At 36.6% G+C, this 268,771-nt stretch overlaps 1 protein-coding gene across 2 annotated transcripts; it reads left to right on the top strand.

The window, feature by feature from the left end:
• The first annotated feature begins 28,233 nt into the window (after positions 1–28,233).
• KCNH8 (potassium voltage-gated channel subfamily H member 8) lies at positions 28,234–201,943 on the top strand. Of its 2 annotated transcripts, XM_064704612.1 has the most exons (17): positions 28,234–28,648; positions 84,439–84,672; positions 97,610–97,741; positions 112,601–112,728; positions 115,002–115,242; positions 130,055–130,212; positions 135,337–135,544; positions 157,483–157,680; positions 162,347–162,546; positions 164,279–164,528; positions 168,507–168,721; positions 183,405–183,443; positions 185,114–185,469; positions 189,416–189,522; positions 190,602–190,678; positions 200,714–201,091; positions 201,195–201,372. In XM_064704612.1, exons 1-17 carry the CDS (start codon positions 28,573–28,575, stop codon positions 201,225–201,227), a joined length of 3,030 nt encoding a protein of 1,009 aa, XP_064560682.1. In that variant the 5' UTR covers positions 28,234–28,572; the 3' UTR covers positions 201,228–201,372. The 2 variants fall into 2 exon arrangements, with proteins under 2 accessions (XP_064560682.1, XP_064560681.1); XM_064704611.1 differs by having other exon boundaries at positions 200,714–201,943.
• The last annotated feature ends 66,828 nt before the right edge of the window (positions 201,944–268,771 follow it).

Raw genomic sequence — 268,771 nt, forward strand, 5'->3', positions numbered from 1 at the left:
GCTGTCTGCTTCCCATGACATGTTCCTACCAGCTGCTCCTCCATGCTGGAAACACTGTGAAGCTGTAGGAAGAAGCAGAAGACACGGACAAGATTGACAACTACCAAGAGAATGATTATCAACTAACTAAAAGAAGGTCTCTCTCTTTTTTCATCACTGGAATAAAGAGATACATAAGGGCAGCTTTATTCTACTAATTCAGAGGTGTTGACTGAAGTTCTTACTTGAAAAAAAATCAAACATGCCCAGAAATTAATGGTATGAAGGTGACCTTTTGATAGTACAAAATCTAGTTTTTCTGTGGTAAAGAACTGAGGGAACAAGAATGCATTTGTTCTTTGGAATGAAGTAATGTTTTTAATTATTGTGAAATATTTAGAGAAACCAGCAGACCGGTATTAGCAACTTTTCCAGATAAACAGGAGTCTTTGTCATTAAGCGTGTTAAAATTTGATGCAAACACATTGCTACCTTGAAAGTGGAACATTTTTCTTTATAAACCTCTAAATATTGTGATAGCTATCAGCTGTCATTCATTTAAGGACAGTGATGTAAAATGGCTGGAATTTCAGAAGCAAATCTGCAGAACCTATTATATTTTTGTAACATATTTGGAGGCTTTCCAAGCCACACTTTCAATATAAGACTAAGATGGGCAGTATTATTGGACTATTTTTTGATAATGCAGTTTAACAGTTTGTTTGGAAGGCCCTGGGCAATTTGGTTAGTGCTGTTTGATGGAGCAGTGTCATCAGCATGAAGTGGAACAGTTCTGCTTGTAAGTGTCTGGCAGGAGATCCGAGCTTCTGAGCCTCATACCGGCATAAGCAATAAACAACATGTTATTGTATGCTCCATTTTATATTTTTATAGCTGAAGAAAATTAATAATGCATGAGCATCCAATAGGTCTCCATAAGACTCTGCCTTGAAAATAAAAATACAAACTACAGCTTGTGGTAGTATAAATGTCTCTACTTCACCTCTGTGAGCACACTTTCCTGTCTCTCGAGGCAGCAAGAACCTGGGCTGAATTCTGGTCTTGCTGAAGTCAGAGCTCCACTAGACCCAGATGTGCCAGCATCTCACCCTGGTTTGCAGTGCTGAATTGTGGCAATGTTGCTGCTCTAGAGACTGCATCAGGTGCTGCTGCTGCTAGGCAGTGCAGATGGAGAGCAATCCCTCTTTGTAATGCTCAGCTGCCCTTTTGTTCCCCCATGTAGGGATTGCACAGCAGATACTGCATAGACATTCCTCATCAGAGGATATATTTGAATTCAGATTTCCCTGTGCCCATATTCTGAAGATTTATCTTTATTTGCCTTTTATCCTTTTTTCTGCCAAGAAAAGTGTTCCAGATTATTGATTGTGTGAAGCTGCAGGACAGAGGTACAATGGGGTTTTTGACAGGTGAAGAGTTGATAGGGTCTGCCACTAACTGTGCTTTTTGGTCCAGAACTGTTGAAAACACATAAGAGCTGGAATGAGTGTGATGGTTTCCATACCAGAGCCAATGTGTGAACACTGCTTATCTGAAACTTTCAGATAAGATTTATTTGTTGATGAAAAAACAGAAAAAGAAACACCTTGGAATTGAGCATTATACCTCAATAACTCGATAATATTATTGCCAAAGTAATATTTGAAGTATTTTTAATTTGCGTCTTGCAGACAAAGCTTTCTTTGTTTCATGAGATGGAGTTGAACTGGCATGAACACTTGAAGCCATTTTCTGGTCTTTATGACACAGCTGCAGAAATCCTAGTTGGTTATTTGCAAATTCTTGGATGCTCTGCCATTGAATTAGATGGAATATTGCTTTTCACTTGGCCTTTCCCAGGATCTATACACACTTTACAGCTGCAGTTGTGTGGTAACAGATTTGGGTCTGTGAAGTGCAGGATTACTTCGCAGTATACACCAAAGTAACCAAAGTTGGGGTTAAATTGTCCACCATACATAAAGCAATGTTGATATTGGTTGTGAGGGAGAAAAAAAATCACATTTAACATAACAGTGGAACAGTGTTGGAGAATTGGTGATACCTAGTCTAGGGATGAAGCCTGCCTGGAAGACATAATTCCACAGTGTTTTGGACAAATGTCAATATGAAAAGCATATTCTAGTTTTGGTCTTCATATTGTGGCTGTGGTGTTTCTACTCTACTATGTAATGCTCTGAAACCTGATTTACAGTATCACATAAGGTAAATTAGAATAAATAAGCTCAAAGGCAAAGCTATAATCTAGAAATTCAGCCCCACTTTGCTGCCTCTGACAATGAACTAGTCTTTGGCTATATAACTCACCTTTACCAGAAGTCAGGCAGAATTCAAGTGTTCATGGTAATATATAAAAACCCTTTATTTGCCCTTCACAAGAGCTAGGCTCTAATTCCTTATTTATTTATTTATTTATTGTTTAAAGAGCAACTATAAGCTGAAACCTAAGAGGAAGAGATTTAATTTTCATTTTTAGTGTTTGATTGCACAGAGTGACATCTGATGGCTGCATAGAAGATTGTCTTAGTAATGCACATTTTGATAGATTAACAGATTTTCAAGCCAGAAGGATTCTGTTAATGTGAGCCACCTGGAAATTAGCACAGGTCTCATCATTTCCTCAGGTGATTCTGGTCTCGCATAACCCTGGTGAGACAATGCCATTTATCACCTGGAAACACAGTGAATCCTTAAACATGTTAAAGTATGTCTGTAAAAGGATATAAATTTAATTTATGTAGCCTTGTTCTAGGGTGGTTAATGATCTAGGTAACTATTTTGGTCTCTGCTTTTCTGAATTGTTTATTGTGGTTTTTGTTAGATTAAAGCTACTAAGGTGTAGAAAGTCTGCAGCTTCCATGGGTAAGTTTTTCCATTATTTATATAACTTTATGATTAGCAAGTGAATGTATCTTGTTGATTTATTTTCTCTTTCCACAAATTTTCTAGTTTTGGCTAAAAATTCTGGAGCATAGCTATTATCATGTGAGTTTTTCAGATAATGCTTCTTCTAAAGGTCCTTGGGTGCAGAGGTGGTGGGGTGTTGCAGAGAAAGAGAACTTGCTAGAAGTTTTCAGTGAAGACTAGAATTCTTCCTACTTGCCAAAGAAGAAAGGATTTAATAATGTAATTATTAAAAATGTAATTTTGGCCATTTTCCTTTTCACATTTTTCACATTTGGTCTCTGTGGCTGTATATGTGAAGCAGATCTAGGTGTTCTTTCATGTGATGCATGAATATTCACTAGGAGCAAAGTAACAATTCCTGGTAGGTCAACTCTGTATCGTTAGTCTGATATAATCAATTGCATTTCCGATTAGGGATTTAGTTTAAGCAAAAGAAAATGAAGCTTAAAAACAAGGGAATAAGATGCAAAATCTGGTTAACTTCATCTTTATGTGGTTAAAAGTCTGATAACTTCTGTGGTTAGTAAGACAGATTAAGCTTCTATGATCTTAAGTATTATAATACTTAAAATACCTCTTGGATTTTATTATTGAAATTTTCTAAAGCTTTTAGCCAACATGAATAAATAATAGATAGAAGATTTTAAAATGACATTACTTTAAATGTCAACTGTTTTGAACTCCATGGAAAAAGAAACTTGGTCATCACTTACAAGCAGTATTCTGGTGCAAAAGTTAAGAGAATACAATAAAAAGCCCTTCATACAAAAAGTATATTTGCAGAAGCAGGGGTGTGCTTTTCATATCAGTAGTTTCATGTTTCTTAATTTTTAGGGATTTTTATAAGTAGCTGTATGACAGCTTTTATGATAATATAGAGATCTGCAATGTTGATAAGGATTTAGATTACTAAAGAGAGAAAGCAAACAAGATCAAAAAATATGAGGGACAATGCAAAGTAGAGTCTTATAAAAAGGCTGCCTTTATAGCTCATCAGTGCAAATTTCTTGTCAAAATGCTCCTTGAGCTAAGTAAGGGTTACTTATTCATGTGAACACCTGACTTATAAAATCAATCAAGCACTGATATCAAAGATGTCTGGCTTTTACATCTATTCAGGTTGATGCTTCCATTAACTTAACTTCATACTCTAAAAGCGTATTTCATTTCTAAATATGCTGTGTATAACTCATTAACATCAGAGCCCCCAGCAGTAATTGCTTGAAAGTGAGTAAAGAAAATCGGAAAAGATGAAGAGCTGAATTGCCACTTAATGAAAGAAAAAAACCCCACAGACACACACTTAAATTGGCTATCATGCAGTAGCAAGTCTCTTCTCTATGGAAAACATTCAGACTGCATTTACAGTTTGTGTTGAGATGTTTAAAAATGTGTTAAGTAATACTAAATATGACTTAAAAGCTCAATGTGCTTCTAGATGGAATTTAGCTCAAAAATTATGCTTGTTAATGATCTTTTTTTTATATTTACAATATTTTATGCTTCTTCACTCTACATATTGTGGTTATGCCAGCCTTTAGAAAGATCTTAAGAATGAAGTAAAACTCAATGCAGAAATCTGTTTTTCAGAAAACTTCAGTTCAGGCAAAGCAACACCACCACTTCCATTGTCCGATTGACCTTTGGGAACTGAAGTCTTTTGAGTCCAAGACAGGCCTGAGAATTTGCTTGCACATGTTACTTGCTTGTGGTCACCATGTAACAGAGGGGATGGCTTCCCAGGGGAGTCTGTCAGCATGGCTCCATTTGCCTTGGTGCAGCTGGACTGACTTCCATCAGCTGCAGATCTGTGTGGGAGCATGCAGGGAGCATAATGGAGGCAGGCAGGCAGCAGCTTTAAATATTTTAACATCATGAAGGCAAATAAAGGTGAGAAAAACTTTTGTCAGCTTATCTGGGTACAGCAATAAATGTTTGATTTGATTGTTATAATGCAGCACAAGGATGTCTTTGTGTGTGTATGCTACTAGAAGCTAGATTGAAATGTTTTGCAGGAACTGTTGGATTTGGATTGAAAACTAATTGTTGTTGGTGTAATTTATATTGATTCCTCTGGTGCTTTTACTCCACCTTTGTGACAAAAAGTTCCTTGTTTTCAAGAGAGCTCTTCCAAATTCCTTCCGATAGCTCTCGGGGAGAAGAAGGTGATACCATGCACTGGCACGGCTTAACTCTAAATCATTCACAACTCTTGCAGAGACTCTTACTGCAGGATGAATATTTGTTATTTTTATCCTGGGAACTAACATTTCAGTTTAATAATGCAGTAAGGTCTATTTTTAAAACACCTATGTAGATGTGACCAAAGTAGAAACTAAATATTTAAGTACATATATGCTGTGTGCTAATGATGGATAGGGATGAAAACTGCTCCACCACTGAGCTATGGAAGGATAGATTAATGTTTTACTGGAGTATCTGTAGAGATTAATTTCTCTCTTTTGCTTTACAGTGTGTTTTTCAAAGAGATTCCAGGTAGCAAGTTTTGGGTTGGATTTCTCTCATTAGAATCAAACTCTAAGCTTGACAGGGTCAGGATGGAGAAAAAAAACCCCACCACTTTACTTGGCTGATGAAGTTTAAAAAAAATCCAGTATTTTCAAAATAACAGTGAAGTTTACTTTTTTACCTTAGCAATAAAATTAGAAAACAAGATATTTATTTTCACACTGCACCTGTTTCTGAACACCTTCCAGTCATGAACAATATGATTCCTATCAGGCGACATGCCACTACTGATATTTTATCTCCCTAGAATGGCAAATGCACACAGACTTTTCCCACACATATGTATGGTATTTTAGGTGTGTCAAAGCTGTGCTGCATGTTTTTAGCACTAAAGGGAAAGTTGAAGGCTGATAAGCCTTTAACAGAAGTAAACAACAGCAGTTTTCTGTTTGTTCTTTGGATCTACAAAGCCCCATTTTACAGTTTTCAATGCACTCCAGCACAAGTGTAATTTTTCTTCTTGCTTCTACCACAACTAATTCCTATTGAGTCTAATTAACCACTGTTGCCAGGGTAAGCACTTCTGTATATATTTCATAAACTTTTCTTGGATTTAAATCTATTTCTAATGCTTCACTACTTTGTGGTTTTATACTGTACGTGTTCCAGAAATCTGTCTTTGGTAGTTCCTACCCTTTTCAGGCACATGTTGAGCAACCCCATTTTGGCAAACCAGTATGACCATCTGCCAAAGCACAGGCACAAGAATGGCAGAGGTGTGGCTTGCCCTGGGGCCTGCACCCACAGGTGGCCAGGTCTTGGTGGAGTGACATTTTGCAAAGACCTGATGGCATGCACTTCTAGTGAGAAGGCAGAGCAACTTTGTCTTTGCCACTTCAATTATGCATTGTTTCTGGGCCTGTTTCTCCTACCTCAACCATGTATGATGGACACTTTTGTAGCTGGCATGGGAGATGTGGAGTGAGAAGGTACCACTGTTCTTCAGAACATTGTACATTGCTCTTCAGAACATACAAATGAGTGCTTGGACCTGTGCTAATAGGTGCCATGGAAACAGGATTTGTTCCTCACCCCAGTCTGGGCTTACAACCACGTAACTTGTATCAGACAAGTATGAACTCAAGCATGATGTTGGACTCATGCTTGAAATCAATCCTGAAGTAGCCATAATAGCCACTCCACTGATAGGGCTGAGTTTGCAAGAGCTACTTTGTGCCCTGAAAATGTGAGCACTGTTTGCAGTACGCTTCCTTAGCTGGTAGGATTTGTAAGTACTCATCCTGATGTAGCCTTTTCCAACAATAGATTCTCTACACTGAAAGAATAGTAATTAATTTTACAGGAGACAAAAGTCCACAATGAATGAAGTATCAGGGCTTAAAAAAAAATTACTAAATCTAACAGTCTGCCAAAACACCCCCACACTAAGTATTAAGCTTATGTAATTTTTTATGGTACTCATTAATCTAAATTGAAAACATGGGCCACAAATTTGAGTTCACCACAAGTCAGTAACCTGTAACCTTTTGTTTTCATTATCATCTACTGTTTTTCTATGCACACAAAAAAATTCTAATCTGAATGTCCAAGTATTTCATAAGTACTTAGATGAGTAACACTCTTGTTCCAAGAAAAACATAGTCTAATATGGAACAAAGCACAAGTAATTAAGAGGAATAAAAAGGAGATTATAGATAACATAAACGGGATCCTGCTGCTTTCCTATGATATTTTTGCTTCATTCTGGAGTTGTCAGATACTAAATGATAAATAAAATCTGTTATTTCCAACTGCTGCACAAACATGCCAATTGCAGTTTTCTGGGCTTTACTGTTGGACCTGCCTTTGTAAAAATGATTAAAGGGGTCAGTTTTCAAGTAAGGAGTTTTGTTGTTAATTTGGAAAGTATTTCACAATAGTGAGTAAATGCAGAATTAAAATTTGAAAATGCTGGAGAAGCTGTAATTGGAACATTCAAGACCAACAGCATTAGTGGACTAGGAAATGTGTGCCAGTGTGCTTGCATAGTACAAGAAATATTGTGAGACAGGAAAAATATGTGGGTTGCAGAGGAGAAAGACTTGCAAGGGAATATTTTAGGTAAAGAAAAAATAGAAGAAACTAAAGGTTAATGTAGTGTATTTGGCTTCATTGGGCAGTAGGAAATGGGAGAGAAATATGGCAGAGAACTCCTGTACTGCCTGTGGGAAGCTGGCAGAGAGAGCTCAATTAATTTTGTGCTGTTTTGAGAGTGAAAGTTTAGGTATTCTAGGGACAGGGTTCCAATGGGGCTTCACTGCTAATTCAAAGATTAGGCTTGTTCCTGAGAGTTCGAGGCTCCAGTTTCTGATACACAGACAGACACACAGTTATCTGACACATTGTCATTCACAGTTTAAACTGCTTTATTTTTCTATAAGCTTCTAAGTTACCTAAAAAAAAAAAAAAAAAAAAAAAAAAAGAGAGAGAGAGAAAAGATCTTATTATGCCTGTTTCTTTTCTCATTCTCAGCTTCCCAAAACATGCAACCACATTTTTATGTAGTATCTTGTAAAGATCAGAAGCAAGCCCTGCTGGATCCTACTTCACTTAAACATTTGTACTACGTACAGCTGCTGTGAACAGATAGATGCACAACAGATCTTTCTGAGCTATCAGACTTCACCAATTAATACATTTGTATAATTTGGCCTCTGTCATTAGTAACTTGTGGGAAGTGTAACAGTAAAGCACAGGATCAGTTTTTGTTATTGTTCCCATTACTGCCACCTAAAGTCAAGTAATTTCTTTTTGTATGACTCCCTCATCCTTCACATAGCAAAGAGGATGAGGAAGACAGCTCCCTGTCTAAACTCCTGTCGCTGGATGAAGCTGGTAGGAAGGATGTTTAGAAGGCCGGGTGACGCTGGGTTATCGCCGCCCTGCCTTGCCCTGTCACACCGAGCGCAGTGCGGGCAGGCGCCGCCAGGGGGCGGCCGTGCCACGCCGGTCGCAGCGCGGGAGCGATCCCGGCCCGATCCCGGGCGGAGCCGTCCCGGGGGCTGCTGGGGGGAGCCGAGGGGAAAAAGGGCTGAAGCAACACCCGCAGGAGTGTTATTAGAAGAATCCTCGTGTGACTGTTGTTTTCCTGGACACCGTTAACCCTGCATAAACCAGAAGTGTTGTGACAAACTATATGAGAAAATATTTTAGATGTGTGCAATAGGAATTTATTAGTTGTGAGGCACAATTTAAAACCCAGGATTTCTGAGTGAGACACTTGAATATCACAAAATAACAGGATAATGAGGTTGGAAGAAACCTCTAAGATCATCGAGTCCAACCTATGCCCTAACACCTCAACTGTACTATAGCACCAAGTGCCATGCCCAGTCTTTTTTTAAACACATCCAGAGATGGTGATTCCACCACCTCCCTGGGAAGAGCATTCCAGTACTTTATTATTCTTTCAGTGAAATTTTTTTCCTAATATCCAGCCTATACCTTCCCTGACGTAGCTTGAGACTGTGTCCTCTGTATGTGTTAAGTTTCCTATCAGCCTGTTTCTGTTGCTGGCTTGGTTTTGTGTGCGCAGTGCGAAATAAAATTTGTCAGATCTTGATTAATAAATAAGGTTTGTGCAAAGGATGATACAACAGAACTGTTTAAAACGCCTGTTGCTCTGATTTAAAAATCAACACTGCTGTACCTTTGAAGAGAGTAAACCCTATGCCTGAAGTGGGTCAAAATATTTCTTGAAGTTCTGGAATGGTGTTTCTTGAGGTTGAGTCCAAATATGAATTTCTGGTTTGGGCTCACTCTTTTTGTTTGTAGGATATGTGAAAGGCCATGCTAAGTAAGAGGTGAGGTAGGTGGATATGAAAGAAAATAAAACAGTGTAGGAATTACCAAATAGCCATCTAAAAAAGTCCTCTGAGTTCTCCTTCAAATGAGGTTATGAATGAAGGATTCAAAATATCAATATTAGAGAAATATTCTGTCTCTGAAAAGCAACAGTATTGAAAATCTTCTTTTAAGCATTAGAAAAAAAATTATGGAGTGTTTAAGTGTTTGAAATACCTAATTTTGCCAGGAAAACATCTAACACTAGATAAATCTAAAATTTTCACATTTGAAACAGAATAGGTTTTAAGTGACATAATTGGTTTTGAGGTAATGAGACAAAGGAATAGAGCTTTGGGTTTCTCCCACAGAAAATCAGATTCCAGAGGCTTTCCTGGAAATGGTTTGTAATGTCCATTGGAAGTAAATACATCAATTAGTTTTCATAATTGCTGGTAATTTCACTAATTAGGATTGTGAGATTAAGCTTTTTACTAGGTTTCTTCTCTCAGTCTTTAATCTGACAATCAATATTCAGAGTTCTTCCACTTGTAATCTCAAAAAGTTCACTCCTTGGGTTAACATAATGGTGTGGTTTGACACTGGCCAAATGCCAGGCACCCAGGAAAGCCATTCACTCCCTCCCCTCTGCAGCTGGACAGAGGAGAGAAAACTTAACACAGTTTCATGAGTTAATGAGTTTCATGAGGAGTGATCACTCATCAAATACCATCACAGAAAAAACACGCTCAACTTAGGAATATGAAATTAATTTTTTTTAATTACTAACAAAATCAGAGCAAGATAATGAGAAGTGAAACAAGCCCTTAAAATACCTTTCCCCCCCCACCCCGTAGCACCACCTTCCTTCTCCACTGACCTTGGTGTTTGCAGAGCTGTTCTCACTCCGCTCTTCTCTAGTCACAATTGAAACTGCACCACAGCTTTTGTTTTGGTTTCTTCTCAAATCTTTTATCCCAGAGGCATTACCACTATTTATAATTGGTCCAACCTTGGTCAGCAGCCTGTCCATCTTTGGAGCCGCCAGCAATTTCTTCTCCTGTACATGAAAGAGGCTTCTAGCAGCTTCTCACAGGAGCCACCCTGTAGCCTCCCCGCTGCCAAAAACCAGGCCATGCACAACCAATACACATAATTACCGACAAAAGTGGGTGAACCACAGGAGGCCTGTGCTGAGTTTTTGAACAGTCACAACACATTCATAGTGCCTTTTAGGCCAACTCTTGCTGTCACACATCAGAGTTTCTCTGAAAAGTTGTTTCACTGAACAGTTTCATACAGTGTTTTCCTGCAGGTCCCTTCTGGTCCCTTTATGCATGTGCTTATATTGGTATTTTCTTGATAATATCATCAGAAGTCACATTTTTGAGTAGATTCTGAGGAAACACGTATGGCCAGTCCCATACCACACAAAAATGAGCAGGCTGTGTCTGAGTAAGAGAGGGAATTATACAAGTGCTCCATCTTGATCTCTGAAGGCTGAAGTAATTCTGTAAAGGTCCAGAAATATAAAGTTTAATTATTGCAATTACACACCTGAAAAAAAAACGTTCTCTAAATGACCTGGGGGATTGGGAGTTCGGTGGGCAGATGATTAGATGCTAGACTAATCATGGTCAGGTCTTGGTTCCTTAGAGAGCTGGTATTTTCAAAGTGAGTGACTCCCTGTTTGTTGTTGCATTTACAAGTTGTGATATGCTTAGACATTGTACAGCTTGATCCTTACACAATTTGCTGCATGTATTTGAAACTTGTGTGATTGACTGGTGATTAATGTATGGAATAGATGGAAGATTATGACATATGTTTAAAATGCTGCTTATATTTATTGTAGGAGATAAGACATTGTGTGGATTTTCTGAACTAAGCTTTTAGATGGCTAGGAAGCACTTGGTGTTACAGCCAGGCTGTATTTGATGCCTTTCTTCCCCTAAAAGAGTCTTTGTATTCTTCTTTTAAGGTCTTGGTTAATCTCACAAAACAAGCTGGTTATGTTAATATATGGTACATTAATAAAACTTCATCCTGTTATATATCATAAATTAGTTTGTGCAGTGAGTGGTAGGACTTGTAGATGGATTGAAGCCATTCTTTCAAGATCCCTTATTTGTTGGCTGTAGTTTTTTAATTCAAATAAAAAAGTTGTCTGATTCTGTTAAAGAGGTAGTACTAACCTAGTTCAAAATTAGTTGAGAGTAGTGGCAAAGTACTTTCCTGCTGTCTTTAAGGTGTGCAGGAAACTCAAAATGGTCTCAACACCCTAGGAAAATCTATTATTTCATTCTCTAGCCTGTAAATCAGTATGTTTTTCTGTTACAAATTATCATCTCTGGAAATTGCAAATGCTTCACTGAGGAGTTGTGTGCAGAACCACAAATGGAAGTGGAGGGAGTCTGCACTATTTTTGTTTGCTGTTCAATACTTCTCTCTTGTGTAAAAAATATAAAGCATTTGTCCAATTGCTTTCCTGACTTGGTGACGTGTAATTAAAATGTGATTGAAATGTCTGTTTCATTTCAATTTGTGAGCAGAGGACTCACTTTAAGGAACTGCACTGTGCACTGCCTCTGGCAGCAAAGGTGGCTTCAGAAATCTGTGTCACCAGACCTTGTGCTAGGAACCTTGTCCCACACATTGTGCTGACGCTGATTTTGGCAGGGCTACAGTATAACCTGAATCAGAGGAAACATACAGGCTGGCAAAGGAATTGGATTCTTGAAGTTTACATTGACTCTAGAAGAATTTTCTGTTTTGATTCATTGAGCAGCTATTAAGCAAATTCTACTGCCAAAAGTAAGGAGGCAGAAACTCTTCCAGGGAAGTTAGGAGCACCAAGGAAGGAACTTGTTAAGCTGGTTTTGTTTGCTTTAGGCTGCTTTTCTGTTTGTTTGTTTGTTTGTTGGTTGATTGTAGGAGTAATGAATTTTTTTCTTAGATTATATGAGAGAAGGCAAAGACTTATAGAACACTCTGCAGGTAGGAACATTGGAAACATTCATGTACATTTATAGATATGTTGCTAGCCAGGTTTGAAGCTTAAAGTAAACTGCCTATGCCGAGTAGATAGAATATTTTTATTTCTACCATACTTTTCCCTTTTTTCCCCCAAACTGTAACAAACTCTTAGATATCAAAGCAATAATCAGCGACTTGCCCACTGAGCAAACAATCCAGAGCTTTTGAGCCAAAGACTTCCTCTGCCATCTTCAGTGAACTGGAATGAGAGAACAAACTTGGCAGGCAAAAACTAAATTTATGTCACAAAGTAATGCTACCTTCCATAAGTATAATCTTACCTTTTGAGTGGATGTACTCTTTCAGTTAACTGTAAAGAACTCTACTCCTCCAGCAGTAGAGCACCAATTTTTACACGATAAGCTGATTGTGAAGCTCTTTTCTGCAAACTGGACTTGTGCATCAGAATCATGAAACATTAGTCATTTTTGCTTCCAGGTTACCTAATGACATTAGGGAACTGGTTTCTCTTATTTTTAGTTCAGGCTGTTTAGCAGTAGGTGGCATCCTACTTTAAGATTAGAATGAACTGTAAATTTCCTAGCATGTGTTGTCACTCAGTCTAGAAAGTTCTTAGAATTTCTTTTCTGTTTCTACTCGTGTGCAGTATTACCAAGGGAGGACTTTTTTTGGCTTAAAGTAAACAGGAATGTGTATGAGTTCAGATGGGAGTACTATATACTGCAAGCTTGCTAGTACCATGCAGTGAAAGTCCTAGTTTAAATTGAATTTGGAATTTGTTTTGCAAGACTTGAAGCAGACCTTTTTAAATCAGGACAGATGAGCAAAATCAAATTATTAAAGGCTTTTATGAGAAGCTGGATTGGTTTCAGCTTTCTCAGATGCTCATTGTGTTCTGTCTGCAGTACCGGTGGGAAGTGAAAATAATTAATCCTGAAAATTAGATTGAACGGCTGTTCAAAGCAATAAAAGGAAGGAAATTAATTGCTAGTATTGATACACTATCCTTAAGTCATCTCACTCAATATCACAAAGTGTCAGATTATGTGCTTAGGTAGAAACTAGTGAAAAAATATACACTCATATTCCATGTGTTTAATGGAAAAAAATCTAAAATAAAGTTTTGAAAGGAAAAGAGTCAGTGATGGCTCTAAGTGATAATGCAGAAGGAAACTGGGGATGGTAAGAGTCTTGGGAGGTGGATGACAGGGAAATCAATCAGTAACTGAAGCTGGTTTTGTGAGATCTTAATATGCTTCACCAGAATCCCTGTGACTTGGATTGGCTGTTCTCTTTTCAGACTCTAAAAAGCTTGTCAGAGCTGCTTTAGCAGCCTCTGAAAAGATTTCTAACTTCCTTTTCCTTCCTCTCAGTCCCTTTCCTCTGCCCTGAGGATTTTGTGTAGAGAAATACACTTTCAGTACAATTTAATTATAGATTGCTGAGGTATCCCTGAGAGCATTCTTTGAAATACCAGTGCTCGCTGAAGTTTGAATGGGAACTACCAGGAGTAGGTAACATTTGACACTCAGTGTCCCAAACTGGATGAGGTACCTCTTTTGTTTTAGTATGTTTTTATTTATGTGGATTTTGGCCAGCACAGATTTACCTAACAGCTGCTCATTCCCTTTCTAATATGATAATTGTATCATGCTGAAAAGGAAGAATACTCAATGCTCAAATGTTTTTGTGTATCTAGCCCTTGTGATGCAAATAAGCAACTTTTGTAATATTCAAAATCACATGGGTGCTCAACAAAAAAAATATTTCATTTATTGTCTAATCTTTTCTCTTTAAGCTCATCACTTAGATTTTGCATAAGAGAGCAGCTCTGTTTTAATAAGTGGTAAAAGATTTAAGCCTTGTTAAATGTTCCATGAAAATGTACAAAGACATTAAAAGGTGTTTAAGCGTTAGTTTGATATGAATTGTGTATTTAACTTCATTATAATAACTCATTTGCTTAACATCACTCATGTACTTATGTAACCACCTGAATGTGGGCTGTGGAGAGACAGGTTTATAAAAGAATTTTTATGGCACACACTTTCATCTCAGTATTTATATTTCTGAAAGGAAAATGTTACAGCAATATGGTAGGTCTTGGGCCAATGCACCTTGCTGTTTCTAGAGTCTGCTTCATTACTGATGTATTTGTGAAATATATCACTTGCCCATTTGTTAATAAACAATAACACTGAGTTGCATGCAGTCCTGTATTGCAGATAAAGCCTTGCTAATGTTAAAAACAATATTTGGTGAATGGGAATGGTATTCCTCAAATAAAATATCTTCCTATTTATGTTTAGATCTTACTAATTTACCATCCATAATCTAATTACAAAATAGGCAAGTAGTTAGTAATGGGATATGGGAATTTCAGCATATGCAGGCTGTTTAAAAAGTGAGAATACTAATGAAGGAAACATAGAATGAGTTTCTGTGAGACACATGCGCAAAGCATATAAGGGAGAAGACCCCCTCCCCCAGCTTTAGTGTCAATTTTATGTTTAGACCACAGTTGGAAATATTGTATTTATCTTTTTCCAATTTCAAATGTGACATAACAGCTATTGAAACACTTTCTTAAGGTTTTTAAGGAAAGAGAATGGATTGTTGCCTTAATGAAATCTGAGTGAAATTGCTAAAAAAGATCCTTGTTTGATAAAAGTAATTCTGTGTACATCTAAAACTTAGTTTTTAAAACCACATCAAATACAGACAAGTGAATTAAGTAATCATGTCTGGGTATTATTTCAATTTTTAGGGTTTTTTTTAAATGTTCATCTGATCTGGACCTGCAGTGACAGCAATAGAGCCGGTGGGAACTCACAAAAATGTGTATGTTTATAGTGTTTAGAGCCAAGGACTGGAAGCTGTGCTGTATCTGCAGTGCCATCAATATAGTTATACCAGCAGAGACCTAGGCTTTCTGTCTATTCAGGAGCTTTAAAACATATAAATAATCAGGTCATGCTGTGGCTGGAGGCAAACATTGACCACAGTCCTGGAAAAATGCATGTTGAGAGTTTAATACTCTAGTATGCTTATCTTACAAAATACACTGCAGCAAGTGCTAAGGGTATTTCACTAAATAGAGCTTAATGTTAAGCATATTACCAGTCCTATATTAGTATATGTTTTAAGTTGCTGGATTAGCTCTGGAGAACATTAAGCTTGTGCTTACAGTACTAGAGCATTGATTCAAAGTTCTTTTTCAGAAAAGTAAGTACAGAAAAAAGCATGTACTTACTTGAGTACAAGTTGTATTCAAAATATTTGCAGCTGTTGTGTATATGGCTGAATTGAAGTGGGCCAAAAAATGCTCATACAAGCTCCTTTCCTGTAATTCAACCTGTGGACAGTAAAAATATGAAATTTAGGAATGGAGGAACAGAATATGGAGGAATAGAAATGGAGGAACATCTAGCTGTGAAAATAGTATCCAACTTCTTCTACCACATTTCTATAACCCAAAGCCACATGAATGATGGAACTGGTTATCAGTCTGCAGGTCAATAGCTTGTATTTTCACCTGGGGAAGCATCTGGTTCAAATTAATATTTCAGAGCACATTTTTAAAGTTAATTCTTTCCAGAATCTTTCACATACTTCTCGTATGTTCATTAAAATTGCTTCATGTGGTAAGGCTGCTCTTTTAGTGATGTGACTCCACTGGAGAATGAGGGCCCAGATCACACATGGTGCAAGGGCCAGACTTCCAAAGTGTTCAGGGTCTGACTGCATCCTCCTTCAGCAGCTGCTGCTGGATGGCTGAGGAGGTTCCTGCCCCTAATCACTCATCTCTGCTCTCTGCTGACGTGTCCAGCATTGCCTGGGATGGTGGTCCTTGGGGCAGCCTGCCTCACTCGGATTTATCAAAATGGGCTGGATAAGATTTAAGCCTCGTCAAATGTTCCGGGTGAGGGAATGATTATAGGGCAATATTAAGACTGGGGAGAAGGAGAATGGGAGTCCTGATGGCTATAATTAATTTTCTTCATTCACAGTGGAGGAGAAAGTGAGAACAACTTCTTATGCCTCCATTGAGACTTCCAGAAAAAGCCAAGTGATCCTCAGGAAGCAAAATTGCACAAAACAAATAAACATTTTTGTAAATCTTCTACCTTTCTAACCTTCCTCTTTCATCACCTAAAAACCTTTAAAAATTTGATCTTTAGTTGTTAGTACCTTGAACTCAGTGTTTTACCTGACCTTAATTGAAGTTTGAACAGGCTGAAGCTGATCCATGCCCTTTATTTTAGTCAATATGATATTGCAATCTCAACCGAGATAAAAAATTCTCTACTGTAATTCTTGTTATTCTCGCCTATTAGTCACAAGATGCTGTAAATATTTTTTAAATATTTGTAAAATTTTTTAAAATTTTTTGTAAATATTGCTCTCACAATATTTGTAAAGATACAAATATTCCAAAGATAAAAAAAAGTAAATTACAAAAATTATTTCATGTCTTCTTCAGAGTAAGAAAATGTGGTAATATTTAATGTGAAATGCAATGGTTGTCCATGTTTTCGTATAAAGAGTGTGAAAATCCAAATGCAATCTTGCACTTTGTGCTGTTTTAGGTAGGATAAGAGGCCCAAATATCAGAGGTGTTGGAATAAGTTTTTACTATGTGAAATTGAATGAGATTAACTTTTAAGAGAAGGATATCAATATTTAGCAGCTGTGACAAATGTAAAATATTCATTCCAAAGTCTGGAACTGTACTCAAATATGCAAATATTCCAAATTTGGAAGACACATTCAATGCTTTGAAATTAAAGGTTTGTGAAAAACAACAGGATTAGTCAAAAGTTATGACAAGAAATCTGAGAACCACAGCATCAATTCATAACCTTTGCATGTCTTGTCAAAGAGGAGAGATTTAATTCCAAAGGCAGGTTGGCAGTTATTAAGTGACAACTTAGACTTTGCATTGTTTTTCTCAGTTTTGTACAGGAAAAATACTAAATGAAAATGATAGAATAAGGCAATAGGACTCTCCTTTTACTTATCTAATAATCTACTATGGCCTGTTGATTGCCAAACACTTGTTTTTCTTGTTTACCATATGTTATATCAGTTATATCACTACAATCCTTGGATTTTTCAGCAGGTATTTTCATGGACTGTTTGCTTATTACTTATTATAATAATTCTTTTTGTCTTGTAACTGAAACAAACCTCTTAAACCCTGGCTTCTGCAATAGTTATCATTACATTTCAGTTCTTTACAAGTTGTTAAAGTGTTTACTCTGCACATAGTTTATCATAAAATATAAACAAAATCTATATGTTTTGACAATTAGAGAAAAATAGAAAAGTGCTTATCTCAACTGCTGAAAAAATATAACAAATTAAAACTACTGTGAGTGATGATTTTCTGCCCAGGGCAGTAAACTCTAGAATGTTATAGGTGTAAATTTATCTTTCTAACCATTTACAGAGCATAGATAATGTCTGTTTCTTTACCGGTCTAGTAAATATCTGACCTAAATTTCTAATGAAAAAACAGCTGTTTAGATTTCAGGAGCCTAGAAGTTTATTTGGCATGTGTATTTTAGTAATGTTAAATTTACTTAGGAAAATTGTAAGCTAACACCAATGACATAACACCATAAACTGCACCTACATGTTTACCTGTGCATATATATCATCGGGAAAAATTGGATAGAGGTTCCCTTAATTTTCTGTGTTCATCTTCTGTGAGATGATCAGGTAGTGGAGAAATACGTGAAGTTCATATTGTTCATATATTTCTTAGTTCACTTGAGTAAGCTTGTGAACTTGTATTTTTGTGAGGCTTTTGATTGTTGTTTCCTGTGAATAACCTGGTAGAACAACTTAAGTAGAAAAAATTATACCAAAATGTGGTAAAACTAATTCTGTACAAATCTTGAATTCCCAACTGAATGCTTCAGCTCATCTTGAATTTGATTTCACATTATTTGATCCCACTAAATCACTAGATAGAATAATTCCCACCTCTGCTGTTTGACACTAGATCAAGTACTTGAATGTGATCACAGGTTTCTGTTCCTTAGTATGAAACAAATTAATTTAAACCTTAATCTAAGGAGGTTTTTAGTACAAGCAGCATAATAAGATGCTATTTCTTGTAAAATAAATGTGCTTCAGAAGAACACCTGGAAACCTTTTTCATGGCCAAGAAATCCCAAAACAATGCTTAGTGCCCATGGATTTTATGTTGTTCAGTTATTATGAGCTTGAAAGAAGCTGTGAGCTTTTTTCTGGACCATGGCTACATTATCTACTTTAATGTTTTAATTTCAGCTCTTCATGGGACAAAAAGTGCTGACACAAATTCTGTACTGAGCTTTAAACTGCACTGTAACAGCAAATGCCATCCTAGATAAAAGATTAGTCTTGAAAATTGTACCAAGAATATACCAACTAGTCTATGCAAAAAGGATAAGGATATTAATTCAACCTGACTAGGGAGCAGATTATACTATAAATAGGACTCTGAGGCTGCAACTAATGCAAGGCTGGTAATTTCCTACAAAATCCATTGCATGTATATGTGCCCTAATCCTGTAATATGATCCTCAGTCTAATCCTTACACCTACCTATTATGTCACACTAATTTTCCTGCGCAGAGAGCTCTGCACACCTGAGGCTTTACTTGCTTGCATTCGTTGTGGGATCAGAGAGCTGTTTATAAATGAAACATACAAAAGTATAAGGAATATTTTATATAGAAGGCAAGCTAATAGAGGATTGACACATCTGAAATCCCAAATTCTTTGAAATATTGAAAAAAATTGGGATACATCAAAATCTAAATAAAAACAAGAATTCTTCAGGTTCAAAGTGTCAGGCAGACTATTTTGCAGTGCATTTTGGAGCTGACTGAAGTTCAAGATTCATTTCTTCAAACAAAGTCCAAAAATAACCTGTTTCTGTCCCGTTGGAGGTTTGCTGGAAGAAGAGCACACAAAAACTAGATGGATGCAGCATAAAACTCCCCTTAATCCTGATTTCCACGTTCTCACAACTCTTTCAGTTATAGGCAAAAATGCTGTATTTTTTTTTCCTTTTCTTTCTCTTTTTTTTTCCCCCTGGTCTCTGCATGATTAAGCATTGCTTGAATCTTCCTATTCATTCTTAGACCTGGTGCGCTGCTCACTCTCCTGTCCTTTGATTTAATTTCCTCCTACTTAAACCCTGTTTTGCCTGTTGTCACAAGTGTGGCACAACAGATTTAGCCCAAAGCTCAGTCCTGTGAAACACGGTAACTTTCACCTATAAGATATTTCCTTAACTGTCTACTTCCATAGGATTTCTTTGCCAATTCTTCAACTTAGTCATTGAGGTTCTTTTTATCAGAACAGTAAAACTTCTTTCCTGCAGTCTTTCTCTATCTCTGTCCTTTTGCAGTGTTCCTCTTTGCAAATGTCTAACTCAAAGTACACTTTCAGGGAAGATGCATTTATGAAAATCTCTCCAAAATAAGGGAGTAAGATATATGTTTTTCTTATAACAGCGAAAACAGGGTAGTTTTTATTATTTATCTGTGAAGATTTGGAGTATCTTCTAGGTTGAGAAACATTACTTCTGAGTACTGAAGTATCTACTGGTTCTCCTGTTTAAATAGCCTCATGAGAAGAAAAACTAATGAAACTCTTATTAAGATGGAAAAGAAGTTGATGAGTTGGAGAAGATTAAAAAGTAAATCAATCAGCATTAAGGCTGATCTGTTACATCCTTGATGGATCAAGTTAGACTCCTGTTCCTTAATTACTTGCTGTTTAACTGTTGTCTTCTGAAGAACTTGTTATGTAGAAGTAAGATTTACTGAAAAACAAAGGGTTGTGCAGGATTTCTTGTGTTTCAGGGGTTTTCAATTTATTTTCAAACAGTGATGCAACTGACTTAAGTAGAAGAAAATTCAGTTATCACTGTTATAATCAAAAAATCATGTAATCTGAACTGTAGCTAACAAGGGTTTTATCTAAAATCCGTGGGAAATGGTGCTTTTCTTCTATTTCTGAAAAGATGTATGTTCTGCAGTATCTTAAGCAATTTAACCTAGTCTAGTTGATGCAAGGATTCTTGAAAAACTCTAACCCACTTAAAATATTTTTTTAATCAGTACTCTGTAGTAATCGCCCCCTGTTGACAGAGTGACAAAATTATCCTTTGTCTCTTAAAAAAGAAAAAAAAGCCCAGAAGTTTCTCTCCTCAGTTAGGTAAAATGACACCTGATAGGACCTCGGGAACTTCACCTAAAACTTAAGGATAGCCAATTGGACAGAAGCCAAAAAGTCCTGCCTAAGCAATTTACTAGAAAAAGAAGAGAACAAAAGGAAATATTCACTTTTGTGAGGTGATTTACCAGGAGCGAGAACCTCTTGCCCTGGCTCGATTTTTCTCTGTAAAGAGCTTTGCTATTTTGCCTTTTATTGAAACTTTTCTGTTTCCAACACTGCCACAGAAGCCATCCTGCTGACTTTATGCTATCTGAGGTGGCTGAGCTATATCGGGTGTGATAGAAATCTCCAAAAGCTTATAAGACCTGGCTCGAGGAGACCCTCATATCAGTACTCCTTTTTTTCCTTGTCCCTCTCACTCTTCCTCCAATTAGGAGAAGGTACTATTACATTAAGTGGTCTGAAAATTTTATTATTGCTTCAACTAACTCTTGGCAAAGCAATTGATCTTGTTGCGTCTGTACTTATACTAATAAAGCATCTTTGGGTTTTTTAAGTGCATTTACACTTTATAGACAGGCATTTTGGAACTATAGGAATATATTTTAGAGTTAAACACATTTTTCTCCAACAATTTGGGAATTTTCTTAAGCTGCTGCTCATGATGTTTTAATGATACATTAAATACACTTTTTTTTGTCTCTGTGATCATTGTATTTACTATCTTCTATGGCAAAGATCAAACACCTCAAGATACCCTTAAAATACATGTCAATTAAGGTCACTCTACTATATATTTTGAAGTAGAAAGTACATTTGACCTGCTGTAAGAATTGGTCCTGAATTATTTCTGTGTAAAACAATGCTGAAAGAATTAAGTTCTCATCGTCTAGTTATTGTTGAGAGATTATGAAAGGTACTGAAAAATATGCTGATTATACTTATGTAATGGGGAGAACTTCCGTTTTCTCTGTTGGAAGTTTCTAAAGCAAAATTTAAATATGACTTCAAGTTATTGCTGTTGACTTCTGCAAAACTTGCCAATTGCACCTTAGAGAAAATGCACTATTACTGTTAACACCCAAACAAGCCATATATTGAGTGGTATTAATATTTACCATCAAAATCTCTAAATATCAGAGAATTTTCACCTGTTTCTCTCTAGGAGGATATTTTTGGTAGATAAATTAGATGTCAGGTCTAATTTATAATTAATATAAAGGTCTATTTAAAGTACATACATCATAGCACTAATTTCTGTTTCTTTATGATATGAAGTGATTAAAAATACTTGTACATTATGATCTTGGAATTTTCCAATGCTTTTAACTTGTTTTAAACATAAATCTTATATTTTAATACTAGATTTTTACTTTTTAAAATGCAGTAAAATCCAAGAGAAAAGAAGGAATAAGACCTAGTAATGCCACCCAGGCTTTTTATTAATGAATCCTCTGAAGGCAATTGCAGTGATAAATCTGAAGATGACATCTAGTGAAGTACTATTCTGTTTCCTTTGGAGTGTTCTGTGTCTTGGTAGTCTTTCGTGACTTGCAGTGATTTATAACAAACAATGTTGCTCTCACTTCCTGCTCTCTTGTCACTTCATGGATGGTCACAAAATCCTCATTCCCACCAGCACCACAACAGTGCTGGGGACCAGCATAGCTGAACTGCTTAATTCTTTTAGCATTATCTGTGGTGCTCTGCAGGTCAGAAAAATTAATAAATTGAAACCAGCTGGCGTGTCCCAGCCTCTTCTCTATTGCACTGGTGCTAGTCAGGAAAAATATGGCTGAGTCATGGGAGTTATTTTGGTGATGTTGAAGAAGATTAAGAAGAATATAAATTGTGGTCAAAAAATACCAGGCAAGGAAAAGAAGAAATTGTTTTAGACTGATCTGGTTTAAGGATTTTAAAATAGGTGTAATTATGAAGGGATTTGTTCTGTCTTTGGAGCTGCTTTTCAATAATGGTATTTAGAATGTGATCATGAAATTTAGATAGCTATTTCCCAGCGTTCAGGGGATATCTGTGTGAAAGCATGGTAGCACAATTTCTAATTAACTTGGAGGGATCTGTGGGAGGAATCACTTTTTACACCTGCATGTAGGAAGGTGATGTTTAAGGCTTAAGAGAAAATCCCATATCTAGAGCTGTGCTTGTGATTATTCTGTATTCAAAGCATCCTTCTGTGTCTCTTATGCAATCAGTAAAACCTCTCAAACTTTTGAACTGAGTTCTCCTTTGTTTTCTCTAGGCACAATCTTGCCTTGCAAATAATTCTGGTTCCGTACTCTTTGAATCCAAGCAGATATATGGTAATGGATTGCATTTTACAATGAAATTATCTTAAACTCCAGATCATAAAAAAGCAAAGTTCTGATATTACTATAAAGAATACTGTCAACAGCTATGTTGATATTCAGTAAGTGAATTCATTCCCTTTTAAAAGAGAGAATTTGGAAGAAAATTAGTACTCCTTATTAACAGGTGAACTGAATTGGTGACATTTTTTTGAGATGTGGAATAATCTACAACATCCTTTAGCATGAGCATTGCCTCTAGTGCCACAGTGAGGGTGAAAGGCTTATGATGTCTTTCATACCCAAGAAATAGGAAATTAGCCATTACAATGCCTCAGTCTCTTCTGAATTTAACTTTATTTTTATCTTTATTTTACTGCAACAATTTTAAGAAGAAAATTCTGTTCCTAATCAGTTAAATATAAGGTTCATCACCAGAATTGTAGTGTAGCTATTTTACTTTTTATTTTATATTAGTAGTATTATTTTTGATGGCTTTGGCTTTAGTTTGCTGGGGGATTTAGTTTTGTTTTCTGATGAAAACCAAACTTCATTGAGAGCAGATATTGTTTATTCAGCTTTAGATGTTAATTTTGTGCATAACTCCTTTATGCAGTACTTTTTTCCAATAAACAATGAGCTCTTCCCCACATGATGGTGCTCAATTAATGTGAGAGCAATTGAGTGTCTTCTTAATTCCTTGTTGTTTGAAATGTGGTTCAATGACTTTCTGAATGCTATCCAATCTCTTCAATAACAACTGCTAATTTGTTTCTAGCGTTATCATAGGTTTTTGTGAAATTTTGTTGTTTTGTGAACATTAACCATATCCACACAATCCTTGGAGGTGAAAATTATGATTCTATTTTATAGACAGGAAAGTGGAAAACAAATTTTATAGTCTTATTATTTTTGAGATCTGATAGTCTATTCACCATTTTTTTTTGTTTGACAACAGAGCTACCTTTAGATCTTACTTCATTTTCTACGTTGTAGAAAAGTAGAAAGCATCTTTCAAGAGACAGCACCTTCTCTCATCATAAATCTGATGGACACACGAAACCTGGGTCTGTGAATGTATGAAGAGATTTCTAACCATACAAAACACAAATCAGTATTGTATAAATCATTCATCTACTTAGCTGAGCAATATGTATAATGGAATTAAACCTTATCCATGATCACCTATATATTTCAAAAGAAAACAAAAGCATAAATTGCAGCCTAATAGGGTGGTGATATCAGTATAATCAGGACCCTGTGCATCTACCACAGTACTTTTTCAGTACTTCAGTGAATGGCATGTCTCTGAACATCAGGTTTGCATCCTTTAACACCAGTGCTAAAAAGAAATGAGACTTTTGCCAAAAGGTTTCATGGGTGTCTGCCAGGAGCAGAGGAAAAGTGAGCTTTAAATCTTTAACTTCATTCAAAGTACCACCATGTATGGATTCTCCTGTTTGCTTGCAACTTCATCCAGTTTGTAGGAACTCAGTCTCCTCCTGAGCCAGAGGTGCTGGCTGTGCATTTAAACTTCAACCCAAACTGTCCCTTGTTTGTCAGAGTTGTAATTATGCAGCTCTGTTCTTGAAAATTTCTCTTGTTGGCTTATGCACAACAAAAGGCAGGGGCCAGCATTTCTTGAAGTGCAACAATCATTTATCAGGATAATATTCTTAACACACACTACTTCAGACTAAATTAGCCTGTTAATTGCAGATGAACAGCAGGTTGCCATTCTTTGCAATTTTTTAGTATTTTCAGGCTTTTAAACAATTATTTTGTTTTCCACTGGATGCCAGGGTTAACAAACAAATAAGTGGGTGGCAATTTCAAGCACAAAAGTAAGCTGCAAGCAGTCCTTGTTAATTTGATTTTCACTATCTGCTTTCATTTGCCTAATTGTAGCAGGTAGGTTGAGGTCATATGGTTATGCCAGGGAAGCAACTCCTGACTTCTTGCTTCATGAGGTAATTCATGATAATCTGGAATAATGATAACAAGATTTGGGAAAAGTTCTGTTGGATAAGCCATAAATGAAGAAAAGTTATGAGCAAAACTGCTACAACACACTGCTCCTTGCTTATATTTTGTGCAAAACTCTGCCCATGCCCACATTTCCGGGTAGCAAGCAATAATATAGATTATACCGTGCCTCACAATGTAATGTGAGATGTTGAGTGCCCAAGTAGCTGTGGATAAGTAAGGGGAAATGTAATGCTGAGATTTTATTTATATACTGTTGAGTAATTTGAAGTGGCAAACTTTATTTTCTTAGATAGTCCTTCTGGTCTAAACTCTGAGCCCCTGAATAAAGTTCATTTGCAACCTCTGGATGCTAATGGCATCCTGAAGAGTAGCAGCAGTGCTATCAGTACTTAATTTCTCACTTTTAGTACTGTTTATCTGTAACTCTTATCCATATATTTTTACATATATTTATGCTTTTGAATTCAGCAAAATGCTCCACAGCAAAAAAAAAAAGGAATATGGGGAGTGGGCTATTTACGTAAATTGGATATAGACTAATACACAAAAATCAAAGTTAGATTCCAAGTCTTGCTTACCTGTCCTTGCCAGCAAAAATAGTATTTTATTAGGCACTATGTCCAGATATTCCAGATATTAGAAAGTGATACAGCAAAACTGAAAGCTGGTTTATTAAAACAAGATAAAAATCACCTGGGTTTTTATTTTAATTTTCCATATATATATATATATATATATATATATATATATTCTATATATGTCTGTGACTATTGAGATTACCTTTGTTTTCCACTTAAAGCGTAAAAATAATTTTCCAAATGATTTTCCAAATAATTTTTGACTGCAGTCTTTCAGCTCCTCATTTTACCTCTCTTTTACATATGCTCAGCTCTTTTCTCCTTTTCTTAACTATTTCTTCTTTGCTTACCAAAATTTCAGCCTGTTAAATTTGTCTGCTTTGAGCAACGTGAAGAGTTTACCGTGTTTTGTAGTAAGCTCTCTGAAGTACCACTTTGTATTAAGGAGGATTACTCTTATAAGTAAAAGTCTCTAGAATTTGCTAAATACAAGTGCAAAATAGGGAAGTGCACTTCAATTTCTCATCTTTTGTAGTTTGAGCCTTTTTATGTACATTATTTTTGTAATATATTTTATTAGCTCTACTTCAAAGGCATTTGGGTGGTTGCTTTGTGATACACAGAACACAAACACAAAATTTTTAGGAGCTTGATTGTTACTAATTGTTCATAGGATGTAGACATTTCCATAAGCAATTTGTAACAGTATGGCATGATTGTGAGTACTTGTGAAGAACGGCAAACTTCCTCTTTCCTGAAGTTCTCAGAGATGAAGAGGCTTTCCAGCAGCATTTGGTATCATTTACTCTTGTGCATCAGCAGAATTTCCTTTCACTGCCATTGCTATCACATCCCCCTGGCTAGTGGTGAATTTCAAGAACTAATTTGTGTTCACCCCTATCAACATGGAATATGCCATGCAACTCCTCTGGCACTTACCCATCCTTTCTGAGCTGTGTGTTTGCATAACTCTTTGTCCAAGTTAAGTCCCAAGGCTTTATTAAAACATTTTTTGTCTCATGATTAAGAAGTTTCCAGGACCTCTTAATGAAGCTCTAAACTTACTGAAGCTGTTATGTCATACAGCCCTCAAAACACTATGATTATGATTGCAGCTCAGACTTGGTGTGGCCATTTATGGCCTTGAAGACTTATCAGGCAACAGCTTGACTCTCCTTGTCTCTTTTGCCTTTTGTGATGACAAAAATTGAAAAATACATTTATATGTTTAAGTGTATATGTGGGTTTGCTTCTCCTGACTGCCTGTACTAGGAGTAAGAATACACTCCTTTCTCTTTCACTGCATCCCTACTTAAATGGTGTTTGGTCAGGCCATGGAGAAAAATGCAAACTGAAACACAATTGCAGCACCACAGGCTACAACATAGGCAAGCCTTTTGTCAGGTTTCAAAGCTTTGGATTTATTTTAACAACCTCTGTTGCTGAGCACTTTGGCAGAAGTGAAAACCTGATCATGCTTTTCAGAGTTTTCCAGGTATTGAAATAGGATTTTCTGTATTTCACTAGTGAGTATGTGTATCATTAAATCCAAGAGAGGCTAAATGGAAAACTATAAATAGAAATTAATTTTGTGAGTCTGCCTATGTTGAACTGGAAGATATGAGAATAATAAGGAAAATTAAAAATTGCTGGTATAAAAATTGTATACTTTAAGGACAAGGCTGCTGCTTATATACTTTAAGGACAAGGCTGACATGAATTTGAAGATTATCAGATAGCAAGAAACTGATAGTACTTTGATATCTTGAAAACTTCCTAAGTACTGTACAGACAGTCTCTCAGTTCATTTGCTACATATGAAAACTGATCTGGCAGCTCTATATCAACTAGTTTGTGAAAGGCTTCTAGTACAAGGGCAACTGGACAGATTCATGATCTCAGCAAAATACTGCTGCATTCTCCAGAGCCAAGGTGAGGTTACCATGGGTAGGCTTTATATTGTACAAGAAACCCTGTGTATCAGCATTTTCTGAGGTTCTGGGGGCTTTCTGTGTTTCATTATCTGTTGTAAAGAAAGACCTTTTTTTTGTTTCTTTTGTAACCTCTCTGTGCTGCTTATGCTGAAAAGTGGGAATCAAAGTCTTCTAACCATCTGGAGAAAGAGAGAATCCTAAATAAACAGGAATAGCAAAAAATACAAATAGCAGTACTGTAAAATAGCAAGAACCCAACAGGCTTCCTCTGCACAGTGACTTTGTAGATTAGGGAGTGTACTCCCACTACTTTTCTCTAGAGTCTTTTAATCCTGAAAGAACATGGGGAAGTTTTTCCATTGCTGCTACAGTAAGTGAAATGACTGTACTGTGGAGAGTTGACTGGCAGCATTTAAAGAGCCATGATACCAGTCTGAGCAGGTTACTCATCTGAATGTGGAATGCCACTTCTTTCTCACTATTGTTCCATATTTATTTATTGGAATTTACACAATAGACCTTCTGGGCTAGGATATGTATTAATTCTCTCTTTGGATGGCAGAAAACAAATATTTCAGGAATTTTTCAGGGAAGAATGTTGAAAGAATATTATAGGATGTACTAAAAATCACAGAAAAATACCCATTCCTTAAATGAAATAGCCTAACCTTGCAAATAATGTCTGAGGCCACACAACTGGTGGAGAATTATCCATATCCCAGTCTCACTCTCCAGTGAGCATCTCCAGAGGCATTTGCTATCTATCAAGGGTGTTTCTTCTTGCAGCAAAGTAAGAACCTGCGCTTTACCCTGCGATATCATTACTCATAAAACAGGGTCTCTGTGAGCTGAGATACTTGGGATCCTTCTCAGGCACTGGAGCTGAAATGTGTCTGAAGCTGCCGGGGGCGGAGGAGGCTCCGTAGCCCCCGGGGATCGCCGGTCCCTGCGCTGCCCCGCCCAACGCGGCTCCGCTACAGGTGGATAAAGGTGGCTCTTCCCCGGCTCCCTGCTCTCCTCCAGCCCGTCCTTCCTCACGGCGGCTCTCCCCAGGCGCCCCCCTCCCGCTCGCTTGGGAGGGGTGCGGGGAGGGGGCGCGAGCGCTGCTGGCCGGGGGCGCGCCCCCGCACCTGTGCGCGCCCCCGCACCTTTGCGCGGCTCCCGGGGCGGGAGCGCCGTGCGGGGCCGGGGCTGACGAGCGGGGGGCTCCCGGCGCCGGAGGCGGCGCGGCGGCATCCCCATCCTCCTTCTCCTCCCTATCCCTCCGCCTCCTCCCTCCCTACCTTCCCCCGGGCGCCCTCTGCACTTACTTCTTGAGCCACCCTCGTAGACAAACTTTGATGGGGAACCTCGCACCGCGCTGGAAAAATGCCGGTTATGAAGGGATTATTGGCACCCCAGAATACCTTCCTCGACACCATCGCCACCCGGTTTGACGGCACACGTGAGTCCGGGCTGGGGCTTCGGACTGCCGGGGAAGGGGATGCACGGGGGGCATTGCGCGTACGGTGGGAGCTTCCCCTTCCCTCCGCCCCCCGGGGGTTCCCTGGTACCAGAAGCCGGCAATGAGGAAGGCGAGGCGAGGGAGCTCCCAGGCTCTCTCTCCTGCCTGGCTTCTCCACAGCTTTGCAGGCGAGGAGGGCTCCGGGTCCCCTCCGCCTGCGATGCCCTGCGCGGGGGCTCGCAGGGGCTGAAGCCCGGCTCCCTGCGGGAAAGTTGCGCGCTGGGCTGGGGCTTCCCCCGCGCCCCAGGCAGCCCAGAGACCGCCCGGGAGAGGCACGCTCAGAGCCTGGGCTGGGCTTCGCTAGGAGGTTTCGGGAATCTATTTTGTTGAGTACCCCTAGCCTTGAGGGGTTCGAAATGTCCCCAAAAGCTGAATTTCTGTGAGTCGGGCTCGGCAGTGGCAGAGGCTGTGGCAGGGCGTTGGTGGCGGCAGGCGGGCAGGACCGAGGGTCCCCCGGCGGTGGCGGCCCGGCTGCAGCACCACGGACAGGTCCCGGCCCGGGCGGGTCCCGGCCCGGCTCGGCTCCACTCCTCCGGGCGGGCGCTGCCCCCCCCGGCACGGCTGCCGTGCTCCCCCTCCGGCCCTGCGGGGGGACCCGCCTGTGTCCTGACTTCAGTTTCCTCTTCAACGGGGCTCGCGCATAATAAAAGGAGCAGGGAGACAGCGAATTTGAGCCAAAATGGACTGCCTTCCCTTTAATTCCCTTTTAAGAAATCTAGTCATCAACAGTGGAAAATAAACAAACTCAGGTTTGAGTTGCTGTTAGCTGTTTCTTGACTGAAAACATTGCTATCTAATTGGTTTGGTATCTTCTTGATTATTGGCATTCCCTCTGTGGTTCAATTACCGTGTGATTAAGACAGCTGAACTGTGATTACTGAATCAGCAAGTTGTAAACCGTCAAGAAAATGATGCAGTCACAGAGATCAATTGCGGAGAAGCACAGAACTGCATTATAACTGCTCTGCTAGTCTGAGGATACACAGATAATTACGATCCAGGGTTGTGTGTAACTGATACTTCAATATAAAGCAATCTCTCGTAAAACTACTTAGATGTACCTTTAAATTCCTTTGACTACAGAACTCAAAGTCCTTTTCCCCCATCTTCCAACCTTTTATTTCTACAAAGTGTATGGGTGTTATTTACTGCGTATTGGAGCATGTGGCTCTTATTAGAGTTTTGTTGCTGATACTGCTGTTTGCCAGAAAAGCAATCCTTCCCTTTGTGCTCAGGACCCTCCCCCTTCACAATGGTTTCCTTTCAAAGGATGAAGCACACAGCCTGTGAGCTGTACACACAAACACTTCACATATTCTATACTGTTCTTCAAAGATTCAATTTAGCAAGCAACATTAGTGATGACATCCAGGTCTCTTATTAAATAAAACACCAGAAAAATGTCTAATCCCCATCTTCTCAGTGACACCAACAGGCGAGTGTGGTAGAAAGCTCTTTTCTTAGCTGGATTCTACACTCATGCTGAGCTCCTTTTTAAGACAATAATTTTGCTGACTTTCACAAAGTGAAGGACTGACCTTTTCTTAAACAAAAAACAGACCCCAGCATCTTACATTGAAATTTAATGCTAACAACTCATCTGCTTTTTCTTGGGATATAATTGAAAAATAATGTAATTAGATATTTAAGTTCACCAGAGAGTGCAGCACATTATCTATTTATTAGAGTTTATTGAAATATTTCTTTTTAGTTAGCCTTCCAGAACCTGGCTTAAATATTAAACAGGTGTATTCTAGAAGTTCTTATTGCATGATCATTGGCATGTGAAATATTCCAGGACCTTCACACAGAAACGTGTTTTATGTACTATGTGGTTTTACACCTAGAAAAACTTTGAAGGAAGACACTATTCCATGGAAAACAGCTGGCATGTCTCTTAAAATACAGAATAATGTGACATCTCCTTTAGAGCGTTAAAGAGATGAATCAGCTTTATGTCATCTGAAACAAAGTTTCAGAAATAGAAATTATTTCAGTTCAGAAACAGCTCACCTGCTTTGTTGATTTGGAAATGCTAAATTAAAATATAAAATTAATACTTCTTTAACTGGCCAAAAAATTTCAAATAAAAAAATCATAATTTTTCAAAATTTGTGTACATATCTGACCATCAAGTAGAAAAGTTAAAACCAATTTATTTTTAATTTAAATTGCCTGTGTGGCTAGTATTCCTGAGCTTGCTCAGGTGGCTAAAGCTAGAAGTAGTACCCATGGCTAATCCTTGCAGGAATCAGTCCCATGCCTTACTAATTTTATGGGTGATACAGTCTGTGGAAAGAGTAGGATTGATCCATGGCACTGAACCTGAGGTTATGTTTCACAACCTTTGACCTCCCACATGCTGATATTTAAATGTTAAAATAATGTCTTGTGTCCAATGTATTTTTTTCTTTTTCTTTTTTTTTTTTTCCTGTTGTTTTAATACAGTCTGTAGTTAACAGACCTCTTTTCAGTTTAAGCCTCTGGGAAGGATATATTATGTTGTCATCAGTGATAGACTAATCCACCAATGCATCTTTAATCCAGAAGGGGGATAATTCTAATTCCGGGCAAAAGTGCAAGAAGGGATTCCAGATAATATTAGAAAATATGCTTTGCTTTGCACGGAATTTTCAAAATTTCATTGACAGAACTTTTTAAACTATACTATTGCAGTAACTTATGTCTAATTAGCAGTTATAAATTTCACTATGAAAAAATACTGTAGATCTCAAAAAAAATGTATAAAACAAGTCTTTGGCAGGTGCTTCAGCTGTGCAGAATCTCCCAGTAGATTTTTTTTTTCAGTATGTTGCACATCAGTATTCTTTATATATAAAACCAATAAAATGTGCTAAAGAAAGCACTTAGATTAATTTTGGGGTTACTATTAGCCGTGCAGGAGATTGCAGAAGTCTCCTGCAAATTTCCCATTACCTGTGTTGCAGATGTGGAAGAGCAGCATTAAAGGTTTGCTTCTCTGGATTTCCATGGTAGAGCTCTTGTCTCTGTGTGCTGTCGTACAGACACCTTCTTCCAACTCAAAAATATCTTTTGTAGTCCTGCATCTTAATTTAAATTAATGGTTTCTCACAATGTTTTCCTCTCCATCCAAAATGTAAACACTAAGTCAGCTAAGACTTTTTGCCCCCTCTGTTAACAATGTGTTTATTGCCTATGTGGAAAACAAGCATAAGCATTTCAAAGGAGTGGTGTGGGGTTTAGGGGTTTTAGTTGGTTTAGTTTTGTTTTGCTTTTTATATTTTCGAGACAAAATAACATTTTAAAGTGTGAAAATATTTTAAATATAAACCTATAATTAACCCCACCACGAAATATTATGAAACTGAATGTCTGAAGTGAGTTATTACACTTCAAGTTTTTGAATGGAAAATTTGCATATTGCTGCTTCTTAACCCTATTTAGATCAGGCAAAGCATTCTGAAATAGTTGCATGGTAGGAAATTATGTTCTATTGTTTTCATATATATATACACACATACATAAATATTCTTCATGCACTATTTATTTATTTTAATAAATACACACCAAAGTCATGGTTTCTAGAAATGTGTGCGACTTTCTCAGAGAGTAAAGTTAACAGAGATTCAGCAAATAGCCTTATTAACTTTTATTTAGAAAGAACAACAATTTTGTGTTCATGGTTATACTATGAAATGACAGCTGAAGTTCTATAATTATCTCCTGTCTGTCATATGTGATCAGATTCCATATTAAGTGCGTACTTCACATTCTTATTGACAATTTTACACTATCCAACCTGAAGATCAAGCTGAGTAAATTTCTTCTTGCTCAGTGTCAATGGTGATTATCTGTTAATTCTCTATTTGCTGAACGACTTCTACATTCAAATATATTTTCCAATTAAAGTCGTGCTCAAGTACTAACAAAAGGATCTTTGCACCTAAACAGCAATTTTCATAACTGTTTGGTTTTTTTCCTTCCTGATAAAATGGAATCAGTTTTCTGATTGTTTTAGTTAGCCTTGAGGTATGATTGAAAAGCACCTGATGACAACATACAGATTTAAGCGTACCAAATGCGATGTCAGCACACTTCTGCTGGCACTGTGGGTAGAACCAGGTTGTCTCTTTTGCATCATTGTCAGTTGGTAGAGAGCTGAAAGCCTTTGTGTGCAGTGATCTTTCCAGATTGCAGATTGCCATTGAGGGTCAGATTCCTCCCCCACTCTTTCCCAGCTACCCCCAGCACTTGCTTTCCTGTCTCACAAACAAACTGGTGATGTCTGCTAGGTTGAACCAATGAACTAACACTTTCTGTAACTTTGTTGTCAAATTCTGTCTCATTCAGGGTGAATCCTATCCTCTCTACACCAGTCAATGTGCTGCTTAATAGTATCACAGAAACTTCAAAAGCAGAAAAGTGCTTCTTAGCTGCCTGGGGGTTCTCCCTCACACAAGTTCAAGGAATTGCAGCAGTATCAGGTGTAGGGAAGCAACAGCTGAATTTCCAGGGGGAGGAAGCTTTTCATCAGACTCCAGGATCAGAATGTTCCACCTGACAAAGACAAAATATGCTCCACACACTGGGAGCAGAGTGGCTGGAAAGCTGCCCAGCAGAAAAGTCCCTTGGGGTGCTGGGTGACAGCTGGCTGAACGTGAGCCAGTGTGTGACATCCTGGCCTGTTTTAGGAATTGTGGGGCCAGTTGAACCAGGGCAGGGATCATAGACCATACATGGCACTGGTGAGGCTGCAATTTAAACACAGTGTCCAGCTCTGGGCCCCTCAATTTGGGGAGGACATTGACGTGCTGGGGTGGGTACAGAGCAGGACAGTGAAGCTGGTGAAGGGTCTGGAGAGAATGTCCTATGAGGAGCAGCTGAGGGAGCTGGGGTTGTTTAACCTGGAGGAAAGGAGGCTCAGGGACACCTTATCACTCTCTACAAATGCTTGAAAGGAGGCTGTAGCCAGGTGGGGAATGGTCTCTTCTTCCGGGCAACCAGTGACAGGATTAGAGGACACAGTCTCAAGCTGTCCTAGGGGAAGCTTAGGTTGGGCTTTAGAAATAAATTTATCACTATCCCTGCAGGTGTGCAAGGAAGCACTGGATATGGCACTTGGTGTAAACATGGTGGTGTTCAGTCCTAGGTTGGACTTGATGGTCTCAGGGTTATTTTCCAACTGAGTTGATTCTGAGATTCTGTAAAATCCTGCGACCAAGGAAGGGTGACTCAAACTGTGATAAGCACTGATCAAAGTCAAAGAGAATTCAAAGCAGTGACAGTGGAAAATCTGGTGGTCTGTCAAACTGTCCTTCTGAAGGAATAAGAGCAGGGAAGCTGGTCAAATTCTTTGTCATAGAGATGGGGTGAGTTGGCCAGAGGGAAATTTCCAAAGATACTTCTATTCTTGCTCCTATGTTAATCCAGAATTGTTTAGTGCTTTTACTCATATCCTTGAACAACTAAATAATGTGGTGTTGTGAACTAATCATTTGTCACTGGAAAAATATACAGTCAACACTGGAAAGAATATTGCCTGTTCTCAGCTCAGAGCCCCAAAAATGCAGACCTTGCCTGTCTTGACTTTTCTCTGTAAGATGTGACCAGCACTGCACCTTGCTGTAACACCATTACTAAAAAAGGCAAATATGATTTTTAATATAAACCAGGGATTGGATGCTGGAACCTGTTTTGTATTGTTGCTTTTTGCTGGAAGTAACCAAGTGGCTAGATTAGGCAGCTAACTGGAAAATCTTTTCCTCGTCTTTTGGCACAAGTTTTGGGGGTGTAGAACTTCATAATTTAAGGTCAGTTTATCTGTTTTTCTTCACTTTCAGCAGTTAGAGTGAATTCTGATTCTAGCTTGAGCTAAAATTGGACCTGAAAGATGGAATTGGAAGGGTTTCAAGGCATCTTAAGACCATGTTTTGCTTAATTTTTCAGTTCTAGTCCTAAGGACCTGATTCAAGCAAACAAAAATGTATTCAGGCATTATTTTTAATGTGCAATCACTTTAAAACCATGAAAAATGGTCATTACTGCATGTTTTATTCAGAGTCCATGTTATTGCTAGAAAAAATACTGATTTATTCAAATTCCTGGGTGATGTTCTCTTACTTTTTGCTAGACAGAAATAAGACAGGATCTGTAGTTCTTCCATTCAGAGGCTATATAATTCAGTAATCACACTAATCTTAGATTAGTATTATAAATATAAAGTTGGACTAATAGCACACATCATCACTTCAGAAATAAACCCTGTATTTGAAGTCAAGGCAAACATTTGAGATTTAAGAGTGAAAATATTCATTAAATAAGGGATATTTTTTTCCTTAGTAACAAAATAATATTATCTTCTGTATTGTTTTTGGGTAGAAACTTGATTCACAGCGCAGTGATCAAATCAAATCTGTATATTTGAAGTTACATATATTTGAATGAATGTGTAGTTTGTGTTAGTGGAAGAATTTTTTTAGTGTTTCTAAACCATAGATGATTATCTGGATTCCCACTGGAGAGTTTCTGTAAAAGTCCCTTTATTCCCTTCCCCAGACATGTATTACTTTTTTCTCTGTCTTTGCATTTCAATGAGTAAATAGATTCACCCTAGAAACAGATTTCTCTTATGGCTATCATTACATTTGTACATTCAACCTCTATTATCAATTTTTATTTTATTTGTGCAGGTAGCAATTCTATATGCATTCCCAGCCTTTTTGGATGTAAAGGAAAGATGCTCAGAGTATTTTTCAGGGCTCTAAAGAGTAGAAATGCAACAAAAACACTGCCTCAAGCACATGTAGGAGTGTAAACAAATAGATGTACATGAATATATTAAAATAAATCAGGCAAGATAGGGGTTTACAGAGCATTCACTGCTCCTAGTAGTAGTCTGAGGAAATGAATTTTTGAGAAAAACAAGGTACATGTATTGCATGTGCTGTAGCCTGGAAAAGGTTAACAAAGACAGTTGCTACAGCAGTTTTGCATCATCACAAGCAAGCTCATCTTACCTTGTGTTAAAGTGACTGAAAGGAAAAAGCAGGTAAGGAGCAACCTGCTCACAGAGTAATTTTGTTTCTTGCCCACTCACTCTAAAAATAAATAAATAAGAAATAAGGAAGAAAGAAAAGGTGGCAATAGAAGGAGTTGGGGGAAGGGGAGGCACAACAAGATAAGAAACAAACACAGCATTCTCAAGTCTCAGAGAGGAGAGAGATTTCCTGAACAGCAAGAAAAAGAGTCTTCTTTTGTGCTTTATCTTGCCAAGAGCTTCTGGCTCCTTCTGTTTTCTGGGACTGATAGTAGTATTCAAAGACTTTGGAACAGGTGTTGTTCTTAAAATACAAGCGCATTCAACGTTGAACTTGACATTAAATATCGTCTGAGCATCCCTAAAACTTAATGCTGGCTGTCAATCATTTCAGGGACAGCCGAAGACAATTATGTTATGGAGAAATATGTTGTCTTCCCTGTTGATCTTTTGAAGAGAAAACAGCTTCCAGTGTGCCAGCATTCAATTAGCTTTCTCCTCAGCCCTTAATCCTAGACCCCTAGTCATCAGAAGTATTTTGGTTTTTTCTCTTTTTTAAACTTATAGAAATATAGAAGGATTCATTCTGAGCTCAAAAGACCTGAAATTCATTGTTGCAGCTTTTTTTGGTGGCCTTTGCTTTTTGCCTTCCATCTCACTCAATAGTGAGTTATGACATGTGACTAGGCATCTTATTCCAAAAGTATGAAAGAGAATTCTGAGCTGGTCCTTGTGTCATTTATTTGATGTTTAGAATGAGAAAATTTTCCTTGGACAAATAGCTTGATTTTTTTTTTTCCCCCTCTAAATGTCAGATAACTCCTGGACAAGTGATGAGCGTGTTTTTACATAAGTTCTGCCTTTTCTTACATTTTTGGTTAGGAATTTCTCACAATCTATTTTAGGAATTTACACTGATATGAAAAACAATAGGGAAACTATATTATTTTAGAGGAAAATACTTTTGCAGAAAAAACAGTCTTCTTTGTGGAAGATCAAAAGGACTCTTAGGAGAGTAAAAACCTTCAAAAGTCAATAATAATCACAGTGTATCATTGACAAGCTCTTTTCTCTACTTTTTTGTGTGTTTTTTAATGGTTGAAATCAAAATACATGGTATTTTAATCCACATTTTTCTTTTTTCTGTATGAATTATGTTTGTGAGATGATAAGATATTCACTGCATTTATTAAACTGGATTGTTTCTTTACTGTGTTAAAAGATCTTGAGGTTTGGAATTTGGACTTAACATTTTATTTTTTTCACTTCCAGAACAGTGGGAAGAAGAATGCACTTCATAAAACATGTAGTTACAGAATTATATGTTAGTGATTTAAATAATTAAAAGTTCAATGTAGAAAAGAATAGTTAATAAATATTAATGAAAGGTCTTGAGCTACGCATTTGCCAAGATTAAGGAAAATTAACAGGATCACTGATTTACAGAGGAATATATATAGCTGTAAGTTGTGTCTGCTTCAGTGCTGTAATAATTGGGTGACAGCATGGGAGGAAAAAGGTGAGAGAATAGTGTGGTTATGCACTATATTTTGGGGGCCTTTCAAGGTCTTACTGTAAATTAGTCTTTGTGATTTTTAAAGCATGGTTTTAATGGCCCTCTTTGAAGCAGAGCTATGACTAAGTTATCTTCTTAGTCATGCTCAAGAGTTGCTTCTGCACTGGAAACAGAAACCAGGATGCATTAGAAATCCTGACTGTCTTTGCTACCTCTTTGTATGTTTACAGGAATATTTCTATTGGTTGTTGGTTTGTTTGGGATTTTTTTTAGTTGGTGTATGTGACATGTTTAGACTTCACCAGGAGAGTGACTCTGCTGGCATGCCTTGCCGAGCATGAGCAGGGGATGGTCCATGGACCTGTTGCCTGGTCTTCCTGCCTGGAATTGGGCAGGTGATGCTCTTCCATTGTACTGCACTGAGCACTTTCCCTGAGGAAAGGGAGGCGTGGGAGGCTTGGCCAGCCACATCAGTCATGTGAACTCACTGCAGCGCAGTGTGGGACCACAGACACGATTCATCCTTTACACACTTACAGGTTAAAGCATACTTCCAGATTTTATTCTGATAGGGTGGAGATTTGCATTCAACTATTTTCAGTTCCCTGTAAAATCTTGCTATTTTCCCATCTTAATCAGTGATTTTTGTTTTCTTCAAATTCATTAGCAATTACAATTAATTATTAATTAACAAATTTTTGTACCTGTAGATAGTAGCCACAAGTGATGTCTGAATTTTAAAAAAGCAGTCTCTTATCCTTTAAGAACCTTTGAAAACCCAAGATTATAAGCAACCTTAAACACAAAATTGATTATTTTTTTAAAAAGTTTACTTACAGAATGAACTCAGTGGTGATTGATTTTTAGAGATAAGGGATAGTCCTGGGTGGTAAAGTGTACAAGTGATGTTTGGCCAAGAAAAGAAAAAGGAGGGAGCAGCTGTGAGGAAGCAGAGATGGATTGACTGATGGGCTTGCTGAGTGAGCAGCAGGCATTGCTCTGGAATGAACCAAATGCTTCCCCACGCTGCTGATCGATCCCTGCAGCAGAGACAGTGATCAACAACAGTCAGGATGGACAGGGGGAAATTGCTGTAGACATTTAAACACATCAGTCATGATTCTTATATAAATAAGACAAGCAGGTGTGGAACTGTGTTGATACTGCTGTGAGCAGGATCCAGATGGGGATTTGGGATTTTGGTTCCAATTACAACTTGGTGCTAATCATCAAATTAGATAGTGGGAGCAGTAACTCTTGGAGAAATGCACAGACTGCTGCCTGCATCCAGTTGGAGCTATATGAATTGCAGTTTCCCCCCCTGCTTTTGTTCTGATCAAATAAGACTGTTATGTATCAAAAATGGTGCTTCCTTTTGATGCCAACAGTATCTTCAGTAAAGCAATTATCTATCTGGACATTTCAACACTTAGTATTTCAAATAAGCTTATAAATAGAGAAACATATAGGCTGATGGTAACCTGCTTTAATTACAGTTGAAATCATTCTTCAGATAGGATAAGCACTTCATTTATTAATATTCCTGCTGATATGTGTCTCCTGGGAATGATTGCTTGAACTGTCAGGGGAGTTACAGACCTTCAGTTTCTGTCTTTTGTAGTGAATTATTGTAATGTTGCTAATTTCTGCTGGGTTTTTTTGTGGGTATGGTTTTTAGGCATAAACAATCACAACCTCACACTGTAACAATCTCATCTGGAATATATCAAATTACTGAAGCAATAACTTTATATAAATGGGTATGATCACTCAAAGAAAAAGGTGGAAATTAAAACAGCCACTTTATGCATCAATAAGTCAGAAGCGAAGTGCAGTTGAATAGTTAACTGGCACTCTCACAAGTGATAAGCATGAGGAGTGTCTCTTCCAGGGAAGCAGCAGATTAACTTCAGGGAAATAAAATTCATTTAATAAATAAATAATCTGGTATTACAGTAATTATTTTGCAGTTTCATTTTATTCTTCATTTAAAAGCAAGTTTCCCTTTTATGAGTCCAGTGTAGGCAAGGTCCTCTCACTTCCTCTCACAAGGAAGACAAAGGCCAGAAAACCCAGCAGTAGAAATACTGTGTGACCCACACCATGATGGATGGATCTTAATAAGCTGAGTTTTAGGAGCTGAGTGAAATAATTACGAGTAAAGCTAAGAGGTTAGAATTAATTGGGAGAATATTATTAGGTTTTTCCCCAGCCTGATATGGTTGATATGTCAGTTTATATGAACTGTCATTGAAAATAATGCCTCTAGGTGCTCTATTAAAGGTTGTGAGACATCTTCTGCCAACTTTACATATTCTGTTTTATGGTATGACTTTCTAAAAAAAGCAAGAATGAAGAAGAAAGAAGTTTTTTTACATTTATAGAATGAAGGAATTGGCTTCTAATCTTTTGGATGCTCAGAAGTCTATAAAATTGATTGTTTGTACATAATTAAGATGTACATAACTATTTATTCAATGAACTATTTTTCTAAAGTGAAGTTAATGAGAAAGAATCCTTGTTTCTTAGTTTGATAGTAGCTGTTTTTCTAGCTGTTAAATTTTGACATATTGCTGTGCTGAGAACAGTGATTTTATTTCATCTGCTTTACTGCTTAGAGTATTGTAGCAGTTTGCACAGCACTTGAATGTTTTGGTGTTCATTTATCATGGCTAATTCATGGCTTCCAGGGAGGATCTGTGAATGGCACAATAAACTAAATGTAATAACAGAATAGTTTGCTCCTGGAAGCAGGTGCTTCCTGATAGGTTTTTCAGGCTTGGCAAGCAAAGTTTGTGGCAGCAAAATAATGCAGTGAGTGTTCTAATTGTTTGGCTGTGCAAAAAAATTAAATCCTTCCTTTTTGACAGACCAGTGTTTTCTTTGGCACATAACACAATGCCATCTTGGGCCACATGATGCAGAATATCTCTGGGGCTGGTGATGAAAATTTGGATATGTCTTTCAGCCAGGCTCAGTCCATCTGCAGGGGTTGCTGTTCTGCTGCAGGGAAGCACCAATACTTCTCTTGCTCTGGGAACCTCTTTTCCAGATAAGTCCTTGAATAACAAATCAGAGTGTCAGAGCTGGCATCTACATAAACAGTGTGGACCCCTGGCAGGAAAGGGTCTAAATTACAGCACTGTCTGATGGTCCACAGGCCTGTCTGCTGGGATTGTGAGGCAAGAGTCAAGAGCTGTTCTCTGTATTTTCAAGAAAGTAAAATAGTCCCCAGAAATAAATTAAATTTTTAACAAAAATTTAATTTCTTTCTGGTAGCATTGCTGCTCCATACTGAGGGATATGTTTGTACACTTGCTAAATCCTCAATAGCTCCTACATGAATTTTATACTTGCACTTAAAATCTAACATGTGGTGTATTACAGAAAACCAACCAAAATATATTTCTGAAGGCAAAAAAAAATCTTCAGTTTTTAATTATCTGAAATTTTGGATCAGTCCTGAAATTTTATCAAGTTTTAAGCTTTTGAAGTAATTTTCAGTAACCTTTCACATTTTGTTACTCATGAAATGTCATGATGACCAAAATAATTTCAAGATCTCTTGTAATATCTAGGTATTTCTGTTGTTAAAATATGGTGATAGAGAACATAATAGCTACAGCAGAAGAGAAATAGAGAAGTAAAAAAATTGAAGGCTGTATCTTATTTTCAGAAGTGTAAATTACTATGAGAGTTGCAGATGCAGGACTTTCACCACTAAAAACCACTCTTGCACCTTATCTATCCTATTCTTGCAATGAAAGGGACAGGTTTCACACCCTTAATCCTTCCAGCATGGTTCCTTTATATGAATGGATTGTTGCACATGAGAAGCATATTTCCATCCCTGTGTTTCCAAAATTACTCTTATAAAATGACATCCTGACAAGACCAGAGTAGCTGGAAATGTTAAACTTGGCTTAGACTGTACTGATGACAAACAGGAAGGAGCAAAGCATGGAACTAGATAGTCTAGGCCACAGAAACTCATCTTGCATTAGAAACAGAAAATATCTTGCTTTTTCTAATCTTATAATGGTCTCAATCATAGACTTTGAAGAAATGAAGAGGGTTTTTCATGACAGGAGATTTGTAACAACCTACACTATGATGAAACAGCACGTCTATAAAGAGCAATTCTATCTTTACTTGCAATGCATATCTTTCAGAACATTAACGCTCAGTCAACAAGACAAAACCTTTTCGTATAAATGTGGTTTTAAATGTCCAGGAGGAAAAAAATGTTCCTCTAAAATTATACTCTACTTTCCAAAAAGTTGTTCTAATGACACAGCTTTCACGTAGCTTTCAGACCAAAATCAGAAACCAAATTGCATAAATGTTTAAAAGGCAAAAAAAAGCCTCAGACTAAAAGAGGAACTCAAACAAACTTACATCATTGAAAATGTGGCAATAATAAATTTATGTATTTTATCACATTGATATATTTTCATTTCAGAACTTCAGGATTGCAATATTGTGTTCTACCACATTTTGGGAAGCATCAAAAACAGAGTAGCTTTTACTGGTATTAACTGCATTTTCTGAGGGACAGCTGAATTTGTTTTCAATCCACTGAAAGTAAAAATAGAACTACTATGAATACTCTAAGGTGTCACAGTATGTTTTCCTGCTTTCTAAATCACCAAGACCAGAACGTCCCAGCACTTCAACCAAGTGCACTTCGCTGCTTCTTCAGCGTAGTATCTTTTCCAATTCCTTCCATTCCAGCTGGATACCAGTGACCCAACCTGACTTTCTCCCAAGACAGCTCTCGACCTGGCTCAGATCAGTTGGAAAATTTCTTTTGCCAAGTGTGGGAGAGTTGTCCTTGAAGTGTGGGGACATTTAGTTGCTTCCTCGTTCACCAGGCTAACTGTAAAAGGACTCAGAGGTTTTATTTCCATAAATAATGCACAGGTTCCAAACAGGTTTGTGAGAACAGCAGCACAAGCCCAAGTTTTTCTCCATAACTCTAAATATAAAATCAGTGATGAGAAATGAAAACCTTTAGGCCCTAGCCCTGGACTGGTCACTTTTATTATGCAGTGAAAATGGTACCAATTCAAATGGATAGCTGGCAAATTACTTTGGATAATCCTTTTCTCTTATTTTTAATTAATAATTTTGTTTCCTAATTTGACAAAGTGCTGAAATTCTAACATTTAATATTTGCTAAAATATCAGAGATAAAAATCTCTTTAGCTCTTGCAAATATATGAAAGGGGTAAAAAATGAATCTGTGTGCCAAAGAATCCTTGTTTACCCTTGCAGTTGAGCTGCTATATGAATATTCTGTAATCCAGTACTGTCAAGCTGACACTGAAATTTTGTGAAATTAGGGCACGAGTCATTTTTCTCCTGGATATTTTATAAAACTTATTATATTTCCTCTTCCCTGATAAATATTGTTGAAAATAGGCCAGGGATTTAGTGTTGAGAAGAGAGGAGATGGGGAGAAGAATCTGAGGTGTACGGGAAACACAGCCACTTAAGTCCTGTTTATTACAAAAAGCAGCAGTACATTAAAGCTTCCTTGAGAGATTCAGCAAGCATGGGCAATCCATTGCAGTTCAAATATCACCCTTTAGAACACTCTGAAATAGACACCTAACTGATTCTGTATTGAAACTTTCCAATTTAAGGCTTTTTTGGCTTCAGTAACCTGAAATAAATGTGATGCATTAAGTCTGAGTCTATTGCTGTGAGGGAGAAAATAAATCAGTTGAAATGCTCGGAACATAGTCATATATGCTATTTGTCCTTCTTACTATTTTAGACAGGAAGGTTTTTTTAGCACTGAATACCTCTGAAAGGTATGGTGAATGTTGCACTATTTTTCTTTGCTGAACTGATTCAAGTTATTTGCAGAATGGAGTACAGGAAGGTGCTTTTCTTTCTTTTGTCTGCAGAGGGAATCTTACATTCCTAATCTTTAGTGCTTCTTGGATGCACTCTAATTAGAGGTCCAAAATAGACTGTATAACTCCCCTTCATAGCTGCATAAAACTTATAAGAATCTTGTAATAGCTCCTCTGAAATCTCTCATATCTGGAAATAGTGAAACCAATTATGTTTGAGAGTTGCCTTTTTCTGCTTTTATGGAAGGATCTTGCATAACACCCTGAGAAGCACACCTCTTAAGAGAACTGATGCAGAAAGTGAAAGAGTGGTCAAAAGCAGAGCCACCTAGTTTCTGGCCTTGCATTTTTTTCCATGCGGATGAATTTGAACTAATTTCATCAATAGAAATTGCTGCCTAAGTGGAATAATTTATTTTCTTGAAACAATTTAGAAATAAATGACACTTAAATGAATTTTCTAACAACATTCATTTTTACACTGTTTCAGCTAAATCATATATTAGCACACAAAATGAAGCAGCTGGAGATAGTTCTGACACTTGAGAAAATACCCAAATTTTTAGCCATGAATTTAACCCAACTGGGTATCAAGAATATTTTTTTAGATATGCGTGATATTGGCAGCAGTCTTAATATGCACATCATGTGTTTTCTGATAATTAAACCATTATTTGAGTATATATTCTGTTATTTAATATCTTTAACATTGCTGAATACAGTTTTGGTTTTGCCCAAAAATGTACTTGAGCAATATGAACTTAGCTGGTTTTGTTATTAGAATGAAAATCTGCTTGCTGTTTGTTTGGGTTTTTTTAAATACTGAAATAATCACTAATGTAATTGCCAATGAATCACACATTGCGCAATACTCCAAATCTTTCATGCAGTCTTTTATGGTTTTCCTTATGAAAACAATTTCTTCCTAAAATAACAGCATTATCTGGCATGCAGTGTCTGAACATCATGTACTTACTATGTCCTCTGTTGTTGCATGCAATGGTAAAGATTATATCAGAGCAGTTTCCATATAAACTGAACAATTGATTTATAACATTTTATGCCATTAAGTACCTCAAAATAGTTTTATCCACTGTTAGGATGAGTTATGAAGTTATGCACTTATAACGCAAAAATCAGCAGAACAGAAATACTTTTAAATATTCCTTCAGATTCGATGATTGTAAAATGCCAGAGCTTTATCATTAACAATGAAAAATAACTCTCCAGTGTGGTTGCCTTGGCCTGCATTCATATTTCCATGTGTAGAAATGGGGCAATAAGGAACAAGTTCCCCTGACAGATCTCAAAGTACAGATACAAAATAATTTTGTACAAAATTATCCATATCTGATGAGTCAGCATGTTATATATAACTTGCAGTGCATTATCTTTCATAAGTGACTTCATTCTTGGAAATATAATTTTCAGATAAGTCCAAGGAATGAAGTCAATTTTAAACTAAAATTTGAAACTTCTGGAGGACCAAATGTTTCAGTGTCTTTATTAGGAACACACTTACTAAATAGATTGCCAGACATAAGAAGGGGACAGGCGGGTCCAGATGGTGTTTTCACCATCTGAAAAGTGTCCTTCTCTCCATTGATTAGAGTACAGAAGTATAAAATAAATGCCTGAAAATTGACAGGACAAAAGGGACCACCAGTAGTCTTTTTTCACTGTGTTTAAATGGCCACAGTTAGGAAGTTCAATCATTGAGGAATACTGATTCTTTTAAATAAATTAATTAAAAAATATATTATATATATATATTACAGAAAGTTCTAGTTGCTGCAGTGATTGAATTCAAAACCAGTTCAGAGATAATATTTCTTTCTGACAAACCAAGTTAGTATTGATATCTGGACTTAAGTCTACTGGCCATAATTATCATCAAAAGCAGGTAACATCTGCAGAGCAATGTATTGAAAGCTGGGTGCCAAATTAAAACTGGGAATGGCATTTCACAGGGTTGCTCTAATTTTACTCTAGGTCTGAACTTAATTCTGTTTCTAATGAAGCTAAATTGCAAATTAACACCCCTGCATAGCACTTGGCTTTCAATGCAGAGGTAAATAGAGTAGATGTAGAAGCAGATGAAAGTGAGAAGCTGCCCACTCTAGGTTTAAAGGAAACAGGTGGGTCAGGAGTGACTGGGTTGTTGTTGCCACTTACCTCATGTTAGCTCATAATCCCGTAAGCCTTTGGGAGATTACTGTGAAACAGAGCAGTCCTGTAACAATGCTTCTCATAGCCATAATCAGGGAAAAACCTGTTCCCCAGTAAACAGAAGGAGCTCTGTGTGCCCACCAAACCATAAGCCTTTTCAGGGTGAGCCCTCTCAGCCTGGAAATACTGACTGCTTGCCACTGTGCTCTTCTTCACTGCTCCTCAGGAACTTGCAAGCCCAGACTTCAAAAAGGAAAGAGGGCTGAAAATGTCACTTCACAGATGAGATCATTCACAGATAGAATATTTTCCATGGGAATGTTATCCTCATCTCTCCTGATACTGCTTGCAGCTGTGCAAGGTGTTTCATTGCATAATGGGAAAATACACAGGCAGTAGGTTCATGGGAATACTTGATGTCTGTGCTTTGTAACACTATTATTACTTTAACTCAAACTAACGTGCACCTTTGCCTCTTGTTAAGGAGTTTGCATTAAAAATGAGGTGTGGTCTGAATAGCTCGTAACAGCAGGGTTGGAACTTTAAGGTGCTTTTGAACCCTAATCATTCTATAATTCTAAGAATAGGTCTCCTATGTCTTTTAATGTAGATAAAACCTGTATGTGTAACCCCTGTTTGGTATCTGCAGCGTGTTTCACATTTGCTGGATGCATTGCACCAACCAGAGTGCCCTGCTAATTCCATGCAGTCTGTGGGACAGGTAGAGTGGGCATGGAGACCTGGTTCATTCCTGGTCTGGAATGGCAGGAAGCATCTCTGGCGCTGTGCATGATGTCCTGTAGCAACATGCCAGATCCAGTGAGACCACAGTAATATGCACAGTAGACTGCATTTCTGCAGTTTTCTGAAGGTGGTGATCCACATGTTGCATTGCTGCTCTGTCCCTCAGTAAAGGTTTTGCCCACTATTTCTGGATTTCCCATGGTCATGCTTTCTATCTTGCCCCTTCAGAAGTAAGTTCATGACAGTGTACTGCACAAAAATATAGGAAATTAAATTCTTTCTAAGTAGGAAGATTGAGTGTGGTATGAGGGCAAATCTGAGGGGAAATTAAGATATCTGATAGCTCTAGAGTTGAGTAGAAAGGCAGCATTTTGGATGATTTAAATTATACCTTCATTCTGGCTCTTGAGGCAGTTACAAGGCTGAGTAAATAACAAAATTCCCTAAATCAATTCTTTACCGTCCTTGAAATGAGACTTCATGTACACCTAACTTGCAAGGGAGCTCTGAAGAATATTTAATGCTTTTAAAGCATCTTGAAGATGTACAATGATCTGCAAATAATGGCCTTAATTACTAAGAAATTATTCATTTCTCAAATCCATTAACACTGTTATTATTTTATCTTGTTTAGTGCTCTAAATGAATTTATTTTTTTTAAAAAAAGATGTCAATTAAATTTAAAAAAGAAAATTATTTTTACTCGGGTCCAACATAAACCTCCTTTGGGGTGAGTGGCCAATTCCACAAAAGCCCCACCCTGTTTGGCAGAGCAGTAGGGTTGTGTTAAGTTCCAGTTGCGGATGTGGATTGTCACCCACAAATCAATATCAACGCTATAATATTGTTAGTTTTACTCAAGCCTAACTGAAACTTTGGGTTTCTCAGTTAGGATGCTAGTTTTGTTTTGAGAAGATTTATGATACCTGTGTAGTTTTCATGTTCTCCAGATGTCATTGCCAAATTAACTGAAACAGAAACATGTTGTAGAAAAGGGTTTATTTCCATGTTCTTTTCAAAGTTAATATATAATGTTGCCATTACTCCTTATCATTTTGTGTCTTAAATGCTCTGTTTTTGTTTCCTTGTAATTTTTTTTCAGTTGGAGTTATCCATTCTTTCTTAATGCAACGTAATTTTTTTGAAAACATCACAATAAGAAACAAATCATAAAGGCTTCTCCTGTTTTTTTCCTTCTAAGCACTTCATTTTCATTTTAAAGTTATAGTACTTACATTTTCTTCCATTCTGTGCGTGAATGCTCCACACCCACTTTCTAGGAGTCAGAGTGATGCATAGATGGGACAGATCAGAGAACTTAATAGCTGGAAGACAAGAGATTCTATTTGTTAAAGACTGCTGAATCTTAAGCCAAAAATGTGTATATATTACTCTTTCAGGGACTTATTGTGGAGAAATGCTACTGTCATGGACCTATTAGAAAGCCTGTTCCTGGAATTTCCATTTTCTTCCCTTCTGTCACTTCTGAAAGTCTCTTCTTTAGGTTTGTTTTTTTTTGGTTTTTTTTTGGTTTTTTTTTAACATCTGTTTGATACTATTCAGTATATTTTCACATTCTTATAATGCCTTTTTTGCTTTCCCATAGAGACTGGGTGTACATGGGCAATGGAGAGCGTGATCACAAATCTCTATGGCCCTCATCCTTCCCAGCTGCACAGCTGGCTGTCAGTCCAGATGTTGCTCTACTCTTGTCTAGGAAGAATTAATTGTTCACTGACTAATAAAGAAGTGTACTCAACCCTGCTGACTCCCAGCTTATCATGGACCAGGACTCAGTCTCTTCTCGTTTTATGTGCTTAGGAATTTTTCCAGGCCCACTTTTTAACATTTTGTCTATAAATCACGGGAGTGGTGGCACTTTATCTTAACATATTCTTCAAGATTTCACAAAAAATAGTTTTTGAAACATATAAAAACAAGGTCTTATGTAATCTTAGCAAGAAAAATGTCTTCTGAATTGTAAAGTAAATAATTATTTCGTGGGGATAAATTCCAGAAGTTCATACTTATTTAAATCTTAACCTTTAAACCCTGGGAGGAAGGAGAAGTATCTACAGGACACCATTGCTCAGCAACAGCTTACTGTTCAGACTGAAATATTTAAAATCTCCTACGCCTATGTGCAGCCAAAAAATATATATAATAAATGATGAATGGTGAACCTTAAATCAGATTTTTATTTGAAAGATGATAGGAGAAAATATGGGGTTTTTTTTAAAAACAACATTATAAGTCTTGTTTGCCATCCATTTTTAGTAATAGGTTTTCATATTATGTGCTACAGTTCGTGCTGTTTCTTGAACATTTTCATACAGACTTTCAGATCAGGATGTGCCATAAATATCAGAGTATAAATAATCTATCATTATACAGACATTTAATAAATAATGTATGGCTGTGACAAGAATGAGCAAGCATGACTTCTAAGGCAACCTTTTGAAACACTGATAAATATATGCAACAAAAATTTGTAAAATTTATTCTCAAATTATAACAGCTACACACTGATGTAGTAAGGAGACGAAGTGAATGGTTAATACACAGAAAAAAAGTGTCTGTCTCCTGCAGACACTTTTAGTTGTGAATACAGATTATAATTTTCTTTTAAACTATTGCAGCGCTAGGTAAGAATATTACTACACTATTAGTAAATCAAGTAAGGAAAAAAGCTGATGTATACCCCACTTCTGAAAATCACGATGTTAAGTAATGGTGCTCTGTGCAATAGTTTATGAAAATTTTTTGGGTGTATTATCATCAGATGATAAACATATCAAAATGCAAAAGTACAACAAAAAATTCTGCTCACCTATTGATTAAAAATGCAACATCATTTTTTCCCCACTGTTATTGATTTATCACAGAAAATAATTTTCGTCTTTGTGTGTGAATTTCAATCTGGAGTACTTTGTAATTAACTACTTTGATTTCTTAAGAATATTTTATATATAGAATTTCTTGATGAAAACCATTCCTTCCCCTGTTATCTCTTCCAGTGATTAAATGTTCCATCCACTTCTGAAATTTTGTAGATTGTAGCACTTTCTCCCTGAAAACCCCTTGATAATAATTTATCTTCATGTTTGCATTTTTGCTTTGAAAAAATACACAATTTAAAACTAGAGGCAGAAAAAAAAATGTGGGCAGTTTATTAAAAATGAAGTTGTAAGTTAAGTTTTCCTAATATAACATATCATCATGCCTTAGGGTCTTCCAGCTCCATTAAATGACATGGAGATATGTGATGTTAGTAGAGAACAAGAAATGTTTAAACATCTTGCATTATGGATGTTGTTATGTAGGCATATATTACACTTTTATTTAATCAATTGCAGTTAACAGCAAATGATGTCATTCTGGTGTAATACTGAGTAAAACTGTGATCATGACATACTTTGATGACATGCAGGGCTCCCAATGCTCCAATTGTTTATCATGACAGGATCATTCCTCTTCATTTTCCATGTGTGATTTAGAAGTGGTAGGTCAGATGGGCTTTTGATGAGTGAAGCAGCACTAGACACCTTCTACGTTCCTGTACAGTCAGATTATCCATTTAGATTAATTATAGAGTAGAAAAATGCTACAAAGATATTCTGTTTATTAATAGTTTTTAAATGCTGAAAGGAGTAACAAGAACCAGAAAAAAGTGAAATTACCCTTCTTAGTGTTTCTAAAAGTTGCAGCAAAAAAATACCCACATGTACACGTGGCTCCTGAATAGAACAGTATTTCTCTACCAGCCAGTGCTGTGCGTGCAAAATCAGGGTGGGGGGGAACACTCATCTGGGATTGATTGCACTGAAAAGCACAGTGAAATCCTACATTTTTAGAAAAAAAAAAAAGTGGGGCTCTGATTATTTTGTCAGAGGACAAATCCTTTGCCTCTGTTCTGTGTCCCAGTGGCTGGTTTTAAATTCTGCTCAGCAATTTGGCTCCTTTGATAAGTTGCCTTGTTATCACACTGACTTCTCTCACAAAGTTGTTTTTCTTTTTGTTCCTTATGCTTTATCATCACACAAAGTATCTTCCAGTCCTCTCTGTAGGGAGATTAAGAATAGGTTTCTGTATATATCAGATCCCAAGGGGAAGAGGACATCTTTGGGACAATAAATCACATTCTTTTGTTTAAACTACATGCCAAAACCCTGATTTAAGAAAGAACTGAAACAGAAACTTGAGAGGAAACGTATGTCCAAATCTAGAGACTTTATTTTTCTCTTTACCCTTTATTTTGTTTTCTTTAGCTTCCACTTGAGTGAAAAGGAAGGACATTACATTACATGATAGATTTTTTCTTCTGATTGTGACTAGATTGTGTCTACTCAGCTTTTTCACATTTGTTTTTTTGAAATGTGGAACTATATAATATAGGTAATGCATTCCTTTATTTTATGAAGAAAATGATAGATATTACTTTTGCAGCCATTAGGTCTCTGTTTTTTACCCCAAAAAATAGATGGTCCTCCTAATATACCTATCTGATCTTTCTTTTTTTTTTAACTTTTCCATATTATTTAACTCAAAAAACTTGGGTGCTTCTCAGTTAGTCAGGGTTTGTATTTCTTTGGCCACAGTCACAATTTGATGATTAGGTATTTATTGTGTATGTATGTGCAAGTATATATGTACATTTCAAAGCTTCATTTTGTATAAAGTAATTTATATGAAATACTAGAAATGAGCCTGTGTAAATAAAAGATTTTTTTTTAATCTGGGGAGCCTAATAGATTCTAAAAACTAAACAAAAAAAAAAAAAAAAAAAAAAAAAGAATTTTGGAGCATTTGTGAAAAAGCTTCCAGAACTGTAGTGATCTTAAATGCTTTCAAAATATTTTGAACAATTTCTCCCCTTTCAGTCATGGTCCCTGGGATGAAACTAACCACAGAATTCAACCAGCAAGTGATGTTAGCTCAAATTTATGAAAATGTGGTTCAGAGAGCACTTGTTACTTAACTTACATCCTTGTTTGTAGTTTGGATTTTGTTAGGCTTAGTTTCAGTTACAGAACATGTCAGAACCAGTTCCCTGCTGCATCCTAGGGTTATCTTCTGCACTGCAGTGTGTCTCAGTAATGATGGAATAACATCCCCACAGCAATTACACAAAGTAGTGTTGCCACTGTATTTAATACTCTCTTATCTATTTTAATACAGTGTAACAGGTGGAAATTGGAGGCAACCTGCTGTCAACACAGCAGCCCAGCATGATGTTCTACCATTTCTGTGAGAGCTACATAGATGGTAGACAGATTATGATAAATTCAAGTAATTATATAAAGTTTAAGAATCTCTGTCAAAGGGGAGATAAATCAATAACACAATGGTTGTTTTCTGCTTCAGATTTGTTAAATAGATATGAAACTAAAGAGTCCTAAATGACAAAAGACTCCTCAAACAGGAAAAGATATAAGGATTTGTCCATGATGTATGATTATTTGTTTCATTTAGGTGTAAATACAAAGATTTCTTCAGAAATTGAACATGTGTACTTATTAATATATAACTTGCATTGAATTATATTATTGTAAATCTACTTAAAAACCTATATTTAATAGACAGTAATCTGTCATAAATATTTTGATTTGGTATATAAACTTTAGGAGGTGAAAAGCCTGTGAAAACAGACTTTAAAAATATAATCATGAATGGTGGTCACAAATTTGTATTTTTAAGTAGGTTCTAAATGTTGATGAGGATTAATATTATTTTCTTTTCTAGTCTTTCTAATTTTATTTTTATTTTCTTTTTCCTCTGAATATATGAAATTTTCTCTTTTTTGAATAAAGTCTGCTTTAAATTATTTTAATTTGGTTTTTCAGTTTTTTTTCTTTCATTTCCTTTCCATACCGTTTTGATTTTTGAGTTGTACAATAGCCACTGTAAGTCATTTGCCTCAGCAGTCAAGCTAGCTCTTTAAAGCTTCTTTACAGAGCTTTCCCTGTCAATATATGGTGAAAGGAACTATCTCAGCACACTGCTGGTTGCAATTTCAGCTTCAGCTTGAAGCACGCATGGCATTTCTATAGAAAAGGACAAAACCAGCTCTTCAGGTCAAGTCTGTATTTCATGTACAATCCCAGCAAGCTAACTCTGCTGGAGAATGGTTCTAAATTAATTCCAGCTTCACTAATAATAACAACAGGGCCAGAGCTTGCAGTCATTCCCTTCAGCCATGGTCTAATGATTATTTCACAAACAGCCATGTTGATTTACAATGTTTGTATTCTCTTGGGGGTGATTAAGATCTTCACAGTGTAGCCAGTGTAATGGATATTATTAGTGTTCTTGATATGTTTTTGTGCAAAAATCAGCCAACATAGATTAATATAATTTCTGCCTACTTTGTAGAGAGGTGGTGAGGAATACTCAGGAGAAATACATGGCAACTGAGACAAGGGATTGTGGTTTCTCCAGGTGAAGACAGATTTAAAGAGGAAGGCAGAAACTCAGTACTGATCATATAATGACTCTGCATAGTACCTTATGTCACTAAAATCTCCTTTAATTTCAGTTGTAGCCATTTTCAGGGCAGATATACCCCAAGAGAGAAATGATGAAGATGGACAATTGTGGTAAATGATCTGTGTGGGGCTCGGTTTCTACCCATTTCCCAGTAGAATCCTGGACAAAGAAAAGCACCTGTTTCTCTGGTGCTGCTTCTTCAGCAGAGGCAGGCAGGTGGGTAGAGAAAAATAGTAAGGAGCAACTGAAGCCTTGAGAGCTCCTTTCTCTGTCATCACCAGCTGTAGCTTTCCAACTCCTCTTTCTTTCCAATTCTCTATTTCCTTCCCTAAATCACAAGAGGGGATGGAAACCAGGTTTTATATACTGGAAGGAGCACTTACTAAATTCTCAGACCTAGAAGCAAAAATGCAGAATATGGCCCACTGATTTTTAAGTCTGAGGAAGTAATTAAAATAAATTTGTTGTGGTTTTCACCCTGCTCTAATTACAACACAGAACACTTCAAATGTAGTTGTTGCCAGATCTTTTTGCATATTCAGTGTAAATTAAAATAATCATCCTGATTCTCTGACAAGGTCTATGTAAAGTGATCATAAAATAGGTGGAATACAGTTTTAATTTTCTTACTATAATATGTTGCCTAAAACTGAAGTGTTGTGGTCCCAGGAGTGATGTATGGGTAAATATTAATCTATGAACTTGATATTACTTTTCCATATCAAGCTTGTAAGTCACAGAAAAGTACATATAATATTTCATTCTGTCTTTTCCAGTTTTGAGCAGAAAGGTTATGAATCTGTGACCTGTCATTATGATCACTAATAACTGAAGACTAGTTAAAAAATTGCTTCTGAGGAAAGTTGTCCTAGCATAGTGAGCTAAACTTGTAAGAGCTTTCTGTAAAAAAAACTGAAAATGTGAAATGAAAGACATATTGGTTGCACATATATTTAAAAAGGATAAATAAGGGAATTACTCATTTTCCCTCCAAGGATTTGGATGTATCATTGCAGAGAACAATCTGGCTCTAGAATAATACAGTCATCTGAACTCTTCCTATTTAGACTCCACATGGTATTTAAAAAACTTAGCTATTTTTTTGCTTGTTTTTGTAACTTGAGGACATGCTCAACATTAAAATAGTATTGCTGAAAATTATTCCATAGGGCAAAACAAAGCTAGTTGTGTCATTTTCAGCTGACTAAAATGCTATGTAAAAAGGGAAAAGATTTATTTTACATAATGTAGACATTCTGATGCAGAAACGAAGTTTTTTTCCATTGCCTTTATTACCTCCTTTAGCTTCTTCTTCATTTCATCCTAGATTTTTTTTCAGAGAAGTACACAACCTGAGTTTAAGGCATGGATTCTTCTATACCTGTCCTAAAATTACTGACTCAAAAAAGTAGGAATAAGGACTGACATATCAATTATGCTGAACAGCAGACTGTCAGCAATGATGCAGATGCAAAAGATGAAGAAGGAACAATGGAAAAATACATTATGAACTACATGCTTTGGTGAATCTTTATGTCAGTTTTATTTTGGTATAACAATTATTTTTCAGTGGAACTTGTTTACACAGTATTAGAATAAAATTTATTTTAAAATTCCCTGTGAGTACTGAATAAAGTGCTTAAATCTGCAAACTGGCATGTAGGATATTCATATAAACGAGATTTTGTGTCTCTAAGTAAACATCTCTACACATATTCTTAGGTTTACAGCATATACAGCTATGGTTACAAGTATAATGAATGCAAGTACTAGACAAAGCACAGATATTCACAGTTCCATTGAAGAAAATGGGAAATCTGTCTGCTGTTACCAGCAGGATTTATCCTGTTCAGATTTAATTTAATTTCTTGTTGGCAGTGGTATCAGTCTCTGCTTCTCTTTGAATGTTAAACCATGTGCTCCTGGCATAAGTAGGGGAAATGAGCAGCAACTGAAATGGTCATACACCTGCTGGCAAGGAGAGGAAAGAGCTACTGGAAACTGCCTTGGTAAAAGCACAAAACAGCATCACGAGGTGCCTAAAGTAATATCAGTGTGCCTTGAGATTGTGAGATAAGACACTATATTTAAAGACTTCCTAAGGTTTTATTTTGAGATTTCTAAAAAAACTACAAGGTTCACATTTTAGCTGAATTTTAGGAATTTTTAATAGATAACTGAATTGTGTACAAAGGATTTTGGTAGATTTTATTTAGCAAAAGTTGCTAAGTTCACATATTTGTCATCTTTCTAAAACACATAAGATTAAAGATATATATATATATATAAATATATATCAAAATCTGTACACCTATTCCTTCAACCAACAACATCATCAGCCAATTCTTGCAGAGCTGCTTCTGAGGCACAAAAACATTACTTAGTATAATATTAAAAATATGTTGTCCTAGTGCAAGGAACACTGAACAGATAGTTTTGAGTCACTACATCTCCTACCATGCTATTAGAACCGGTGGAGAGAAAGAATTAAAATTGATTAATGTTTACTCTTGGGGATAGTCTTTCCTAGCAGATGAGATATGGAACAGTGAATAGACATGCTAAACACTATTTTTGATGAACCTGGCATCATAGTGTTAGTTAATATGTGTTTGTGATGGTTTGTCACTAGGAGATCTTGTGCTCCAAACAGAGCAACGAGCCAGGCTAACCTGGATTTTGTTTATCGAGGTCTTTTCAGAAGTTCTGTAGACCCAAGCATTGTCTTTCCAGTTCTGCAAGCTTCAATAATCTCTCCATTACAGCTTTTATGCCATGTCTTTTTTCGCTTTTTTTTTTGACATTGACTAGTTAGTTAAACATAACAAAATGCCATACAATCAAGAGACAAAACAATAACCATGTAAAGAATGAAGAGTCTTGCAGACATAAGTTTTGCTACCAGTCTTTAAAAGGTGTATATGTAAGATTTTATCCTTACTGTTCCCTCTTTTCATATCCAATTTTTTAAATATCTTTGAATTCTAGTGAACCCTTTGAGAAATCCATAATTATAACCTTTCATATTAACTAGTGTCTTGAAATATTTAGTATATTGAAAAGGAGGAAATATCCCTTGAAATATTTTCACATTATAGAAAAATGTCTTGGGTTTGACTTGGAGAGTATGCTTTTCTTTGAAAAAAGATTGTGAATGACTTTGATGGATTACATCATGCAGATGAAATAAAATATTAGATGCTTTAAAGATGATGGAAGGTTTTCCCAATTGTAAGGAGGAGAAATGTTTAGAAAACAACAGTTTCTGCCTCTCACGTACATGTAATTTAGTGACCCGTAGTAAAGTACTGTCCAGTGGAATATTTAGAAGTGGGGTCTTTGGTTCAATGAAATTTTTTAAGAAAGTTTAAGTGCTGACAGACTGATCAATTTTAGCTGTTGATCAGGAAAATATACATTTTACATAAAGGCTTGAAACTCTGAACTGCAATGGATGACTGTGATTAAGCAAATGTTCTTGCAGAGGTTTGAATAGAAAGACACAAAGCCCAGCAGCAACAGATTTACAACACATTTTAAGTGTCAATCCTTTCCCTAATGTCTTTCTGTTTATATAGCAGATCTATTTGGAAAAAAGGTGCTGACTTTCTAAAAGAAAAGTGAATATCTTGACTGTCCGAGATTACACTACTTCTGAAAACTCCTGTGGCTGGTGATTCAGCCTGTAACCATTTGCTTATCACAGACTTAGGCTGTGAACCAAGGGCAATACTCCACCAGCCCAGCTGATTGAATATGCAACTTGCTATAAGCATTTTGTGTTTATTACTCTGTGTATTTGAGGAAATATATATGGGAGATAAATGTGAGCACAATCCTGATGTATGTGCTTAATATACATGGAGAACAGGATTGAATCAGGCTAACTACAAGTTCCAGTCCTGTCCCAGTCAGAAAAATGTTCCAGCTCATGAGGGAAGAAATCTGCAGGAAATTGCTGCCTAATTAGATATTCCATTAATTTGTTCATTCCAGGCAAACCTTTCACTGTGCTTCACTTATTAGTAATGGATTTTTCAACCATATGCAATAGAATTTAGTCTGGGTTTAGGTGAAAGATTTGCAACAAAAATCAAGTCATGTCTTTGAGGTTCTTTCCTTGAAGGTATAAAATGAGATTTCTTCTGAATACACACCTTTTTAATAAGCAAAAATTCACTAAGGTAAACATTCAGTTTAATCTGCTGGTGTCTGTCAAACTCCCGCATTTCTTCCTCTGTTACTAGCTGCTTCTTTACAGAGCGTGCAAAATTAAATAGATAAAGTTTAAGGTATCTTTTGTAACTGTTTTAAGTAAAATAACTTGGAAATTAAATAAGTACATTAATAAACTGCAAAGCTAAAGGACTTTTTTTTTTCTTCTTTCCACTTTGACTTTTGATGATAATGATCAGGTGAAAAAGAATAAGGTAAGGAACTATGGTGTAACTGCTGAGTATTGATTGTGACTGTTCATGTGCAAAGATAAGCCTCTGTGTCATGTTGGATAATATCAATTTAGGAGCCACAGGGAGAGAGAGAATCATTCCCTTTAAGAAAGAGGAATAAGGAGGTTTTATTCAAGTATAGGAATCTGTCTGTCTTTTTGTTAAGAGGGTGAAAATGAAAATGTAAGTATGGAAGTCAATATCAGATTTAACAACTACAAATATTAGAAGCAAAACTTTTGTTTAAAGTAGATGACAAAATCCCTTCTATCTATACACATGAGATATTAATGTGTCTTACAATGAGCCAAAGAGTAGTTTTGGAAAAATATTGAGTTTGGAATCATTAAGTTAAAATACTCACTGTGACCCTTGTCATAAACTGTGATTTATAGATTTGCTAAATTGCTTTCTGTTTCTAGATAGTTAACAATTTTCTAATTCTTCTCCTTCAAAAAAAATTGCATTTCATTTGGATACTTCGAATGAGAGTTTGGAATTTTCATCTTCCATCCTATATCACACTTGTCTTCAAACTATTTAATTTTTTTAAGTATCTTAAGTACAATGAACTTTTCTGCTCATGTGTCCTTAGTAGCAAGTAAGGATTTGTCATACGTGAAGAACATTATATAAAATTGACCTATTTTAACATAAGTAGCTATGCAGGAAATTCAATTCATAAATATGAAATTATAATGAATTTCAATGAAATATTTCTTTTATGTGCTTGTAAATAACTGCACTTACTAGGAGATAATTTGTGACTAGAGAGGCATTTCCAAAGTATAATTATTGTTAGAGTTTTTTCCTCAACTCTTAAATAAAATTACATTGATATTCTGAAATAGGAGACTCAGGAAGCTATGACACAGCTATATCTTCAAATGAGTCTCCAGAACAGAAATACAAGCTGTATATTTCAGCAGTTCAGCACAATAAAATGGGAAAGAGCCGTTGTGGTAAATACAATCCAAACATACTCAGAGGGGACAGACATGCTCTGTGAAATTTGTAGTTGAAGCAATTGGAAGGAAAAAGAAACAGTATTATAAGAAGTTGAAATCACCTATGTTTGTCATCACAAAAAATATTTGGTCATAATTACCAGAATAGAACAGTGCATGCTCTTCCTGTCTTGGTTTGCCAGTTTGGCTGCATTCATCAAAACTGTCTCTAAAAATAATTCAGGAACAGTATAAACAAACGTCAAAAAATAAATAGAAATCCTCTTCAATGTTATTATGCATTCAGTATTTCATGTAAGTGGTATAACATTTGCTGTTAAGAATTCTGTATTTACATGAAATGAGCACACTACCACCCCTCCTTTGTACCTCATGGACCATAGTGTGGAAGATTCTGCAGGATGCTTCTGAGTTCTTAGCACCTGACAAGTTCCTTGTCCAGTTTTTGGCACTAGATTTTTATGCTGCTGCTTTTGTTTCCAGACCATTTTCTGCCAAGGAAATGGAACACAGGTCTGTAGGTACTTGTTTACTGAATCTTATCTAGATTTGCTTTTACTTGAATTATATAATGACTTCACTGAGTTGAAGAAAGTAGGATTATTTTGTTTTTGATTTGTGCCTTTATGTGCACTTACTGTTTTCCTGATTATCTTGTAGTGTTTTGCAGGAAAATACAATGTTGAATAAAATCTTTCACTCATTTAAATCTGAATTTTCTTGAAACATAAGGTTAAGAAGTAAAATGTCTGAGCATATTCATTTGAATGTGTTAGAGCTTTTTCTAAGTTACTTTTACATCATACATTTTTGACATTTTCCTTTTCAAGATCAAGTCCCCATGCCCTTCGGAGTTGCTCTGTGGTGCCACATGGGTGCTGCTACTTCTCTGAACTTGGCTTGGTTCTCGTGGCAACTATCAGAGTTCAGGATCAAGGAGATTGTTTCAGGAAAGCTACATGCCCACTTCTTTCATAATCAAGCTCACTGTAAATGTCTTAATTTAAAAGGATAGTATATAGTATTTTCTCATTTAAGCTTATGGCCCAATTCCCACTGGACACATTCAATACAGCATCATCTCAAATACACTTTGAGTTTACTTGCCAGGCAAAAAACTGAAAAAAAATCAAGTGGTACTAAAAATACCACCTTAAAATTTCTTGTATTTTTCTAGTGATGTTTCATTTTTTATGAGAAATGCATGTTCTCCATATGCATATCACAGCTGCCATAGACTGGAGAATTTTACAGGATGCTGCTGACTTTCCAAGATAATTTACATTGTTACAATTAATTTTCAGCATGTTATTTATAGTGGGTCCTCCTTATTTTGAAACAATACGTGCTAAGAAAATTATGTGAGTCTGCAAGTGCAGAGCTATCCCAGACCTGTTGGGGCAAAACAGCACCAGGCAGAGTCATTCTATTGCATCCAGACAGAGGGCAGGAGCTCAAGGATGGTGTGACCCATCAATGAGTCAGAATGTTACAGCAGGATGCTGAGGTACCTGCCCTGTTTTCCTCTCTTGCTGCTGTCCACTTCAACTTCTGTTGGATTACTCTTGATCAAGTTCATCAGGGGCAGGTAAGACCCTATTGATTCTTGGATTGGGTCTTTTTTCTGGTTGTTGAAGGTAGAATACTTTCTATTGAGCGTCTTAGACTATTTCCTAGAATGTCTCTATTTTTGATGTGCTTGTGGGGAAAAAGAGATAGCAATGCCTTTTTTTATAAGTAATGCATTGGCCTTTCAAGTCAGCAGAAATGATATGAAATTACTACAATGGTGTAAGAACGTATTCAAAGTAAACATAAAGTAGAAACAGAGCAGAAGATATCAGACATATTCAGTTACAGAACCTTTTGCACATAATTAAGGAAGATAACTGATCACATTTTTTGTCTGTTTCACTGGGAGTCTAATGCTGAAGATGGAGCAATCACAATTTTAAAGCCATATGCAACCTTCTCATTCTGAAAGTGCTGTTGTTGTGGTCTTGATGTTAACTAAAGCAGTTTAAAGGTTGTGAACTTTTCAACACCTGCTGAAAATTAACAACACATAGCTGCAATCTTCTACTTTATGCTCCCTTCAAACACCTTTTCTGTTTGGGGTAGGACCCTGTAACCTGTTGGTACTGGCCCTGTTAATATTTGCTTGAGAGTCAAGAGAGGACAACTTGCCTGGCCAGCAGCAGCCAAAATCTGGCATCTTGCTGTAGACTGCATGTTAAGTAAACAAGAAGAGAATCTCGTTCAAACATGAACAGATGATGATCTTCCATAAATGTTTTGGTTGAGAAATTAATTTTTGAAAGCTGTTTGCACTTAGGCTCAGTCATAAAACAGGAAATGCCATCTCAGTGATTTTCTTTTGACATTGAAGTCTTTCTAATCCAGCTGATCTAAAAAATGACATTGTTAAACAACACAGGCTATTACAAACCTGTGAAAAGGTTCAGCCCCCAGTCAGGGGGCTGAGGTAGAAGCTTTCTGTTCAGATTTTATATGTATATTCCTTAGGTTGATGGTAAACTCATGCTTTGTGGTATATAACCAGGAAAATAGGAATGGAACATATATGCAGATACTCCTGTAAATCCTAATAATAAGCTTTACATGGATTTTATTTGCTTTAATTTCCTTTTCATTTTTGAACTTCATTTTGAAGTAATATATCTTACACTGGCATTTCATTTCATTTCATTTTATAGGATTCTTTATAGTCTTTCACTGAAATCATTATTGTTATTGTACTCTTACATTGAAAAAAGAATTGTCAGCAAGTGTGGAATTAATTTCCTCCCTATAAATCTAGACTCATGATGACTTTAAAGGAAGAGTAACTTCTAATCAAAAGAAGTAAGATTTGAGATTTTTATTTGCAATCTTTCAGTACAATATCATAAACTACTAGAACTGCTTTGAAATTTTCCAATATTAATTTCATGGATGTAAAGTATCATCTCTAAGAAAATGTGTGCAAATCATTAATCCACTGTTTTTTCATTCTCAGTTAATTTTTTTTCTAGATTTAAAAAATCCAACAAAACCAAACCCAAAACAAACAAACAAAAAAAAAAAACACCTTAAAAAACCCCTGCCTATATTTTAGTCAGACTGCAAGGTTTACTCTTCATTAGTATTTTAAGATGTAATTTATTTTACTAAAATTCCTGAAAGGTGCAGTGTTCAGTCATTAGTGAATAGTGAGAGGTTTCAGAGGATGGTACATAATGTCCTGAGCTAACTGTTTGCAGAGTATGATTCCCCAAGCTCTCCCTCCTCTTTGGCTTGCAGGTGCAGAGAGTATCTGCCAGAGAAGACAGGTCTCAATTCAGGATGCTGGTGTTTCTCACAAATAGCCATATATGTTAAAAGTATTTGAGGACAGAAAAGGAAATGTGTTTCAAGTGTGTTCCCAATAGCCAATATACTCTCTAGACTATTGGGAAAGCCAAGATATTGTCAGTGAGCACAACCTGAAGTTTATTGCATGCTGTAGATGACAGTGGGAAGCCACAGCACGAACCTGAACTTGTGCTACTAGTGAAACTTGTGATGGTAAACAAATTTAAGTCATATTTTCTTCGTGCTCCTGTCTTCTTTTTGCCATATCTAGCTGTTTGATATACCAAAGCCCTAGGTTCTTTATAGCCAATCTTTGAAATTAACTTCTTTTCAGAGAACTTGGTCGAGATAAATCACACTGCATAGCAAAAAAAGCCATATATCGCTAAAATTGATTCCATTGCCTTGTCTGTCAGGCCTCATATTGCCTGTAAGAAAATATTTTATGTAGGACCTGTTCTGCAAACAGTTTTACACAAGGGCACATTCAGAATTTCTGCCCCTATTTATAAACAACATGAATCATACAAGATGACTCATGAGAATAACTGCACATAGAAGTGTGGGACTGTACTGGGTAAGGTTAGGATGCTGGTTCTTGCTCACAGAAAAAAATCTAACCTGTAGATGATTTGTGTGCTCCCTTGGCAATGTGAAGCTGCGTGCTATGCCAGTGTGGAGTCTCCTGGACAAGAGGAATCAGGTATCCAGGCCAGAAAGGCTTTTTCCCGCCCAAACATATCAGGAAATTACTATGAACCAGCAAGCTTGATCATGCATATTATCTGGTGCTTCTCTATAGACTGCATTGAAGGCTTGTTCCAGGACAAAGTCACAGGTGACCTCAAGTCAGAGGGTGTTTGAAACACTTTTGCATTTATATCAGAGTAAAGGAATCCTGAAATGTTTGTGCAGGTGTCTTCTGTAAGCAAAAGCAGGCACAAAACAGAGCTTAACCTTTCAAAGGATTGAATTTAAATTGTTTTTCAGTTTCAACAGTTTACACTTCTAAAATTTGTAATCGAAAATTTCATAGACCATGGTTTACCTTCTGAAAGAGTAGTAGAGTGTAATAATAAAAGGGAGGTGACCTCTGTTTTTCCATGACTTTTTGGACTGTATTAAATATGCTGCTCCTCTTATCTAAATATCCACCTTAAGTCAAAGCCATCTTCCTCCCTTATAACTAGGGGATAAAAACAGGCAACTTCAGGGCATGATTTATTTGACCTCTCTGTGACACCTACAGTAAAACAGATGGGTGGTGACCAGGAAACACCCATCATCCCTCTAGATCTCTTTACTAGACCAGAAGTCTTGTTCAGATTTGAAGTATTTCTAGTCAGTGGAGACTTCACCAAGGTTTAAGGAATGGACTTTTTTTGAAAGTGCAATGAATATATACAGTCTACCTTTTCTTTCCTGTGTGTGGCTGTTGTTTCTTTCCTGTATGTGTGTTGTCTAGGTATCTCTGGGGAAAAAATAGCTTCCAAGACTGTGCTACACAAATATGTCAGAACATACTGCTCTGTGGGTGGCAAGGGCATGGAATCCTGAAGTCTCTCTTTATAATACTTATTTCATAATACAAGAATTGCAAAAAATTAATAACAAAATGAATAAATTCTTAAGTATTTGCTGTTTCTGTCTTAGATCTTGCAATAGATTTTATGGTGTCAGACCTGTGAAGGAGATATAGGAGTCTACAATGGCAGCCATGTCACAGAAGGAGGTAATTTAAAAGAAAGATGGCTAAAATTTTTCTTTGTTCCGATTAATAGTACGTTTGAAACTATGGTGGTGTCCCTCTTCTTAAAAGGACGGCAGCTTTTTCTCATGTACTCTACAAGAAATTCAGTCAGTCTGTTAGAATTAGAAAAAAATTCTGGAGAAAGAGTTAGGGGTGACTAAAACCCAAAATGTGTAATATCCTGGGATATTGGTGACTGTGGTCAGCTCAGTCACTCTCTGACTCAATGAATGTTATCTTTCATGTGGGGTAGAAAGGACTGAGAGACAGAAATTGAATATGTAATTCAATAATCCAGGTATTTTACAGATTCAACCCATTTTGGATCAAATCCTGCATGCTGAATAAATCTTTTTAATTTCTGATTACTGGTAAAAAAGAAGGAAGGCAACAAGGACAAAGATGCATGCAAATCTCCTTTTCTACTAGGAAGAGGAGGCATCCCATGTTGAACAAAATCTGAATTTCCAGACTACAGCAGTTCTGATGAAATTGGTTCTCTGTTCTCAGGGTACTCAGTTCCACGGGGCTGTGAGTTTAAAATCTTAATTTTGTTCCAAGCTTACTGAAGTTATAGTTGACACACACTACTGTGACTCTTTTGTGTATGCCTCATGTTGCCACTCAAGTTTATGCTCCTACAGTGTAATAAACTTGAATCACTCTATCTAGAGACCACTTTCAAAGTACTCTTAATAAATGCAGCCCCTCCATAAATGCTGTTTTTAAATTGGAACTGGCAGGGTAGAATACATAATAAATGTCTGCTTAGTTGATGGAAATACCCTGATTTCATTCACTCATAGAATGAAATCCAGAACAAATAAATGTCAGTTTTAGAGTGGGGAAGTCCTATTTGCCTGCTACAGCTCTTTATTCATAATGGGAAGTCTGCTCATTTACAAATATGCTCCCCTGTCAGACTCAACTTATTGATATTTCTGCTTATATAACTTGTTTTACTTCAGATTATTTTTGTGTTCCTACATATGTCTAGAGTGTGTCCAAGGAAGGCCAAAAAAGCTAGGGAAGGGTTTGGAGCACTAGAGAAGGATCTGGACTGAGGGAGCTGAGGTTGTTTAGCCTGGAGAAGAGGAGGCTGTGGGGGGACCTTATCACTCTCTGTGGCTGCCTGAAAAGAGGCTGTAGCCAGGTGGGGATGAGACTCTTCTCCCAGGTAAGAAGAACAACCAGAACAATCAGAAAGGGACTCAAGTTGCAACAATGAAAGTTTAGATTGGTTATCATGAAAAATGTCTTCACCAAAAGGACTGACAAGCATTTGAATGGGCTGCACAGGGAAGGGGTGGAGTTACTATCCCTGGAGGTATTTAAAAGACATGTAGAAGGGGCTCTCAGGAACTTGGTTTTGTGGTGGATTTGGCAGTAATGGGTTAATGGTCATACTCAGTTTTAGAGCTCTTCTCCAACTGAAACAGTTCTATGATTCTAAGCTTTTGTTAGCTGACTTGGAAAATATTGTTAAATAATTGGTAAGTAGTCGTTGCAAGTGACATAATGACTGCTTAATTAATACTTATTTCTGTCTATGTGCTTGAAGAAATACAAGTACGCATTTTCAGCTTAAGCCAGCTTCATTTATTCTAGATATTGTTTTTAATCTTGAGGCTGAGCACAGTGTCTCAGCTTAAAGTAAGTTATGAACTTCAGTCAGCTTTTCCCAGTCTTGATGAATCTCTTCAAGGTGACAATCTTCTTGCAAATCAGAGGAGAAGGTTGGTACTGGCAAGGAAAGCTGCCACATGTCCTGTGTCTATACCACAGATCTATTGAGCTATATTAGTGCGTTATACAGTTGACTATCAGTAAGATTACCTACCCTTTTCTCTCTGTTATATTGCACATTATAAATGGCTGCATGATTAGGTCACAAACAATTAATTTCCAAGCTCAAAAATAATACACAAAAACTAACTCACATTTTCAATCTTTCATCTCAGTTGCAGGCAGCACCTTTGCATCCTTTTTCAGTAATCGTCTGACTGGGAATATGGGACTAGAAATGGCTTGTACTGAGCTAGAGAAATTAGTCAGAAAAAAAAAATGAGAAAAAGTAGAGAGACAAAAGGGGAGGTACTAAAAATCAGAGAGGGAAACCAGAAGTATAAGTCTATCCCATGTGACAAAAAAACCAGAACTATCCCTGTCCCCAGTAAAATAATTCATATGGATCCATTGGGTTTTATTGGGGAAGACTGAAACCCATTTTCATGTAATTCAGTCCGGGCACTGATTCTCATGCACAAATCTACTATAATTGTTTCTGTGTTTTGATTGGTTTTGAATTTCATGTTTATTCAGTTTTGCTTTACTTCTGGTGAAAGATCAGTTGCTAAAATTGCAAAATAATAGTCAGACTTGTAGAATGAGTATTAAACAAGAGTTTCCTCCAGTAAGCCCTGTATGCTGGAGCAGGATCAGTTCAGACAGCAGTTCCATGCAGAGGCAGGTCACATAAAAAGTCCATCAGAACTTCTCTTTTCTTTCAGAAGTAGCAATGAAGGTACGGTTTTACTCTCTGAAATCTTTTCATATTTCTGCTGTTAGTGATTTGCAGATAGATGCAATATTGCAGAGCTTTGACATGAATGCATCTTGAATTAACTTCTGATCTGGTGTCAGGGAAAACACTGAATTTGTTATAGTTCTTATAGAGAAAAAGTTGGGGATTTTTAAGGGATTGAATCAATAGAGTAGATACTCAGTATGAAATTGCAGGTGAGATCTCAGAAGAAACAAAACCTCCATTCTAAACTTTACAAAATGGTCTGTGCATTAATGATTGGAAAAATCATATTATAAATTAAATTTCAAAATTTGCATAACACTTTTAATCTCTCTGGAAAGTCTTTTCTATGAAAAATCTTTTGGACAGTCTATTAACATGCTTTTAGAGAGATGCCAATGATGCTTTTCTTTTATAGCTTATAAATATTCTAAGGGTATTAACTTATGAAGCAATTAGTCCTTTTGATACTATTGTAATTTCTCTCTTTAACAGTTAAAGGTGAAAAACCTATTGATACATGTTTCAAGCTTGTCACATATTTTCAGATTGACAACTTAATGCTGTTTGGCACCCTTGTTTTGCAGGGAGAAATAATTTAAAAAATGAAGCATCATCAAGCTAAAAATAGCAGGAGAATAAATAATGTAACATCTGTTGTAAAGTGGAACAAAACAGTTTATAAAAGAGAGAATGTGGAAGTTTAGAAACAAATTCTATTTATTGACAGTAAAACATCAACCTAAAATGATTATTGCCTTAGTTGCTGTTTCACTGACTCTCTTTTATAACAATGTTGTAATTCAATAAAATTGGTTAATTGCTAGATTGTGATCCTAAAATCATTGTCTCTCCTTCAGTATGCAGAGAAAATATTTTGCACAAAATGCAAATGAATATTATTGAAATCAGAATCTAATTTGCCAGCTGCCAGGGTAAAAGTGCTGGATTCAAATGAAATATCTTTCAAAAGTACTAAAACTTAATCCAAGTTTCCAGATTTCCATCTCTTCTAGAATAAGATAAATTTATTACTGTTAAATGAGTTGCCCTGGAGATGTACCAGAGTAACTGAGTGCGTGGAGAATGTGATTTTAAATATATGTATCTCTGAAGATGAAGATTTGAATGTGGAAAAACATATATAGATAAAAAATGGCATTAATTCCTTCTCATTATGAATTGTTTTTTTTTAGGGAATCAAGGAGAGGAAATTATGCTGCTTATCAGAAAAGGGTTTTTGTTTGGCTCTCCTCTACCATCTTGCCTCTTACCTTTATATTAAGTAGTAAAGTACATTCCAAGTAGTACACAGAACCATGGAATCATAGGATCATAGTATGGCTTGGGTTGGATGGGACCTTAACGTTCATTAAGTTTTAACCCTTTTGCAGTGGGTAGGGTCACCTTTCATTAGAACAGGTTCTCAGAGTTCCATCTAACCTGGTCTTGAAGCACATCCAGGAATGAGGCATCTACAACGTCTTGGCAACCTGTTCCAGTATCTCGCCACCCCCATAGTAAAGAACTTCCTTCTAATGGAAACCTACCTTCTTCCAGTTTGGAGCCAGTCCCACTTGTCCTGTCACTACATGCCCTTGTAAAAAGTCCCTCTCCATCTTTCTGTGGGCTCCCTACAGGTACTGGAAAGCCACAATCGGGTCACTTTTGATCCTTCTTTTTCTATGCTGAACAATCCAAATTCTTTCAGCCTTTATTTATAAGGAGAGGTCTTCCATCCCTCTAATCATCTTTGTAGCCTTCCTCAAGAGGTTGATGTCCTTCCTGTGCTGGGGACCCCAGAGCTGGATGCACTGTTCCAGGTGGGGTCTCACCAGAGCAGAGGAGGAGCATTGCCTGCCTAGCCCTGCTGGCCCAGGATACAATTGGGTTTCTGGACTGTAAACGCACCCTCCTGGGTCATGTCCTCTCATCCAGGAGCACAAGTCCTTCTGGACTCAGCTGCTCTCAATCTCTTCATGGCCCAGCCTGTGCTGGTACGGAGTGTCACCCTGACCCAGAGGCAGTGCCTTGATCTTGGTCCTGTCAAACCTCATGTAATTCTCAGGCCCCACTTCCTGAGCCAGCCCAGCTCTCTCTGGATGGCATCCCACTCTTCAGGTATGCCAACTGCAAAGCTTGGTGTCATCAGCAGATTTGCTTTATTCTTTTTTGATAACATGATTTTGGTCTGCACACTCGTGACTCCAAAGAGACATCAAGGGAAACCAACGAGATTGTACTTGAACAAGCTTTTATCAGGATCCATTCAGCTGAGTATTTTTAGACTGATTCAGAATCTATTAAATGGAGAATAACTATGGGAAGAAAAAGTATAGAATTTAACCTTGAGTTGCTAATATCACATTTACAAAAATAATCTTTCTTAATGTATATTGTGACAGAAAAACAAGATGATATGAGACAGCTTTTGCATACATTTGGAATCAAAGTAAAGCAAAAAAAAATGAGGAAGAAATAATAATAATGGGGAATAAAGGGGACTTCAGTGCTCTCACAGCTCCTGTAGGAATCTTATGAAGGATTGTAACGACAATTTACATATCCAGTCAATAGCAAGCTTGAGAGTTCTATTCTAGCTACTCCTTTTTGGTTATGGATATGATGTCTTTGAATTATGATCAATGGTATTTAATTTTGAACAGATTAACAACCCAAAGGAAGAATTAGGTTCAAAACTTATTAATTAAAAAAATAAAACAAAACAAACAAACAAACAAGAAAAACCACCCAAACCCCAAAACCAGCCAACCAAACAAAAAATGTGAAATTAAAACCAAACAACAACTACAAAATACAGTGGGGTTGTTTTTGGGTAAAGAGTCACTGGCTAAAAAGCCCAGTGACTGAAATAGGAGAGTCATATCTGATTTGGGCTTTTCTGCCCAGTAAAATTACAAAAGTAGATACACTGGACCTTTATATTGTGCAAAACATGGTACAGCAGTGACCTAAAGCTAACACCTTTGGATGAGGAAAGCCAGTGTGTTATAATGATTCCAAACAAAAGTAAGCGTACTCTCTATCAATGACTTTACTGAATCTGAATTGATCTAAATCTGCATCAAGAAAAAGATGTTGTTTAGAGATTTTCACTTTCATAATTTTCGTTATGCAATACCATTGCATCATCTTACAATTCTCTTAATACCATAATGCAAACATTTCTCTTTGTCTTGATTCCAAGAAGATAAGCTGTGTGCTGCATTATTCTCTGTCAGCTCTCTTTCCCCAGAAAGTAATCTTGGGAACTTGCAGGATGAATTAAAAAATATTAAGTTCGTGCAACTGGCCTGCAGAAGAAACAATCAGAAGCCACAGAAAGTATTCCGAGCCATTTGTTTGACTCTCAGCACCTGAGAAGTTTGACTTGGCTTACTCACCTTGAAATAGGGACCTCAAGAAGAGAGGAAGGAATCATGAAGGGCGCACGTAAGGAAAACTGCAATAGAGAAAGAAGAGGATTTTAAGTACCATGGCATAAGGAAAGGAATTAGGAAGATGCTCTTTTCATAGTGGACTTCTGTTACAAACTCAGGGGCTAGGAGCTGCACATCCCTATACCTGATGACCTACGGTCTTTTCCAATCTAAACAATTCCATGATTCTTTTATAAATCTCATTAAAGAAACCCAAATTTTTGTTTCACAGCTAATAATTAAGGAATGTCTATAACTCACTTGCTATAACTCTATTGTGAAAGGCTTCCTTAGAACTCTTTTTTCCCCTTGCAAATAATCCTGAAATTTGAAATCAACTCCAGGAAACACAAGTACAAAGCAGAAATCTTGCATGCACTTCATTTGCCTTTCAAAACAGTTTTTGGGTGAAAGCATCACTGATGGTGCCAGTCAGCCATCAGTAATTCTGTGTTCTGAGATGGGGTGCTGTATGCAGTAGAACATCCATGGGGCACATCTGTCTCACAGCTGAAAAACAGGTTTCTTGTGAATTATCATGTTACTGAAAAGTTTTATAGATTGCATATTAATCTTGTTATGAATGTGGTCTCTGTTTACTTGTGACTTTGCAGAGAAAAAATCCTTTTGGAAATGAAACACCTCAGTTGCAAAAATAGGATGTCATGATCAATACAAATCTTGCTTACATGTCCGTGCAACAGAAGTTTTTGGCTAGATATAGATTTTAATTTTTGTCTGAGCTTCTTTTTAGAAACAACTCATACTGGGATTGGAAGTGAAATAAAATAAATGGGCCATTTGTCTCTTCTAGTTTGGTTTGAGTTACAGAAAATGGAAGCTTACTCTTTAGATTCAACAGCTGAATAGGACTGGGTCAATTACCATCAGCTCCCACTTTTTCAGCATAATTCAGAGCAGTACCTGAAGATGTCTGGCATGTCAGTAAGAAATGGAAAAACTAATAATCAGAAATTAAATAAGCAAATAATTGCATACAAATATATTGAAAAATGTGAATGTTACTGGATTTAATTGAAAATGCTGTAACATGGTATATACTTGTAAAGTGAAATCCTTAACATTGCCTCTTTTTACACAGGAAGATATTAAATGTAAATTTCACAGCTTCCTTCACTTCTTTTCGAAGCTGAAGTATATACAAAAGATTGTTAGGTTACTCACTTTGCTGTATGTGGGCATATAACTGATAGAATAATCTGGTTTAGTTGTATCTCTTGAGGGCTGGGATAAGATCAAGGGACTCAAACTCTGAATGAGGCTATTCATTCTTCTCTGGGAAAGCCAAAATGGAAGAGAAAGCTGTTCAGGAAGGAGATTAGTTGTTAAATGCTGCAAAGGCAAAGGTCCACGTGACTAACCTTGTGTTATAACCTTTTAGTACCATAGATTGAGAATGTGTGATTCTCAGATTCTTGCTTAATTCAAGTTTGAGGCAAATGCTATTTCTGTCCCACTCTCGTTATTTCCTGTCTCCTAAATCCAGTCAGAGACAGATACCATAATAATCAACATAAAGCCCCTTTCCTAGGGATTCAGACCACCCAAAGAAATAGTGATTTTCATACTTGCAGTCGCAGTGGAGGCCAGAACAGGTGGGTAAAGAGATGAGAAACAAGTTTGACCACTGTTTAAAGCAGAGGGCCTGGATGACCTCTACAACTGAAAGGAACTGCTGAGAGTGCCTCTGGACAATGAAATTTAGTGTCTTTGTCATGGAATTTGATCTTCTAGATGCCATTTATACATTACCAATTTGTTAATTCATTCATTAAAATGTGGGGATCAAATGCCAAACTGAAAATCCTTTACAGAAATATCACCAGTGTACTATTTTCCAGAGCTCCAAGCACATTTACCTTTCTTGAATGCTGCAAAACTGTTGGTTAATGCATTATAGAGGCTATATCCTGAGAAGAATAAAAGCTTCGGGAAATGTTTTTCTTTATTTCTTTTCTTAATTGATTTTTCCCTGTGTGCTGTTTTATATTTTCATTACCATGGTGCATGAAGCAGTAAAAAAATATCCTTATTACCTTTGGTTTCTTCTTAATTTTTTTATAAAGCCATTTTTTCATTATAAAAATTTATTTACTTGAAACTTTGATTAAATTTTTATTTCATTTTAGTCTTAGTTTAAGATACTTGGATGCATTTGGATAATTTTTTGAAGTCATGCTCTTACAATGTAGAGATTATTTGTACAAGGTATTTTCAAAAGCAAATTTAAATGCACAGTAAAAGCTAGTTAGTAGTGCTTCCAGAGAAATACATAATACACTTCCTGATTCTGAAGAACCCTTTGAAATATAGTCAATTAGTTGGTGGGCTAGAAACATGGGGAAACACTGCTCTGGGACAGGCCCAAAACTTCATCCTATGACAGTATTCCAATTAACTTTGAAGACTTCTAATCAATCACATATTTTTATACAGTAAAAAATAAACTTCAAGGTATTGTTGTAAAAAAATACCTCTTATGATGGCTTCAATAATAAGAATACCTTAATTATATCTAAAACTCACTGCTTATGCACTTTTCTCTTTGAAATATCTTTAATGAAATGGAATGAGGAAGTGAAGCCAAGAGGTTAACAATCTGACCTGTGCAGACATCTGTATCCCACAGTGTCCTCTGGAATTGGCAAGCCAATTATGTCACTAACATCTTTCCTGATTTCACCCCCATTTTTTAATCAATTGTTTTTCCCTATTTCTAATTTTTTCTCTGTCTGTTCCCTTCTTCAGTGTGCCTTAATTTAAATTTTGGCTCATGATTAAAGCAGCTTAGAGGACTTTATACATTTTTATGTGGATATGCTCATAAAGCACCCTAGAACATAAGCATCTAACAAAGTGCAAGTAGTTACTACCACTGACAAAGGATAGGGAATGCAATGGGAAAAGGGAAAAGGAAAACCATTCAGAAGCCACCTTGGAGAGCAGTGACAGTATTCATTGAAGGGCTCTGGGCAGTTCTCTAGTGCTGTGGTTGGCAGTGAGGTAGATGATTTTTCACCTGTTTTTTCTCTATTGCTATTCACTATTATCAGAGCCTTGTTTAACCCTCTCTCCCTCTCTTCACCACTGGTTGTTATCATTAAATGAGGCATTAGTGCCAACTGATGAATTGGCCAGCAGTGATGTGTATTCGTGGCTGGTTAAGTTTCTGTATACACAGTTTGCAGGTTAACTTTTATTGATACATAGATCAGTATCAATTGCTTGCATGTGCATGATGTTTCAGCTCTGTCTGATAAACTGATATCTTGTGAAATGAGATAAGGAGGCAGTGAGAATGGAGGGGTCATTCTTAAACTACTGTTGGGTGCTTACTCTGAGAGGCCACCACTATTCAGCCTTGCAGGTGCAAGGCTGGGAGAAGTGTGATATAAGATCTTCAGTATGTGGAGAATAAAGGTAAAATATTCCTACAGAAGCTGAAAACTGCCTCAATAATGCAGGTAGAGGTTACAAAGCCATAGTATTGCCAAGGGTGTGGTACCAAAGACATCACAAAACATTTGTTCTTCTTTCTGATGCAAGTCCACTGTGTCATATTTTCTGCTCTTATGTGAGGTTATTTGACTTTAAAGGTCATGCTTCATACCTTTTGTTTGTTATTTTTTATCAAGAGTTGTAGATTTTGTGAAGTTTTGCCCAGAGATTCCATTATTGCTAATGTAACTTAAGAAAGTTAACTTATGCTGCTTTGCACAGTGTGTATAATTACCCTGTTTACTTATATTTACAGATATAGAGTGGTCTGAAATAGAATAATTTTCCTACGTCACAATACAATCCACAAGTTCAGACTCTTATTTCATGCACCTTATTCATTTAGCATTAAAAAAATGCCAAAAACAGTAACTAAAATATGTACATTTTTTCTCTTTCCTCAGAATAATTTCAAATTAAGAAATTAGTTTTACAGTATCTCACCGACAGATGATTTTTGACCTTTATTTACAAGAAGAAAATACATGGGCATAGTCAGGTGCATTTACTCAACATTTAGAGCCTGGCTGAGTAAATATAGTACAGAAGTGCGCTGATTTCTATCCTGGTTTGGTGTTGATGTTACCCACTTCCTCTGCTTTATGATGATGCTAAATCTGAAGGATTTTGGTCACCACACCCTCCACATATGATAAATATAAGTCCTTATTCTGAGTAATGCCTTGAAGATATCACTTCCTACCATTCCAGTGGAGCTGAAACTCCTGACCCCAATATTGAGGTTGAGTAGGTTAAAGGTAAGGTTTTACACTGCTTTGGTGGTTTGACCACCTGTTTTACAAATATCATTTTTGCTGGTGTAAATGCTGCTGTTGATTAAATTCCCCAACTGATTTTTAGTCTCTGAATTACTTTTTAACTTTCAAAACAGTATTTAAAGCAGCAATGAATTTCCACATTTATAACATCAGATTGCATAGGAAATGTGGCAGTATAATCATGTTGGAATTTATAGCTTTCTTCTACTTTTGGTGTTTTCAGTAAGTGTAATTTATGGAACCTTATTTCCGTATTTTTAGTATTTTTCTCTGTTTTCTCAGTGCCACTTTTACTTGATGAGATAAAGATATAAATATCTGACTTTCTACAAATTACTTCCGAACTCTCAGAATGAAAAAGATTATTCTCTCTAGCATGAAAACTTTGCAACCAGATACAAGCACCTGTTGTTATTTGTAAAGATACTTTTCATCACTTTCTTCAGATTGGGGTCCAGAAAAACTAAGCAAAACTTAAAACTACCTACCATAACAACACTGGAATTAGACTGCAGCATTCTTATACCTTTTTCCTGTGGAGCAAAAAGTTGTGTTGCTTTTGTCTAGCAAGTACAGCACCAGCAACTGGGATTTTTTCACTTTAAAATATTTTGGACCAGTTAGAAGAATTTAATTAAAAACTCTAGTGGAATTTGTATGTTTTGACTGATAGAATTCTCAGAAACATTACCTGGCTCCCTAATGATACTGATTCACTGCAGTACAGTTAATAGGTAACATTTTCTTGGGATTTTGGAGGTTTGGGACTTGCATTAATTATTGAGCACTGGCCTATTGTTCTCCTGAGAGTCTCTTTCTGAAGTAAGGTTTAGGGATTTGTATGTTTAGGCAGTGCTTTGGGGAAAAGAGGTAGGAAGGGGTATTGGTTTTGTTCCGTGGCAGAAGAAAACTTTTACTTTAGAAATACCAAAGCTAGTTCTGTGATACTTAGTCTCCTTATTTCCTGTAAAAAAGAACTGGAAATAGAAAAAACAACCGACAAAAAAAGCCTAGATTTGAATAACTATCTTCAATCCTCTCATTATTTTGGTGCATTTCTTCTCTTATCTGCACTGTTTAGGTCCTTAGGGGTTCAGTTCAGTGGATTTTTTTTTATAGCAATCTCTTCCTGTACCTGATTTCTTTCATTGAGACAATATTTAATCCAAACTTGTTTTTTCTCCTTCAAAGGTAATCAAAACCCTGACAATTCCACTGTGTATTTATACATGTACTCCTTTATTGCAAAGTAACAGATGTTTTGTATCTTCAGATCATATTCATTTCTTGAGCCAAAATCTGTATTTTTCTCCAGAAGACCATCTTATGGCAGTGTTAGTGTCAAGCCTTTCTGGTTCCCCAAACAGCTCCTTCTGTAACTATTTGTATATCTTGCATAAATCAGGAGGTCCAAGCTCAGGTACTCCTGAGATAAACTATGCCCGTCATTCAGGAGATCCATAGAAACTTTATGATAAGAAATAATAGCCTATGTCTACTTCCCACATCAGCTTTTCCATTAAGGTTATTCTACTTTTTTTATTCTACAACAGAGCTCATCCTTCCACACATTTTTAGCCTTTTTCCTCTGGATTTTTTATGAGATCATTCTTAGTTGAGAAATCCACTACAAGATGATTATTTTTCCTTTGAATATGATAACATTCTCACCTGTAATCTCCCTCTTATCATTTTCCACCCTCAAAATATTGGTTTTTTACAGATGTTGCTCAAGACAATGTCAGTGATCCCCACATTGAAATTCTTAGGATATTTTTATTCAGAAAAGGTGAGTTTGGGATATACTGTGTAGTTCTTTATTATGGCAGATAGTGCAGTACACAACTCTCCCCTCTGGAAATGACATTTCCTGGACACTGGTCATTATTTTATGAACCATTTTTAATATGATTTGTGTCAATTTTTCAGAAGAACATTCTTGGAATAGGCTTTCTTTTCCAAGGCATTATTTCAGATTACTGTTCCTAATCTAAGAAAACTGTGTGCAGAAATCCTTGCTGTTTACAGAGAACTCATTTCACTGGAATGGGCACAAGGGAGTCTGCTTTTTCTCCCCATTAAAATTAACTCAAGATTTTCCTTTAATTTCAGGGATTGAGAGATGAGCATATAAACTACAAAGGTTCAAAACAGTTACTCCTAAAGTTCTGACACCTTATTATTGAAGTGCAATATTTATAAGGGAAAATCAATAAGTAAAACTCACCACTAGCTGTCATGAAATTGTCATGGGAGTCATAGGGGATTATAAAAGTGACAGTGAAAAGCCCAGAATTTATATATAAAGGCTAGTATACATGAAAATCAGCTTTGAGCCTCTTTGAGTAACAACTTCAGATTAGTGTAGCACTTGTATAAAATGGAAAAAAGTTTCTTATTCAAAGAATATAATTGCAACATGTGGTATCTGAACAGATAGTGGCTTTTGCATTATCATTTGGGTATCTTGCCTGTGAAAATGGAATCATATGCAAAACTGAGGATCCTGCATCACCCTCTGTGGAGCCCAAGTGCTGCATTAGGCAGATGGTGCTGAGGAAGGATGACCACTGTCCCATCTGCCTTCAATTTAAAACCTAGAGGTGGGTCTCATTCTATTCTCAGGATACATAATTTTGTTTAGGTGAGGAACCTTGGTATAAAATGCCCCACTGTCACCAGAGGAGAATTAGTATGGTTATGATTCATGATTCACTGGAGTCTCTCCACAGTGGACACAGCTTGGTCTGTTTCTTTCATGGTCAATTCCAGGGCTGCAAGTGGAATTTCTCCTCCTTCATTCTTGGGAATGGTGGCTGAAAGTTCCATTTGCTCAGCATGTGGACAGTAAACACCTTCTGGGGGGGCCATGCATGGTGGAAGCAAATAGAAGGACCATAAAGATTTTCCACTCTCTTTCACTAATATCTCCTTATATTTCTGTTGAAAAAATTTGCTTTATGTCCTTACTGTCCTCACATTATTTTATATAGTATTTATAGAAGCCACACTTTTTTTAGCATGGTCGCTTTAAAGGGGAAACAAATTTCCAGGAAATCTCAAAACTAATTTCAAAACCCTGGCAATTTCTCTATGTGTTGATATATGTGGTCCTTTACTGCAAAAAGTTCCAGATACTTTGAGTCTTCCAGAACACATCCACTTCAAGTGATAAGATGAAACTTTCCCAATGACAGGTAAATAGTCCTTGAACTTCACATCATCACATTAAAAAGAAATTTAGTTTCTTGTTTCCAGTACAGACGATATCAAGATATTTTCCAAGTCCCTGAGATACCACTCCATAATTAACATAGTCTCATATGAAGAAAGGAGCATTAGATTTCAAAGAGCCAGGAACGTGATCTTTCAAAGCCATTTCACACTGGTTTCAAAATGTCTACCTTACACTCTTCCTCTCAGTTGTGCAAGAATAATGCCTGGTAAATCTTTTTCCCTGTATTCTTCCACTAGCTCTCTTTTCTTAGCAGAATCTGCAACATATGGCTGCTCATACATTGCACTATCAGTAGCAGGACATTGAGTGCAAATATTCAAAGAGTTATCCACTGCAATAGCATTATAAATAGGTTCATCAAGCATGTGTATAGTAAAGGCAAGTGTAGGATTCCAAACCCACAAAATGTTATGAAATGGTGAAAATTTAGTACTCCTGTAAACCAAGCACCAATTGTGAATAGGTGGCATAGTGCTTAATACAGCTCTAAACCAAACAACTTTCAACTCCTTATTTCATTTCTACTTCAGACAAGTGACAAAGGAAGGTATGGACAGGATCACATTAATAAATATTTGTTGATGATGTGGCCCTTGACTTTAAAAATATTTCTATTCAGGAAGAGTGTTTTCTGCAAATCTTCTCAGTTGAACACTTGAAAGCAAGTCATGGTCCCAGGCTCTTAAATCATTGGGCTATATGATCTGAGTTTATGAGAACTCTCTGTGTTAATTTGATTTATAGCAATTCCATTTCTAAATTCCAGGTGAATCTTAAATCAATCGAACAGCTGGGAAAACAAAACAAACAGCAAATCGAATATTGCTGGTTCTTCTGCCTAGTGGATGAACTTGTAATGATGAAATTTCTATGTATTTTATTGGAGAAATTACAAAGCATGATTCCCTTGGAAATGTGAACCTGTGCACCCTGCTGTGCAGTGGGCACTCACAGAATGCACTGTACAGCAGCTGAACTCCCTCATGAGGGATATAGGGTTCAGTTCTTTCAGAAAAACAAGCATCCGGTGAGTAACTTCTGGATGACACTGAACGTTGTCACAAAATGCTGGTGACTCATGAGTTGCAGTGTCTCTTGATTGGTAATGTCTTAGTTTTTCTGGTTTTTTTCCCCAGTGCCATGTGCTGTTTTACTTGCAACATTTCAATGCCTATGAAACTGGCATGTAAATATTTGACAGCTGCAATATAGCTGTTTTTGTTACATCTGCACTGTGTACTGGCAGTCACTGCACAATCAATAACACAAATAAAGTTCATCAAATGTAATAGTTTTTTACTGAAAAATAAAATTTATTTAATATCCAAAAAGAGTAGGAAAAGAAATATTTTGTTGCAGCCTTGACTCAGCTGACATACATAAGTTTGTAATTCCAGGTAAATATAAAATCAAAAGCAAAGATTTATATTGGACTAATTAATATTTCCTTTTGAGGAAAATATGTAGCTATTTGCTTCTGCTAGTGGAGCTTGATTTTGAAGAATTTGAAAGTCATCTCTACTGAAAATTTTTCTCCTTTACTATGGTACACCCTTTACAATTGCACTGCATGTTTATTTGAAAGGTGCTCAGTGATGATAAATGAGCAGCCACAGCAGTACTACTATTTCAACCAAGTCCTTCTCAGTCTTGTATTTTAGAGTTTAGGTAGATTCAAATGATACTGAGACTGGAAAAGCAATAGGAATATGCACAAAGATTTCTAATGGAGGAACAAATTTTTTTTTTCCTTGCTAAGATGCCAGAAACCCAATTCACCATGAGGTTCACTACTGCTTTTGTTTCTCACTTTGTTTCTCTCTGATACAGTCTGGTTTTTGGTCTGCTCTCTTACAGGAGTAGGTAATTTTACTGGTCATGCAGAAAGCTGCAGTCATTATTCCAGTATTGACCTGATGCACAAATGACAAAGAAAGCTGGGTTGGAGATTGTTAAACACCATCTCTTAAGTGGTTTATGATCTTGTGTTTATCAATAAGACTGTGAAATGATTGAGCAACCAGATGCCCAAATTTTGCTTAGATATCTCCATGCTGAACTGCATTGCAGATTACCTCTTGTAGCTATAAATATTGTATACAGTAAAGCATTTTTACTGTCAGAATAAATATTATTTTGTAAATATAAAGTGAAAAGTTTATTTCGTAGCTGCTGAATTCAGAACTTTTCCACTTAATGTAAGTTATTCCTGTCAGTTCAGGTCAAGTGAGACCTATGGAAGCTCACCCCTTTAGCTGAGTCCATAGGTCTGGTTTCTTCAAATACTGATTCATAACTCTACATTTGTAGCAGTTACCCAATTTTATGAATTCTTGTAATGAAATGAGTAGGGCAATTAAATCAATTTTAAAGGTTACAGTGAGTTACAGTAGTAGGTATTTTTTCATAAGTCCATACTTGTACTTTATAATGCAATAGTTTTTCCTCTCACTGTAAATTCACTACTATAAATTCATTGGAATATGCATTCATTTTCAGAGAAGAGTGGGAAAAAATATCATTATAATCAGTTTGGGGTTTTTTTATTTAGATCTAGATAAATCTTCACCTCACATTAGTGACCTAGTCAACTGTACTGAGATTTTTCAAAGGGAATTTTAATGTCTGGAAGTGTATGCATTATAAAAATCATCTTGGTCTCAATCAGATTCAGAGGACACTAGCTGGCAAATGATTTTGAGCTCTAATTAAATTCACTTGCATCTAAATGTGCTGACATAAAGCTAAATGTTTTCATGTACTGCTTTAATCATTCAATTAATCAGTAATATTAACTGTTAATGTGGTCGTGTTCTCCGTCACGGTAATTTGCATGAACCTGGAATGAGATTTCCCTTGTTAACTTGCCTGTGTACAAACTGTGGAATCAAATTTAAGTGCAGTACATCCTTTCATCTAGAAGAATTATAGACTGCTGTACAATATGTAGAGTAACTATGTGAGTCGCTTGCTTATTTAATGCAGCTTCTTCAATTGCTAAAGATTTTTTCTGTTGTAGGATTTTTTCTTCCTCTTTCATTTTTAAATAATTTAACTTTTAAAATTAGAGCGCTTGTTGGCTTTTCTCAGTTGCAAAAGAAGTCAGGTGTTCTCCTCATGAAAACTTCTGGACTTTGATTGAAAAGAACTGTGAAAAGAACTGTGAAAAGAACATAGAAGCACAATGATGAGATTTACATCAGACATAGCCACGGTATTAAAGCAAAAATTCTTTTGTCATTTTTTGCTGGATGTGACAGTAGGATTCATGAAGAGAGTGCAGAGTATAAATGTAACACAGTGTCATTACAAATAGCCAGATAAATTGTGGGCATTAATTAGGAGGAAGAGTATAAAGCCTTTTTCTTTAATTATCTCAATCGTAAAACTCTATCATGAGACGTTTGATGAATAAGATTCTCTGTATAAGATAGCATGAGATCTAAATTTCTGTCGCTCCAGTTATGATTTTGGGGTATCACATCATTGAAACAGGGCAACTTTGTCTAAGCCTGTGACTGAAGGTACAGTTGTCATGGTTCTGGCTCATCTTATTTGATTGTCTCTGGCTTTATGCTGTGTTTCTGGCAGAGATTTCTGAAAACCAGGAGTCTTCCATTGATCAATGTCCTATCCTCTCTAGTATGTTCTACTTCTGAAATGACAGCAGGCATGCAAGCTCCTAATAGTCTTCCTTCAAACTTTCATGTGAAAAAGTAACTTGATCTTCATGGAAAATGAGCTTAAAGTAAAAGAATCACAATTGAAAGAAATCTGCTTTTAAATTGCACTGGCAAACCAGGGACCTCTCTCACACTCATCCATCTCTGCTGACTTGCTGCTAAAGGAAAACCTCGTGAATGTTGGATATTTTGTGTTTAGGCTTCTTCTCATCTTAGCAGAAGCACTTTTAAATCATCCTTCACGCAGCTCTCGCAGGCTTGAACAAACAATCAAGAATTTTATCCAAAGCCAATATACAAATATCCAATTTGAATTTTTAAAAATTTATTTTGTAGAGACTTACACCACTTAATTTCTGAGCTGAGACCTAGAGTCAAGTGGTTAAAAAAGCATCCAGTCTGCCCATTCTCTGGACTCTCTGGCAGTCTCACTCCCAGCTCAGAGACTTTCACTGCTGGCACTGAGGCCCCTTCCCTGTGGGTGGCTCCTGTGACCTGACAGGTGCCTGCTTGACTCCCTGTACACCCCACACTCACAGTCAGATCAGGTTTCCTTCCCAGATCCACCATAGCTCTCCCAGAGCAGAGCTCAGATGACTCTTTCCATAAAGACATTTGTTCTTGGTGCAGCAACACAGAAACATCCCCAGCTGATGCCTCCAAGGAGGACCCTCAGCAAAGGAAACCCAAGGATTTTATACCCTCACAGTCTCTCCTCACACAAGTCTCTCTTTCTCCTGAGTCCTCTGCTCCTTCTGCGTCTCCCAGAGCCCATCTACCCATCTTTCACCCTTTGCTGACCAAAGGGTTGGCAGGTCATGGTGTCATCTCTGGCTCCCACTCGAAGCTCACTTTGCATCTCAGTGAGCAGATGGCAAACTGAGCTGCCTGCACCAGATTTATTCCTCAATACTCCAAATCTGTTCTTTCTTACACAGATTTTCAGCAGCTCTACTCTGTTGCTCCAAAGGCTCAGGGTTACATCTTTCTCAATAGATCAAGTATTTTGCTTGGATGAATTTTCTGATCTAAAAATGAAATTAAAAGGAAACATCCACCAGTAATCTAATATTGTCTGCTGATCAACCAACCTGATCAATAAAATAACTTAATATTCAAGCCAATGTGCTGAAAACATAATATGGAATTCAATAACTTGCATATTATTATGGAAGCTTTGCAATCTACACACAAACATATACCAAAAATATACAAACCAACACGTTAGTATCACTCATTGCAACTTTCCTACTGCAAGTTCAAAAATAATAAAATATGTTGTCTTCCAGTCCATAAGTTTCTAATAAATTATTCTGAAGAATATTTCATTTATCTTACTCTAAATTTAAAAATCCAGCTAGTTATCATTGAAGACCATTAAATTAAATGATGGATTTGTTATTTGTGTCACAACAAAGACTGAATGATAGAAATTTCACCCTCAATACTTCTTTTTTGAAATATTTTATAATGTTTTACATACACAAGTAATAGCAAGTGATATTAGAGATTTGAAGCTATAAAAATAAATTACAGAACTAAACAAACTTTTAACCAGAATATTTTAAGCTGTGGGTTTGTTGGGCTTTTTTTTTTTATTTTCTTTAAGCAATAGGTAAATATTAATCACTTTATAAATGTTGCTGAAGAATTGGATGATACACGTAATTACTGGGCGTAATATTTCTTGGTCCTTTTAGTATGACAAGAATTTTTTCAACAAATTATTTAGATATGTCCCTTAGTTTGGGACTGTAGGTGCATCTCTCTTTTTTTTTAAATTCAAGCTCAAGAAGAGCAGCAAATATAATTCTGATTGCATTTTCCTGATGCTTTGCTGTTGTACTACAAAAAGTTCAGTAAAATTAGGCTTACAAACCTGCTGATATTAAGAGAAAGATTGGCTGTTATTCTAGCTGGTACTGGGTTGGCATTTATAAGTAAACTGGTTTATTCCATGAATGTTAAAGACACCACAATTATTCCAGGTTCTTTTTGGTGTAACTGACAATAGAGTTTGGCCACCTTATATTTTTCATAAAGCCAAGGTATGCTTGGTAAGCTCCAGTGTATTCCTGTTCATAATGACATTCATTCACTACTGTGCATACTCTCCACCTTTTGTGTCCTTTTGGTGTTCCAGATTCTGCTTCATACAACTCTCAACAATTAGAATTAAAAAGAAAAACAAAACCCTACAGCAGTCTTTGCAATACATAATTGTATTGTAAACAACGAGAATCAGAGCAGTAAATTAATTTTCCAGCTATAAATATATTTGGTATGAATGATCTGCTGGTCTTGCACTGTCACACTTCCATTATGCATTGCAAGCATATGATTTTAATTCTGTTGGCAGTGTGGGGATTTAGTTTTGTGTTGACAGGGGCAGCAGCATGTTAGTGCATGAATGGTAATGATACTTCTTCCCCAGTTAGGCAAATAAAAATGACAGGCTAAATCAAGCACTGCACTGAACCAGAATGCATTTTAAAAATACATTATTTGGTAAGTGGGAAAAGACTGTTTTAACATAAACAATCATATATTGAAAGGATTTAATTAAATCTGTACAAAATGTGGGTAACTGAAGGAAAGTCTTGAGAGAAAATTGGTCATTTAATAAACCTCCATTACCTTTAAAATACTGAAAGCAGTATAAGACATAGTGTTTTATCCCTTGGGTAATTAAAGAGTAACATAGTTGGATTTTGGGATTTCACAAATGTAGAACTCTTGTGACAGTTCAGATTGAAAAACAGACTTATTTTTCCTCTATTTTAGTGTATGGATTCTGTTCCTCCCTTCCCAATCATAAATAATACATACCTGTATGGGGATTAGGTATATCAACCTGAGTTTTCCATTAAAATAATTCATTTCTTTCTCTTTAAATTTATGAATATTTATCAAGGGATTATGAGTTAGTTAATAGTATTTCCCCTTAATACGTAGACATGAATTCACTTGCACATAAGTCTGAAAAATGAGAGGTGTCTGTCTTGGGACTAGACTGCTCTTAAGCTCCTGCTAGCAAGCTGTAAACAAGCAATGGGTAAAAAATAGTCTTTCCTCCCTCCATGTGAAATGTAGATGGATTCTGCCCATAAAACTTTTTTTTCACTTCAAGATAAGGACACACAGGCAAAACACCTGTATGAGAAGTTCATATGTTATCTGGAAAGGGTATCCCTGATAACTGAAAAATGATGTAAAGGGTCAGAGTTGTTGACATGGGCTGGAGATGAAGTTCTGAGGTTCAAAGCCTTCAAAATCATTTCAGGGAGGGATGGGAATGAGCTATTAGGCTGCCAAGAGGTTCAACTGTTGGATTTACTGAAGATTTGAAATCAAATTAGGACACCACATTTGGTTGATTGATGTCCATGTCAATATGCTACACTTGAATGTATCATACACAGTAGCTGCAGCTTAAACACACTGAGAAATATAAGGAGCATTAAGTATAACAGAATGGTGAATCTTTGATGTGCCTGTTTCATATGGAAGAAGTACGGTGGGACTCCAAAAGACAGGTGACTGATTTCAAATGAAATCTTTTTTCCTCAAAAACAAAGAAAACAAAAAACAAACAAATTAACAAAAATCAAAATAAACAAACCAAACAAAAAACCCCCAGATCTACCCCATCTCCCATAAAGGACAAATGTAGTTTAGAATGTCCCTAATTCCACTTACCCTAGTGTGTTCACTCAACTGTGTTTTTAAGGATTCCCTTGCAAAATTCTATAGAATAAATTAGTTTGGTGACATAAGTCAACATTCTCTTATTGAGACCATGGATATTTTTGGGGTTTATGATGTAGCCATGTCTGTTCAGACTGCAGAGTAGTCTGAGTGGCAGCATAACATTTGAAATTTCTCCAAAATTTTGATATTTGTCACCAGTCTTTGGTGAAGTGGTTGTTTTAATATGTTGACTTCTATCTCAGAGGCAACTATCATAAGGTATTCCCTGAGGAGAAAATGAGGCAAACTGTACAAAGCCATGAAGAACTGTTGTATATGATCTGTGAACTAGATCTTTGACTTAATTTCACAATACTAGTCTGAAACCAGAATTTATATCCTTGTTTGCAGGCAGTTGGGACTTTGCTTTGAAATATCTGTCCAGTTGTGCCTTCTTATGATGTTATAGAAAGTACTGTGTCAAAGGGTGCAGAATTTAGACTTTAATTCATATTTTACTTTTGTGTTCTTCTGCAGATAGCAACTTTATCCTTGCAAATGCTCAGGTGGCTAAGGGATTCCCCATTGTTTACTGCTCTGATGGCTTCTGTGAGCTTGCTGGATTTGCACGGACTGAAGTCATGCAGAAGAGCTGCAGCTGTAAATTCTTACTTGGTGCTGAAACAAACGAGCAGATGATTCTTCAAATTGAGAAATCGTTGGAGGAAAAGATAGAATTTAAAGGAGAAATCATGTTCTATAAGAAGAATGGTAAGTCTTTCTTTACTGTTCTGTTAGTCATAAAGAAAGAAACTTAGCATAAATGCATATAATATATAATGTTCATTTCTAAGTAATAATTTAGTTGTCTATCATCGAACCTATGAGAATAGATTTAAATAATGCCTGTAAGGTGCAATTGATACCATGTGTATATTTGTGCTATTGATTTTATTTAAATGTGTTGCAAAGCTGCACAGATTAAATTCAGGGTTCTAAACTACATCATGAGACTTTTTTGTAGTCACTATGACAATCTTTTTTCTGCTGTTTCTTCTTCTTATACTGAAGTTTTTACCTCTTATTGTTGGAGTTGGAATGAAAATATTCATATTCACCACAAAATAAGCTATGTAAATTTTTCAATGCCATCAGTAAAATGCTCGAATGTCTGAATGAGCCATGTAATTTCTTCTCAACAGCTATTACACATGAATAAAATAACAACAACTTTCAAAAAGTGAAAAATTTATATTCAAGCATGTATTGTCGCATAAAAAAAAATTCCAGGCATTAAGCAACCCCATAGACTATTGGAAATTTCAATTTACACCAGCAGTTTTGACTCTTATGGCAAGACATTTATGAGGAAAATTTTATAGTCAACTTGTATGAAGCACAGAAGACAGTAGGCCATGATGCGCACTTCCCAGCTCCTTTGGTTTATATCAGTGCACTTATTCCATATATTTCTATTGCCACATTCATGTGATCTTCAAACAGGTGACACTAAGTTTGAGATAATGACAGGATTTCAACCATGATAACAGAAGCAGAGTGATCCATGGACTCAATGGATCCATGGATGTTGAGTATCACCTTCTCTTTTACTATATGGCTAGAATTTATAGGCATATGTCTAGACTGCATTTTCCTCATAGGTTTTCTCTTCTTCATTTATAAATGAAATATTTTCCTTTCAAATAATATTACTGCTATTATATGCTTTAAAAACTTATTTTCTAAAAGTGATCACTGCATGACAACAGTGATTTGGAGTGTTAGGAGAAGGCAACTTCAGTTTCACTAACAAAAAAAAAGGAAGAATGTTCCTTAGCTGGCTTGTGTTCCTGATTGCTGCTCTTCATAGCATAAAAATTTGAAGTTAATTTGGAAGATTCTGCTAAATGCTTCCTAGTCTTGACTTTTTGAGGAGGCTTCAGAGTGTGTGAGTGTGTTTGGTTTTGTTTTTTAGCATATAGAAGAGACTCACACAGTTTCCTGAAATAGTTTCAGGAAGTTATGCAAATAAAGTAGTTCCAAGTTGTAAAACATGTCTGGATATAGGGGAAAAATTATTTTAACCTAGAAGGATAAGAGCTGTTTTTTGCTAGTATTCCATAGTGATAACCAAGCATGATAAGAAGATATTTCAAGGTATTTAAATTAGAGAAGTAAAGCTAAGACATTCATTTAATTGTCTTTATCCTGAATGATAAATTGTGATTCCTTTATATTTTGAAGGGGTGCTTCAAATCTGTAATAGCTATGATTAACACAGGCAGAGAGAGATTGCAGGTCAATTTTCAGAGAAGTAGCTGAATCACAGATAAATAGATAAAGAGAAATTGTTGAGGCCAAAAGAATTCCCACAACACATCCTACATGCATCCCTCTGCATAATTTGACTGGAAGCTTCCCCAATACATTTTCTGAATAAGAATAAATTTCCCCAACTGCCCATTATATTTTTCATTTCCATGTGTTTCTGTACCACTGGGTAACAGAAATTAATAGGTATTAAAATAACATGAGAGTTTCTTAGTATAAAAGCTAAATTTATCTTAAAAAATAATCTTGGTTTTTCAACTGAGCTGCAAAGTGCAGGCTCCAAATTTGGCAAATCAGCCATTTTAGCTAAATGTTTTTGCTTTGGAGTTGGGTTTGGGGCTTTTCTCAGAGGAAAAATTGAACTTCTGAAGCTGTTAAACTCATTCAACTTTTTGTCCAGAAAAAGGTTTTAAAAATATTTTAAGACATAAGAACTTTGGGAATAATATACTTGAAATGATTGTATGGATACTTTCCAGTATATCCAATATGGAAAATCATTGGTTTTTGGGCTGATATAATGCCAGGAAGAGAGATCACTGGGAAACAAGTAGCTAGCAATGCCTAGTTATCACAGGACCAAATTTCAATGTCCTGTTTGGGCTTTAGGGTGGCAGAGGGGAACCACCATCTGCCTTTAGTCTGCTGCTTAGCACAACTTTGCTTTGTTTGCCTAACTACAAGACCAAACAAGCACTCCCAGGCCTCAGGGGTAATTCTGAGCTCACAGAATTCTTCTTGAAATCTTAATAGTTAGTACAACATTATGATAAAAAATTAGTATGAGAGACATGGATGTATGAATACAATAATTTACTCTTGGTTGGTTTTTCTGGAATTGATCTGAAATGTAGATCATATGTATCCTGTTTTTTGGGGCAGACATTCAAGGTTACAAAACTGAACATGCATCTACTCCTTAATTGTCACATTTTTCAATATTTTAAATTGATTTAAACTTATTTCAAAGCTGATTCAGTTTTTATCATTAAATTATTTCATTCTAAACAAGCAGCTTTGATTCAAATTTATTAAGGTTGAATGTGGACCTTTCACAGTTATTTAACCATCATTAAAGAATTCACATAACACCTCTGCTCAGCAATTGTTAATTAAAGGAATGAGTGCTATAACTAAAGCAACCCCAGCAATCCACGTACAATTTTATGGAAATTCCAGACTGCTCTGGAAGCAGCAAGAATGGTGTGCAAGGGCTTGGGCAGGAATCTGAGTAAAGTGGGTTATTTGTCTGTGTTCGGTGAACCACAGTATGTCATTGTCTTGGTCATTTGGGTTTGAATTTCAAGAGAAGAATGATCTTAAGCAGTTGTGCTCTGACCAATCCTTCTGAGACCACAAGAAGTGGATAAGAATTTTTTCTCTGTGTGTTCTCATTTGGGAATTTTAAGGAATTCTTAGAATAAGGTGAACTGGTTGTAACTCCTCATCCTGAACATTTTCTGCCATACTAGCAACAGAGCAATATTAGAACCATGGAAGCCAATACAAAAGCTTCAGAGAGAGATGTCTTTTGAAAATTCAACTCAAAATATACTTTTCATCATAGTTTCAATATTTATTTTTGTTCCTCAGAAAGTTTCTTGCTTTTTCTTTGACAGAGCTATATTAGTTTCTTGAAGACTATCAGAAAAGAAGACTATTAAAAGACAAGGAATTTTATGATTGTTGCCTTCTTCAGATAGTTTTAAAATTATATTGCTTAGGAGCTGATTTTTAAACTTTTTTTTTCTGTTACTATATCTACATTTTCTTTAAAACATCTGGAACAAATTAAGTTGTCAATTATGAGAATAGAAATGCAAATTAACCTTTTGGAATTCAAGTGAGTTGTGAGAAAAATGTTCACTCCTGGATCTCTTGTTTAGAACAATCTAAAAGCAGTTGGACACTATGCTGTGGAATTGCATTTAAATAAACCCTTCTTTTTCTCCCTGTCAGACCTCTTCTGAAATTTGTCAATAGCAAGTACAGGCAGTTAAATGAGGTCTTTACATTTCCTCAAACTGAAGTACAATTAAGCAGCTATGTGGATTTTTTTTCTTTTCTATTGCAGCCTAAGATAATGCTACAACAAGCCCTATAATCACTGACTTAGTCCGGTCTCCATCTACAGTTGCTGAGAAGGTCACAGCTTGGGTCCCCTATGACCCCATCAGATTTATTTCCTTTGTCTCAAAATTAGGTTTGTGGTGCTTGAAAAGAGGTCTGTGCTTACATACAACTTTTTAAAACATGCAATAATTCCACAATCTTCCCTCATTGAAAGGAAATTGGCCGCTTTCAGTGTATGTCTAAGTGAAACACTATGAAATCAGCAGCGGCCTCTTGTGATTTATGGACATTTGAGAGACTCCACTGTGGTGACCATCATATCTGTGCATCCCAGAAAAAGGGCTGTTTGCAGCCTTTGTGCACAGTCAAAAACCCCCACTGTAAGAGGACTGGAGCAAAGGAATGTTGCTGGGACTGTCTTTACAAGGTTCTTCAGGACTTTGGTGAAAGCAGAGTTTACTTTGTCTGAGACAGTTAACCAGGACTCAAGGGATCTTTTGTCAGCTTCTATGTTTACACTGATTTGAACACTTTCTGGGTTATGTCTTAGGCATGTTCTTGGTCCCTAAAGGTTTGGTAAGTAAATTGTAAGGTCAGTAAGATACAATGTATTCAATTTCAGTATTTATTTATTCATTTATTACAAGTCAGTAAGATTAAATGAAAGTATTCTATGTCTTCTCATCATTGCATGAGAAAATCTGTTTTGGTAAGGCTGTATCCATATCTAGAAGGTTGGGATTAAGGTATTTCAGATGGGCAGAGTATGAGTAGAGACAGGGTGAAAGTCAGACCCTGTTCCTGAGCTCCTGGATTAATTTGGCAAAAGGTTGTTTGAAGTCAGCAATGACAGCCACAGGTAAATGAAATAAGGCTCAGGCCATGAGACACCATCCATTGCCTCTGCCATGTTTGTGATTGAATAACTTGGCTGGAGAATAGCAAAGGCTACACAACATCATTTATATGTAATGCATTCCTTGTGTTAAGAAAACAGAAAATGTTTGGTTTTTTTAAGAAAAAAAGTTGTAGAAGAACTATGAAGAAATTAAAGAGAAATTAATTTCTTTTGAAATGAAAGAAAATTGGATTTTCCTCAGGCTTCTCTACGGAAAGTACCTGCCTTCTTTAACAAACTCTTGAAATACACCATGTCTTTTGGAAGTTAAGCCCAGCATTAAGACAAGGGGCATTTATTAGAATTTTCTGACTGTAAAAAAAATTCTGTACAGAGACTCAAATTTTCTTGTGACTACTTTCTACTAGTTTTTAGTGACAATTTTCTACTTACTAATGTAGAGAAAGCACCTTGACAAGTTGCTTGACAGAGCAGTTTGTGACAGAGCAATGTGGCCTCACTGCTGCTCCACTGCTTCTCTGCCTTGAAAACCTCATCTAAAAATAAGAAAGCTAAAAAGCTTTTGTGGTCGGCTTGCTCACATTTGCTAAATTATAGTACAAAATACAGGAGGAAGGGAATAAAAAAAGCAAGCAACACTGAAAGATTAATCTGAGGGTAATATTTAATTGCAATTACCTGAGCCATAAAAAATAATTTGTAACTTTATAAAAGAATATGTTTTATTTTTTTCTTCTTTCTTTTTCTCTTTTCTTTCTTCTTTTCTTGTTTTTTTTATTTCATTTTTTTATTTTTATGTTTCCTTGTTATTTTTCATTTCCTCCTTTTGTATAACTCATTAATCATTAGGAAATTTCACTGATTTTTGGGAAGTCTTGCTCTTTAGAAAGCAGTATGGAATATAGACAGAAGACATGTCCTTAATTTCCTCTGCTTAACAGAATAGGGAACTTTTTTCTCCTTTTCTCTCCCAATCCTTCATTTGCTTAACCCATGGCTTCTGATGGAAGGTAATGTGTACCTCTGAAATGTTTTGATGTTTTAGAGACAGCCCCAGCTTCTGCAGCAGAAGAGGAAGACAGAGCAGGCTTGTGCTCCTCTGTAGGGCCCTGGCTGAAACTTTACAGAGGCCTGGGTGAAGCGGTCAGCAAAAGCCTTAAAGAAGACAAAGCAAGGGAATGAATTTCAGTTATAAGGCAAAAGAAAAAAAAGGCAGCAAAATCCCCTGTGTACAATGTGATCTAACCCATCTGAGGTCTTTTTCTAGAATTTAATGAGACGTCAACAAGACTGCAGCTCACTGACAGCACTGATACCTCGTTCTGATGCATTCACAGTGATATTGGCTAATAGCTTCTTTCAGCAGCAGCATGATGTATTAAAAGCATAATTCACTGAGAAAAGACTTGTTCTTCTAGAACCACATTGATATGTAAATAAATCTGTGTGAAATTTTCCTGTTCCTTGTTATATTGCTACAACTTGATGCCCTCCACTGCTAACAGATGCAATGACTGTTTCCACACAGGCACTCTGGGCTTCCAGCTGCACGTGGCATGAATGGCTGTTGGTACTGCTGGATGCTTTTTTTTTTCTTAGTTTTTAAAAGACATTTCATTGTGCTACTTTTTATGCATCCATTTCTAGTAAGAGATGTTGGTATTAATTTTGGAGTAGGATGTTCATAAGACATCAGACTGGTCACCTTTCTATTTAAATTTTTTCTCACAATTTTATGGCCACAATGAGTCTGCTGCCTTTTATTTTTTTTTATGATATTTAAATTAAGCTTTGGCTAAAAGCTGACTTGGGTGCCTGTGCTTCACCATGAGTTAGACTGTTCTTTGAATAAAGAAAGTTCAAAATGTCATTTCTCCAGATGACCATATGCCTCTTTTTGGCTGGCATTTCCTTATTTTGTCCCTGATCCCTAAATCCACATTCTGGATTATGATGCAGACTATTTGCCACCCCTGTGCTGACCACTGTGATGGGTTCTTGCTATAGCTCCGTAGGTTTTGGAAGGTGATAGGAGGCTCATGGTAGCACTGTCTACTGAACCCTCCCACTGATTTGGGTAGGGAATTGTACAAGCAGTTTGATTTCAGAGCAGTTAAATAACTAGAAAGTTAAAACCTGCTTCTTTCCAACTGGTGGAGTTACAATAATTTCATTGGCCACGCTCAGAGACTGCTTACAGCATGTGCTCACATGGACTGAAGTGGTGAATTGGGAAGATTAATCCTCTCTATCATGTTACATAATTGCGCAGTGTGTGTTTCAAAACCCTTCTGTACAAAACCCTCAGACCTGACAGGGTGGGATTATCAGTTCAGATCCATGACTCAGCTCCATCTCAGGCCACAGCTTTTGCCCCCTCCTTCCAGAAAGGTGCCCAAGCACTGCATATGAAATACAGATTCAAGTTCTTGAATCACAGCCTCAACAGAAAACCTCAAAACTTGCTGAATAATATGAACAGATAAAACTTCTGAATAATATGAACAGATAAAACAAGGATTATAGACAAGGATTATAAATCAATATATTTTCTGACCTAACCATGTGGGAAAAGCAGTGTAAAATAACTTGATCAGTTTCTAAAATGTAGCCTTTAAGTGTAAGTGCATGAGTTACCAGTAGAATCCCCTTTTTCTCCATGTCTTGCCTTTAGAAAACTTTATGAATAAGCACGAGGTTGCAGCCAGCACCTCTTCCAGTGCTGGGACATCTCTCATTCTGCAGATTCCAGACTTCTGTTTCTAGGGGCTGCAAGTGCTAAAGACACCAAAGTGAGAATCACAAAAGTATTTTGCAGATATTTTAGTTCATATAATTATTGTTTTTTGAAACTGAAAATGTGATTTTTTTTATAGGTGTAGTGGTCTGTTTGGAGATTGCTGGGTTTTTTGATTGCAGTAAATTTCATATTATTTTTGAAGTCTCTCTTTTCAGAAAATAGAATAATGAGCTAAAAACAAAATAATATAATTTAAAAACATGTTTATGTTAGGTGAATGTGTGCTTTAACTCCTTCAGATTTGAAAATATAAGGTGAAATTTCTGAATTATAAATACATTTTTATTCATATGACTATATACGCAAATATATATCCAGACATACATAATGTATATGAGAGATCATCCTGTTTTAAAAAAATTTCTTGCCCTCTTTTCAAGAGTGCAACCCTCAGTAGGCTGAGAAATCATATTTACTACTGTGTTTATATCTACCTGTTGACCCTGAAAGTCCAAAAGGGATAAGGATCATAGGTTATAAACTCAAGGAGACTTTCAAGTGTGATCTGGTGGTCACACAGAAGTAGGGGAAACAAGTTCTTGAGTCTTCTTTGCCGCTTCTATGAAAATATAACTCAACAACCTGTTCCCCTGTAAGTCAGTTTCATCATGGCCCACATGAGTTCTTAATTTTGCAATTTTTTCTGATCAAATAATGTCACTAGGTGTTGCAGATAAGCTGGCACCTTCACTAGCAAAATTCAAGAAAAATAAATTATAGATTTTGTTAACTTATAAATTTGATTTTTGCAGGGACAATGGAGAAGAATGAGGTGATAATTTGCCTAAAACAGCAGAACTTTTCATTAGCTGTTTTAATTGATCATTGTCAAAGTTATGATATTTACAAAAGAGAATGTATAACTATAGTTTTCTTGCAGCTCATTTCCTTTCCTGTTCAGTCCAGTTGCAATTTTTTTAAGCATTGTTTTCTTTGCACTTTGCTCTCCTCAACAAAATGTCGACATCTTGTCAAAACCACTTAACTTTCAAAATGAAGTGTTATCAGTGAGGCTGGGAATTTTTGGGTAAGCTCATGAAAGAGAGAGTTTGGTTTCCTCAGACAGTCTTTGGCATCCCAGCCTGCCAGTCTTGAAGTGCACACTTGCTGTGGTGGAAAAGTGGAAATGATCAGGCTCAGATATCTCTGGTGTTATGATGCAGGTTTATTTTGGTAATAATTAGTAACCACCAACGAGATACTGAGGATTGCAATGCTGAGGATTTAGCATCAATCTTGTTGACAAGTTATTACAGCTATCTACATGAAAATATGTTTATCTTTGTCTTCTACGTGAGTTCCTAGAAATAGAGTGATGTGTTTTAATAGTTTTCTATAAGGCTTGATTTGCATCTCCGTACAAGATAATTTAGTTTACTAAGTCACGTACTTAAACAAAAAGAAATATTCCAGATTTATGATGGCTTGTGAAGCCTAATTCTGCCCTATTATGCATATATATAATTATTTCTCAAAAAGCTATTGTTTTGTGCCACAAGAGTTTTATACCTAGTACGCAAACCATTTAAACTTTCTTTTTTTCTTCAGATACTTGGGCTCTAAGTCTAGGAACCCTTGCATTTGGTTAATTTTATAAGTTGTGTGCAGATTCAGAGCTTCTCAAAAGAGCTTGATCCCTCTTCCTTGTGCCACAGAGAAGTGAAGATAGACCACAGAAATGTGTGTGTTTCTTATTTCTGACCCCTGATGATGAAAGGGACAGCATAGAGTGGCTTAGCATCCCTCTGGAAAGCAGTGTGGCAAGAAAAGTCCTGAGAAATTGAGGGTCTGGAAGTGAATATAAGCACACCAGTCAAAATGTAAAAGGAAGCCTTAAGCATTTCTTGCTGGACAAAACTGCTCCCAAACTGTCAAGGGCAAAAGAAGCCATAGCTTGGCATGAGTAGCACTCATTCCAAATATTTCTTAGATATTTGTATTGCTTAAAAATATGAAGCAAAATTTTAACAAGATGGGTGTAGAGTTTATTTATTTTGTTAAAGAATTACGTAAACTTTGCAGACCATCATCCCACATCATATCTTTATTATGAAACCTCTGCAGTACCCAAATGTCCACCAAAGATATTTCTGTTCTGAGTATTTCATTGGGCTCTGTCTGGGGTGGGCATGACTACAGATTCCCTTTTATCATACGGTGAGTGCACACAGCTCATCAACAGAGCTAATGGTCTCAGTCTGTCCCATGGTTCAAGCAAGCTTTATTTTCTAGTGAAAAGAGTGCTTGGTTTTGAAGGCTACTGGCACTCTAATGACAGAGTTTTGTATAAAATCTCCCATTTAAATGCTGTGGTTGGTTGACCCTTGTTTTCATTTCAGTCTGAGGACAGACTTCTAGCTGTCAAAACAAGGAAAGGTAGAAAGAGTGGTTGAGAGAGTGACCATAAAGCACTCTCTTTTTTGTATATATAAAAGGTGGACTATAGCCAAATTGCCTGGTGATAAGATTATGCTTCATTTGGTTTCTTTTCTCCTTCCCTGTGATGTGCTTATATAAGCCTTGAGGATATTAAAATATATTTTGACCCTTCATAATGCAAGAGAAAGATTAGACCCTTTCTCCAAGAGTGCTGGCTTGAAGCAATAAAAATAGTCTGTATATAAATAAACCTCCAAAAGAAATTTCTTTGATAGGCAACTCTTGACAATACAGAAAACCTTTGTATGCATCATCTGAAGCAGGGAAGGAATTTCTGTCTCACAGACGAGTGCATTCAAAAGAACTGTAACAAAATAGGGCACTACTTTTTTTGATGTGTAGAAAGTTCTGCTTTTGGTTTATAGAATTATGTGATGCTGGCTTTCAGTAAAAGCTATGTAACAGATTGCATTGCAGTTTATTTTTCCGAGGATGCTCCTCAATAGTGAAAGAGAGAGAGCTCTTCTGTTCTTGACAGAAGGCAACCTTGTATTGACCTTGTCCTGACCTAAAACAGATCACCTCACCCAGTCTAAAAACAACTTCATATTAATTTTCTCCTTTCACAGAAAAGGCAAATAAAATTGAAACACAGAGAAAACCCCACCAAACCAACTAGTTAGAGCTTCTAAAGATTCTGTGTATAAATACAGCCAGAACTGACAGCCCACCACACAGAGCATTAGCCTGGAATTCTCCAGTCCAGGAGAGAAGTAGCCTGTGAATATATTGGATGTGTGTTTTCCTTAGTGGCACCAAATTTTATACATGCTTGCTTTGCTTAGTCAAAATATTTTCAGATATATCTACAGAGAAGAAGAATGAGAAAAGAAAAAAAAAAAAAGAAAATATGATTGAGAGAAACTAAATGACAGGATGTGGGACAATTTCAGTGACTAGTGAACACTGGTGACTAACAAACCTCTAAAGAATTCAACTGTATTTTGATTATACAAAAGAGACAAGGCATTAAACCATTAGATATTCAATAGATTTCTCTCTAATGATTAACTATGTTGTAATAACTCCCTTAAACCTACAAATTACCATTTCATACAATACTACTGTAACTGAGTTAGGTTTGTTTGAAATGCCCGATGTCTGCAACTTTCTTTCAGGCCTTAATGGCTAATGTGTATGTATGTGTGTGTGTGTAGAAAAGACATGTAACAATTGAAAAGAGCAAGACATACTTCCACTTCTGGAGGAGATAGAAACATCTTCTTAAAAGACCATTGGCCCTCTTGGTGGTGCTTAGAGGAAGGAGTTGAGAGAGACTTCTTGCCCACTGAAACTACTGCTAGAATGCAGCTGGGTAGAGAGTAATTTTGCCAGTAGGAGTTTGGCCAGTTTAGAAGTTATGATGGTACTTTGTAAAGACTTAGGTTTCTATTTTTAAGCAGTAAAGTTTCTTAATGCTTCTTCTCCTTGAATGGACCACTTCAGATTGGGACAGTGTGACTATCTAAAACATTTCTGACAGTAATGCTACTGAGCATTTTTTCCTAGAATTTTTAATAGAGCCAAATCTGTTAAAAAAAAAAAAAAAAGGAAAAAAGGAGAATGGAGAATCAAAGTAAGAGAAAGAACAATAGAAACGTCTTGCTTCTGATTCTGTTTTACCTTCTTTCAAAAGAGAATCTTTCCTTGCTTTGTCTTCAAAATAAGAATATTTAAACCCAATACAAAGCAAGTCTGCTTCTTTCTGCAGGTTTTTCTGTCCTCCAGCTTTCCTTTCTCTTGTTCCAATTTCTCCATGTTCCTTTTTTAAATATCTTAAGTGGAAGTGCTTCCAGATTGCTGAACTAGTAATGTTAGTCTCAAAGGTGCCTGTGTGGCTCTTGGAAAGTTTGATCAGGGCACAGAGGGCCAGTTGAATTTCCTTTGAAACAATTTTTTTTACCTTTAACTTCAAAAGAAAAGCTGCTCTTTCACCTATCATGCTCATCTACAGTATTCAAAAGGCAGCCAGGGAACTTCCACTTGAAAATCTAAATTATAAAACTTAACAGTGATCTTCCTGCGCCCAGTTCTTTTTCAAAACTGGAAACTTCAGAAGACAGCACAGCAGGAAGTGCCCAGTCTGCTTGCTGTGCCCAAGGAGCCCTCCAAAACTCAGCTGATCATTTGGCAGTAGTCAGCTGTGGCAGCAGTGGTCCAGGGAAGTCAGTCTTGGGTTTTTTCTGAATTAAGTAGACTTTTGTTTATAAATGAACACTAAAAATAGTACGTTGTGAAGCAGCAGATTGTGGAAGCGCAAAGATGTACAAAAATAAATTTTAAACTCTCTAGTAACACTTATATCTCTTATAAATAATATTTGTGGGCTGATGGTGGGTGGAAGTAGTTAGCGTTGATACCTAAAACCTGAAAGAGACAAAAGTCTGGTACTGGGCTGAGTTATCCTAGAATGGATGGGAGTGGGATTTAGGATGCTTGTACCTAGGCATTAAATATTTTCTTCTTCCAAGTGGTGTTGATAGAAAACTTAGGAACTATTTCATTGGAATTAAAAAACATATCTTTGTAAACAGTAAGAATTTATTATAAACTGCATCATTATGTAGCAGATGTGGACAGAGAAAAGTTGACAAGAATTAAAAATATTGTCAAACTCAGTTTTGTCCAACTTCAGTCTTACAAAAGTGAACATTATGAAATTAAAGCTGATTAATTTTAGAGAAGATGTGTGGTATTATATATCTCCCTGTCTGTGCAACAAGTTTTGTTTCAATTCTAAGTCTGATATCTGATTAATTTAAATATCTTTGAATTAGTGAAATGATGCTCTGACTAGCAGGTCTTCTGTCAAGAGGTTTTAATGAGTATCAAGTCAGATGATTAAGGTAGAATGATTCTGTAGCAGACATGAATGCTACAGATGCCAAGTTAACAAAGTGAAAGCTATTCCAGGAAATAAGCAACATCAGTGGAGAGTTCAAAGGAAAGCATGGTTTCAGAGGAGTAAGCAGCTTCATTAAACGCTATTAATGATCCCTGTAGATAAATTTTGCATTTAAATTAATGTTTTGTGTCTGGAGAAAGCAGTATTACAGAGCTTCAACCAGTGATGCAAAGTGATTTATGTGAGCTGAACATCTGTGATTCCCTGACTACTGACCTCCTAAATAAGCAGTTCACTTTTTTCCCCCCTCTCTCTTCTAAAAGACAGCTGTTTGAATTAAATTCATTCTTTATCCTTGCAGGGTCTTCATTCTGGTGCTTACTGGATATTGTTCCTATAAAGAATGAAAAAGGAGATGTGGTACTCTTTCTGGCCTCTTTCAAAGACATAACAGACACAAAAGCCAAGATTGCTGCAGAAGACAAAAAGGAAGGTTTGTGAGAATTGCAAAAACATTGATAAGAACCAACATTTATATGTTTTTAAGAATTGCACCCGCATGAGCATTCTCTCACACGCCCACTATCCAGTACAGAGACCTCTTTTTCTTTTCCAAAGAAGAAATTAATATATGTCATGGAATGATAAATAGTCTCTTTGGGTTTTTTATTATTTACATACTGCTGCAGGTTCTGTAAACATGGAATTTAGGAGACAGAGTACTTTGTCCTAAAAATTAAAATTGTTTTTATGTACCATGATTTAATGTATTTACTTTCTGGATTTACAGAAGTATATTTTGGTATTTTGGAGAAACTTTGGACCTTTTCAAAGGTTCCATCTATGAATCTGATTTCAGCATGGCTGAGAGTAAATGAATGTGTTTTTTCATGTGTGTTTTCCAATAAGCAGAATATAAAGCAGCTTTAGAAATTATTTTGCCTATTGCTAAGCATATATATTTTTTTCTATCATGTCATTTTCATTACATTTTAAGTTATAAGACTTATTATATCATCAGAATGATCCAATAGTATAAGAAATAATTTCTCTCTTTTGTTTGCTTCTGAAAGGAAACACTGCAAAGATTCTGTTCCATGAATCTGGAAAATTGTCTTATGGTAATGGCTCACAACCGCCATAAAATAATTTTGACTGTATGTGTAGTTAAGGTTTGCTAAATTTTGGTAACACAAAACAAAGTCAGTATAGGGGAATAAAGGTTATGCAGTGAGCAGTGAGTTGTGCATCAAAGGCAGTGAACTTATTCCAGATTTGCATTTTGTAAAGGTATAGTGGACCAACTCTTTAGTTTTGTAATTTTTCAGTCTCTAAGGAACTGCTTAGAAAGATTTTCTCTGTAGACACCAAGAGTGGGTCTCAGAATTCTTTGAAACACCATTGGTGCTGAATTTTACAACCTGGTACTACTCTGGGACCTACTGAAGTTTTTCACCACGTGATAGCCATTGATCTCTGCATAAGTCAACAACTACATAGCTACAGCACTTAGAACACATTTGCTCCTCGTGGATTTCCCAAAGTAGGGGAACAATTATTATTAAACTTTTTTGGGTTTGAAATGTTCATTTATCAACAAAAAAGTGATATTTCAGTTACAGCGGTGTGTGATTCAGTATTCTTTTATGAAATTTTAGTACTTTAAACTGTAAAATATTATGCTTTCTTGTGCTGAATAATACTTATGCTTACGATGTTTGCCACTTTTGTATGCTTGGACAAATAATTTCACCTTTTACATTATTTTCAAACTCTGAATATTAGCAGGTTTTCTGGGGGAGTTGTTTTTCATCTTTCATTTTTTGCAATGAATATATTTGAAAGTTTCAAAGCTGGAAGACTGAAAAATGGTTTTGAAGTAGTACACAAGTACATTTTACTCCTTTTCCTTACATTCAATTTCAACCAATTCCTATCTCTTGAAGTAAAAAAATAAAAATACGAAAAATATTTTATCTTGTTTCTCCTTAAGCCTCAGAAAACCTTACTCTTATAAAAGTTTTAGGAAAGTAACTTCTTAAAACCTGATACATGGAACTATGTAGGAGAGAGATTGTCAGAACATCTGTGCTCTAAAGGCTAATGATTTACTTACAAGCGATGCAAATTTTCAGGATAGACCCAGTGAGAAATCACATTAAGTATGCCAGGGATGACTTGAAATAGGTATGTTGCTGATTACTTGCAAAATGACAGCTATTGTTTATCTGATAAACATTTTGTAGCTGCGTGCTTATTTTAGGATGGATTAAGATGGTCTTTGACATGGTTTCATATCAAATTATAAATCTAAGCAGATTTTAACTCCTGTTTCCTGTAGCATGTTTACAAATTAATACAACTCTGCTGACTGCTGACACAGGAATGCACTTGTGCAGGGCTACACCACACCAGCAAATGCCCATTCAATTGCCACAAGAATGAGCATGGACACTTGGCTTTATTCATTGATGTATTCTTTGGAACATCATCCTGAAACTTAGTTGTTCTGTTGCTTCATAATAATTTTAAAACCATGACAATAATTTTCTGTTATTAGCATCATGGAAGCAGAAAGTAGCACTTAGTGTGGGGCTTTAGTAATTATTGCATTTTAATAACTAGAGTGAGAAAACAAACATGATTTAACCATTTATTCAAATCTTTTTTAATTTCAGCATTTTTATGTTGTATATATCCACCTGACTACATAAAAATAAATGTAGAGGTACACCAGGTCTTTTTTAATGACATTAAAATTCTTCCCCTGCAGAGTGATTTATTAATCCTCCAGTGGTGAATATCATCTCATTATTTTCAAAAAAGAATTCCCAGTACAACCTGTGCAACTCATTCAGTACCTGAAATTTCAGAATGTTTAACTTCTAGAAGTAGTTGCTGCTTCTTTACTTAGATCACAATTACTACGAAGAATGCACAATGCACCTTGTATTAAAAAGGCTTGAGTTTGTTGGGGTTTTTTGAATGTATGAAAAAAACTTTTTAATTCTTACAGATTGATTTACTTTTTCAAAGATTACTGAATTTGTCCTTTCAAAAATCAAATAATTTTTTGAACTTACAGTTGAAACTGAACTATTGCTACAAGGTAATTGCCATCATGCACAGTTTTCTACTGCCTTTTTAGCATATCTCTTGAGGTTAGACTGTGTATGTAAGGAGAACCTAGACAAAAACATTCTCAGTGTGAAACTATCCTGCCCATGCAAGGCCCCTTTAGCAATGTTTTTTTTCAGTTGCTCTCTTCTGTTTTCTGCCCAGAACTGACTTTTATAATTTTATAGGTGATTAATAGTTATATGCCATCTCACTTTAATGTCTAAACTCCTTAGAAAACTTATCTAACAAAATTCTTTCATGTTCCTTTTCTCTTAAATCTGCCCCTTTGATATCCCACCAACACTTTGTGGTAGCGCTCTTTGACTGGCTGTACCTCCAAAAGCCTTCTCCAGACTCCTACTTCCTCAGGTCTTTCCTACTTTTGATATCACCTGTTTTGTCTGTAAAATCTTGTTCTCCTTGTACTTTTACAATGACACCTTCCTGAACTTTATCTTCTGGTTTTATGGCCTCTTTCTTCTTGTGCATTGTGTATTTACTTTTGCAAATCTCGGGAGCCAATGATGTCTGATTTTCTGCAGACATTTTCTTATCAATTTTATCTCATCTGTTCACACAACTTCAATTGGTCCTTTGTGCCAATGTGCCTTGCAAAAGTCCACTTTTTTACCTTATTTTCTTTTTCCCAGCCCAAATGTCAGATGTCGTCTGTGACCTTTTCTTTTGAATGTGTCATTCTAAATACAAATTTAACAGGGTTTTTTCCTGCTTTTCTTCTCTCTATAAAAGTTTCCAGTGAAAAGAGCTCTATCAACCAATGGGAGAAGCAGACTTTGCTCTAAGACTTTCACATAAGAAAAATTGAAAAAGACATGCCTGAGAAGTTTGACAGTCTTTAAGAACTCCTATGAAAGTCAGCAACTTTCACACTTCTTTGGTTTGGTTTGGGTTTGGTTTTTAAGTCAATTTGACAGTATCCTTAAAGGCTTCCATTTTTCAGTATTGCTGATTTGCCTTCAACAATAGGTGTTTGCCCTACCTGTAAGTTTACTGTAGAAATATGCTCTGCTTTCCAGCTGCTTAATAATAGCTGTAATCATTTTGCTGTTGAAAAGCAACTTGCCACCTTTTTTTTCCTAAAATTGTGCACTTTAAGCAAATTGATGGTCTTTTCAATATACAGGAAAAGGTTTGTTTGCTTGTTTGTTTTTTTTTAATAAACTGTTTCTTAAGGGGATTTATAGGAATTTCATTTTAACATCCTAACTTACAATGAGCTACTTTTTAATTTGAAGTTCCATAGTCCTTTTGGAGGAAAAGTGATTAAACTGAAAATTCTGTTCTCCAAATCTGAACTCTAGTGAGGCTTAGCTGGGTCAGTGCTTCTTCATTTCTGCATATGGCACTAGAACATATGCAGGAATTTAGTGAGAAAACAGGAATCCAGGTAGGAAAATAAGAAATTAAATTATTCTGTGACTATTTTTAGACCTCTAATCTGTGTGCTAACATGGAATAATTTAGATTACATAGGATTCCACTGCTATAGTCACTGCTAAAATTCCTCTGATTAATTTGACTCATTTCACAAAGATATTGGTAATCTATTTGCTTTTGTTTTGTTTTGTTTTATTTTTTATTATGAAAATTTTGAACTCTTTGTTTGAAAGCAATTATTTTAGGACAGATTTTCTCAACTTTATTCCAGAATTATTATAAAAATGTGTGTAATATATAGTAACCACAGAATCACACAATATTTGAGGTGGGAATCTCTGGAGATTATCTGGTCCAATGTCCCCTTCTCAAAGCAGGGTCAGATTGAATGGATTACCCAGGAATACACGCAGATATGTGCTCAAAGTATGAAGGATGGAAACTCCACAGTTTATCTGGGCAGTCTGTTCCACTCTTTGACTCTTCATAAAGCAAAAAATAAAGATTTTCTTAAACAGAATTTCATGTTTTAGGTTGGTCTGCCTGTTGATAAAGATGCCTTCACTCTCAAAATAATGTGAATTAAAAGTTGGACTACACCTTCTGCCACAACAGATTAAACTAAGCTGAATGTTATGGTTCAACTGTCTGGCTTTTTCTGGCTTCTTAGTAATCCTTAGGTCCATATGAATTTCTGAGGAGACAGATTTATTTTGATTATGCATCATTTGTTGGAGGGAGGAGTTGTTCTTTTCAGTGTGCCAGAAGTGAAATACCATGTGCCAAACATTTTACATTCCAGATTTTTTATGTTGAAAATGTCTATTTGAAGCAGTACTGGTCTCTTGTAAGAAATTCTGCAGTGTGCACTTTGATTTATTCTGCCTAATTACTGTCTCAGCTACTTCATGATTGCTCAAGCTACTGCAGTGAATATTCAGGAGACAATTTTTCATTTTAAAGCTTCTTATGTCTGTCAGAAGACAGTATGTTGGGATGGGGAACACAACCATACAGTCACCTAGACTTACAATAACCAAAGCAGCTAAATTTTTTTCAGGATACACAGGCACCATGCAGTTCTATCAATGGAGGAGGTGGGATAGAAACAGAGTTTTAGCCCAGTACTCCTGCTGCCCAAAGGAAGAATGACTTTATTCTGCAATGAATTACATTTATTCTGCAATGAATTACATTTATTCTGCAATGAGTTACATCCCCCTAGCATGGCTTTGCTCCTGGCTCACCATCAAAGTAAGAAGGGTCTGAAACTCTTCTACCATTATTAAAGAGAAACTCCTTTCCTCCTGGTCTGCAGACTATAGTTTAAATAATTAGGGGACAAAAGCAGAGGTGCCTTTCTCTCCCTGTTCCTTTTGGCATTTGTGAGCATGTAGATGTTCTCCCTCTCACCTTTTCACCTTCTTATCCAAGCAAATAAGTTTTATTTGAGCCTTGAATCTTTGGAGACATATCAATCTTTGTAGCTCCTGCTTTAGCCTTGAATCAAGTGTTAAATGCAAGTGGCGGCTCCATTCCAGCAGCTCCCAGAGAGGCACAGGGCATGTTCTGGAGCTGAGGGAAAAGTGTCCTTGTCCTTCGTGATATATGTAGAATGAAAATGAGAAAAAAAGCAAGCAAAGTCTGATTCTTGAGAAAATGCAGAGCAGCAGACTATTCTTGGATATTCTGGAAGGTTGAGAGAATATATACATTAGCAACCAAAAAGTTCATACTCACCAGTTCCTAGATAAATTTATGCCATTGCTTCCAGATTTTCCTTAGGAAACAAGGTTATCAAGGTGGGGGAGAAGGGAGAAGTTGTTTGTTTGGGTTTCTGCTTTGTTTTATTCTCCATTTTGCTGACAGATTGTTGAAAAGTAGCTTCAGACACTCCTTTTAAAGTTTGAAAACTCAGCCATGTAAGACAGACAAGAAAAAGCATGTAAGAAACAGGGAATCTCTTCAGCACATATGTTGCTGAAGCACTTTTCAGACTGTTCTGTGTGTGTGGTAGGTGATTTTTTAATGAGTCAGACAGTTTACAACCTTCCTATATAATTTACAATCTTTCTTATTTCTGTGGGGAAAAAAAAATCTGAAAAGGGAGAAATATCACTAAAGACTTTTACTGGCCTAGACACAGCCTGGTATCTTACATTTTATTAAGGAACCATGAGGACTAGAATGCATATTTCATATGTACTTTGTGTTCCCAAACATATTTAGAAGGCCTTGGGCCATTTGTGAAATCTAACTGTAATTAGAGTTACAGGGCATGTAGCCCATGCTGCAGCTCCTCAGAGCAATTCTGAGTCCCTATAAAGACACAGCAGGTAAGATCTCTTACATCTGAGTTTTGCATAGCTGTAGAACAGATGAATTTACAACACTCCTAAATTCTGTACTTAAAATTGTAAAACAGGCTGGGCCTTAGGACCCGTCACTATCAGAGACTGAGCATATCATTCCTTCAGGGATAATCAGAGAAACTTCCTGGGTCTTTATATGGCCTCATAGAACATATGCACAGATATAATAAGATTTTGAATTAACATATTTCTTAAGTTTAAAAACTATTTTTTAAAAAATAATCTATTCCCCCGCCCCCTGCTGTTTTAACTCAGGGCCAGTTCCATGGATCACTAAACCTTTTTTATGGGGGATTTATCTGGTTCTATATTTTACATAAATCTATTAAGAATACAAGTCTTCATTCTCAAAAGACATGCTTTCATTAAAAATAGCAAATTTTCAGGTACGTGTATTACTATTTTCACTTGAGTAAGCAAGGTATACTTTAACATCATCATCTGTGCAAATTTTTTTTAATTGTTTTTGCAATTAATGACTTTGAAATTATGCTAATCATTTTCTGAATATAAAAAAGGAGGAAAAATATCAATAGATAAAATACATTATTAAATTTTATGGAACTAAAGGAAAAGAGAAAACCCTCAGGTTCCATGATATTGTGTCTTTAAATACTATAGACTTGCAGAGGAAGGGATATTAACACTTGCTGAAGAGAATGAAAAGTTTCTTGGTGACTGAAATAGTTGGCCTTATTTCAGTTCGAGGGGTTCTTGAAAAATATTTCAAATATTCTCTTTATTATTCCAGTTACATTTGTGTTCATAAAGATTTATGAGCATGTCATTGTCCCATGAGCTTTGTGGGCATTTTCTGGGGGAAATGCAAACTATTCCTGGAAAAAAGAGACACTAAAAACAGCTGGAAGTGACTGATGACCCAGCTGTAAATTCAATACTACATTTTATTCTGTAAGAAAAATATATGACCGCTCATTTAAGTTGAATCAATAGACATGTCTCAAATTTGATGACATAATAAAAATGACAATTTTACAATTTGTGAGAAAATTCTAGAGTAGTAACATTAGAAAGGTGGCAAATAAACTATTTTTGCAGTATTATGAAATAGCTATTTTTGAGCTGGAATATTTTACTTCATTACAAAAGTTCTGTAACTTTTGGCTGTAGTATTAATAAATGAGAAAATAGTTTAAAATAATTCACTTTTGGAATTCTCTTCTGCTGAAACTCAGCCTATTGGAATCAGTTGAAGAAAGTTATGTCTTTTGAAATTTTTTTGCCTAATTATTTTTATGATATTTATAAGATAGACCCACATACAGGTACCTAAAAAGGAAAATTTGTTTATTTATTTATTTGTACACTACCATCAACCACCAAAATGAAAGAGGACAAAGAACCTTTCTTTTGGCTTTGTGTGTCTCTTTCCTCACACCTTTTTTTTCTTCATAGTGGAAGAATCGGCAGACCAAAATGTGCTTAAGGATTTTTTTCTCATAAGCTGTATTTGGTTCTTTCTAATTCATAAAAGCATTAATAGTTATGTATAAAATTGCTTCTTTTCTCTTTCTGTTCAAAGTGAATTTTCTCTGAAGGCATAATACTAAAATAATCATAATCATGCCATTGATTCTGTGTAAAATTTGCCCCTTTAAAAAATGTTCTGTAATAATGTTTACAGGGTATAGCTGGTATGTGTGTTAAGTACATCTTCTTATTGAATCAATTAATCAGTTAACAGAATTAAAAAAGCAGCTACAGGCTAGCCTGGATCCACCATACAGCAAAGAGTTTTGTGAATTGTTGGTTGTTGTTGACAGTGAGAATGTGTCATATAACCAACAGAGCTCCTGCAGCCTCTTGCCCATGGTAGTGCTTTTATTCTGTCATTAACACCAAAGAAGGTTTTCATCAGTTTTCTGCTTATCTGCTGGTGTGCTGTCCCCTGAATAATAACTGTAAATTTTTCTAGGTTTTATAAAAGACTAGAAAAAAATTAAACCAGCTTTCCATATAATCTGGTTTTAGATGTTTTTTTGTGTTCATTCAGAGTTGCTTTACCCCATTTGTCTCCTTCAGAATTTCCTTGGTGATTTGCTTTTCTTGAGGACTGCCTATGAAATGTGTTTTGTGTCAATCATACTGGATATGTTTTTAACCATTGTGTTTCCTGTAGGCATCATTGTATATATTTTATTGCACATGGGTTATTCATGGGGGCCTATTCAAAGATCACACTTTCTGTTGCGGTATTCCTTACTTTATGATGCAAGTGATGAGGGTTTCCCAAGACATGTGTTAAAAGGACAAAAAGAACTTTATTGCCCTTCTTACAGGAAGCCTTTTATAAATAGACTTGTAAGATGAATAAATGATGGACAATTTCTTTAACAAATTCTTTCACTGAACCCAGGTTCAAAAGGGAAAAATTCAGTACTTGTGAGATATTCCAGGTAAAAATATCTCTCTGTGTGACTGGGCTGTGTGCTTGTGACAGCATAAAGATATACACAGGAAAGGTAATGGGGGAGGTTTATTTCCCTGCCTGATTTCAGAGTAGAGCAGCAGGAGAGACCACACAGCTACAACAATATACCACTGTGTCTTGAGCAGGGAAGGGTCCAACCAGCACTAAAAATCACAGCCTTAACCTGGTTACTACTCATTTTCACAGTGCTCCTTCCAGTGTGCGCATGGAGCAGCATCATGGATTTCTTCCAGTCTGTCTGTATCTGGATACCTTTTGGCAATGTAGTCTATTTGTCCTGTTCTACTCTGTTGTTGGTGTTATTGTTCAAATCTAGTTTACACACTCAAAATGATACTATTTCTATGATAAATTTTCTTAAGTAGGAGTTGGCATTACTTGCTGTTTCATCTCATGATTGACTTCAATTTTGTAAACAATGAAATAAATGAAAAGTTCTTGTCTACTGTGCCAACTTACCTAGTCCTTTGAGTAAAATGCTAGTGAAATAAAATTTTACTAAAAAATTTTATCTTTTTATTCCTCATACTCCTGGCTTAGCTCTCAAAATAGCTAAAATGAAGCAATCTAATTTTTTTATGGAATATATTTATAAAGGTGTACACCACACTGCTAAAGAAATCTAAAATTTGGAATTTTCACAGAGAACACCCACTATAGAGTCCATTTAAATATGGAACTCACTGTTTTTCTTAAGGAGTCTTTGTGCAAAGTAATTAAAGAGACCTATGTCTATACTACCTTTTCTACTTTTGTCCAGTCAGGGTTACACATCATGACTTGAGATGATTATATTTACACTCTTTGAAGAGGATGGTCAATCTAACCCTAAGTCTAACAACCCACCTGCCAAGCAAACAGGGCAGCAGTGGCAGTCAAGTAGTTGGGGCTGGAATATAATTTTGAGCACGGAGCTAAAATTCTTGTGAAAGTAGAAAAAAACAGTGAAGAGTCACGGTCCTGTCCCTAGTGGTGAACTCATCTTTTGTTGACCACTGTACTGCAGAAATACTGCTTAGAGATGCAGGTCTGCAGCTTCACAGCCTTTAGGATAACCCTGCCACACAGGGTGTTGGTAGAAATACCCTCTCTGAATAAAGTTGCTCAGTTGTGCATGAGTTTCCATAACTAAACTCCCAGGCTACTTTACATCATCCCTCTCTATTTCATTCACATTTTGCCAGGATATTGTGTGCTGGGTTAAATTTGAGAGGTGCAGATTGCTTTAACTCATTCTCTATGTTTTAGGTGAACACGGGCAAATCTCTTGGTGTCTTTTCCGGTGTCATATGAATGAAATGCTAGATCTTAATTTTCTATTTTGTGTCCATGCACACTTGTATTGAAATTTTTCGGTACAAAATCATGGGTAATGACCCATGATCAGACTGGCAGATGTTTCCATACAAGAGTATGTTTGGTATGTATCACACCAGAGGGAACGGTAGGTAGTGGTTTTAATTAATGCATGAATGAGATAAATGAAAGCAGTTCTTTTGAAAGGATACAAATGAATGAGGAAAAACCACCGAGGCTGAGACTTTTTTTGTAAATAAGGTGTAAACTTTCTGACCAGAGCAGGTTAGCTCAGTTTGGTATTTGGAAAAAAACACATTTCATGGTCTCTCATGCCACAGGTTGTCTGCTATGGAGTGAGCATAGTGCTTCTGGGCCATATCAGGGTTACTAAGTCTTCACTAAGAGAGAGAGGAGGCCCTGGAACAGCTGAGAACTGGAACAGAGAAGAGGTGAATGTTCCATTCCTGCAAGTGTCCAAGGCCAGGTTGATGGGGCTTTGAGCAACCAGGTCTAGTAGGAGATGTCCCTGCCCATGGCAGGAAGGTTGGAATTAAATGATCTTTAAGGTTACTTCCAACCCAAAGCAGTCCAAGATTCTATGATTCTATAAATGTGTCAGACTTTACCTGGAGAATGAGATCATTATAAATCATAAATTCTGGACTCTAATGCTTTGCTCTGACTATCCTGATTTTAGGAGCACTTCACCAAAACTGTTATCAAGCTTGGAACAGGCAGCCTAGGGAAGTGGTTGAGTCACCATACCTGAAAGTATTTGAAAAATGCATCAGAGTAGCACTTGGGGACATGGTTTAGTGGTGGAGGTCACAATTAGTGATTGCGAATTGATGATCCTAAGGGTCTTTCCAATCTAAATTATTCTAGGATTCAATGAACTGCTTAGAAGGAGAGCAGACATGCTTTTTGGGTCAATTTAGCCAGTAAAGCTGACTTTCCAGTTCCTCTGCATTGCTAGGGCAGCACATACCTATGAAAGCTTGTCAGAAGCTGTCAGGGTTTATATTTCTGATTTAAACCTAAGAAGTGGGTCTTTTGTTTTTTTCCAAAGGGATGAGAAAAGAGTTATGCCTCCTCTTTCTATTAACCTTAAATGGATGATTGAAGCCTCATGTTCCTATAAAAATACAAGACAAGAGTTACAAAGACATTTTTGTCTGGATGTGCTTTCTTTTGCTGCAAGCTTCCCTCACAAGATTATAAGAAGTCTTAAACTGTTGGGAAGCTAATGTTAAGCTTAGCAAAGGGGTGTTCTGTTATTTTCTTTTCTTGGAAAATATTCTGTAATTGTCATGTCTGGTGGTTGTGGCACTATATCTATGTTCATTTGAAAGAAGAACAACCAGAAGGACAGCGGTAAGAGTTAAAAAATGTATTACCACTTTTCTGATAAAGAGCAGATAAGACTAAATCGCAAGCATCCTTTTTAAGAGCTATCTTGGTGGGGGGAGTACCTTTACACAGGAAGGGGTGTGTAGAAGCACCAGGAAATAGATCCCAAAAATCTGGGATTTTTCTAGAATAAGATTTCTCACTGTTTTTGGGAAAATGAGAAATCCTTTTGATTTTAAGCACAGGGCAAAAAGAAGCGAGTTTTATTAAAGTGATTTTCTACTTATGCTTTATTTTATTCTTGGATCTTTTTTTCTAAGATCAGCCATGGAAAAAAATAAAAAATAAAATCTTTCAGGTACCTAAATTTTCAAGGAAACAGAGAGAAACAGATGGAAGTTTATAAAAAATGAGCTGTCTGTTCCAGAATAGTGAGCTGTGAACTGAGTATGACAAGAAAAGAAGGTAGTTACAGAAAATAATCATACACATGTAGATGCACACCTGAGCAGTGTAGTTTGCCAAGGCTCCGGATTGATTCCTTTCCTGAAGGCATTGGGAGACCAGAAAATAAGAGAATTCACAAATGTCATTCGCTTATTTATAAGCTACTGACATGTGCTCTGATGGCATCTTATCTTTACAATTAATTAATTTTTTTTCACTTTCAATAACAACCATAAAAACTTTTGCCACTTTTGATTAGTAAGAAAACTACTACTTACTTCATAATTAATGTAATGTTTCCTTATTGATGCATGCTTTTCTGTCTTTAGGAGCTGAGTGACTCCCAATATTAACAGAGAGGTAGCATTAATCCTTTGCAAATAGTGTAATCAGCATGTGATGGAAGTCATTTGCTGTGAAAACGTGAAATTGGTATGATTTTAAGTGCCACATCAAGTCCCACAGCCTGAGCAGGTTAGTGAGTACGACATCCTTAGTGACTGAAACTCTGAACCTAGGTAGGAGAGATGGAATCTGTGTAAAGCCAAAAATTACCAGACTGCTGGCACATAAAATTTAAAACCTTGCAAGGGACCTGTCCTCATTTAAAGAGTGGATAGAGAGTGAAACTCTGTGTCAGTAAATATATGGGGAGAAAAGGAAATAGTAACTGAATATGTGTACATTGACTGTTTCCATAGTCTCATAGCTTTCTGGAAAGAGATGGAATTGTGGACAGCTTTCAGCTCAGTGCCCAGCATGTGAGAGAAAGGCACATCTGAGGTTAGGAGTTACAGAGAAAAAGCCTGAAGGCAGTGTAACACCATTGTACCAGGCAATCGTGTATCCATAGCTTGAAAGCTTCATGTTGTTCTGCACATAGCTACTGAAAGGATATGTTTAAAGAATATATTTAAAATGTCAGGGGTGGTCTAGCTGAAGTAAAGACTTCCAAGGCTGACCAGAGGTAGGGAAATCCACTTCCATGCTGAAAGGCCTCGTATTGCTGGGGATGTTGAAAGAACTCCAGGAAACTCCACCTGAAGGTACCAGGCTTGCTTTCTGAGCACAGCTTGGTGTTGGTCTCACAACAGACCACATCATCAAGGCTGTTTTATCTGCCATCTGCCAGCATGGGCTGCCTCAGGCTCTCTAGGCTTACGACAAGGACAGGTATTAGATAGGGTACAGCATGAGGATGAAGCCTGTAGCTAAAGCATCTCAAAAATATTACTGGCCAGAAGATCAAGAAGAGTGCTTTCCCTGCCTGCTTCCTAGCAGATCTGAAGCCTGTTCTATTGACCTCTTTTGGATGCAGTAGAGTGAAGTGGGTGGCCTCGTACAACATGGCAATTTTTGTTGAGAAAATGAAAAAAGAGAGGCCTGTAAATGGTTTTAAAGAGAATTTCAAAGTCATATGACAAAACCAGGCTACTGTAGCTGAACAGTTCTACAGTGGAGATCCAATTCCATTGACTTAAATTCATTTTTCCTCAGAGAAAGAGATAAGCATTTTGTTCTTACCCAGAATTTTAGAAGACTCAGAATTTAGCTTGAGTGTAAGTAAGTAAGTGGTTTGATGATTGAGAGATTATTTAAAAAAAAACAACAACATTAATTTATTTGTGTCTTTTCTGAAATAATGCTTTTTTTGTTCTAGATTTCTTCATTGTAGCTGATACAAATATGCGTTGATGGAAAAGTTTGAGGCTTCTCCATCTGCCCCCTTCAACTTTTGAGTAGTGGTTTGGCATCACAGTACAGAGATTTTCCCTTCTTGTGTTTTTACTTTTCTTTTTCCCCCTTCTCTTTACTGACAAGTTAAAAAAAACATCCTCAACTAGAGACTGCTTTTACTTGAATTACACAAAAACTTTTTTACTGAGAAGTTTGGAAAATTTTCCCTCCTACACATTTTGTTATGTATGGTTTTGCACTGTTAAGCCAAAAATACATCAGTCTCCTATAATACAAATCTTTCTTGCTTCTTTAGGCAGGTTTCAAGATGTAGCTATTTTGCTTGCTTCTAAATTCTGGCTCTGCTAATTAGTTTTGTGTTTTGCTAATTTTTTCTCCTTAATTTGTATGCATTCAATTGACTTTAATTAAACCTCCTTGACAGACGGCTTCTTCCTTTTGTCCCATAATTTCTTTTTCCTTAATCTTGACACATCACAAAAAGTCTGCTTTCATTTACTCTGGCATCAATTCACTGTAATTCCATCAGAGTGACTGGAATTACTTTGAATTTACTGCTTTATAAGCAAGAACAAAATTTGTTCCCATGATTGACAATTACAGACATTTGAATGGAGGTAAAAACCACAAACCTTTCCAAAATAATGCTCAGTCTTTGCTCTTAATGGGTTTCATGTCACCAAGGAATATGTCACGCGATTTTTCCAGTGGCCATGTGGTGGGAAAAGGAATCTAAACACATGAATGTAAGAATTGCCTATTACTAATGAGCAAGCTTACAAATTAGCACATTCTGACATAATGGAAGCCTAGTACAAGTCAGACTCTCTGTTTTTTAAAATTGCAAGGGATTTTTTTCTTTCTGTGAAGTGAGAGAGAGTAGAATCACCTCAAGGATATTTTCTGTGGTTACATCTAGACATCCTTCCCTCTGGTCTGAAACAGTAGAAAGTACATTTATCTTATCTGTGAAATCAAATGTTGCAATTACCTGCTTCTGAGCTGTGTGAAGGCATTTGACAATTAAAACTTCACAGTGGTTTTTATTTGCCCTTCAGGAGAGGGGGTTTGTTGCTTTGCTGCAAAAGATTAAGCAAAAGAAAAGGTGTACATAATATTTACATTTCTACCAATGTCTGAAATATCAGTAGTTCAGATCCCAAAGGTTAAAATGTTATTTCCTGATCTTTAATGCACTCTCACTTCTGTTCTGCAGAAAAATGGAAAGGAAGAGGAAGGGCAGGATCACATTTTGAGTCAGCACGCAGACGGAGTAGAGCTGTCCTTTATCACATCTCTGGACATCTACAAAGACGAGAGAAGAACAAATTAAAAATTAATAATGTAGGTGAAACTCTTTTCTTCCCCTAAACCCCCCCAGAAAAAAAAAAAAAAAAAAAAAGAAGAAAAAGAAGTAGCCTTTGCACTAACTTAAAAAAAATTCAAGTGCTGTAAAGGGTCAAAGAGTACTTGAGATATATCCTGATCACAATTTTATAGCAACAAGGATTAAAATATTTCTCACTGAAGCATATTTCTTCCTATTGTAGAATTTTCTACCATATAGCAAGATAGTGCATTTAATCATACAGTAAACAGACATTGAATGCCATGACAGCCACATTACAAAATTTCTCAGAACTTAGATTCCACAGGTTCTCATAATTTTAGGTTCCAATTTACTTCATCATCTCAATTATTACTATTTTCAAAAAAAAAGAAAAAAAAATACTCAAGCTCTTCCTCTATCTGAAACTCTTAATGCTGTTAAGCTCCAAAAGGTCACACTTCGTTTAGGCAAGTTTTCACGTGAATATCTCCAACTTTCTGGTGTGATATCTATCTTTTAATTTCCTAAATGAAGTAGTAATGTTTCTGTCTTCAAATTAATTCTGTATTCCCCCAGTAACTATAAATAATGAGTACGTTCACAAAGCATGCTGTGAATGTTGCTAACACTAAATCAAACCATAGACAAACCAACAATATAGCAAAAAACCAACTTCTAAAGAAATGTTTATGAGAAAAAATAACTGTCTTGCTTTGTGCAGTACAAATTAAAAGTTAAAAAAGTCTTGATATAGATTAAAGGCATGAAAATACACAACTGCTATATATGCTATAGGGCAAAGAGCCTCTTCCATTGAATTTAATGTTTAAAAAAGATTAAATATTGAAAAAAAAATTTTTTTTTTAAAGTTACAAGTTTTTCACATTGAAGAAGCATAATAATAAAAAATTAGCCCCACAAAATATGACCAGGTCTTCCAGGGATATTTTCATTGTATTGTAATATGATAATATTTTTTAGGAATATGACTCTTAAATAGTTTTTTGATGCCTTACCTGTACTGTCAAAATGCTAGTGCAGATGTTATTTTACCATGTTAAAACATTTATTCTGAGACTAATTTACCAGCTTTAGTACATGGGTTTTTGGAGCTATGAGTTGGAAATAATATGAGGAATTCTTTCTTTTCCATGATTAAAAAATGGGCTGACTCTAAGAACAGTGAGAATTCAGCTGCCTAAATTCATGAATAAGAACCAAGAATAGAAAAGGCAATGACATCAGTATTTCAAAGGAAGCACAAAGAGAAAGGCTGTGACGGACAAGGCAGGTGCAGTTAAGTCTACGGTTATGCTGGTTTTGTCTTTTTAATTTCATAGTGAATAACTTCAAGATCAGAAGTAATCTTAGCTTGCTGAATGCACAATATTGTTTTGGGAGGCTTTTTGTTACTGGAACAGCATTAACCAGGAGCACAGTAACAGTGAGCAAGAATTTTGTCAGTAAATAATGCAAGACAGGTCAGGTCTCACATGCTGCTTTTTGGTGAAGGTAGGTGTTTTTTCTTAAAGCTATGAAAGGTGAAAACCAAGAATTTCTACAGTTTGACACTGAAATATTGATTGCATAAAACAGTGGTAAGACACAGACTCAAGACAAAGCTAGTCTAATAAGAAAGGTAGTCAGTTCTGGAGCCATATTATGGTAGATTAATATTTTGATTTAGATCAGGAGTGCAATTTTAAAGAAAACCAAAATCTTATTCCTACTAATTGTGCCTTCATTCACATGAACTGGATTCCTGCAGAAGAAATTAAACCAGGAAAGGTGCTCCCAGTACTGGAGCTGTTCAGTCCCTAGGACCAGGCTAGAGATAGTCTGGAAGAACCTTCTCACATCTCTGTGTACAGGATCATTTTTTCAATACCAGTTACTTCATTCCATATATTTCTATTTACAGTACTATGTCTTTGTGTATACAAACCTCTCACCTATCTATCCTGTAGAATAATATTGCTCTGCAGTGAGAATTAGTTGAACAGAGGAAGAAACAGTTTTTGCAGATGCAGTCCCCTCTTACTCCATTTAATCTGTAACTTATTAGTCTTCTTCCTGCCTCAACATTCACAAAAGTTATTCCATGAACATCTGTATAAATGAATGTGAGGTCTAGGTTAGAAAAAAAGTAATTTTTGTTCTTGCCTGCATATATTATTATGACATTTTTTACAAAAACATCAACTACCTAAGGACTCCATTGCAAGAAATGCTTCTGTGTAATCAAATAATTGTTTTGTCTCATTTAACTTTTTTCTCTCTTTTTCAGAATGTTTTCGTAGATAAACCAGCATTTCCAGAATACAAAGTTTCAGATGCAAAAAAATCCAAATTCATATTGCTGCATTTTAGCACTTTTAAAGCTGGCTGGGACTGGCTTATTTTACTGGCAACGTTTTATGTTGCTGTGACTGTACCTTACAATGTTTCCTTTATTGGCCATGATGAGCTGTCTACAACTCGAAGCACAACTGTCAGTGACATTGCAGTGGAAATTCTCTTTATCATCGGTAAGATTTGTTTGGGGATTGTTGTTTGGGATCTCTTTTCTGACATTTAGGATTTTCACAGAATTAATAATATTTTAGTAAAGGAAATAATCATCCCTTTCGTGACTTTAAAGAAAATCAATTTTAGCTGTATGGCTTGATATTTTATCTGAACTTTAGATCACCTTTTTTTTTAACTTTAGATTGATTTGGGTAGTTGGGCTGTTACTCTAAAGGGGCTTTTGATTTCAAGGAAGATTGCAACCCCTTGTTTCACCCTGGGTATGCCTCAAACCTTCCCATTATAGGGATGTGCCCTAGAAATGCTACAGTTTTGTTCTCAATCTGTGGGGTAATTTTTTTATTTCACACTTAGAGGAGTCATGGACCACAAGCTGAATAGATATTTTTAAATATCAATGTAAGATTTAAACTCATACTGCAATAACACACAAATACAATATCAATATGCTACATTGATAAGTGGGATAGAATTTGTGAGGTTTGAGTCTGTCATCTGATCCATACTCTAAACTTTTTATTTCTATGATACATTTAACTCTTATATCTCTTAACAATCAAAAGGAGACAAGGTCATTTCTAATAATGGCTTTGTACCAAAGAAATGTTTGGGGTTTTTTTGGTGGTACATTTTTTCAATTTATTTCTGAAGATTGAAAAGAATTCCTGAATAGAGTCAAACAGATTTTTCCCCAAGATTTTACTGTTATAATATCACTCAGTGCTGTCACACTGACAAACCAGAGCTCAGATCTGTTGCTACTTGCAGGTGGAGAAGCTATCATTTTTAAGAAATAAGTCAAGTTGGAGATGTCTTTCTTGAACATGAAAAGGGTTCAGATGGATTCTGAGAAAATGTCTTGGTTTGAAAAGACAGGTGTCTGATAATGAAGGCAGGAGCCTCTCTTGAAATGGGAAATGTAAACCCCCTCCCTCTGAATTATAATTTTGTTACTAAGGGGCTCTCAGGTAAAGACATGAGAGTAGGAATAACAGTTCTTTATTAGGAAAAATAAAAACTAAAATGCAGTAATACAAAACGACACTGACAGCATTAGAGTATGACCTGACACCCTGTTGGTCAGGGTGTTGGCAGCAGTCCCTTTAAATGGTGGCTGCAGTCCTCCTGGAGTGATAGGCATGGTTTTGTTGAAGCAGTGATCCTAATGAAGGCTGTAGTTTTCCTCTGAAGGTCCATTGGTGGTGTAGATGGGCCTGGTCTTCCTCTGGGAATCCAGTGGAAAAGGCTGACTGTGGTGTTCCAAATCTCAGATTATATCCAGGTAGGAATGCTTGGCTCCTCCCTCTGGGTGGAACTTCTCATAATGGGATGATGTAATTTCATCAGTCATGCAGTGACACTCAATGGCCCCATTAACAGATGAAATCTCCCTGGAGGGAGGATTGGTTGTGGAAGAGATTAAAAAAATCTGCCCCACTTGGTTCTGACAGTTGGCAATAGAATACACACCGCTGGCCACATCTTGCATTTGTAACCTAAGACTGAAAGAGAACAAAAAAACCCAAGAAAATAATTTTGATGTTTGAAGCTTCTTTCTATTTTAATTTTCCTTATTGTTTTGTGAAAAAATACAGCTTAGCTCAAACATTAAAAGCAATGTTACAATCTTCTCTAGAACTAAAGAAAATTGAAGCACCATAAACACTTATAAATAACTCAGAAGATTTTCTTCAAATAATTTTGAAAAGCTTATTCCTTTTCTCTGTCAACTTTATTGTAGACAGTAAGACTTGTAGGTGATATGACTGATGGAAGAATCAGATATTATGATGAATAAATATTTGTTTCCTCCTTTAGCCATTGTTTTTCATTAGATTTAGGGTCCAAATGTACATTTTGTGTTCACTATTAGATCTTGGTGGACTCTTTCACATTAATGCAAACAGTTCACTTTCAAAGATTCTCAAGCACTGCAGTAAGGAACTTGCATTCTGCAATGCAGATCATCAACCATCTTCCTGTGTCTTGTGTGAAAAGCGTGAGGCTGTGACTCAAATCACTCTAATCTAGTCATAAATTAATTTTACATTAAGAGTATTAAATCAAATAAGCACACTTAATGTACCTGGGTGACTTAATAAAAAGTATAGACTCAAGGTTACAATATTCTGATAATGGTGTAAATAACTGGTTTGTGTTATAAATGTGTTTATTTGAATATAAGCACCAGGGAGTATAATCTTTATAATCTTTATCTAACTGATTTATCTGATATAGTATGCATTTGAAACATGAAAGATGGTGAACTGCTCAGTGTTACTTTCCTGGTTATATATTTTGCTAGAAATATGGAGTCTTTATATCAGTAAGTCAAAAGCAAAGACACATCTATGATCAATAGAATGGCTGAGTAAGAAAAATAAAGCAAAGAAGATCTTCTGTAAATTTTACTTCATATTTTCTATTTAGGTTTTTAGGTCTATATCTGTAGTACAGGTAGTCATACTGTGGCTGTAACTAGATGCATTCAAAGAAATGTGCATGGAGCAGTAGAAGAGACTTTGATTAATCATGTTACTGGTAACCACTATACTGTAGGATACTGATATTCCTCCCCCAGAGTTTGAATAACAGCTCAATTTTCCCCAGAATAATTTTCTTTTTCTAGAGTTATTATCTGATTTAAATCTCCAGCTCTAAGGAAAGGTTTATGGAGTATTTTCAAGATCTTGTAACACTGCTTTTAAATCCCTGCAGTGAATTTAAAGGAAATAGTGTGTTTATGATCATCTCTCAAGGGTCCCTTGTCTGTTAAAATGTTGAATTAATGTGTCTCAGAACATGTATAACTGTATTGAAAGTAGTAAGATTGACAACATACTTAAATTTAAGCATAAGTTTCCAGGCATTTGTTGCATTGTGGCTCTGACAAGCACATCTTTGATGGATGATCTGTGTTCTCTGAGAAATACCAGAGAAATGTTGAGAGAAATTCTTCTTATGATGCCACTGCCTCAGAAATGCAGTGGGGAGATCTATCTGATATAGGATCTTCAGCTGTATTACAGCTTTGTAGTCATGGATTGAGGTATCACAAAATAGTCATGGATTGAAGAAATAGTCTATCTACTTTGATTTTATTCATATTTCTGAGAAGATGGAGCAATATCCCTTTTATGAGCATGGTTTGCATAAGCACTTATTTGGACTTGACAAGGTCTTGGTTTTTAGCTGTGTTACCCAACTCTGACTATATTCTTGAGCATATGGTGTAACTCCTGGGGATGGTTCTGTGGATGGCCAGGAACTGGACCTGATGATCCTGGCAGGTCCCTTCCAACTCAGCCTAATCTGTGATTCTGTGATGTGTGTCAACCTGCACTTAAGCATGACAAAAATACATATGAAAGTGTTCTTCTGACTTGGGGTGATACAAGTAAGAGCATGGATATGAATTAAATTATTCATGAGAAAAGCATCTAGCTAGAGGTGTAACTGCTTTAGCCTTTAAAGTTCTCTAAAACACAGACAGAGATAAACAAAAATAACAGCCCATTTTGTGACATTGTCAGGGAAGAGGATGAAGGGAGAAAATAATTAGGGCATCTCATATGAAACTACATTTTTCACTTGATGTTTCCTGTGATAATTTGTGTGATGTTGTATTTGAGTGTACTTCCATTATCTGTTTCCCTTTGTTATGTGTGCAAACCTTCTCTAACATCCTCCTGTAAATAAATCTTTTCCTTCCTCTAACCAAAGATAAAATAGAATTAGTTTAGTTTTACAATTTTTATGTTGTCTTATGTATTCAAAAACCATAAAGAAGTGCAGAAAAAGAAGTTTGTTAGCTTTTGTGTATTTTAAAAACTCATTAAAAATAGCCTAAGAAGTGTTTTATCTGGTCGGGGTTATTTCCTGCTTTATTGCACTATTTGCTTCAAAGCTTATGCTCCTATATTTGCATAGACAGCAGCTGAGTCTTTCATTTCTAGATAGGTATGTCTGGGAGCCTGAATATCAATACTTCTAGGAAGCATAATGGATATTGGTTACTTTTCAATAATATTTTTAAAGCTTTCTGTCTTCTGGGAAAAGAAAGGCAGGAGAACATCTCACCAAGTTAATTCATTTTAATTAATAATAAGCTTCCAATTGTTTAATTTTACTCTTCCATAACTATTCAGTGTAGTGTTTTTAACTTCTGCAACCGTCTCATACCAATTTTCAGATATTGCCTTTCTTTATCTATTTTGTTTGTTTTTAAATTTATTGATCATCTTGATTGAAGAAAGCAGTAATATCTGAAAAATTATGAGTACTTTATTTGTCTACTCACAGGACTATTTGAATAGGAGACCTTCAAAAGGAGTTGAGATCAGTGCAATGGTTCAGTGAAAATATGCACAGGCTTTCTGGGTAATGGCAATGCATTATTTGCTGAATAAGAACAAAAGGGTTTGAGTATTTTGTATCTAAGATGGAATAACTATAGAGAGAAGAATAACTATAGAGAGAATAACTATAGAGAGAAGAGCTCAATTTTCTGTTTGTGGGTCATTTAGTTTTTAGTGGAAGACAAACACTGGATACTAATTATGGCCATAAAATTATACTTTTTATGAACAGACTGGAGAGTTATTTTAAGTGATTCTCTGCAGTATACTACTTTGCCACCTGTGGGGGGAAAAAGCCCTATACCCATCCCTTCCTCCACTCTCCACACACACACTGGCATCTCAAGACTTGATCTATGGTTTACATTTTCAAGAGAAAAAATTGATCTTGATTTGCACTAAGATTTTCTCTATTTGTTTGTATTTTTCTCTCTATCTCTCTAAATATTATTTAACAATTAATGTTTTTAAGGCAGTATGTTTAACAGCGCTAAAGCTCTGATTTGTGTGGCATGACACTGTAGACTTAGGAGACTTGTGTGGCCATTACTATCTATCACAAATGTAAATGACTCAAAATCTTTCAAAAACTGTTTTAAATCATATGAAGTCCTTTAATCTCACACTTTTAATATGTAGAGACTTAAAACTATTGTATAAACCTTGTAGAAATTAATATAATGATTCATGACTTCGGCAGTAATTCAAGTATATGTATTGTACTGAAAAAAAGATGTTGAATGAAATTCATTGGAATAAGATGAGAAAGTATTAAATGCTATAAATTTTATTAGATTGCTTTAAAATAGAAGGTTTGTTTTCTTTTTTCTTTCATCTTCTTATTCATTATTATAATGATGATCATTTCCTGTCTTTGCAAGTGCACAGAGGGTCATTTCATCAACAATTTCTGTGTCTGGGGGACACATCTAAGAAACTTCTGCAGTTTGAAAGGAAATAGCAGTGTTTGAAATTTTGAAGGTGTAGTTTCAGGTTGTAATAGTTTAAAATTCGGGAAAGGACCGAAGGAGTGGTTTGAAATTATCTCTGGGAATTTATTCCTAAGCAACAAATGGTCTCATCTGTGAATGCATATGAACAGAGCATGTAAACAGAGTCACATTGTTGATACACCTAATATTTGAAAGAGAAGGTCTTAAGAAAATGTTCATGCTCTATGGATTGCCTAGTAATGTGAAAAAACAGTGCAAAGTATTTATGCTGAAAAACAGTAGTAAGTTTCTTAAAGATTCTCCCTCAAAACCTCAAAGTCAGGTAGGCAAGACCACTATAATGTTAAAAATCTTAACAATAAGCTTCCTTGAATACTCGTAAGGACAAAAGATGCTTTTCTGCACACAAGATGATGTTTCCAAGCACAAAAACATCAACCTCGACCTAAAGGAGAAAAGTGCAAGCCACAAGCGATTATTTCATGGAAGTATTTCTGTATCTTCAGGTAGATGCAGATAAGTGTTATGGTAATGGAGGCACCCTGAAAATTTTACTTGTATTATCTCTACTAACTCCTCGTTATTAGAGCTGCAGTAAAAAATAGTTGTATTTTTCATTTACTATCCTATACTACAGTGATAATACGATATTGTATTTTTCAATAAGATTAAAGTCTTTAAATCTTTTCTAGGTAATCTAATCTAGGTAATTTCCATGGAAATTATTTGATGCTTAATAGTTTACCATACCTTTTGTGAATTAGCATGTGGTCTTTTTTCCCTATTTTTTGTATGATTTATGGCTATTATCTATGTGAATTGCCACTTACCACTGAATATTTTACTTATTTGATCTTTGCTTTGTTTGCTGCAATATTTGTGTGAAGGAAAATCTGTTCATGAAATACCCAACACCCATGTCTTCTTTACATAGGTTAAATTTAATGCAAAGCTGTATCATGTGATTGATATTTCTCCACTCTTTGGAATTACTTCTTTCTGCAGGTACTATTTAGAAAATTGCCCATGAATAAATTTTCACACTTTTTCAGTCACATCTACTAGCTTCTTTTCAAAGCAGAGCTAACAGTTAATTTTTCAGACATATTTCAAGTCTTTTGCTTTTCTTTCAAGACTCCAAAGTCTTTCTTTGCAGAAAAGTCAATAAAACATATTTTACCTATTCAATATGTTCAGGGATTGAGTCTGTTTTCAAAAGATACAGCATAGTATACAAGAAAAAAGTCTTTCCAGTTTAGGGTGTTCTTATAAAGGTCATGATATGTGATGATTTTCTGGTGTGTCAACTACTATGGGACTGAGATTAGCTAATTGCAGTTAGGCACCCTCATAGTCAAAGAAAGCAACTAAAAAGGACAAACCCTAAAGGCTAAAAATCAAGGAAGCAGGTAGCAGAAATGACCCCCCTCTCCTGGCATGGGGGTGCTGACCATTCATGTGTACAGCAGCCAAAGTATGGAGTTTGATAGAACATATCATGTTAGTGCATTATATTACTGACCACATCCTTCTGGAGGGAGTGACTTTTGCTATTAAAATACCCACTCAGAAGATGCCTTCAGATTTCTTTTTTTATATATACTAATGAGTAATTTGCCCAAGAAAAACAGTATTTCCACTTGGATGTAAATTCAATATCACATTACTTTCCACTGTAAGGACAAATAGTAAGGAAGAGCAAATCAGACTGTCAGTTACAGATGAATTTTGGGAGTCAGTGCTGCTATGATCCATCACACCCAAAAATGAATTTCCTTCCATTAATATCACTGAAAATGTTGTTTACTTGACAAACTTGAATGATTCAAGGCTTAGAACATACATCATAGCACTGCCTTAGGACAGGGACTGTGCCACTCCTCATGTACCATGCAGTGATAAGCAACTTGGTGTCAAATGGTAAATAAACTCTTCTCACTGGAGAAGTTTGCCTGGTAAAGCAGCTCAGTGTATTCAATTGTGACTTTAACAGCAAAAGCTCTGAGTTAGAGTTACTCCATGCTAGCAGAAATCTCTTATTCAGAAGTCCATCATGTTACATAATATCATGTGAATTGTGGTAAAGATTTTAAGAATTTGTAGTTTTTAACCATGTTCCCGCTGTTCATCTGAACTCTAGTCATCCAGCTAAAGCCACAAGACCTCTAAAAAAGAGCTGCTTTCAATGGAGATATAATGTGGCTCTTAAATGGTTTTCCAGACTCTGACTGCCCACACAAATTAAATGGGGTTGTTTGCACAATAATCTCAAGTGCTAGTGACCAGAAGGAAATTATATACTTGATAGCCATATTTTAGGTTTTTAAATGTACAGTTGCTTAAGGGCTAATTCTAATCCTTTTCCATAATTTTCTTGAATGATAATGTTCCTCAATAAGATTCTTATTTTTTTTTTTTTTTCTTTTTAAGCAGGGGAAGAGAACAAATTTTTCTACTTAACAAAACACCATCCTGGTAGTACAATGATGGGTCTTGATATTCCATTTTAGATTCCAAGTCCATTAGGATCTAGACATCGTATCTTGAGATACTTAATTTCTTTAAGTTCCAGCAGTATATAATTTGGTCCAACTTCTTCTTTCTCACTTTCTCATCAACAATGCACCTGAGACTTCAGTTATATGTAGTTTTGTATGATCTTTTAGTTCTCAAAGATTCTGACAAGAACTAGAAATTTTTACCACCTAGATGAGTCTTAAATAGAAGCTGTCATATTTAAGCCATGTATTAAAGAAACTGTGTTCAGATAAAGTATGTTTTCCTGAAGGTCATCAACTCTCTTCAAAGCCGTTAAAGAATCCATAACTCTATTTACTTATGGCTTGTAAACCACATATTTCTGTTTTTGGAGTTTTTTTATCAACCTGCAGAAGTGACATCTAGTAAAGTGTTTGGTTTTTAAACTATTGCTACCTCCTGACTCTTATTTTGGGCACACTGGATTGTAATTTATCATCTGATATGACACAACCTTGCTTTGCTGCTTCATTCCAAAATTAGATAAGTATATAAGATGTATTGAATACATCTGGACTTTCTGTGAGATTATTATTAGCTTCTCTTGTAATGACATAAAACTATTTATCATTATCCTTACTATTTACAAAGGAACTCAAGTTTGCTATTAGTGTGTCTTTCCTAAAACTATTTTTCCTTCATCATGGGCATCAGTGATTTCTTTCTCTTGCTCAAACAGGTCTAGGTTTTCATTACAAATTTTCTATAGTTTATATTGGTTGTTACTTAGTATCTGTTCACCATTTGATATAATTTCTAAAAAGAAGAAAAAATACTGTTTCTCCACCAGCTTCAATAGGCTTTTAATAAGACATAATTTTGATTATGTTATTTATATTATATGTATTTTATTATATTTTATATATCTATTACATAAAATTTCTATATTTTAGTACTTAGTTTATTGGCACTAAACCTTTGCTGTGCCCTTTTTTTTCTTGTAAGCTTTATTTGATTTCATAGTGGCTCAAGCTCTTACACAATGGTATAAGATGACCATTACTTTCTTTTCCTACGTAAACCCAATTCCATCTCCCTCAACTGATCATATCAGCCTATGAAAGAAAATCATCAAGCTGGTTGTGGTTATAAATGTCTGGAAGGAAGATGCTGAACTGAAAAATCACGCTTCAATTTGAATAAATTGTTCCTAGGCAATTTGCTAGGAATATTTATCTCAGCAGTAAAATAAAAAAAAAAAGAATTTATATAGGGACAGATAAATTGTTCTTCAAACAATATGGCACTAACATTTCCTGGAAACTTTCCTAAAAGCTCTCTGGCCAAATTCTAATATCATTATCCTTGTATCATTAAATAAAATTTGCTAAAACAATCTGATACATGAAAGAGCCTGGACTTTGGGGAAGGTATTACTAGCTATGGACAACCAATGTAAAGTCACTTAAGGAAAGTGAAAAAAAAATACAAGAAATTAGAGATGAGTCAGTCATACCATCTAAAAGAGGGAGATAATGTAGAAAACTGTCTTCCCTGAAAATCAATGGGCTTAACATACCTAAAATTGTCTAGTTTTCAATACAGATTTGAATGGCTGCAGTCTAACAAAAACTCACTGCTTACATGTATGCCACTTGCCCTAAAGGCACAGGGGTTTTAATCTCATTTAGCTCCCAGTGAAAGACAGTTAAACTGAGGTATATTACATTGCATTTTCTGAAATTTAAGACTATGTCATGGGCAGTTATTGAATCACCTGCCTAATCCTGAAATGCTACTCTGCTATAACTTGATCATATGTTTAATCCCAGCAGGATTAATTTTTGAACAATCAAGCCTAAAGAGAGAAAAAAATGTTGTCGCAGGGAAATTAGCTGCTTCAGGTAAAATAATCCTGTTTACGGATAAAGTGGCTCAGCTGGCCTCCGGATAACTATTTTTTTAACAGGGATTAGAAATTGGGATTCCACAAAACACATATTTAAAATTTTACAAGGGGAAAACATCTTATGATTAATAGGTTAGCCTGATGACTATCAGTTTGTGGCTTTTGTTCCATTTATATCATTTAGGAAACTAATCTGCATTACACCCTAAGTAGAACCTCCATTTTTTAACATAATTTTTTAACATAATTTTTTTCCCTTTTCCTACTATTCACTGCGTAAATGTGTCTGTGTGTGAATGTGTTGCACAGTAGAAATCTAGAAAAAGGCCACTTGGTGAAGGATGTAGCATGTCATGCAGAACTTTAATCCAAGAGAGGTCACCAGTTTCAAAACCTTATGAGCTTGCTTAGATTTCCCAGCTCTTTTATGCCCAGTTATGAAATAAGTTGCCCTTTCTTAGAAATTGAGCATTGCTAGGGTGTGGATTTCATACTGGAAGCTTGTGAAAAATAAAATAGTCACCAATAGGTGAGTAAAAGCCATTAGAATGCTCAAATAAGGAAATAATTGTTTAGAGCTTTCCAGTTATATCATGTTATTGGAATTTATCATGTATTTGGAATGAAAATATCAAAGAACCATGCAGACATGAAAATTACAAACTTGGAAGACATTTGGGGGATAATGGTCCCTGTGTTCTGGTGTTTACTGGTGTGAATAACGTGTAAGAGCTTAATGGGAGTAAAATATATAAATAAATCAGGAACTGCAACTGTATATAGATTACAATTTTAAATTCATTTCATAGCTGAAAAAGCTGGTTTTTTTAATAAAAATGCATTTTCTATAATCTTTCACTGTATCTTTGCATGACTTTTAGAGATATCGTGTTTATTATAATATTTTTTTAAGGGATGTGTGTCCACCAGTAGTGGAAATAACAAACTGAGAGAATCCATGCAGATGGAGCTAATTAGCCGTGGGATCCAACTAGGAGAAAAATCACAGTCATGGTTTTACAAATTCACTGTTTATTATCTCTACATGCATCTTAAGGACTTACTGCCTGATGGGGCTCCAGGTGTGCTCTATTGGGTTGGTAGGGAAAGGAGATCAGTCTGCATGGTAGACAGAAAGGGGACTCAGAGGAACAGGACTCAAAAAGTAGAAAGTAATTGCATCAGCAGGGAACTGTGATCAGAAGGTGTGTGGAGCAGAAGCCCATTTTCCTACACAGTGTGCAAGGGTGATGTGATACCTAGTTCCAAGCCTCTTCAAATTGGAGATCTTGTCTCCTCCCTGTTGGGTGCTTTCAGGTGAAGTTTACCTTTGTGTTCAACCGACAAAAAAAGCCCCTCACTGCTTGGAAAGCTGACACTCTTTGCTCAAGGTTCACACACAGCCATGAGTGCAGAAATGAGTGGGGAAGGAGGAGATCATGGCGGGCTTAAGACACATTGGCATTTGTTAACACAACATGTGTCTGTTTTAAACACAGTATAAGTCTTGTGGAAAAGGCCATGTGGTTAAACATTATTTAAGGACTTTTCTTAAAGTAAGTAGGATAGTCTAGACTCTATACTGAGCTTTAATTTTCTTGAATCCTGACTTTTTTCTGTCTCATTTGAACTGAATTTTAATTATATAACAAAATAAGAACTCATATTTTTTCTAATAAAGATGTTTCACTTTTTTTTCCCTCTCTACATCAAGAAAAAAATGGTATTTTAGATATGTGAGTGCTGTGCTTCAAGACAGATGCAATGAGTTAAGCAGTTTCATATTTTCTGCTATTCCTTCTGCTTCAGTTTTAGGCAACTTTGTAATGGCATTTCTCATGTCAGAGACATTTTTTAAATGCTCTGTTTTGCTTTCCTGAGCACATGATATGTGGCTCACAAGACCAGTTAAAATGATCCTTTCCTATCTCACATTTTTAAAAATTGCGATAAAATAAATTCGGATTTCTTTTTTCTTTAGACATAATCTTTGTTATTGATGTTTGGTGAGAGGTGCTAAAGCAGAAGAGAGATTGTAGTCTTTGCCCCAGCTTGAACGAACCAAACACAGCTTTAAATATGAAGTTTGCACAGGCTGAAACTTTTGTTTCATAGAACATACTTAAAGATAGTTTGAATATCTTTACCCTTGAATACCTTTGTGAATATCTTTAAGCATACTTAAAGATATTCAAATATATCTCTTGTAGAAAAAATTTAACCCACTAATTATCCAAATATATAGAGGTCACTTCATATATGATTTAAGAATCAAAGATTAAATTTCCCTCTTGCCTTGTTTACAGGTGTAAACTTAAAATTGTTGCCCTTCATGTTGTAGGAAATGATTAAAACTCGCCTCATCTGAGAGCATTTGGAAGAAACACAGCACTAGAAAAAACCATTAGTTTTGAAGCCCTTGAATTATCTGGAATCTCCAAAACTTTACATTATTGATGCCTGTGTTGATTTTCAGATTATTCTTTCAATTGTCATCAGTTTGTAGAAGCTGCTGCACAGTAAGATTACAAACAATTTCTAAAATGTTAAATAATGCATTACTATTTTCTATTTTTAAAATACATTACATTTTGAAAATTTACATTAGTAAATAAAATATTAATGATTAGAAAACATTTATTAAAAAAGAGGGAAAAAGAAATCTTCACTTTCTTAGAAGAAATATCCAAAAACATTTTGAATATATAATTCCTACAAATAATACAATCTCTCAGAAGAAATGGTCATTTCTAAACTTGTGTTAAAGATTTTGTTGTGCTCTTAGAAGTTTCTGGCCTCAGGAGCACTTTTCTTGTGTTTTCCCTTACAGATGTCTCAGTAAATACTTTAGCACAGCAGTTAAGCTGTAAATAAGATTGCTCAGATGAAGAAACTGTTTACACCCAAGTATAGCTCAGAAAATTGTTCAGAAATGCAAGATGGGTCACACTTACTTCCCACCCTCTGGACTTTTATCTAATAAACTCGATGCAGAAAGAAGCCCTTAACATTTCCTATATATATATATATATATTTTTTTTAAATATAGCTATTATCTGGGGCTGTTGCCCTAAATTGCCTTGATAGGACAGCAGAAAAGTGTGCAGTGCAGAAAAACCTCTAATCTCCTCAATCTTGAACACTGAATTGCATATGCACATTGATAAGCCTTTGGTGTACTGGATGTACTTATATTTAAAGCAAGAATTTATCTCCTTTTCTGTTAAAGCTTTAGTGGCTTCACAGACACTAATGGGCAATAAATTAGCAAATACTTTTTCTGACTTTGATAACTACACCTTGGAGTTTGTGACATAAATGAGAATGAGCAGTTTCAAAATACTCGTGGTGCAAATATCTTTATCTTTCTTATCTCTATGAAATAAATCTTCATGAATGTATTCTGTATGTGACTGGTGTTGCCATGCTGACCTTGAAATGTGGCTAGTAACCATCTCTAAAAGGCACCTCTGGAGTTAAACTCATTGCCTTGCTCATTATGAACCATGTGAAATTATGCTATATTCCCATCTTAGCTGTATTATTGAAAATTTCATAACATTTTTGTAGCTTTAAGAATGCAGGAATAAGACTACTTCATGAGGTAATCTAAATCATTATATCTCTGATTTCACTTATATGTTCTCTTCAGCCTGAGGACCTGGTTGAAGGAAAACATTCTTAAACCATGAACCAGTTATAACCTGCAAGACCTCAGTCCATGAACCAGATACCTGCCAATTTGTGTCTAGGTCATTTTGTGTTATGGTTTTGCACTAAATCCTAAAAAAAAAAATGCAGAATCAAATGATTCTGTGCCCAAAAACTGAGAAATTCCTCAGAGATTTCATTAATTTAGGATTTTCATTAATTAACTCTACTAGGTCAAAGGGAGGTAGAAGCCAAGGTCAAAGTGTTGGAATTCGTATAGGTTTATTACTAGCAAAGTACAGATTATCCAGTATGGGAAATGATCATAGCAGCCTGTCTAGCTTCCAGCTGCAGAAGACTGCATAAAAATTCTCTACTAATGAAACCTGGCAAATTATTATTCTTCAGACCCAGAGCATTAGAACTTGGGATTTGATCAAAATTTATCCTAAATGAATCTTTTCTGATACCCCAAAGGAGTGATCCAGCATGATTTTCTCTGTGTGCTGAACCTCTCTCTCGTTCTCTTTTGGCCCCGGTGGAGAGGAAAAAGATTGTCATAGTGTAGCCTACCAACAGAACTTCTAGGGAGAAATGCAAATCAATCTCTTTTTTTCCCCTAAAGCTATCTTGCTGTAAAACACCAGCCTTAATGGTTGGCTGCATTCTTTTCTGACTCTGTAAAAGTTACATGAGTAGTTCTCACTAATATTAGTAGAAACAGGGTGCATAGCTTGAGGACAGATTATAGTCTTTGTCTTGTAGGACATGAAAATAATTGAGACTTTGTTGTCAAGACCTGAGGTTTTTTCCGAGTGCTAATGTGTTTTGGCAAGACACGTCAAAAGTACATCTCATACTGAAAGACACGCATCCTGGGATGTTAGATGGGAGCATACAAAATACACAAGCCACCAAGCAATTCATATCACTTTTGTGATCTCCACCATAGCCCAAAAGACCTTTTATTCAAGTGTGTTCAGCATTTTTCAGTTGCTAAAAAAATGGTTATCCTTGAGGATGACATTCATCATCTGTGATAAGTAGCTATCACTAAAAGAGCTTAAATCACATTTTAAAATAAAATAATTATTGATTTTTTTATTTCAAAAAGAGTGAGTAAATTTTATGGACAAAAATAACATCCTTTTTTTTCATTTAGCAAAATAGGAATGTTTGTACAGTTTAAAGATCAGTGTGTGTGGATCAAGCCCCTTTTTAAATCAGGGAGTGATAAATGTTTTAGACATTTTGTTTACTCCTTGAAAAGAATGATGTATTCATTGGTTTAACTCTATGTATGTACATCTCTTACTACCATGTTTTTTGCTTCTGTATTAGAATATTCATCTGGTATTTAGGATGCAGAAGAAAACCAAACAGCATTATTCTGAATTCCTGGTGCTGTGCCCAGGAATTAAGAAATCACTGTCTCTGATTCTGTTCATTCTTTGTCAAGCAGATATTATTTTAAATTTCCGAACAACATATGTCAGCAAGTCTGGCCAAGTGATATTTGAAGCAAGATCTATTTGTATCCACTATGTGACTACGTGGTTTATCATTGACTTAATTGCTGCACTTCCTTTTGATCTTCTTTATGCTTTCAACGTCACTGTGGTAAGTACTAACTTACCTTCTCAATTGTTCTCTTTTTTCAAGAGGGGTTTGTTGATGTGGTTTTTTTTCCCCAGATCTGGAGACTGAAACTGAATTAACTAAAATAACTAGGTGTCTTTTACAGCTTTGTGGTGTATTTTCACTCTGGATCCAACAATTTTTAATTCAATTATCTTTACTTTGTAAACAGTTGCATCTATGTTAACTTCATGTCTAATTACTTTACTCAAACACAGTTTGCTATGATTTTTGTTCTCTTATGGTTCATAAATTCAGTCCTTAATTTTTCAAGACTCATACACTTTTACTGTAGTAAAGTAAATCATTGTTATGGTCAACATGTTTATTTAGTCAGGAATCCTCTTTCTCTTCACTTGTGGGAATTTTCATGAAAAAATTACAGCATGACTATTAATTTTTTGTATGTTCTAACATGTACTGTTTACAATTGTCACTTACTTTGACTTTAGTTTCAACTCATCTTTTTTTTTTTAGGTATGTAATGACAAAAAGCTTAATCTGCTTTGAAAATGTTTGTTCTAAAATTAGGTGATGTCACAATCATGATGGATTATATTTGTGTTGGCTTACTTATGTTAAGACAAAGGTTTTTATTCTGCTAGCCCTATTGGATTTTGTAGAGTAGGGATCTACAAAATGAAATTGCAATAAGCAAATAAGCAAACAATCCCTCCCCAGAAATGCACCCTCTGAATCAAAAAGTTCAGTTTAAGAAAAAAAATATCAGCAGGTGTTTCTTAATTTTGTGGATTTTTGTCATAAAAACCTAAGGTTATCAGCTGTCCACTTTCTAATTCCCATAATTTTGATATTTCATAAACAGATGCACTCAATCTCAATTTCATTACAAGTGAGTTACAGACAAGTACAGAGATGATAGGATAAACACATACCAAAAAACACCCCAACAAACAGAAAAGAACTAGCCAGGAGGGGTCCCATACAAGGTGTCGTGCTTGATTTTATAATTTATTTTCATTTCCTTCAATGAACTCTCTTTTCATGTAATTTATTACATAAAGAACCATCAATCAAATGCTAGTGAAGATACTTTTTAGAACCTGATAGTTAGTTTCACATTGTCCACTGTTTCCTTATAAGAAGTGGGTAATCTATTTCAAAACATTACTATCTCAGTTTATCCCTTGCACTCCAACCAAACAGCCAACATAATAATGTTGGCTTAATTTCTATTAATAACTTTCATTAAATTAACCATGTTTACTTTTACAGTCAAAGAAAAAATTAAAAAACCTGAAAACAAATTTTTGTCCCAAGTGGAAGGACTGATAAGATTTCTGTACTTAATTCTGGAAAAGAAAGTATTATCCAATGATTATTTTTACAATTAAAATATCACATTATTAAAAATGCTGCCATAATATGATTAATACACATCTCCTGTCGTACTTTTAAGCTTTTTCCCTTAATGAGACCTCTGTGTGATTCCTTGATGGGAACACATTGCCTTACTGTATCATATCTCCTGTCGTGACAAGACTTGGCAACTGTTAATATAAACCTCAAGATAACAATGACTTATCAGCTGTCTCAAAACACAGGGAGGTGTTAATCGCACTACACTGTTTCCAGACTTCATGATTTAATAAGCCATTTCCTCATGTCTGTTCTCAGATTTTCACTTCATCGACTTTCAGATGTTGCCTCAACAGAACGGTGAGAAGGGGCATCAGGGAGCATCTCACCCCTTTGCTGCTCAGGCCTCGGCACAAGGGCCAAACCTTTAGGGACGCTCTAAATTCTGCAAGCATAGGTATAGTGCCATACATACCTGTGTGTGTATGTATGGCACAGATTTGTCACACCCCAGCTGGAGACTGATGGAGCCAGAGTGCATGTAAATGCTGTGGAGTCGTTTGCTGGTTTTGTATATATTTTGAAAGAAACAAAAGTTGAACTGTATGAGTTGGCTCTACTGCCTTTACACCTTACCTGGATTCTACCCTAATGTTAAAATCAGGGACTCTTGGGACATCTGAGACCACAGACACATTCCTGCCTGTCTTCAGCTCCTTCCATCCCTTTGTTCATCTGACATGAAGGTTCTCTTAATATAGGGAAATATGTTTTCAAATGTTGCCATGAAAACCAGGCCATTAAGCCCTAGCTAGAATGATTGAATTGCTCCTTTTTGAATAGCTATCAATGGTTTTAGGGCAATAGTATCATTATTTGAGGCAAAGCAAATAACCAGGTGGACAAAAAATGACTAAAATCTCTCCCACCAGTCATTTCTTAAAATTTATATCCCATTTCTTCATTAATTCATTTTTTGTGTAGGAGATGATTCTTCCAAGCAGAGAACTTCATCATTGGTTTGTAGCAACTTTATTTGTTGTCAGTAGTTCTCAGGACTATGCTGATTGAGTTTGTGTTAGTCTCAAATAAAATTCTGTCCCTGTCCTTTTGACAGAAAAAGGTTAACCCAGCTAGTCTAAAACTATTAACAAAATGAAAAATTTTGATGATTTTATATCTGTGGGCAAAGAAAAATCTTTCCAGGCACAAGTATGGGTGCTGACTCTTTATTTTGTCTTCCTAAATTTGTGACATAGAAAAAGAAGCTGCCTGATGGCATTTTAGATCTTTCAATGACATATTGGGCACAATACCAGAGGAGCATTTGGCATGACTAATGAGAAAATTCAGTGCAATAATACATGATTAATTACATCTGTGTTCAATTTTATGAAGAAATTATTTTGAAAATGGGGCAGTCCTTAGGCCTTAAAATGAAACCTGCTTCCACATTAAAAAGAATATTATGATATATGATTCATGTCTCTGTAGCTTAACAGAAATGGTCAGAATTTAGGGAAGACTGATAACTGGCAGGGCACACAGAATTATAACAGTCCTTTTGCCATTTCTTGTTTGTAGGAATCTTAAAAAAGAATGAAATAATTTCACCAAAGCTATCATTATTTATTTGTGATGTTTTACAACCTAGGCTCCCATGGGAAGATGAAGGCTCCAATGTGTAGGGCATAGCACATATACAATCATTATATAAATCCACATTATACAATTGTTTGTATGTTACTGCTACACCTTGAAGAGTCAGTCATGAATTTATGTTTAAGTGCATTTATGTTATAAGTGCAATAGAACCATGTTTGATTCAAACAAGCTGATGAGAGAGAAGAAAAGGAGACTTTGTGAAATTAATTACCACTGGAACAGAGGCAGTTGGTAGAGTTTCATGGCAGTTAAAGAATAACTATAAATTAAAGCTATATGACTGTAATAATAATATAAACCTGGCAATTACTTCAAGTATTTTGCAGCCTTCTGCCCTAGATTTGCAGATATTCTTGGGCTTAAGGCCACAGACATAACTAATTCCCTGGCACTGTAGATGGAGAATGCCATGGAAATGAAATGCAAGAAACGACCTTGTAAATATTTGTGTGTTCAAATGTCAGACCTTATTTTAACAATGTTTTTTGAAAAATGCCATATTTTTTGTTGATTTTTTTTTCCTTTCTATGTACATGAAAAAAATGTAAAGGTTCTTGAGAAAAAAAACCCACATTAAATAATGGGCTGCAAATATTGCCCTTTGAAGAGGCTCATGGGAGGAGAATTACTTATGCACTACCAAAACTGTAGTGGCAAAAAACAAAATGCTTGTAGGTTCCTTATTTTCTTCTTTACAGGTTTCTCATATACTTAATTCCTGAGAGTGGAATATAATCAATGTGTTGTTAAATGTTTTAAATAATCAAAAACACCTGATGTTACAAAATATGTCAGTCACTTCAGATCTAGCTGTTGGTGAATGCACACCAATAAAATTTAGATTTCACATTGTTATCTATGGTAACAGAAAGGCTGAGCATCAGGATATTCTGGATTAGAAAAAGCAAAAGGATATTGATTGAGCTGTGTTTTTAGACTTGCTTTTGGGAGAGCTCTTTATTGTGCTTTGGGAGTGCTGTGGCAAGACACATAAAGTCTGATGCTACTTTTCCAGCTGATGTGGGTATCCTGTATCAAGCAGGCCTTAATCCTACTGTCTCATTAATGGAGGAAGCAAAAAAATGCTTACTGTTAATAAAAATTATGTCTATTTAATCTTAGACAAATACATTAAAACTGTTTGGATCCTAATCTGTATATTGTTTGCTAACTCTGCCCAACAGCTGAAGCACAAGCCAAGTACAATCACAGCAAAACTGTGGCCTGTGCACAATATGGTATGGATGTCAGTTGCAGGATGCTCTGGAAGGGTTGGGGTCATCCAGAGACTGTTCACTTTATGCTGGAACTCCCCTAAAGCCAGAGCCATGCACTTCATAAACTGATGTATACTCAGGGTGCTGAGCAGATTAGGTGCTGCTTTTGCCACATAAACTTGAAAGGCAATAATATTTTATTTAAGGAATTTAAGAAGTAGTATTAGAAGTTTTAATGGAAGCCTTTTTGGACTACTACTTAGTCCAGAGCAATAAAATATGACAAGGTCCCTGAACACAGGGTTAAATCTCAAGAAAAAATCTGAGGCTTCTCTAACTTCTCTGCTCTATTGTTCTGCAAAATATCTGCTATTTGTTATTGCCTCTTCCATGCAAAATTATAGGCTGGTTTCATCTCATATACAGTTAAATTAGGTCTGCTGTTAGCTGAAAATCAATGTGTGTTTGGAGATACTCTTTTTGTGATTTCATATTGCAATCAAACGATTTTTGGTTAGTTTGACAATTGTGTTTCTCTTCTAGAGCTGGGAAGAATCAATTTTTCACAAGGACAAATTTTTAAGATAAATCTGAAAGAAAACTGCATGAAAAAAGGATAACATGAAAGATCTCCTAGTATTTCAAGTTTGCTTGGTTTATATCAGAAATAGTAATTGTGTATTTACACATCAAAATTTCATACTTCTTTTTTTAACACCTTCTTTGCTGTTCTCTGCTGTCTTAAGATTTAGTCCAGTCAGATGTGCAGCTGCATGAGGAGTGGGCAACATTTCACAGAGCTTTAGAATTTCCTTTCTTGAAACAAGAGGTCTGTGTGATAGAAGCAAGCTGCTGCCAAGGTGTTTGGGTGCTGACAAGCGGTTTTCTCTCCCCGTTCCCCCAGGTTTCCCTTGTCCACCTTCTGAAAACCGTGCGGCTGCTGCGGCTGCTGCGCCTCCTGCAGAAGCTGGATCGCTACTCCCAGCACAGCACCATCGTCCTCACGCTCCTCATGTCCATGTTTGCCTTGCTTGCTCACTGGATGGCCTGCATCTGGTATGTCATAGGGAAAAGGGAGATGGAGCAGAACAACCCCCTTACTTGGGACATAGGTAAGTTCTTCCTTCCCACATGGACATATACACACATATGTATATATCCATAAATGTGTGCAAATATATAAAAATGCATCTATAACTCACTCAAAATTTCAGGTTTTGCTCAGTCTTATACCATTATTTAGTGCTGTTTGTACAGAAAAGGAAGAGACTGGCAGTCTCTGAATTTCTGATCAATCTGAAGAAGAGGGTTATAATAAAAATCAGTTGGAAAAAATACAAGATGATTTTAGATTTTTAAGAGTGATTAGGAAAATTAATCAGTCAAAACATTCCCTCCAGTGTGCAGATTATTTCTTCCTATGCATTGAAACAGATAGGCCCTGAAATGTCTTCAAGTTAAAAACTTCCTTTGAAATTACTGTTTAGAGGATCTGCAGGCTTAGATTTTTCAGAGCAGATGTTTATCAATGTTTATCATGTTTATCAATGGAATGCCTAGTTTTGGTCCAATCTTTAGTTTCTATCCCAGCCTTCATTGTGATCTGCGTGTTCTACATCAACTCTTCAGCTTTTAAGCTTTTAATTTTTTGTAATGCAACATCTTCCATAAACAAAGTTTATCTAAAGGCAAAACAGTTCCCCAAGAGAAAAAATATTTGGTGTGGGGAAAATAATGCAAACACCTGCGACCAAAAGCTCAGTGATATGCATTCAAACTGTGGATTGCCCTATTTTTATCTCCTTTAGATTCTTTGGTTTTTCTTACCCCCATTATCATCTGTCTAAATATCACCTAATTATGATAAATATGAGGGAAAAATAACAATCATGTAAAAGTGCTCAACCTCAGAGAAGTCAGGATGCTGGGTCAGGAAGAGAAAAAGAAGAAAGTTCAGGAAATATGTGTTTCTAGTTTTTCAATAGGTGACTTAAAGACTTGGGGAGTCTTCTTATTCTTCTAAGTGGATTGTTGATTTGTCATTTCATTTGTAAACCAGGTCGGTGACCTGCTGCTGAAATCCTTATAGAGAGCAAACTTCTGACAGAAAAGACTGCAGCTTTAGGGGAGAATATACAAAGAAAGCCCACTGTGCAAAAATTGGTCAAATACTGCAAACAGAGAAACAAATCCAGATAATAATAATAATGATAATAATGTCTCTCTGGTGAGAAGCAGCTCTGAAGGCACTTTGTCAGCTTATGTAGGCCACAAACAATAGCTGCTTTCAAAGCATTCATTGCAGTCAAAATGATGATGGTGGGCTGCATCCTTGCTCCCTGGGTAGGGCTGCTGGCCGTGCTCCCCATGCTCCCTTTTCCCTGAGGCAAGGCCATGTTCAGAAAACACTCCTCATGGGGCTCTTAGCATTTATTACTATGAAAACATTAACCTACACCCATCAGTTTTGTCCTTTCTTGGGCAAGAGCAGTAATAACCAAATGTCCCAACAGCCTCACTAGAACCATTCCCAGTTCAACTGGAACAGAGACATTTCCCAGAAGTCCCATTTGTGTCTCAGTGCAGGGATTGTATCTGGGTTATCACAAACTGATCATCCTCCAGTGGGCTTCCCAGGCTGGAATTGCTCCTTTACAGCCCCTCACCACCAACTTACCTCAACCTGTGACAATCAGGGACATTCCCTGGACAGCTGTAGGCAGTGCATTTCCACATTGGATGGGCCAAAGCGCTTAGTGGTGCATGCTCTCAGACTTTCACCTTCTACATGGAAAAAGGCTTTTCTTGAGCTTACAGATAGGTAGGCATTCTTCTAGGGTTTTTCTTTCCTAAAGGTATGAGTTTGCATTTTTGCCTGGATGGCTGTTCCACCACCTTCGTGGTGGTGGATGGTCTCTAAAATATTTAGATGCTATAAATTTATAATAAAAATGATACTGCAATGACTCCTGTAATGCTCCTACAGATATTAGTTCTAGAGCTAAGTGAAATAATTTACAGCTTTGGAGATTTGTTTGGATTTTTTTGTTTGTTTGGTGGGGTTTTTTTAAAATGAAATGGTTTTAAAATGTTAAAGGCTTAAAATGTTAAAATATTAGATACTGGTTGCAAGAAAAGAGCCGAGAAAATTCCAGATATCTGTCATGAAGCAGTTGTTTTGCAAGGACCACTCCAGCACTGACAAAATTTCTGGTTAAGCTTATGCATCACATATAAGAGCACAAAAATTTATATTATGTTATTTTTTCAATCAGTACAAATTCTACTGCTCTCCACATGCAAACTACTTGCTGATGCAACACAATGAAATTAAGTCTTGGTCCTCTGTGTACCTTTTGCTATGCTGGTGATTGTATGTAGCCAACCTTTCTTTTTGTCATTTAAGAAAACTTCAAATGACAAGTTCACTACACCTCATAGCATCCACACTGGGGATAATTTGAGGGGAGAATAGTAGTTGTAATTTAGAGTATGAGTGATTAAGCAAAGTAAAATGAGGTCTGGAAATCATAATAAATCATAAGCAAATAATGTACACAGGAGAAATCTTGCTTGGAGTATAATTAAGGTAGTATTACTGTAAGGCACTGAGGATATTCTGCTCTCCTAAAGGAAGACCTCAACTGAAAAATTTGTGCTGTTTTGAAGAGCATATAAAAGAGGTTTCTTACTGCAGGCAAAGCAGTAGAATATGATCCTTACTCGTATACTTCAAGGTTTTAATTTTTTAACTTTTAATTTCTATATACCAGAACTGGAGACTCAAGCTTCCATCAGTGCATCATATACAGAGCTTATTTCAGCCTTTGAGAGGCTTTCTAATGGCAAACATTAAAAAATACCATACAAAAATTATAATTCCAAATTTATTTTTTTAATTAAAGGAAATGTGTCTCTTCCTTGGAAATTCTATTTTTTATTCTTCGCTGGAATGTCTCAGGTGATGTCCACTTGAAAACAGTATGGCACCATGAGTATGGATGCTACAATGTATGGAATAGCTGAAATATAGGGAAGGGTTTGTTCTAAGAAAGGAAAATCATGTCTGGAATGAAAAGAAGATTAATTTGCTTTTTATGTTTGCCGCTGTTTTCGGGGGGTAGAGGCAGAGGGAGAAAAAATCTATTAGCTTTTACTGACACCATTTAGTGCTTCCTCAGACAATCTATAGCACAGATTTTAAGACTGAGGTTTGCTAACACCTAAAGCAAACATTTTAAAGCTGCAGTACTGTTAACATAATACTTTGAACCTTGCTGTGCCATCAGATATGCGCCATGGCCCAGATCTAGCAGCATTTGCTTCCTGTATCTATTTCTCTAGCTAATTTAAACAACTGTGGTGCTTAATTTGCATTTGAATAGGGGCAATGGGAGTGATAACATTGTTCCTATGAAAATACCCAGAACAGAAAATGGCATTTGCTTTGTTCTTCCTGGATCTAATCGTAAGCCTTTATTTCACTTTTTGTCCTTATTCAGCCAACATTCCCATGGCAAACAATTTTAAAATGTAGTTACATTCACAAATTTAGCCACTTGGTTGTACAGTGAGAAAGGTGAAATGTCTGGGTCTCTTACTGATGAACTGTCCTGACATGGGGGCATTGGGACATAGTGTTAAAAACTGGATCTCTTCTTAGCTCTTGTATTGCTAGATTTAGCTGATTACATTATTTGGAAGATATACACCATGGGCACTGCTTTTAGATGCTGGAAACCTTTACCTCAGCAAGTTCTCCCATCTTAGGAAAGAGTTGTTCCATGTGCAGCATTTTGACTCTAATGTCTGATAAAATCACAACTCCTGGACATATAATTCCCATCCATTGGAGACTGTGGTACTGTTCTTGTCCTGCTTTTCCCTTTCGGCATTTTCAGATCCCTCTCTGTTACATTTCAACTTGCTCCCCTCATTTGTTTTCACTGGTGAAACAGATGTCTCAGGGGACATGGCATGATCCCCACCAACCTGTAAAAAAATAAATTTTTTGTTCGCTGATACTGAGTAGAGGCTAGACTGTGTTTAGGTTCCTGGCTGATACTAACAATCCAGTTCCACTGGCTCCCATTTCTGTAGTTTAATTGGCATCAGATTTAGGCATGGGCTCTTTATTTGCTGATAGCTTTTTTGTATTAATATATACTGAGCTATACACTATGCACTTTAAAGATCTTATTAAACATGAGAAAATTATTTTTCTACCTGACTCTAGAGGAAACAGAAAATATTGAAAATATTTCCTGTTGCTGAAGGCATTCATTCTGTGAGAACCATGTGAGCTGTTGAAACTCAGCTGTCTTGAGTGTAGCAAGGAGATTAGGACAGGGCCAAGAGTCAGGATGCTGGCTCCCTTAGATAATCAAAACTGTCAAGTATAATTTGTGCCACTGTCTCAAAAAACATTCCTTCCTGTCCACCAGAAATTTAGCTGCAACTTTTTATTATTCCTACAGTAACACAACATTCTGGCAATGGATGGGATTGTTATCAATGTAAAATACAGTAAAAAAATAACTTGTGTTTTTTATAGTTAATAAATATTTTCTTTGGAATAAGCTTTAAAATCAGTCCTGTAAAGGGCATTGTTCTTCAGCTGTTTAAATCTTTATTTCAGTTGAATACCTCAATTTTCATCCCAGGTTTTTACTCATTTTATATTAGTTTTTTAATGTACAGCACTTTTGAAAACAAGAACTCAATTGTACCACATACGCTGCAGTATAAAAACTTCCCACACACACTTTGTTTATCACTCTCTTGCAGTCAGAGCCTTTGAAAGGATGTGGATGCTGACTCCCAGTGAACACTCACAATTAGCTGTCAGTGGCAAGGTGCAGGAAAAGGTGCTCAGTACCTGAGTAGTGCCAGTAGGAAAGGCTGAAAATAAGACTGTGCCTTCAGGGTTTTTCTGTCAGGTGTTATGTGTCCCACGTTGGACTGAAGTAAACAGCTTTAATTCAAGATACTGTCTTCCCCACTGAGTTCTTCAGTAAATTTAAATGGAGGGGCAAGGTACTGAAAGATCTCCACGTGGTGCATATAGCAGAGAATCTCCAAGTATCTTAAACATCTAAAGATTGTGATGCTTCTGGCCCAATGCAGAAGTTGGCTGAAATGGGTTTTCCAAAATGCAGGTGTCCTACATCCTAGATGCAAACTTTAGGTTAAAACCTTGAGTTCAGGTTTATAAATTCTGCCCAAGTCCTTTGCGCTCCCCACATAGCTTCACTCTTGTCAGAATTTTGTAATTCCAGCATCAAGATGGAATACCCATTAAGAGAGACATTTACCTGTAATTCTCTTGAGTTTCAACAGCCTGGGAAGTTTTAGTGCCAAGAAGCTTTTCCCTAGTTTATGCTAAGAAACCAGAAGCAGCTGGTTTTAGTTTTCACAAGGTTCTGAGCAATTTTACCAGGAATTCTGAAGGTATAGATTTAAGCTTATCCTTCACAATAGATACTTGTGGCATTGGTGTATTTATTCAGGTTAAAACTCAGGCTATCCTCTTTTCAGAAGAAAGATTATTTTTAGGTATGTATGCATCTGCTAGTTCTTCCACAAATATTGTATGTTAGTGAACTAACAAGTTCCTGGTGTTCTTAGACCCAGCATAGCCCTTAGGTAAATAGTAGTACAATTCATATGGGAAAAATCAGTGCCATTTTTTCCATTATCAATCAATACAATACATAATTTTTCAAAGCAATAATTCACTTTTAACTCCTGCTGTTTTCATATTACAGTAAGTCTCAGAATGTACTGCAGAAGCAGGTAAATATGAAGGTATTTTTGCAAAGCAAAATTACTTAAATGGATAGATGTGACAGAAGACTTGGTGTGAAAGTTGAGATAGAGGTGGTGTTTATTTTTCTTTTTTTATATATGAATTATCTTCACTATTAACGATCTTAGATCATTCCAGCTTTGTCCCTGTACATTTCCTTCTGCTAAAGGATTAAAAACTTGGGTTTGAATGTGATATGAGCACTTTTTACTAAATCTAAGCATTCTTTAAAAACATTTTAAAAATATGAAAAATAATGATATTTTTTAAAATGTGTGATTACCAGTCTGCTTTTGAACCCTTTCAGACTCATGTTTGCAACACATTCTTAGCAACGTTGGTGGCCAGAATTTAGTTCCAAAAAAAATTAATGAAAACTGAGATTTTGTGTGATCACAAATCTCCAGGTAGTGGGGCTGTCAGGAAAATCAGCTAACAGAGGCCACATGATAAAAGTGTAGTGCTAAGGAATGAAGAGGGTTTGGACCCAGATGATGGGAATGTTTGGGGCATGCAGTACGTGTACCTACTTCTGTATTCCAGACCGACCTTCTGGAGCTTGAGCCTGGACCTACATCAAAACAGCTTCCAGTAATTTCAACAAATGCTCAGCTTGTGAAGAGCGGGTTCTAATGATCTCCAAGTGGAGCCTTGGGGAAGGCTGCAGCTGGCCCCTGCTCCTGAGCTGCCTGGCAGATGGCAAGGCTCAGCACAGGTGCCCAGCATGCCCTGGTCTGCCTTAGTGGGAGCATCAGTTCCGTTTGTTTTGTGGCACTGTAGGAACTTAGTGAATTCTCCTCACTGCCAGAAAGAGTGCTTGTAAATTTCCAAGGATCTCAGCCAAGAGAACTGTGTTCTGCTGTAAAATATTGGTCTGGTTTCAGTGCTCCAAACACACATCCATCAGGTTAGAGGTGACACGTGTAGATTTATGAATCCTTGTGCAGAACAAGAAAGAACATCATGCTGACTACACTGCACAGCACTGCACAGATATTATAGTGTATAAAATATTACAGTGCTAGCTCGTTCCCCAGCAGTGATCAATTGTTCACTTCAGTCTGTCATCTCTCTACCTGAATGTTTGACTTTTAATTTCTTTTCCAATCTGCTTCAATTATGGATTTTCTTCATTTTTAGTCATTAGTGATAACAGAACCTATTCCTCTAGAACTATGGTCCTTTCTGGTTTTGAAGTTGCATCTTTAAGAAAAAGAGTTTTAAAATATATATTTATGTCATACATGAGTGCTGGTATCTTCAATTTAGTAAAATCAATTTTAAGGCTCTCTTGACCTGGGATACCTGTATTAAAGGTTCATTGCTGTGTGGAATAGAAATATCTGTATAATACTCACCTGTTTAGTTTTTTGGTGGTTTTTTGTAGGAAGCGGAGCTGAAAATTCACTGCTAATTAATATTTGAAGGAAATGGTTGATGGCTACCACTCTTGTGAAGTATTTGGAGTATCAATATCTGAGAGACTCAGCCAACTAGTTTGGGTGGTTTCTTGTAGTGTTGTAGAAAATAATTAGCCCCTGGAGTGTCATTCAGAAATAGTAATAGGAATAAAGTAGACAACCAAAACAAGAAGATCGCTTTGAAGCTATGAAACTTTTCAAAGTACTCATTGTACAAATGACTACAAACAGTACTTATTACATTGCACATGCTTTGAAAAAGACAAGGATATACCAAAATCCTGAAGCATTACATAGTGATGAAACACTCTAAAGCAGTTCAAACAGAAAATTTTAATCCCAGGAGAATATCTAACATTGGAATGCTTTTAAATAATTTTATTGCTGTTTTTAATCCTTAAAAGTTTTAGTCCTCTGTGAAAGTAATGCTTTTATTGTGCACGCAATGCGTAAATTTTCCATTAATTCTTTGAAGTTCACAATATCTAGCCTTGTTAAAACAAATATAAATAAATTCATTAAAATCATGAAGAAATTAGAATTAATGTACTATGTATTTCAAAACAACCAAAAAAATCTTTATTTAAAGTCTGCTGGGTATCTTACCTGATTGGTGAAAATAATTTTTTATGTAAAATACTATAAATGAGGCCAGATTTGGAGCATCTTGTGGTGTGAAATATTAATGAAAGAAAAGTTTTTCTTTTTTCCCTGATTGGGTTAGAATTTTGAATAAGGCAGAAATGCGAGAAAGTTCATCTGGCTTTTGAAGAAATCCTATTTGCAGATAAACATAGCTATTCATTATTTTTGCACAATAAAAGCAGAGGCACATAGTATTTTCTGTGTCTGTCAGTCAGTTAGATTGAACACAGAGAAATTTAACTGCTGCAAGGGAGTTTCATGTGCAAAACTGTAATCACCAGAACATATGTGGGAAGTATGTGTGGAAACCTGTCTGCCCATGATAAAGACCTACACTTACAAATTAAGGTTTTGGAAGGGCTTATAAATTTATATTTTAAAATATTCATAGAAATTAAGTTTGTGGAAATTTTTCATTTTCTATTTCTAAACTCAAACCAGTGTGTTTGAGGTGCAGGTATGTGAAACTAAAATATCATGTATTGAGCTGAACTGAAGCATTCCCTTTGCATTTAGATTAACATCAATTTGTATTTTAGCTGCTCTGGGCCTTAGTAAGTCTTCCCTGCTGTTCTTTCCTATAGGCTTAGTTCCTTGATTAAACTGTATTTTCCTTTACACACTGTACTTTGCCTTCTGATTGAACCATTTTAAGCAATCACCAAATAGCTCGGGACTGAGATACCATATTGGATTTGTAGCCCAGAAAAAAGCAGGCATGAAAGTAGCTCATTAAATAGAGTGTGAATTTTTTACATCATTATTAATACATTTCCAAGATTTTGTAACTAATAAAAAAAATTTTGGACAGTTTTCAAGTCAAAGGTAAAAATCTGGCATGCAGATGAAGCCCTCTGAGATTTGACAAAGTGTCCTGCTGCATTGAACTACAAAATACCTGTGTATCATTTATTAATTCTACAAAGCAGTTTTCATTGCAGTGGAAAAGCTGTATCTGGACCAATTTCTGCAACCATGGCAGAAATTCTCAGTGCCACGTGTAGGGGAAAAATCTGCCTAGTGAACACCCCAGAAGAGAGGGTGGTCCCAACAGGTAAAATAATGCCAAGATCTTTCCACATGGCTTCTGTAATGGGAACACCAGAGAGTATAATTATTGCAAATTGAAAATATTGTGCATAGAAGCTCTGTTCAATCAATTTGAAGTTACCTCAGAGTCTTTAACCCTTAATTGTACTTGGAACTGTAGATCTTTTGGCTGCAGAGAACCTCTGGGGTTTATTTAAACCAGTTAGATAGTTGAACCAGGACCATCACAGGCAGTAAATCTGGTCAAACAGCTTGCTCCATCCAAATCCTGAAAACCTTGACTGGGTACCTTGTACTAGGGTTACACTACCCTCCTCTGAGAGCTCTGTACAATTTGCTAAAGCATTAATGTCTCACACATTGGTGTTATAGGAAGTTCTGTTAGAACTCGGAAATTCCTGCTTCTGTTTTAAAGCTCGTGGCTTGGCTGTTCAAACTGTAACTTTTCAATCTAATTGAAACCCACAAAGCCTTTGCTATGTATTTTGAAATCTTTCCATCAGCTGCTTCAATAGGTGATTGGACTGCCCTTCAGCCCCATCACATAAGTAGAGATCCTAGGGTGCTAGAAAACCATGTTGTGTTCCAAAGACATCCTATTAAGATGAAAATAGCTTTTCTTTTCTCTTCTTTTGTAGCACACGCCTTAAATTTTTAATGTAGAGATGTCCTTTGCATATATTCCTATTTTCTATTTATTTATCATTTTTTCTCTGCCCTTTACCAGAGCAGGTGCTTGATAAAAGAAGGGTTTTCTGCTGCCAGAATAGAAAATCATTTCTGTACAGAAATGAAGAAATTATTCAAGAGTCTTTCCAGTCTCTCTTCCATTTTCCTATACCCTGTAAAATATTTCTGTTCCTTTTGTCCTTTCAGGTGACAGTGCTTAAAGTTACCTAGTACTTACATTCAGTCAAAGAAGCCAATGTGAAGCTGTGAGAATATGTCAATGAATTCTGCAGCATGTAAAGTTTTTCACAAGACACATTCTGTAAAAGTAATTATACCTAATTATTTTAAATTGTTTTTCATTGTTAGCTCCAAGAGAGCTGGAGATAAAAATGCTAATGCTTAGGATTCCCTTATGTCACACACTTCAAAAAGACCTGTCATGTGTGCAGACACAGATGTATTATTTCAGAACTGCATCAGCTTTAAAAATGTAGCGTACTTTTCCATTAAGACACCACCTTTCTTCTTTACTTTTTACTCTTTCTTTACATCAAGCCCTTATTACACTGCAAACTCATGGGGTTTTTTTGTTATCTTTAACTATAATCCAGAGTAACAGATCCCCTGTTGTTGATCTCCTCCTCACAAAAAAAAAAGCCAGATATGTTTGGATCTAAACTTCCTTGATTCAAGAATTGAAAAATGTTGCTTATGTTCTAGAATCAAGGAATAAAAAACCCAAGACAAAGCAAGAGCAAATAAAGTGCTAATACCATTTATCATACGGCTGCCTGTCAGAGGCAGGTCCCTGTTCAACACAGTGGCTCCTTAGATAAGAACACAAAGGGGAATGTTTAGACAATGCTGTAAAATCTATGGAGCAAGCAAGGAGAGGGTTGCAGCGAGGGTTAGCACACTTAGCTGTTATCTAACCAGCATGGATGTCAGCAATAAAACAGACAAGGAGAAATGGACGTCAGGTAGGCTGCAGCTCTCTGTGCTGACCCAAACTGAACTCCATACTGTCATTATCATCTCCTGTGTGATCATGTACAGGCCATTCAGATGAAAATTAGTATGGTTATATTGCAATTGTGCAATAAACCTTTCCTTTGCAGTTAGACCTACAGAAGGAAACAGTTTCTGCGCTGAGGCTTCTGCCCCTGTTTTGCCAAACTGGGAGACTGCATTTGAACAGGTAGTAGGTGCTGGGGGTTGGCTTGATTTCTGTCGAAAAGAGGGCAGGAGAGGGGAAGGTACCACCTGCCAGGGACCACTTCTTGCATTACTCAGATTTAAAAAGCGGAGTCTGGAAGTAAACAGCTCTACTCTTGCAGACTGATGACAGTTAGACAGAATGAAAATATAAGATATGTGTAGAAAATTACACTGATTTTCTAAAAAATATAGTCCTCTTGATATCTTTCTCTTGCAAATAAACAATACTTTTTTTAACAAAGATTTTAAGATGGTGATTACCACTGTCACAGCTTCCATGAGAATTTATTTGCAGATTCTGAGTCAGAACTTTAATATATTAACTCTTAGGACTGAGAAATAGTCATAAGAACTGAAAGACTTTATTTTTCTGATATTTCTCTGATGGCGAGACCTGAGCAGTGAGAACAGCAGGGTAGAGGTGAGATTAATTTACCAACTACGCCATGCTGCACACACTTAGACAAAAAGCTTTGGTAACAACTTTAAAACTTACATTCTGCAAGTCTGTGTTGTGTGGGAGATTTTGGCATATTTGAAAATAAGTATTTCATTTTAAAATCATCTCTATTGCTTGTGGAGGAGAGTTCTTATTCCTTTAAAAAGATACGGATAGCCTGCCTGTAGTAGCTCAAAACCTTTCTGGCATGATTTGGACTCCAAACACATAGAGCTGCAAAACAGGTTTCTAACTCTTTAGCTGACACCATAAAAAAAACCCCTCATTACCATCAATATTATTGCAGGAACACCTGGGGTGCTACTTATGGGTCAAGGCCGTCTTGTCTCCATTGCTGAATTAAATACAGAATAAAAAGGCTGTTCTTGCCCAAGAGGATATCACAGTCTAAATATAAGATCAGAAAAGCTCTAACAGATGGGTACAGACTGATGGAGCACAGGGAAGCAAAGAGGGCATAGATGGACTTGCTCTTTGCACTGAATGGATGACCAGCACAAATGTGTCTAATTCCAAACTTAGCCTGGAAAAAGACAGTAACAGCCAGATTGCCTAAGGAGCAGTAATGTTAAGTACTGAAACTCTTTCTGCAGTGACACTTTGACCATTTCCTTTAAGAATATGATATTCACATAATTTACATACTTCTGAATATGGCCTTACAATTTTATTTCTCAAATTACCTATACATTTAGATTTGCATGATTTACCTGTAATCTAAAAATTAAATTACCATAATACTATTTTACCAAAAAATGTGGTTAATTTACTTATGCTGCTATTTTTTTTAGTGTAAGAACCCTAGGAAAACATACTGGGGAGAACAAAGCAAGATAATTTTCAAAAAATGAAAAAGTGGGTTTTTTCACTCCAAATATGTTAATAGCATTGGAGCTGTTTGTAAACTATTTATAGTAAAAAAATTAAACTTTTAATCAAAAATAGTTAGCTATATTAAGTGCTTTGCATGTATTGCCTTCTACTATTGCAGAAAGTTGATAATTGAAAATTTCCCCATCTTGTCCTTTCTTTGGACCCGATGGTCCAGAGATCTTTTCCAATCTAGTGGATTCTGTGATTCAATGGTGTGGGGAAGAGAGAGTAAACAGCTGACTTGCAAAAGCAAGAGGGATTTAAACCTCCCACATTTTCAAACACAGTCATCTAACAAATTACTGTTGAGAAGAGCTGTACTAGCTTATCACAGACTACAGTTTCAAGAACATTCCTTTTCTAAATGACTCTTTGACAAATGAGGCTGAGGGAAGTTATGACCTAGTTCTGCAGGAATGTAGGTGCACTGACCATGCACACTGGAGCTTCTTTGCAACAGTAAGTCTAAATGTTTAGAGAAGTGTCATAAAATATCAAGAGGAATGTGTTCCTTTCAGGTCTGCTGAGTCAGCTCTTAAAATCCTTATACATAGCTCTTATAGGTAATATAGACAGGTCTCTCTACCTTGGAATAAATGTATCTCTCCTGTAAGGGGAATCTTTATTACATTATACTGTGAGACTGGTACAGAGGTGTATTGGAGACTTCCTCATAAATGTGAGGAGCAGCTCTGTGTGATTTGTTTAGCCGCCCACAGAATACCAGCTGCACGTCCCAGAGATGCAATCTACAGCCTTGTGAGGCAGCAAGGCAGCAATGCAGTGTAGGGGTGAGGGGAACAACTACCCCAGAGCCTTATGGACGTGATAACCTCTGTGCTCCTGCAGAGCTTTTGCTGGCTTTTTGGAGACTGACTTGAAGCTCTGCCCAAAGGGATATCTCCCACCAGTACCCCTCCTTTCTTTCTTCTCTCACCAGAATAAACTCTACTTGTAGGCATGAAATAAATTCCCTGGAAAGATAATATTTTGCCACATGGTGGAGAAGAAATGTAAACAGCTAATTCACATGAGTTATCTACCAAAGAAGCATCTAGGGCTCTGACTGTGAAACTTTATCTGAGCTCTTCCTCAGGGATTTCTCACAGTAGGAGAAAAAGTAAAAGTGCAAAACTTGATTTTGCAGACAAAAGAAGATAGGACATAATCTAGAAATTTTAAGATTTAATGCATCAACTATAGTTAGATTTTGTCTAGAAATGTGCAGGACATGAAATGTGGGAAGCTGTTGGTAATTCATGTGGACTGTGTTTTCTAAAGTGTTTATTTCACATTACGTGGAAGATATGCCAAACTCTGTTCAACTTGTTGCTAACTAAATTATTTAAAATATAGCTTTCCAATATTGTTTTCTAATAAAATGCTATCATTGTAAATATTTAATATCAGGCCTTTTGTTCTACTATTTTTAAGCCATGAATATGCCCAGGACTGATCAACCAGAGGCTTTTTGCATTACAAATCTTATGGTGCCTTCACTGGGGTGGATTGCAAGCTTCCCATAGGAGGTACCTCTCCTTGCACTTATGGCTTCCCAGAACGGAAATGTAAATGGTTTAACAGACCACACCTAATGCCACACATAATGCCAAGAAATTACTTCCTACAAGGAAGTTTTGTGCATGTCCTGAAGGTGGCATCAATTTTACCATGAGAAAAGAGAAATGCTACTTTTTTGTTCTAAGTAGTTATACTTGCAATTCAGAGTTGAATTTTATTCAGATAATTAAGGCCTAATTTTCAGGTTTTCGACACTTCTGTGGGCTCTGCTGTGTTTTTCTTGTTATAAGGAACATTGCAATTAGATCTTGATATTTTTTTCCTTTTTTAATTCCTTGATTGAGCTCCTCTTCCTACTGAAACTGATTAGTTCATTGAGTATTTATTTCACCATGAAAGTTTCATTTTCAGGGAAAACAATGGGTCAATATCTTGTTATGACTTTGTCAAGTTAGATGAGTTGAAGCTCAGCAAAAAGTAATTTTTTTTAATGCTACCTTCTAAGTGCACATTCAAGTAGAAATACAACAACCAATTTATTTACAAAGAGTATTCATTAGTCTTATAAAAGAATTCACCTTTCAACTCAAATTAACTTTTGGTACACCTGACAGAGGTTAAGCTGGTATCTAAAAATGCTCTAACACAACAAGGACTTCATATTTAGCTTGGAAAGCTCTATGGGTTTTGAAAGTATTTTAAAAAATCTGTCTCAATGTATGTCTCTAGATAGTCAAAACTTTCCCTAAGGATCTTGGGGATGATATAGTCTCCTCCAGATTACTGTACCTGCAAAGGGTAAGGCAAGCATTCAAAAGGAACCAGATATGAAGATATTCATGTCACCTACCTGCCTTTGACTGCAGAGGTTTGTGTATCTTGAATGTCCAAGCCTCATGAGCAATACAGGAAGCTTTAATATTTACCATTGTTTTTCTCTTCTGACTACATTATATCCAAGTTCAAACTTTCTCTGGATGAAGTTATAGATGCTCAAAAATCAATGGTAAAATTCCCAAAGTCTGGCAGAAGATTACAATTTCATCTGATATATGCTCAAACCCTGATTTTTTAATTTCATCCGTTAAAAAAAAAATTAAAAAAGAAAAAGTAGATGCGAGGGTCTGAATTGTCAGCTTTATTAGGAGTGTGTTTGTGCCTTGCATTTTGGCTCATGACCATCTCTCTCTTCATGTGCTAATTCAGGAAGAGATATAATAAAAATCCTATCAAGGTTTCTCTGCAATGGAAATCAAATGGCATATTTATTGAATCTATCCATTCCAAGTGTTCACCTGAATTCTAATATGACAAGGATCCTCAGAGTTGCTACAGGTGGATCTGTAATTTTGGAGACATGTCTCATCATAGTTTGTTTTTCAGACTGATGTGGCTTTGAAATTCTCAGCTATTTTACTTGTAATTTTAAAATATTCCATTTTTGTAGTTTCCATTGTTTACAAGCTCCCCAAAAATATGCTGTTAATATTTTCACAGGGATGTTTAAGTGACGTATATATATAAAACTTACATGAAGGAAGACTCGATTTTTATTTGTGGATTAGACTTTAAAGAGGTGGACATCTGAGATCTGAAGCATGAAATCTTATAAAATGTCCTCTACCCTCTTAAGATTTTATCTGCTGAATAGAAAGAGGCATGGAGCACCTAATGCAAAAGGGGATATTTTTCTCCTCTTCGATTACATATTAAAGGGGGTTTTGAGGTGTTTGCTTTTTTCTTCTTATTGTCTGTGATGTGCACATGCATCAGATAAATGTATATAGACTTCCATATTTGTCTGTGGAAAATCTTATGTAGTTTCCATCAAAGTAATATCCACATGTCTCATATTCTGGCACTTAAAAATCTACTCAGCCAGAAGTTAAGTATAATCTGCTTGTACAAATTTAACATAGCCCTTCATTACCTGAGTTAGCTGATGCAACCAATTCACCAGAAATCTGACAGGGATTATGACCCTAACATAGAAAAATGGGGGAAAATACTAAAATAGACATAAACTAGATTTAAAAGTATACAGAGAATGGGTTTCAAAGGTAAGAGAAAGGCAATGCTATGATGTGTGGAGGGCAGATACCCCTGCCTTGCATTGATCCAAAGCACTAATCCCCATCCTTGCTGCACACATGGCAGCTCCAAGTCAGCACAGCTGGTGTCTGGGCTCTGCTCCCGGGGTCACACAGGGCAGCCTTGAGAGCACCTCTACCACAAGGACTTCATTCACAGGCAGCTGAGGTAAAATTATGTTTCATATAGGTCCAGTTAAACCTGTTTCTTTTTTATGCCATGGCAAAATTTCCCTCCACAACATTTGAATACTGTAGTGGGTGCTGCTTTACTTCTGTAACACTACCAGTCTCATCCATGGCCATGTTATGTCTTTCTAGTTTAAGGAAAAAAATAATTAAATTCAACATAATGAAGACCACACTCTGATAAGGACCATATTTTTCAAAGCTAAAATAAAAGGTATTTATAATAAATTATTTTGAGACTTTAACATTTTTAAGCCGCCTCGGTACTTGAGAAATATGTAATTGTCTTTATCATATTTGTTTTCTTTCTCATTTTGGGTGTCCACTCTTTGCAGGAAAATGTGTTAGCAGAATAAAGATCAAGGGAACTAGATTAATGCTAATTGTTCCTGATTGTCCTGCAGCCATTATAATTATGTCTGTTATATTAATATCAAAATCACTCTAGTTTAAATTTCATGCATTGCTAATTAACTTTTACTTATCTTGAATACCAGCTAATTTTCTTAAAATATAATCCTCTTGGCCAGAGCTGTTCCTTTGTACCCTGTACTTGTTGACATCATATAGACACACTTCTGGTTTCCTCTTACACAGACAAGGCTTATTTATTGTCTTCATTTTGAAAAGAGCATAAATTCATGTCCTGTATTTTACTAGTGTGCAATTCTGCCCATTTAAGCACAGCTGGAGGTGTGTTTTCACACTCTCAGAGCCTGCAACTATGTCACATGTTCAGGACTGTGCCTTGTTTGGTGGGGTTTTTTTAGAGGGGAGGGGAGGGAAGGGGAAAGGTTTATGAGGGGGGTAATTTTTTTTTCTATTTTGTGTGAAAGAAAGGCTGATTCCTGTTCTTTTATTGACCCAATCCAGTAAGATCTGGTACATTTACTGTCCATCCAGAAGCAGTAGTATGATGCTCTTGTCATCTCTGGGGTTCTTTAATCCTAAAACCATCTGCTCTGGTACCTGGGAGCCTCCCCTAACATGACAGACAAAGCTCCACTATAAATCAAACCTGTAAGCAGATGATCAGGTTTTGTGACAATGAAAGAGTAACAGCAATATTCCACAGGGTGAAACAGTAGGAATGGTGCTGTTTGGTCTATTAATAGACTGGGGGAAAACCACAAATATTTTAGCAGGGAAAAACTGCACATGTCAGAAAAATTTTGGCTAGACAGAGATAAAAAACATTGAAGCTCTTGTGAAGAATCTGAGTAATTGCCATGAGAACAGAGGCAATGATTATTCAATAATTTAGTCATACACACAAGAAGTAAAATGATTTCATCTTATACACCTTTAGATGCTGAATGTGTCATATCAGTCAGCAACATCTAGAGAGTAATTGTGCAAAATTCTTTGGAAGCAATCTTAAAAATGAAGCTACTGTTTTAATGTCTAATGAATGATAATTAGGGTTTGATATGGTAAAATGTATTCATTATGCTGTTCTAAAAGCTCTCATCTGAAATACAATATTAGCTCTGGCCTCCCCTCTTCAAAATATATTTAGCTATGATAGATTCTGAAGAAGCCACAAAGACAGTTGAGGGAAGTGATTTGGACATCTAAAATCAAAGAAACTGTAATCCCAGGTGCTTTTACCTAAAAAAGAAGGAAATTCACCTGCTTGGTCTCTCTTCACAACTGTACTGCCTTAAGGTTTATTGTCAGGGGGTTAATACAGAGAAATATAGAAATGGATGCAACCGAGAATCTTGGTTCACTGAAATCAATAGAAACTTGGACCATTTTTCCCCATTTAAAATGGAAATATGAGATGTTTATTTGCAGATCAGAGGGTGCTGCTAAGTGATGAAAGGGTGATGTGCTTTGCTGTGCAAAACTACAGCTCTAGATCTGAAATTAGGAGCTATCAGCAGTGATCAGGGACAACTGCAGTAGGAACCAGCACAGCTCTTAGGCTACACGGTGATTTTCATTTAAAAATGCATTCCAGTGATGAAGGATCTAATTTCTCTTGTACAGTTTTTATCTTCTCCTTAATGGCACTAAACTCTTCACTGCAACATACATTAGTAGTCATAGGATAGTGACTTCTGTATTGAAACTTAAAATCTTTTAATGTCAGAAGCCTGCATATGCTACAGTTCAGGACATTTTTCTATTATTATTTCTTTTCAGTTGAGTCAGAAAAAATAAAACAAGCCTCAGGCATACTCCTTAAATATAATCCCCACTAAATACAATGCACAATGTCCTTCAGTTAATTCCAGCATTTCTCACTACCTTTTGTCTTTGTCTACTATTAGCTTAGTATTGCTTATTGTCTCTCCTCACTAACATGAAAGGGCCAGGTGTTGTCTGGCCCTGAATGAGGTCGAAATACTGTTTAGACATCAAAAAAAAGTGGTTATGTGAGAGCAGATAGGCTTTTCTACCTTCATATTTCCCATAGGAATACTTGAAATCCCTAAATTTGATGTGGAATCACAGCTGAGAGAAGCTCGGCCTTTGTCTCATACTTTTCTCTTTCAGCATCATCACTGCTATTGCTTTCAGACATTCAGGCATGCTTTCAGAGGCACTTCTTATCCACACCTTTTTACTCTTATTGACACTGTGGGCAGAATAAACCAGAGACCTGGGGCTTTTTTTAAACTGGAAAAGAAGTTGTTGCTCTTGTGTTTAAAATAAGTGCTATAGTTAATTATTGCATTAGAAGATGCAACTAATTTCTAAGTTTTTGAAGTACCAAGCCAGTATTTTGGTATGCTAAGTGTCTGGCATAAAAAGAAAATCTAAGTAGTAGTATAGAATGAAGCTCCAAATTATAGGGAGTATTGTACATACCCGAGGCAGAGAAAGCACCAAGCCAGGAGAAGGACTGATTTTCTGGATGTCTAGTAAATGAAATAATGTGATTTACATCCAGTTAAAAAGTATGTCATCTATGGAGGTTTAAAAGCTTTTTTTAGTCTTCTGCTGATACTTGAGCACTTCCCAGATATAAGTAAATGAAACTCAATACAGATTCTTACAGCAATTTTCAAAGTAGACTAATGGAGCTAAATATCCAATTCCTATTGACTTTTCCAATGGGACTTGATTACTTAAGTGCTCTTTTTCCCTTTGAAAGGCCTTCCTCTTCATTATGCTAATTGGTGCTTTAAAATGTTTTCAAAGTCAGAGAGCTGTGCCTAGACAATGCTAATTCTGAAGCAGACACGATTCATAATGCTAGATTCTAGGAAGTTCCCTCTGACTACAAGGTATATTTATTTTTCTCTTCTTCCCTGAGGGCAGAAATTAATTACTCAAGCTTGCCAGAGAATCTGCTGAGAGCTGTTACCTACAGGAACTGAAGAGGAAAATGCATTAGTCAGTGATGCTACCTCATGACTATTTCCATTGGCTGATGAAAGTATTTACACCCAACTGTGTCTTGCCTCTACCCTGAAACTGAAAAAAAAAACCCATAAAATGCAGTGCTATCAACAAATATGGGAAGTAAAGTTGATCTGGGAGGTATTGTAGCATTTTATAGACTCTGGCTGGAACACCACTATATATAATTTTTTCAGAAGTTCCTGATTAGGATAATCTCTGCCAGCCAAAATAGAAATGAGAAGCTGTAAACATGGTCTTATCTACAAGTCAGAGAAATATATTTTTGCAGTTTTCCCTTTCAGAAATACATTTTCTATTCCAAGTCTAAATCTCTAAATACATTTACTTCATAGCTTTTCTTTACATTGTGGGCATGATTTTAGCAATCACTAAGAAATGCTAATCATTGCTAACTACTGCTGGTTTAGCTCAGTGATAAGCCATATAGATTACTAAGGGGATGATTTGTCTGACCTTCAGTTATACCACAGAACTAGACACTAGATACTAAACTCATCTCAAATACTGGTATCTTGGCCAGAAGTATTTGCTAGAAATCATAATATTATTATATTGGTATTTTGGTATTAAATTTTTGTAGAAATATTATAAAGACTTCTACTGATTGACACCATAGAGACACATATCTTTGTACCTCAATTTTATTAGTAGTATGAATCCTTTAGGAGCAGTAATGTTTCACTAGGCTTGGATAAAAACCTTGAAAATGAAGTGAGTTGTAAAGGAGAAACCAATTCACATATATCTCTCAGTTTAAAAATGCAGTCATCCACCTTTCCTGGATAGCACTGGAAATGCATAAAGAGTGAGAAAAATGGAAATACACAGGCTGAGAATCAGTGGATTTTAGAAAACTCCGAGGCAGGAGATTTTCTCCTAAGAGACATATCAGTTACCCTTCTTTAAAATAACTTATTTGTTTCAGTTTTGCCACTGAAACAATCTTGAGCTGATCTTGGACTTTATGATTGTATTACTTTACGCTAGGCTTAGACAGAATTTTTTAACTTTGTCCTCTCTCTGCCAGAGATTTTCTTAGGTTTTTATTCTATGCTCTTTAATGTTTGTGGTTACATTCCCTACTATAGAAATATAGGAATTCAATCTGCCATACAAAGGATCATGCTACTGTTGGGGAGATGTAGTGCAATCTCAGAAAAACAGAAGTGCACAGAGTATTGGTATTGACTCATCTAGGCTTCTTTTTTCCTTTTTCCCATTTTGCTCTATTTTCACTTGAAATAATTGGGACCCACAAATATAAAATAGTCCCACTTGATCAATACTGTCTATCCAGGCAAAATCACGAGATTTTCACGTGCTTTCCTGTCTGTTGGCAAGATAAAACATCCTACTCAGTACTGCCATTGTATGACAATGCCAATTGCTTTCATTTACGCTTTTGATCAAGTTCCCTGTCCTGCACAGACTGGATCAGCAGGGCCATGGCCAGACCTTGCTGTGCCATTACCCAGCCCTTCTGGCTGAGCTTTCTCTGGAGAACAGCATGCCAGGCAGCATGGAGATGAGCATGGGAACAACCATGGTTCAGCAAGTCTTCTCTAGGTGCTAAATTCCTACAGATTTTCTTCCCAACTTAATTGGAAGTGCTGGAACAGATACTCTAAATCTACCCCCTGCTTTTGCAGACATTCTGTGCAAAGAGATTTCCCCCAGTTCATATTTGGATTCATCGAATGGATGAATCCATGGATTCTGACTGAATTCATGGATGCTGACTGAAGTGGAAAGAGAATAATCTTTAGGAGGTGATTCAGTCTGTCAGGTCCCATCTAACAAAGGGGGATCCCCAAAGAACTTTTCTAAAAATAAAACTCTGTCTGTCAGGATTATTTTCTTTTGGCAGTTCTTCCTGTATACCCAAGGAAGATTCCCAATCTCCCAAGCAAGCTGTTTAATAGGCAAAACTGGGCACACAAATAGATTTTTGTCCTTCTTTTTTTCCCCAGTCTTGATTTTTGCAAAGAATTGTGTTTATGCAATTCATTCAAGTTGTGTTTTTCAGCTGGATATTTTTTCCTGCATTGTTGCTTTGGGGTTGTTTTGTTGGGTTTTTTTCAAATATCAGAGGCAGTAGCTAATTCTGCTTTCTCTGGTGCACATAGACACGTTTATCAAAATGAAAGGAAAAATTTAATGAACAATTTAGAAAATACTTACTGAAGCATGTTTTGAAAATTAATTCTGGTTTGTAAGTTATGTTTAGTTCTTTGAATCTTTTCTACTGTAAAAAGAAACATGTGAAAAGCTCTGAATATGTAATTACTATTATAATGATTTAGTCTTAGAATGTCAAAAAGCTTTCCAAGCATTAATTAATGGAAAGAATCAAATGATGATGCATTGTTGCTGCAGTGCTATTAGGTGAAGATGTGGTTTTTTTTAGTGACTTAATGGATTTTATAAATTATATAATTAGACCTGTAATATGCAATTCAAAACCTCTTGATTTCAATGCAGAAATACAATTCTTATCATAAAAAATTGCACATAAAAATAAATATCCCAGAGACACAATACTTAAAGTGCTGCATAAATTCCCACAGTTTAATGGTCTTTTTATTCTTGGAGTTATGTGAAGAATATAAGGTTTTTTAAGTAGGTTTGTGGGGGTTTCTAGAACTGTTTTATTAGTATAATGTAAAGTTTTCATGGTGGTGTCAGTATTATAAAAAAGTAACTCTTTTTATGCTTTGTTTTGCAGGTTGGCTTCATGAGCTAGGAAAACGAATTGAATCTCCTTATTATGAAAATAATACTCTTGGAGGCCCATCAATCAGAAGTGCCTATATAGCTGCCCTGTATTTCACTCTCAGCAGCCTCACTAGTGTTGGCTTTGGAAATGTCTCAGCCAATACTGATGCTGAAAAGATCTTCTCCATTTGCACAATGCTGATTGGGGGTAGGTACAATTAAGTATCATTTAAAACCTTTCCAAGGAGTAGGAAAAAGTCAAATAAAAGCTGAAATTTTGCTAAGTTCCTTAAAAGAAATCACAAACACAGTTGAAAGCTTAATAAATTTAATTTAAAATGGCAAAAGAAGGAAATAACGTTGTTTGGTTTACACTAGATAAACTCTCTCAGGCAGATATATTTCTAACATTGTGTTCACTTATGGTGAAGAAAGATGGTGTTGCCCACTGAAATGCAAGTTCCCATTATTAACAGAGGAAGTGGCCCAGCCATGTGTTGGGGATTTCAGTCACTTGTGGCAGCACTTTTCCAGAGAGCCAGGTATGATGTGCACACCAGCTGCAGCTCCATCCCCACAGCAGCCCTGGGAATGGTGATGAGGGGAGGTGTGCAGCCCACAGGACAAAGTGTCTGTGAGCTGGTGTGTATCCTCATCTGAAGGACCAGACCAGAAGGAGAGGCAGGACAGAGCCAGGAGACTGTTTGGTGAGCCTTAGCATAAAAAAAATTTAAAGCTATTGTTCAATTATCATTGATAAACATTTGATTCAGAATTGAATCAGAATGCAATTTTTTGCCATATTTGGAGCTCTTTCAAACATTTTTATTTATGCTGATTACCTAGTTGTACTGTTGGAGTAAGCCACGTGCTCATTCATGGTCCCCTTCCTTCTGCTGAGGCACCTGCGTGCAACAAGCAGAGATTTGCAAGCCAAATCCTTTAGAGAAAGTACCAGAAGCTCTGTCTATACATTCATCATCCTCCCACAAAAAATATGATGTGCTATTTCATGATGTGTACATTATACAACTCAAAGGTGTCACACTGGCCATGAAGGGTAAAAGCAACTCACTGCTAGAGTACTCTGTCCTCCCTTTATATTTCTGCTGGCTTAGCTGTTCTGGAAATACTAGTAGGTGTTGCTCCAGGGCTGGTCAGTAAAGCCCTGGGTGTTAGCTTTGCACTATAAATTCTCCTGGCAATAAGAAACTGGAAATTTGACACTTGAAAATCAGAGAACACGATGAATTACCTGTAAGCTATATATTTGCAGCCTTAAGTGGTAAAATAATTTTTCAATGAATTATTTTCCTTTTGCTCAGTCCTGAAAATGAGAGGCAATAATATAATGAATCATCCACGAATGAAATAATTTTGGTATTCACAATGTCACAAAACCATGAGCAGCTTATGAATTTCTTTTGGTGGTTGCATAAAATTATAGTTTTAAAATACACTGTGGTCTCTGTTCTTTGGGACTTTCACTACATAAAATGTGTTGTAACGAAGGAAGGAGTTTCCATTTCTATCAAGAAATCAAGAGATCTGTATGAGGCAGAGATGAATATTTAATTCACTTTAATATGGCAGAGCTTTCATAAATATAATAGAGTAGAATATAGAAGTATCCTATACATTTATTTAGCCCAGTTATAACAAAATTTCACATTTATTTCTTGTAATATGCTTGTATATTTAATAAATTGGGAAGAACTAGTTAGGTGAGTGGAGTAAGAGGGAACTGATGACTGAAAGGTGAAGTTGCTTAAAGGTAAGCAGGTAGGAGAATGGATTTATATCTGCAAGGGTCCAGTGAACAAGATATGTCCAGGTAAAAGAGGCAGATCAGGTCGACCTGTTGCTGTTTTCTTGAGGAATTATATTTTAGATACTTTTGAGGAAACTCAAGGAAACATGAAAGTGGTGGAATGACACAGTGAAGATTGGTGAGCGTGGCTTAGAAAACTCTGTTAGGGATAAAGTGCCAATCTGTATGCTTAAAGACATTATGCCTTATCAATTCTTAAAACCTATTTTAGTGTATCTTTTTGGCTGATATTTAATTTTAAAATTCCCTAATGGAAAGTGATGTTCTAAGAAATATTGGTGTCAGTTTTCAGACTTTTTGACCAAGCCATTAGTTAATGAAATTTCAGGTGTAATGGATAAGGTGAGTTAGTTTATCAGTAGTTTTTGCTGTATCTCTTTAATATATGGCACTAAAAACTGAAAACAAATGAAGTAAATTTATTTAAACCTTGAAAAAGTTGAAGACAGAAAAAAAAAATTTAAACTTAACAAATAAATTGCATATAGACTATCTTTTTCATATTTACTAGCCTCTTCACATAAATTTTTTATTTTGCATAAATTTGAAATTTAAATTTTCAACAAGTCATGTTCTGAAGATAAAAGATCTTGTTCAATACAGTAAGTCTTCTTAAAGCTGGAAAGAATATTTACTTATTAAAATGTAACCAGAATTCCTGGGACACCCAGCATCTAAAATATTGATCAGATCTGCCCTCCAACAGGTGATCATACCATATTCTGTCTTATACTCTTCTGTCTTATACTCTCATGTTCTTTCAGCAAATAATGTGTATTTTTGTATTCAAGAGATTGGAGGCCCACTCTAGTAGCTCCAGTCCTATATGGGATCAGAGGTGTTCCTCTATTCCCTAAGCAAAATGTGATTTAAAGTACCTATTAAAATAAAGGCCACTGCTTGAAATATAGTTCCTAGAAGTTTTGAACTTGTCCTACTTGAGTTTAGAGAGAGGTGTAATAGGTTTCTTACAGAAAGTAGGGTAAGTGTATGATTATTTGATAAAGAATTCTAATGCCTGTCACAGCCAAGAATAGCTTGTCATTATAAGAAGCAGTTGCCTTCCAATGTATATAGGCAAAGACAGATTCTACCACAATAATGAAATTCTAGGTGATTTTTGTGCCTATAATAGCATCACTGAGATCTCTTCACTGTCCAGCTCCTAACCTGGGAGTCTCATGAGGGACTTACATCGCATGTGAGTCTTAGATTTGCATTCATACACCACCTAATGCTTCATCCCACCCCCTTTTTAAATTGATTATTGCATCCTTAAAGAGGTTACAATATTTCTTTAACCTATTTATCTGTGTCTGGCTGAATTGTTTCAGACCTAGCTGTCACATTTCTAATACAATATCCTGTATCTAATATTATACCAGTCCCTCACATTCTGTTGCTCTAGTTTCTGACATTAATGACTTAGCAATTCACTGCACCATCATGAGCAACCCCTAGTTGAAATAGCTAACTATTTTTAGAAATAAATGTCCAGTTAGGTTTACTATTCTTACTACATCCATAATCCTTTTTTTCCTGCTATTTCTACACTGCAGTTCTTCATCTATTTATCTGCACTCCCTTCACAATAAGGACATAGATATTGTTACTAGCTCCTTTGCATTTTTCTCAGCCTGTAAAAGTTTTCTAACACTCCAAACTACAGAATTTTCTATTTCTACCATTTAAAAGTGTATCCTTTCCTCCTCCTATTTTCCCTTGTCTCTTCTCACTTACTTTGGACTTCTGTAAAGTGACATACAAGGTCAACAACTTGTTTGTCTCATTTATGAACCAATTCCTATGTCACTCTGAGAAGTCAGTCTGCTTTCTTTCAAGCACCATAAAGACAGAGGTCTCTTTAGAGAAATAATCAAGTTTTTTAGATTTTTTTTAAATCAACAATTTGTAGATGTGTATGTTCTATACATCAGATCAATATCACATGACAGACAATTTTTGCAGTGATATTTCCAACTCCAATAAGCAAACACATTTCTGCACAGACAAACCCAGATGACCTATATTTGTAAATATTTCTTCAATTTTGCTTCTGGGCTTTTTATTCCCAAGACAATCACTAATTGCAGACAAACTCCAGGATGTTAGAACAATTTTAACCATATTTGACCCTGTCCAGCAACATAAGAAATCAGGTTGTCTCCTCAAATGATTCTTTTAGCTTGAATTTCTGCTTTACAATGGGGTTGTTTTCTGACTTTTTAAAATATTTCACCCAGAATATGATACATTTTAAAATGTTATTTACAACCTTCTTCCTCTAACTTGGTAATTGTTTTTATTTACATGAGTTCTCTGAAATCTATTACATTCTGTGTAGTTTCCAGCTGACCATTTGAGTCTAGTTTCCATAATGAGTATCTCATTATTTTCTGAGCATGCCTGCCTACTTGTGTTCCTTCCTGTGCCTTTTGCAAAGGCCTGTAGTGACAGCACAAGTGGGAATGGTTCAAACTGAGAGAGGGTTTAGATTAGATATTGGGAGAAATTCTTTACTATGAGGGTGGTGAGGCTCAGGAAGATGCTGCTGAGGGAAGTTGTGGATGCCCCATCCCTGGCTGTGTCTAAGGCTGTGTTGGATGAGGCTTTGAGCAACTTGGTCTAGTGAAAGGCATCCCTGCCCACGACAGGGTGATTGGAACTAGATTATCTTTAAAGTTCTTTCCAACCTAAATCGTTTTATGATTCTATGATTCTGTGCTCTGTTTTCCTTTTCTCTTAGACTATGAACTTAATTTGACTTAATTATTTTGTTCGTTACCCTGACTAGATAGAATAAGTTGTTGTTCTACCCTGTCCTATGACAGTGACTTGTAGTGTTTCAAATACTGGAAATGAATAACCATGTTAATACCACAGTATTAATATACCATTACTCAAGGAGTTTTAATATTCAAAAGCTTTCTTATATCTCTTAATCAGGAAATTTTCACTCTATGAAGATACTGTTTATGTTCTGTGTTAAGTTTTATTGATCAACAAATCACTCCACATTGCATGTAATTTCTATGCTTCCTAGCTCTGATGCATGCCTTGGTGTTTGGCAATGTGACTGCCATAATTCAGAGGATGTACTCCAGGTGGTCCCTTTATCACACAAGAACCAAGGATTTGAAGGACTTTATACGGGTCCATCACCTGCCACAGCAGCTAAAGCAAAGGATGCTTGAATATTTCCAAACCACGTGGTCTGTCAATAATGGAATTGATTCCAACGAGGTAACCAAATGTGGGGGGATTTATGTTTGATTGTTTTGACTATGAACTATGACTATGAGGCAAAGAGGGGGGTAATTTTTATTTTGTCACGCTGTGTCTTGTGTGAAGTTACATAGCAAAGAAAACCATACCTAAAAATAAACCTGGATTATCCCAGGAAGAGGGTACACAATTGAAAAAGCAGGTTTAACACATCAAATAATGTAGAAAAATTCAGTCTCTCTGTGATTCTCAAATGCTGAAGAGGCATTCATCAGAAGCCTTTTAGATGATGCCAGCAGAAATGCTATAATGAGCATTTCTATCTTTCAGTAAACAAAACATCTACATGGGAATTTTAGGTCATTTGTAAAAGAGGGACTTAGATACCTTTCCTTTTTCCTTCATCTTACTTATTCCAATACTGTAAACAAATTATTTAGGCTGAATTTTTATATTATTTATATCACTACCTTTTTAAATATTGCACAGTGTAACTTGAGAGTGAAATCAAAAGACAGATTTCTGGTGGTGTCTGTGCTTGCTTGTTTTAAATTACTTATCCAGGTTATGTGTTACTGTACTGCAGGAGAAATAATGGCTTCTCTCTGCTGGAGTGTTATTTGAATGGAGAACTCCCTTTAGGTTTCTTGTTATCTGTGTTATAAAACTCGGTGGTCTCTAAAGATAATGTGGAAATAAGCAGAAAGATTTGGGGTTTGGAACATTCTTTTCCTGATAAAATCTTTTTGTGTTGTGCACAGCACAAAGAACAGGATTTTCAACAGCATCTTAGCAACAGAAGGAGCTTAGTAAGATTTACAAAGGTACAAAAATGACTTAGATGTCAAAGCTTTCCTAGATGTGGTTAATGATCTCCTTCAGCTTTTGTACTTTCTGTACCTTTAGTCACACTGAAAGTGAGTGACTGCTGTACTACAACCACAGCTCCTGGAGAGACCATCAGTCTTTCATTATTTCCCTTCTATGGATAAAGCACCTTGTCTGAGCCCACTTGGTCAAGCATTGGCTGATTGCACTGTTCACATCCCTTCAAACTACAAAAAAACCCCTGTGTTTTGTGGACTTGCAGCTTGGAAGGAAAAATGAGACCTCATGGTCTTTTAGTTTCCATAGGTTCTTCCACTGAATGTGCAACTTGTCTCCATTCCTTTCCCACCCCTCCTTCAGTGTCCAGTTACATTATTAAAAAAATAAAAATAACAACAAGAAAAAAACCACATTTAAGGCTGGGGTTTTTTTAGTTATGCCTGTTGCAGTGGTTTCACTATAGAAGAAGTAATGTTGCATATTGATGAATTTTATAGAATTATCTGTTTTCATTGCGTATGTCCCTGTGTACAATGGTGTACCTGAGCAGCCTACTGTGTTCTATCACAGAGAGGACCTTTGACAAACTTAAATTGTGCATTAGAGGGGATTCATACAAACAATATTGTTGACCTTTTTTCCTGAGGTTTTTTGTTTGTTTTTTTTTTTTTTTTTGAGGCTTTTGGAGATTTATTTTTAATAGTAAAAAGGCATTTGTTTATTCATATTTTTCAGGAATTTATTCGTTAAAATTTCTTAAAATAGCACATCTCATCAAGGGGATAAGAAAAATCAGAGGGAAATATTTGTGACAGTATGACATGTGCCCCACCACTAAATCAGGCCATTTCTGCAAAAGTGGAAACAAATAATTTTACAAATTTTCTCTTTTTCATCATTTTTTTTTTCCTCTTTTCGACAGCTTTTAAAAGACTTCCCAGACGAGCTGCGTTCAGACATCACCATGCACTTGAACAAGGAGATTTTGCAGCTTTCCCTTTTTGAGTGTGCCAGTCGTGGTTGCCTCAGGTCTCTGTCTCTGCACATCAAAACCTCCTTCTGTGCTCCTGGGGAATACCTCCTGCGGCAGGGAGATGCCCTGCAAGCGATCTACTTTGTGTGCTCAGGTTCCATGGAAGTCCTGAAGGACAGCACTGTGCTGGCAATCCTTGGTACGTTCACAACCATGGACTCAAAGAGGAAGAATTGTCCCCCAGTGCAGGAGAACCTTCAATACTAACTGGTGGCTTAGTGTGTCCTAATTCCTTCTAGTTTGAACTTCCTTCTATTTTGACCTAAAGAGCTTTCCATTGCCAGATTGTTAGCTGTGCAATATTTCACTTCTTGTTTCCTTGTACTTATTCTCTCTTATTTTCGTGTAAACACGTACTTGCAAGCTATTGACACAGCTTGCTGCTTTCTGCTATATTTGGTGGTGGTATTGATAGCTCAAAGAACATTGATCATCTATGCCTAAATCTTTCATGAAAATTAGTGTCCAGGCAATGCTCCCACTAATGCTCCCAAGTCAAAGAAAGCAAGAAGAGCCTATTTTTTCACTCTTTGGCACTTGCCTATAAATACCCCTTGCAGAAAAGCCACGTGGTGAAAAAGAAGCATTGTTGGCTCTGCTCCCCCAAGCTACTTCATGCTAACTGATGCTGTCTGCAGTCATCTGAGTATATTGGAACTGAGAAAGGCCAGAAATTCTGCTCTAATAAATTTTTAGTTGTTGTTTGCAAGATGACTGTTTTTACTCATTGAGGTTTAAGCATCTCTACCTATAAATTTCTGTGATTTGCCTCCATCTAAGTCCTGCTAAAGAAATTCTCTTTATCTTCAGCTAAAGGATGATTAGACCTGTTGCAGTTAATGTTTATGAAGTTCTTTGGCAAAATAAAGTGTAAAATTTTACTCTAAAAGAATAGAATTATTTTATTATGATTTTAATATCTGTTTAGACTTAACTGTCTTCTTTCTAATAACTTTTAATATTCTTATAAAACAGAGTTAAAAAGAACATTTCCTTTTTTGCTTTTCTTCCTGTTTTGTGCGATTACACTAGACCATTGATAATGGAAGCTTCTGGTCTTCTGTAATTGAATTTCCTTTATTTTACTAAAATGCATTTCATTGGTCTTTTTTAGAATATATAAATGTTATACAGGTCTTATTTGTTTCAGAACTCTTTAGTTCTGTTAGATTGACAGACCACATCACTCTATCTCTTGTTTGTTTTTAGGAAGTTTAAGAATCTCTTGATTTCATTGGATCACATAGATCAGAGGTATAAAATATGAATTAAAATAAGACATAGGCTAAAAGCCAGCAAGAGTTCTAGAGGTAGTTTCATTGGAAATATGATTTTTCATTAATGATTCTATCTTCAGGCACTTCTGAAAGTGTTAATTAAAGCATCATTGTGTAATGGTGACAATCAAAACAACAAGAAAGTGATTAGAGGATTTCTGAGAGAAGTTAATGAAATCATAATGCAAAAAACATAAACATAATAGAAAATAATGTTTTGTTACAGTGAATGGGAGCTTCATAATTTAAACCTAACTAACACCAGCAGAAGGTGAATGCATCAAACACATAGGTCCCTATGGGAAATTGTGTTGCTGATGTCATGTAAATTCAAGACAGCAGTTTTTTTCCCTGAAAATGCTGAGTTACTTGCAGTTCCCAGAATGTTTTAGAATTCTGTCCTGATTCTAATTCTAGTGGATTAGTTTTTGTTTACTGAACCATTCTCTCTAACAAGCAGTGCAGCAACAACTTAGTGAAATGCTCTCATTAAATACATCTTTGCTTCCTCTAGAGACTATTACTTTATCTCTAATAATGATGGATAGTTTCTATTTTATGGTAAAATATGTTTTAATATGAGTTATGTACTGTTTGAGCATATATCATTGATTTCTTAAAAGTATTAGCCATAAGTTATTTGAAAAATATCCATAATGAGAACATTTATAACTTTGACTACATGTCCCTGATTTATTGAAAAACAGATGTGTCTGTGAGAAATATGTATATATAAGCTTGTTATCCAATTAAAGAAAAAAGAAAAGAGCTACTAAGAATAGCTGAAATTATTCTGTTATATAACAAATGTTGACGTTCAAGGTAGAATCAGTTAATCGCTTCATTAATTCCACATGAAACTTCAGGTTATTACCTACAGCCTTTGCTGCATGATTTTAATTTAAAAATTAAACATATATTAGCACTAGCAGACCAATTTTAGTATCTTTAATCCTGAAATTACTTTAAAATTTTAACTACAATTCAATAAAAATCTAACATTTTTTTAAAATGTTTATGAAGTATGGATACTAATACTGTTCATATATCTAAAAAGTTTCTAATTAAGATGTTTAAGTTTTGGTATATTTGAAAAATTCTTTCCCTTGTCCAGCAACACAAAATGTCCAAACAACAAGCAATAAATTAACACTGACAGCCCTGAGACTCTTAAAAATCTCAGTTAGTATAAATGAGAACTAGAATGAGATTGGGTCAGTCTGGGAAAGAGAAATTTGATAGGTACCGATAGCATCTGTCTTTGCTCAACACAACATGTATTGCTACATAATAAAATACAGCAGAAAGCAAAGCAGTTATACACTTTTACATTTTACTCTAAATATCTACAATTCCTTAGATTTCTTCCATTCTATTAGAATAGAATGGAAGAATTGAATAGATATTCTATACAGAATTCTAGATAGAATACAATATTCTATTCTAATTCTATTAGAATAGAATTATAATAAAATAGAATCTAAGGAATTTTTGATATTTACAGTAAAATGTAAAAGTGTATAACTGCTTTGCTTTCTGTGGTATTTTATTATTATACTGTGCCCAGTATATCTTGTTCCCCCATGCACTCTGAAGAGAAGTTTAACTCTGTTTTCTCTACAATTTTCTGCTGGGCTGTTGAAGACACCAATAATATCCCTCCTTTGCCTTTTCTTTGTAAGATGGAGCAATAGCCCATTTTTTCAGCCTTTTCTCATAAATTATATTCTTTAGTCCCTGATACCTGGTAGTCTCTTTTTGACTCACTCTGTCAATATTATGTCTTCTATTGGGAAGCCCAAAAGTGGACACAGTGCTGCAGGTGAGACATGACAAATATAGAGGGAAAGAGTCGTTTCCTGGGACTTGCCGGCTCTACTCTTGCTATTGCTGCACAGGAGGTCCTTGAACTCCTTTGCTGCAAGGACACATTGTTGGCTTATATTCAGCTTGTTCAAAAGGATCCCCAGGGCTTTCCTGCAGAGCGGCTGCCCAGCTGGTCAGTTCCCAGTCCATACTGCTCTAGGGAGGGTTTTCATCCCAGGTACGGGACTTGGCATTTGGATTTGTTGGACTTCACGATATTCCTAGAAGCCATTTTATCTTTCATTGAGGTCCCCCTAAATGCAACTTTGTCCTTCAGTATCATCAACCAATTCCCCCAGCCTTGACTTGCTGAGAATGCGTTCCATCACACTGTCCCGGTCTTTAAAGAAGACCATCTGCTTTAACTTTTGAGGAAAACCTCTGGCTCAATGACTACACTTTGGAATTTATACCTCAGATCAGATGTTTATGGAAACTTTTAATTGTAAAATTTTTGTGGTCCTCAATAGATGGTCAGTTGAGGTTTCTAGTAGAGTCAGTGTTCTAAGGCAGTCTTGCCCATAAATGAAAACAAAACCAGCACAAGAATTCTTTCTTAAGCAATTTTTACTTTTGACAGAAATGTTAAAATGCTACCTTAACACCTGCACATTTTAAGACACGCACAAAAACACCTGACAACATCTTTTTTGAAAAATAATTGCACCTGTTATTATTTACTGGTTGTAAATCTTCATTTTATACATATTTAATTTACTGCTCCCTTAAATCAGCCTGGATTTACCTGTCTGGAAATTAGTTTTTGTACCTCCAATTAATTGTGTATAAGTTTGCACCTGCAAAAAGAGGAAAAAAATTTAGTCTATGATCCTTTAACATAATACTAATTAAAAAAGACGTTAATAACAATAGGATTTCATGTTCAGGTATAGCAACTATATTAAACAGCTTTATGATTCAAAAGAGTAAAGAATTTATGCTTTGAAGATAATTATTTTTGTATTCTTTTTCAGGTAAAGGAGATTTAATTGGAGCAAACCTATCCATTAGGGATCAAGTTATTAAAACAAACGCAGATGTTAAAGCTCTAACATATTGTGACCTCCAATGTATTATACTCAAAGGTCTCTTTGAAGTGCTGGACCTGTACCCAGAGTATGCTCACAAGTTTGTTGAAGACATCCAGCATGATCTCACTTACAATCTAAGAGAAGGCCATGAAAGTGATGTAAGTATCTTTAAAGGTCTCTGCAGTTATTGTAATTTTTCAGGTGTTTCACATACCTCAGTAATTTCTTATAATTTTGTCACAGTAAAGACATAATACGCAAATTGTTTTGAAGTAACCGCTGATTCCATTTGTTTGATAATTCAGATATTACCTACATTATTTTTTTATCAGTTGGTCAGATCATAAATATCCAACAACCTCGCTGCTTCTCATTTTCCATAACATCATCCATGAGACACAATTCTTTGTTTTTTTAGTATTTTTTGTTTATGTCTAAAAATAAGTCATAGTTATGTAAGCTATGTGTCCAAATAAAGGGTTTTAGCCATACCTTTTTAGAAGCTCATGTGCCAGCCTAATGAACACTCATTTCATACATCATTGGTTTTCACTTTTAGTAAAGAATGTCGTCACACACACTGAAAATGAAAAACAGTTTTTTCCCATACACTGCAATTAAAATGTGCTTTTCCGCTTAAACAATACTTTATTTTTGAAAAAAAAGGCAAAACAAACAAAAACCCCAAGCAAAAACAAAACAAGAAGACATTCCAGATAAAGCACTCCTGAAAGGCTTCAGTACAGACTCACCAAACTACTTTCACTGAATATATGATTGCTTTCATTATTATAGAGACAATATGTACATTTGGATTTTAATAGTGAAAAGCTTTTATGACATCTCTCTTTTTCTGACTTTATCACATGAATGCTCAAAGACAATTATAGCTAAACTTACCATTTGGTGTTTAACCGTTCAGGTGTTTGTTCTGTTTTGTTCTTCTCCTAACACAGAGAGAAGTACCATTAGAAAAACATTAATTTTCACTAGGATACTCTCAAAACATGGGACAAATAAAATGCCAAGGGAGAGTGCACCAAAGTATTTTTCAGTGCAAAGCCCAATGAGTTTGATATATGTGCTGATTTTTCTACATAGCTTCCTATTAGGTGCACTTTGGTGCCAGTGTTTCCACAGCAACACTCTATTAAACCATTGCAGCAGAAAGGAGCCCATATATAAGTGTGTACTTCTGGAGAGGAAAATAACCAGGGTATCTCATTTGTTTGTCTCTTGAAATGTCTCCAAACTTCCTGCTCCTGAAAACAGCAGCTGGGACTACACAGCTGTTCTGAGAGCCTGGTGATCAGTTTGTTTAACACTTTTCCCTCAGGGAGGAATGTTTGATCTGAAAAGGAGGAAAACTCCATGCAAAGATAGGGTTTGAAGATTATTTCATTCCCCACTACAGTTTTGTCATGGAACATGATGGATCCCCTCAATGTGTTGCTTCATGCTTTTCTGTATGGTGACAAATCTGGGGGTCACCCTCTCAGCTGCATTCAGGTTTTATAAATTCAGGGACAACTCTGGCCAATTAAAGTCAGCTGGGTGACGTAGGGACTCTCTGCTGAGAGCAAGCCTACAGCAGCCTTGAAGGTGAGTGTTTCTCAGGCTCTATGAGGGATTTAAAGTAATGTGGGACACAGCTAAGTAACTTTTCTGCTTTAAAGTAGAAAATATTTAGAGCATTTTTTAATCTATTCCATATTTTCATTGTATGATGTTACCTTAAAATTAAAGGAAAAAATATCCTGACATGGAATAGCATCCAGTGTCGCAGGCAGATAAACAAAATCCAAGACTGATTATGAGTGTCACTTTTGCCTACATCCTCTGCTTAACTATCCCCTCAGCTACTACTTCTCTTGCAATAGAACACCTAATTTCTTTTCCAACCATTTTACTTACCAATAAGGATAAACAGCATAAATAAGGCAGCCAAAAATTGTACCACCACAAAAACAGGGTTCAAAAATGAGGACAGATATCAATGTCAGTAGCAAGTGTTCCTAGTCAACCACTCTCTTTGCTTCAGCAGGAGTATACCCTGTCTTCGCTTTAGCTGGAATATCCTTGCAAACAGAAAAAATTGGAGTTATCTGATGGTTACTCTCAGAGAAAAGTAAGAAGTTTTCAGATGTAGAGTTTGTGGGTGTGTTAATATGGCTTTTTGCTTCTTTTTGTTGTGTTTTTTTTTTAAATACAGAACTTAGGAATGGTGTTATGGGAGAACTTGTCAGCTAGGCCACTGTATCTGAATTCCCTCTCCCTAATATAAGCAAATTTTACTTTTGAGAGTATCTGTAATTTCTTTGTGGGATTTTTGAGTTTAGATAACTTTTCCATAGTTAAACAGTAGATCTATTCATTTGAATAAGTCTGTTTCTCACTCTTTTTCTTAGATGCTTTAAATGACTGTAAATCTGTAGGCAAATGTGAATTTAATACTTAAAATTAATCATCAGCAGTATTTAGGGTCAGGTGAACTGCAGGGTGAAATAACATGAATTTCCCCACTATGATTTATGAGCTGTCTTTCAGTCTTGACCTAAAATGGTTTTGCATTTTCAGTCAAAGTCCATAAAATCTACTGTAGGTTGAAGATTTATTAAAACTTAAAGGCAGCGTTAAAAACCTGAGAATGAATAAGAATTTATTCCTGGTTGTTCACTATCCTCTTTCCACCTTCATTGCTCTGATTAAAATTGAATCAGAGGTTTGAACTGAATTAGAAAAATATGGACAAAAAGGAGGTCAGAAATCATTTGTAGTGTCCTTCTCTTAAAGTGTCAAAATTGTATACTTGGAAGATTACATATCTTCCCTACCTACACAAACAGAACAGGAAACATTTTAAATTTGTTTCCTTCATTCATTTGCAAATCTAACAGGATATGTAATGATGTGGTTCATCTGCACTAAACTCCAAGTAAGGTATGACTGTGGAAAAGGCTCAAGGACTTCCACAGTTGTGTCCCTTTCCAGTAAAATGAGGAGATGCAACCAGCTGTCCCAGTAACAAGTAGAAACTGCAACTGTCTGGTTATAGGCTGAAAGAGCTGTTTAGCAATCTTGGGAGGAAAGCCCAGATTTCAAGTATAGGAGCAGACAACTCTTTCAGGCTGTAATGAGTAAAAGGTAGAGAAACAGACACAGAATCAGAGAGATAGAGTTTGAACAATTCCTCATGATAACCGTTAAGCCAGGAATTACTAATTGTTTTATTATTTAAACCATTGTGTGTTCAGCCACACTAGCAGTGCTATTTTGCCATCTTTTTATACATTTTCATCACAGCAAGCTATGAACTAAAAGAGACTTTTTGTTGATTTTTGCATATTCTGCCCCTTATTTTCTTTGCTGACTTTTGATCAATAAACCAGCAACTGTGGTTTTAAATGTATTCAAATATTAGGGGCAGTTAGAAAATACTAATTTTTCTGGTAGCTGGATTTGACATTAAAACAATTCACCCATTTCTACCAATTTATCTAAGTCTGTGACTATGTTGTCATAGTAAGGAAATACTTTGCTGAGTGACACAGATTTTGACGCATGCCTCATCCTATCTGTATAATTTTTCAGTATGAATTACAGATTTCATATGTATTAGGCAGTGAGAATGACCCATATCTGATTTGATAAAGCTGAGCACTCAGAAGAAGGTTCTTAAAAGGTATGTGGATACATTTATACCCATATATTAATATGACAGAAACTAGAAATTATTTTGTTATCCACCACCCCTGGAAAATGTGTTATTTGATGCATTTAGAGAGTAGCAGCAGCTGTTCATAACTCTGAATTATCCTATGAATATGCTGTGAAGAATTCAGAATAAGTAAATGTTTGGACAATATCTTTGTAGGCTTTGGAAGAGTTTATTGTTTCTAATTATTTCTTATATACGAACAAAAGAATTTACAGTGTAGACAAGATTTTTCACATTAAAAAATAAAAAGCTGGTTAGAGTCACGCTGATAAAAACCTATATCATCAAGCTTTAATTTAGTCCCAAAGGAAGACAAGGTACATGCAGGCACAATCTTTGTCTCACTAAAGCTGTATCGATGTGAATCATTTTCAAAAAGTTATATTCCTGGAGAGCTAAAAATCTCTGTTTGTAGATAGGACTTACAGTTAATAAGAATCTGCTTTTCCTTTTGTAGGCTTAAAAGTAGTGTTCTGGCTCCTAGAAAAGCTGTTCATTCCCCTCTCCCCAAAGAGGAAGCTGTTCTTTAAAATGAAAACACTCTGTCTGTGAAACACAAGGAAGGGTTGATTCAATCAGTGCATTGCAGTGTAAATGAAACATAAGGACAAGGTTTCATGAAAATGTGGTAGATTCCTTCTACAGTAGGGAACGTGGAGTCTTAGTGCACCTTAGCCAGGCTCCTTGATAATAAAATAAATAAATAGACAAATACCTTTTAAAAGGCAATCTAGCAACCAAGAAGCAGTAAAGCCAAAGAATCTGCCCTCATCTTCCCTCTGGAAAGCATTATCTTACAAATAGGGATTAATTCTTGTCCTTTGAAGAGGCTGGTGTTTAGAATTTATTAAATTTTAATGACTGAGTTGTGAGGAATTTTTAATATAATAAAGCTCAGGTTGTCATTAGCAATATCTAAGAAATTCCAAGAGATGCTCCTTATTTTGTATTGGAAAATCTGACAACTGACCAAATAATTGTTTGTAAAAGTGAAAGAAGCTCTAAGCTCTGGCGGACACAATAGAGGGCACATCTTGGGAAGCAAAATGTCTACAAATTCTAATCTAAAATATACTGAGCTTTCTGGTTCATTCCAGCTAAGCCTTAAGTATTTTAAAAGCATATGAGTAATTCCTCTCCATGTCATTTTAGCTGCTATTTGAAGACTTTTATCTTTCTTTGTTCTAACTGTTGTCATTGCCCTTTTAGTCAGAAAATTAATAGCAAAAAATATTTTGAATGCAAGCACAAAATTGAGAACAAATCCTGCCTTGACACTGTTTGGTTTTCAGCTAGTAGATTACATATTTGACAGGAACTCATTCTTGCCTTTTTAGTCATGCATTTTCTAGATCTAGATTTCTACTAAAGGTAATCTGAATTTATGAATGCTGTTTTCCAATATAGCAATAACACTTTCTATTATATATTTGATTATCTATTATGAATCAGCATTGAAAGTAGTGTGAAATTTCAGATTTTTTAATGCACTGATTATCTCCATAGAAGATAGTATTTCACTTTAAAGAAGCAAACAACTTATCATATTTGCTGCTCTATAAACATTAGGGGAAAAAAAAGTTGGTTTTTTTAAAGTTGTTTCTAACTTTGGCAAGTTTTATGAGATAAGAAAACCTGATAGAAACAGTCACATGATTACTTGTTTATCGAAAAGCAGGGTGCCCCCTATGCAGGGAATGATTGGCACCTGACTCCATTGATTCAGACGCTGAACAATTGCTGAATTAATCTATATTATATTACATTATACTACACTATGACTATACTGTAAAGAATACTAAAGAAAACTTGTGACTGTCTCCCGACAGTCAGAACACAGCTTTTTCCAATTGGCCAAGGGAAAAAAATAATCCTCAGCACAATCCAACATACAAATAACTTCAGGTAAGCAATCTTCCTAACACATTCCACATGTGCAAAACAACAGGAGCAGCAAGTAGAGATAAGAATTGTTTTTCTCTTCTTGTCTCTGTGCTTCTCCAGGAAAAACCCCTGAGAGAGAGAATTATGTCTCTCTGTTCAAAGAATGTGAATGCCACACTTATTGATGAGTCTAACTTCCAAAGTAAAAAGAAAAAAAACCAAAAACCAAACCAACTTATTTCATGGGCATTACCTGAGTGTTTATAATAAAAGTCATGCATTGAAAAAATTAATTTCCAAATCAGCTCTTACTGCGCTGCCATACTTAGTCACTATTCCTCTACTCCAGCCTAGATCCCAGTTCTTCCTGCACACGTGTATGACAGTCACAAGTTGCAAAATATTTTTAATAATAAGTAATTTTCATTGAACATTTCCCAAATAATTCCAACCAACTTTTTAATAGGGGAAATGGTTTTTTCACAACACCTAGCAGCTATGTAAAATGAAGTGGTTTACCTTAAAAAAGTCAATCAGTCCTTTTTTAGCAGTAGGGCTGGATAAATTTGAGGAAAACTTGTAATTTTTAAATATGCTTAGAGCATATTAAGCACCCATCTTTGTCAGTAGATTTTTCTGGTGAAGGATCATGTATTATTATTGCAGCTGTAACTCGCTGGTGTTTATTGTCAGTAAGTACAAATCTTGCAGAATAAGAGATCAATCAATGCCAGGTTTTGTGTTTCTATACAATTATTACAACAGATAGAATAAAGAATTGAATGAATCACCTAAAGCCATGGAAGTCTAGTATTTTATCGGTATGATTATTCAAAAAGCAAAACCCAATAAACAACTAAAATAAACTGTGAACTAACTCTTCACGGTCTTTCTCTTTCCTCCACTCGCACATGGTTCCCTTTGCTCTGGTTGTTCTGGTAGAAGCCCTAAGTGACTGATGGCTGAACAGCCACTGCTTCTGCCTGAAGGACAACATATGTTAATTTTTCCTTTATACATCTTGATATGAAGTGGAATCTATAAACTTCTCAAATTCTCAGTGATTATAGTGTAGGAATGAAGGTGCTCCTCATACTGTCAAAAACTAAATTTTAAAACTGGTAACATATAATTAGCTTTGATTCCTGTTATGTTCATTGGAGTAGATCTCTTACCTGCCTCTGTGCGTGGACTACTCTCCAATTAGGGCTGCTGTCAAATATAACTCAGGGCTCTCACATCTTACAAGCAACTCAGATTTTTCATTTATACTTCTGGGATGATCTGGAATTTTTTCCTACTTCCCCCTCTCTCTCTCTTCTCTTCACAAAAAAAAAAAATAGTTATTCTATTGCTGAACAAGGCAGCACTCACACAATGAGCTCAGCTTCTTTATTCCTATGGAACAAGTCATGCAGCTGTACATGGGTATGAGCACTGGCAAAAAACAAACAAAATCAAAGCAGTTCATTCACCTGTTTTACACTTCATTTTTATTATTAAATGGACGCAATGTATTTTGGGAATGAGCTCTGACCAATAGCTCTCTGTAAGATATTCCATAGGTCTCCTATCCATATTCACAACAGTAAGTATGTTTTGGTGGATCTTTAGCTATTGAGTTGGATGCTTGTTTCAAACAAGGAAATGTGCTGTAATAGCCTCCTCCCTGTGCAGAGTTACAGTCAGTCCTTCCTCCAGACCCTCAGCCTGACAATTAACTTCTTCATTTACTATGGGAGCAAGGCTGACCTGAAGCTATAGTGTAGGCCAGTCTGATGTCTTTTTTTCTAGTCTGGTAGCTCATAAAGCTTTTTTCCTAGCAGTTACTGGTGAGCCTGATGTGTGGTGCCTCTGAGCCATCTCTTCCCCTCAAGACAATCACCTCACTGTTGTGTTTCTAATATATTCTTCAATATGGCACGCTGCTGAGAAATAAGGCAACGAAGAAACATGTAATTCAAAAAAGATAGACTGGTTGGCCTTTTTATTTTCTTTCCTAGTATCTTTACCCAAAGAATCTTTTTTCACTAATAATCTCCTGTTTCATTTCTGTAGCCTTCAGTTATTCTAATATTTTTGAAAAAAATGACACAGACACCTACACTGTCTGGTTTTGTGTCTAGTAATTGATTCTGCTGACTTGTGGTCATTTTCCAGTTAGAAGATTCATCCCATCACGACTTATTTGAGCAATTATGAAATCTTTTCTATTAATTTTTTAAATTTGTTTCTGGATTTTTAGACGTCTTTCCCATTTTGCACCTAAAACAAGTGGCTGATTCACTGTAAGGGTGAATCACAGAAGATATGGAAAAGGACAAAGAGGAGGGGAAGAAATTAACCTATTTACATTAGTCTGGGACTATGTTAGGTATATGTGACTCATCCCCAAATTCCAACTCTTTTGCTTTTGTGAATGGATTAAGAGACAGGAATTATGAGCTTTATATTATTTATTAAAAGCTTTACATTATTATTAAAAGATTTTCACAAGTAGACCTTAGCACTTTCTTGACAAATACAAAAGAATTTCTTAGTAACTAGAATTAACATGTTTAAATAAGTGATGAAATTTTACTTCTAATTTTAGCTTTTGATTCTTTTTGAGCACACTCCAGACCCATTCATTTCACTTCCTGGGATTATTACATTCTGCATCAGATTATAAAGCTTAACCTGAGGGTAACACATTGAAAAAAATCCAGGCTAGCAAAGCAGCTTATTGATGTTTCTAGATGGTTGTATGAGGAGGGTATAAAACACTGTGTCAAACAGAATTTTAGACAGGAAAAGCTCCTGGCTTTCAGAGTATTGCCTTGAAATCTAACCATATTTCTATTTTAATTAGACAGGCATGCTAGGGGATAACTTTTTTCCAATATGTCTCAGAGTGCCTTAGGGAACATGATAATATTACTTTTACAATATTAATATTCTTTGTCTCTACACTGTGAAAAATGGAAAATAGAATTAATTCTAATACAGCTAAACTTTAAATGATATCAATTTGGAAAGTGGATTATTTTTAAATTTTTTTGTATTATTATTCCTTTTGTTTTGTGTTGATAAAGCACTGATTCATTGGGGACCTTAAATTTAGAAGCTCTTTTACAATAACTTGTCCTTTTATTATTCTGGCTAATATAGTACTAATTAATGAAGAAAATGATAGTACCCCAATGTCTTCTATAAAAACATTAGTTCTGAGGGCAGACTATCTTGATATCTAATGTCCTGTCAGAGTGGCTTATGTGGTGACGTTTCTACATGACTTGCAGAGTCCTCATAACCTCAGGATACAGGCTGAAATGTGTAAAAATAAATGTAGTGTAGTCTTTGAGAAAACTGTCTATAATCTGTGCAAGTTGTGTATCAAACTGGCATTTTACATTGATGCAAGTCTGTGTTCTCAGTTTTGAGCTGGTAATGTTTTTAGTGCAACTTTTCTTTAAACATAACAGAGCAGTAGAATAGCAGAGCTTGGAAAGGACCTCTGAAGGTCATCTAGACCCACCACTCTGCTCAAAGATATGAAAGCATATAAAACCAAATATTATTTATGTACAAATTCAGCCAAAGTTTTACTTATATCAAAAATATCTGCATATTTTTCTTTTTAATCATCTTTATTTCTACCCAGTAAAACCAGAGTTACAAAACTGGCCTACATAAGTGCAAATGCAGTTATGCTGAAAATAGATCTGATATCCAAGACATAAATTACATTATATTATTATGATCCTGTCATTGTTTACCATATCACTGAAAATATTCAGAGAATTCAAACAATAGCAAATAATAACATGATTTTAATAATAAATATGTGCATACATTTTATACATATATACTGTATATATAGTACAGCACTGCATAGATAGTAAGTGTTCAGAGGCAGAGTCCATTGCTAATCACACTATGTTCACTGTTCATTACACCATTGTCCAAAACTGATACTGGATTTCTATTACTGTGTTTCCTTTTATGTCATGCTAATTCAAAGAATTCAAGCAATTTTCTTAAAAATTCTCCACGGATATACTGCAGTCCTCGGGGAGGCCCTTGCTAGCACTCATTCACTCATTTGATCTGGGAGTGCTAACAAAACACCTAGCCGGCTTTGGGAATATGTACAAATAGGCAATTGGCAGTAATAATTTAAACGGGAGATTATTCTGAAATATCCACTTCATTGTCCCACTCTATTCTTTTCAAGACACTGTCTGAAGTTAGATATACAAATTTACAGAAATACTAGTATGAAGTTTCATTTAAAGATAAAGCTAACAATAAAACACAACTCCTTCACTGTATCTACAGCCTCAAATTGAGGAGTCTAGCAGAATATCAATCCAGGGCCAATCATGCAAATATTTGTGTTTAAAACTTTAGAGCTGCTTGAAGTTAAGCATATAAGTTTTATTGCTTTGGAAGGTGTTAGCCTTTATTGTAGTTTCTATTATGTAAGTCTTTACTTGACTGTAATCAAACTGTAGGAGTATTAACAAGCTTTCTCAACCATATCTTTTTTCTGCAGTAATCTGAAAGCTTTTCCAAAAATACAACCTGCCAGACAGTACAGTCAGTGCCAGGTCTATTGTCTGTTTTAACAATTCCTTCTTTTGTTTTCTTTTCATCTTATTGATAGACTGTTCTTTTTTCTTTTTTTTTTCTTTTTTTTTTCATTCTTACTGCTACAGAGCTACAGTATTACTGTGAAAGATGCATTTTTAGAGCAGCTGAGACCCTAATTTGTTCTCCTGCTTTGGGGTGCAGAAAAGGGATGTAAGCATATAGAAAAAAAGTAAAAAATACTAATTATACAATCCACATTTCCCATTTATTTATTCTTAATGTGGCAAAAGTGGAAGAAATATTAGCTTTGGCTTTCTTTATAATCTTTTTTTAATAAGAAATGCAATATATCCTGTATTGCTAATGAAATAATTAAAGTATAATTTAAAAAAAAATTAATGCAGTGAGGTTAACATTCATGTTTTAAAGAAATATATGAAAAGTAAACTTGAATACCAAATATAAAAGCTCATGTGAGAATTTTGTAACCAAGAAACTATTCAATTGCAAAAAAAATGAAAACTATCCAAACTATCCAGAGCTAACCACAAGCAGTCAGTTACAGAACATTTGTACCAACTTCACAAGTTAATTACAAAGAAGCAAAACTCTCAGGACAGCAACTTAACAGGAGATTGCAGAGCTCATGGCAATTCACAATTACTGTCTCCCCAGGACAAAACACCTGTGACAGATCTGCTGTTCAACTTTTGCTGCCTATTCAATGTAGTCTGCATTATGAGAATGCTGGAAACACCTTCTTCCACAAAATACTCTTTCTTTATCTGTCCATTAAGAGAGATAAGAATAACCCTGTGAAAATACAGAAACAAGTCAATGAACAATAGAAAGTCTTAAAAAGAAAACAAAAAAATAAAAACACAAAGGGGATGGGGACGGCAAATTGCTCAGTATAAAACAATTATATCTAACAAGTCCTTTCTGAGTGATTAAGTCTTTTGTGATTTAGAGGACTTGTGAAATTTCATTTAAAATTTCCTAATTACAGAAAACTGAGGTCTGAGCGCATGTGAGGCATTAAGTTTTGCAGCAGTACCATAATCTCCTGTTCTGTGCTTGTATATTTTCCATTATCATACAGTAAATTTGCAAAGAATCGAACATCTGGCCTGCATTCTTGGGGCTTTTGCCCACCCTGCCAGTGCTACTAAATGGGCTTTGACCATTTCTGCATGCTGACCAAGAACACTGATACTCCAGTTTCATTTGATTTCAAATCCTTTCCTGAAAATGTATTTTATCCTTTTGACTCCTCAGTATAAAGAATTATTCATGTGTTTTAGTACCAAAGATTACAATAAATAAGTGAAATTATGTTTTTATTTTTATTCCTACTATTTGTGAAGGCAACAAGATTCAGACCAGCAAACACTGGTAACATTCTATTGAGCCCCAGCATGCAAACTTACTGACTGGACATATAATGAATTGGCCTCCAATTTAGCTGTGTCTCTATATTTTTCTCTATAGCGTTTTATTATTGGAATTCTTCTTCAATCATTGTATAGCTAATTACCTGAGCTGGTCCCAGTTCCTGGTAGAGATTCTTTACAAATGACTACTGCCTCTTGACACTGAAAAAATTTTCAGACCACTGCTTTCAACAGCAAACCACTTGTGTTTTCAGATGGAGAAATGTTCTTTTTGTGCTTGTAATAAGCAATGTTAAGGATTACTGAAATTTTAAAATCTTTGTATTAAGATATTAAAAATTTGGAAGATTCTAGATTTGTGATTCCATACATGGAAGAATTTTATGAGTCTGCTTTTGATACATGATCTATTATTGTTTTGTCTTGTAAAATTAAATTTTGTAGCTGGTTTCACAGGACATAAAGAGAAACCAGGGCTGAAATCATATTTTACTTCGGCTCTTTGCCTGTATTTCACATTAGTCATGCTAACATCAACCTTTCTGGTTTTTTCTCGATGCATAGTAAGTTAAATATTTGTGGTTTTTCCTCCAGCAGCCCTTATCCTTTAAGAGTTGTACTTCTTTTAAAAGGCAGGCGTATGAGGTATTTGGCACACTCTTGGCATAAGGAAAAAATAGAGCATTTCATAGAAGACTGCACTAGTGTGTTGCCCTAAATAAAAGGTTTTAGTGTCCTAGAAACTAGGGCAATACCTCCTAATTATTTACTCTGATACTACATTTTTACAAAGATAAAGCTGTGTGCATAATGAGGGCTTCTAATTTACTGCACTTTGACTGGCTTTGTCCAAGTTCTTTTTCATCTTTTCTCTTTGAGACTGAAGGGAGAGACAGAGAGGAGGTGCTGGAACAAGTTTAGAAGCAAAATCCTTGAGAATTCTCTCTGGGCACAGATTAGTTTCTTTTGCCAGCTTTCAGCTACTAAGCCATAGAGCCCAGGCCCCTGTTGTGTGTGCAGGACAGGCAATGAGTATGGCTGCTGAGTATCTATACAGAAGCAATTAAAAGGCTTTTTACTGTGGAGTTTATTCCATAGGAAAGATAGCTTATATGTCCATAGTTTATTGTTCCATAGTTTCAGTCTGAAAATATAGATATTTTAGAATAAATAGTCCCCAGTGGATTAAAGGAGGTTGTTTGGGGGAGCAGGAGAAGTCTGAAAAGCAGCTTCTCACATCATGGGCTCTGTGTTCGTACTTACTCTTTTCTGCTACATGGCCTCCTGAGAACACTCCCTCCTCTCCTTGCAAAAAGCAACCTGCCTTCAAAAATTCCTTTACCCTTCTCTTGGGAAGGTCACAAGGCAACCAAGCGCTGCCAGTGACCCCATTTGCTGTGCAGCCAGCTTCCCCCTGCTGCAGTGACCAAGGCAGGGTGACACAGAGCAGAGAGGGATCGATGGGTGGCTGTGGCTCCTGCGCTGAGGACTAGCACGGAGGTCCAGGAGCAAGGGCACAGTGCTAGCAACTGGTCATGCAGCTTAAAACCCACATAATGATTTCTTTGTCTGTGTTTTCAAGGTGTACAGTCAGGATTAACAAGTATTCAGGAGGGAAAAACAGCAACATTGAAACAAAAAGTGAGAGAAATCTTCACCCACTTCACGAATTACAAGTGACAAGTCACTTCTAAAGCCTTCAGCAGGAAAATGCATACTTTCTGAGATGTTTTTTGTGAAGCTGCTAATATTTTGGATTTGCCTGGAATTTTAATTAAGGCTGCTATTTAACATTCCTGATGTGCCTAGAAGCCAAGCAAACTGATGTCCCAAAATTCTGGGCACAATTTTTAACTAATATTTTAAGCATATGTGCAAAGAAGGCCAGTAGTACTTCCTAATCCTGACTTTAATATTTTAGCAAATTTCTAGTTTCCTCTCATCCTTAATCTTGAAGATATTGATTTTTCAGTTGACATAGATTAAAATGCCACTTATGAGATTTCAGTATCTGACATCTCATTCTCTGCTAATATCACTAGTACTCTACCTAACTCAGTAAGAACACAGCAGTTATTTTGTTTACATAGCCTCATTATTGCAGTTGTTCTGTTTGGCAGTTATTAGTATTTCAACATTTAATGATACACCTGCTACTGGCTTGGCTCTTGTGAAGTAGGATTTCTGCTTACAAGAACTTAAATATTCTGTATTGGTATAATATACCACTACTAGTACCCTCACTACAAAACAGTTTTTAGGTTAACCTGAAAGACTTGGAACAAAAAAAAAGACATATAAAACTAAGCACGATTAATATTTTCAAATCTGTGCCTAAATTTGAATATTTAGGTTTTCTGAAAACATTTGTCAAACAAACAGACATTCATTCAAATGACTTTCAGAAATGTCTAATTTCTACCTATGTTTGGAGAAAAATAAATTGACTGATGGGTTACAGCACTTTTTGCCTTGATATGTGGGTTTAGGAAAGGTGAAAAAAATCTCTCAAAATTTTACATGGCAGACTGAAATATTTATAAATATAGTGTATAGGCTGCCAGAGACTTGCCCACAGTCAAGATGTGGCCATTCAAATAAACAGCAGAATTTTCACAACAGATATCACTCAGTAGTTCCACTGGATTTTGTTAGAAGTAGTTATTCTTGAAAGTTGCATATTTTTTTTCCCTTTCTTTTGTTTTACTTTCTGTGTAATTCAAGAAAAGAAAATATTAGGCCCTTGAATAGGTTAGACAACTCTCCCTCAGGACTATGTTGCTCCTACTTGCTTCAGTCCCACCACTGCTTTTGTAAATTCCTCAAAGATGCTGAAGACACTTAGTTCATCTTCACATACAAACTAGGCTGGCACAGGAGTTAAAGCTAAGCAGGGCCAAAGTAGAGCACTTGTTCCTGCACTTCCACCAAACAAGCACTGAAATCTACCAGCCATGCTTTCATGCATCTACACTTATTTGCAGGTTTGGCGTCTTGATTTACTTTCTATTAAGTAAAATAATTTATTTTTTATTACCTCGCTTTTTATTTAAGATGTAACAACGTTTTTTTTTTTACTCTCACAGCACCTGTTTGCAAGGATTATCCTTAGTTCAGTGTTATGTCATCATTTAATTTAATACAGCCATTTTATAGTGAGTGTCTTTTCTTGTATTGACATAAATGTTTTTGTTTAGATGTTTGTATCCCGTTGGAATCCAAACTGTACAGATGTACATACTTCCTACCTCTTTGGTTTGTTTTTTGCAGGTAATATCAAAATTATCCAACAAGCCTACACTATCCCAGGTATGTTGATCACATTTTAATTATTCCAAGCTTCACTTTGAACATGCACATAATTATAACCAGAACAAACTCCTTCCTTTCCTTCTTGAAAACAGACTTCAATTTTTTTTCAGAATGAGAATTGAAACAGCATCCTGCAGATAGTTCTGCCACTGCCCATTTTATGAGTAACAGCTTTTGATCATTTTTTCCCAGGTGCTAAATTTGAATATCCTCCTATACATTTTAGATACATGGATACCCAAGCCAAAGTTTTGAAAATGGGTAAAATTTGTTCTCTGTAGAGTATAGGCAGTATCAGTGCCAGTACAATTTAATCATCATAACAGCCTTTGAATGACTACTACAGTTGACAACAAGGCTTTTTCTATTTTATAAAGACATGCTTTCTGTCACAACTTGTAATTCTTACCTCTTCATATATACCTCAAATTAAAAGATACTACTAAATCTGTCAACACACACCAAGAGAAAAGCATACATTCAACCAAAGTGTGTTGTAACAGAATTAAACCTATGCTGCAGAACATTTAGACAGATGCTAATAGGGGCTTAGAATATTTGGATAAATTCCCCAAATCTGTATTTTCACCCAGCCAATCTCACTTGGCCTGAATGTGGGATTTTTGACTATGCAGGGTCATCTGAGGTTTTCTATCTAAAGCTAATGGTGCCTTAATCAAGCTTGATTAAGAGGACTATCCTGTAAAAAAAAATTAAAAACAACAACTCGCTTTGAAACCATGAAGTTGCATTTGGTTTGTTAATTTGACCTAGAACCTGAGTCTGCCTTAGGCCATTCACCTACTACCAATACAGAAAATTGTACCATGGGAATAAATGGAACAATTTCTGAGTTAAGGTCTGATCTTGTCTATGTTGGCACGCGTCAGCACTCATGATCAGCATACTTTGTTACTCCAAAAAAACCATTGATCACCTACATTGTGCTTTAATTAATACATAAATTATAGAGCACAGGTCTATGTTGGCTCTAAATTTCCATGATTCCAACATCAAGCATCTAAATTGCATTTTTTTTCAAAACCAGACAGAACTCTGCTTTCTGATGACTCAGCTCTGAAGCTGAAACCATCACACTATTGGTGCATTAACAGGACTTAGAGTGAACTGAAAAGTCTGTCTACCATCCCAGCAATTACTTCAGTTACAAAAATTTAGAAACCATTGGGCTTGAGCTAACTAATGTAAATGCCATTTATACATTATAAAAAGTTCCATGTGAAAAAGTGGTATTATTTGAATAACCAGCCTCAGATCTCTTCTGTGGACCACCAAGATTCTGGTAGCATAACATTCAAGAAATAACGTCTCAGCTAAACAAAATTAATCTTCTCAAGTGTACATATGGCATATGGCTTGTAAGAATTAGTTGTGTACTCTTTCTTGGTAAGAAAACATATTGCAGTGGGTTTGCTGACCGCATCACGAGTGACCTTTTTTAATTTGTATTTTTCTTATATCTGCACATACAGCCATAGCTGAAGGTATGGATACGTTCCAAAACACTCTCTCTAATGAGAAATGAAAGCTGTGTTAGGTCTGGATTTGTTCCAGAATGAACAGCAGAAAAAAATGGGTTTCTGCAATATCAGGCTCTGAATTTTACACATATTACAAATAGTACTACGTATTATTTGTTATTTTAGACAGAGCTCAAGGGAAATGGCAATATAAAAAAGAGACTCCCTTCAATTGTGGAAGATGAAGATGAGGAAGAGGAGGGAGAAGAAGAAAGCAGCACCCTTTCACCAATAGATACACGAAGCACAAATAGCTCTCAGCAGAAGAAGACTACAAGCAGCAAAAGCCACCTAGGGAGAAACTTGAAGCAGCTGGCCTCAGGAACTGTACCCTTCCATTCCCCCATCCGTGCTTGCAGTTCAAACCCCTCACGAGCCAAACATGAAACAGAGATCCATTACTACTCCAAAAGGAAGGATAAAAACCTTAAATTGTACCTGTCAGCGCTGACTGCCAGCGGCCCACCTGATCTGAGCCCAAGGTAATAGTTATGAATGGTCATTCTCCTATCTATAATGTGACTCCTATTAAAAATACCATTATTTTGTCACTATAAGAGTTATTCTTTAATACTTTATACTTATGTTCATCCCACATTACTGTAGGAACCATTGCATACTATGCAGAAGTTTATGGCTTTAGAAATTTATTGCAAAGCAAAGTATTTTTACCCACAAAAAGGGCAGTAAAAAAAGTGAGCAACTGCAAAAACGGCTATTTAAATAGTCTGGCCTTATGGTATCATTTTGTCTATAATATTCATTTCTGCAATAGCACTATGAAACATTCTGAGTCCATCAGAGGTAGAAAAATTTAGAAAGCAAGTGAATGAAACGATAGCATAGCCAAGAAAATACAAAAAAAAATACTGTAGTACAGAACTATAATGGAAAACAGTTGCTAAGCAATTTTGAAAAATATTTAGAGGGTTTTTTAATAGGAGACAGGAAATCTGATAATGGAAGTTATACAGACATTAAATACAGAGTTTAGCAAATCTATTTTGCTGTGTCTTTTAACACAAAGAAGCATTGTATGACAGTTTATTGAGGTATTACTAGTGTAAAATTTACATATTTCCATTTTTTAATTTGTACACTACTTACAAGTGATTTATATAACCTGCTGCTAAATTGCTGCAGTGCAATCCTAGTTTTAATACCAGCTCTTTAGGGAAATGACAAGCATATGTACAAGGAGATGCAGTAACTCATCTTCCAGTTCAAGCTTTGTCTTCTATAAATTGAAGTGGTTTACAGGTTCAAGCACTTCCTTTATTCATTAGAGGCAGAGTAGAAGTTTCACGAACTTGCCATTGCAAATGTGAAGTACCCACAGCTTGAACAATATTTGTTTAACTCTGTCAAAGCACGAGTTCCTAGACATGCTATTATAAAAATGACATGGAAGATTACACAGAACCCTTTCCCCCTCATCATATATTTTAACAGTATGAACAGACACGTTTCAACTAGTACCTGGATACAAAACAATTAATTTTTTCATAAAATCATAGAAATCACAAAACCATTTAGGTTGGAAAATACCTCCAAGATCAGGTCCAACCTTTGACGAAACACCACTATGCCAACAAAACCATAGCACTATGTGATATTTTCTCATTTGTTTTTCTAGATCTCATAGGAATTTATTTCAGTCAGCTATGAGTAAAGGTCATTATCATTCACAAAATAAGTGGTAATTCAGGGAAAAACTACTTTTTATGTTTTCTGCTGAAATGTAGTCTTGCTCATTATTGCTCTGAACTTATGCAGCCAGATGTTGGCATCTAAGGCTGCGAAAGGAAATATGAAAATGTATGTTTGAATATATTATTTGCTGTTTCCATTAATAATTTTATAATTGTAGGCTAATCCTGTTAATAGGCTGGAAAACTGGACCAAGATGCATGTTTCTCAGCCTTTTTTTTTCCAGACAAAACATTTTCATGTTATGTCCTAGAAGGAGTTTATATTATTAGAATATTTAAACTGACAAGTTAATACCACTTTAAAAAATAGTCTTAAGTGTTTCCTTGTAAGCATTAAGGAGAAAATGAGACTCTAATTAAAATTTATAAGAGCTTAATTAAAATTTTCATTTACATTTGGTAAATGTTCGCCAAGGAAGGCAAGGGAAAGTCAAGACTCTGATTGAAATATCCAGTCAGTGCTGTCTGAGGTGTATAACCACAGTTTCTTAAGAAACTTCTGCTGTGGATATTTCCTATAGGAAACTAATCAGAATTCATTACAGGTGCTTCAGGTTCTGTCTTTGTACCCCACAGTGAAAGCAATAATGCCCAGAGACTGGGTCAAATTTTTAAAGAGCTCTTTGAGCAAGGAACAGAAGCTAGATTTGTAGTTTCTAGAATACAGCCCTGGTCTTCCCAATTGCTTTTTGGGTTCTGCCTCTGAAGTGGAAAAGCACCAAAAGGAAGAAAATGTAAGTGATAATAAAGGCAGCCCTAGGAGGAGGTTTTATGTAATTGAATCTCCTTAGACCCGCACAGAGGAGTGCACTCTAGCCCTAAGCAACTGGATAAGAAGAGGTCACATGTTAATCTTTTCTCTCTTTTTTGGCTGCTAAGAGTGGAGTTTTCTTTTTTCAGGAGAAAATTCAGGGCTGTACAATAGCTGATTCAGAGAGGGGTGAGGCTTACCAATTACCTTTGTCCCCTCATGTTTTCAATTTACTGGGTTATGCAGTTCCCCAACCAGATCATTGTATATGAATAAGCATATTGCACATTATATATTTTCCACAGAGAAGCCTGGCACTCCTAACTAGGTATTTGTGCTAATATAATTTCCTTTTAGACTGAATCTTAAAACACTATAAAGAATGTAGCATCTATAAATTCCAAGTCACATCTGAGTAAGCTTTCTCCTGTGTGCTTTAAAGGCAGCTATAATGTTAGCATTTTATATAATTAGAAACCTCTACAAAAGTGATATTGATGTTTAAAATTTGCCTTTTGAAGCAGTGAGGCCAAATGACATTAAACGGGTTTTATAGCAAATTTCAAACAAAGTAATCATTCTGGTTTTCAGCTGCAGACAGCAGTATAGGCCAGGGCTGCTCAAGCACCACATTTGAGTCTCCTCTTCTACCAGAGGCTAATTAAGATTAGAGTCAAGTCTAGTAACATCCAACTGCCATCATCAACACTCAGACGTGACATGGAGATCTAAATCCACAGGAAGAGCCAAAAAAGATGAGAACACATGGTATTCATACAGAGGTCTGAGTTACATGGGTCTTTCAAGCCCAATACATCACAGATATCTCTGTGTTGTTTGTTCTTTTTCTCCAGGCATTTCCATTCAAGAAGCTTTCCTGAAAATATCTTTATTAGATGAAAAGTATAATGTCCATCATCACAAATTTATCCCAAAGGACTGAGAGGCTAAGAATTTTCTATCTTAGCCCTTCCATATTAGTATTTAACTCATCTGTCTGCTGTAAGACAGAATATGAAGCTTGTTCCTGGACAAAACAAGAAATTGATGCTTCATATCAGTCAACTGACAGTTGTATGATTCTCTTTTATAGACTTTAATATAGTTCTCTTTATAGCACAATTTATTTTAGCTGAGAGCAGAAAATTATTAAGTCATCATTATATATATTTTTAATACTGTGTATTGATTCCTCCAATACCTGTTATCTATTCTTTGAATGCAGAAATCGATTATTGTATAAAATACTGCTCCTTATTTTTTCCCTTTGGCTTTCTTGACACTACAAATTACAGATAACTGCTATGAACGGGTAGAAATAACTGGCAAAAAAATATTTTCTAATAGTCAGATCAAATACCATTATTAATGTAACTGGGACACTGGAGACTGGTCTGTGCATCTTCCTATATGAAATTTGTAAACAAGATTTCCCTGGCCCAACTAGTTCATTTTAAAGAAATTTAGAATAACTATTTGCATGGAAATGATACTTTTGACTGAAGTTTACAGAGATGTTTTCATAAAGATATTATGTTCAGGCTTAGGCTCTGCCTAAGTAAACCTAATATAACAGCCCACTTATGGGCAAGGAGATTTTAGTTGGACAAGAGCATAATGAAGCCTCTGTTGCAGAAGAATTGCAACAGATTACTGTAAATATGAAAGGCAAAATATAGTCCATGTAGTTTTGGATTGGACCTAGAATATGCTGTGAAAGTCATGAAAATTTTGAAATCTCAGTTAATTACACTTGGCCTGGCATTCCTTCCATTATCAGTAATTTTCATTTTTAGTGACTCACAAGAAGTTATGCTAATATAATAGGTTCTGCTTTTCTCTATACTTAATGTTGTGAAAAATTTACCATTGTTTAAAAATATGCCTTTTAGGAGTAATTATTACAACATCATTATGGACATGATGTTTATGAAACTGCTCCATTACTCCAATTTTTCTCAACAGAATTGTCGATGGGATTGAGGATGGAAACCATAACGAAGAAAGCCAAACCTTTGACTTCAGCTCTGATCAGCTCAGGCAGGAATCCAGGTTATCTCCTACAACTGGAGGTGAGCATCGCCTGGGAAAATCACCTTTTAGAGGAAACAGTTTTCATAACTGCTTTTTGTTCCCCTTTATTTCTTTCATCCTCACTAGTGGCATAAATGGATTAAACATATATTTGTACTCTCAGTATCATTTCAGTGCCATAATTGTAAAAAAACACAACAAGGTCCCAAAGGTCATTTGTTGTTTTTGTGCTAACAGACAGTCATGATAAAACAGTTTGTGGAAGGAACTGGTTTTTCATGCATTATGCTTTACTAGAAGAATTGTACAATCTGCCTCATGCTCCCAAACCTTTGGTCATGGAAGGTGCTAAACACAAGGACAAAACTGAATGTAAAAACATTATAATACCAAACTGGGAAAAAAACAAGCCATAAAAAAGAAGAAAACAAAAAAAAACCAACAAAAGAAACAAAACAACCAAGCAAAAAACCTACTCAATTCATTAAGAGCCATATGTAAACCTGGCTCTCAATATTTTTAAAGATATTTAGAAAAGTGGAGGGGTATGGAACTATACAGATTTTTAAAAGAGTGAAAACCTTGAATTACAAGGGGTTTTAGGAAGTATTAAATGACCTACAACTGAAAAGGTTGGTGAAGCAGCACCATAAAGCAATAGAATTTGTCAAGATGGGGGGGAAAAGAATTTTAAAAAGAGACAGAGGAACTGTTTCCAGCATCTCCTCTTTCAAAAGTAAACAGCTCCCACATAGCTAAATGCCTTTATCATGGGGGCAACTAGGATGTATATTGCTTCTCTGAAAGCCAAGCAGGAAAATAATAATTTAAGTTTAGACATATTTATGATTTTTTAAAGTGTCAAGCTGTCATGTGGATGGCACCAAGGCTGTTGTTTTCATTCCTTTCTGGTCCAGAGTGAAGAGAGCAGTATGGACTTTATTAATTGCACTTTTCTCAAACATTATAAAATGAACATTAAATACATGGGTTAATTTTCATTCTAGCCAACTGCAAAACAGGTTTAAATTTAAAGGATTGCTGTAGTGCAAGAACAGTATGATCATTTCTAAGTGATTATACTCTTGTCATTTACATGAATTTGAATTCTTTTCAGAGGCTGAAATTGGTGCTGCTGTGCTCGTTATCAAAGCAGAAGAGACCAAACAGCAGATCAGCAGGCTTAATAATGAGGTAACAAGATTTTGTGGGGGTTGAAGGATATTAACAATGATTCAAGGAATCTGGAGAAAACTCAGGAATATGATAAATGTGTTTAGAGAACTGGATGGGGCTCCTACATGTAGGGCAGCTTGGGGTTTTAACTCATTCTCAGATTAATTTTCTACATGAAACCTACATAAAAGTTTGTGTCACATGCTTGGACTAAAACCAGAATGAGGTTAGTGTATCTGGTTTTGTTAGGATTTAGTCTCTTCTGGGTATGCCCCTATTTGTCTCATTCCTCTCATTATTTCCCCAAGTTCCCTCTCCCATATTTTCTGGTCTTGAGGTGTGTTGTGCTTTTACAGAATTTCTTTGAAAGAAATGCAAATCCATTCACGTTCAAATTTACATAAAATGATTCAAATCACTTTACCTGTGTTCTCCTTGGGATGAAAGAGAATTCCATCCCTTTCTGCTCAAGCAATACAACCTGAGGAATGCAGGGCCAACAGTGTTCAGTGACATTTTCTATTCCTCCCTTTTTAATAACTTCAAGCCTGTAATCAACTATCAATCCAACACCAAAGAGATGTTCTGTGGCTAAACTGTTTCATTTACACAGCCCTGGCAGTACTTTAGGTAACAGGAGTAAAGCAACTAATAACTTCACAGTGGTACTGCAAGACTAAAATCTGTTCCAGCCTACTGTGGAATTCAATGTGAAAAGATTAGAGACAGTTCCTTATACTTCCACATGAGGAAACATTTAAATAAGTCCCACCACTCAGTTTCACTTCTTCCCTGAACTCTTTGGTTACCAGAAACGTCCAGGTTCTTTTTTTTCCTTCTTTATTGTGTACATTTAATCTAGCTATTATTTCCCACTTACAAAGTATTGAGTTTATAAACCTCCTTCATCCTGAGTCAGCTTAAGTTGATTAGATAACTTAAATATCCTGAGCTAAGACTGCATGTGTGGTTAGTTAGTTACTATGGATGCATCTTCTCATTTGTACGTCCAACTGTTGAGTTCAGAAAGAAGTCTCATGACCCATTGACTATGGGTCATGAAAAACTATGTGTTTTTTATAGGATTTGGTCAAAAAACTCAAAAGAAACCTTCAAGATGTTCATTGACACCACCATCATGATAGAAAATTATATTTCCTATCCAATGCTTTTGAAACACACAAGTCATATTGATTCATCTCTTTTGAGGACAGTCATTTTTAAAATAGGAGGATGTATTATATGGCTATCTGCAAGAGGCAGTTGGAAAGTATATCATGGTGACAGATGTTCCAAGGCAGGCATCTTGTGGATTAAACAAACATTTCAACTGGAACAGTTCTGAGCTTCTCATTGCTTTTCTGGTGAAAAGTGATAAATAAATAAATCTTGGAGCAGGGCAATATGTTAATCAAAAAAGAAAAAAACCTGCACATGTTCAAGGTCGTTTCTCTCCACATGCAATTTTAATTTTGCCCTAGTAATACTATCTGAACAAAATGTTATGCAACTTGTTCGTTCACATTAACATAACGCAGGCAGTAGGACGAGATTTAGATTTCATAGGTAATATTCTGGGCTCAAATCCCAGAGATGGATGGGTATCCTCCAAGTCCTCCCATGGATGAAAATTTACATTGGAGAAACCGCATGACTGAACGGCTGCTAAATTGCGTATTCTACGTGTACTCAAACATACCCAGCTGGAGTTTCTGAAGTGATAGTACAGAGTTGGTGCTTACCCAAATGAGCTTCTGGGTAGCCTTGCTGATCCACAGTAGCTGCTGCTTGAAGTTTCTTGTTGTTGTAAAAAGTATAGAATATTTTTAGACCCAGTGCTTTCATCATTCCATCATTTGACCAGTAATGGGAACTTAGCACTGATGCTGCAGCGGACTACTAGCAGTAGCTAAAATACCAGGAGAGTCAGAAACAAAGCTCTCTGTTAAATACATGCAGTCTCCTCCTGGTGAAGAAAATATGAGAAAACAGGTCACAAGTAGCCAGCAGCAGTAAACATTGTCATTAATACATTTTCCAGTGGAGATCAGAAATCAATGAATGAATGCAAAAATAACTGCTTTCATGAAAGGCAATTGTATTACAACAGTTCACTAGTTAGCTTAGAAACATTTCAGCTGTTCATGGGGGGTAAAAGACATGTGTCTTTCCATTCAGATTTTCAATACAGTCTCTTGTTAGCAAAGCAAAGCAAAATGTTAGCCCAGAGCAAATTCTACAAAATTAGCTATATCTAGTTTAGAAATACAGCTGAGCTCTAGGCAGTATTTTAGGTATATGGCATTCACTACATAATCCAAAGGCCATTTCTTTACCTAAGAGAGTAACAGAAGTCAGCGCCTTGATTTCACTTCTCAGATTTGTTAACTTTTATAGTAATGGATGCACAGACTTCCTCTAAGGAGAGTAATCTCCAGAGTCAGCACAGTGGATGTGAGACAAACTTGAACACACCCCTAATTGCTGTACAGCTCCATGGTTTGGCTGCTCAGCCAGTTAATCACTTCCTTCACTTCCTCACCTAACTTCACTGCTCATTGAGCATTCAAGCTGATACAGGAATTTCCTCCCAGTTCACTATTGCAAGGTAGAGTGGAATTGGATGACTTTATCTCCTACCATGTTTGTCCCTTCTTCTTAGAATAAATAATCACTGAATAAGGCAGGCATGACATTCATTATAGTTCAGTAACTTCAGTATATGGCAGGTGAAAGCTAGGGGTTCAGGTTCTTGTTCTAGTAAAAACAGAGTTATTTAAGCAATAGTTTCAAGATTGGGTTACTGAATATTTACCAGCATTGTACATTTTCTGAGCTGGGGAAAGCTTGATTCAAGGACCTGCTCCAAACTAAGCAGAGCAAGAATTCAGGAAGAGTATTCTGCCTTACAACACTGTGTCCTGCCTTTGCAAAGATCTCTACACATAACCTGGTCTTTCCAATGCATTTGTCTGCAAAGGCTGATCCAATGAGTGTATCTGAACATTTATCATATTTTCAGAAGCACCACTTATCTGATGCAATCATAGATAACTACTAAGGAGCCCACAAAGTAAAAATAGGAAACCACTAAGCAGATTTTCTGAGGTATACAGATGGACAAGACATTTAGATTAAAGCACTTGCCTATCACTGTCCCATTCCCTGTATCCTTTAAGGCTTTTAACTCTCTATCATTTGAAAGCTACTGCATGAAAAGGGCAGAGAAATACCTTGATTCAGTTTGAAAAACCAAACCTGAATTATTTACAACAGATCAGTTAAAATAAGAAAAATACCCAATATTTAGCCATATTTCCTCCCCTAAATACACATTCTCCATTCAAAAACACAGGTACATGATTTTGAGCTCAGATAAAAAGGCCATCTCATACAGTGCATGAAGACAAACTCAAGATGCTTTGTTGTGCAGCCTCCCTCAGCTTCAGAAATCTGGGGGCTGATTCCATGTCTTAATGTCTTACCATATTAGTAGATCTCACAATTACAGTACTAAAACAGTATAATGAACACAGTACTCATATTTCTCCCATTCAACTGAAAAACAAACAAACATGAGGAAATATGAATAGGGTCAGGTTTTGAGCTAGATAATTGCCTTCTATTTAGCTCCACATCGGAGCACTTAGTGGAAATTCAGCTATTTTTAATTTTAGGTTTTAAATGCAAGTACTTAAAATAAGCATCTGGCACTTACGCAGAACAGAGAAAATATATTCATGGGAATATTTAATTTTCACCTAACAAAAGGAACAATCCTAAACAAATATGTTTATTTTCCAAATCATAAATTTTATGCATATATTATTTCTAAATGTATTTCAATTCCAGCTGTCAAAAATCAATTTCATTCTCCTCTCAGTACAGAAAAAAAAGCATTTTTAATATTAAAAATATATGCAAATGATAATCAAGGCCACTAAAGAAAATTTGGTGAAGCCAGTCAGGCTTCTAGTTTTACATAAGGGATATATTGTTAAAGTTCAATTTGCGACTTGAGAGTTCATATAATGAACTCGCTTGACTTAGAGTAATTAAATACATGCTCTTCTTAACAAGTTCATAACTCTACCAGCACACAAGAGAAATTACTTTGCAGCAAGGCTATCGCAGTGATTTGGTTTGTAAAATATCCTTCAATCAAGAAAAATGTGACAAAAAGTGAACTAATGACATTTATAGATGATGAAGACTATTAAAAGTAATCTACCCATTTTGGATTTTAGCCATGTAAATTTCACATTAAAGCAAAAACATAAAACCAAGTATCATTTGTATGAAGAAATAAAAGCTTTCTAAACACTACATGCAGACTAAACTCACTTTGCCTATTGAGATTTTTAAAAATACATCTCTTTTAGCACTGACATTCATGTTTCCAAAGCTTGTTGTTTTATCTCTCTACTCTCATACTTTGATAGCTGTAGAGAAGCCTTTCCAGCTCCCTTTTTTCTTCTATTAATGTTAGTTTAATAGGCATTGGCTGATGAAGGTAACAAAAATAGTTGATGCTCTGAAGCCTAGGTTATATTTTTTTAACCAGAGCACACTGCACATACATGGCATAAATCCCATATGCTGTGGTGTAGTGCCCATATGCCTGGCACTTTTCCTTGGTGGAAAGGCACATGAGACAAAGGAATTAACCAAGAGGCAGCCATCTAGTATACAAATCAACTGGACACCAAAAGCTGACTTCAAATTTGAATAAAAAATATTATTACCATGACAGATGATGAAGTTTGTCCAGTTAATATCTAACAGGCATTTCAAAATATTTCTGTACTCATAACATCTATTTACCCAATATCTAAATGTGAATGCCTGTGGGTATGCAAGTTCATAAGTTCACAGCTTTTTCTTTTTTGCCTAGAAGAGCATAAGAAAAAGTTGATTGGTGTTTGCCTTCTAACATGGAAACATGCTATTCCAGCCGATCTCAGCAAACCAAATTTCTTTTGAATTTCTTTGCCCATTACGTTTGCTAAAAGCTCTTCACTGGTACAATTTTCTTTTGAATTGTCTTTGGTTTAATCTTTGAAGTCACTGACAAAGCACACAATGTCAAGCAGCTCTGGTAATTCCTTGTGAAGAAAATCCCCTTATAGAGTTCAATTAAAGAAGATATGCTGTTTATATATCCTGGGAGTATGATTAATGCCCACAAAGTGTCATTTAGCAGACCTCCATAGACAATTTTCTATAATACTCTGCATAGACAGAACATTATATTTATGCCTCTGACATTTTCTTTTCAGATGTAATGTTTAACATTTATCTTTCTTGAATTTCATATTACTGATATTTAAAAGCGAACATGAATTCCATTTAGACATTCAAAATAAACATTAAATAAAAACAGATCTGGATAGGGTGCTGAAAAGAATATCTTAAAATGTCCATGGATGACAGCTAGCTATTGGTCATAAATCTTTCCAATCATGTAAGAATCCAGCTTATGGTGGTTATGTTCCCTTCATATTTTCTTGTAGTTCTAGAAGAATGTCAGATGGACAGTAACATCTTAGAAGTCTTCTGACAAGATATATATTACATCTAAAGTTTCTTCTTATATTTTAAAACAGCTCTTCAGTTAAAGAAGAGAATTATAGTTTTGCTATGGTTTATTCTTTAGAACCATAATGTCACCTGTCCTCTTTTAACTATCCATTTAGATGCTAATAGAAATTGTATGCTTAATATTTTTCCCAGTATCATATATGCTACCTCAGGTTTCCTTTCATCAGTACATATTACCTGCTTGTCCTCTCCCAGCCACCTGGGATTTCCACAATCTTCCATTTTCTCTCAATCAATAGCTAGTCGGTCAGTTTGTCTCTGGTAATTTTTAATTCCTTGAAGCAGTGATTTCCAGACCTGATTTTCTTATTGTCACCATTATGCTGGCACCATCCTGACTCTTTGCCAATCTGAAGGCGGAGTCCACATCCAACAATCATAGAATCATGAAATGCTTTGTGTTGGAAGGGTCCATAAAGATTATCCAGTTTCCACCCCCCTATCAGGGGCAGGGACACCTTCCACTAGACCAGGTTGCTCAGAGACCCATCCAGCCTGGCCTTGAACTCTTTGAGGGATGGGGCACCCACAGCTTCCCTGTGCAATCTGTTCCAGTGTCTCACCACGCTCACTGTAAAGAATTTATTCCTAATATTTAAACTAAATCTACTGCCTTTCAGTTTGAAGCCATTACCCCTTGTCCTGTCACCACATCCTCTTGTGAATGATCCCTCTCCATCTTTCTTGTAGCCTCCCTTTAGGTACTGGAAGGTTATTTCAAAGCCTTCTCTTTTCCAGGCTGAAAAATCCCAATTCTCTTAGCCTTTCCTTGTAGGACAGGTGCTCTATACTTCTAATCAAGTTTCCTCTCATACCGCTCTGCCTCCCCTCCCCTTCCCACCAGATTCACTCCCAGTGAAGAGCCACAAATTATTATTAAAACTGCAGTTTGGGAATCCCTTTTCTAGACTGAATCTCATGGGACTTCTGTTAAGTTGAATATATTTAAATACTCTAGTCCTTTGTACTTCTCTTGTTTATCCTTGTGTGTTTAATAGCAATAATCTTGGTGTCCTAATTTACCCAGACAAACTGGTCACTGGAACTACCAAAGAGCTGGCTAAAGAGCCAGCAAATGACCAAATTTCCTACTCTTACATGGTAAAGCTAATTGCACATCCTTCCAGATTCCTGGATTTATGTCACTGAAACTGAATCATCATATCATTGCACAAATCCTATAGATTTAATCTGAACTCAGATTAGCTGCACTGGATTTTTTTTTCTGCAACTAGCTTTGTTTCTAAAGCCATTAAATCAGAAACATCTGTCACCACAATACCAATGGCCACAGAGCTGTTGATAGATGATCGATGAAGAGTCTGTCCCTGCTCAATCCTTGTTTCATTCATTCAACAATGCAGTCAGTAAGAAGCAGAATACCAGCAGTTAGTTAATCTGAGCTTCAAAGACAACTCATTTTATCTGGTAACCTCCCTGACTTAATGATAACCCAGAATAGAGGAAGCAATGAAAGACCAAGCAAGGGAATAGAGAAGCTGCCATATGCAGTGCAAGCCAGGCAGCTCTTCCACTCTGCCAAAATACAGCTTCCATTTCTCAAGAAGCCAATATTCATCTTCACTTCTTTGGGTGTTTAGAAAGAGTCAAAGCAGGAAGATATCTGGGTTTGAAGTTTGAATTTCAAAAGGGAGTAGACACAGGGAGAGAAAAATATGTACAAATAAGAATCTAATCAGCTTCTAATCAGAAAAGAAGTCTTGTTTTATCCATTGTTTAAATTTAGGGTTCATTATTAAAGTCACCCTAGGACATTCAGAATTATCCAGGAACAATGATGAGAGCTAGGCATTCCAGTTTAAATTTTTTCTTTAAAACATAGATATTGGAATATATAATGGGAGGAAAAATAAATCTGTTTAGCCATTTAAATGAGCAACAAGCATTACACCATTCCTACCTAACTACGTGGAACAAAATACTTAATCTGCTGAACAGTTTAATACTGGTAGTAAAGAAAAATACTTTCTTCTGAAACTGTCAAAGTAATTTTAAAATACAAAATAACATAGTCTACTAAAAAGGCACAGCACATTGCTTTCAACCAGTTTGAGAAGCACCTCTTGCTACTTGAAGCTAAATCTGTATAAAACCCAGTTTCTCCACCCGGAAACATTGCAGTATCTTTTCCAAGCGCTAGGAAGTGTTAAGGCAGCATTTCGAGTATATTTGGGATCTCAGAGATCATTTTAAAGCTGTCTGCCTAGCACAGCAGGAACCATTTGTACCAGTAGCTGTTTTGCCTAGCAATAATCAGTGATATCCTGAAAAGAGTGCAGCCTTACTGGCATGCCAGGAATTAGCCCTTTTTCCTCAGGAAGAAACCATACTGCTTTCAATTTCTCTTTCATAGACTTAAAAATCCTTTGGCTTTTAATCCCTTTTCTTTTGTACTTTCTCAAACATTGTTAAATTTTTTAATAGTACTGATAACATTTTTCCCCCTATTACACCATTTTATTTGCATCTGCTCAGGGATCTCTCTAGGGTATAAAAATAATAGCATAAACAGGGTAATGTTGGTAGGAACACTAATAGTATGCTATGCATGTATAGAACTACAATAATATAGAGACATATGATAATTAATAGCAATATAAATACTGGAGGTTTAATCTTTTCACCTTGTCACTGTAAAATCCTGAAAGCTACATGTTTTTTTTGTGTATGTGACATCCAGAATAGGTCCAAACAGATCTTACTGATAGTGGTGAATTAAGTTTGGCATTACTATTCTGATTATCATCCTACTAGAAATGATTAAAGCCTACTTTATAGGGGTTTATCCTATGTTGGTACAAGAGCAAGTTTGTGAGAAGAAAACACTCTATGAGCTAGCTGATATATCAAAAATAGAGTGTCTGGGCACTAAAGCAAGGTGTAATGATCAGAAATTCAGGGACGCCACAAGTGCTGATCCTGGGATTGATTTTTGCTGTATTTTCTTAGTGACTTGGCAAAAGAAACATGCTAAATGATGATGCAACTTCTAAAAAGCTCAGAAGTGATGAGAAATGGAAAACAAAAATGAGAATCAAACCAAACAAGACATTTTAAAATTGCAAATATTTTCACACAGCATTCATAGTTTAGGTAAGGTACATACTCATAAGGTAGTGTCAATATTTTTATTTGCACATCTGCAGAAAGCCCTGCAAAAATGATGCAAGTTGGGAAATTATGCACAGAAAATCGTTGCTGTATCCATGAGGTGTAGGGGCCAGTGATGAACCTAAAAAGAACTGATGACCAGTGAATCTAGATAGCCGTGAGTCTGATTGTCTGTCTTCCCCCATCCTACCCAAAAAAGCTTCTGGACGTTTTGCAATAACATCTCCAACAGAATATAGGAGTTCTTGTGAGGTTGATTTGTCCAGAAATCTCACTGTGTTTTCTCACAGTCTGATGGTACTAAGAACCTTCACTGGCTGCTCTGACCCCATGGGAAACCTGCTCACAGAGCACTTTGGCAGCATATTTTAATTTCTCACATTAACTGAAGTTACCAGGCATTTAAAGTTTAATCTCTACTGACAGAAGAGGATCTCATGGTATTTTTTATCTACATTGACTCAATTAGACAAGGCAGAAAGAAGTGCAGAGACAGAGATCATGTCACCTGCCACTCAAGAGTCTCCTCCCTTTAAGGACTTTCTCTACAGAGGCAGTGTGATCATTACAAAATTATTAAACAATATATTGGATTTGACATCTAAGCTTAGAGAAAAATAAATAGATCTGTAGGAGCTGTATTCAAGCTTTCTACTTTCTTCTCCAAATTTCTTTATAATTATTATGTCTGTAATAACACAAACTCAGCCTGAAATGTATTTCTAGCAGATTTCTTCAAAACTATCCTGACAGAACAATGAAAATTAGTCTGTGTAGGTCATCTAATCAGTGATGTCTCTACTTGATGCTAAAGAAAAGCTCCCTGAATTAGCTATTTTCTTTTTGACATATAGCTTGAAGATTAATGTGCAGTCATGTCATTTTTCAACAGAGTAGCATCAGTATGAGAAACTCTATTTTACTGATAATGATGGTGCTTTGACCGAAAATACATTGATAACTATCATGGAGACAAATTTACTTTCTACGCTTCAAAATCATGAATGGGTTACTTTTATGTTTGAGCTATACTTTTCTTTGCCCAGAACATCCTTACAAAGGCATTAAAAAATGTCCCCATTAATGTTCAAATGCCAGTAAACTTTAAAACACAAATTCAGAACTTGCCAATCTGTTGTTGCTTTGTAGTTGATCCCCACGCAAAAGAGCAGTGTTGAGGAAAGATTTCATGTATTTTATGGCACCAAATGGATACTATCAGCAGTTTCAGCATTTAAGAGAAAAAGTCTAATTAAAAATCTGATTCTTCCTTTTCACATGCATGAATAAATACTGTGATATTTTGCCCTTTCACAACAGATGACATCTTTAAGTCAAGAAGTCTCACAATTACGTAAGGATATGAAGAATGTGATGCACCTTCTGGAAAACCTGCTCACGTCCCAGAAGTCTCCAGGATTCTGTGCTGTGCACAGCCTATCTCGAAGTCCCACCATGGACAGTCTGCAGCCTCGAGTGGCTTGGACTACACATCAGCCTTGCTCTCACATGCAAGCTGGCAACTTCTCTTGCACCAAAGCACAACTTTGTCGTGGAAACACACTATGTGACATTTGGAATACAGATCTGTCTTCTGTAGGCAGCAGTCCCCAAAGGACTGAACCCAACCTGCAAAATTCTATGGATGGTGAATTTTATTTTACAACAGGCCTTCAGAATTCCCCTTCCCAGTATCAGGTAATTCAGAAAGATAATCTGCAATTTTTAAGATGCACCTCTCCCCATTCAGACACTACCCTGACTCCTCTTCAGTCTATTTCAGCAACGCTTTCTCCTTCAGTGTGCTCTTCATCAGAGACATCACTGCACCTAGTGCTGCCCAGCAGATCTGAGGAAGGAAGTTTTAGCCAAGGAGCAATCAGCTCACTAAGCCTTGAGAATCTGCCAGGATCATGGGACCTGGAAGGAACAGCCGGAGTAACTTCTGCACAGAGCCCAGATTTCCCAGTAGACATTGTGACAAGCACAAGGGATGTTAAAGATAAAGACTGCCAAGCCATAGATGTATGAGAAACAGTGAAGTGGTACTCAAAGCATGTTCCACAGCTGCCAGTTTTAAATTTAGAGAGTACTGCATGACTGCTTTATTTGATCCCCGTTTTGGCGATCATGGAGACTTACAAACGTGAAAATTCAGACTTATAGAAAGTAAGAAAAGGTAATGGTTCATACTATAGAAAAAACAATAAATTTCTAGATTCTAGAAGCATGTTGAAAAAAACATTTTGAATACAGATATAACCTGTCTGTTTGACAGACTTTTGTGATAGTCCAAAGACCCTGAGGGTCAGAGCAGCTGGAAGTCTAGCACAAAGAACTGTCATGGGTGGCTTTTGTTCATCGAAGCAAAGGTTTTCCCTGAGTGTCTGACTGTTGTTCCCAAACAATATCTATGGCACTGTTTGCTTCAGGTGATTGTGGGTCCTGCTGGTCTTTTTGTCAGTTCTGTGAAGGCAAAGGACATTCGCTGCATGTCATCTAGACAATCAACCAAATAGAGCTGCTAGAGAGTGCTTAGATGTTGCACGTTATTTGTCATGTAAATGAAACCACTTAATTTATCTAAAAATACTATTTTTATATACTTGGTATGAAACATGTACATAAAAATTATTTAAAATATTTATAAAGAGAATAAGAGTTTGGTTTCATTTTGGTAAAAGCTTGCAGTTTTAACAAGAAATGCACTACCATCGTGTATTAGATCAAATACTATTTATTGTTAAGATATCATGTAGTTTACAAATTACTTCCCTTTTATGTGCATGCAATTTGCAATGAATGTACTCATTCTGGTGGAATACAAATAAATTAAGGTATTATTTTATTTAAAAACATAAAAGAGCTGAAATGTTGTATCCTATAATAAGGTATCACTACTTAAAAAATGAGTTGTTGTACTGATACCATTAATTATTCTTGGTTTATGTTTTAGTATTGCATTGTAATTCGTAAGACCAAGTCAACATTTAAAATACTTCCTGTTTAGGGGCTTTATATCTGGTTAAGAACATAAAAAGGGATGAAAACTAATGAGCAAACTGAGGAATATTAAAGGAGAAAATTACAATTTTAGTAAGTCTGAATCAAAGAATTAAGATTAAGGTATTTATTATTAAAGTAGCTATTTACTAATTGATCTTTTTGTTTCATCTCTTAAAAACTAGCTTTGATTTTTAGTCAGAATTTTTTCAAAGGAAATACTATAGATTTGGTGAATTATTTAATCTAGAATCTGACTTAATGTACCCCCAACATTTTTTTCCTGGTATTTAATGTACTAGAAGCATATTGCTACAGCGCAACCAAGGCTACAGATTTGCATTGGAATTTTGATTTTTATATATAAAAATGTGCAGCGAAAATCAAATTTACATATCCTTTAACAAGCTTTCTAAAAAAAAACCACACTTACAAGCCAAAATAAATGTCCTAAAATGGATAAGTAAACTAAGTTATATTTAATAATTCATGCAAACTGGTGGGTATCAAAATTTTTAAAATTTTTACAGAGCACAGATTTCGGTTTAACTTCTTAAGAAGTTGTTTTGGTGGGATTTTTAATAGAAACTTCAAAGACAAAATATATGTTAACATTTGACTGTGTGTGGGAATACAAACCCCAGCTGACACTCTGTGCCCAGCCTACATACTTCCACAGCCATTTTCCTACTGGTACAAATTAGGGATGAAATGTCATCTCCAATTTTGGACTACCTGAATTTTGCCAATGTGTCTACACCTCAATGTGAGTGTTTGTACACAGGGTTTCTTACTTTCCCTCTATTCCAGTTTTTACTTAGTTTAAGGTTAAATAGAGAAGTACAGATTAAATGAAGAGTATCCTAAAATTTTAAAAATAATAAAATACATGTGCAAATACAAGTTCTATGATATTTCTGCAAACAGTCCTGGTTCACCTTCACCCATCCACTGTCACCCACCACAATTCAGCACTGGGCAGGAGGCTGGGGGAGGCTGCCTGCTCCCCACTCCCAGGGCAGGAGCCCCAACCACACCTCAGCACCCTACAGCCACAGTCCTCTCCTGTCCTCACCTCAAAGTGCCGCTCCTTGGGATGCACTGACACATGTTGCACAGCTGTCCACAAATCCTGATTTCTCAGCCTACCAAATTCCAGTTACTGACTGAGAATGCACAAACACACCATGCCTATTTCCCAATATCATTTAACAATTTCCATTGCCCACATAAATTGGGAGAAGCATCTGCTTTCTCATTTTATGACATATAAACCATTATGTATATGCATTAAGATTTTGGCATTGGGTTTTTTAATTTCCAGTATAAACAGTGGTGTCATGAGATTAAAACCAGATGTTTTGTCCTGGAGTTTTTGTGTCGGTTTTGTATCAAAGTATAAAAAGGTCAGTGGAAACGCAAAAATCCTCTTTGCATACACAGCCTTAGCTTTAGTGTCGTACATTTTATTCTCAAATAAAATAAAAAAGGCATTTGCAGTAATTACATAGAAATAGCACCAGGATATCAGGCTAAGTTGATCCTTGTTTCTGCAACTGTCAAGCACATCCCAAACAAAGCTGGTAAACACTGTTTGTACTGGCCATAGTTTCAAGCAACACACAAGAATTGCAGAGATTCTGTAAGATGGGCATCACACCAGTGAGTGCATTGCCTTCCATGGAAAAGCTCAAGGAACTTCAGACAAGGCAAGAACATCACCTTCATTCCAAGTGTTGTGGTTTAACCCCAGCCAGCACCCAGCCCCATGCTGCCACTCACTCATTTCCTTCCTGTCAGAATAAGCACCAAAATTGGAAAAGTAAAAGCCAGAAAATTCATGGGTTGAGCTAAAGACAGTTTTACAGGGAAAGCAAAAGCCGTGCATGCAAACAAAGCAAAGCAAGGAATGAATTCACTGCTTCCCGTGGGCAGCAGGTGTTCAGCCACCTCCAGGAGAGCCGGACTCAGTCGTGCGTAACTGTGACTTGGGGAGACAAATGTCATCACTCCAAATGTCCCTCCCTGCCCTCCTCTTCCTCCAGCTTTAGCATGCTCAGCATGGCACCATATGGTATGGAATATCATAAGTGGGGGTCAGCTGTCCTGGCTGTGTCCCCTCCACATTCCTGAGCACCCCTCTGGTGGGTGGACGAGGAATAGAAGACTCCTTGGCTCTCTGTAAGCCTTGCTCAGCAGTACCAAAAACCCTTTCATCACCCTGTTTCAGCACAAATTCAACCCACAGCCCCACACCAGCTGCTGTGAAGAGCTGGCATGAAGAGCTGTGTGAAGCAAATTAAAAATCCCAGCCAAGACCAGCACACCTGGACAAAATCAAGGAAAGAAAGAGGAAGGTCTTGAAGGGTTGTACTATTTTAAACTCCCTGACACCATCATAGTATGAAGGTCCCAGGAAAAGCATTCCTCAAGCAGCTTTTGCAGAAAGTATCTGCAACCAGTGCAAAAAATTTCACTTTTGAAGGTGAAATGAAAATTCACAAGGACAAATGTGAAAGCTTACACTTTTGAAATGGAACAATATCCAAGCAAGATTACCATGGACATAATAATTCTAAACACAAAGTGGCCATTGAGGATATATGGGATTAAAGCAACAAGCACTGTAATATTTACATGCTACCTTCAACAGACTTTCAGTATGAAAATCAATACAAGCATCCCATACCCTAACATCCAACCAACCATTCCAGACAACTGAATTTATTCCTTTTTACACTAAGCTTTAGAAAAAAAAAAAATAAAATTGTTTTTTGCTATGGATTGTTCTTCTCATCTAATTCTGCATCAGTTTACTTCCTAAGTTTTTACATTTCCTTCCTTTCTTGCATTTACCATCACCATCCATTTCTTCTTTTGTAGAGTAACTGTATTTCTTTTCCCCTCTCTATTTATTTCCACATTTTTTTCTCTCACTTATTCAGTTTTATATTCTCTTTCTAATTTCATCAAATTCAACCATGTCTTTTATTTTCTGGTAACTTTTCTATTAAAAATCATCCCAAGTCTGCCACTAACAAACTAAATGGTTACTGAACTCTGTCATGCAACAGGACACCATATTCGGTCTCTGGACTCAGGCAGTAAACCACTGGACTTTAACCAAAATCTCCTGCACGTTATATTCTCACAATGCTGTAGTTGCTTTCACTGGGAATGGGAAAAAGAATGGAAAACATGAAAAAGATGAACTGGAAAACAAACAAATCAAAATACCCAAAGTAGGAAATTTGTCTTCTGCTTCAGGTACATCATTACAGGTATGTATTTGTCTTGGGTCCACTATAACTACTAGATTCAATTTAAGAAGCACAGCTTATCACAAATTCTGCAAATACTTATCATTTTTTCACAAATCATAGCCAGCGCTTGTGATAACCTTGCTTTGACCATTGGCTGGTTATCTACCGCAAATAACTTTATCTAATTAGTCCATCTGCTATCTGCATGTGAGATTTCAATACATTTCCCTTTGTGAGGCAATTTTGTAACACACTGTGTCAATAACCTAGGTGGTAGCTTGTAAAAATCCTGTGTTCCACAAATGAAGCCGTGGGTTGAAACAAACTGATCTCAATATTTTCTGCATCTTCTTTCCTTAGCTTAAAAGCTCATGGTTCTCACATGCCTCTCAGTGGGACACACCTTAGATATTTTCTACTGCTGGGACTATCACAAAAAATGCTCAGTCACGTTCCCATGTTCTAGAAAAACACTTCTAACAATTTACCTCAGCCTTAAAAGAATGAGGTTATAGCTGGTAATTTAGCAGTGGAGTAAGAAATAAGAAAAGGAAAAAGACTGGTGCTTGATTTTCTGGATCACTCCCCTATCTCAGCAACAGGAATTTACCCAGCTGTCATCAATTCCAGCAACCTACATGGTACTGAGTCTTTGTTTCACACAGAAAATCAAGTAGCTTACCTCAAGAAATCCAAGCTCATCTCATTAATTATCTGAAAATTGTCAAAATAGTTAGATACTAGCAAAAAAATAATTCACAGCTGCACGTTCATTAGATAATGCCACATGCAAAATCAGTTTCATCCCTTTCAAGATGAGCATAAAAATCACATCATCATTTCCAGACCAGCCACTGATATCCTGTGTAATTTATAAAATTCCCTTCCCAGGGTTTATTCATTTCTCCTATCGTACATTGTCAGTTTCTGGTTTCAAAACCACAAAGAAATGCCACAGATCTGATCCTTTCATTTAGAGAAAGTGGAACATGAAAAGAAAATTTTATCTATGTACCTTGACACTTGAATTTCCAAGTCTTTGGAAATCTCTCAAAGAAGAAAGTTTATAATGTTTAAGAATTGAAGGACTCTTGTCAGTCACAACTTGGTACCACAAAAGTTGTGCAAGAGGAAAAGCCATACCTTCTTCTTTCAAATTGTTTTAAAATTCAAAATTTAGTATGGATCCTTACATTTGTGCCTTGATGGTGTCTTTAAAGTCTATGCCCTTATTTCCAAGAGATTAATATTTAAATTTTTTTCTCTTCACAGATCTTCTAGAACCCACTGAAATTTTTGCTGTGGTAAATCCAAAGGTTTTATACGTGACCAAGAAATAGAAAGGTAGAAAAAAAATAGTGAAGATCTTTATCTCCAATTACACTGAATTTTAAAAATTATACATTACAATTGTAAATGGCTAATATGTATTTAACCATAGAATAAAATATCGACAGAATTAATATGACATGCAATAAATGCTTCCACCAACAAGCTTCTGAGAAGTATTTCCTCAGTTTTCAAATTTTATTATCCCATCCTAAATGCTGTGTTACCAACCTCACATATGCAAAGTTGTCTGACAGAGTCCCTAAAAGAGCTACAACTTCAGACAAATATTTGAATTCATTCTCTTTTCCAAATGCCTTTGATCTATTACATTGATTTCTCTCAAAATGCAAAGTGGTGCAAGAGTTACCACTGTCATAAATGACAGCTGTAGGAACAACTTGCAGTTTTGCCTTTTGCCAAACATTTTGTTTGTAACTCTTGTGATGCCTCAGGGTCCTTTGTGCAGAAGAACCCTAGGCTCTTAGAAAACAATGGTGGATATTTTAAGTAAATCAAAGTGCAGTAGAAGACTTTTCAGGGAAATGTGCAAATATATTGAAGAATTTTTTAAATTAAAATTTCATAGGCCCTCACTTTTAACATCCACAAATCCTCAGGACTTTTAGGACAGTTCAGTGCAAATTTCCAAATTTCTAAGCACACTTTATCTGCCCTTAAATTGCACATTTCATATGGAGTGGGTAATGTTATATGTATGTATTCACCCTGTCCTGGCCTACATAGTAACTATTCTGATTCTTTATTTTTTGTGTAGTCTACCTCTGACTTCTTCATAGAATTAAATAGACTATGTTCTACTTCTTCTCACCCTAATACAAAATAACTGTAGTGACTAAAAATCCACATATTTGGAGGGGTTTGCCTTCATGAGGCACTTTAAAGAGTTTGCTTCCTATTCAAAAAAAGCAAAGCTTCCTTCAAGAAGGAGTTTTTAAAAAAAACCCACGCAGTGTTAACCTCCCTATGCACAAACAATCAAATCCCACGCGCCAGTTCCTTCTTGACTCTGCAGTCAGACGCAGGACAAAAACTGCAGCACCCTGAGACAAATTGGAAGCACAAGCCTCAATAGGCAGCAATACTACAGACTAATTATACCTTTTTAAAGGCCAGCATTGTCAATCATTTACTTCCTGACTTTCCTTACATGATGTTTTTTAGCCTACCACACATATCTAGTGCTGCTGGATTTCATTTCCCCACCCCTACACAGCACTGATCCACAGAAATACAGCTGGTATTCTTGTTAGAAAAATGCCAACATTATTTCAGTAACCATGCAAATAGCTTTTAAGCAGAATTTTAAAGTCTGTAGTATGCAAATGAACGAACAGGTTTCTTGCATTGTACTTGTTTATAGGAAAGGAAAATTATAACCCTTTAAAAGAAAATATTTTTCATCTCATCCACAGTAGTCTGAAATTTTCCTAAAGTAAATAGAAAAAGTCTCTTTTATGCCTTTGCTTGTAATGAAATTGTGAGAAGCAAGGACATGATCAGGATGGACAGGAACAACACCAGCTACACACACACTCTCAGAATGCTATACTGCCTCATAATATAATTTTTAAATGTTACTGAGTCATGATTGTCAGGCAGCTTAAATGTGTTCAAAGACAAGCAATCACCTGCTTATTTTTTCCCATACAGAATTACCAGTGTGTGTTACAGATTGTGCCAGAGAATCTCTGATGATTGTATACATAGATCATAAAAATAGTTACTGGCACTTGTACCACAATCACAGAGAAGTCAAAAATTCCTTATTCCCCACCTCTCCAACAATATGAAAAGCTTTTTATAAAAAATAATAAAATTGCTGCTTGGTCTTTTGTAAAACATTATACTTGTATTAGGTTTGCACGGCCAGGTTTTGGTAGCAATGGCTGCAGGGGTGGCTCCTGTGAGAAGCTGCCAGAAGCTTCCTCCATGTCCAGCTGAGCCAATGTCAGCCAGCTTCAGAACAGACCTGCCACTGGCCAAAGCTGGGCCAACCAGAAATGGTGGGAATTCCACTGATAACAGATTCAAAAAGCAGGAACAAAAAAATTCTTGCATAAATGTAATTGTGGCCAAAGAAAAGCAGGGTAAGGATAAGTGAGAGGAACAACTCTGCAGACACCAAGGTCAGTGGAGTGCTCCAGGCACCGTAGCTGAGGTTCCCCTGCAGCCTGTGGTGAAGACCAGGGTGAAGCAGCTGTAGCCCTGCAGCCCATGGAGGTCATCAGGGATGCAGAGATCCACCGGCAGCTATGGGGGAGACCCAACTGGAGCAGGCTCCTGGCAGGGACCTGCAGAGAGGAGCCCACACTGGAGCAGGTTTCCTGGTAGGACTTGTGACCCTGTGGGGGACCCACGTTGGACCTAGCTGTGCCTGAGGAACTGCACCCCGTGGAAAAATGACCCACATTACAGCAGTTCATGGAGAATTGCTTGTGAGGTGGACTCACTTTGGAGAAGCTCAAGGAGAGCTATTGCCCATAGGGAACACAGGCTGGAGCAAGGGAAAGATTCCTCAGCCTGAGCAGCAGCAGGAACAATGTGTGGTGAACTGACCACAATCCTGCTTCCCTGCACTGCTGAGGGGGAGGTGGTAGAGCTGGGAAGGTGCTTTAAGGTCTGTTTTTACTTCTCATTACACTGCTCTGATTTTCATAGTAAGAAATTCAAATGATATCCCTAAATTGAGTCTCTTTTAACTCAACAGTATTTGCTGAGTGGTCTCAGACCTTATCTCAATCCATGAACACTTCATTATGTTCTTTCTCCCCTGTCCAGATGCAGAGGGGAGGGACAGAGAAGCTTTGGAGGGTGTCTGGCATAGAGCATCACCCCACAAGACCTTTTGGGGTTGAAACCCAGGAACATAAGGGTTTTGAGAAAAGGATGGTAACTAGGAGAGGCAAAAAGGAGCTCTGCCTCAGCCAGACCCAATGCAATCCTTAATACTCTCCTTCAGAACCAAATTCTCAGCAGTAAAATTTATTGGGCATCCAAGGTGATAAGCTGCCTATTCCTGCTGCATACCAATATGAAAATGTTGTGCTCTTTCAAATGTTGGTGAGAACAGAGACTTCGAGCAACCAGCTGTTATCAAAAGCTGGTGTCTATATAGCTACTTACTAGCAGAAAAATGAAACAGGCACATCGTAAAAACTCTCAGGGACATTTGACAACATCCTTACCAGAGCCATAGCACAGCACAGAGCCTTTTGAAGCATTGGTCGCCCTTTGCTTCAATGAGAAAATTGTATTTGAAAATAAATGGCATCATATGGAGCTTAGTTTAGCAATTATTCACATTACAGTAGAAACTGGAGCACCTAAAAGAGTTCAGGGATCTGTTGTATTCACCACAGTATCTGGAGATAATACAAAGTTCAAAGAGCTTTCAACCTAACAAAAAAAAAAAAAAAAAAAAAAAAAGGAGTTGCACAAAGAGAAAAAAGAGCATGAAAAATTTATCCAAGGCTCCACAATGGCATGCAGGGAGGTAGGAGCAGAACAGTTGGCTGCCTCCATGGGTCCCTCTGCCCAGCCTGGAGGCAGCAGGCAGGGGTGGGCTCTCTGCCTGCCCTGCTGCCCAGCAGTGGAGGAACAGTGTGAGCTGCACCAGGAAACAGAGCCCTAGGAGAGCAGAATGTGTTTCCAAGCATAAATGCTAAAGGATTCTCAGGACCATGCTCTGTGAAAATAGAGTACCTGCAAACAAGACATATGGGACAGTTGTCTGCAGTGAAGGCTGTATAGCAACAGCAGTTTCTGAACTTACTAAGTTTCTGAGAGCAGGTGCTTGAATTATGCCAGACAGTTTGATAATTAATTAGCCTCTTTGTTTGTGCAAGGTAGAATAAAAGGAAGTCTCTGAAGGTCTTGCATTAGGTTTATTTCACACCTGCCATCCCAGGTTAGCAAGAGCAGCACACCAGCCCTTTTCCTTAACCTGCCATCAGACATAAAAATCACATCTGAAAAATACCAACTCACAAGGATAAAGTTTGCCTCAGTCAAGTATTTTCAGGGGAAGAAGGCAGACAGTGTGTTCCAGCAATATGCAGCACATCTGCTGACTCTGCGTGCACAGCTGTGCAAGCCACACTGCTGCTACAGTCAACCCTGCAACCACAGGCAGCCAAGTCCTTGAGAGGAATTTTACATCCTGTGCTTTCCCTTCTTCTACACCTTCTCCCTCAATCATTGTGCAAGCAGTAGTCAGAAGACCCCAGGCCCTATTTGAAACCAGAAATCAACAGTAATTTGGGAAACATTATAATAAAAATTAAACAAACTTGGAAAAAAAGGAAATAATTATATACAATGTTTCCTCTCAGCACAGTCTTTATATGACTTAATATCCACTGAGATACTCAACAAGGTAAGGAAAAAGCTGGCAGCTTTGGGAGTGGGAACAGGCTCTCTCCACATCAGCAACAATTAGGTCCTTTACAGTTATTTACAGCCAAATGTCAACTTTAAAATTTGGACAAATTCCATATTGTTAAGACAGTTGGATAATTCAGTGTTTGACTGATTTGGCAGGTGATGCTGAATAGGCCAATGTAGACACAAATTCTGGTGTGGACGAAGATGTTAAAACTGGAACCTGCCACAAAAAAAAAACCTGATTTTTTTCTAGGAATAGGAAGTTTAGGTATTTGGTTGTATCTTTCATTAGAAGAAAAGCAAGGCCTCCTCAGCATTCATATCCTTAAACAATTATGTTCAACTAACTTCAGATTGTCATATGCACATTTTTTCAGACTTTTATTTTCCATTTAATTTAAACTCTCTACATGTGGTCAGTTGTCCAAGGTTACCTTCTGCAATGCCCTGGTTAGAAGTCCAAAATAGACCTAGGTACAGGACCTTCCTCTTGTTTTTTTTGAGTGACCATTTGGTGATTAAATCTGCAAGCTGTTGTCTCTCCAATGTGTGTTTTGCCTACCACTGTTAGTGGCATTTGTTCTCCAAACTATATTTGAGAAGTGAAAGTTTCCAACAGTGAAACAGTTCCCAGTTCTCTTCCTCTCTCACAAATAACAGCACTGAACTTTCCAGACACATCCAAGTCTAGCCTAGAGAGTTTATGACAAGATCCTAATGTTCCTAGGGTCCCTTGCCAGCTCTAAGCTGAGTTCTGCATGGTGGAAGAACATTTAAGGGTTTTTTTCAGCCATAAATGCCAGTGGCAGAAATTAATCTTTTTTTTTCTTAACTACAGCTTTATTGTATTTCCTCAGCCAGGGTATGACTCCCATACAGCCTGAGCTTTCAAGACTGAACTCTTAATTCTTAATATTGATGTGAGCCTGTTCTCACTTTCTGCTTTCCCACTATTGTTTGGTTTAAACTAGAATGTGGTGACTTAGAAATAACCTTTTTCCTCTCCACAGGGTGAGTTCCTGAGCCTGTTTTGTTTTGTTTCCTTAGCTTGTGTAAACTCTGTCATGTGAGCAACATTGGTATAAAATAAATGGCTTAATTGCAAGATAAAAAGAATTCATGGTCCTATTCAGATTCAGGTAAACATTAAAACTGCTGATCCACACAGAGTATAAATCTATTATTTTTAAATCAGTGCCAAATGAATGCTGGTTTTAATATTCATTGTATGTGGGTTAAGTGGCTGTTACAGGCTTTATTTACGACAGAGGTGCAAGGTGGCCTGGAACTATGTACTTTGCAACTAATGACTATGAAAAGGACATGCATTTCAGTTTGCTATTGTTCTTATTAATAAATAAAGGAACCCTCAGAGCAGTGGAAAGCAGATAATGTGGCACATAATGATTCACTGCCAGCTGGAAAACATTTAATAAGAAAAAGCTGCAAAACAACAATGAAAGACCGACCAACTGCAAGGGATGGGAAAGAATCACCAACACACAGGAAGAGGATTACAAAATCCTGTAAATGTGAGGTTCATCAGAAATCTGTGGCATTATCCTGAAGCTGGGATGGATACAAGAGCTGTCTGAAATAAATGAGGAACCTCAGGACTTAAGTCTTCTTAAGCACTGAAGTCTTCTCTTGTTAGTGTCAATAACAAAAATCAGAAAAAAATCTGATGCCTTCATTTTCAGCTAATGACCCAAGGAAGGCAATAACAGAAACTCAGAACCTGCCTAAAGTTATCTGGTTATTTAAAGCACATCAGACTGCAACTACTCAGAAAGAATTTTCCCCACTAGACACCGTTTACTTAATCTTGGATCCTTGTTTTGTTTTTCCACACAGGTTCTTAATTTACACTCCAGTTTGTTAGCCTATGTTTTCATAAAAGCATTTCTGTGTGTTTTCTATTTTTTCTCTATATGTTTGGTTACTTCATTTTTTTTACCTTCATGGCATAATTCCCTTTCATGCTGGTTGTTGCCCATAAGAAATTTTTTTATAAATTACTGTATATTCTCCAGCTAATCAAAGATGGAACATCCCTATCCATAATATTAAAGCTAACAGAGCCTCTGCTTCACATAATGAGAGAAACTGATATCTTTCTTCTGCTTTCTACTTATTCTTCTTTAGGGGACAAGGCTGAACTAGCATTGGCATTGATGTGACTCAACAACAATCAACAACAACAATCTCAAAACCACAAGAATTAGATGCCCACTCAAACTAGTGGGCCAAAAGCTGTAGACTAATAACTTAAATACACATAGAGCAATGTATTTTATGTGCTTAAAAATGAAGAAGGTGTGTCAAAGACACTTGCAACACTGGGAATTTTCAGGTGAAAAAAATTTAACTGGAAAATCTAGAATTACTGAGCCTAAAATGCTTTCTAAAAATATCTAAGTTGCCACTGATGTTTAACAAAACCAAGACAGGTTCCAGACAGTAAGCCTGATAGTCTTTGGGGTTTCCCTGATAGTCTTTGGGCTTTCCAAGCCTGCTTCCAGGGTAGCAGACTGCTACACACAACACCAGAAGTGTATACCTGTGTGATACCAAACTGTGGGCGCACTGGAAATTTAGATCATGGATACCAAGGAACCCTAGACCCTAATTTCTAATCTCAACGACTTTGAGAACTCAGTTTTGAAGTTTCAGAAGCTATGTCATATGCACACTAGTAAATAATTCCATTTCAAATAACTGCATAAGAAAAGATTCTGAAGAGCTTTTAAAAATCTCCTGTTTGCTTCAGATATAGCTAAAACACCAGCTTGCTGATATTTCTCATTGAACGAAATTCCTACTTTGGAGCACCCCTTCTCAGGTATCTTGCAAAGGTGTACTTTATTGATGCTGCCTCACCAAATAAGTATTCTCCTTTGCCATGCTCATTCTATGTGAATATTCCAGAAAATTATTTTGAGCTTTTTCCATTAGTAACTACTATAGAATGCTGAAAGGCCCCTAACCCTGCCTCGCTGATCTATTGTGAAGAGACCATTTTCTTTCTGCCAGTGTTTTCAGCAGGCTGGGTGTGTGGAGGTCAGGGACGGGTGGTTCTCTCTGCAGGCAGAGCCAGCCTGCAAACCACAGATACCATTTCCCTATTGTCTTCTGCTCCAAGCAGGAGCATGCATTTCTCATCTATTACAGGATGAGAAGCAGCTCACTCTCCAAGCTACAACTTTTTGAGGACACCTGAAAAATGATATTAACCCATTGTCTAGGGAGGGATATTTTCTACAGAACTTAGATTCAAAGAGAATACTTCACTCAGATGGCTGCCAATTAAGGCTTTATAATACGTAATCAATCTCTCTCTCCTCTACATATACAATCAGCAAGCTGCCAGAAAAAGCTTTTTCACATGATTCTCTAAAATTGTTTTTAGATAAATTTCTAATAATTCATGTGTTAGTAACACTTTCTTTTCTTTTGATAATTCCTTGTCTTTCACTTCTTTCACTTCTAAAGTGATGTGCTGTAGGGATGGGAACACAAATTTCCAACCTGCGGGTAGTTTTCTGTTTGTCTATTTACACAATACTTTTGTCATCAGGTGCAGTTCCCTGAGAAGCCTGAACTGTCACAGCAGAGTATATGATCAACTAAGGAAAGAATCAGATCCCACCCTGACCATACCCACACAACAACAATAAAAATCTTCACCTCTCTCACCTCTGTCCCTGAACTCTCTAAGGAACCACTACGCATCACATGGAGAAAGCAGTTACTTGAATAGCAAGTGAATGTCATTATAACTGAAAACTAAAATTGTCTGAGGTAGGCTCCACTTCAGGTAAAATCACTAACTAACAGTTTCCAGCAAGGGAAACAGGACTTCTAAGACTCCAGTGCTGAATCAAACATATAGCTGTGCTGTTCAGACAAGTTTCTTGCTGTTTCAACCTTTTCTTTCCATTCATTTTAAAACCAGGTGTAGAAAGCCTGAAAGCAGAACACTGAATATCTACTTAAAAGTCAACTATTTTCAAACTTCCAGTTCAGCAAAAATTTCAAAACTAATTTGTTCTTGTTCAAAGTGAGATAGTCCCCATCCCAGCATTTACATTTTCAGGGAACTAAAAAGCATGTTTATTTTTTTTCTTTTTTTGTCTTCTATGTACTTCTGCAGCCAGTGATAACTAAAATACATTTAAATTACAAATAATTCAGGATTAGACTAAAATCAGCGTCTGAAAAGTCAAGCCAGCCTAGGAAAAAGAGAAGAAAAAATTCAAAGCAAAATCAAAACAGACGGCCCAGCTGGAGCTGAAATTTCATCCTACTTTCTTATTCTTCCTACCTGTCTTCCCTCGGCTTCATTTCACTCCACACTCCATTTCACAGGAAGGAAACAAACAGCCCCCAAATTAAGCTTCCTTAAGGAAATCCATTAACAACTGCATCAGTTTCCACTAAGTTAACTCAGACTCAATGGGTCCTTTGCCCACAGAGCAAGTCTTGTCATTCAGAGTTGAGTACTCCAATGTCCAGGATGTAAAGGACTTTATAATCTTTATAACTTTTATAACCTGAGTGCTCTTTGGCTGCCATTTTAATTTGCTTCCTACCTAAAAGATTTTTAGTGAACTGTGATAATCCTTCAAAAGCAAAGTCACAGCAGCAGGTAAGAAGCAATGAACCTGCAGAGAGGGAGGCACTTCTGCTGCAAGGAGGAGAGGAACAAAGAAAACCCCATGAGAAGCAATAAGTAAAATATTGGGAGGAGTGTGTGTGTGTGTGTGTGTGTGTGTGTGTGTGTGTGTTAAAAAATAATGGCAGTAGAGCTGGTAATGGCAAGAAGCAGGCAAAAATCCCCAAACAGGAATGGACAGAACGGCCACAGCAAAATATTCTGCTGGGGAAATTATAAAGGGTTTTGACAGTTGAAAATTCTCTGGGATTTTTGCCAGCTCACAGCAGTGCCTTGTGACAGCAAGGCAAAAATGCATAGTGCATACTCTGTGACAATGCATACTCTGTGACCATGCCTACCACCAAATCTTCCTTTTTAGTAAAGATACATAAACTGCCAAAGCAGCTACAGCACAGACAGGAAAAGCAACTTGCTGGGGAGAGATACCCAGTAGACTGGCAAGGAAAGCAGAAGCAGGCAGGAACTATCTGGATTCACAGGACAGATCCCCTCCAAACAGCCCATACATCTCCCAAACATTGCTAAACACTTCACATGCCAGCTTACACCCAATCCACCTTGGTACCAGTGCACATCCTTCATTTATTTAGCAACAGGCTGTCCACCAACACCAATAGACAGTCCCCTGACAGCTTGTACAAGCCATTGAAATGCCCAAGAATTACATGTTCCATATGAAAATTGTACCAGTCCCCATCCCCAAGTTCCTGGTGACACTCAAGGTGAGAACTGTGACCTCATTATCTTACTCAATTACAGTAAGAAATGGATGCTACATCTTTCTACTGCTCTCCAGGCAATTTGCACATTTCCTGAATGTAATTTTGAATGCTAGTAACACCCAATCCCTGCCACACAGAAAGCAGCAGGTAAAATTATAAAAAGCAAAAAAAGTCAAAATGCACATGTATGTGCCTAGAAGGACAAAAATATTATGAGTGTCTCCGTCAATATATGAATAACAGGAAGAAATGTTAGAGACTTACAGAGTGATAAGAAACCCTGAAATAAAATAAGAATATTTAACAGGGTCATATATATCTATGGATTTTTTTTAATACCAAATAATTCATTATATGACAGCACCCTGTTTCACAAGGTATATGGCTCTGATATACATAGATCAAAAGCCTATGCAGAGACTTACATGAGTACATGCAGTGCAAAAACAGGTGATATCATGTTTGTAGTGTAACTTCAAACTTTTTGGGGGTTTGTAAAGAAAGACCAAGTTAATTACAGTTATAAAGCCATCACTGAAAATTCTTTTTCTTCCTGACATGAACACTGTTAAATTCACATAGCACTTTGCAGCCTCTCTTTAACACTGCAGAAGAAAGCCTGCACATAAATCATATGAGCGTTTACTCTTCCTAGCACAATTTCCAGCCTCTGCTCCTCTCCTGGATGATGTTGTGAGCACTGTGCCCTCTCTTCACAGCCTCGACTCCAAACCCTGAAGGCCATGATGCATTACTGGAGTCATTTGCAATCTGAATGACACCCACATGACTTTTATTTACACAACCGAACTTTCATTTTCACAAGAAACCCTTACTTCTTATGTACTAGAGAGATAATGCTGAGGTTCAAGGAAGTTGCACATTTCTGTCATGTCCCTTGAGAGGCACAAACTTCAACAAATGAACAAAAATAATAACCATCTTTTCTATGACTTTTCCTCTTTTTAGTACCCTCCCTCTTGCCACATCCTTACTACGGTTTTATTATATGGTTATATTTCTTTATTTCTTTCACACATTTTCATTTTTCTTCCTCCACATTTTTTATGCTCAAATGCTGTCTAATATTTATTTGAATAGTAGATGTTACCAAGAGGAATAAGTCATGTTCAAAGCCACTTTTAACTCGCTCATGCATCACTAGTGAATGACTTGTAACAATGGTTTGTTATAATACTGTTTACAGAAGCATTTTTGAGTGGTTTTCAAAAGGAACACGCCTATTTATCATCTCTCACTTTCACAGAAAACCCTGAATAAGAAAATTCTCATTTGAGTGTCTACCACATCTCTTAAGCTCTCTGAAGAACAAAGTATATTGCCTCTGACAATTTTACTTATCTTTAATCTGAAAAATCTATTCCAATTATCAAGAGAAACACGACATAAAATCACTAAATGAACTACAAAGTCACAGTAGAAGGGCTGCCAAGGCTGCTTCTTCACAGAAAGAGCAGTTGGGCTTTGGACTGGGCTGCCCAGGGAGGTGGTGCTCAGAAATGTTTAGGGAAATACTGGATGTAGCACTTGGTGTCACATTATAATTTACAGGGTGGTGTTTGGTCATAGGTTGAACTTCATGATCTCAAAGATCTTTTCCAATCTAGCTGATTCTGTAATAACAAGGAACATCCAGAAAAGATATCAGGCTAGTATGTGAATAAAAAAAACCCCTAGAAACTGAGTTGTGATGTCCTCTTACCCTTTTGCTACCTTATGAAATTATTCAGAGAAATTCATATACAGAGAAACCAGAACCAGGTAAACAGCCTGAGCCTGCATACATAAAGGGATTTTTTATAATGACACAGAAAAATGAGACATTGAAATCAGTTGTCTGAACCAGTATTTAGATACAGCAAACATGAAAATGCTTCCAAGAACCAGAGGCAGACTTGGTTGCAGGCCATGAAGCTGCTTGCATTGTTTGATACCTTTTGAAAAGACTGAGGTTTTCATTTGTTTGACAAGTAAATGCATTTGGCCTTCATATTAAGGTGAACTCTGCTATAGTGGAGCTTACTGCAGCAGGCTGGAATGCAGAGTGGGATTGAGGGAGCACCCAACCAGCCTGCTGGAGCACCTTGAGCACAGGACCTCTAAATGTCTGGAAATTGCCCAAAAATCTTCTTCTCCTCTAAATGTTTGGAAATTGCCCAAAAATATTTTCTTTTCTGAGAAAAGTCATTATGACAACACTCATTCTTAAATGTGCCATGTGCAATGCTGCCTTCAAAATAAAGCTTAGGATGCTAGTCACAGAAGTCAATCAAAACATTTTTTGCCTTTTGAATTCTGTGCCAAACTTGCTACTGCTTTCCCTGACAACTCTCCCAATCTTTAATAAGGAGTTAAGATATTAAAAAGTTTTGAAGTCAATTTCCTTAAAAGCTTCATGGTCATTTTTCCTTCCATGGGAAATACAGACTTGTATCTGTTGTCTTTTTTATAACTTCTTACGTTTCCCTCTGTATATGTTTTGTTTCCCCTTTACATCTTTCTCCTAGAAAATCATCCACCCATGTTCACCCCACATGCCAAATTATTTCTCTCATCACATTACACAAATGACTGTTACAAGAGGTAAGAAAAATGCCAGAAGTCCATGATGACACCCATCTCCTCTCAGCGCCCTTATCATCGCCATCGTTCTCTATGCTTTTATATTGCAGGGACATGAATTCAAACTTCCCTTGTTCCAAGACCCAGTGTACAATGCCAAGTACCACAGCACACATGCAGGTGATGTAGGTTGTCTCTGTCATGACGAAAATGACAAGCAGACAAAAGGAGAAGGTGAAAAGACAGGAAAGGTGAAAAGCACTGCCTAGGAGAGTAGTAGAGGTCTAGCCCCTACCTCCTCACTGCTGTTTCCACTCAATCAATTCCTTGTGTGCCAAGACAAGTTTTGGATCATTACACGTTTTTAACCAATTTGTGCTGCATCTAAATATTTTTAAATAATTGTTAAAGGACTGCTTATGGATGAATTGCAATAGCTGCAAGATATTCAAAAGAGGCATATTTCAGCAGAGGCAAAGACAACTATAACTTAGAGAAGACTGACCTTTGCATGACAATTTTTACTGGATGCAATTGTGGTTTGAAAATACCTGCCTTCATAACACATAACTACCTTTTTCTTAATAATCCTTATAGCACAAATGTATCTCTTTGAGCTTAGAGCAATCAGCTGAGTTACAGTACTTGAGCATGTTATACTTTCTTATACAGCGTTTAATGAATGACTGTCGTTATTCGAGAGTAGTTAGATAAGATTCTTCTGTGAACTTGCAGACTACACATAGCAGATACTCAGATCTGAATTATTCATGGGCAACAAAAGCCGAATTACTTGCATTAACATTTCACATGGTGCATTTAAGCCTAACCTAAGAAAGTTATCCTGAAAGGGATTAAATACTCTGAGTGGAATACCGTGTCTCTTTCTACACTTGACAACATTTCCAGTAGAGCGACTGCTGACTGTCTTAAAACAGATGTGTTTGTTTATTTACCTACTATACTCAAGAATGTCTAGTGACTTCCTTTAGAAAACATGTTTTAAAAAGTGTATGCTTGTCTCCTTTCAATGAATGTAGTCAGATTAAATGCAATGGAAAATTTGCTAACAGGATAGATTGAAAAAAATGCATTCTTCAAATCCACAGTATTCTTATGGTGTTCAGGTGTTATTTTTAACTACAGCGGTATTGTCAGGAGGTGCCATATGGCATTTGTATGTAATGCATCACCCCACTACGTTGTGACCTTCTGACAGCAGACAAAAAAATCTGCCAACTTTGGCACTCCCCACAGTGATGGCCTGTCTTCCTCATCTGCGACCAGCACCAGTGCTGTCCAAGAGGTCGTGCAAGGGTTCTCAGCTCTCATCTCCCGTCAAGTAACTCTTCTTTTCCAGCAGGTGAGCAATAAAGCTAAGAATCCCCCCCTTCTTCCCTTCCTTATTATATCATGTACTTCAATATTTACATGCTGACCAGGACTTACTAAAAAAAATTGTCCAGGACCAGTGGAATGTTTTACTTTTGTTGAAGAAACTGAAACCTCCAGTCAGAGGTTCTGGTAAGGCAAAAGACTGATCTGCTGACATCCTTCAGTTAAAGCTAAAAGTCAGCCTCACACAATAATATTTCTGCTTTTTGTGCACCCATTAAACCAGAAGTAAAAGGGCATGTTTTGTTCTGGCTTGGCCTCATGGCACTGTCCTCATCACTCAGACTAGCAGTGAACTCCGACTGCAGGGAACACGTCAAGTTCAGAATCCTCCCTAAGGAAGAGAAAACCAACACACAGGGGCTACTACCATATGAAAGACCACATTCCACAGATATTAGGAATATTTGAAGGCCAAATGTGGAGAAAAACTAAAAAGAATAGAGAACTTAACTAGAAGACAAGTCAAAAATACCTGCACAATGTCAGTCCCACACAATGAGCTGTTGAATCAGGCTTCTACTAAAGACTCCATATCATTATTTCAATCTATGCATCATAATCCAAATTTTTAGTTTACAAGCAGATCATTTTACAAAGAATGTAAGTCATGCCTTAATTTAAATTTATTATAGACTGTCAGCAATTATTTTATCTGAAACTGAATTTGATGCATTTTTAGCTACATGCATTTTATCTGTATAAAGCATACTTTTAACACCAGATCATATTTGCAACAGTAATATAAAAATACCTTTTTTGAAAAAAAAATACATTGAGAAATGTCTTTAAGAATTTAAGAGTATTTGTAGTATCTTATTCAGCTGGTTTGAGGAAAACCAGCTAAAAGGCATAACTCTAAATTACATGACTGCTCTTTCACTCACCTGCGGACAAATATCAGATTGCAGATTTGGATTTTTTTTTAATTGACAAAGGCATTGTGTCATAAGAAAAGACATTGCATGAGCCTACTGCAATTCAAAAAAAAAAAAGGCAAAACCCTGCTGAAACAACTAAACACCTGAACTCCACTTTGCTACTTAGTTCCACCATGTCAAGATACAAGACACACAAACCAGAAAACTAAAAGACCCTTTTTCGACTACTTCTTATTGTTCTAAAAGCTGTTAATACTCATTAATTAGGTAGATGGAGGTCTTTGAGGGCATGGGTGGTGCCTTTGTAGACTTTGCATATGCATTACACTTCCCTGCACAGCCCTTCCTTTTGCCTCCTTAATGTTTCTCCGTACTGCTGACATTAGTATCAGCTTCCTTGTGTCTTCCTGCTTTCCTTCAGTCCTTCTGTCAGGCTGATGAGCAGCAGCCTCCCTTTGGCACCCACAGCCCTTCACTGTCAAGCACAACAGCTGCTTGTTTTGTCAGAGTCACAAGCTTAGTTGGTTTTCCACAAGCAATTTGCTTTCATATTTTAAACGCTTGAGCCAATTTAATAATTGTGAGTGATAACCTGACAAACTTTTCCCACTGAAGAGAGAACACGTTAGACTTGCCAAAATATAGCAATGTTTCTTCATCTTCAATACCAATTTGCTTTACTCCTTAGATGATGAAAGCAGCTGCAGTCGCTAAGTTCTGGACCGTGAAGAAAACCCACAAGAATGTGAAAGGCCCATGTATTATTCAAGTTTCTCTGAGACAGACTTGTGGTGAGCAGACAAACCACAAGATAATGAACAGTTAGTAACCACCCAGCAGGTGATCTATAAGTGTTGAACCCTTAAAGTGGTAAAAAAGTTCAACAGAAAGTTACTCTCCTATCAGCCATCCCTTTTGTTAGCATGTGAGTTTTTTAAAGAGGTAAGTACTTTACAAATACTATTTCTTTTTAAAACCCTAACATAAGTACTTTCTACAGATTTTATATCATACACAAATCAGAAGTTTCCTCTCGCACTGAGAAGTGATGCATGGCTGTGCAAGAGGAGCTAAAACAGCATGTGCTTGGCTCTATGGTTTTGATTTATTACACTAGGTTGTGAGAAAACAAAGGTTACCTCAAAATACTGTAGCACATATGTTCATTGAGTTATTTTTAGACTTGCATAGATTTCACCTAAGAAAACAGGTTGGCTTATGCTGTGCTGTGTGTAAACAATACTCTGTGGGCCTGAATGTACCTGAAGAATAAGCAGTGTGATTTCATTAAAAAATTAAATGATACAACAGGGAAAGATTCATACTTACTGCTGTATTGCCAGAATCTGCCTACAACTCTTCAATATTCTGACAATCATCAAGATGGTATTGATGCTGTTACTTGTAATTAAACTTAAATTGATGTGTGCCATGTTTGGGGAAGATGATTTTTACTTTTTAGCATCAACTGTTTGTGCTTTTGAAATCAAAATATTCCAATTTAATTTTAATTTTTTTTCTTCATTAAATATCTAGTAAACATTCATTTGTCTTCTACTAAAGAATTTTATTGTGGAAGGGAATGACAGATTAAATAGCTTTTCTACTAGCAAATTTACTCAAGGATTGAAATAGTGAGGATATCATTACTGAAAAAGTTCCATTCAATCATTTGGTAATAAGATTCACCCCCATTTTCCTTCACTGATCTAATAAAAATTTGTGTCAGTGCCAAAATTTTCAAAGCCTTGTTTGTGTTTTAAATAAAATCTATTTGTTAACATAGGAAAATACCATAAAACAAATTCTGTGCTTTTCCAGAACAAGATTGGGAAGCCATGTTTCTATGGCTTTCTCAGATTGGAAAGCTTTTTATCATAACTGAGTAAAACTTTTATTATGTAAAGCAGAGGCAATGCACATAATAGTTAAACAGATTCAAACAGTTACGACCATTAGCATTCTAGAAAAATAACTTCACATATGATCAACAGAGGCTGTTGTGTATGTGTTCTCAATAAATTCTCTTTATACTAGGCTTGTTCTAGTATAGATTTTACAGATTCCCCTGCATTTGTTCTGTGAAAGGAATTAAACCCAGAAGAACTCACTCTCTGCTGCTTGCTCAACGATTCAAGCTCAAAACCACTACAGAATATACTGGGAGTAATAGAGGCTGAGAGAACTTATGGAGAGCAAATATGCCATGATGTATGCTCATGAGAGCTCACAAGCAACTTAAATCTTGGCTTTTTCCAATTTTCAGTGCTTAATTTGTCAACTTAAATTGCATACCATTATATTATAGTAAAGTTTTTTTTCTAAAACGTAATCATAAAAACATCTTTTTTTTTTACCTACACATGTACTTTTCAAGATTTGCCAGCTGTCTTTATCCTTTCACTTTTTTTTCAGTGCTGACTGCTATAGTTCTAGCTAAGTTAAATGAGAAACTAAGTTTAAATCCCTGGTTTTGTAAATTCAGTTGCCTGAGAACACAGCTGTGCATGTCTTTGAAGTGCCCCATTCAGAGACATGAACCTGATGTTCAGCCAGCATCTAGCCATGTTCAGCCAGATTAGCCTTGGGAAAGACAAAGCAGCTTTGCTGCAGGCTCCACAGGGAAGTGTAGGAGCTCTGGGCTCTGTGTTTCTTGCAGGGGATCTCAGCCTGGCCCCAGGCAGAGTGGGCAGTCACCCATGGAACACTGCAAAATGCTGCTAATGATTCCAGCTGCAGTCTCAGCTCCACCAGCTGCTGCCAGGCTAAGCTACAAACTGGATGAGAGCAGTGGAGTGACTGTACCACTCTGTTTCGAGTTCTTCTAACATCAGCCTGGGAATATCTACTTATCATTTGCAGAACATTTTAATACTATGAAACGTATTGAGGATAACATCTGATTACATTAAAGTTTGAATATCTGATTTAAAGGCAATGTACCCCAAATGTAAACAAAAATGTCTTGAATAGAACACTTGAACATTTTAAATGACTATTATTATCTTTCTTCATTTCAAAATTTCACTTTTCTGCCATTTAACGAGATATATATATATATATATATATACATATATATATATATTTGATGTCTTTCTTGCTCACAGAATTTCTAACCAGTATTTTCAGAAGTCTTTCTCCACTCTGATTATGACTACATGATTACTATCATTTGTGAGATGGAATATTTTAAAGCATAGAAGTGTCATTGATGGTGGTATTCACTTGCTAGGAAAACAGCCAGCTTCCCATTATTTCTCCAGTGAAAACGTTTGACTAATGAAACTGGTGATAGACCAATTTTAAAGTCTCCTCTGGGGCACATTTCATGGCAATACAGCGTGCTTCCTTTCAGCCCATTACTATCCTCTCTAGATTTCAGGATGAAATAAACTCGAAAGGAGTTCCAAGTCTGATTCTCATTTAAAAACTTTTTGGATCTCCAAAGGACTAGCAGATGTGCTTGTCTGTTAACTTCTCTCATCCTCCTATCTCTCATAAAGAATTTTATCAGGTTATTAATTGCAATGAAATATCAATCATTAAATAAATATGAAAGCATTTTACAAGGCTTTAAAAATCTGTACATTCTGTTCCCCTCTGCCAAACAGTAACAGATGTTGAGCCAGCTTTCAAACAGATCAGTGACATGGAATCAATGTTTGTTTATACATATCAGTTCCTGAACACAAACAGTGTCAGATAGGTTTGGTCATGATCTTTTTGACAAAATATTCTAGGTCTTGGTTCCTTTTATTTTTGGTACAGATGACGGCAAAGTGTTAAAAAATATTAATTTGCCAAAACCAAAATTGCTGGAAAGACATTACAAACTACTAATATCAACTCCCTAAAATAATTTAACGCACTACCATAAAATGTGTGACCATCTTTTACGTCACATATGCAAGTGAAATATTTGAACTATAGTATTTGAACTAGACTTTTAGGGCTTAGACAACACAATAAAAATTAGCTGCAGTATGTCAGTCACATCAAATCAGTTATCCATGAACCTGTTCTTCCCCATGTATGCATCAGAGCAAAAAGAAAAAAAAAAATGTGACTTTAGACAACCTTGCATTTGCCAAAAGAGTTGTTCTGTATTTCTAGTTTTTTGTTAACTATCAATACATATTTTGTTCAGGTATCACAGTCTTCAGATTTCACTTGAGTGTTATTTACCACTTAAAAACGTCATTAGATCATTTAACTTCTTTTCGTATCAGCCACAAAAACTGTCTATCATAGGTCAACAGGGTTGAGAGCAGCATGCTCTCCATGCCCCATGAGCTGCTTCACTTCAGTTAAATCCACTTCCTATCCTCATCCTTGCAACTACATAGTGTCTCTCCCTCAATTATCAGTCTCGTTGTCTCCCAGATCACAGTGCAGTGAAAATCCTGAAAATGACTGATTTTCAAATTATATGTATTTAGCTAGAATTTATTTTTTTCTAATCTGAAAGTTTCCAGCAGTAATTTGTCAACTTAGATTCCCACATGTTCCTTTGGTTTACCCAAAGACGCAGTCAGTCTGCTCCTTTTTGAGAGAGTAACACCTAGTGGCAATACCTGAGAACTTCACAGCACTTCTAGTACTCTCGATGGGAGGATGGGACAATTTGCCATACTCAGCATTCTTGCCTTCTTTCACTGAGCCAAAAAGAATTCTATGCAGATTGGTCAATGCTGCTGATTTTACTCTCAGCATAAATAGTATCAGGACTTAAAATGAAAACTTAATTACTAAAGCATAGGACAAAAATTATTCCCTCACAACCAAGAATTTGTCCAGGGTACTTGTGGCACACAGCTGGTCTCCGTCAAGAGATCCTCTGCTGAAGTATCAACAGTCTTTACTGCTGCTCAATACTCCAAGCACTCTTCCCACTGTGATTCCCAGCATAAATGAGTTCATCCTTATGGCACAGCTACATGGGAGCTCTGGTGGAAGACATGCCTGTGGGTCAGTCTCATGGAAGTGGCCTATGAGCCTGCTGGCTTAGCTCAGAGTTACTGCCCTTCCCAGCACTCCCACCAGTGGAGCTTCATGTCCAAAATCAGTTGCTGGGGATGACAATGCATCAGCAGAGGAAGCTGTCTGTTATGACAACAAAAACTTAGATGCAGCCGGATGATGATTTAGGTGAAAAGGACATATTGTGATCAAGGTATCTGTTAGATCCTACCCTATAACTTGGTAGCAGGAAAGGGGAATACTGAATGAATAATAGTAATAGTAATAGTAATAGTAATAGTAATAATAATAATTAGTTGTTGCTGTAAATAAGTTTTTCTGTTCTTTATGGAAAAACAAAGCACACTATAGCTGATCACTGTAAAGAAAATGCTGCTTTTACTTGTACTACCTTAGGAAAGCTCTCACAGGCTAACTACTAGAAGGCATGCTTTAAGCAGACTGATTGATTTACACTCTGTTAATGGAAAATTGTGTTTCTTCCTAGTTGTCTGAGACTGAGTTAGGTGTTATAGGGTGTCCCTGAAATAATCAATCCCTTCAGATCTCTGCCATGGAGGTCAAGAAGGTTGCTGAAAGGCAAGGTTGCCATTCCAGAGAATCACTATATATATATATACACATATATATATAGTGATATATATATACATATAGTGATATATATATATATATATACACATATATATACAGATTTTTCTTTCTAGTCTCCTCTCAGAAACCGTAATGCAAACATTCCACAATTTTAACTGTTATGGAAAAGCATCTTTTGCACTATGCAGTAATTTTAAATTGTTCCTACTTGCACCATTCTAAAAATAATTTCCTCCAAAGCAATTTTTTATGATTTTCTTGTATTGCTCTTTATGTTTGTTATACAGCTTTTGAGATTTGCATTACAGATTGAAGAATTTCTCTCCTGCAGAAGCCTAACTTGTACTATGTTTATGGCACCCTCCATCTCAGATTTATATTGTACGTGAATGTATCTCAGACGACTTAGCATGGAAATTTTATTTTGACCAGATACAGGATCAGAGCTTTCAGAAGCTGTCATAAACATGAGTCTCGCCCATGCTATTAAGTCCTTTTTTTTCCACATCTTTTCTCTCTATAGTTCTCTGCCAATATGACTGCTCATCTGGATAAAACAGGATATTAAAATTGCAGCTAGGTTCAACGTAAATCTTTAAAACTTTCTCATATCAAATTTTATTCTTCTTGTAGTCCTTTTCTGGGGTATTGCACTAAAAAAAATCTTCGTCCTCCTTCCTTAGATAACCCAGACCTGGATCTCTTCCCCCATTCTCCTTTGGGTTGTGTAAGAAATGCTCTGTAAGCATGTGCATGGTTTTGCACTGCTGTAGACATATTTAGAGGTAATTTAAGAAACATAGTAGTCAGCAGTGATAAAAATTATTGCCATGCAAGGAAGTGTTTAAACACCCCTCTCAGAGATTCTGAAGTCAAACTGCCAGATACTATAAATTTCCATTCTTTTATTTATTGACTCTTCTAAAAACAGAGAGCTTAACTTCAGCTAGATTTGGTTTTGAGCCTTTCCGTCACTGACAACAGATAGCAAAGATGAGTTAGGCAAGTGTCACTCAATGAAATTTTTTTCTCTCCAACATGATAATTTTGAAGAACCTATTTTGTGAATCTCTGGTTTCAGAAAGCATTGTAACATCAGATGGAAAGAATCCTTGCGATTCTATGACAATGCAGACAACAGAAAATACCTAATTGCTATTTCACAATATCTGGAACAGTCCCAGCTTCAGCAATGAAGGATAATCTTTCACCAGAGACAGTGCTGAGGAAAGTACCTGACAGAACTAAGGCAGGAAATGACAATTAAGCATGTCCCCACAGGTAACATTTGAACTGCTCACTCTTGCCTGAAATGTCTGGTGGGAAATTTTGGCTGAAAGGTATCTACATTTGAGGTTAACACAGGCAAGGAGATGGATGATGTATGTGACAGACATTTGAAAATGGAAAAATCTAGTAGCAGAGATAAGGTTTGCCCCTCACAAGCCTTGTAGTCTGTGCCAACCATCCTCACCTCCATTTGCAAGAGTCCTATATTGTACAGTCCTTTCCTTGCACAGCCTTGCCCTGATGCCTCTTGTTTTATTTCGTTCAACTGTATTCAATTAAAACAACCCCACTGCTGATCTTACAGCTTCCGTGTAGAAAATCACTACTGAAATTAATGGATGAGAAAGCAAATTACCTTTGGATGAAGCAAAGCAAAATAAGAATTGCTGTAGCAGAAACTCTCGGAGTAACAGAGCTTTTCTGAAGAGCTCTGGAAATCAGAAATACAGTCATCCAAACAGATGCTGTCACCCATGCCAACACTATTCTCCATGCCAGGAAATGTGTACTCAAACAGAAGTCATTTTATAATGTATCCCAGGGATGAGACATAATATATAGCTATAGCCTGAACTGGGAACTTATTTTACCCCTGAAAGACCTCATTGCCTCTAGAATGACGCTAAATGATTACAGCCACACTTTGCTGTTGCAGACTTTTCAGCTTCATGCATTTCCATTGACAGTCTCAGTAGAATAACCTCTGGCAAGACAGAGCCAAAGAAGAGAGATTCCATTCAACCAGAAACTTTTTACAGGAGAAAAAATTAAAAGGGTTAAAAATAAATTCATATTATAAAAGCAGTTATAAAAAAAGTTATACAGAATACTTAAGTATGGGAAATTGCTCAACAGCAGCCTGTGAAGCCCATAAAGGAGAAAGCAAGAAGGGTGTCAAAAGCTACTGCCAGGTACATGCAAAAAAGACAGAAAAACCAGTCAGCCAATTGAACATGCCTTCAGAGGAAAAAAACCCTTGTTTATATGATAAAGAACGCATAACTTTTTTAAAACAGCTGTGTATAATTAAACTTGAATAATTTTTCACAGCAATTGTACACAAATTCCATATATACTGGCAACTGAGACATACATTAGAAAACTTCTTTAGAATGTGCCTTCTGCTACAGTAACAGAATCACAACGAATCCCAGAATTTGCTAAGCTGGAAGGGACCCATGAGGATCATTGAATCCAGCTCCTCTCCCTGCACAGGACCATTCCCAAGAATCACACCTTGTGCCAGAGAGTGTTGTCCAAATGCTTCCTGAACTCTGACAGGCTGGTGCTGTGACCACTTCCCTGAGGAGCCCATTCCAGTGCTCTAGTTTTCACAGAAAGGGTAGAAGCTTAATTTTCTTGAATAGCTTTACTTCTCTAAAGTATGGCTGTAATTGGCCATATTTTCAAAAGCCATTTGAGAAAAAGTGAAAACAAGTCCACATAAAACAGGTGTATATGCACACTTAGAGCCAAAAGAGCCAAATAAATGGCAGAGCAAATCAAATGTAGCAGGTTTATTGGACAGGGATGAGGTAAAGAAAATTATATGAATGAGCATTAGCTGAATCAAAAAAAAAGCCAAACCCAAACCTAGCAGTGTTCAAGGGGGCAAGAAACAAAAATAGCAATGCAGGAGGGAGAAAAAAATTGCTGCTGCATGCTAGGTCAGTGCAGCCATCCAATCAAGCAGCAGGAACCATGCTGGGGTTCACTGATAAAAAGCATAAAGTTACTCAGAAAAAAATCATAGTATCAGGAACACAATCTACTTTGCAGCAGCAGAAAGATGGAAATATGGAAGTGAAAGGAATTAATCTGGAGGATTGGGAGGGCAGAAAGGGCAATAGCAGCTCACTCACAGGGACACTGTAGCAAAGGAGGACTTAGAATAAACACCAAGATTCACAGATTAAACGTCTGGAACAGACTGGGACAACAGCTTGTACCAGCAGGAGCAGGGATGCTGAGAGTAGTAGGCAGAATAACACAGGACAGCGAAAACAAAGTTGAATGATATAATTACAGATGGAAGAATAATTGTCTTCATAAAACTTTCCTCATCACCAAGAGCAAAGGAAAAATTTAAGAAGTATTATTGTAATTCGCAAATCCCAGAAGGAAGACACCTTTGTAAAAGTTACAGACTGAACTTATACTTGGTCCACAAAACACTGGGACAGCCTTAACAGCAACACAGCACATAATTTCATTAAATGGGATCCCAGGTGCTGAAAAGTGGTTTAAACATACAGACACACAATTCTTCAAAGATTCAAACAACCTGGGGAGTGTGTGCGGAAAGGAAACACATGAAATTGTGCTCAGATCCTATAACAACTCAGATTCATAGCATAAAGTATCTACAAGTACAACATTTTACCTTTACTTATTTACCTTCTCTCTTAATTTGCTAAGGAAGAGGAAGACACAGAGGCAAGGAACTCATTTTTGATGCAGATACATCTGACACATTGAAGAACTCATGATTCAGACTTGGAGTCCTTACAGAATGTAAACACAGTGACAGCATGGATTACATTAATGTGAAGGAAATAATGCTCTTCCTTTTAATGAGCTTCCAGCAATGAGAGATGACAGAACAAGCAAAGTCAAACACGTTTTCAGGTAGTAAGAGAACAGGTGTCTCTCCCCAGTAATTGCTGCTGCCTCAAAGGAAAGCAAGATTTTAGCTGACGTGGCACTGCTAACACAAGATTGCCTGTGCCTGGCACCTGGACAGGTGAGTGCAGCTTCCTGCACGTTTGACAGCTGGGGAGACGGGTTATGCTGCTCTGGATGCCTAGCAACTGAGGGCACTGATGGGCAGTCATGTAAGATCAGCATGAGCAAGGCTGCCCAAGCTCCCTTCTTCAGGGGCTGGGATGAGAACTCAAGACTCTTCTTCACTCTTCATCATCTCCACTCTCAGAAGTATCAAAAGATTTGATCCTGAGAGATTTCACAGACTCTAAATTGCAAAGCAGCTTTAATTTATCTGCATCAAGCAAGAATCTCATGCAATGCCACCTAGACTTAAGGTGCCAAGCCAAAGCTTGGGCATAGAATCTCTGGTGAAAAACATTGAGTACATCTTGCTTATTTCTGAGCTTAATTTCTTCCAGTCCCTTGCTATCTCTTTTCCTTATTCTGTTTTACCAGCATTTTTCTTTGCCTCAACTGTTCTTCTTTGCTAGTTGCTGCTTTCCCTCAGTGCAAGTACAGCACACCCATGGTGTTTCCTCTGCAATTAAACTGTAAACTGTGGTACTGCACAGCCTGGCCAGCCTGGTGTTTACTAAACAAGAAAGCAAGCTGCTCAACAAAATTTTTTTAATCATTCGCATCTTTCTGAGCAGCAGCGAAATCCTGGCACATCCTCTCCTGTGGACCTGCTACCCACTGCAGGTTCAAGTGCTGCTGGCACTCGTTAAGAAAGAAGAATTTCATTGCTCTTTGGCAACAAATGAAAGTCATATTCCTGGTGAAAGTGATTCCCTGATCCAGCTGGTAGACTGCCCAATCCTCCAGTTTCACATCAGAAGCAGCTCAGAGGGTTAGCCAGGCTATTGGAATGATGAGGCACAGAGAATTGGGAAGTTTAACTTCATTTACTTCCCGCATCACATGACAGACAGATCCATCTGCTGGTCTTGTGCTGACCCAAGCACTGAATTCCTCAGTAGCTGTTACCACAAATAAATTTTATTATTTTTCACTGTTTTGGGTTATTTTGCCATATCCCAAGTTGCCCTGTGTGCTAAATGCCTGACATTTAAAGTCAGAGTTTTTAAGGCAAGTCACTATTATTTTGGTGACACAGTTAAATATGTGGGTGTTTTCATAGCAATCAGTGGCCCTAAGGGAAGGAGGAACAGCAGGTAGAGGGGAAACTAAGTCCTTTAGCGCTCATTACTTAACAGGTATTGGAGTTAAAATCATTAGGATCCTTTAAAACCTGTCTATAGTGAACAGAGATAAATGTTGTGGAGTCACACCCTCTATCCTGAACATTCAGTTCAGTAAAACAGCAGAATCCAGAATTCTGGAGCTGCTGAAGCCAAACTGGATATTAGATAGTGAACACTCGTGATTGTACTATTTTGAATTATTGTTCTATTTATTTTGAATTACTGTGTTATTTAGCCTAACTGTACTATTTTGTAGGCTGCTGTGATTTCAAGTAATTTTTCTTACTTTGCAGCTGTGAAGAGTGAAAAATGTCAGTTTTAATCATCAGTGACCTCAGTTTTGTAAAAACAAGGATAAGAAATCAGTGCATTCCTAGGATTCCTGTTCTGGACTATCCCTATATTACATTGTGCTGGATGGAACAGCACAGTAATTCTTAGTAGTAGCTCTCCACCATGATTTTCTTCTAAACCAAAACTTGCCACCACATTCCAATGTTCAGAATCTCACACTTTTCCCAACTCTTCCATTTCATTTGCCTTTTCCCTTCTGATACTTGTGTAACACTGTCAACTTCTGTTCAGGTTCTGATCCATGCTACCTCCCAGATTTTTAGTGAACTCCTAACTGCACAGTTGTTCCTCAGGTTAAAATCGAGGGAGCATCCTCAATTTTTCATCATAGTAACTGATAAAAGCATTTCAGACAGGATGGATCCCTTAAGCATCCTACTTTGCTTACTCATCCAGTTTGTCTTTTTGTCCCATGACTACTGGAATTCTTTTTTACTGGTTACAATTAAATGTATTAATCTAGTTTGCTTGTGAAAATATAGTGCATATCAACAAGAAAGCTTTACTACAGATATTCAACATCTGTTTCTTTTTTCTATGCAAAGACCAGTTACCTTGCCATTGGAAGAAGTTAGATTGGTTTGACATGAGTCTTTTCAACAAATACAAATTGACTGTTACAAGCCATAAGTTTCCCACACATGTCACACAGGCTAATAAGATGCCTGTGAAAAAATGACATCAAGACCTTTAGCTTTTATCTAAAAGGCAATTAAAGACATTTCCTTGGTATTATGGAGGTAGCACCTTACTCATGTTGCATTTTAAATAGTTATTCAAATGGCCCCAAACAACCACATGAAAGAAAAAGTCTGTAGGAGGACAGAGATTAATAGAACTAAGCTCAAGGATTTTTAGAATTTTAAATAGTACCCATAAACAACAGTGATCTTAACAAAAATGTCCAGATTTTAGGGGATGCAAGTCTTTCTTGAGCAGAGGAAAAATATATATGTTCTTCTCAAACAGAAAGAAGCTATTTGAAATCTAAATGCTACCACTTCACCACAGTGGGCCCTGGCTTTAATCCTGACAGGCATCACCTCTGCTACTCAAATTCACTAAACTTATCCAAATTTTAAATCAGCTATGGTTCCATTGATATCAGTAGTCTCATGGAGATTTGTAACTTGGTTTCATAATGGGCTTGATTGTCTTCTGAATTACTTAGCATTGATTTTTATATTAACTGTATCAAAGTTTACTGAAGCCATTGTTAGCTGATAATAATATTAAAGAGTGAGAGAAGATATTTATGTTTTTTTTTCTGAGATAGTCAGTTCTTTCTTTGTTTTTCACAAAATCCAGAGTAACATTGGGGAGGTTGGGGTAAATGCTATATGCCCTCCTAAAGCACACATATATCAATCAATAAAGCAATTAAAGACTTAATTCTTTGGATGTAACTGAAATATTTACATTTTCAAGAAAATTTACAGGGCCTGTATTTCCATTTCTAGACCCAAAAAGGCTTTTTTTTCCAATCATACCAGCAAAAAGTCCTGCTAAAAATCCCCCTTGATTCGAAGATCAACAGTGACCTTGGTACAGGTTAAAAGTGGGAGGTGGGGATCTGAACAAAAATTAAGCACTTTTTTGAGTGCAATGCATTCCTGATGATTCCTCTGGAAGCACATCTGAACACTGCAGAGGAGCCTGCTATCAGAGATGTGCATAAGCGCCTTTATCTCCAGATGCAACCATGGAGGAAAATCCAAACACTTTTCTGTGAGAGAACAATAAACCAGTCCAGGGGACAACTAAAAATCCAGACAGCTTTGATTGTAAGGCTCATGCTGTTGAGATAAGAGAATTGACTCTCACTGCACCTTGCAGCTTACGCACCAGTAGTGAAATGGCTTTCAAAGCTGTTTAATTCTAGTTCCTACTGCTCTCTCCATAGGCTTTACTGCTGCAACCAACACATATGGCATTTTGCCTGTTCTCCATGACATTTCTCTTTTTTTGGCTTTTAAATCACCACATGCTTTCTCATATATATTTTCCAGGTCTGGAAATTAGTTTGCTCGAATAAAAGATTCATCAGCATGGGTAGTGGGACAGAAGGGGATATATGTCTTTGCAACTAAATATAAGGGAAGATTACCTTTCTCTCCACATCTCATCTCTCAGTCAATACAGGAAGATAAACATCCCAGGAAAACAACTCAGAGCACCTCCTTCTCTGCAGGGATTATGTAGGTGTGTAAATTAAAAGCCAAGGCTCAGTTAGATACGTCAAATCTCACAGCACAAACAACCACCTTTCCTCTTCAGAGACAAAAGAGAATTTAGAGCTGGATGAACAATAGGAAGACTTACAGCCATTTTAGGTGAAGGCTGTCACACCTGGGGTGTAGATCTGTGTAGGTGTACAGGTCTGTTATACCCAAGCTGTGCTCCTGAACACAGCATCTGACTCTGCCTTCCTTGCACTGAAAAGCAGAAATGTGTAAAAGCCATGTCATCTATTTAGACAGCTCTGTATTATTAAACTAGACTGTGTATTCCTCTGCAAGATCGCATTATAAATCCAGCTGCTCAGGAACTGAGATTAATTCACCTAAATTCACTAGGCTGGTTTAGGAAACACTCATGGGATGTTATAGGGTTGAGGGGGAGAAATCTGCTTTCAGACTGTTAACATATAAGGGACATCCAACCCATCTTTTAAGTTCCCCTCTATAAGCATATTTTTTCCACTCCTCAGCTGTTGCCAGATGAAAAATCATTTGCACCTGGTGGGTTAACACAATGCTTATTCTTCAGAAACCACTGGCCTATGGAGGCACAAAATATTCATTCTGTAGGAAGAACTGGAAATCAACCAGCCCAGTTATGCCAGCTTTTACCACTTCACCAGGCACTCAGGTATGACTTTGGGGTCACCAACCACCAGGGACTACCAAAGAGACCCCCAGGACAGAAGAACTCAAGCACAGAGGGAAGAGAACATATATTAATACATTCAGAAAAACCTATGAATATGCATGTAAAATATCCAAACAGGACCTTTTTCTGTACTTAGCAGGCATGATATTTTAGAGGAGATATTCCCCTGTGCATCCAGCTAAATAAAGAGCATTGGAAAAGGGAGTGTATCCAGGCTGGGGAAAGTCAGACAGAAAACCTAAGCCCAGCTCTTCAAGCAATCAAGCCCATGACCTTTAATGAAGATGAAAAATTGCCCTGAAAGGGTCCAGGGGAATCTTCCACAGCTGATCCTCTGGTTACATTAGTGCTGGGGGATAAAAAGGTTTTGTTTGTTTTTTTTTAATTTGTGCAGAAACAACTTATTCAGTATTGAGCACCTGCAGAGGAGAACTTAACTTGGAATATATTAAAAACCTCTAAGAATCAATAGGGATGGTGGATAGCCAACAGGTTATAGTTCCATCTGCTGTAATGAGGAAAATAAGGGAAAAAGAATGCAACAAAACCCATTGGGGCACTGAGTCCATGATGTCTAGTCTCCAAAATTCTGTACTTTGTGTGTGAATGACTGAAATAGCAAAATCGATAACAGTGAAATGTCCAATTTGTTTAAAAAAAGATCCTTTCAATCAGAAAAGGTCACCTCCTGCAACAGTAAACAGGGAAATTCACCTGGAGATTTCTGGCAAATACGTTTCTCTGAATTACCTAGACAAAAAGGGTACAGTATTGGTAGGTACATTTTCTGGATAGGCAGAGGTAATTCCCTGTCATACAAATAAAACTAGGGAGGCAGTAAAAATTTGGCTTAAATTATACCAGCCTGGGGATTTTGTATATGTAAAGACATGGAACCTTGAACCCTTGAAGGAAAAATGGAAAGGACCTTTCCAAGTCCTCCTGATAACCAACACTGCACTCAAAGTAAAAGGAACTGAATCCCGGGTTTGTCACACAGGTAAAACCAGCAAACAGCTGAAATGCAGCAGAAACAAGACTGTCACTCTAGAGAGGTTTTTTTCTTTTAGTTTTTGTGGAGTATTTGCATTGCTGAGCAATGCACTGTTCAATGTATTTGCATTCTGTTCAGAGACATAAACCCTATTTACTGTTTTAGGTATAGAATATATTTTTCTTGCTATTTTTAGCTCATGTTCCTCCCAGAGAAGGCACCATCAGGTAAAGAGATTTTCAGTAACACTGCAAGAATTCCAACAGATAGGCAGCAGCCTTGACTTACACTGCTTACAAAGCAGAGACCAAATGTGAGTGATATACTTGGAAGGAACAAAAGTAAAGAGAAATCTTCATTGAATGTTGCTATACTGCAGAATGCCAAAGCTTCAGCAAGTGTACCTTTTCTAGGGGCTTGAATGCAATTATGAGTGACGTAAAATTTCAGTTTCTGAAGGGGTCCAAAGCAAATTTTCCTCTTTCATTTTTCTCTCTCTGACTTTCATTCTTCTCTCTCTGACTTTCCTTCATGTCAGGAGAATGGACAAATCCTCCTTTACTTCCATGACTATGCATGGAAAATATAAAATTTCTTTATCAGACTATATTGCAGCAGATAATAAAAGAAAAATGAAACACAAGAGTATTCTCAATCTGCTAGTAGTGTATGGCAAATCATTTTGAACTACAGGTGCAGCAAGACAAGCCTGGAGGCTGACAATAAATTTATGTAAACCTAGAAATTTAGATTTCTATTTCAATAAAGGAGAATGCCAAAGGAAATCCCTTCCTGAGATGGGCTATTAAAAACAGGAATGTATGAGAATGAGCAAAGAGGGAAAGCCAGTGAAAAAGGATGCATCAAGAAAGGATGGAGCCAAATGTTTGACTCCACTCTTTCACTTATATCAGGTGTGAATTTCCTGCTTTTAAATCCCATTCCCAAGCGTGTTGCTTTTCTGAAAAATAATAGCCCAGTTTGTGAAATGTTTCTATCCTTTCCCGTCTCCCCACTCCTCACTGGTAAAAGCTACCACCTTTCTCTCATTCAAGGTTTCTTTGCCTTCTCCAAAACAGTAACTGTGACCTTAATCTGCAGTTTTTACACTGCTTACATAAAAAGGCAACCATGGTACAGCTCCACATACTGTTCAGGTGTGTAAAAATTTTCCACAGATAGCCACAAGCCAGGTTGCCAAATGCAGAAGTTGATAGACATATTTAATAAAATTTTGCAATTTTCATTCATCCTAACTGGTATTGTTCCATTTTAATAGCTGTGGTAGAAAAATGTGTGTGAAAATGGCCATGAGGATGGCTGAGAATTGGCTTTGCTGCCCTGGCACTCCTGCATGCATTGAATTAAAACAACAAAGTTGAAGCTGTTGCCCTTCTTGGTCACATTTGGAAATGTATTTTCAGAAACCTTTCCATCTTAAAATACCACCTGCAAGACTCTGAGCATAACTGCACATTACAAAGAGTTTTATGCACTGTAGCTGTTACATACACCTGGGCTTTATCAGTGCTTTTTAAAAAATGAAACAAAACCAAAATCCTTTGAAGTATCAAACATTAAATTTCAATCTTAGCTATGGAAAAATTGCAGGATCTAAGTTTTCAGACAAATGTACTTGAAAACACACCTGTGTGTAGGTGCAGCATTCAGGAACCAACAAGCCACCATACCATGTAAGTCAATGAATCTATTTTTTCAAAGTATTTATACAAATGGGTGAAGACACAACAGGAAGCTTAAAGGAACATACTTGTAGTTAGCATGATAGGCTGAAGGCAGCCTTAAAAATTCCAGCACAAACAGAAAAGGCTTCTCTTACAAATAAAGAACAAATGTAAGCTGTGGTTCCAGGAATGTTTTGTTTTGAATGCTAACTTGGAGAGATGTCAACCTTGTATTGCTGCTCACTGTCCTCTCCCCAAATAAAACAAGCAATTTTGTCAGTGGAATAATATATTGCCTCTGTTCCTTTCACAGCATGAAAATAATACTTTTAAATGGTTTCTAAATTTGAGAGAGTTCAGTTCACATATGCCTCCCTTCACCCCTCCTGTTATTCTTGTATATGTTCACAGACTGGGTGGGAAAGACAACACTTCGGCCTTTTCTACAACCAAACCCAGAACCTCAGGTGTGAGCAGAAACAGCCTAAAAGAGCATTAAGGCTAAAAACCTTTTAGAAGCATCAGTAATTTTTCAGTATTTCCCAGACGCCCCTCACTTGCAGATTTATCGGAAAGGTACACCTACCCCCGAGAGCACGGATACACCAGACACACCTTTCTCGGAAGTGAAATCAACTCCAAATGTGGAAACAGGGCTAAAACAAAAGGTTCTAGGTGATGCAGGCTGGGGGATTTGGCACAACAAACACACCTGCTGAGCAGAAATGTCATTGCTTCTCTCCCTATTTAGCAGGCACACTGCCAATTTGCCCCACATCTCCTTCCTTTCCCCCACTCAGTGCCCACCTTCCCCTTCATTACTGCTTCCTGTGGCATCTACAGCAGCCATTACCCTGCAGCGTGTGCTTAAAGCAGCAACACAATGCCTCATGTAGCCCCCAGGGGCCAATGTTAGTCACAAATACAAACAAGAGAAATACACATGAAGTACACCTTAATGAGCAATATCCACTTTAGCCTCTCAGACTTTAATTGCTTCATTCTTCTCAAAGCTTTAGGAACAGAAGTTCCCACAGGATGGAGAGTTGGCACAAGGTGTTTTCTCCACAGTAACCTCTTGTTTCTATTTTGTCCTTAGTGCAGAACAGCTGATGGATAATAGCTTGCTCCCAGGTCAAATCTGAGATATTAAAATGACTATCAAGAGCCATTTACAGAGTTTTTGCTTCTTTACCATCCTTCCTTGCTTCATTTCATAAGAGGAAAACACACAAGTGTTCCAGGGGGACACTCTCTGGCAGGAAGTGGGGAGCAGTAAGACTGTTCTCTCTTTCCAGCTCACAAGGTATTCTGGCGAAGGCAGCTGTTGGAATTAAGCTGGAAAATAAAAGCAAATGTGTCCATATAGTACTGAGTAACTTCTAGGAGCTCACATAGGATGAGAGGCCAGTGCCTTTCTGCATGGCCTGATCTCCTGCTCACAGCAGGTCAGCAGCAAGCAACGCATTTCAGTATATATTTGCATTGCCATCAAGCTAAACATAAGAGTTGAATAGATGCATACCATCCCTCCAAAGGTAATAAGCATGCATAGGGTAAGGTTTTGTGAGCTGGGTTGTTTGGTAGGGTGTTTTTCTATCCCTTATCTCATCCATATTCCATCCTGCTGAAAATGGGGAGAAAGGAAATTCCTCATTTGGGTTTGGAATCAGTATTTGAACAGAGGGTACTGGACTGCTAGGGGACAATATCTGAGAAAAATTGTCAGAAATTATCTGAGAGCACATCCGATGGTTAGTTATGGGAGCACTGTTAAGCCATCCCACTGCTCAGGGTTATAATCTTTCTATTGTCCCTGTGACTCTCCATGAACCCTACTTCCACTGGAGCCCTGACATCTCAAAGTTACAGGAGCAAGTTTATTCACAAAGAGACTCTAAGAGCAGAGTTAATCTCGCCTCTACATTGCCAACCAAATTAGTTAATATCACTGGGGTGGTTTCATTTTTAAGAAAATCCATAAGGGAGCAACCCGTTTTGTCTTGGAGGAATGTATGCAATTGCATAATAACAGCAACAAGAATCCCTTCTTCCTTCCTACACTAGAAACACTAGAATAGAATCAGGAGCTGGAAAAATTAATTTCAAATTTTATGGAGGAAACAGACTCCTGATTTATCAAGATAAATAAAGGAGTCCTGAAAAGACAATGAAGCCTCTGTTCTTTCAGTTAGAAAAAAAAACCCCAGCATATAACACCTCTTTTGAATTACATGCTTTCTTCTGAACAATTTGCATATTCTTCTATTGAATTTCAAAAGAGTTAAGAGCAAAATTAATGTGATTCACTGTGAATGCCAGGAAGACAATTATGGCCCATCAAACCTGCACAAAAGAAGGACAGAATTGATGTGCACAGTAATGCAAGACTTTTTTTTTCCCCTTCTTTTAAGGCTTTCTTTACATTCAGCTAAGCACAAATCTAGAGGTTAAGTCTTTTTTATTCATGCTCTAACCCAGCTGTCCTGGTGTTATCTTACAATGTGTTTACTAGCCTGACTTCACAGACCTTGCATTAAAAAGCAGTAATCTCTTCTTTAGTCCATCCAGACTGAAACAACTATTTTCTTTACTTGACATTCCTTTAAAAAACATTAGTCTAAATATCCTTCCTTCTGTGGATTTTTAGGATTGCAATGTGAGTGGCATCTTATAAGCTTGCTCAAGACACCATGCAACTGGTTCAGGAAAGCGAATCACAGAGGTTTGACAGTATATTGTGGCTGTGAAGGTGTCCCAGTACTTTACTGAGGAGGCAACACCTGATAATCTCACTTTAGACACCCATTCTGCCCACTCACAGGATCCTTTGCACCACTATCTGTGTGTGGTTTACAGTACATAAGCACTAATATATGCACCCTGCATATAACTATTTGCTCTCATGTGTAACAGTCACTAACCCACCCCAGAAGTAATAAAGACCTTTTCCACACTTCTTTTTAACAGAGCCACCCAACCTAGTGCATACTCTATGGCAGGGGAGCTGTGCATTCTGAGATTCTAGAAGCATGGACAAAGGAGAAACACCAGGTTTTTTGTTCCAGTAGCCAAAGTTTTAGGATTAAGTTATGGTTTCCATTACTGAAAAGTTCATACAGACAGCATTAATAGACAGATTCCTACTGCCTCAAAGCTTTTTTTTAAGTTCAACATGTGAATCACTGGTTTTGACCTTACCTATAACATTGTCAGTGATTTGATAGATATTTCCCTAACTGCTTGAATCCTCGGTTGAACACACAAAGTATGTCTCAAATGTCTCATTGGGGAAAAGGTGATATTCTGTTTGAAAAAAGAAAACTTTTACACAAAACTAAAAGAGTTCAATGTCAGCCAGCCCTCTTTTTATTTAAAACATGGATCTCTTCTTAAATACTCAATCAAGTTTCCACTATCAGACAGGGAAACTCATCAATTCAGCGTAAGAAAATTCTTCTACTGCAATCTCTACAGCTCTTGTTCCAACAGGAGACAGTTTTACCAGAATGTTTTTCTGACTGACCAATATCCCACATGACAGCTGACAGGCTTCATACAGAGGAAGCTCGATTATTCCCATAGGGCAGGATCACAGTTGGGATAATATTTGTCTCCCATTTACAAAGCACCTGACTTTTTACTTATCCTAGTGCTAACAAAGGTATAAAGCAAGTAAAAAACTTGCAAAAAAATCCCTCCTTAGTATCTGGTCTGAAGTTCTCCGCTGTTTTTCCTTGTTCCAGTGTTGAAAAGGGAGATGTGATACAATACATGTAGATCATGTCCAGGTCTTTAAAGTGTAGCAAAGATGAAACTGAATTCTCTTCTGTCATTCAAGAGAATTAGTTAGATTTTTTCCCTGTAACAAACTTGTGCCATGTAAGTTGTAATTTTTGCAGGAGATGCATAAGCAACTTTCACTGCTGGAATATTTATCTATGCTGATTTTTAACCCAGTAGCAGAGAGTGGAACGCCTTGCGTGTAAGCAGTGTATTCACTTTCAGTTCCAAAAAGAATTGAGATTTTTCATTGGTTATTTTTGTTAGCCTAAATGAAAAGTGAATCTAACATCACTTTTACTTACAGCATTTCTAAATGAGACAATTAAAAATGCTGAAGGAAATTTGGAAACAAAAATCGATTAAATGTGTCTTTCCATTAAATGTAATCTTTCCATTACTTACTACTAGTTAAAAATCTAAATTAGGTCCCCAAAGTTCAAGTTTTATTTAGGCTAAGCTTTTGAAAATTAATATGGTTCTCTCAGAAGGAATTCTTTTCCTGATTTGGCTAGAAGATATTCTGTGGTGTATCTCCTTCAACAACATGTTTTCAATTTGTTCCTTTCTATGCAGTTAATAATACTTAGAGACCTGTGTTCACTACGTCCCTCATGGCCACAGGCCTCTTATTTCTGTGGCTATTCATAGAGCCATAGAAAGGTAAAACTTCAGACAAAAGTACATGATTTCAGTGAAGATCTTCTGTAATGTGCTTGCTGAAGGCAAAAATTTTGGCAGTACTCTGTTACTTCCTAAGTTATAAACAAAGGAGATATTACATAAATCAGAGAATGTAGAAATCACTTTAATCACATTTCCCTGGCAAAATTCTAGGGTCAGACTGCAACCTGCAGTTTAAATAGCTAAGCAGTTTGAAGAGAGCATTCAATATGTAGTTATTAAAAGAAAAAGGGCATATGATCCTAAGTCATAAAAGGATTTGGTGATTTTCACAGCCCTTCTAGGTTTTACCCCATTAAATAGGAAAGATTTCAGCCATCACAGCAAGATAAGATATTCATCATTGCAATAACAAGTAAATTCTTGTCATGTATTACATCAAAAAGTAATAGAGGATGGAAACTCTTCAAAATGGGAGAAAAACACATCTTCCTTTGCTCTCAATAGGTGTTTAGCTGTGTTAGACAGACAGCTAAGGACCACTGCTACACACTACAATAGCCATTGTCCCAATTTTCCAAGCTGCTAAAGACTCGCTATTATCCTGATTTCTGATTGCTGCAGCATTAAATATCTGATTAAAGAAAAGCCTTTCCAAAGCACTAACAATTGCTTTGTTAAAATGCTGGATAGCTTCACAATCCTAGCAATGAAAAATTCTATCTTAATTCTTTATCCTCTGAAGCATTCAAAGAAATGCATTAAAAATAAAATAAACTCTGAAGATTGAAAGGGTTTGAGGGGGGTGATTTTTTATATTTTGAGAGTATGAAAATAATATTTTTTGCTTCTTAGGGAAAAAATGCAGAAGAAACTTTTTAAAAACAAGGCCTAAATATTAATAATAAGGATACAATGTCTACCTTAGAAGCAGCTTCAAAATATAAATCCTGTTGAGCCATTTGCATTAGTATTATTCTAACACTTTAGCAATCAAACTGTAAACACTTGAAAGACATTGTATTATTTCAGAAAACATAAATATTTTAACTTCCTCCCAAAAATATACAGAACTAGATTTTTTTAGTGGCAAAAGCCTCATAAAGTACAGATCAGAACAGCTTATTTACTCTGTGTTGAAGTCTGATATATACATTGAAACATAAGATTTGCCCCAAAAAGAATTTGATATATCCATCATAACAATTCACAAAATAAGAGACTAAAAGTTTATGTTCTTAAGAAATACAAAATTACTTTTCTGAATATAAAATTCTGACAGCAGGTTTTTGTTTCAGGAAAGGAAAAAAGAAACAAAAAATACACACACACACAGAATCTGTCATGTCATAAGTCAAAAATCAACATACTTTTCTGAGAGTAGTTTAATAATTCACACAAACAGGAAAAAAAAATAAAGTTGTGTGTTTCAGGTGGAAGAGCCCATAAAATAAAAAGCACGATCTTTGTCTGGTTTCATCTGTGCCACTCCCACACAACACGTATAGAGTTGAACAGACCACACAGAATATTGTGACATTCCAAAACTGCATACATTTAGGAAATTGTACGTCACTGTCTCAGAGCTTTGGAAGAATACTTAGCTAATACCTGCTTAAATACTGAAGTACACAGACATGTGGCTCTAAAACCAAACCATTTGCCTGGATGCCATTTAATCCCCTTCTATCCAAGTAAGATCAGAAGCATTTGAGCCATATCCAGGCTCAAGAATGGCTCTAATAAGAATGAAGAGCAAAGCAGCCTTACTCTGGAGATCAAAGGTCTGGTGCGTCAGCAGCAGACCCAGGCATGCTGTGTGATAGCACTGGAGACAGTTTTCCTGCCTGGGCCTATCCCATCCATCTCATTTTTCCCCACTCACTGCAAAGCCTAAAAGAGTCACAAAAGGGAGATCTGGTACTGACTGGCTGGTGTAACACCCACTAGCCACCATCAGTGTCTCTACTTTCTCCTCCAGAGGAACCTTTGCAATTCTCTGCTGGAACCTAGCTCCTACTCTAGGAACATCCCATCTCTGTCTGACAGCAACCATCCCATAAAAGCAACGTATGTGTGGCCCACTATGAGGAAAGCTGTGATCTCAACTCTATTCAGAATTCAGTACTTTTTACCTGGTCACTCTAAAAAAAAATCCCAAACCCTAAAACCAAACAAATACCAACAAAGTTTATCTATTTTTTGTCACTGTCCACATCAGAGTTTGAAGGCCACAGTAGGTGCAGTTTCTGAGGTACCAGGAAAGAGAATAGGGTGATTGAAGCACACTTTTAAATAATCAAAATTAAACCCCAAACTAATAAAACATTTAAGACATTCTTTTACCTTGTTATCACTACATGCTATTTAATATGATCCAAACAGAAAATTTACTGAAACTCACAACCAGAAATTTTCTAACTCACAGTTAGGAAAAATCCCATTTGATTTTGCAATCAAAATGACCATGTTTCCTGTCTGCCTGATTGTATGATAGAAAGTCATAAATTAAAAAGAAATGTGAAACACATAAACCTGGATCAGCAAATTCATAGTGGTTTGATTGTACACACCTTACATCAATAGTTTTTTAGGAGACTAATTTGACTCATCTATATGTATACATCCACCTTTCTTTGCGAACTGGCCAAAAAAAAATTGAATCCTCACCGACCTGAGCACCTGAGATTTCATCATCCAATACCTAAAGCAGTTTTCCCATATGAAACTAGCAATGTACTGGAAGAGAAAAGCTGTTTAAGAGCAAAGGAGCAGATAGCTCCTCATGTCTCATACCACATCCTACAGTTCAAATTCCCAGGGAGTTTATCATGCTTTACATGAGACAGATAAATATTTTAGTGTAATCAATGTGTCTTATTCAGATGAAGCTGGAGGTCTGAGATAGATATGCAATCGTCTGTGCTTTTCTAACACCAGCATCAAAAGCTGACAAATACCTATTACATTCTCTTCAAGGGAAAGGAAAAAAAGAGTACCCAAAATTAAATTTAAAAAAATTTTAGGAAAAAAACAAAAGGGATGGCAATAAAATGAGTTTTCCGTATTGTGATAAAACACTCTGCAGCTGTAATCTGATTTTTTTCACCTACGAACTGAACTGCTTTGATATGTATAAATTTTAGGGCTTGCATGAGAACGAGTGGACAGTATCAGGCCTGGAAGCTTGAATTAATTTTGATTTCCTCTTTATGGAAGTTTAAAAGTCAGGTTTGCTACAAAAACAAAAGAGAGAAACAATCCAGCACCCATGGAAACCAAAGAAGGCAAGGAATTTTATAGACGTAAAATACCCTAGGTAAATCAAAATATATTTTCCAGTCACTAAGCATTTCAGGTTTTTTTAGGAGCTTAGATTTAGTGTTCATGGCTATCTTTTATATTGGTTATTCAAGTAACTTTGCTCAAGAAAAGTTATTAGTTCAGCAAATAACAAAGGAGATAACGTCAACATTATTTCATTTCAACCTCTTTATTTTTAATGTCGTTTTCTGAGCTGCACATGTATTTCTTTCCCTCACTTCTGCTCCATTGGCCTGAAAGGAAGAACAAAGGATAGGACAAACGAGAGCCAAAAACACACACTAGAAAACATTTGTTAGCAGCAGGACACAAGGCTCCTACCCATCACTGTCTCATTTGTTCCCTCTCCTGCCAATCCAGCATTTCCTCTACATTCCCCAGTCAGAAAGAGGTCAGTTTTTTAGAGAGATGCATTTCTCATACAAATGATACATAAGGAAAATTAACATGGACAAGAAGTTATTCATTCCAAGAGTCTCAGTTCATCAAAGCTGTTGCCCAAGACCAACACTTAAATCTCCTGCCACAAGGATACCAAAAAACTCCTTTTGTAATACAATTTAACATTTAGGATAACTGAGGGTTGGAAAAAGATAAAAATGCAAGCTTTTCCTTTTGTGACTTCAAATGCTCTGCTTGACATCTGACATGACAATGTGGGTGGGAAGACAGTATAAGCACTATATAACACTATAGCAGTACTGATGCTTAACAATTTTTACAGTTTTTGACTTGACAATTCAAATACAACCAATGATACTCAAATAATATAATTTAGTATTGCTATAAGCTATACCAAATTATGTCTTTGTGAAGGATTCTGCCGGGGTATTTCCCTGCTATTTGGACAGTGGTAAAAAGTACCTGATGATTAAATTGACCTGTTTTCCCCTTCATACCTTTTTCTGTGTTCCTTCTGATTGTGTCAGACAACCTTTGTGCCTGCTTACTAAGTCATGATCCCTTAACCTGCACTCTCTGACTATCTGATAAACTTAACCTAAAGCTTGCTCCTCCTATACTTCTCTCCTTTGATTCATCTTCATTGGCTTCTCAAAAGCTCCTTTACATTTGTCTCCTATTTCCAGACAGTTTTGGTTTTATTCTTGCTCTTAGAAAATTTTCTTTTCCTGTTCAGGTTCCATTTATCAGGTTTTACTACTTGGCTGACTCACATGACAATGAGATGCAAATTCCCTTCAAAACATGTTTCCACAATACCTGCACAATTCACTCAACTGTGTAAAACCAAGGAATCCTGGGAACACATGCATCCCTTATGACAACTGAACTGTAGCCTTTATCCTCATATAATGACCTCCCTTTGAAAACAGAAGACTGAAGAGTGTCAAATCCAGAAAAATTAATTGAATTGCTTATGTTCAGAAGCAGTCTGAAGCTGAAAGGGAACTGAGGAAAGACCAGAATGAAAGGAATTCTGAATCCCAGTGTCTGGCAAAACCACATGGTTCTCTTTTCTCCCTACAGCCTCCACACATTATTCTGTGAAACAGATGGACACCTGTTCATTGCAATATTTTGTTCTCTTGTTGTTTGGTTAATGTGAAGCCCTAGATTTCCTTTACTTCATATATTCAAGAGATTCAGTCCCAGGCCAGACTTGCCATTACATTTCTACCAGATTTCTAGTGTACATTACATATTTATAATTACAGCATTCGTAGAATATAAATATTACATTATCCAACTTTAAAGTACCCATCTCTACTGTCCTCTCAAATTCTAGATATTTGTAGTTTATAGAAAAGGAACCAAGGAGACCAAGCATTTGTGGAAAGTCAGTTTGAGTGGTTTGTTCTGGGCTCCACTGCCAGCACCCCAAGTCACCTAGACTCTTAACAGTCCCAAGCTCTTAACTTAGAGCTCTTCAGCTACATTTTCTTCCTTTCAAACTGTATCTCAAAGGACTTGGGCACCAATAGGCTTGAAATTGAACTTTGCTCAGCCACTTTCAATTATTCCTCTAGTTTTCAGAAGCTGTTCTTTCTTCAGCTGCTGTCTTAATGCTCCTACTTACTAATCTTTCCTGATTGTCTGAAAATGCTTGTGCAGGAACAACTTTCCCCAATGGAAATGTAAATATTCCAAATGAACTTGCTACAAAGAACCAGCCTCGTGATGGTGGTCACAAGGGTTTTGAGGTGAAGAGAGGCGAGAATGTTGATTCCATGATCAGAAGGCTTGATTTATTATTTTATTATATATATACTACATTATAACTATACTAAAAGAGATAGAAGGAAAGTTCTCAGAAGGCTAGCTAAGCTAAGAATAGAAAAGAATGAATAACAAAGATCTGTGTCCCAGCAGAGAGCGAGAGCAGCTCTGCCGTGAGTGGTCAGTAAATCCAAACCTCCACAGGAGACCAATCACGGAAACACCTGTTGCATTCCACAGCAGCATATAACCATTGTTTACACTTTGTTGCTGAAACTTCTCAGCTTCAGCAGGAAAAAATCCTAAGAAAGGATTTTAATGAAAAGATGTCTGCAACACAGCCATTAGATTCCTTCAATTGCTGATGAATATCCTGAACATAAAATTTAAGAGCATATTGGGTTGCAATATGTTGAAACCCCTACTTTGCTACATTCATAGGCTAAAGCCCAGTTTCATTAATAATTTGAACAAAGGCTGCTGTTTGGATCAAGAATTTCCCACACAGTGTGTCAGCTCGTGCACTACAGACACTGAAACTTCATCTTGGAAAGGAAGGATGCGAAAAGCAGGAAATGAAGATCTGGATCCAGGTGTTATCAGATTCCTTCACAGGTAAGTCTCATACTTCATTGGCAATTGCAGCTGTTAAACAGCTCCACTGCCATCTTCTAGAGCACAGATGTACTACTGCTGCTGAAACCCACTCACTGCAAAATTGACTGCAGTGCAGAGCACTGATCTACAATTCTCTGTACTAGTTTATCACAATAGGCATAGTAAAAAGTATAATGTTAAGACTAATTTGTGCAACTGCAGTAATTAAAAGCAAATACAGCAAAAAGACAGACATAAGCACTAACCTGGCCTAAAGAGAAAGAAGAAAAACTAGGAATTATATTTTGTAACCAAACCAATATGCAAAGATGTAGTCCACATAAGAGGAGAGAACTGTGAAAGAAAAATGCTTTGTGGCTTCTTTTAAATGCAAAAGTTTTGTTTTTTTCATTGAAGCCAAACCCAATTGTTTCCATAGTACAATGTTTCAGAGATAATCCAGTTCCTAGCAGATGACAGCCATCAGGTTAGAGACTGAAGAAGTTTGGCAAACCAGCAGAAATAGTCAGACCATACACTACTCCAATACCTCAATTTGATCACTCCTAGTCATTTTGTCAATGCACCAAAATATTTTGAGACTTAGCCTTTTGTAGCAACATTTCAGGATGGGGATACCTCCAAGTTATTTTAGAGACAGGACATAGTGACTCTGCCCCTCTGTCTCTTTCTTTTATTAGGACCTTTGAAGAAAGAGAAGAGACACTTATTATCAAATTTAGCTTTTTTTAAGCCTTTCAATATCTTCAAAAGCAAGAATACACCTGGTAAACTGGAGATATCACAATTCCCCTAACACATTTTTTCTTGCTTAGACGCTTGCTTCACAGCACTATTATCATTACACACAAACTTCAAATTTAAATTTATTTTCAGTCACCAATGTAAATGCTCTAAGGTGTTCCTCCTCCAAAGCCATGGGCACTAGTGAAAAAAATAGAAGGGCATTGGGTCAAGTACATTCTCCATGGACACCCTGAAATGCTAGAATTGTAAAATAATTGTGTAAAACTCAAAAGTTTTCATCTGTTATACTGCACCTTTAAAAAAGGATTAACAAGTACTAACAGAGAAAGCTTGAACGTGACATTTCTTCATACTTTCCCCTGTTTGCAGGTAGCCAAAGGAATTTTATTTCTAATGGTGTTATTATACCAACTTTCTCAAAAAATATATTCACTTTTTAAAAAGTCACAAAACCTCTGCAGAGCACAGAAGACTGCTATATATATATATCTGCCACTGTGCACATTGCTAACTCAAAGATTTCTTCTTCTATTCAGTGCATTGTGCTCCTGACACATACTTTCTATAAATAGACTTTACTCTGATAGTCTCCCTTTACAGTTATTTTGATATCACCACTGAACATGCATTTCCCAGAGCCTTGATTTGGTATTTCCTATTTTTTATTTTCTTTTTTTAAGATATTATGTGTCAAGCAGCTTTGCCTCACAGGACTCTGTCCATGTATAACATGATGTGTGAAAAGCTTTATAACACATGGTTTTAATCATTATTAAACCAGGGGAGATGAGAGAATATGCAAAACTGAGATAACAGTAAACTTGCTGAGGTGACTCTGACCACATAAAGGGATGTTGGCTTATGCTTGAGAGATTTTGTGCCACTATGTAAGACTGAAACTGTATTACAAGCTTGTCCTGGTTGCAGAGAGGGGGCAGAGAATGTGGTTCTTACTCCATTGCTGTTTTGCTTTCAGTAAATTATCTCAACCTGTAGTCTCTACCTTGCTCTTACCCTTCTCTTACCAGAAGGAACAGGGTAGAGATGTGGCTTATTTGGAATTTAATTTCTGGCCTGTGTTAAACTACCACAATTCTGTTCATTTTCAGAGAGTAGGGCATTCTCTTTTCTCCACTGGCATATTTTTGGAAGTAATATCTAACTAGGAAGTATTAATATCTGATTAGGTATGATTCTACGGTAGGAATATATTTCAGTAAATCTTAGACCTTATTAAAGAGTATTAGTTTTCTGCAATACAAAATTATTATCACTCTGACTACATGTTGGCTTATCCTTGAGGATTTTGTGCCACTATGTAAGACTGAAACTGCATTACAAGCTTGTCCTGGTTGCAGTGGGAGTCTGAGAGTGTGGTTCTTACTCCATTCTTGCTTTACATTCAGTAAATTGTTATCTCAACCAGCAATCTCTACTTTTGTCCCGATCTTACCAGAAGGAGAGTAAAGAGACATGGCTTATTTGGAATTTAATTTCTGGCCTGTGTTAGACTACCACAAATCTGTTGATTTTCAGAAAGTAGAGCATTCTCTTTTCTCCAGTGGTGTATTTTTGGAAGTAATATGTAACAAGGAAGTATTAATATCTGATTCTGTATTATTCTACAGTAGGATTATAGTTCAGTAAACTTCAGACCTTATTAAAGAATAGTAGTTTTCTGCAATACAAAATTAGTATCATAAAAAGGATCCAATTGTGGTTGCAAGTGTTTTTGACAGCTCAAAAAAAAAAAAGAGAAAAGTTGATTAGTTTGAAAAGAAACCACAAACTTCACAAAAGCTTAAAAAAATATATCACCAACTTGATCAATCACAATGTCATGGTGACATCAATCCAAAAAATCGTGTTCAGCTGTGGTAAAATGTTGTACAAGCATTATTACTTAGCACAGAACTGTTTAGATTGTAAATTAGGATACCGAGGAATAGACATCCTGTTTTAGCAAACAGTTTATCAATTAAAAATGACAAATGGCTGATCCAGAGTTTTTGCAAGAATAATTGTCAAGTACAGTTCAGGAATAATTTGGTTGAATAGAAATGCAGTACTGTAGAGATGACTTCTGATATCCTTTCATGCAACACATACAAAACTCACAGAATTTAGCTGAGAAATTCACTAACTTCTCTCTAGCTCTGTACATATTCCTGCCATGAAACACATGCTATTCCTGTGTTGAACTCCCTCTAGTTCATTTTGAATCAAATATTTGGCAAATTCAGGAAGAGAACGTGGGGTTTTAGTCCCCATTTATCTGAGTTAAACTGGCATTTTGGTCTGGGTTCTGACAACAAAAATCTGTGAACCAAGCTGATCTGCTCTTAATCTTGAATGTCCTCCAACACTGGCTAAAAGGGAGGGTACAACACCACTACTGCCACTGAAGTATGAGTGTATTCACTGCATTTTATTTAAAACTCACAGAACTAATTTTGTTTCATGAAAAAATTGAGCAATTTGACTTTTCAAGAGGGAGGAATTCCTCAACCTATTACATATGCACACAGCTGCTGAGTGCAATCCCGAGGACAACCATGACTCAGAGACTTTATTCTGTTAAAGGGTAGCTGAGCAATTCAGTTGAGAACAATCTGAATTTTGCAAGAGTTTTTCCTTATGAGTTGTTACTTTTGAGGAAATAAGGTAAGCTCTAAGAATCAACCTCCTGCTACCCTTCTTCTAGATGTAAAAGCTTAAAAGTTTACTGGCACATGTAGCATCTAGCACAAAAATAAGTTATCAATAATCATACAGATGTTTCTAGTATTCTGGTGCTGTAGTCCATCCATAATGTCATAAAGGACTTTTACTTGTTTTAGTGTCATATTTTAATTCTCTCCTCCTCGAAAAGGTATGAATTTGCTTCCATGGAAAACTAGGTTTTTTTGTGGAGTTAATAAAACCTGAACATTTGTTTAAAAACATTTAAGTAGTCCCTTTTTGTTGTGCAGTGCCAGAGCCTCATTAGCTAAACATTTGCTCAGGAAGGCTCCAGATAATGAGGTAAGACAAGACAGTCTCAAAAAAGAATAGCAGGTGGCTTGGCTGGAGAAGGGGAACGAAAGGTGTCCCCAGGACCTTCTCAAATAAGTGGATGTTAAAAGGCAATGTTAAAAGGACTTGCACAACAAGAGCTTTTAAGGGTTAGGTAGACAGGAGGAAAGCTGGCCTTGCTAAACATTAGGATTTGTGATGCTCTGGAATGACAGGTCAACTTCTTATTGGCAGTCAAATTTCAGGAGATGTCAGAAAATACATCCTTCAGAAGCAGAGTCCCAGAAAAGGAAAAAAGAAACTGTCTAAAACCATTCAAAATAAAATTTTAGACAAGCCACAGAGCCTGCAAGCCTTAGATCAGAGTGTTTTGCTCAAACATGTACAATATTGATTCTTAACCATAAGAATATTTGACTCTTCTAAGTCAAGAAACTGAGCAGGATACAGAACATGTCTGCATGTCTCCAAAGCAACAGGCTGTCAGGCATAAAGTCCTTTGCTCCATGAAATCCTGTAAGCAGGTTTTCTCAAGAATATATTCTGTGTTACCTAGATTTTAAGCTGTGAAGCTCATGCTCATGCAAGAGAGATCATTACAAATTTTCAGAAAGATAAACAAAGCATACAGGAAGGAGAGATATCCCAAACATCACAAAATTGCTGCATGGCAAGAAACCAAACTTTTCTGCACTGCAGCCAAGTGCCCTACTTTGAGACCATACTGCTTGACAAGAACAGGATCTGCTTTGTTTAAACAGTTCCAGCCTTTCATTAGGTTCCTTACACCCCTCACAAGGCTCCCGCGGCTTTACAGGTAAGAATAAAAGTTGTGCATGTAAATCAAAATTTTGCTGAGCATATTATTGCTATGTGGAGAACCATTATTTGTTTCAAAGGTTAAACACAAAGGAATTTTTCTGTGGATTCACAGTCTTAGGAGACCACTTCCCCTACAGTGCATTTCTTGGTACAGAATGACTGCTCCAGGGTTATGTGCAGTCCCTTCACAGCTGCTCTAAGGTTTTCCTTGCCTATAAAATGCTTCCAGAAAAGAACTTGCTTATTTACATGTGTATTCAGAAAACAAATGCAAAATGGATCCTAAGAATTCTGTAAAGTGTCACAAGGACCACAGATGTACTTTTCCCTCCATTATGCTGTCTAAACTCATGTCTTTAACTCTTGAGTATCCTTGCCCCAAACAGTCTCAAGCAAATATATGGAAAACATGCCAAACCCATTCTTGGTATTGTTCCACAGTCCATTGGAATCTCCCCCTTGCCTTTAGTGCAATGTAGTGCTTAACCACATTCATCTTGATAAAATTCCAATTAAATTCTAATGAATGCTGTCAGAAAGTGTGTGTGGTTGTGGTGCTGTTTCTTTTGTTCTTTATTTATAAAAGCATTCTAAATATTCATTAGCACCCACATTGCCACTCCATTCTTACAGAAAGAAGGAAAAAATTGCTCGGATATTTCCTGTAGGCGACTATCCACAAGGCTGAAATATAATTTAACATAAATTGAATTTGTACAGCTAACAATGCTGTTTTGAACAACACATACTATGAAAAACAGCAAGCACATAGCAGTGGATTTAACTGGTATGCAGTTAAATCCAATTAAGTTATTGATGGCCAGTATCAATAAAATTACTGATGCTTATTCTGGGAGTTAGAGTCAGTGAAACCTTCCCCATGAGAGACAGCACCACTGATTTGCTTTGTCATCCCAATGTCTTGTCTTCCTATTAGGAATCTCAACAGTTTAGTCCTACAGCTTATTAGGAGCCGTAAAAATCACAGATAAAACAAGGATTGGAAAGCTGAAACGATGATTCATCTACTCCTTTATTTTCCAAACTGAGGGAACAGCTGGGAGTGGAGGAGGTGGAATTAAAAAACAAAACCAAGGAAAAAAACAAACAAAACAAACAAACACACCTAACACAAAAACAAACAAATCAACATTAGCTCTCTGAAGCACACCAGAAAGCAAGACCTTTAATTGTAGGGAATCATCATTCTCAAAAGGAGGGGCAGGGGAGGGAAATCTGACTGCACATTTGCAAAGATCAGCTGCCTTTGTTGCAGAAAGCCTTTGACTACAAACAGGCTCCCCAGGACCCTGATCTTAGGAGGCAGAGTCCTTTCAGGGCTCAACCCCTACTGAGACAGCTGAGGCTTATGCTGCAGTGCCTGAAAAGAGATTGAAATGCAGTTTGTCCTGAGATGTGCAGCAGGATGCACATCACCAGCAGCAAGATGCAGGAACAGTCCTGTACAGTTTGTGCCCACCATTTTCTTGATTTTCACACATTGTCATTGCAGTGAAACTTTTTTGCTTGAAAATTTTTCTGAATAGAGTAAAAATCTTTCAAATGGCAAGTAGGGTGTTTTTACATGGTCCTCACACAGTCTGGGCTGGAAGACGGCCAAATTCTATTCAAAACTGCTGTCTGGAAATGCTAAAAAACAAAAGAAAAACCAAAAAAACTCCAAAACAACAACAACAAATACTCCCACACTCCCAAAGCCACACAGAAAAACAAAACATGAAGTAGGGCCAACTCAGCCCACCTGAGGAGTACAGGATGTCAGAACAGAGAGTCAGTTTTTCCATCTTCCTCTGCATAAAATCAATCTGCTAATTTGAGTGGACTCCCTACCAAGCCAGTTGACAGGTAATAAAGATGCTCTCATGTCCCTCCAAGCCTTGTAGCATAATATCATGGAGACTGCTGCTTTTCTGGCTGGCCTGGATCTCAGCAGAGGTTCAGTGAACTGCAGCACAATGCAAGAGAAGCAGCATTCTGTAGTAGAATTGGGTATCTCCAGTGGTGATTTCTTAACATCTATAGGGAGCAGTAGCCTAAGAACCTAAACCCCACACTACGACCTTCAAATTACAAAGAGCAAAAGGCAGACAAAAATCAGCCTGGTTATAAATATCATAAGAACAATTACAAAAAATTAATGACTCTTTCAAAACCTAACTACCATTTATTAAACACAGAATGCGTCACCTCAGGTAAGGTAGTAGCAACATCTAATATGGTAGAAAATAGCCACATTCCCAATGGAAAAAAAATTGGAAAAGTCTACTATACTGCTAATTTTTTAGCTATACATCCACATCCCAGTGCAATGAATTATTAAATTCAGCTAGAGCATTCTAAGCCACTGGAAAAGCATGGTTTAAGCTAGGAACATATGTAATTCCAATGCAGAAGGAATTAAGTCAGAGCATATGGAGTTTCAACAACAACCCTTTCATTTACAAGTTCCAGGGCCTTTACCCCCTTGAGGACATTGCTGAGTTAATATTGTACAAAAGTGATGGATTTAAAGGTTACCTCTCTTTTTACAGACATGTGAAGCACACACATAATGTCACACAAAATCCTGAGCAAATGGATGTTTAAAGCCATTCTAATGAAAGAAAATAAGAACAAATGTCAGCCAACAGAAAATATCTATTTTGCCTTTTAGGTGCACTTGATGCTCTGCTTCATCCTCTGCACAAATTCTGAACAAGCCATCAAAAGACAAGGATTATTTTCTTTAATCACCAGCTCTTGCCTGTTGGCAGCAGTTCCAGTCCACAGGATTTCAGAGAATTTCTTTTATGCAGACATGGATTTACTGAGGAATATAGATCTGGCCCTTTCCCTCACCCCTACTCATTGGTCCTGCTTGATGCTGTGCACGAACGCTTCCGTGCCACGGTCAAACCACAGCTGTCCCCTCACCCGCCTCATTTCATCAAAAATCTAAAGCCATCCACTTTTCCCAGAATGACCAACACCAGTGTGGGATAACAGGGGGTAACAGAGCCTTACTTTCGTACAGTTTAGCAGTTAAATCCATCCTGGACACTACAAGTGATAACCAAGTGATTGCCATTTATCCTTCCAACCAGTTTGACCTCTGCTATTTGTGCAAAACCTGAGCTGCAAGAACTCCTGCAGGCATTTAATCTGCCTCAGTGTCATTTAGATATGAATCACTTCCTCAAAATCTCCCCCTCTTTATGCCGCTTTTTAAATTTTTTATTTTAAAAAAAAGGCAGAATAAAATCACAAAAGGAAAAAAACAGTCATATTAAATGTTGAGGGTTTTTAGAGACTGTTTTTGGAAATGTAGTTGAATGCAGCTGAGATTTCAGGGATTTTTCTCAATTAAACATCTAATACCTAGTTGTCTAGAGGAAGACATATGGTCCAGTTTCTATGAAAGATTCTATTCAGATTAGTACCACATTTCTGAAGCAAAGCATCATTTGGGTTTACATTTAAGTTCAGGAAAAAGGAGAACAGAGACTTAAAGTTGGGCACCTTCTACAAGGAAGAGTAAAAGAGAATATAATCAATCTTGCTACAGTAGTTGATAAAGGCAGACATTTGCCTTTAAATGAGGGTTTGCTGTTTGGTTTGGGGGTGTTTTTTTGTTTTGTTTTAGAGATCAATTTTGGAAAAGTGACATAAGCCAATTTTCTAGGAAGTTTTATATTAGGGCAGCCTTGCACCCCACCTTCCAATTGTCTCTCGTGCCTCAGAGAACTGCTCCTCACAAGCAGCAGCTCCCATTTGTCCCCTGGTTGTGACTGCCAGCTGTCCTTCTGTCACAGCAGTAGCTGGCACAGGGATGGGTTGTGTTCTCTCCTACTGCAGGACTAGGCCAGAAGGGGCGTAGAAAGACGCAGTGACTGATGCTGCTGCAGCAGCTCTTGCTGCCGTCCGAAGGCCACAGCTCCTTTAGAGGTGACAGACCCAGCAAAGGAAGCACAGCCTTTCTCAAGGCAACAAAGGGCCCTGGGATCATTTTCTTCAACCACAATTTCTCCAGGCTGTAGCAACCTTCACAAGTGTTTGAGTGTTTTCACATTGCTCTGAAGACTGGTGTCTGCAATTTATTGTTATGAACCCTATCATATGCAAATACTTCTAGAAATGCTAATGATAACAGTAATCATAAATTACCAAAGATGCATTAAAGCAACCACAATTAATACCAGAATTTTCCACACCAGCTTTACTGGGAAAAATTATTTTCTGTAAAATCCAGTTTTTAACCTTTATAGTTTGCCATCTTCTTAAAGCTATAACAACGCAAGGATTTTCAAGCTAGGTTAAATCAAGCTTTGTGATGTTCACTTTTTTTGCAAGCTGTCTATATTTTAAGCTGACTCTTGTGGCTCACTTTTATATCATGGCTCCACATCTCAGAAATATATAATTAAACTTCCCTGATACCTATGAAAGCTTAAAGCGTCAATGCTTAGTTGAAGATGTTTATGGACATTACATAATGAATAAATTCAGATATGTAACACAATCTCATTCACCTTTTCTCCACAATTTTTGAAAAGTTCTGGCATATCTGATCCATTTAAGAGCCACACAAAAATTTATTTCTATTGTTTTCAGAAAATAATTCCTAGCTCCCTCAAAGCACTTTCAAAAAGAAGATATTTATGTAGTCATTTCCTACATTCACTGCTCATTAAAAAAAAAAAAAGTACCGTAGTCCAAATTCTTCCACATTCAGGGAAAAGAGGCATCCTATAATTTAGTTTTCCTTACTCCAATGACATTCTGATTTTTTTCCCCAAGGGCCATTTCTACAGCTCTTGTTTTGACCATACATTTTGTTTTCTGTAGCTTATATATATATATGTATGTCTCCTTATAGGTCTCTTTCTGGCCAGGGTTTCAGGCCCTATGTCTGACAAGATATTTAGACCAAAGTAACTCAAACTGCTAAAAGAGGGTTTAACCTTTTCATGAACAGTCATGACACCATCTTTGGGATGGGTTTACTCAGTCCACAAAGATCTGAGGAAGCTGCTCCTACCTGAAGCAGCTACTGTAGAACTTGAAGATATTTGTTTCAGGTAGTCCCATTTAGGGTACTACCAACCTTTTTCACATGGCTTTTTATGGATTATCATGATTTGGCAGTCTACAACTAGTAACCACTCAAATCCCAATTTTGAGATGAGACTGAGAATCTGAAGCAAAGTTTAAACATTAAAAAAAAATCCCCAAACCAACAAACCACAGAGTGGAAGGACTAACGGGTAACTCATAACAGAGATGTTTTCCCTTAAAGAATGAGTCAACAGTTTCAGTAAGCACACAGCTTTTCTTTCTCCAAAGTTATTTTTATTCATTCTCTGAAATGGAAAAATGTCTCTACTAAGGCTTCAATATATCTGAAAGCTTTTGTACCTCTTTGCACAAATGTAACTATATAAATTAGATCTCCAATTTGTCAGCAGCATACATTATTTTTTGTTGTTGTTTAGCAAAAATCACAACAAAACTGTAGTTTTATGGGGTTTTTTTGGAAAAGCATCAGTTAAGCTTTGGGCAGCAGAGGTGTTTGGTTTTGAGTCTTACTAAACACAATAAAAATTGTCTTGAAAAATAATGTTATGTTTTCAGAAAGAGACAAAACACATGGTACAGCTGAAGGCTCTGAAAAACAGCTCATGTTTCCATGGTGTCTGCTGGAAGGTAGTGTGTGACCATCTCCCAAAGACTGATAAGCTCCAGAGACTGATGGTCCCATTGGATCTAGAATGACTGGGGAAATCAAGTCACAAGGCTCAGCCCAACCTGTACAAGGCCACCATCAGCAAGGAGCTGTGCAAAGCAGATAAAGCCACAGGGATATTTGTGTATTTGCTAGAAACAAGATCTCTGGAATCTGGCAGCCTCTGGGCATCCAGCTTGGGTTAGCCCACAAAGGGTACTAGAGAGAAGGTGTGAGTGAGTTTAGAGTTACCTACTAATTACTGTCTAATGAACATAAGCATTCTTAATACTGCTGGTGTTCTGTGACTTGCATGCCCATACAAAAGAGAAAATTAAAATCACATTGCATGCAGTGATAACACATTGATGTCTTTATAAGGGGAAACTTTTATCAAATATTTGCCCCTGGTGCTTTGATAAACTTGTTTATAGGTGTACCTGGAGACTTCTATTTCTATAAAGTGAAGCACATTTATGCATTTAGTCTCCTAAAATAGTCTCTTAAGTAATTATTATTGCTAATACACTGCATCCCAAAACCTCACTGCTTTCAAGTCCACTTCACTGTCCATTTCAGAAGCACACAGGGCCAGATTTTGTCATTTTCTCCCCGCCCCCTTTAAATCAGCAATGACTTTATGCTTCCACAACAAAATACCCATTAAAACTAAAGGAACAAGTCCTACTTGAAAACTCTAATATGAAAAATATCCACATTACTGGATGCTTCCACATCTTATTTTTCTATACATTGACATAATTCTGTTTCATATCCGCTGTCAGCACATATGTTGCTTCAATAAATTCACATCGCATACAAGCTCCATTTCACACATGAATGTAAGCAAAGACTGTCTCACTTAGCACCTCCAATCCAGCTCAACAGAAAATACAACAGGCAACCTGCTTTCCATAGCAGCATGCTGATTGGCATTAGCTGTGCTAACATTGCTCTCTGATTGCCTCCATATCAGTCTCAATCATCTTGTCTAGTGGCGGTGTCCAGGCAACCAGCCCAGTTACCGAGGTTATTTTGTCTATTTTGTTTAAGTGCTGATGAGATCTTCCCATTTCCTGGAAATTCTCCAGACTTGCAAGACTTTTATATAAAAGAAAATCGCAACCAATATTAATTTTTGCAGCAGTTCTTAGTAAAACTTTGCTGTGAACATTCAGAAAGGTTTTAATAATAGTAAATGAAAAGTTCTCACAGCCCTGTGAATATCTCAGTTTGATATACATTGACATGCATCTACCCTTACGCCTGAATAGTAGAAATATGAATATTACAGATGCAACAAGCTGGTAAATATGGTTGTAGTAGTTTGTTGTGTTGCTCTCTGCAGCTCTTCATTCTGTATTTTGCTCCTTGCAGTTGCAGCCCTCAAAGCAGGAGCTAAAAAAACTCAAAAAACCAGAAGCAGCACCCAGAGCCCAGCTGTCAAAGTCCACAGCATATTGTCTTAGGCAGTTCACATCCATTTACACTGAGTGCAACACTGGAGTCACAACTACACAAGTTTCTCCTCTTACACTGCAGAGGGCAAGGGAATTGCTGGAGGAACACAACTGCTACAGATGCTTACTGTGAAACATTTGCAAGAAGCCTAATAGAGAAATGGTGTTTGGAAACCACTAGCTGCTACATGTGGCCAAAGAGCTTTTTGGTCCTCTTTTGCTCCCTGAAAATTGTTCTATAAATTGTCTCCTGTTTAGATTTGGATATTTTAATTTGGGTTTGCCTGTTTGCAAATGTTTTCAGTGAAACACTTTTTTTTTTCCTATTATAAAATTTACAGTCTGTGTTTTGACTTCAGTTGGGCATCAAAATATTATTACAAAAGAGTCTGAAAATTTTACAAATTTTGTCTATATCCCGTATTGACCTGAGGAATTGAACAGGCAAGTTAAAATGCCAAATTCTTAAGGGAACTTAAATAATTTCATTAATACTACAGGTGAATTGTGTGTTCAAGAACCCAAACACGACTTCTCTGCCTTGAAAAAGAGCATCACTAAGCAAATGCAAATTGCTTGCACATGCTTTAGTCACAGCTGCCTTTTTTTTCTTTTTTTACAAAATTTGTGGCAGGCTGCTGAAAACTCTGGCAAAAATTACATTAGTTTCTGTTTGTACAAGTTATTTCTCAGTGACATAACACTAGATGAAAGAAAGAGAAAATTTTAATATAAACTAGAGACAGACAATCCCAGTCTCACTAATATTTTGCCATTTCTAGCATCTTTATTCTCTTGGATAAGCAGTTAGTCTTCCAGCTAGATTTGCTGATCTTAAAGGTTGTTTCCAACTGTAGTGGGCTGACCCTGGCTGGATGCCAGACCCACCAAAGCCTCTCTATCACTCTCCTCCATGGCAGCATAGAAGAGAAAATAAAACAAAAGATTCTTAACTTAAGGACCAAGAAAGATCACCCACAACAGGCAAAACAAACTTGAATTTGGGATATTAACTGAATTTAGTACTGATAACATCAGAGCAGGATAATGAGAAGTGAAATAAACCCTTAAAAACACATTCTCCCCCACCCCCTGCTCCTTCCCAGTTCTACCTCCTCCCCTCCAGCAGAGCAGGGAGATGGGGAATGGGGGTTATGGTCAATCCATTCCATGTTGGTTTTCCCACTGCTCAGGGAGAGGAGCCTTTCCCGTGCTTCAGCATGGGGTCCCTCCCACGGGAGACAGTTCTGCATGAACTGCTCCAATGTGAGCTCATCTCATCAGCAGCTCCAAATAAACTGCTCCAACATGGATCCCTTTTCCATGAGGTGTAGACCTTTCTTTAGGCACAGGCTGCTTCAGCACGGGGTCACCAGTCCCTCCAGAAAACCTGCTCAAGTGTGGGCTCATCTCTCCTCAGGTCTGCAGATCCCTGCCAGGACCCTGGTCCAGCACGTGCTCCCTTCCCATGGGCTCACAGCCTCCTCTCAGGCATCCTCCTGCTCTGGCATGGGCTCCTCATGGGCTGCAGGTGGATCCCTGCATGCCCACTGATGTCCATGCATTGCAGGGACACAGCTGCACCACAGCCTGCAGAGGAACCTCAGCTCCAGTGCCTGGAGTACCTTTGGCACCTTCTCCTCTACTGACCTTAGTCTGCAGAGCTGTTCCATGCAGGAAGCTTCTGGCAGCTTTTCACAGAAGCCATCCCTGTAGCCCTTCCAGCTACACAAGCTTGGCCATGCACACCCAACACACCAACCATTTCCACCTCTGAAATATCAGGTAGATTTTCTTTTTTGAGTAGGAATTTTAAAACATTGACCTTTAGTTTTAGGACTGTTTCTATACTTGTATTCTCAGTATTCCCCTCTTACTACAGAAAGATGAATAGTTCAGCAAGCTGGACTCTGACCTGTAGTTTAGAAGATCCCAGAAAGAAATCCCCAAGTTATCACCCATTATTCAGTGAGACCCCTTAGAAGTCACTAAGGGAATAAAGGTCTAGAGAAATGTAGGCAACAGATACATGCACTCTGACTCCAGGCTATAAGACAGGTTAAATACTTCAAGAAATGTTAAAAGTTCAGTAAATATCATTTCAGAAATATCCAAGACATATCTAGTGAAAAAAGAAAAAAAAAAAGGAGCACAGCTCACAATCCTATTTAAGCAGTGAATTAATCAACACTGCTTCCCATCCACACAATCTCTATTTTAGAAGAGCAGTGCCTTTTGTTCTTTCCATTGAGTAAACTTTGGTTCGTTTCCTCAGAGTTAATTTTCTAAGGGACTTAAGTATATGAAAGTACTAGGGAAAAAATAAGTAGTCTCAGTGTCCTCTTCACATTATCATTCATGCAGGAAATATTTTTGAAACATAAGGGTCAGCCCCTAGGCATTGAATTGGGTACAAAGACAGTCAGGAGGCTGAGGAGCCATTGTGCATAAGTAACACCAGCAGAACCTGCAAGGAGGATGCAGAGATGATTCCTGGATGGGCAAGGTGCAGCAGATTGCTTTGCAGGAAGCAATGGCTGCTTGCCTTTCCTGTGCACCTACCTGCAATGAAATGGGAATAAGCACTTTCATTCTGTTCTCTTCTGCCTCACGGGGCACAAGGGAAGAATTGTCAAATCACACGTTTTTTCACAGCAGTGTGACATCACTTTCCCTCTGAAGCATCAAAAAACCCATAGTAATAGCAAAAACCTTGAGAACAGAACTAAAGAAAACAAAATTACATAAAAGGGCTCCTAATCTTTTCCTTCTGAGAGAGAATAACAATATACAAAAGTTATAGCTACAATAGTTCATTTTAGGAAGCTTGTTGCAAGAACAGGTGCAGCATTTCAGACAGAGTATTTGGAATCAATTTCATTCTTTCCACCCCCTTCCTTTAGGGGAAGGAGGCACAAAAAATAACGCCTCTGTACTTTTCTTATGTAGAGAAGACCAATATTCATACTCTTTTCTTTCAGTTAGATAGAAAGAGGGGAAAATATTACATAAATGTGGATTTAAAACCTAAGGCAATTAGTGACATTAACTAAAACATTTACCCTTGGTGAGAAATATCTGGTGTAACAGGAAAAAATTAAAATAATTAAGGAATATTTTGGGAACATGTCAGCTGGATTTCTGCAACCTCATCTACAGCATGCTCTGCAATCACTTTATCCATGTGTTTACTGATTTCTCATCATTACCAGCTAAAAAAGTCTGAGCACCTTCTGTTCATTTTACATTTATTCATAACAGATTCAGTGTTTTCCTGATATGAATGTTTTCAGCAGTTTATAAAAAGCCGGGGCAGCCATTCAGTTAAAGAATTATAGTCCCTTCTCTTAAACTGAATAACCAGTGCTCAAATCTCCTAAACATATGGGGACCAGACACTGAGCTCAGAGGCACTAAATAATGATTTTGGGCATCCTCTATCTCCCAGGATCAGGCAGAAAATCATAAAATGTCCTCATTCTGCACAGCTGAACTCCTCATCTAGGACACCACTGAGGACAGCAGCACTGTCTGGTCCTGTACCAATCAAGACATACTCAGCATTGGCACCACTTTTATCATGCACTTGGTCTTAGCTAGACTTAAGGATTAGCCCTGCTCTCATATTTTTGACAACTTCCTTAAATTATTTAGCTTCGTACAGTTTACAACCAGTTTATAACCAGCATTGCTGGAGGCAGAACCAAGTTCTTGACCTGGACAGCACTGAAGTGGAGAGGATTCATAACTCAGCAGTTTTGAAGGCCCTCTGAAATCCAGATGGCAGCGTTTTGTAGTGCCACTTAGGGTGCGAGGTTGCAGAGAATAAGCAGCTGAGAGTTTCAGAAACATTGACAGTAAACAAACAAAACTGCTTAGGAGAAACAACAGAAATAAATTTTGATGAAGTCTGTTTTGACATTTGTTAAGGCAACATCTTGGGTCCCAGTGGGAAAGCAGAGACAAGGAAATATGTATCCTTGAACCTGAAGTTCCAGGCCTATGTCCCAGTTTCAAGTGTTGCTTACATAACTTTAAAACCCTTCCAACTCAGAATGTTCTGTGATCCTGTGTGTGAAATTGATGCATTTCATAGCATATACATAAAAACATCATTAATTAGTCTTAGGAAAATAGCTCTACAATACAGTATTCATATAGCATATGGCAGTAATCCTTTCAAGTTTTTCTTTACAGCTATAAGAATTTGAAATGCCTTTATTTAAATGAAAAAAAAAAGTCAGATGTAAAACTTCCATTTACCTCTAGAACTGCAGCTTAAACATAAGTAAATAAACCACATAGATACCACAAGAATTAACAAAAAGACCATCACATACCTCTTTTCATTCCATCTAACACGAAAGCATTGCAGCATTAGCTGGAATCCCACCACAAAAAGGCAAAATCATCAGACCAAGGGAAAGAAGAAGCCTAGTTCTGCCAGACCACAAAGATGGGGAATTCTCCACCTTTTCCCCCTCTATGAACAAGACTAGGAGATAAAAGCAACATCAGCTGAATAAGATCCCAACCACCTAATTGAGGAGAAATAAGGGGTTGTGGGTAGAGAAAACCTTTTTCTTGTTTTCATCTTCTCACCTGAGTGTTATTTACATTTAATACTGTGACTCTTCCCATGTGAAAGACATTACCATATTTTCTTTCTGGCTGAGGGCAGGCTATTCAAACTAAAACCCCATCCCAGAGCAATTAAAGCACACATACCTGGCGCAAAGAATAAAACAGATTGCAGGGGAATATGAGGGAACTGAGTCTTAGTGAGGACTCAGTAGGATTGCAGTAAAACAGCAGAAGTGTACCATAATTTCTATTAACCAAGCTGAAAATTACTGGTTTCTCTTTGTTGTTAATTTTTGTTTTAAAATTCCATATTTATGAAATTTTAGTAACTAGAACATGAACCCACAATATCTTTGTATATTTGAAGTAGTAAAACTTCACTATTTACTTTAAAGATTTTTTCACCTCTCAGGCACACATCAAGCCTAGCCGTGTAGATCAATAAACCTATTCTTCTTCAGTCTTTAAAGCAATGATGTAAGTATAGAAAATATAGCTTTGTTCCTCATTTAAAATTACAAAGGTATATAAGGATCACATTTGTCTTTAAGGATACAGAAATCATTCTAACACAGACTTACTGACGATTTCAACTAATCTAGGGATTTAGTGAATGAGTAATTCAAGTACAAAAACATGTATTTGAATTAAAGCATGTTGTTCTGAAGAACAGAGAAAGTAAATAAGGTGAATATAATAAAAAAAAAAGATGGCTGGACACAGCATTAAATATTGCACCTAGCCCATAAGTTTATTTACTATGGATTTCTAAAGAAAATTGGAAAAAGTTGATTAGAAAATAACAAATAAAAAAACATTGTAGAAGACACATGTAAAACACAAGTATTAAAGAAATCAAAACAGAACTTTCTTCTTATTAGTCTCAACATTTACAATATTTACACCTGTGCATTAATACTAATCTTAGTCCAATGCATCTGTTGATGTTGCTTCATATGCCTGGGTAGTTAAAACCTAAAGGAAGTAACATGCAGAGATCTCAATAGCAAATGTTGCTTTAAAGCTTTTCAATGGAGATGAAACAAACAACCAAAGAAATCCAGCAGCTTTCCCTGAGTTTCTGAGGTTTCTTTATGTTTTTGGCATTTTTTTCTTTGGGGAAACTAACCACAAATTATTTTGAAACATAATAATTTTCTCCCTCATTTTCTTGAACACAGATACCTGACTTATTCACTTTCTGTCTGTCAAAACACACACAAAATATACATTTAAGTAAATGACAAAGAATTCTGTTTTTCACAAAGGAAGATCAGTGAGGGTCTGTGACGGAAGTCACAAGGGTTGACAGTGAAGAGAGAGGCGAGAATGTTGATCTCATGTTCAGAAGGCTTGATTTATTATTTTATTATATATATACTACATTATTACTATACTAAAAGAAATAGAAGGAAAAGTTCTCAGAAGGCTAGCTAAGCTAAGAATAGAAAAGATTGAATAACAAAAGAGCTCTCTCCGACTCTGTCCCCGAGAGAGCTCGGTCCTTGATTGGCCATTAATTATACACATCCAACATGTGCCAGTCACAGGTGCACCTGTTGCATTCCACAGCAGCAGATAACCATTGTTTACATTCTTTTTCTGGGGCCTCAGCTTCCCAGAAAGGAAAATCCTAAAGAAAGGATTTTTATTAAAAGATGTCTGAGACAAGGGTCTCACATGTCTCCTACAGTTCACCCTCAAGACAGAGAGGCTTTGGTCACTCCAGCAATCTCTACAAAAGCATGAGCTCAACTACTTAATTACTCCATTATAAGTAACTAGTTTAAGCCCAAAATTTCAACATATTTTATTCATCTTCATCATGTATTGTCCAAAAGCCACAGGAAGTAGGGAAGAGAGGCTTTACAAAATTTTCTGAGGACCATATAAAGGACTCTGATGCAAGACAGGCTCAAGGAAGGAAGAAGAAAAGTCCTTATTAAGTTGGTAAATTTGTGCTCCCAGGAGAGAGAGCAAAGTGAAAGTACAAGAGTAGTTTGAGAGGGAAGACTTGTAAAGACTAGTCTTCATCCTGAGACCATAGCTTTGGGATAGATGTCAGGAATCAAGAGTTTACAGAAAAGGGGAAGAACTAAAATTAAGCATCAGTTTGGGAGTCTAAGATTACAGTTAAAGATGACAGCAAATACTTAACAGCAAAAATTAATGGAAGGCATAATTTTGCTAGTTCCAAGACAATAGTTCCATTTAACCCCATCAGTTATACTTAGGAAGGCATTTGAATTTTCAACAACCCTAGGAAAACAGTGGGCAGGTACATAACCCTAAATTAAATACTTTCACTTCATGTACAAGCCCACACATTGAACAAAGGACGGGATGTGGCTGGAGTGACTTGTACACGGGTCTGGCCATGTATAACCATTAGCCCACAGACTAATGCACAGTGTCAGCCTGTCAGCAGCCTGTGTGTCACTGGCATCGCTTTCTGCAGCACCGCCGGCGGCAAGAGCTCCTGCTAGCACGGACACTTCTCTGCAAGGGCCACAATGTTTTGCTGGCAATGTTGTGCTTTGCTGGATGGCACTGGAGAGGATATGCTTTTGCAAGCAAAGCATGATTCCCATTCAACCCTAAGGGTAGATTCAAACTTAGTCCAAATACACTTACAGCTGTGTTTGCTCTTTCAGCTGAAATTTTAGAATTTTCACCCACCTTTAAGGAAAAAAAAATTAAAATATCAGGCAACCTGACAACATCAGGACTAGGACTTGATTTTTTCCCTACATTAATCAGGAAATTATTAATATCATTTATTAATGCACAAGTAGAGAACTGTGATGTTGGTTCAATTCTTCTGTCATTAAACACAAGTGTCATAATCTTATTATTGCTTTCTATTCACTTCTTTAAAAGCAGAACTTAAATTCAGGGTGCCTTTAACAAATTTAGAGTATGAATCACTGGAAGATTATGGATGAAGTAACATTAAGACATATTGCTTTGCTTGTAACATCTCCTGCCTATAAGTGACAGCATATCTTGTTACTCTGTGAGGAATTTTAATGGGCTTTAGTTTATAAAGCATTGGTAACCTACAATTTCAAATACCAGACTTCTGAAGAGTAATTTAAGTAGTCCCAGAGAAAAAAAAAATTGAAAGCAGGTTAAATCTCCAGTACTTAAAAAACCCTTTCGTAAAAGAACTGTTAAACTCAGGTGGGTTTTCTTTCTCCATCTCTCTGTAACCTTATAGAAAGATATCTTTTGGCTTAGAGTCTGGGTGTTTGTTGGGAAAAGGAGTGTGAGATGAGGATTTAGGAGAAAAAAAATTGTATACTCTCAAGATTTGTTAAATACGGGAACAATTTCATTGATTTTCAGCTCAATTTGTTTAGGTTTCATTTTGCTTTCTACAGAGAAAGACTGATAGGTTTTAATATAGTTCAATTTCAAGAGTTGAAGATGTGACATTTCCCAGTTCTGATCCCATGCTCTGCAACAGTTCCTGGGGCCAGGTGTTTAGAGTGAACCTATTACTGTTCAAATTGGAGTATATTTTACCATCAAGTAAGTTTA

This window comes from Zonotrichia leucophrys, chromosome 2 (genome assembly GCF_028769735.1).
Source record: "Zonotrichia leucophrys gambelii isolate GWCS_2022_RI chromosome 2, RI_Zleu_2.0, whole genome shotgun sequence".
Lineage (NCBI taxonomy): Eukaryota > Metazoa > Chordata > Aves > Passeriformes > Passerellidae > Zonotrichia > Zonotrichia leucophrys.

Bases quoted from the DNA above. Each gene is read 5' to 3' on its own strand.
- KCNH8 (XM_064704611.1), top strand. From the start codon at position 28,573: ATGCCGGTTATGAAGGGATTATTGGCACCCCAGAATACCTTCCTCGAC. The intron at 84,673-97,609 runs GTAAGTCTTTCT...TTATCCTTGCAG, and splicing joins CATGTTCTATAAGAAGAATG to GGTCTTCATTCTGGTGCTTA. The intron at 168,722-183,404 runs GTAAGTATCTTT...TGTTTTTTGCAG, and splicing joins GAGAAGGCCATGAAAGTGAT to GTAATATCAAAATTATCCAA.